We start from the raw sequence: 278,392 nt of genomic DNA, 5'->3' as shown, positions 1-278,392 counted from the left end.
GACTCACCAGGTTCATTTCCTGAGTCAGTTCTGAAAGGATGATCACGCCTATTACGCAGTGTTCCATGGTCCCCTTCGGAGAAAAGAACCAAGTTCAGCACATGCAGACACGAGACTGGTGCTTAACGTGTAAGCCACCACGGCACAGTCATGCAATGCTGAGACGTCACATTCCCTCGATCACATGTTAAAAGGTGGAGAAAATCCCAACTGAGGTCTACAAATAAGAATTTCAACATGTTTTGAAGAATAAATTTAGGTGTGAAGGTTAGGTGGGCAAAGAGCCACCTACCTTGAAGCCGCGTGGCACACACCAAGGCTTCATGACACACTGAGCCCCGAAGTTCAAGGGCTGCTCTTCACTGAATAAACCAAAGAAGTACTTTTCAACTTTAGAAATTTCAGAGCTATGGGGCTGGAGCGATAGCACAGCGGGTAGGGTGTTTGCCTTGCACGCAGCCAACCCAGGTTCGATTCCCAGCATCCCATATGATCCCCTGAGCACCACCAGGAGTAATTCCTGAGTGCATGAGCCAGGAGTAACCCCTGTGCATCGCCAGGTATGACTCAAAAAGCAGAAAAAAAAAAGAAAGAAATTTCAGAGCTATTAAGAGAGCTGAACTCAAGAAATTAGATTCATGAACTATGCTCAGATTCATGAACTAGATCAGAGATCACTCAGGACCTTTTGAAATCATTTAACAGTGCCTGGACATGTACTCAGATGTAACAAAAGCACTTCGAGTGCTCAGTGGAGTGGGGAACAGTTTCATCCCCCATTACACTTAAATTTTAATCTGCTTCCAATTTAATCTCAAAAACTCCCTTCGAAGAAAAATCCAGATTTTTAGAGCACATTTCTAACAAATTACCCTCTTCCCAAATCTTGTGAAAAGCATGGATGTACTAAATGTGCCATTCAGTTACGCTATGTTCAGGTTGGAAAGGCATGGATACACGCGACAATCTTTTCAGGTCTTGATTTTACCGCTGTCGTTCCTGCCTGTCGCCAGTTACTACTGTCGGATCAGCACATGCAATTCAGTTCAAACTGTCTCAAAGTACGCGAAAGAGACATCGAAGAACGTCTGCATTTTAATTCCTCTGGCTCTCGTGACCATCTGGAGTGTGTGAGCTGAGCTCAGGGTTCCCTGTGGCCGAGCATCCTTGCTCGGAGGCCCCCGGGCTCATGCTGTGTCCACGCAGCGGCGCCCAGGGCTTACCCAGGGCTCTGTGCTCAGGTCTCCCTCCTGACGGAGCTCGGGCCATAGGCGTGTCGGGGAGCAAATGCCAGGCTGTCAACGTGCAAAGCGAGGGCCCTGCCCGCTCTATTACAGCTTTAAGCAGCATTCTAGACGAACAAACATTAAAAAAACAAAAAAACCGATATTTTCCTAATAACTCCTCCTTACCTGAAGAAACTTCTTCACATCAGCAATGATCTCTCTGAAGACAAACTGGCCGTCCTGAGCCTCGAACCAGCCCAGCTTAGTGATTTTCGCGATGGTGTGAATGAGAGCTTGGATGACAAAGGGAGCCAGCTTGGGCTGGGAGGCCACATAATTGAGGATGTAGTTCCCTACAAAGAAGACAGTCCGAGATCACCGGGGCTTCCGAGTGCTCCTAGGCGAGTCCCGTAAAGCAGGGGGGCGTGGAGGCGGGCGTGCTCGCTGATCAAGCATCAGCCTCTTTCTCCAGGAAGTATGGATGCACGGAGGCAGGGCCACGCTAGACTTCTGAAAAGCAAACCCGTTCCAGCGCAACTGATACATCACGGGATCACCGGAGTGTAATGCGAGTGTCTCTGCACGGCTTCACGCTGAAAAGCAAGCAAGGCGGATGCAGGACACTGCCGTCACGCCAAGGGACACACACAGTCCCACCGGCAAGCCCCAACCTGACGCAGCCCTCGCCACTGCTCCAGACCCTCCTCTCTGACCATCCCGGGATAACGGACAAGCTGCAGCCCTCTGGGCCCCACTTCGACGGTCAAACCTCAGGTATTTTTCAGGATAAAATGCCTCATCAACTAAGCTATGTACGCAGTTCTTAGCATTTAATCGGTGCAATTAACGCACCTAATGCATTTAATGCTGTCTCCTGTTAGATGCCTGTTTTTGTGTTTTTTTTTAATGTGTCACTGACAAAGGCTCTGAATTTCTTGTTTTGGATTATTCTTTCTCTCCCAAGTGCCTCAGTGTGGTTGCCTAACAATGCACAGCACTGTCAGAAACGCACATCCCAGGGGGCAGATCTGTACCCTGCTTAAGTGGCGGAAGTGTGTACAAAAATACACAACGAAGCATGTAAGGTAAAGGAAACAGGAACAATAGCACACAAAAAAAGCCGGGACTGAGGTTAATGTACCAGAATCACTAAGTGTGGGTTCAAAGCAAACTCAGCCGCCAACTTCCCCACAGACTGAGAAAATGAGGTCAGGTCACAAATACGCCACAAAATCTACCAGGAGGAAAAAAAAAGGAAGAAAGACAAAAATGTAAAGGGAAAGGATTCCACTTCCGGTTTGGCCTCAAAGGACAGGTGGCATTTGGGAAAAAAGTAAGAAAAGGTAAATGCCTCACAACTTAATGAATGAGAAGCATGAAAAATCTGAGCACACACTGAGCAGACGTCCAGCGAGACTCTTGACACTTGGAAAGGAAGTTCCCAAGACCAACGCACTTGGGGCTGGAGCGATATCACAGCGGGTAGGGCATTTGCCTTGCATACGGCTGACCTGGATTCTATTCCCAACATCCCATATGGTTCCCCCAAGCACTGCCAGGAGTAATTCCTGAGTGCAGAGCCAGGAGTAACCCCTGAGCATCAAGGGGTGTGATCCAAAAAGAAAAAACAAAGACCGATGTACTGCAGTCTTCCGTGAACCTAAACGCTGGAGTTGGGCAAATTAAAGCAGGATAAAATATGCTAAGAAAAGTAACAGGTCGGCCGAGTGCCCGAGAACAGATGACTGGTTAAAGAAACTCTGATACAGCTACACAATGGAATACTATGCAGCTGTTAGAAAAGATGAAATTTGCATATAGGTGGACCAACATGGAAAGTATCATGTTGACTGAAATGAGTCAGAAAGAGAGGGACAGACATAGAAAGATTGCACTCATTTGTGGAATATAAAGTAACAGAATGAGAGACTAACACCCAAGAATAGTAGAGATAAGTACCAAGAGGAGTACTCCACAGCTTAGAAGCTGGCCTCACATGCTAGGTGAAGAAGCAACTCTGATAGAGAAGTGATCACCAAGCAAAGGGTGCTTGGCGGGCCCACTAGGGATGGGAGATACGGGCTGAAAATAGACTATAGACCGAACATGATGCCTACTTAATACCTCTGTAGCAAACCACAACACCCCAAAAGGGAGAGCGAGCAAATGGGAATGCCCTGCCACAGAGGCAGGGTGGGGTGAAGGGGACAGGGTGGGGGTGGTGGTAGGGATGCTGGGACCATTGGTGGTGGAAAATGGGCACTGGTGGAGGGATGGGTACTCAATCATTGTATGACTGAAACGAAAGCATGAAAACCTGTAAGTCTGTAAGTCTGTAACTTTGTCTCACGGTGATTCACTAATAAAAAAAAAAAAGTAACGGGTCGGGAATACAGCGTGGGAGCCTCCTTCCCAGGGAAGCCGTCTTCCCTTACGACCCGGCAGTCCCACTCCCAGGAAACCACACCCACGTAAGGACGTGCCTGACAAAGTCACAGCAGTATCACTCAGAGCCGTCAAAAATACCAAACACCCCAACTGTCCCCAAACATCAAATGTCCACCAAGTGGCAACAAATTTCCAAATGTCCTACTGAGGCAAGGAAGTTTTCTTCTCTCATTTAAAAAGGAACAAAATCTGTGTTGCAAGTTATAATGCCCAAAAGTAGAGAGAGAGAGTATGGGGAATATTGTCTGCCATGGAGGCAGGGGGAGGGGAGGAGAGGGGGGTATACCCGGGATACTGGTGGTGGGGAATGTGCACTGGTGGAGGGATGGGTGTTTGATCATTGTGACATTGTAACCCAGACATGAAAGCTTGTAACTATCTCACAGTGATTCAATAAAATAAAAAAAAAAATGGGGACAAAATACGGATGGACACACAGAGAGGATGAGCCGCAGAAATGTTGTGCACAGGGGCTGGAGCGATAGCACAGCGGGGAGGGCATTTGCCTTGCATGCAGCCGACCCGGGTTCGATTCCCAGCATCCCATAGGGTCCCCTGAGCACCGCCAGGAGTAATTCCTGAGTGCATGAGCCAGGAGTAATCCCTGTGTATCGCCGGGTATGACCCAAAAAGAAAAAAAAAAAAAGTCATGCTCAGTTATAGAAGCCAGATGCCAAAAATGACACAGGTCTGGCACTATGCTATCATCCACCCATGAAAGGTGAACAAGGAGGGGCAGACAGCAGCTCAGCAGTGGGCAGGCTGGGAGAAGGCCCCCAACTCTTGGGAGCAATAGAAATGTGGAGAAGTCAGTGCAACTCCATAAAAATGGTAGCACTGTAGCACAGTCATCCCATTGTTCATCAATTTGCTCAAGTGGGCACCAGTAATGTCTCCATTATGAGACTTGTTGTTACTGTTTTTGGCATATCAAATACGCCACGGGTAGCTTGCCAGGCTCTGCCATGCGGGCAGGATACCCTTGGTAGCTTGCCGGGCTCTCCGAGAGGGACAGAAGAATCAAACCCAGGTCAGCTATGTGCAAGGCAAAACACCCTACCCGCTGTGCCATCGTTCCAGTTCTTTTAATAATTCAACATTTTTCATAAGTCTCTGGTATAGTTTCAGAAAAAAATTTAAGGTATTAATGATTTAATTAAAATAAGGCATTATACCCGCAGCCAAAGAATGTGCTTTTATCTTTTCACCAGTATTTAATCACTCAGCACTGGGCAATTTGGAAATGTTTTTAATTTAAAAAATTAAGCAGGGGCTGGAGTGATAGCACAGTGGGTAGGGCGTTTGTTTGCCTTGCACACAGCCGACCCGGGTTCGAATCCCAGCATCCCATATGGTCCCCTGAGCACCGCCAGGGGTGATTCCTGAGTGCATAAGCCAGGAGTGAGCCCTGTGCATCGCCGGGTGTGACCCAAAAAGAAAAAAAATAATAATAAAAATAAAATAAAAAATTAAGCAAAATTCATAAAAATGGTAAAAAAAATGTTTACTGTACACACAGAACAAGTGAATGTTTGGCATGCAAATTACACAACAAGAAGGGAGAATTATAATGGCAGAACTGCTAGCGGGGCGGGAAGAGGCTATCTGAGAACCCAACTTGGGCCATGCTTTCTTCTTCGTCTCGGATGAAAAGCACAGCCTGGACCAACCAAGAGAGAGCCCCAAGGCTGCAGCAGCAAGGCGGCAGGGGAAACTTCTAGCACAGCGCACAGCGGTACTGCTGAAGAGGGAAGGGTGAAGGCCGGTCCAGGACGAGCCCCCGGGAGGAACCGTTATCTGTCTGCTTCCCGGCAGGACGCCGCGCTGGCACACACAGAGAAGTGGACAGTCAGGTGGGAGCAGAAAGGCAGCAGAGCTGATGGCGCGGTGAGGAGCCGTGTGGTAGCAGCCCCCTCTCTGGAGAGGGCCTCTGCGTCTGTCTGGAACACAGCCACACCCCGCCCGGCCACGCGCAGGGGAAACACGGGTGGCCCCGGGGATGTCCTAATGTAAGAGACTGGGATGGAGGCCCCGGGCACCGCCGAGTGGGGCCAAAGCCTGCGGCACACACCCTCCCCCGCTCCCTTAAAGCAAAAACAACCACCACCAACAGAATCAAATAATTCTCCTGTGTTTTGGTTTAACATATTTAAAGGGGAACAGTCTTTGTGTGTGTGTGTGTGTGTGTGTGTGTGTGTGTGTGTGTGTGTGCTTCTTTTTTTTCTTTTTCTTTTCTTTTTTTAATATTAACGAATCACCGTGAGGTGTAGTTGCAGACTTAGAAACTTTCATGATTGCATTCCAGTCAAACAATGTTCAAGTACCCATCCCTCCACCAGTGCCCATTCTCCACCCGCAACGTTCCCAGCATCCCTCCCCCCCCCACCCTTCCCACCCCCTGCCTCTGTGGCAGGCACAGTCCTTCTTACTCTCTCTCTCCTTTTGGGCGTTATGGTTTGTAACACAGGTACTAAGCAGCCGTCCTGTTTGGTCCATAGTCTACTCTCAGCACGCAGCATCTCCCATCCCGAGCGGGCCCTCCAAGCATCATTTACTTTGTGCTCCTTTCTCCATCTGAAAGGGAGCACTTTTTCTCCAAGTGCAATTTGATTTTTTTTTTTCAAAGTATAATAAGCCACTTACTGATATCAATCCTCTGTTCGACGGGCAAAGGGCTGAGTCGGCCGGCAAGCTTTGAGAGGCAGGTGGCCGCGAGCAGCTGCGCGTAGGAGGTCTGGGGAGAAGGAGGAGGCCCGCCGTGAGACCACGCTTGCTAGGACCCACCCACGCACTCGCGAGGCCAGAGCCGAGGGAGGGAGAAGCCGAGGGAGGGAAGGCAAGCGAGAGGGAGGACGTGACCCGGCACGCCCTAATGAAGCACCGTCCCGTCCCTACGCAGCCCTGCGTGTTCTGCCTCCGTGATCGCTCCATGCACCCGGCTCCACCTGGACGCTCCTCCGACCAGGGCGGCTGCTCTTCCGGACCTTCCCTACGCCCTCCCCACGCCGTCAGGCCAGCCTGGCCACCCACAGACAGACTCCGTCCTTCTAGGTCAGCCCCTCTACGCTCCGGCCACTAACTGTGCGCATAGCCCACCTTTTCTCTGCCTCGAGGTCACAGGCCAGCAAACTGACCGCCGCGTGCCTCCAGCCCCAGGAAGGACGGACAGTTTGTACTACTCGAAACGACTAAAAAGAACAAAAAGACAAACCCCAGGATATCAAGTTCCAAAAGCGGCGTCTGTTAACAGAATGGCAGTGAGTGACCCCCCCAGCTCGGGAATGGCAGTGAGTGACCCCCCCAGCACCTGGGCGGCACAGCCACCTCCGGGCCGTGATCTGAGGCTCATGCTGTCATTAGAACATCAGGCCAAGACTAGACAGAAGAGACTGTCCAGCGTGTAACCGGGAAGGGTTCAACTGGGAGGCAAGCAGTGCTTTCAGCTGCATGCAGTCACAGCGGCGCTAAAAAAAAAAAATAATAATAATACAATTCACAGGGCTGGAGCAATAGCACAGCGGGAAGGGCGTTTGCCTTGCTCGAAGCCGACCCGGGTTCGATTCCCAGCAGCCCATATGGTCCCCTGAGCACCGCCAGGAGTGATTCCTGAGTGCAGAGCCAGGAGTAACCCCTGTGCATCGCCGGGTGTGACCCCCAAAAAAGCAAAAAAAAGTAAAATAATTTTTTTAAAAATACAATTCACATTCACAGGAAATCCTCAAAAGAGAGGATGGAAATCAACAGAGTATGTCAAAAGCATCACCCAGAAAATCTCGTCACAGCAGAATTTGTACACACTACACACACACACACCATATACACACACCTATAAGGCTGCACACAGTTTCAAAGTGTCTCATTTCTTAGCCACAACATGAGGGGGGAAAAAAAGATGAAATAAAATCATACAATTTTTATAATAACTATTTTGAAATTTTATTATTGTTTTAATTTCTTTTTAAGAAAGCCTCTTAAACCAAGAGAGTTCTTTAAATCACCACTATTTCCATGCAGTAGTTGAAATAGTATATGCAAGGGAAAAAAATTTCATAGTACTAGCTCTTTGATGAGAAAATTGTTCCAAGAGTTGATAGTGTCAAAGCAACATATAAAAAGTAATTTGGTGGGGTGGGGGGCTGGAGCAATAGCACAGCGGGGAGGGCGTTTGCCTTGCAAGTGGCCGACCCGGGTTCGATTCCCAGCATCCCATATGGTCCCCTGAGCATCGCCAGAAGTAATTCCTGAGTGCAGAGCCAGGAATAACTCCTGTGCATTGCCGGGTGTGACCCAAAAAGCAAAAAAAAAAAAAAAAAAAAAGTAATTTGGTGACTGGAGTCCAGAGTGATGATAACACAGCCAGGTCAGGTGTTCGTCTCAAACGTGGCTGATCCAGCAGCAATCGCAACATCACACAGGGTCCCCCAAGCCCTCCAGTCTTGAATCCCTGAGCACCACTGGGTGTGGTGCACATAAATAATAATAGTAATAATAGTAATAATTTAGAGCAGGCAGATGACTCGGAGAGTGTCTGCCTCGGTTTTGAGGAGCTGAGATGTTATTAAATGCTGCTCAGATAAATAACACTGGTACTGATACTGGTCGCTGATGCTGTGCACTCCCGAAGGCCACAGTGAGTCTGAAATGACCACAGGACTCACCACAATGGAGAGCTGGGTAGAGTCTCACACACGCCGAGATAGTCCCAGAGAAACTGAGAAAGCGAACCCTGTAAGTAGCATCAGCTAAAATGGGTCACAGGTGGTGGTAAAACTGCAGCGGCAGAGGCCGGGCAGAGGGCCCAGGGCAGAGCATGAACTGGCTCCAGGCCCAAGTCTGACCGCTGGTACCACCCAGTCCCCCAGAACCTCAGGGCTGGCGGAGGTGGCACCTCACAGCACCGGGAAACCTCGCGCACACAGCAGTGGCCCCGGAGCCTCTGAGCACCGCTTGGGAAGGGCCCCCTCCGCCCCGCAGGAAAGAAAAAAAAAGAGCATAAAAAGCCTCGGTTGGATGCACTTGCAAAACTTGCGAATGACCGTGAAAGTCTCTAGATGAGGCATCGTCGGTGTGTGACTGTGAACCTTGCCTCTGTCGGGCACTGCGGAGTCAGCACCAACAGGGGACTACATCCTCTCGGTGACCGAGCTTCGGTCCCTGCGAATTTCTACCAGGAATGAAATGTGAGGACCCTGGCTTGCCCCGAGCCACCCCCTCCACACACACACCCCCGTGCACACACAGAGTTTAGTATTGGGGGCCCACAGGTGGTGCTGGATACGGAAACAGGTAAACAGGTCGTCCGTGTGCAAGGCAAGTACCTTACACCCTGTACTATCTCTCAGGCCCGTTAGAGCAACTTTTAAAGCTCAAGGCCAAGACAGAAATCTTCTTCGTACGTGAAGAACCACTCTGAGACACTGCTGAACACTTGAGAGTTCTGGAAATCAGCTTTGCTACAAATTAGATCAAAACAAAACAAAACACCCTAAATGAATTCAACCTCAAGTGACCAAGGGGTGCAAAAGGCAAACGATGCCTCGCACTTACATACCAACCTCAGGAAAGCATTTCAACAATAACTACGTCAGGATGGCAGGTAGCACCGAGCTGCCTCCCACATTTCTGCCACCACCAGAAGTTGAAGCAGGTGGCAAGATCTCTGTTCCAGAGCACTGTTTCTGGTTCAAGGCCATTCATTCCAGCAGCAGCATTTCTCAAACATTCCAGAATGCCAGAGCCAAGCACCTTTCCATATTTCAGAATCCACTTAACTGAGCAGTTGAAGGTCTTCTACCTAACCTCCAACTGGAGTGATGAATCAGCAACGTAATGGCGCTCTAAAAGGCAAATACCAGGAGAAGTTTTAATAGAATTCTATAGCTGCCTTCTAAGTGATGAATATACTTAATTAAAATCAGATGCTCGTGGCCGGTATCAATATTTGGCCGTAGCTACGGGAAAAGACGTTTTCAAAGATGAAATATGTAAAATCTCATTACGGATCAGGATTAACATATGAATGTTTGCGATCAATGTTGATGATGGGAAATACTAAACGTGAACCCCAGTAGAGCAAAATGTCGCTCCCCCAAAGAAAATCATCATCCCTGGGGCTGGAGTGATAGCACAGCGGGTAGGGGGTTTGCCTTGCACGCGGCCGACCCGGGTTCAAATCCCAGCATCCCATATGGTCCCCTGAGCACCGCCAGGGGTGATTCCTGAGTGCATGAGCCAGGAGTGACCCCCGTGCATTGCTGGGTGTGACCCAAAAAGAAAAAGAAAAAAAGAAAAGAAAATCGTTATCCCTTCACTAGCAGACCTGCATTACAGAAAACAATATATATTCAGTGCTTAGAATCTGAATTTCATCAACAAAACCCCATCACGCTTAGCCCTCTCTCTCGTGACGGCCGTTCCAGAGCTGCCCTGATTCTGTCCTGTGGGCCAGAGTGGTTTCAAAGTGTGCCCACCACTGCCCTCGAAGCTCCCCTACGCCAACGTCTCCCTGGCGCTTAGCCATCCCTGCCTTCCCAGCGACACCGGGAGGAGCTTGCGAGAATGGATGGGGCGGGAGGGCCTGAGCCCCGTCTCCCGGCCAAGGGTCTCCCACATGCCCGGGGCAAGGCTGTGCATCTCTGAGGCAGCCAGGATTCCCCAGAGTCCCTCTCTGTGGCCGAGCTGACCTCTCCCTCCTCTCCCTCCTCTCCCCTCCCCGCCACTTCCACGTCCTTCCATTTTTGTCATCACCGTCACCATGTCGAGTGCCTACACACACAGTGTGACTCCAGGGTCACACTCAGCGAGGTGGCGCAATGCCGGGATTAAACTCTCGGCCTCCAAGCTACAACCCTGGACCCCGAGTGGGGTGTGTGTGTGTTGTGTGTGTGTGTGTGTTTAAAGCTCTGAATCAACTTTCTAAACACGCAACATTTTTGAGTCAGGGAGATGGCACAAGGTTACGCATGACTGAGGTTCTGAACTTGATCCCTGGTACCAGACAGAGCCACATGTGACCCCAGCACTGAAAGGCCTGAGCATCCCCACCCCACCGCCCCGCCTTCAGGCCGGTGGCCCACCCAGGCCCACCACTGAGTGTGGCCCTATAAAACCGACACAGAAACTTCTGCCCACCAACAGACACACAGAGGAATCTAGAAATGATTTCATTTGCCCATGTCGGCCTTCGGGGCTTTTTATCTTTGCCAATGAAGTGAACTACAGGGCCGGAGCAATAGCACAGCGGGGAGGGCGTTTGCCTGGCACGCGGCCGACCCAGGTTCGATCCATCCCATCCCATATGGTCCCCTGAGCACCGCCAGGAGTGATTCCTGAGTGCAGAGCCAGGAGTAACCCCTGAGCATCGCTGAGTGTGACCCAAAAAGAAAACAGAAAAAGAAAAAGAAATGATCTACAGTAGGGGGCAGCGGCAGGGTCAGATCAGGCTCTCACCCACGCCCTGGGCGGGTTCATGAGCTGGCAGCAACCGCCGCCCTCCCCCCGAGAGCCCCTGGACCCGACACTTACTGTCCCTTGCTCTAACAGCAGCTGGCACTTGCTGAGACATTCCGGGCTGTCAATGAGTTCCAGGAGCACTTTCTCGGCAGCTACTCTCTGCGTCAGATCAGTCCCCACGTAGAGATGGGTACACAGTGCTTCCAGCTCCGTCAGACTCTGCGGGGGAAGCAACAAGGGATGAGCATGTGGCCGGAGTGGACGCCAACAAGACCGATCCGTGAACCGCTGCGGGACGCGGGGCACACACCACGCCTGTCCCCACCGAGTCAGGTGAGATTGGGCACGTTCGGGGTGGCAGGGCCGGAGACTGTCCTCCGGAGAGTCCGTCGAGGCCTGAGGAGATTCCGATAGCTGCAACAGGCGTCCCCCGGCCTCCCGGCAGTGCAGGAGTCGGTGGGTGGTCCCAGGACGGGAAGCCGGAGTTCACCCAGGAGAAGGCTCTCCTGGCCGTGCTCCCTGAACTTCAGCTAAAACCAGTCAGCAAGGGCAAGAGGCAGAGCAGCCTGGCGGGGCGGGGGGGGGGGGGGGTCAGCACAGGCCTGAAGTCATGACGCTCATGCCCACCTCCAAGGGAGACTGAGAATGAGAAGAGAAGGGATTAGCCGGCGGGCAGGCGAGAAAGAGTCTTTCCCGAGGCCCAGGGGAGCTAAGTTTCCTCAGCGAGGACGGGCGGGCGAGCTCAGCCACTTTACAGCTGGCCCAAGCGTGAGACTTCAATAGCGCTATTGAAAAAAGAAAAGAAGGAAAACACAACTAACCTGGGAATCATAAATAGGTGCTGACCTGGGGCTCCTAGACTGACTGTTTTTACCGCTGTGGGTGGAACGCTGCCACGCTTCTCAGGAACGCTGCTTGACCCCGTGTCCCAGCTACCCAACACGTGGCAGGGTCCTGTTTTAGGGCTCCCTCCCCCCCGACAAATACTCACAATCATTCCATTTCTGAAAATCTGATCTCAAGAGGGTGGACATGTGGACGTCATCTAAAGGACTCACGCAAAGTGAGTGCACAATTTCAGCGGGGGAGAGTTTCTGTGCAGGGCATCGTATTGAAAATTTCATGTAGGCTGAACCTGAATTAGATTTTTTTTTTTTTTGCTTTTTGAGTCACACCTGGCGATGCACAGGGGCTACTCCTGGCTCTGCACTCAGGAATTACTCCTGGCGGTGCTCAGGGGACCATATGGGATGCTGGGAATCGAACCTGGGTTGGCCGCGTGCAAGGCAAACGCCCTACCCGCTGTGCTATCGCTCCAGCCCCGTGAACCTGAATTAGATTATTACTACTTGGAGGCAGGAGAATTGGCACAGACTTCAATGCCAGGTGAGCACCTGAGGGAAGGGCTGTTTCTAACGAAATGGGAGCGTCTGTCCTCTCGGACCTGCGGCTGCCTTTTTGCATGAGACCAAATATCCTCTCGAAATCACCAAGGAACAGTAAAGGCAGTTTAACCCTTTTCACTTCTCTCTCCTTCGTAGCAACTTTATGCCATTTTCTACTTCCTGATCTGGGTCAGAGTTGAACGAGTCAAACTCCCAGGGAGTGACCGCCGACCGGCCAGCCCTGTGCTGACTCGCACTTGACCTTCCAAAGACCCAGGGACCGGACACGCACGTGCTCTCGTTTCTGCAGGCGCTGATGTCAGAGGAAAGGTCCCAGAGCAGCGGATTCCTCCCGGGTCTGCCCACAACTCAGGCTCAGGGCCAGGGCGCCTCTCCCCAGGCCTGCAGCCCCCGGAGACCCGAGCCCCCGTCAAAAGGCACCGGACAGAGCAAGCCCTCAGGTCTGAGAGCGCCTCCCAGTGTTCTGGGCAGCTGGCCCGCCCCCTCGGAGACAGAGCTGCGGGGATTCCTCCCACACGGCCCGTCCGCTCGTCTCGGAAGGTAAAAGGGACAGAAGCCGGGGCGGGAGGCAGTCGGGGGGGCCCAGCACAGGGGCGTCTGGTCTGCCCGGGCAGACAGCAGCGGGGTGAGCGCACTTGCATTTTCTTGGTTCTGGGAAGTTTTACAGGCAAGCACATGTGTATCTCTCTCTCTCTCTCTCTCTCTCTCTCTCTCTCTCTCTCTCTCTCTCTCTCTCTCTCTCTCTCTCTCTCTCTCTCTCTCCTCTCCTCTCCTTTCCTCTCCTCTCCTCTCCTTTCCTCTCCTCTCCTCTCCTTTCCTTTCCTCTCCTCTCTCCCTTTCTCATACACACACGCACGGGCGCACACACAAACACACACACACACACACACACACACACACACCAGCTCATCCATTGCAGGTGAGTCACACATTGCAGGTGAGTCTCACACACACACACACACACACACACACACACACGCATGCGCACACACACACCCCATCCCGGCTCATCCACTGCAGATAAGTTCCAGGTCTTTCTCAGAGTGGAGGCTTCCATCCTAGAGGAAAGGTCCCCTAAAAAACAACAAAGACAGATGAGCCCCAAGGAGTCTGCCTCCACTGAGAATGTTCCCTCGACCTCCTGCCTTCTGGAATTCAGCCAATTTCAGTGCTGATAGGAAGAGAAAAAAAAAAATCCTCATCGTGAAGCTGCTTCGTTTCCCACAAACCCTTCTTCTTCCTCCCTTTCCCGCCATTTCCTCGTCTCCTTGGCGGGCCCAAGCATCTGGGCCCCCAAGCACCTCCGTCCACCGTGAACTGGACAGTGTTCGAGAGCCTTCCACTTCACCCAAACCCTGACTCCTGCAGAGCCTTGACTCCAGCACACCCATTTTACATACCCCCCAAGTGAGGCGGGGGCAGGAGAACACTACGTCGAACCGTATCTGTCTGCCCCGAGCGAATTCCAAGCCCTCACGCTCACCATCCGGCCCTCCAGCCTCACCCCTACTTTCAGCCTCATCTCTGCACCACTTTCTCTTCACCTACAAATTCTTTCTTCTTGGAAACTCAGGAAGATGCTGAAAACGATCCACAAGTGCTAGAAATTCTGCATCTCGCCCACAGATTCCCCGCTCCCTGCTCTGGTGGGTCTGGGGTCCGAGGCACAGTCCGGACCTTGAGTCCTGAGGGTTCCTCCCGCCCCTGTTCCTCTTAGTCCTGCCTCTGGCGCTCGGCTTTGCCCAAACAGAGGCTGGGCCTTCAGAGCATCCGTGTCCTGCCACGCTCAAGCCAGCACACCTGTGATGTGTCCTAGAGGACCACCAACACTCTGTGAAGCCTGGATTCCCCGCCTCCCCGGGGCTCTGCAGTGTTTCCGAGCGGGGACCCCCGTGGCCCCCAGGGCTTTATTTTTCTCCGGGGTTTACTGGGCAGTGAGAGCAAGAGCACTGGAACCTAGGCTGGAGAGAGGGTCCGGGGGCGAGGCGCTTGCCGTCCCCGTGGCCGGCCCGTGCAGCAGGTCCAGTCCCCCACGTACCGCTGTGGGTCGTTCCTGCGTGAGGGCCGGGAGGAACAGCCCTGAGCACGGCTGACTCTCCATCTCGCTTTTGAAACTCCAGGGGGTAAAATCCTCCTGCGGGAGCACTGTGAAGACCGGGGGAGGCGAGAGTCTGGGGCCCCACGGGCAGGGCGGGCACAGCCTGTTCTGCCCGCGTCCATCCTGCTTTCCTACTGGCTCGGCACACCCTGCCTGGGTGACCCCTCTCTGGGCCCTCCCGCCTCCGTCCCCAGCCACTCCCGGACCACACCGGCGCCCTGGCCGGGCAGTAAGGAGCTGGCCCCGAGTCCCGGCTTCGGGAACCAAAGGAGGCCTGAGGGCAAGAGCCGTGGGCCAACCGCGGCCTCTCCAGTGCTCTGCATCTTTCTCCCCATTTCTCATCTTCTCTGCCCAGGCAGCCTCCGCTTACCTGCTCCCAGCTCCGGGTCTTCCCCACCCTGCCCTGCTTCCGCCCAGTAACACAGACCGGCTCCGGTGGGACGGAGAACCCCTGCTCAGGCTTCCACCCACACTGTCGGTGGCTCTCCTGAAAGCCCACCCACCCTGTCCCGCCAGCAGGCAGCACGCAACAGGGAGGGAGCCCCGGGAGAGCCCTTTCCTACACTGGGCGGGAGGTGGGAGACAGTGGGTCCCTGGAAGCCGTGTGCACCCCTCGGCCCAAGGGGTCTGTCTGGGCCTCCCGTGAGTCCTTCACTGGACCGACCCAACTTTTAGACTGTCCACCACCGCTATGACAAGCGTCCCTACCAAGACGGGGAGTTTTGTTTTGTTTTCATTTGTTTTTTTTTTTTTTTTTTTTTTGGTTTTTGGGTCACACCTGGCGATGCACAGGGGTTACTCCTGGCTCTGCACTCGGGAATTACTCCTGGCGGTGCTCAGGGGACCATATGGGATGCTGGGATTTAAACCCGGGTCAGCCGCGTGCAAGGCAAACGCCCTACCCACTATGCTATCACTCCAGCCCCCTTGTTTTCATTTGTAATGACTCTTAAAGAGTTTTTCAACTGACTCCTAAGATTCAGCCCCACCCCCCCGTGCTGGAGAATTCCTCCGGGGATTGAGTTGCCTGCCTTGCACTTGGCAAACCCCAGAACCACCATCCCAGCACTGCACAGGGTCCCCAGCACAGCAGGAGGCATCTCTGAGCTCCGCTCAGTGTGGCCCCCAAGTACAGATTTACACCTGAACTATGTCCCTATGCTACTCTCTGTAAGAGTGTTCCGGAGGCAGGGGACATAAGTCACATGCCCTTAGCTGGAGACGCTTAGAAACAGCCAAGAGAGGCCGGAGCAGCTGGGAAGGCTCCTGGGGAGCCGGATACAGCAGGGGCAGGGGGACCTGAGTCTCCAGAGGTGGGCGGGACAATGGGACACACGTCACCCCGCCAGGAAACCACAATCTCTGCTCTGACAGCCTCCCCTGTCCCCTTCCCTCTGTTCCAGCCTAAGCTTAGGGCCCATGCCTTGCCCTTCCACAATTCTTGGCCTGGGCTCGCACTGCCCGTTTGCCTGGAAACACGTGCCCATGGCGAGCCACCCGGCCAACTCCTCCAGCTCCCTCGAGAGCCTCTGGAGACTGCACACCCTCTGCAAGAAGAGACCACTGCAAAGTTCTGCGGGGGGCTGTGTCTTCCGCGCCCTGCAGCAGAAGGGCTCTATAAAGACCAAGGCAGCTCGCAGCAGTCCCAGCGTGAGAAAGCCTAGGAGTAGGGCTTGCCCGTCTCCAGCATGCAGGCACCCATGCACACACGCGCGCACACACAGACACACACACACACACACACACACACACTCGCGCGCTCACGCATGCACACGACTTAGCTGCCTGCCGCTTTCCTATGTGGCCGTATCCCGCGATTACTCCTGTGCTCTCGGTTTTCACGTGTACTGTGCAATTATCTGCGAATCCCGGGAGGGCTGGCAGAGTCGGATGATGTCATCCTTTATCCCAGAACTTTGCACAGGGCTGGAGACCCTGGAGGGCCGGGCGGTGCGCCGAGGGTGGGTGGGGGGGCTCCAGAAATGTCTGTGGAGTGACCGGCTGGGATGCCCGTGCCCGTGCGGTGCAGGCACCGTGGAAGCAGCCTGCGCCCCATCCTGCGCCCCATCCTGCGCCCCATCCGTGCGCCGGCACCCCGCCCGGCCCTCGTCCGCGCCGTCCCAAGCGCGAGCGCGCGCCCCGGCCCCGGCGCCGCGCCCCGCCGCCCCCCGCCGACCCGACCGGGTGCCCCGCGCCAAGGTAGAGGGAAGGGGCGCCGCCCCCGCCCCCGCCCCCGCCCGGCCTCCCGCGCCCCCGCGCCCCGCCGCGCCCCGACCTGGAAGTGCAGCGCCATCTTCCCGGGCCCCGGGCTGGAGCGGCGGGGCGGGGGCGGCGGCGGCTGCGATCGAGGAAGCCCCGGCCGACCTCGGGGTCCCGGCGCCGCTGGCTGCCGCCTCGCTCCCTCGATCGTTCCCGGCCACTGGCACCCGCGCGGCCCCGGCGTCCCCAGCGCTCGGCGGGGCGGGGCCCGAGCGGAGGGGCGGGGCCCGAGCGGAGGGGCGGGGCCTGGGGCTGAGGGGCGGGGCCTCCTGGGGCTGAGGGGCGGGGCTACAAGGGGGAACGGGAGGGGCGGCCGCAACGGAGCGGGGCCTGGAGAAGGGGCGGGACCCGACCGGAGGGACGGGCTACATGGGCGGGGCTTGGAGCGGAGGGGCGGGCTCCAGAGGCGGGGCCTGGTAGAGAGGGCGGGAACGGGGGGGAGACGAGGGTTCTTATGGGGCGGGGATTGAGTGAGGGGCGTGGCTACAAGGCTCCTGGGCGTGGCCTTCCCTCGGGGGCGGAGCCTCCTACCCCCACTTCTGTCCGGAGGTTCCAACCGCGTGCCTGCTGACCTCAGTGAGCCCTGACTTCTGACCCCAGGGCTTCCTTCCGCCCCAATGTCACGCGGTGTCTTGCACCCCCACAGCAGGGGCCGCCCTCAGGGCCCCAGTGTCTCCACTCTCCCGCCCCTAGGCCCTCCAGGCTTCGTCGCTCCCACCAGTCCCTGTCCGACCTGCAGAACCCAGCTTCCGTTTAGGTCTGCGGTGGTGGGCGGCGGTGGTGGTGTGGGGGACAAGACCCCTCCCCGCCGTGTCCCCGCGCATCCCGGCTGTGTTCGGGGGGCTCGGGACCACGCCTCCTGGCGTTCCGGGGACCAGGGTCAGTCTCCCACAGTTCTGAGTGCCACGGGCAGCCTGAGTGTCCTGGGGACCAGGGTACCCCTCCGGGTGTTTGGGGGCCCCCAGGGCCACACTGGGGGTTTGGGAATGCACACACGCAGGTCCCGTGCTACACCCCTACGCCCCCACACCCCTAGGACCGTTTGCTTGAACTTTATTTGGCTCTAGCTAAACTGACAGCTGTCTGTGTGCCGTTAGGTGCCCACATTCCAGCTTCCGCTCTCAGGTATCTTACTTGACAGCGACCTGCACTTTGCCCCAGATGACCCCACTGGAGTGAGGATGTACCTGAGCAGCATCGGGGGGCCCTGCTTTCAGGGGCTCGTCACGTCCCGTGGAAGGTTCGCTCTCTCCTGCTTGGGCTCATCTGCTCTGGGGAGGAAGATTCCTTGGATAATTGTTCAAGTTCAGACCTGAGAGGCGCAAACTCTCCACCAGTTAGTTTTGTTTTTGTGTTTTGTTTTGTTTTGTTTTCCAGTTTGGGGGCTGCACCCAGCTGAACTCAGGGCTCACTCGCAGCTGTGCGCTCGGGGATCAGCCTTAGCCGGGCTCAGGGAACCGTAGGTCGTGCAAGAGCCGGGCCCTCTATACTGTCTCCAGGCCCGTCTCTCTCTGCCTTTGCCACCAGAAAAACACCTTTGTTTGACATACGCTTGTGGAGGGGCTTCCCAGGAAGTGCTCGCCTCCCCAGGATCCGTGGCTAACGGGGCTGCACAGTTCATTGCGGGGCTTGAGCGTTTCGTTCTGCTCTGGCCTCTGGCCCAGTGGTGCCTGGGACGCCCAGGATGCCCTCTTTCCCCCGCCCCCACACCAAGGCCACAGGTGGCAATACTCAGGGGGCCATGCCGTCCCAGGGTTCAATCCAGGGACCCTCCGCTTGCAAATCATACACCCTTGGCTCCAGCGCTACCTCCCAGGTCTCCCTGCATCTTTATGGTGATCATTTTGTGGGTGTAGAATCGCATTTTTGCCCCACCCCCACCCCCAGCATTTGAAAATATTCCTACCTTGACTTCTGACTAGGATGGTTGCTATTGGGAAGGACTCATCGGTCTGAATGTTGCTTGGCTGAGGGTTATGTGCCTCTTCCCTCTAGTGGATACTATCAAATGCACCACAGAGCCTGGCAAGCTCCCCCGGGCATATTCGATATGCCAAAAACAGTAACAAGTCTCACAATGGAGACGTTACTGGTGCCCGCTCGAGCAAAATCGATGAACAACGGGATGACAGTGAACAGTAGCAGTTAATTTGAGTAACTGAATATGCCTTTGTGTGTGGCTTGGAACTCAGAAGCCACCTGCTGTGGGGTGGGGGACAATGTGACTCCGATATTTTTCAGTGAAAATTCTTACCAATTATTTCTGTCACCCTCTCCTCCCTCCTCCACGGGGAGCTGCAACTGCAGAGACCGCGGACCATTTGTTACTGAGGCCCATCCAATAGAAACCCCATTCTGCTGTCATCTAACCCCTCAATTGAATTTTATTTTGTTTTTATATCAGATGAATAGTGTGTTGATCCGATAACAAGTCTTGAGGGAGGCTCGCGTCCCAGGATTGTGTGACCACCCAGCCTGCACGCTTATGAGCCACAAAGGATCTCTATTGAATTCTCTATTCTGCAGTGCCAGGGATTGAACCCAGGACCTTACACATACAAGGCGTGCGCTCTACCATTGAGCCACAACCCCAGCCAGTGACTCCTTTGTTTTAGTTAGAATATCTCCAGCTCCGGAATATTCAGTTACCTTAGCTCTTCCATTCCTTAAACAGATTCTAGGGCTCTGATAAAATCTTTTACCTAAAATTCCTCTTTCATCTTATTTATTTATTTATTTAGCTTTTTGGGTCGCACCCAGTGATGCTCAGGGGTTTCTCCAGCTTCTGCACTCAGGAATTTCTCCTGGCAGTGCTTGGGGGACCATATGGGATGCCGGGGGATTGAACCTGGGTCAGCTGCATGCAAGGTAAACACCCTACCCGCTGTACTATCACTCCAGACCCCTAAAATTCCTCTCTCCTAAGTATCTAAGTTATATTATTTTAAAACCCTATATGAGGCGCCAGTATCTGAATCACACCTGTCGGTTTTCCTAGATTTTGGCAATAGGTCTTTTTTTTTTTTTAACTTGGAGGCCCCCCACCCAGTGGTGCTCGGGCACTCCCCACTCAGGGCGCGGGGTTGCTCCTGGCAGTGCTCAGGGGAGCGTGCCGTGCCAGAGATGGAACAGAACATGCCTACTAGCTCTCAGCGCGACTTCTCCCTGGTCCTGCATTTCCAAGAGTGCCTGAGAATGTCTCATTGAGTGTCAGAGGGCGTGGAAGGAAAATTGCAGGAGTTCTGGATAGATCACAGCTTCCTTCAAAGGAGAGTCCTGTGTTCTTACTGAATTAAGCAGGCAGAATGCCGGTAGTTCGTCTAACCCTGATGGGGGCTTGGTTTTAGGCGTGCTACCACTTTGTTTCAGTTTCGACATTATTCCTAGGTAGTTGTGACGAGTAGATCTTAAAACAGTAGATCTTGGGGCCAGAGTGTCTGTACAAGAGGTGGGACACTTGCCGTCCCACTTCAGCTTCGGCTGGCGTTTGAATGCCCCGCACTACATGTGGTTCCCCAGAGCACCACCAGAGGTCACTCCTGAGCACAGAGCCTGGGCACCACTGGGTATGGCCCCCCCCACTATCCTTGCCCCGCCCCCAAATAAATCTCAAGAGTTTCAGTTCTGTAGTTAACCGAGACCCTCAGCTTGTGGGGCTGAACTGCAATCCCTGTCTCCCCAGCACCGTGCAGTTTCTAAAAGCAACAGTTTAGGTGCTGTTCTGTTTCTTAGAATTCCCTCCTTCCTGTACAGGTCCGTCTTAAAAACGGACAGGTGGGCCGAGGGGATTTGGGGGTGGGAGGTGGCACCCCCAGGTAGTGCTGGGAGTGGGGGCAGCTGCCACCTGCACAGACAAGGGAACCCACTCGGCTGTGGTGTCCCCGTGTCCCAGCCGCTCAACCTTCCGAGGCCTCCGTCCCCGTCCCTGCTCCTGGCCTGAGACTGCCGCCGTGTCCTGCGCTCTGTGGCCACTCACGGTCAGTTGGGGGACGACCAGGTAGTGAGAGGCGCTGCAGGGATATGGGTCTGACCCTGGGGACATTCCAGTTCTAAGCCAATGACGCCCTGCTTTATCCATTGCTCCGAGTGAGTGCCTTTACGGTAACATCCAGAGGCCAGAACGAGAGGACCAGCGGGAGGGTGCTGGCCTTGCACACTGCCGGCCCGGGTTCTGTCCCCGGCACCACATAGGGTCCCCCAAGCCCACCAGGAGAGATCCCTGAGTGCAGGGTGGGGAGTAACCCCTGAGCACTGCACGGTGTGACCCCAAATTCCCCCCTTCCCCAAAAGTTACCATATATAGTATGTAGTTCATCTGTGTTCATACTGTATCTATAGTTGCACATAACACATACATCACTGTCACTGTATCACTGTCATCCCGTTGCTCATTATTTGCTCGAGCGGGCACCAGTAACATCTCCATTTTGAGACTTGTGACTGTTTTTTGCAAATCGAATATGCCAGGGGTAGCTTGCCAGACTCTGCCGTGCGGGCGGGATACTCTCGGTAGCTTGCTGGGCTCCCTGAGAGGGGCAGAGGAATCGAACCCGGGTCGGACGCGTGCAAGGCGAACGCCCTACCGCTGTGCTATCGCTCCAGCCCAACACATACATATATTCATATCTTGTACGTGCGGTTATATAACTGTCATGTAACCGATGGGTGCTCTAATCCCATGTGAGCGTTTCCATCCTCCCTTCCCCCCTTTGCTCTCATAGCTTATCCACGGCTCCCGCAGCTTAACTCAGCCTTCGAGCCACCTCCACGCTCCTCCTGCCACTCCGAGCGCTTGCGTCCCCAAGTCTCTCATTGCGCGAGTCTAACCCCTGTTTCCACATCCCAAGACCCCGAGTCCCACCTCAGCTTCTGACCCCCCTCTGAGGAGCAGAACCGGCTTCTTACTCTTAGCCCCCCTGCCCACACGAGGTTCCCTCACCTGGTCCCTTACGTTCGCCCAATTCCTAGATCCCAACCACAGTGGGAAGCTGTTGACTTAGCCTTAGAAAGCAGTATTTGTCACCTCAGAATTCAGGCCAGTGATTGTTATCTCAGTATTGGGCTCCCTGCCAGCACCCCCACTCCAGGGTACCTTTGTCATGAAAACAAGGCTGTGAGAATAACCAAAGCTAGTCTGGGGATAATTCTAGACATTCTGGGCCAGAGATGCCAGCGCCAGAAGTTTTCCCTTTAAATTTGATTATCAAAATACGCTTGATTATCACTTCAGAGATCTGTCTCGGGGACTAGAGAGTAGAGAGGGTGGGGCTTCTGCCCTGCCCGCAGCCGATTTGAATCTGGTCCTGGCACCTCACATGGTCCCCTGAGCTGGCTAGGAGTGACCCCCCCCCGAGCACAGAGTCCAGAGTGAGCCTGGTGTGGGCCCCAAGTCCCTGCCAATCTGCTTCAATTAACTTTCCCTCCCGTGATTTTCTCTCAAGAAAATATGCATACAACTCCATATCTCTTTTTTTGCCAATTAATAAAATTTAAGATAGAATTGTGTCACTACAGCTATTAACATTAACACCAAAGATGCTCCAGGATGTCAAATAATTCATTTCTATCGTGAAACTCAATTAAAGGAGGGACATTTGGAGCCTTAGGAGCTGCAGGAGGATCTTCCTTTATGGCCGCTCGCCTGCTGAGGAGGACAGGCGCGTCTGTGACCCTTTCAAGTGATTCAATTAACATTTGTCATTCTGGAACCTCGGGAAATCCTCCTCACGTCTCTGAGTTGTTGTTTCTGAGATCAGGATGGCAGTGAGTATGGCGGGAGGGCTTTATCAGAAGCGACACCACACTCCGGTCGTGAGCCAGTGTTCTAGAAACGCACAGGCACAAACACAGTCCCTGTGCCCATGTCAGCTGGCACTCTGGCGTCTCTCTGCCTCTGCATGCCTCAGTTTCTTTATCTGTAAAATGGAGACAAATTATAACAGTTTCATAGGTTGCTGTGATATCATTTGTGCATAATATATAAATCGGGTGTTTTTTTTTAATTTATTTATTTTTAATTAGAGAATCACCGTGAGGGTACAGTTACAGATCTATACACTTTTGTGCTTATACTTCCCTCATACAAAGTTCGGGAACCCATCCCTTCACCAGTGCCCATTCTCCACCACCCGTAAACCCAGCGTCCCTCCCACCCTCCCCAATCCCATCTCCCCCCCAACCCACCCTGCCACTGTGGCAGGGCATTCCCTTCTGTTCTCTCTCTCTAATTAGCTGTTGTGGTTTGCAATAAAGGTGTTGAGTGGCCGCTGTGCTCAGTCTCTAGCCCTCATTCAGCCCGCAACTCCCTTCCCCCACATGGCCTTCGACTACAATGTAGTTGGTGATCGCTTCTCTGAGTTGCCCTTTCCCTGGAACGTGAGGCCAGCCTCGAAGCCATGGAGTCAATCTCCTGGTACTTATTTCTACAGTTCTTTGGTGTTAGTCTCCCACTCTGTTATTCTATATACCATAGATGAGTGCAATCTTTCTATGTCTGTCTCTCTCTTTCTGACTCATTTCACTCAGCATGAAACTTTTCATGCCCATCCACTTAACTACAAAATTCTTGACCTCCTTTTTTCTAACAGCTGCATAGTATTCCATTGTATAGATGTACCAAAGTTTCCTCAACCAGTCATCCGTTCTGGGGCATTCGGGTTTTTTCTAGATTCTGGCTATTGTAAACAGTGCTGCGATGAACATACATGTGCAGATGTTGTTTCGATTGTACTTTTTTGCCTCTCTGGGATATATTCCCAGCAGTGGTATTGCTGGGTCAAATGGGAATTCAATATCTAATTTTTTGAAAATCGTCCAAATTGTTTTCCAGAAGGGCTGAACCAGTCGGCATTCCCACCAGCAGTGAAGAAGGGTCCCTTTCTCCCCACATCCTCTCCAACAGCGGTTGCTTTTGTTCTTTTGGATGTGTGCTAGTCTCTGTGGTGTGAGGTGGTATCTCATGGTTGTTTTGATCTGCATCTCTGTGATGATTAGTGATGTAGAGCACTTTTTCATGTGCCTTTTGGCCATTCGTTAAATCGGGTGTTTTGTGTGTGTGTGTGTGTGTGTATCTGTGTGTGTGTCTGTGTGTATTAAACACAAGGCCTCACACCTGTAAGGCAAGTACAGTACCACTTGCATTACAAACCCGGCCGTGCATAAGGTCTGGAGTACCAACAAAGTGTCTGACGAGTAAATTCTCCATAAATACTAACTAGAATAATCAAGCGTATGTCATTCTTTGAATAGCATGTTTAAAATGATATTTTAGGGGCTGGAGAGATAGCACAGCAGGTAGGGCGTTTGCCTTGCACGCAGCCGACCCAGGTTCGATTCCCAGCATCCCATATGGTCCCCTGAGCACCGCGAGGGTTAATTCCTGAGTGCAGAGCCAGGAGTGGCCCCTGTGCATTGCCAGGTGTGACCCAAAAAAGCCAAAAAATAAAATAAAAAAATAAAAAAATGAAATGATATTTTAATGGAACGGCATGATGACTTGAACCAGACATATAAAAGAGCCTGGACTCCCCTGTTTTATAACCTTCCTGTTACCTGCTATTTCCTCTTTGTCCCTCCTGCCCCACCCCACAGCTTCTCTGTGCTGGAGAGTGTTAGACAGCTGTGCCGTTTCCTCCATTATCAGTATTTCTACTTCATTCTAGAAGAATTACTTGTGGGGGTTTGGGTAGTACGTGCTCAACCCAATTTCAATCCCCATCTCCCCATGTGGCCCCCTGAGCAGTGCTAGGAGTGATGTCCGGGTGCCAAGCCAGCCCGAAGTCAGCCCTGACCACCACGGGGTGTGGCCCCCAAACTTCCTAAAAAATGGTGATACTTGACATCAAAATATCTCAAATCTTCGCTTTTTCAATATTTAGGATCTGAAAACCATTATCAACCACTTACTTTACATGTAAATAAAATAAAACCATTTACATGTAAACGGCACAGGAAACATTAGGGCACGTGCCCCTTAGCTTATGCTATAAATGCGGTTTAGTAAATGCACGCTGGGAGATTACCGAACACCTTCATGAGTTTGGGGACTCTGTCTAAGAATGGGAAATAGGGGACTACCTCCCCAAATTCAATTGCTTTTTGGGTCACACCTGGCGATGCTCAGGGGTTACTCCTGGCTCTGCACTTAGGAATTACTCCTGGCCGTGCTCAGGGGACCATATGGGATGCTGGGAATTGAACCTGGGTTGGCCATGTGTAAAGCAAATGCCCTCCCTGCTGTGCTATCACTCCAGCCCCCCAAATTCAATTTGACATAAAGTCCTTCTGAAGCACACCAGTCCTAGAAAGTTGATTTCACCTGTATTTCTCTCTTGTCATGGCAACAAGATTAAGCTCTATTCACTTAATTAAATGTTGCATGTGAAAACAGACTGACAAAGAAACTGTTTATTGCTTCCCATTGTTCGTATGAATATGAGCTATTTCACAGTCTTGATGATTGCATAATACTGAAAAGTATGCATACTGTTTCTTTAGCTGGTTTGGGGTTTTGTTTTTGTCTTTGGTATGTTTTGGTCTGGTTCGGTCTTGGCCACACCTGGCCATGCTCATTCCTGGCGAAACGTGTGGTGCCAGGGATCAACTCCAGATTGGGTGTGTGCAAGGCAAGATCCCTAACCCTCTACACTATCTCTCTGGCCCTCTTCAGATGATTTCGACACATTTAGCCCACTCTCCCTAACAAAAATACTGCTATCCATGGGTAATGCCAGTATTTCAACATGTAAAAACTAAATAACATTTCTCATCCTCTTTTTACCTACATCATTTGCACATTCAGTGCCTACTCTAAGCAGGAGGACACTGACCAGATATAGCCTGACGTGCAGTAATGCTATCTGATAAATCAGGCAGTACAAACTTTCTGAAAAACAACTCTCACTCCTTTATATCGGGCTCTGTGAAATGTTCATCATCTTTACCCAATTTCTAGAAAGAGGCACTAAAAAAATAACTTAAGGTGCAAAAAGCAAAAGTTTTGTGTGAGACGGTGGCTTTAAAGCATGATTGATAATGGGAAAACACTGAAGAGGCTAAGTAAATAAGAACTGGCAGAAGAATCCTACATAGTCATGAAGAATTCCATTTATGGAGAGTTTCGTAAAAACATGGGAGAATGCTATGTTATGAGATTAAGTGCCGGCAGGAAATAAATCAGTATATCAATTCAACCTAATGGGGGAGAGGCACAGGGAGGGGCTGAATGGAACAGACTCCACATGCTAGCAGAACGCTTTAGGAGAAAGGAAATGGACAGCTGGTCGTTTTTCTTCACGATACTTTTGTTCTTCACAGCATTTTCTAAAATATACATTCTTTGTTTTTGTAACCAGAAAAGCTTACGACTATAATGAAGAAATAGAGCTCAGCAGATTATTGTTAATGCACCTTAATAAGTGGTGTTTATATATTTGGGGCTCACACCAGGTGGGCACCTAGGGATTACTCCTGGCTTTGTGCTCACTTCTGGTGGGGGATCAGAGGACCCTATAGGGTGCCGGGAATTAAACCCTACTGGGTCATATGCAAGGCGAGTGCCCTGCTCATTGGACTATCTCTTCGGCCCCCCAAAGTGGTATTTATTAAGAAAGTAGTAAAGATTGCTCTGTGGGGAGAGAGGGACAGTTAGGAAAACTGTAATGTGTGTGTGTGTGTGTGTGTGTTTTGTGTGTGTGTGTGTTGTGTGTGTGTGTGTTGGGAGGGGCATTTGAAAAGGGGAGTCAAGAGGCCTAAGCCCGGGGGTGGACAGAGCAGTGAGCCGGGCCCGGCCTGGGTCCTTTCTCGTGCAGCCCAGCAAGGCGAGAGCCTTCTTTGGAGAGACCCGAATCCAATCCTTCGAGGCCGTCTCAAGGAGAGCAGCGCTGCCCACTGTTTTGAGAGTGGGATTAGCCGGGCCGGACTGTGAGCTCAGGTCCTCGCGTGCTGCTGGGCCTCTCGGCCGGCCAGCCGGCGCTCCAGCTGGACGTCCTTCTCGTGCGGCTCCGTGTCTGCCTCTCGCTGAGCTTTGCAGCTGGCGGCGAGGGTACCCGGCTCACCGGGCAATTCTCTCCGCGGCCCTCGCACTGGCCCCAAGACGGGGGCTCCCCTGGAGGGCTTCGGGGAGCCCTGGAAGAACCAGCACCGCGTCCTTCCTGTCCCAGTGACCTGCTTCCCACGGTGTTTCTGCCCTTTGCCTCCTGCGTTGTGAAGACCCCCGGGATCTGGCGTCAGTTTATTGGTGCAGAATCACATAAAAACCGAAAGGAAGCGTCGCTAGAGTGGCTTGTCCCGGCACAGCCATCCTGCCGGGGCACCAGAGCCGACTCCGCCAGCCGTGTGTCCCCAGAAATGTTTTCTTCCAAATCAGTGCGCTCCGGCGGGCGTGCGTGCGTGCGTTTGCTCCCAGGCCCGCTCTGATTGACAGGACGGAGTGCCTCGCCTGTCAGTCTGGGTGGCCCGGCCCACATCCCGCCCTCCTCGATCCCTCTGATTTACTCAGTCCACCTCCTGTTGAGGACAGCGTCACTGTTTCTCATTCATTCCACCATTATGACTAAAATATACAAGAGTAAGGCTAAGTGGACCGCCGATATTGACTACAAATTGGAAAGGCAGAAAAGACCGATTCTGTGCCCTTAGGCATTCTTTCTAAACCTCCCTGGGGCTGGAGCAATAGTTCAGCAGGGAGGATGCTTGCCGGGCACTCGGGGTCCATCCCGGTACCCCTCGTGGCACCCCGCACCCCTCCAGGAGGGATTCCTTAGCTCAGAGCCAGAACTAAGCCCTGAGCACTGCTGGTTTGTGGCCCCCAAACCAAAAAAATTAAAAATTAAAACCTGCCCCGCTAGAAATGTTTTCCCAGACAGACCAACACATAAGCTGACCAGCCCAGTTTTATTTCTTTTTTTGTTATTATTATTTTTATTGAATCAACGTGAGATACAGTTACAAAGCTTTCCTGTTCGAGTTTGGGTCATACAATGAACAACTACCCACCCCTTCACCAGGGCACATTCCCCACCACCCAAATCCCCAGTACCGCCCCCACCCCAGCCCTCCCCCCGCCTGTGCATCAGACAGTTTCCACCAAACTCTCTCTACTTGGCCAGCCCTGTTCTAGCACGAAACGGTCCCTCAGTGCCTACGGTGGCCAGTCTGAAGGCCATCCCAGAGGGCAGGGCGGGGCGGGGCCTGCCGTGTTCCATAAGCCTGTGGAGAAAGTGGAGGAAAAGGACTCCGGGCTCCTCGGCAGAGATGTCAGCCCCGCAGGGGTGAGGAGGGTACCTCGGCACGCTGGGGATAAGCCAGGGAGGAGACGCTCCAAATTGCTTTTAAAGCTTTGAGGCCCAGCTGGTTCACCGAGGGCCCCAGCACCCAAAAAGGCCCAGTGCAGGGTTCTGGAGCTCAGGGCCCCTGCAAGACATTTTCGAGGGCTAAGGCCGGGGCCGGCAAGGCAGAAGCCAGGGCTGGAGCAGGGGAACACTCGGTGGGCTTCCCTGACAAGGCCCCCAGAGCCAGGCGCGGGCCAGAGGAGACCCGTGCAGGAAGGCGTTGGAAAGTTGCTTATATATGAAAGAAACGGGGGCTGGAGCAATAGCACAGCGGGGAGGGCGTTTGCCTTGCATGCGGCCGACCAGGGTTTGATTCCCAGCATCCCATAGGGTCCCCTGAGCACCACCAGGAGTGATTCCTGAGGGAAGAGCCAGGAGTAACCCCTGTGCATCGCCAGGTGTGATCCAAAAAGCAAAAATTAACAATCATAATAAAAATAAAGAAGAAAAAAAAAAGAAACGAAGGTGTTTGGATAACGGAGGCCAGATTTCTCGGTGAGGGAAAAGGGCGTTCCAGTGTGGAATCAGGCAGAAATGCAGAATAAATGCCGTGTGACGGGGCTGGAGGGGGTCCTTGTGGAAACGGATGGTTTTCAGGTTCGGAAATGAATCGAGGGGCGTGAGTTCTCTTAGTGAGAGTCTGGCTCGGTGGCACCGTCAGAGCTGGGAGCGGCCCCGGCGGCCGGGACGTGACTTCCTGGCTGTTTCCCTCCAGTGCTCCTTAGAGGAGCCAGGTTGGGGCACGGAGGGACAGGCTGAATGTGCAGCATCTCAGGGTACCAGAGGACCAGGAAGCCCCCAGCGAATGTGTCCCAAGGGAACACGGCAAAAGGACACTGGAGCCAGCTTGGAGGGCCCGGGCTTGCCAAATCTCGGAAGGCGTCAGGGGCGAAATGGGTCATGCCAGTAGCAGGCTGTAGTCCAGTGAACACAACAGGAACCCTTAGTGTGATATCAATATTGATAGAGGTGAGTGGAGACGAGGGTCGGAGGCGGATGGAGTCTTTGCATAGCCTCACGCTAGGGTTCTACGAAATATTATTGAATTGCAAGGCACAGGGGCAACTTGTCAGTATAGATGTCTCCCGTCCTGACAGCACCCGTGTCTCGATGGAGATCACGTGCCGCTGGACAGAAAGGAACCAGACGTGCGTGTCCTGAGTCTGATCTCGAGGAAGCGTTAGGCAAGTTCCGACGGAGGGTCGTTCTGCGGAGTGGCTGGCCTGTCATCTTCGTCTCGTCTCTGGCTGCTTATTGTCCTTCCTTTTCCTCACCATGGTGTGTCTCGCTCCCTGTGAGTCAGTTGTCGGCTTGACTTGGTATGAGATCGAAGGGGCCCTGCAGACAGCCCGAGACTACAGAGGGAGAGACCCCGGGTTGAGTCTCCGTCGTCCTGCACAAGCCCCTGTCCGCGTGTCCTACCCTCGTTGGGGATGGAGCACGTGTCCCCACCCCCTTCCTTCCTCTGTTGAGGCTCTCGTGCCCAGTATCTGCAGAGAGGGCCAGGAAGCAGGTGACAAAGGTCACATGAGCTCACAAGGCTGGTGGGGGTGCGGGTCCCCTTCCAGGTAAAAGCGTAATTCCCGGAGGGGTCTCTTTCTTCCCACTCACGAAGACAGATGCCACCTGCAAACTCAGATGAGAGCCCGGAGCCCACGCACCAGCCCCGTCTCAGCCTATCCAGCCTCCGGAACCAGAGTAGAGAGAGTCCCGCTGCTCAGGCCTGGCTGCCCGCCCCCCAGCCCGCGTTGCCCTCCGTAGCTATCCATTCAGCAAGGCCTTCGCGTGAATTCCTCCTTCCTTTGTTATGACGTCTCGTAAATGCTCTGGGGGGTAGACCCCAGAGGAGCCATCAAAGCAAATGAGATTTATTACTTGGTGGCTGTTAGATTTGAATTCCTATTTCATCTACTCGGGGTCACACAGAAAGTTCTTCAATGGAAAAGGGATCACCAACGAAAGAATTTAAGAAACGCTACTATAGAGTATTTGAATTCAATATACCCCCAAGTGATCTCTGTTTAACATACAGAGAACCTAAAGTCTGACAGATTTGTTCATAGATGGCTGAGTATTGCCCTAGCTTTTCAAACTTAGAATTCCTCGGGACTTTGTCCACCTTCCAGTTGACCGTTTATGTCCTTTGACCAACCTCTACCCATTTCTCTACCCTCAACCCCTCCCCTGCAAGCACGTTTCACCGTTTGGCTTTTGCACCCCCCACCACCCCGCCCCCAACTCCACATAGAAGTGACCTCATGCGTGCCTGTCCTTTTCTGTCGCGCTTATGCCGTCGGGAGGGTCTGTGCTCAGGGCTGATGCGGATGGACACTTGGCTGTGTCCTCTGACGCTGACCGCCGGGCAGATAGCTCCTCACAGCCCTGAGATCTCTGTCCTCGGGCCTGTGCTCCGTGTAGGGGTGCTGCCACCTAGAGACCTTCTGTCTCTGACCGTTTGAGGAGGACCCTAACTCCTTTCCGTCGTGGCCTCATTGACTCATCCTCACCGACAGCACACGAGCTTCCCCCGTGGCCCCGCCAACACAGGAGAAACCTCTGGACGGCAGCCAGAGGGGCGAGTTGGGATCTTGTTTGGGTTTTAGGTTCGCACTTGCCCGGTGTCGTGTGGAGCTGAGCGCCTTCCCGTGTCCCTGGTCCGCTTCGGGGAAACGTCTGTTCGGTTCTTTTTCTCGCTTGCAGCTGGATTACACGTCGTTCTTCGGCGTTGAAGTCTGTGGATACTTCATGGGTTACGCTCCCCCTAGCAGACACCTGACCTGACGTGGGTGTTTTCTGCCTGCCCTGTACGTCGCTGACGCTTTCCTTGGCTGCACGGAACCTTTGGGGGGCTGAGTGCTTGGTTCCACTGCCGCTCCATCAATCGATGGAGACACAGAGAAACGGGTGGAGAAAGACGTTAACAAAAAGCCAGCAGGCTGGGAACCAACGGACTCACGTCCCAGCAAAGCTTCTGGCTGGGCCGTGACAAGGGGCAGCTTAGAGCTTCTTCCGAGGGAGAGCAAGGAGCCTCTTTGCAGACGGGGTGTGCTGCGGGCTGGGGGAGGCAGGGCGGGTGAAGTGTGTCGTGGACGGGTCCTCCACTGCCCAGACAGACTTGTCCTCTCAAGCTGACAGAGTCCAGCCAGGGGCGCCGCCTCCTTGCTGCTTTCCTGGGTTACACTATTGGGGAAAGGACAAAATAAGGGAAAATGGAACTTTGTTCCCAGGCTATGTTAACAGTAGTTAATCTAATGAGATTGCTCAATGGCCAGTGCCCAGAGGAGTTTGCTGGGTTCTAAATTCCTGATGGTCTTTGGTTGTTGTTTGGGTCACCACCTGCAGTGACGCTGCTGAGAGTTTCTCCCTTTTGGCGCTGTTATCAACGCAGCCGCTGCCCTAACTCTTCATAGTTTTCCCAGCATTCGCGATTAGCGTATGGAAACCAGTGGATTTTTGTGTTATTTATTTTGAATGCTGCAGCTTTGTGGGCCACTTCCTTGTAAGGCCCACAGAGGGTTCCTGTGTATCAGGCCGACCTCAAGAGCGGCAGGTTCACACCTTCCTTCTGGTCTGGACCCGTTCTGCTTCTTTGTCTCGCCTCATTGCTCTGACCGGGACTCCCCCCAGCCCTGCAGTGGGCAAAGGTCGGAGTAGGTCTCCTAGTCTCACTCCTGACCTTAGCGGGAAAGCTCTTCCCACTTTGAGTACCCTGTCAGCTGCAGTCTGGTCCCCCAGGGCTCGGGGGAAGCAGGAGGTCAGGCATGGACAAGGTGTTGGCAAGTACCGGATCTTGGTGGTGTTTTAACACAATCTGATTATCCCCTTCTGTTTTTAAGAATGCTTGGAAATTCGTAATGATCAGAAGCAAAACAAAACAGCAATAACCCTCGAATAACATCATGGCTGACTGTGAAACCCCCGCCTGGCCTTCGAGTTTAGGGTCATTCTGCCAAGTGAGTTCAGGGTCCCTGTGCGCCTTCCCGGGGTCCCGAGGACGCTCCCGCTGCAGTGCTCAGCCCAGGTGCGTGCAGGGCTGTGGCCCTGGTCCTCGCTCGCCCCATTCCCTCCACTCAGAGGCGTCCCGACCCGCTGTTCTGAGAGAGAGAGAGCCCCAGAGAGGCGGTTAAAAATGCATAATAATAACTGCTATTTATTGAGTCCCTATTCCCAGCCAGGCAATGTGCTGGGTGATTGACATAGATTCATTATTCCCCAATCCTGGGAGATTCCTGGAAGGTGAGGCAACATGATCAAAGAGATGAGGTAATTTGTTCAGTCTTTTTTACTCGGAAGCATATTATGCGATTTATTTAACTCTCCCAGCGGTTGTTAAACTTTGGAGTGAATTGGGGTCGTGTGGAACAATTATGGTGAAATAAAGATTTATGGCCGCCGGCCCGTTCCGCCCGGGACTGGTCCTGCAGGTGGCCGCTCCTCGGGGCTGCACGGGAGAATCTGTGATGACCTCGCGGGGACCTCTGGAGAGCAGGCACCGCCCCCCCTCCCATGACCTCGGGACCGCCCGGGTCACGATTCTCTGAGCGGTTCCGTAGCTCTTTTAACCACCGGTGTAGGACGATGTTTCTTTTTCCTCACAGGCATATCACAGAAACATTTTAATATGTCACACTTGCACCCTGAAAGTGTGATCTGGGGGTGCCAGAGAATCAGGTCAAAGGGCAGGAGTGTGTGTTTTATATGCAGGCACCTCAGGTTTGAGCCCTGGAGCCATATAAAAATAAAAGCGTGATCTAGAGGAGAGCATTCATTAGTGCCATCAACCAATATATTGATTTTCGGTGTGTTCTGTGCGAATAGTTGACGTGCCTGCGGGGAAGCCCGCCTACCGTCACCAGCCGACTTTTTGTCTTTGCTTCCCCTCCCGCCCTGCTCCCCCATCAGATGTGATTTAGAGTAAGCTGAAGCTTCAGAATTTCTAGCGAAAAGATGGCAGAAAAGCGAAAAGATGACCCTCTAGTGAGGGTCTTTGGAATTTGAGGTGTGGAAAGAAAAAAATGCCTCCAAAGGGAAGGAGTTACAAGAAAATTAAGGAGAGAAACTTTTGTTGTGGAAAATGGCTCTAGTGTGTGAAGAAATGCCGTTGGAAATATTGCACCCATGTTTACATTTGATTGACATAACTGAGGGTTTGGTGGGGCGAGGTAGGGTGTTTGCCTTGCATGCGGCCAACCCGGGTTCGATTCCCAGCAACCCATATGGTCCCCTGAGCACGGCCAGGGGTGATTCCTGAGTGCGTGAGCCAGGAGTAACCCCTGTGCATCGCTGGGTGTGACCCAAAAAGCAAATCATCATCATCATCATCATCATCATCAGTAGGCTGGAGCCAAGTTGCTACAAAAATATGTGTGGTGTTTAGGCGAGTGAGAAGGGAAGGACGTTGACAGAGAAACCTGTGTCAGCATGCGCCCACATTCAGCACCCTCGCCGACTCGGGCTCAGGGGTCGGCCACGTCATGGGAGGCCCAGCCCTGCCACTGGAAGTCCCCAGGGATTTGGGACTTCTTGTGGGATGCTCCTTCGACACAGCCAGAGAGAAAGCTGCAGGGGGTGAGAGGACATCGCCGGGTGGTGACCGCTTCCATGAGGTGGGTTCGTCGGGGGAGAATGATGGTGTTTTGGGGTCCAGTGCTCCATTTTGTTTATCTATTGATTTGGGGGCACTCAAGAGAGTCTCAGGGGCCGACGGGTTCTGGGCAGGGTGGGCAGTGATACTTGCGGGCGAAGCTGGGAATCAACCCAAGGAGCGTGCCAGGCACGTGCTCTACCCCGGCCCACACCCTCCCGTTCACATGGGTGGGCTGTGTAATTTACAGCCCGAGGAAGTTTGGTTTTCTCAAGGGGCCACGTAGACATGATTAAAGATGTTCTTTATAATGTAAAGGATAAAAACAACATCAGGGTATGGTCTCACTTTTACTATGTGTGTAAGAGAAAAGAAAAATATGAGGGCATGCGTGTAGTGAGTGCGATGCAAGGCTGCCCACGCACAACCCACTGACAGGGCAGGGAGTTTTGTATTTTCCAACGCTTCCTGCACACAACCCACTGGCAAGGGAGGGAGTTTTGTATTATCCAAGGCTGCCCATGCACAACCCACTGACAGGGCAGGGAGTTTTGTATTTTCCAAGGCTTCCTGTACACAACCCACTGGCAAGGCAGGGAGTTTTGTATTTTCCAAGGCTTCCTGCTCACAACCCACTGGCAAGGGAGGGAGTTTTGTATTTTCCAGGTGGCTGAGAAGTTCAGCACCTCAGCCCAGGACAGTCCATCATTAAGTAGCAGAGCCCAGATTCAACTAAAATTTATCTGTGTACCAAGTAAATATTTTCCCCATTTTACCATTTCCCTCGTTATACCATCACTAGCTTTATAGTTTTGTTCAATAACGGAGCTAAATCTAAAACAGACCTTTTATTCCGAAATGAAATATAACAACCGAGAATACAGTAAATTCTATTTTGGTGTTGTTTTTATTTGTAAAACTCACATAAAAATATTCTAAACTTGTATGAGTTGCCTCAGAGGACATTTTTATTCATTTAGAGGATAAAATTCAAGATATATGCATATGCATATATTTAATTAATATTTAATTATGTACACTAAAAATTCTTTCTGAAAAACTAATGCAATATCATTGTTGCATGGCTCGTTTTTATCTTAAGTGATACAACATCTTGGAAATTAACTTTGTTATAGCCCAGGGTGAAAGGAAAACCAAGGCGTCTTTAACCCAGCTATGTAAATTTCTGTGCCCGGTTATTTAACTATTTGTCGTAGTGCACGCAGTGGTTGATCTAAGCTGGCACTGCGTGCTTTCTTAATTGCAGAGAGGGTTCTTTCAGGGTACATAGCCTTTTTTAAATTTTATATTCTATAGCTCCCATTTTTTAATATTAAGTATTTTTTCATTAGTAGTAATCTCAGGAAATAAGAATGGGCCATCAGTCAGTTTAACATTAAAGTAATTTTTCTTTTTTGTCCCGGGAAAGAGGGAAGTGATGCCAGGGGCACGAAATAAAAGACCTAGAAATCACATAAATCCCCTTTTCAAGGGCAAAACTACTCTACGTGGCCCTTGGAAGTATTAGGTTGTGAACATCCAATCAAAAATAAATGGGATAAGAGATAAAACAAAAAGTGGACCATTGTGAAATTGCTGCTTCTCAGCATTAGGGAATACATTTTATATCAAGAAACTCATAAAGAATGGATGATTTAGTTGAGCTTTTCTACCCACCAAGTTTTTTTGTCCTGGCTTCTGCTGAAAGCCCCTGGTATTTGGCAATACTTTTGGTTTTCTCTCTTTGGGAAGTCCCTCTTGATGGCTGACAATAGCAACCTTCCCTCGGACTTAAACGAATCAAACTCGTTTAGTCTTAATCCTACAGTTATTCTGTGACGAAAGGGAACGAGGAGACTCCACATTCGGGCTACAGCCTCTGGTTGGCCGGGGAACCTGGCCCTTGCATCTTGCCGCATATTACAAACTTCATAGACTCACAGTAACCTGTGCTAATATCACACATGATAAATTTACCTGTCTTGCCCGCAAAAGGTCCTACAGACTTTCTCTAGCCCTCCTGTGATCGAAGTTCAAACTCAATCCATCATATTATCTGCCCAAATCACCAAGCAAACCATGCCCAAATGGACGGTTAAACCACATTAGGCTTAGCTCCAGAGTGTGGGAGTCTGCTAGATAAATGCCATCTGCAAAGTATTTCAGGCATACATCGTATCGTTCACATATACACACGTGTGTCTCTGTGCATCTGTCTAAGTGTTAAAATGACCAATGTAGGCATTCTATTATGTCCTGGCAAATTGGTTATTTTGCAATGACCAGAATCCAGGAGCATGACGGGAAGGTATAAAATCAACAGAGTAACGGTTAACTGTGTTTTGGTAAATGTGGTGACTTTTTAAGATTTGTCCCAAGGTTCTGAAAGGCTTTTCCTTGATAAATTCCTTTTCTGAGAGTGGAGTAGAAATTAGAGTGTGGAGAGAGAAAACACGTCCAAAGCGGCTTCTCCTGCGCTCTGGGACTCACAACTGACACTGGGAAATTGTGAAGCAACGAGTTCGAATGGCGAAAACGGTTTCTCAAAGCTAGTTTTGATGGCTTTCCCAGTGGCAGTAGAAAGAATTGCCTTGCTAGTTGGAGATGTTCTGTAAAGGGGACTCTGGAAAACTAAGTCTTATGAATCCTCACTAAAAATAAATCCCTGGGGGCAGGAGCGATAGCACAGCGGGTAGGGCATTTGCCTTGCACGCGGCCAACCCGGGTTCGATTCCCAGCATCCCATAGGGTCCCCTGAGCACCGCCCAGAGTAATTCCTGATTGCAGAACCAGGAGTAACCCCTGTGCATTGCCAGCTGTGTTCCGATGACTCTGGAGAGAAGGACTCTTGCTTCCCATCATGCAGAATTCATCCATAATCAGAGACTAGGGCTGATCAAAAAAATTATTTTGATCTGAGGCAAAAAAAAAAATACTATCTTTGCTAAACTGCGTGATTCCCAGGAACTTTGCATTTCAGCACATGTAACCCTACAACATCTGGCACAGCATCTGGACACATGCTCTCGGGCACTCTTCCGCGGGCACTGTGGGCCGAGCTTCTTGCACCCTGCCAGTCTGCTCCTTGAGTTTGCCCATGTCGACTTGTCAGAAGTGGTGGCGCTGGGGAAGGCACCTCGGACATCTGCAGACATGGGACAGTCCCGCTCAGAAGGGCATGTGTTTATGCTCTGATGAGAGCAGGTGATTCAGACACTCGGAGTCTTGGCACTTGCCCTGCTGTGACCAGCTGCCTCCAGATCTCAGCCTCGATGCATTTAGGAGAGGCCGGGCGCTCTGGAGAGCATGCATTCGGACACGAGAAATTGGAGCGGCTCATTTTGGAAGAAAGAGTGATATTAGTACGGCGTAAAATTCTCTCTGTGGAAGTCGCTGTGGCAACCGCTTTATTTTTCTTCACTTCTCCCAGTGAGCATGGTAGTTTCACATCTACATCACAGCTTCTTTAGCCTCTCAAGGAAAGTGACGCTTCCAAGAACTTTATTCTGTCTTGTTATGGCTCCGAAGTGCAGCAAAGTAATGCAAATGGTTTCCCGATGGTATAAGAGGGTTTCTGGCACTTATCAAGTAATGTAAATTTATAACCTATGTCTGGTTTTCCAAATGATTTGAGTTTCAACTCTCACACAAAACCAAATTTCATCCTACTGATTCTATGCCACGTCCACACTTTTGAAAAAGTCTTGAGTCCAGAATGCATCTAATTCATATTTATCAGACACTTGCCTTTTATTTATTCCGATTCATTTTAAATTCCCTATACAGATCACCGAGTGAAAATGTTGATTTCGCATAACTATAGAAGGCATAAAGAAAATATTCTTAATCTTGTTAGACAAGATATCAACAGAAACATGTGCTGTTCCATGGTGAAGTTGCATGGTTGAATTTTATTTGTTGGTTTGGTGTTTGGGCCATGGCTTGTGCAGAGGCTACAGGCCCCCTCTGCCTGCACGGCCTTCTGACCTCTATGGGAAGTGAAACTGTATTGGTTACTTTTTCTAATTTTTGTTCAATTTTACCAATGATGCATCAGATCAAGCCCTGGACAAGTAATCCCGAGTTGTCCCCGAGTCTGTGTGTTGCGGACGTGTGAGAGGTCAGAAATACAGTCCTCTCAAGCACAGGCGGCTGCCACGGTTACACGTCCGCCCACGGAGCGAGTGTGAGCAACGGGAGCACGTGAGGAGCCCTGTCCTGGGGGCAGGACCGGGGGCCTCAGTGTCCACCCAATTCGGAGCGGCCTTTGTGCTTTGTGTCGCCTCTGTGCTTTTCAGGACTCCTCGGGCCCCCAGTCACTTCCTGGGGCTCTCAGGTGTGTCCTGTGGGGTCCCTCCACATCCGGCAGGGCTGTCTTTCTCTGGTTCTTAAGCCAAGAGGGGGAAAGTCCCTTTTGCCTTTTTTTTCCCCCTTTCCCTCCTCCTTTCCCCTCCCCAAGTCACAAATCTGCCATAGTTGATATGCAAGCCAGTGTTGACATCAGGTTCCAAGTTTAGAGAAGATAAGTGGGAGATTTAAAAAGCTGCAAATTCTCCTCTGGGATGCAGTTTTCCTAAGGACAGCTCTTGAGCTTCAGACACACTGCATTCTTGGCACCGGAATGCCGTTTGGGCCTCCTTTTGGTCCTAGGAACCAAATCCCGAGACAGCCATAACATGAAAATAGAATTGCTTTATACCACCTCGCAGTGAGCCCAGAGGATTAATGAAGAGAACTTATGTCAAAGATAGATTTATTATCAGATGTGATTTAAACAAAGCATTTAGGGAAAGACTTTGCATTCTTTCTCCCCCGCCTCCCTCCCACCTCCCGTTCCATTTGTGAAAGTCTTACGGTCGGACCAAATGTTTAGAACATCTTGGTTGTGAGGGCCAGAGAGACAGAACCGGGCTGCTCGCCCCGTACCTTGCTGGGGGGTAGGTACCTCCCCTCTGCTGGGGCCCACACCACCCAGGGACCGCTGGAGCACCACCAGGGGGCACTCCCGAGCACAGGGCCAGGAATCGCCAAGCCTAGTGCTCCCCTGGTCCCTACACACACACACACACACACACACACACACACACACACGCGCGCGCGCGCGCGCGCGCGCACATGCACACACCCCACACACCACACACACCACACACATACACACACACACCACACACATACACACATCACACACACATACACCACACACCACACACACATACACCACACACCACACACACATACACCACATGCACACATGCACACACCCCACACACCACACACACGCACACATATCTCACATACGCACACCACACACCACACATACATACACATATATACACCACACACATACACCACACACACCATACAACACACACACCACACACTACACACATCACACACACGCACACAATATACATACCACATACACACACGCATACACCACACACCACACACACATATGCACACACATACACATACCCCACACACTCACCACACATATATAGACACATCACACACATACACACCACACTTACATATACATACCACACACATATACCACACACATACACATACACTCCCCACACACACCACACACATGTGCACATTGACACACACACCATACATGCACATGCACAAACACATACCACACACCACACACATACCCCACACACCCCACACACAGTGCTCAGGGCTGTTTCTGACTGTGCTCCGTGATGCACCGGGATTAGGCCAGGCCTCCACACGCAGAGCAAAGCCGGAGCTCAGGCCGCAGAGCACGGGCACGTGTGAAGGAGCCGTGGAGGGCGACTGCAGCTGAGCGAGCGCCCGCAGGGTCTCCTGAGGGGGAGAGCGTCGGGAGGGTGCCTTGCTTTGCTCTACACGCGCGCCCTGCTCGGTGCCGTGGGTATTTTGTTTACTTGTTCCTGTTTGGTTTTGTGGTGCCGCAGGCACAGGCCAGCCTCTCCCCGCCCTGCTGCCCGCGGGCCGAGCCGCCATGGCAGCCGGGGACTGGGCACCCATGGACTGGGCACCCACTGGCTGCAGACGGTCCTGAAACGGGAGGCCGAGGGGCTGCGGTGGGGCGGGAGCAGCTTCCTAGGGACCCTCTTTTCTCTCTTCCCCTCGGCCAGCTCAGGTGGTCAGCAATGACTGTGGAGGGAGGAACCTTCCAGAAAACCAGGCTGCCCCCCCGCAATCACCCTCGGCCCGAGGAACGGGGATTCCACGGGATCCCGGTCAGAGCATGAGAGAGGAGAGGAGAGAACGGGGGCGGGGGGGCATGGGGGCTGATCCAGGAAGGGGCTGGGCCGGGGTCTCCCTGGAAGGGCCCGTGTCGATCTCCCGGGGGGTGTCAGGCTGCCATGCTGGGTCACGGGGTCGTGCCTCGCCAGCACCTGAGAGCGGATGGTGCAGGGCGGAGGGTGGGGAGAGAAGCGGACAGGCCGGCCCCTTCACAGAGGGGGAGGGGCGGGGGAGGGGAGCAGCAGCTTCTCCTCCGTGCCTGAGCCCCCCTGCTGCTGGTGCCGAGAGGCTAAGAAGCGTCCCCCAGAGGGGACAGTCATCAGGGGTCATCTGCAGCCCGATGTGGCCCCCAGCAGTGTGTGGGAGGAGCAGAGCGGCCCCTGGGGGGGATGCCCCTGGGCCAGCCAGAGGCCATCGAGATGGCCTTCAGCTTCGGAAAGGCGGAGGCAGCTGGACCCAGAGGCGGGCTCACGGGGTCTCCGTGTCCTCCGTGCGCGCTCCCCACAGCTGTCTGCCTGCATCCTCGGACCCCCGGGAGGCAGGGCTGAGAGGTGGCGAGCGTCCGTGTTCCCGAAGGCCAGCGTCTGAGCAGCAGGAGGGAAGTGCCCTCGGGCACTCAGGCCCCAGCCTCGTCCTGGGTCTCCTCTGCGTTTTCTGGCCTGGCGCTGAGGAGGGGCTGCTTGGGGACAGGGTCACAGCACGGGGCTCCCCGGCCTCCCTCCCGAAAGGCAATGTTCCTGACAGCCGTGAGCCGTCCCGCCGCCCGCTCTCTGCTGGACCTAAGGCCGGTGCCCTTCTGCCTGCTTTCTGAAGCTTGTCCTCCAGCCCGTGCTGAGGGCGCCCTTCGGGGAAGGCCCTCTTTCCCACCCACTCCCCCCCGGTGCTCTTTTCTTTACGAGGGGTGGGGGTGGGGCTGTCCTGAGCCCTGACCGGATGGTCCTGGGTGCCCAGTACAGGGCTGGCGGGCGCGTCCTGGCGGGGTGCCTTTGCCACTGGCTCTGTGGACTGTGTCGCGTCTCCTGCCTGGATCCCAGGAGGTCCTGGCTGTAGGTGGGTCTCGTTTCCCAGGCCCAGAAGCCCTGCCTCCGGCTCTAAGTGAAGAACGGAATTCTTGGCCAGAGACAGGGTAAATAGAGATGAGAAGTCGGGGGACGGGGGGCGTCTGCGAGGCAGACAGGAGAGAGAGGGTCACTTTCTCCCGAGCCCCCTCAGCAGCCCCGAGGACTCGGAAGGGAACCGGGGTTTGCTCCTTGCAGCACGGTCCGTCCCAGACCTTCCCCGGGGGTTCAGGTTCCTGTGGTCCCCACAGGAAGGAATGTGGGGAGTAGCGAGCAGTGAAGTGAAAGCAGATTTCATCTGGAGGTGCTTTAGGAAGGGGAAGGGGAGAGAGGAGGTGAGGGAGTCACGTGCTCAAGGGAGCCGGGCTTCTCCAAAGCTGCAGAGAGCCTCAGTGCACGTCTCAGGAGGGGAGAGGCGGGCGGCACGTGTGCTCGGGTGTGCCCACATCTGCCCGGCCACGTGGGCACAAGCAGCACACGGACTCGGGCAGCATGTGTGCCCCTTCCTTTGTTTGAGGTGGCCTCTGTAGGATTTCTCCAACCTGCCCCCACCTGGGGCTTTCTAGCTAGGTAAGAGTTCGCTGCTAGGGGGGCTGCCACTGCCACGGGAGGGGGGGTCTGCCTTGGTCTGGAGTTTCTCTGGCAGAGGTGGGAGGTCATTCGGGTGTCATGAATCTTCTTCAGGTCCTTCCCTGCCTTCTCTGTCCCTGCTGAAGTTTGCATCTCTGTGGGGTCCTGCCTCCGAGGGGTGGTCTCTGGCGCCCGGAAGATCAGGCCTAGGCCTCGTTCTTGCAGCTTCAGGGTTACTGGATTTATTACTTCTCAGGAATCCCATTGCCAGGGGCCCTCTCCTGTCTCCTTGCCTGCCTCAATGGTACCTCCGCTCGGGTGCTGGCCTTGCTTGCGGCCAACCTGGATTCGATCCCCAGCACCATATAGCCTTATGAATCCCAGGCTCCTTGAGAAATGATCCCTGAGCACAGAGCCAGGAGTAAGCCCTGAGCACCACCAGGTGTAGCCTGCAAACAAATACCGACCCAGGGGCTGGAGTGATAGCACAGCGGGTAGGGCGTTTGCCTTGCACGCGGCTGACCTGGGTTCGAATCCCAGCATCCCATATGGTCCCTGAGCACCGCCAGGGGTAATTCCTGAGTGCATGAGCCAGGAATAACCCCTGTGCATTGCCGGGTGTGACCCAAAAAGCAAAAAAAAAAAAAAAAAAAAAAACCAAATACCGACCCAAAACAAAAAACAAAAACCATGGAACTCTCTTTCAGCCAGTTTATCAACAGGACTTTAGTCCATTCAAAGTGTGAGCCCTAGTTCTTTCTCTCCGGAATATATAGCGTGCACATACACACACACACACACGCACACACACACAAAATCTCTGGACTTGTAGTGTGAGAGTGATTCAGGAAGGAGTAAGTGACGTCCACATGGGTCAGAGGGAGCACCCTTGTCGTGCACGGCCCATATTTAGAGTTTGACAGTGGACCGGGCAAGCCAGTTTATGGAGACTGGCCCAGAGAGGTGCAGTGGCCTGTTCCCGGTGGTCCCCTCTAGGAAACTGCACCGCCTGGAAGAAAATTCAGTTCTCCGTTTCTTCTTTCCACAAGGAGGGACAGTCCAGACTGACGGCAGCAGTGACAGCCCTGATGGGCACTGAGGGTGGCAGGGAGGAGGCCGGTGGGGAGGCGGGGAGGAGGGGGGTGAGCCCAGCGGTGCCAGGGGCCTCAGCCTTAAACAAAGGACCTTTCTGTTGCTCTTTCCACCCAGGTTCTTTGCTTCGGCCAAAGGAGAAAAATGAGTGGCTCTCGGGGCCTGAAGCCAGGGCCTGGGAGAGGGGCTGGGGCGTCCCAAGGTGGTCCTGGCATGCAGGGGGCTTCCCAGAGCCCCACAAAGTGGATGTTAGTGAATAATCCTCGTTGTAACCCACAACCGAGGTTAAAAAAAATCAGGAGCTTCCCTAAGTGCATCTGGCAAGCGTTTCGTCTTCCCTTAAATAAAATAAATTCCCTTAATAAAGCCAACGGAGGCAGGGTTGTGGTGGGGCGGGCGGGGGTGGGGGGAGAGGGTGTGTGTGATTTATTGCGGGCACAGAGACGCCCTTGATGGCCTGGACTCTCTGTCTGGAACGGCTGGCTGGAAAAACCAACTTGTCCGCGGCTTTCTCTTTTTGTGCCAATCTTACATTTTTTAAAAAATATAACTTTTATGAATATCATCATTAGTGCTATAAAGCACAGGGAAGTATAAGTTAATTCTACAGTAAAGTGATTATTAAATCCATTAGTCATATACAGGGAATCCATAATTAACTTATTCTCCAGCATCAAGTAAATGATTCTACTGTGTGCTTTAAGAAAGCAATTGTTCACTAATATGCAAAATACAGCAGAACTATTAGATCATAAAGCCATGCAATCTTATAATTAAATTATAAATTTTACATATTTTAATAATGTGCTTTATATACTTTAATTGTTTTCTACGCAAGATTAAAAGGAGGTGCCACGGTTTTTCTCAGACATATTATATCTTGACCTGAACCGTGCAATACTTAATAACAATCGATGAGCATCTTCCCCGGATGACAGCAGTCTTTCAGCGGATCAGATATTTCTTTGGGTTATTGCCGAAGACGAAGATGAAGACGTGCATTAGTCTTAAGTGGAATCGCAGCGGTACCCTTGGGCTTTCTTTTGTTTTCCGCCCCCCTGGACTGTGGCGACGGCCAGGGGCGTGCTTGGTGTGTGTTCCGGGCCAGGAGAGCGGGTGCCCCCGGCCTGGCCTATGTGTGCGGGGAACGGGCCGTGCACATTAGCCTCTCGGCGGGGCCCCGTGGCTCCGTGAGCAATCTGCTGCTGTTAGTGTCTTTTGGATTAAATAATGATGCCGTTGTTTTTTTTTTCCTTGTGTGCAGTTAGACCCGGGAAATATTACTGATCAGGGCCACGGGGGTGGGGGGGCTGTCTCTGTCCCCTTTCCCCCGATACCCTCCCTGCTAATCCACTCGCCACAGGGACAGCGGGTGTTGGCTCCTTGCTCCCCACCGGAGCGGGCCAGCCGCGCTCTGTGGCCCCATGACGCCGCCTCCTTTGCAGTTTCCAGAGGGAGCGTCCTTGGAACCTGCCCACGCACGGGCAGTGAGCGGTCAGCCGGTTCATGCTCTCCTGGATGTCGTGACGCTTACGGCCACTCCACCCCGTGTGCAGTCCTGAGTGCAAGCCCAGGGCTGCCACGAGGCTGTGCCGGGGCTTCTTGACTTCAGTCCCGGAAGCAGGGACGGCACTGAGGTTGGCCCCGCGTGCTAGCACCGTTTGCTTCGGCCGGCTGGCTTAAGCAACAGACACGAATTTTTTTATTATTATTATTATAATTCTGGAGGAAGGAAGCCTGCGATCACAGTTGGCGGGGCTGGAGGCAGCGCGTAGTGTGACTGTGAGGTGAGAAGGGGTCACACCGCGTTGGGTCTCAGGCCAGGCGCAAGGCCGACCTCGGAAGGCCAGCAGGGTCGTGCCGTGGGTTTGCACTTTACTCTGTGGACCGAGAGGACCCGCCCGAGTTCACAGCAGGTGCCCGTGAGGGGGTCCTGCCGGCATCAAGGTCACCTGAAGCTCCTAAGGCCAACGAGCCGCTGGGAACCCTTGGGAAGAAGATCAAGGGTGGGACGTTCCGGGCAGTGGCCAGGGGTGGAGGCTGGAGCCGGTGAGGTTGGGCAGCGCCCTGGGCCCTGCCACACTTCCGGGCACCGTGGTGGGAGCTGAGGCTGAACCGAGGTCTGCGGAAGCGGCTTGCCCGAGGTGGGGGGGCCAGAGCTGCAGGAATCACTCTCCCCCGCCAGCTCACCGTGGCCCCCGGCAGTCCCGCGCCTGCACTGGAGGCAGCCGGGAGGCTCCGGCCAGTTCACAGGGAAAGGCCTGGCACGTCGGAGGAGGGATGCCAGTCTTGGCGGCAATTATTCTAACGTGCTTTTAAAATTTTAATTAGTGGAGGCACGATTGGTCCCTCGCTGCTGATCGCGCCTCCTCCTCCTCCCCCTCCCCCTCCCCCTCCTCCTCCTCCTCTTCTTCCTCCTCCTCCCCCTCCTCCTCCCCCTCCTCCCCTCCCCCTCCTCCTCCCCCTCCTCCTCCTCCCCCTCCCCCTCATCCTCCTCCCCCTCCTCCCCCTCCCCCTCCTCCTCCTCCTCCTCCTCCTCCCCCGGCTTCTGAGCTGCCCCGGTTTTCTGCTTTTAACAGAAATGCGCCTGACGCACGGCGCTGGAGTAACGTGGGGGGCCACATGTCGAGTCGAGAACAGTGATGTGGAGGGTGACGCCGGGGCCAGGACAGCGGTGGGCGGTGGGCGGCCCCCCGCTGCCCCCTCCCAGGACCATCGTTCTCTAAGTCTCAGCTGGGTGTGTGCCGAGTCTCTGAGCAAGTCTGATGATGGGGGTGGAGGAATCTTGACTTGAGCTCCGCTCACAGCTTGGGTCACACCACGGTCATGCCCCGGCCTTGGGACAGAGAGACGAGAGGAGACGTCAGCCCGTCTAGTGCCTCCTGGAATTGATGCCCTGAGCAGAGCGGGGGTCACGGGGATGAGAGGGGCTTCCGCTCGGCCCCGCCCAGCCAGTCACAACGGGATGCAGGAAGGTGTGGGGGAAAGTTGGGCTGCCTTCTAAGGGCCCCCCGACCAGGAGAGATTTCCGGAGCCCGGGCCAGTGGGGTGGACTGAGCTCCAGGCAAAAGGAAATGCGGGAAGAATCAAGACCCGCCCCCCACCCCCACCCCCAGGCCTCCTCCCTCGGTCCCTCCACCCCTGGGGCTCTCCAGACCTAACTTGGCTCCCTGGAATTGGCTGACGGAGCAAGAGCCGGTTTCACTTGCGAGTTTTCTGGCCGCACAAGCCGCCCTTGTGGCCCCTCCAATATTGGCAGCTGGGACGGCAGCTCTGTCCTGTTTATATAACAGCAGTTGATGGGTAGTGACTTCATCGTTGGATATTTATGAGAGGTTTCATTTCAAATAATATCGTTTTGGCCCATGGCAATGCTAAGGCGCGTTCCCATTATTACCGAACAGCTAAATCTTTAGGATATTGTGACTCTAACTGCGCCGTCTGCATGGTGGACCCGGAAGAACCGGGAAAGTTAATATTTTCCCAAGCAATGAAAGCTTTATTATGAAAAGTCTCATTAGGAAGTTATCTGTCCCTAAAACACAGGGGCTATCGGGAGGTCAGGCACACAGGAAAAGCAACTCCTCATACTTCCCTGGCACCTTATGACTCCTGTCACATAACAGGGTAATTAAAAAGAGAAAAAGTCGCCTGCTTTTCGTTATGAAGCCGAGTGGCCCTCGCGCCCTCCGGCCAGCTGAGCACGGGGGTGACAGAGAGTCCACTCACTGGCTCCAGTCCTGCTCCCGCCGTCCCCGGCCTCATCCCCCAGACAGCGCCCCCAGAGTCTTTGGATTTTCACTGAACCGCTTGATTGGCTTTGGAGACCACAGGCAGCAGTGCTCAGGGCCTGCTCCTGGCTCTGTGCTCAGGGACCCCTCCGGGACTGGCCATCGGCTGAGCACCAGGGCCCAAACCAGGGTCAGCCCCATGCAAGGTGTGTCCCTCACCTCCTGCTCCTCCCCGAGCCTGAGGGCTTATGTGCTTGGCCCCTGGGCAGCTGGGCGAGCCAGTGGGCCTGGGGGGTGGGAGTGGGGGGGAGCACCAGGGTGGGCAGCAGCGCTCAGCGGGGGGCACGGGGTGCTGGCGAAAGGGGCCGTGCCATAGGGGCACCCTTGGACTGAGGGAGGCAGAGGGAATATTAGACACTGCTCACCGGGGCCGCACCCTGGCCTGGGTCTCTCTGCGGACTCCCTGGCCGCCTGGCCTGAGAATGCAGGCGGGGCCAGCGCTGTGCCCCGTGCCCCGTGCCCGGCTCAGAGCACAGAAGCCCAGCAGGAAGAGGCTCTCAAAGGAGCTGCCCCCGGTTCTGCCATGGGGCCGCCAGTTCCCGCCCGGCCACACAGGGCCCGTGGACGTTGGCGGGTGGGTCAACACTTCCCTGTAACACTGGGCAAGTGCCTGCCTGCAGCCGGCCGAGCCCTCAGCCTTCCCAGAGCCGTCTCCTTCCTCGCCGCCCGGGGCGAAGGTCTCCCTTCCTTCATCCACCCCGAAGAAGGGCTGCCAGGGGTCTTCCTCCCCAGGGGACGCAGACTCAGCCCTCGCCAGAGAGTCGGCTGAGGACCTCACGGAACCTGCTGGAAGAGCGTCGGGCCCGGGGCAGGACTGCCCGGCCTGGCTGTGTCCCATGTCTCCTCTCAAATGCACACTGGTTCTGCCTTTGATCCTTTTCTTGTTGGTTTTGGGGACATATCTGGGGGTCCGCCGGGGCTGCTCCTGGCTCTGTGCTCACAGATACTGGGCATGCAGCAACAGAACCCAGGACTCAGGACAAAGCCTGCTGAGCCCTCCCCCTCCCCCTCCCCCTCCCCCCTCCCTTCTCCCCTCCCCCCTCCCTCCCTTTCTCTCTCTCCCTCTCCCTCTTTCCCTCTTCCTCACTCCTTTCTCTCTTCTCTCTCCCTCTTTGCTCTCCCTCCCTCTCTCCCTCTTTCCTTCTCCCCCTCTCCCTCTTCCCCTCTTTCCCTCTCCCCCTCTTCCTCTTCCCCCTCTCTTCTCTTTCCTTTCTTCTCTCCCTCTCCCTCTCTCTTCTCTCTCTCTCCCATCTTTGATCTTCTTTTGCTCACTTGCCACTTAGAGCTGGTTGGATTCAGGAAGCCACAGATACTTCCAATGTTTCTAGGGGCAAGTAGAGGTACGTGTGTGATCGGGTAGCAAATCCACTTGGGACTCTCTTCTCTCACACATATGTAGAGAACTTTCCCATTTCTAATCTCACTGCCATCACAGAGGAAGGCAATGTATTTTTGACCCATGTGACATACATCCTCTAAGAGAGCCCAGCAAGCTACCGAGAGTATCCTGCCCGCACGGCAGAACCTGGCAAGCTCCCCGTGGCATATTCAATACACCAAAAGCAGTAACAACAAGTCTTACGATGGAGACGTTACTGGTGCCCGCTCAAGCAAGTCAACGAACAACAGGATGACAGTGTGACAGTGCTACAGTGACGTGACTAAACGTGGGCATGTGGAGCTTTATGTCAATTCCTGGGCCCGACCCTTCACTCACCCCAGGCTCTAAGTTAAACTAGATTAGTCCTCTGGGACATGTGTGAGAGGGTTTGCAACTGGATTCTTTATGGAGAAAAAAATCAGAATAAGGGATGTTAAATTTATGCCGGAGTAGACGCGATGAAGTTCTTTTTCCTCTGGTGACTATTTGCCTTTGAATCCCTCCACGAAATCCTAGAATTATTAGAATGTTTTGTTAAGATTTAAGAGACATGCGTTCCCAGCAAAGATCTATCTCATGTTCTCATATTCTCACATTCTTCGAAATGAATGATTTCTTCTGGGACTTCTTTACATCCTGAACATGCACTTTATTATCACATCCCAGGGGCCGTGGCTTTAAATGCCACGGCATCTGCCTGACTTCCGCGAGTGATATTCATGCTCATCTCTTTCCCTGACTCCCCCTTCCCTTTGTCTTATTCCACAGGCACCCTTGGATTTGTGAATGAGGGGCTCTTCGATTCTTCAAGCGGTAGTTTGCTGAATCGGTTCAGTAACTTGTTATTGAAAAGCAAACTCCCCCCGGGACGTGTTTGCCTGCCCGCCCTGCGGAGGAGGCCCTCCTCGGGCCGGGCCCCGCCGTGCTCTGGCAGGTGAGGGGCCACAGAAACCATTTCCCAGAGAGCGTCTGTGGAAGTGTCCCCCTCCAAAGCCAGCCCCACCCCGCTGCGAGGAGGCCGGCAGGGTCTGGGCTCGGGAGCCCGGGGGGTCCGCAAAACGCCGAGCCGGGCTCAGGAAATGAGCCGGCGGGTCAGGCTGAGGGAGGCCCCAGAAATGAGAAAGGAATTGGAGTCTGGAGGTGCCCCCGGAGGTCACGGATTGGGCGACCTCATATTTCTGACGGAGGCCCTTTCCCGTCGTCCCCCTGGGAGCTCGTCATGAGACTCTGCGGTCACTCTGCTGACCTTCTAGAGAGGCAGCTCCACGGCATCTCTCTGCCAGCCACCCCCCTGTGCTCCCCCCGCCCCCCCACAACACACACACACACACACACACACACACACACACACACACACACACACACACCTCTATTTTGCTCACACCGGCCTGCTGGGGCCCCGCGGAGGTGTGCCGTTTATTGGTGTGACTGGTAAGATTAAGTGATCAGTCTGGGAGTTGCAGGGAATAACTAGCCCCCCTCCGCCCCTGCTTCTTCACCCCCATTTATCACCAGGCGCCTTGAGAAGGGTCCCTGAGACCCCGGGAGGCGCCACTTCCTGCCCGAGGTGGAGGTCATCACGGCTCCCGGTGGGCGCCCTGCCCGAACCCACGCCCGGCGACGCTTGAGTGACTGCGTGTCAGCGGCGTGCCAGGGACACCCGGGCCATCCCATGGGCGCCCACACTCAGCAGTGCCCACCGGCGGTGCTCAGGGGGGCGGCAGGGGGGCGGCAGGGGGCCAGGGACCTAACTGGCATTGGCCTCACGGGAGGCCAGCGTCTGCGCTGCTGTTCCTCTCTCCGGCTCCGGCCACTGTGGGCCTCATTTCTGCTCCAGCCTCATGTGCTGCGTTGGGTTTCGAGTCACAGTGACCCCCACAGGCACCTCCTGCTCTTCCCCGCCCCCCCCACCCCCCCAGGGAGCTGCTTCTCCTCTCAGAGTCTGCGGCGAGAGCCAGGGGCCTCCCCGCTCGGCCCTTTGCGGAGCACCCCTGGGCGCCCCCATATTCTCGGTGACCGGCACTCAGGGGTGGGGCCTTTTCACTGGCTCAGCTGGGGTGTGTCCCTGCGGGGCTGCGGGCCCCCTCAGGGAAAGGGGGCAGAGCTTTGCTTCCAGGGCAAGTTTCTAGACGGGGACTAGAAGCTCGTCGGAGCCTTTTGCTGCTCGGCCTGGCATTTTCTTCCCACAGTCAGACTCGGGCAGGGCGTCTGGGTCTGTTCAGTTGTTGCACAGGGGCCGGAGCGTCCTGGTCGGTGTAACACCCTCAGGGAAACCCCGAAAGCCTGACGGCCTTCGCCAGCCGCCTCACGTCCCACGGCGCCACACTTCCTGCTTAGCCTCCCTCTTTCCCAAGGCGTGGCTCCCTCTTCAGACGGTGCCTGGGCTGTGTCTCGCTTCTGTCTCCTTCCCAGTGGGTGCACTGTGTTCCTTCCCAGTGGGTGCACTGTGTTCCTTCCCAGTGGGCTCACTGTGTTCCTTCCCAGTGGGCTCACTGTGTTCCTTCCCAGTGGGCGCACTGTGTTCCCCCACCCCCCTGCCCTCCCCCCGGGGAAGCAGCAGTCGGGGGTGCTGTGTGGGCGCCCGAGCGCGTGTGCCCCCGTGGGTGGGGAGGGCGAGGCTTCCTGCGCTCCTTCCATGGCACCGCTGGCTGAGCCCTGCCTGCAGCCACCCGGACCCCCGGCTGGACTGCTCCCTCCCCCCAGGGCCCTACAAGTATCAGCAGAGAAGGTCACGGCGAGGTCAGACCAAGGCGGCATCCACGAGCAGGAAGCGGGACAGGGACACCCCCCACTCACGAGGAGAAGGGATTCTCAGATGGGGCGGGCAGGTTGGAACCCCACTGGAGAAGGGAGAAGGTCTCCTCCGCCTGGCATCGGCCCCGGGCGAGGGGTGGGGGCCCAGCCACAGGTAAGCAGGACAGGCTGGCACCTTGGGAGGCGTCACAAACAAAATCACAACTCAGACCGACCCACCGGCCACATCCAAGCTCCTTTACTACCACCGCCCCCCTCAGAATCAGCCCGTTAAAAGCCCGGGTGACCACACCCACAGACACCGGCCGGTGGGGTGTGCCACGATGGGAAGGAGAATTCGAACCCAGAGTGCAGGGGGCGAGAGAAGGGACGTGACTTTCCACAGGCGTGGCCGAGTGCTCCGGTCACCAAAACAGGGGTCCAGAGGCTTCCTGATGCCAGACCCAATGGGGCCCTTCTCGGGGCGCGTGGCTGGTGGTCACTCCGCGGCTGGTGGGGCACATCCCGGGGGAGAGGCGTGTGCTGGGGCTCCTGCGTCCAGGTGGGCGTGGGGGTCTCGGCTGGGGCAGGATTGCTCCTTGGCAGCCCTCGCTGCAGCCAGTTCTGCTGCCCGTGTGGGAAGCGTCTCTCCTGGTCAGGAGGGTCTGACCACGGAAGCTCCTCTCAACAGGGGCCGGATCTGCTGCTCGGGGCCAGCACCCAGGGGTGGACACGGGGCTGCCAGCGCTGGTGACAGGGGCCCTTGAGGAGCCGTTGGGTAAAGGGAGGAGAAGATGCTCCCTGCCCCTCCCCCCTGTGGGGACAGGCCCCAGCGTCCACTAAGAGGCCCGTAAGGCCCGTCCAGCGCCAGGGCCCGGTCCCAAGGTCCTTCTCACCTGGAGGGGCCTCTGCGTCTGAGAAAGAGGAGGTTGGGGTTTGGCATCGTTCATCCGCTCGTTTCTCTATTTTATTTTCCAGGGGTGTGGGCTGGCTAGAATTTGGGGACAGTTGAAGGATGTAGCAGAAACTTATCTGGGCATCATTGGCGCAGTGACGGGCAGCGAGTAGAGTCAGGCCCGTCTTCCGTCTGGCAGCCGAACAGGCACCCCACACGGTGCCAGCCCCGGGGCACCCCGGGCTGAATCGCCTCTCAGGGGGATGCTCGTGTGCGGGATTCTTCCGGAAAGAAGCCCTGCCTGACACTGTGTGTGTGTGTGTGTGTGTGTGTGTGTGTGTGAGAGAGAGAGAGAGAGAGAGAGAGAGAGAGAGACTAACCCACCTGGGCATCTCATCGTTTCTCACTGGAGGGGAAGGCAGGCCAGGTGTGTGTGTGTGTGTGTGTGTGTGTGTGTGTGTGTGTGTGACTAACCCACCTGGGCATCTCCTCGTTTCTCACTGGAGGGGAAGGCAGGCCAGGTGTGTGTGTGTGTGTCTCTGTGTGTCTGTGTGTGTGTGTGTGTGTGTGTGTGTGTGTGTGTGTGTGAGACTAACCCACCTGGGCGTCTCCTCGTTTTCCACTGGAGGGGAAGGCAGGCCAGGTGTGTGTGTGTGTGTGTGTGTGTGTGTGTCTCTGTGTGTGTGTGTGTGTGTGTGTGACTAACCCACCTGGGCGTCTCCTTGTTTCTCACTGGAGGGGAAGGCAGGCCAGGTGAGTTGGTCTGTGCTCTCGGGGTTCATGGCATATCTTTGGTAAAGTCGAGAAAAGGAAGGGGCTGACTTTTCTGCAACACTAGGGGCTTCACGGGGGAGGGTCCCTTCTCTGGGGAGCGACGCCCAGCTGCCCATCAGCCCGGGCGTGTGCATGGCTGAGGCCTCCGGGACAGGCCGCCGTTCTGCCGCCACGCGGTCCCCGCTCAGAAATGCATGTAGTAGGCCCAGTAAAAGACGTTGGTGAGCATGAACATCAGCGGGAAGAGCAGCTTGGAGTAGCGGTCGGCGTTGCTGGGGTTCTGAATCGTGAAGTAATCCGCGATTCTGCCCACCTTGTCCCGGAAGACGAACTTGAACTTGTCGCTGGTCTTCATGGTGAGGTCGCGGTAGTCGCTGTTGGTCCCCGAGATCTCGATGCTGGCCAGGCTGATCTTGCGCCTGAGGCTGGAGATGGAGCTGCTGATGATGTTGCTGATGTGGACCTCCTCCTCCTCCTTGGCCGCCCCCTAGGAGACAGACGGGCGGGCGGGCAGTGGCTGAGTGCCGGAGGCCCCCATGGCGCGGGGGTGGGCCGCAAGCTCAGCCTTGGAGCCGTAGGCATTGCCCGGTTAGGGTTCCCGAGTGTGGCCGGGAGGTGCTGCCTGCCCGGGGCCCAACGTGCTGGGACTGGCCACGGCCGCACAGCGTCAGTGCTTTGCCGACGCTCGTGCCCTTAAGGAAGCCGGCGGGAGACGGAGGCACGTGGCTCGTCTTCCTGGCAGGTAGGATGTGTCCACTGTGCCTGGTTCCTGGCCAGCATGAGCGTGTGAGACTGTGTCCATGGAGAAACAGCCTCACATTATGCCTTTCAACACGCTCTAGGAACCCAGGAGGGCTAGCCCCACTTTTGGGGCTGCGGGGAAGAGAGGCACATGCCTGGCGATGCTCAGGGGTTCCTCCTGGCTCTGCACTCAAGGGTAATCCTGGCCGTGCTCGGGGTCCATACGGGACACCAGGAATAGCACTGGGGTGAGCCACAGGCAAGGCAAGTGTCCTCCCTGCTTTAGCCTGGCCCCTCTGCACCCTCCACCTTTTTTTTTTTTTTTTACAGGTGCCACCCCCAGTGTAAACCTCACTCACGCCTCTTGAGCCCTGTTCCTTCCCAGTCCCATCCCCGGGTATCGCCATGACACTTGAGCCCGAGCCCACCTCGCCCTTCTCTGCCCTTCCCCCTTGCCCTGGGCAATCAGCTGATGCTCTGAACTCTTAGGCTCCCCCAAACCAATTCAGTTCCGTGCCCTTGAGAATTCCATGATTCCCATGGAACTCCGGGATTCTTTGGAAGTCCAGTTACGACAGACATTTGCTTACCAAAGTGCAGGATAATGAGCAAAAATAAACCCCCAAATGATAAAGAACAGGGTGCTGGACCCTCCCAGGGCTAGTGGTGAGGAAACGAGAGACCGGAGTCATCGGGGACCCGCCCCGGAAGGGAGTGGGGATAGCCTTCCGGGGCTCTCAGAGTGTTCTGGAAGACAGGACGTCTGCCAAGAGCCTGCTACCACCTCAGGCGCATGTCCGTATCCGTGGACAACGACCATTCTTGGTCTGGGTTTCTTTGGCCACCCCAGGGGTGCTCGGGGCTTACTCCTTCCTGGCTCTCGGCTCGGGACCCCCGCGTGCTGGGGCCCAGGGCTCTGTGTGCGTCAGTCTCGGGCGAGTGAGGGGGCCTGCCTGCCGTCCCTCCAGCCCCGAGGGACAGACTCTCAGCAGACTGCGCCCACTCCCCACGGTCAGCCCCCTGCGTGGCCGGGGGCGGGGGGGGGGGGGATGCGGAACGCCACAGAGAATCAAGCAGTGAAACCCTAATTATCCTGACGCGTGTCAACAACCTGGTCCTGTTCAGTTTGATGCCAGCGTCCTCACGGCAGTCTGTCCTGGTTGGGGGGGGGGGGGCTTACGTGGCGTACAAGTGATGACTATTTCTGCTAGAAAATTCCACCTCTTGAGATCTCCTCAGGGAGCAGCCTGGTGAGCTGTAGCTGCCCCCACTGGAATGGGGGTGGGAGCAGCGGGGGGCGGGGCCGGGGGGGCGTGGCTAAGTGAACCACAGGGTGGGGGTTCTGTTTGGGGTGTGGTTTTTTTGGCTTATTTTGGGGGTGGGGTCACACCCGGCAATACTCAGTGAACCACGGGGTGGGGATTCTGTTTGGGGTGTTTTTTTTTTTTGGCTTTTTTGGGGGGGTGTGGGTCACACCCAGCGATGCTCTGGAGTTAGTCCTGGCTCTATACTCGGAAATTACTCCTGACAGTGCTCGAGGGACCCTACAGGATGCCAGGGATAGATCCCTGGCTGGCTGCATGCAAAGCAAACGCCCTCCCCGCTGGACTGTCCTCTGTCCCCGGGCGGGGCGGGGCGGGGCGGGGCTGCACGGGGCGGGGCTGCGTGGGGAGGGGCGGGGCCAGTCTCCCTTCTCACCCGCTCCTTGGCCGCCAGCTGCTGGAGCGAGCTGTAGTGGGCCACGGCGTACTCCAGCAGGGCCCCGAACACGAAGCTGAAGCAGATCCCCAGGTACACGTCGATGGCCTTGATGAAGCAGTTGGTGTTGGGCAGGGACGAGCGGGACCCGATCATCAGCGTGGTCATGGACAGCACCGTGGTCACGCCTGGGGTCGGGCGGGGCCGGAGGGGGACAGAGGGTCAGAGGGCCTGAGGGCACAGGGTTGGTTCTCCTGGAGCTGGCGGGGCGGGGGGTGGTCTAAGCCCCCAGCATGGCGGCCGCGGTGAGTTGAAGGGGCGGCGTGTGCGGCCACCGCCCACCGCACGGACCAGGCTTTGGGGCTGTGTGGGCCTCCGCAGAGCAGAAACTGGGACACGCACTCGGGCTCGCGCCCCGCTACCAACTAGCCGGGCCAGTGCCCAGAGCCCCAGAGGGTCCCCCCAGCCCCGTCAGGAGTGAGGCCTGAGCACAGAGCCCGGAGTCGGCCCCGAGCACCGCCAGGCTGGTCCCCAAACAGCAAACTCAGTACTCATAGGGGCCGGGAGGAGAGATCAGCTGCGGACTGCAACTTTTTTTTTTTTTCATTTTTGGGTCACACCCGGCGATGTGCAGGGGTTAATCCTGGCTCTGAACTCAGGAATGACTCCTGGAAGTGCTCAGGGGACCATATGGGATGCTGGGGATTGAACCTGAGTTGGCCGTATGTGCAAGACAAATGCCCTCCCCGCTGTGCTATGGCTCCGGCCCCAGAATGTGGACGATTTTGCATGTGTGAGTTCAATCCCTGGCATTTCCCCCTTCAGTGAAAACAACAACAACAACAAAAACCAGTGTTGCAGAGAGGGTGCAGGGGTGAAGGTGCTGCATCCCCAGCTCTCGCTCAGCCCCCATAAAGTCTGTGGCCTGTGGGCCCCTAAGCACAGAGCCAGGAGTGGCCCCGGGCACCGCGGGGTATGGCCAGGACAAGTAAGTCAGTAACTCAAAAATCACTCCCCTAAGTAGGAGTGATTCTCTCTCCCTCTCTCCCCCCCTGCAGCCCCCATCCCCCCCCCCGTCTCAGAGGACCCCCCTCCCCATTGCAGCCACGTACCGATGCAGGTTCTCGCGGGGACAGAGTCCAGGGAGATCCAGAAGGAGATCCAGGACAGCACCACCAGAAACGTGGAGGGGACGTAGGTCTCCAGGATGAAGTACAGGACGTTCCTGCGGAGCTCGAACTGCAGGACCAGGCGCGTGTAGACGCCTGCAGGGGAGAGAGTGTCGGGGACGGGGCGGCCAGTCCCTGGGGAGGCCGCCGGCCCTGGGCCCCCCTCCCCCCGCTTCGGTCCTGGGCATGGGTCAGGTGGAAGCGCCAAGGCTGAACCCCACGTCACCCGCACCCCCCCTCCCGAGGAGGGTCCCTGAGGGAAAAAGCGCAAGCGGCCGGCCCGGGTGCGGCCGTCACCTGTCTCCTGCGGGGACGTGGTGACCAGGGTGAAGTACTGCTGGACCGTGTACTGCGCCAGCCGCAGGTTCTCCAGGCCGCGCACCGAGTCGTTGCCTCGAAGCCAGCTCAGCTCCACGTCGTCCTGGTCGTAGCCCCCTGCGGAGGGCGGCCCTGGGGTCAGCGCCACGCCCGCCCCGGGGTTGGGGGATGGCTGTGGGGGCCCGGGAGCCAGGCCCCGAGAGGTCCTGCATGAAGGCAGCCTCCGGCCAGCCCAGCAGACCCCCAGGGCTGTGTGCTGAGGCCCGGCCCGGGCTCGCCCCGTGTGCTCAGAGCTCGCGTGTATACACACAGGACCCGTACCAACTCCCGTGTGCACCCCGCAGAGCCCGCAGCAGCCTGCAGGGGCGCCGTCTTTTCCCATGCCCGCCCCCGCTCCCCTTCTGCCCTGGCTGGTGCCACGCTGAGGCCAGGCCCTTCCTGGTTGTCCCAGGACACTGCAGAGCCGGGAGTGAAGCCCCGAGCACCATCAGGTGAGGCCCCAGAGGGGCTGGGGGACCGACGGACTCGTCCTGCTCGGGGAAAGACACGGCAGGGAAGGAGGCCGCCGCCCTGGTCTCTCCGTCCCCTTCCCAAGGAATATCAGAGGGCCGGAGGACAGAGCAGGCATCAGGTTCCCCGGGGTCGGGGGTGGCAGCGGCGAGCGACGGTGGACAGGGACAAGGGGCCCTCGGTCACCGCCTGCCCGCTGGGTGCCTGCTGGGCACTGTGGCCCCCCCCCGGCTGGGCAGTCCGCCTCTGGGATGGCTGATTGATGGCCGCATCTCAAAACTGCTGGGCTAGCGTCACTCTCCCCACTTTACTGAGGAGGAAACTGAGGCCCGGGGTTTGGAGCGATAGCACAGCGGGGAGGGCGTCTGCTGTGCACACAGCTGACCCGGATTGGGTTCAATCCCCGGCACCCCATGGGGTCCCCTGAGCACCGCCGGGAGTGATTCCGGAGTGCAGAGCCAGGAGTCACCCCTGAGCATCGCCGGGTGTGGCCCAAAAACGCAAAAACAAACACACAAACCAAAAAACTGAGGCCCGGGGCGGTCAGCAGCTCCCCCGGCCAGTGCTCACACACACGGAGCCCAGCATGCCGCCGGACTCTGGTGCCGCCCGCCCTCCCTGCTTGCCCGCTCAGGGCTGGGCCGGGAGCCCAGGGAGGGCGCCGCCACCCCAGGTTCCCGTGAACACGGTGGCCTTTGGCAGTGCCCGGGATGCGCTGGGGTCCTGGGACATGGGCAGAGCCCCCCCCCCAGGAGAAACCCACGTGTGGGGAGGCGGGTCATAACGGCCCCGACTTAGTCCTCGTGTCTGGGGCCACACTCGGCTGCGCCCGGGGCGTCCTCCTGGCTCTGCACTCGGGGACACCCCCCCCGGGGCAGCTCGAGGTCCCTCCTGAGGTGCCGGGGATTAGACTCAGATCTGCACCCGCCGGCCCCGAGCCCCCACCCGAGCGGCTCTCGGATGGCATCCGTCCCTCTCTAGCCACGGCGGGCGAGAAGAGCGAGCCCTTGGCCTCGGGACCCAGAATAACGGCCAATGAGCAGTCAGCACCCGCGGCTCCTGGGCCCCCAGTGGGTGGGTCTGTGCAGTCGGGGCCCCGCGGTTTCCAGGAGCACCTGGCCCGGGAGGCTGAGCCGAGCACAGCCCGGAGAGCAATTACTCACTCCCCGGGGCGCCACCGGGGAGCTAAGGGCGGTGGCACCCCTGCGTCGCCTCACGGAGGTTCTACCTACACGTGGTTCCTCTGCCCGACACTTGGCGCTTTCCCATCTGGCAACATGGCTCGGAGGGGGCGAGGGGGACCCCTGCCTCTGGCGCCCAGCGTGGGGCTCCCTCCTGCTAGTTCCTGCCCGAGGGGCGGGCCACCCAGGGTCCCCGTCACCGGGCCCCGCTCCCCAGGGGGCAGGCCTGCGGGGAGCGACTCAGACTCAGACAGCCCCGGGACAAGCCTCCTCACGCGGCATCTTGGGAAGGGCCCCTGCGCCCTGGCTGCCAAGGAGTCCCCCGGGCAGGGACGGGAGAGCCAAGGGTTTGAGGGCGCGTGGGACCGGGGAGGAGGGGTGCGAAGGATCGGCGGCCTGGACGGGACATGTGAGCACAGAGCAAGAGCCCAGGCGTGGGTACTCGCTTCCTGGCATTGTCTTGGCAGGGCAGGGGCAGGGCTGAGCCTCGGTGGTGCTCAGGGGTTGCTCCTGGCCCGGTGCTCAGGGAGCGCTCCTAGTAGCGCTCGGTGGTGCTGGGGGCTCTAACAGGCCAGCCGCGTGCCCAGCGAGTGCCCTGACCTCTGGGCCATCCCGGGGGCGCTGCGGGAACCACCCCGCTATGGGACAGCGACCCATGTTCCCAGACACCTGGCCCCTTCGCTCAGCAGGTCACTGCAGTTTGGCTTTCGGAGCTGGGAGCGCGGTGAGGGGTGGTCGCCGGTGGCCGTGTCTCGGCTGGCCCTACCCGCACTCTTCTTTCTGGTCACTGGGCCTTGGCCCGTGTGCTGGGCCGCCCTGTCCACACTAGCGGGCAGCTACTGGGCGCAGGCTTGTCTCTGGGCCGTGTCCGGGCTCGGCGGGGCGGACGGGAGAAGGCCGGCCCCGCGGGCAGCGGGCGGGGCCCTCGGCGGGGTGCCCGAGACCCTCGGGGGGGGGGTACTCACAGCTCTCCAGCTGCAGCTTGCAGGTCTGCGTGTCCATGGGGTACTTGGACAGGTCCATGTTGCAGGCCACGGTCGTCGTGATTCTGGGGAGGGGAGGAAGGGTCCAGGTGAGGGTCAGGCCGAGCGGCACGAAGGGCCGCTGGCCGTCGTGTTCCGTCTGAGAAAGGATGTTCCGGTGCCACTAGCTGCTTCCCTCGGGTGCACATGGTCCCGGCACCACAGCGCCCCCGGCCCTTCTCCCCGCGTTGCTCACTCGCCCCTCTGATGCTCCCACCGGACCGGGCATATCCAGAGCATGTCTCGACTCGGGCCTGCCTTCGGCCTCTCGCCTGTCTGTCTGTCTGCCTGCCTGTCTGTCTGTCTGTCTGTCTCTCTGTCTGCCTGCCTGTCTGTCTGCCTGCCTGCCTGTCTGTCTGTCTTCCTGCCTGTCTGCCTGCCTGCCTGCCTGCCTGTCTGTCTATCTGTCTGTCTGTCTGCCTGCCTGCCTGCCTGCCTGTCTGCCTGTCTGTCTGTCTGTCTGCCTGCCTGCCTGTCTGTCTGTCTGCCTGTCAGTCTGCCTGTCTGTCTGCCTGCCTGTCTGTCTGCCTGTCTGTCTGTCTGCCTGCCTGTCTGCCTGTCTGTCTGCCTATCTGTCTGTCTGCCTGTCTGCCTGTCTGTCTGCCTGCCTGTCTGTCTGTCTGTCTGCCTGCCCGTCTGCCTGTCTGTCTGTCTGTCTGCCTGTCTGTCTGTCTGCCTGTCTGTCTGTCTGCCTGTCTGCCTGTCTGTCTGTCTGCCTGTCTGTCTGTCTGCCTGTCTGTCTGCCTGTCTGTCTGTGTGTCTGCCTGCCTGTCTGTCTGCCTGTCTGTCTGTCTGTCTGCCTGTCTGTCTGCCTGCCTGCCTGCCTGTCTGTCTGTCTGTCTGCCTGCCTGCCTGTCTGCCTGTCTGTCTGTCTGCCTGTCTGTCTGTCTGCCTGCCTGCCTGTCTGTCTGCCTGCCTCTCTTTCTGTCTGTCTGTCTGCCTGCCTGTCTGTCTGCCTGCCTGCCTGCTTGCCTGTCTGTCTGTCTGTCTACCTGCCTCTCTTTCTGCCTGCCTGCCTGTCTGTCTGTCTGTCTGTGTCCTCCGCCCGGCCCTCAGCACGGAGCGGGGCCCTGGGGCTCACCGGAGTGCGTACAGCACGGTGCCGTTGGCGAAGAGGCGGATGAGCCTGTTGCCCACGGTGACGTCGTGCAGGAAGGAGGTCTTGGACTCCACGACGTAGGTGTCAGGCACCCACAGGAACTCCACCAGGCGCGCGTCCAGCGTGAAGCTCTGGTTGCCCTCGAACACCAGCCGCTCGTCCGTCCAGCGCTGCCTGAGGTAGATGGTGGCCGTGTAGTCCTGCGGGAGAGAGGGAGAGCCGGCGGGTGGGGGCAGGGCGTCTCTCTCTCTCTGCCCCTCCGAGGAGCCCCCAGGAGCCAGTCCGGGGCCCTGGGGTCACATGGAGCACGAGGCCCCGTCTCCGGGGGCGTGAGTGGTCTCGCCTCTGACAGCGCCTTGGGGGAGCGGGTGCCGTGGCGTGACTCGGTGACTCGGCTCTCAAGGCCTGCGTCCCCTCTCCCCGCTCCCGGTGTCCACGGGCCTGGACACCCCCTCTGCGCGTCTGCGTTTGCCCGGGGCCCTCTGCAGGGCTGGTTTTCAGGAAGGTGCAGCGCACCCTGCTGGTTTCCCGGGGCAGGTTCTCCCCCCGCCGTTCCCAGCCCTGCAGGGCCCTGGTCTCTGCTCGGGGAGGGGGTGGCCGCAGCCGCGCTTACCATGTTGCTCTCCGAGATGCTGGAGATACTCGCGATGTCCAGGTTCAGGGCCACCCGCACGGCTTCCCCTGGGAGGGGAGAGGAAACCAGGGGGTCCAGGCAAAGGGGCTGGGGGTCTGTGGGGCGCCTAGCACGTGCTCAGCGTCCTACGGACAAGACCGTGCCATGGCCGTCCACGCGGTCGCCCAGAAGCCGGAGGTCTGGGGGCCTGTGGGGTCAGCGCACCAGGGGTCGTCGGAGACCCCCCACGGTGAGCCCCTCTCGCCTCCTAACGCGTTGCCCCCCGGAAGCCCCTCCCTCTTCAGCACTGACCACCTGGCCACAGCCCAGCGGTGTCCAGTCTGGGAACCCTCTGGCCGTGCCCATCAGCCAGGCCAGGCGGGTCTCGGCCCCCGAGGAAGCTGACGCTCTCTGATGTGCAAAGGGGGTGAGGGCCTCGCAGCCCCCCAGGAAGTGCTGAAGGCGGCGGGGGTGGCCAGTGCTCCACGCTGCCTTGGAAGCTGCTGGAATGGCCCCCACAGGCCTCCTCGCACTGTGTGTCCTGAGCCAGTGGCTAAGCCTCTCTGTGTGTGGGTCCGAGCCCCGTGCGCCTCCCAGCAAGAGCCGGGTGGGGGCGCTGTGGGTCTGTGGGGTCTGCGGGAGGACCTGGCCCAGAGGGGGCTGCCAGGCAGCAGAGGGGAGACAGCTGCAGCCCCCGTCTGCTCCTTAGGGGGCACCCCGTCGCTGCAGGCCGGGCCTCAGGGGGCTCATCTTTTACTTGGGGGGGCGGAGGTGGATGGGGGGTTATTCCTGGCAGTGCCGCCATCCCACCCCGGCCTCCCGCCTTCTCCCCTGGCCCTTCTGAGGGACGGGCGTCTGGCGTTCCTCCCCGCATGCGAGCAGATCAAGCCACCAGCAGAGGGCAGCGTCTGCCCAGGAACGAGGCCGGACCGTCCCCGCGCTGGGCCACGCCCCCAGGCTGGCCCCGCTCTGCTGGTTCCTGGAGGGGCAGACAAGCCCCCAGGGACCTGGCTTCACCTCTCTCACCGAGGCTTCCTGTCAGGCCCCGGGGGGCCTGGGCCTCACGCCCCTCGCCCAAGGTGGAGGGTCCCCGTCTCACTGGCTGAGGGGGGTGCTCACCCCCGCCCCCCGCCTCCCGGGAGGCTGCAGTGCTCCAGCCCCCATATCCCGCGTGAGCCCAGGCAGGGCTCTGGCCAAGGCAGCGTCTCTGGGCATGAGTCCCGGGAGGGGGGGCAAAGAGGACCTCTTCGCTCTGAGACGGGATGGGGGGTGGGCCTCTTGCGGGGTGTGTGGCAGGAGGGGCGGGAGTCAGGAGGGGGAATTCCAGGTGGGGAAGGGTCTGGAAGCCCGTGGCCAGGGCGTGGGGCGTTGGCGTAAGGAGGTTCTCTGAGCAGACGTGGGGGGCAGAGAGGGGAGAAGGAGCAGGGTGTGTCTGGGGGGACGGGGGGTGGGGGGCGCTGGTGGTCAGGAGAGCAGGGGGCCCCGGGAATGCCCTGGAGAGGGAGTGGGGGGGCTCGGGTGCTGACCCCCAGGGCTGGAGGCTACTGCTGTCCTGTGTGTGCATCAGGACCCCCCCAGGCTGCGGGTCCCCCCTGCCCCAGACAGCTCAGGAGGTCGGACCCCTGGCCCCTGGCCCCGCAAGCCGCCCTGTCCCACCCACTGAGCTGCGTCCTGGTCCCACACTGGGAGGCGGAGCTTCCTCCGTGAGTTGTAAGTGGGGGCCCTCCCCTCCCCCACCCCCCACACGCCCCGGGCCGGGGTCTCCAGCAGAACGGGGTGACCTACCGCCAAAACTGGGCCTGAGAAACTTGTTGTACCCCGCGGTGAGGTTCTCGAAGCCGGGCAGGAAGAGCTTGTCCCGCCTGCTGCCCTCGCTGCCCAGCTGGCCGCCCCAGGCGCACATCCTGGAAGGGAGACGGGCCGGGTCCGGGGCAAGCCCTGGCCGCACGTGTCCGCGCCCCGCGCCCCGCCCGCCACCACCTTACTGCCCCGTGGCCTTGCACCGGGAGCCACCAGCCGTGGGGAGCCCTTCCAGGGACGCCGCAGCCGCCACGGGCCTGCGGGGGAAGCTGGGCGCAGGGGCGGGGGAGGGGGGAGGCTGAGGGGGAGGGAGGGGGAGGGTTGGGGGGAGGGGTCCCTCCGTGGCGGCCCCGCCCCCAGCTCACCTGGCCGCCAGGAGACTCAGACACAGCAGCAGGCGCTGGAGGGCGGCCGTCATCCTGAGAGCGCAGCCCTGCGGGACAGGGGAATGCTGAGCCAGCCCAGCGCCCCTACCCCCCAGGGCCCCGTGCCCGCCTCTGTGCTCCGGGCGGGCATGGGGGCCGCAGCGTCACCAGCCTCCGCTCCCCGCCGGCCTTCCAGCCCCTCACGGCTTCCTGATTGAATTTCCCACTTTATACCTGACTCCCAAACAGTGCTCAGTACTCCCCGGCGTCTCCTCCCAGGGACCCATAGCCCGCAGGGGAGAGGAGCTCAGGCCAGCCATTCCCAGGACTGGCCATGGCACCCTGGGGGCTTCTGGGGGCCACTGCAGCAGGGTGGGCCCCCGGCTGTGCATCTGGGGGTCCCCCGGGCTGTCCATGCCCCGCACTGCGCCCTCCGCGCCCCCTAGCATCCCCTCCTGCCCTGCACCGGTGAGCCGGGGGCTGCACAGACTGAAGACTGGCTCTGCCGGCTCCCACAACCCCCTCCCAGCCCAGGGTGGCCTTGGGGTGCGGGCGGTCCCCGCGTTGGCAGGAAAGGTCAAGGTCCCAGGCACTGTCCTGTGGTGACCCGGCCTCGGTGGGGACCCTGGGGTAGCCCTGCCTCCACCCCCCCAGGGCCGGGAGGGAATCCAGGCGTATCCACAGGCTGACCCAGGGAGTGGGGTGGCCCCTTCTCGGTGAGCGCGCCCGTCCTGGGGTTTGGCGTTTGGGTGGGAAACGGCTCCCTTAGGAGACACGCACGGTCCTTGCAGAAACGCAAACCAGACATACAACGTTCCACGGCAGCGGGGTTGGGGCCAGCAGCAGGCGCTTGCCTCGCACAGGGGGGTCCTGGGTTTGATCCTCAGCACCCCAGGAGTAAGGCCCGGCCCCGCCAGGCCCAGCCCCAAGCAAGACCAGAGGGAGAAACACTGTGAGCCAGAGGGCGCGTCCCAGGTTCGAGCCTGTCCCAGGGGTGAGTGCAGCCCGTGGCCTCGCCCCACGTGGCACAGCAGCTGCCGGTGAGTGGGGGGCGGTGGGGGGGCTGGGCCCCCGGTTCTGAGCCAGCTCCCGGCAGGTTCGTCCTGGGCAGTGGAGCCGAGAGGGCCACGGGGCTGCGTGGGCATGCGCGGGGGGGCGGGGGGCTCTCTGCCTCCTCCCTCTACACACAGAGCGTGCACGGTGCATTGGGACATGCCCTGGCCATGTGACCCCTTCCCGCAGAAGGGAGCAGGCCGCATCCAGCCGACACGCGTCCTGTCTTCTCCTGGAGGGAGTCCTCAGGGACCCGAGGCCCGAGCCTCTCCCGAGTGTCGCCGGAGGGGGGGTCGCTCTGCCTCGCCGTGGGAAGGACAGGCGGGGTCCCCAGACTCACAGGATCGGAGGGATCCATCCCACGGGCACGGCGAAGCCCCCGCCTAGCTGTCGTGGCGGTGGGGACAGGAGCGTGGGGTGGGCAGCAGGAGGCCGGGGGAGGGCAGGGGGTCCGGGCCAGGGAAGAGGGTGATGGAAGGAGCCCCGAGACCCGCGTGCCCGCCTGCTCTGGCACCTCTGCAGAGGGGCCGTGTCCCCAGCACTGGGTCCCTCCACTGCTGGCTAGGCGCCCCAGGACAGTGGAGAGACCCCCACACCAAGTGGGTGCTCAGAGAATCCAGGGCCCCTCCCGGCACGGGTGCGGGGAGGCAGGTGACCTTACCTGGCAGGTGCCCAGCGGGGGATGAGTTAGGACAGGTTCTTGAGGGCTCCGGGGAGAGCTCTCACACCAGGCCTGCTCTCCTGCGTCCCCAGCCTACCGCCCATCCTCAGACCCCCACCCTCCCTCTCGCTCTGGACTGATGGTCTGGTCTGCGGGGAAGACCAGCAGGGCAGCTAAACAGGCGGTGGGCGGGGCCTCACGGAGCCCCGCCCCTGGGCGGGGCCTGACCCAGCCCCTAGGTGAGCCTCCAGCGGGGGTGCGAGCTGAGCCCCTCCAAACTCCCCGGCCCTTTTCCTCGCAGCCCAACACTGCTGGCACTGAGCCGAGGAAAGCTCACGGGCCAGCGGGCGACCCACCCACCACACGCAAGCCCGGGTGAGGGAGGGGCAGAATCCGCAGTGACCTCAGCAGGGCCGCAGGGACTTGCCTCCCACTCAGATCCCCGCCGGGGCCTTTTGTCCTGGGGGGTGGGGGGAGGTTCCCGCCAGTGCTGCTGGGTCGGGTGCTCCCCGGTACTGCTCCCTGCTCTGGGCACCGGGCGGTGCCAGGACCCAGCTCTGGTCACCCGCGTGCGGGGCGCGCGCCTTCCCACTGTGCGGGCGCTCAGCCCTGCCCCGCGCGTGTTCAGGTGGCCGTGGGGGGCACAGAAGGTTCAGTGTGCGGCCTGGCGCATGGGAGGGGAGGGCTGAGCAGATGCGCCAAGGGGCAGGTGGGGGCTCTGGGAGAACACCGCACCCCTGCCCCCGCTGCTGTAATGCACGCTGTCCCCCTCCCCCACACCACACACACACACACACACACACACACACACACAGGCTTTCTCCCTGCACTCCCACCTGCACACCCGCTCCTGGGTGCGCGTCTCCGCCCACGGCCCCGGGGCCCTTGACAGAGGCCCTTCACAGCCGCCCGGACCCAGCGCCAGTGGCCCCGAAACTCACTCTGGGCTCCAGCCCGTGGGAAGCAGGAGGAATTCCCTGGAGGCTGGAAGGCAGGGAGGGAGGCGGGTGGAGGGGCCGGGGAGAAGGCGGCGGGGGCGCTGGCCTCACCACTGTCCTGGCAGTGGGCAGGGGGCGAGGCAGGGCCAGGGGAGGGGGCGAGTGAAGAGCTGCAGGCAGGGGGTGGGGGGGGTCGGCGGGCGCACATGTCTCCGGAGGTGCCTTTGGCCACCAAGCAGCTCCTTCAGGTGTCCCTGGAGCCAGGCCAGAGCCTCTAACATCCCAGGGCGGGTCGGCAGCCTGGGGGGGCGGGCATAAGCCCTTAGAGGCAGCCTGGCTCCCACCCACCCCCCCGCGCACCCCCCACCCCGGGCCTGAGCAGCCTGCAAGGCTCCGCTTCCCCCTGCATGGGGAGTGGTTTGGGACTTTCCTTGGGTCTTCTGGAACTTTCTCACACGACATAAAGGCTGGAAAGTCACAGCATCCTGTGGACGAGGCGCGGGGGGCTGGGAGATATCGGGGAAGGACTCAGGGTGGCGGGTGGCCACCACCCCTCAGGGCTCTGGACACCCCCCACCCCCCCTGTTTCCTCCTTGGGCCCCGCAGTGCATGCAGGAGCTCAGCCTGTGTGGCCAGCCGTCCTGCCCGCTGTGGGGACGCCCACTCTGCTCGTGGGGTGGGCAGCAGTGGGGCCACCCCCGGCAGGGCTTATTCCCAGCTCCGTGCTCAAGTGACCCTGGGCAGTACTGGGGCCTCGTGTGCCGGGGTCTGGCCTGGCGCGTGCCTCACCCTTGGCCTCCGTCTCTTACCCTGAGCCTGCGAGCCCGGGCCCCTCCCGGCTGTCTGTCTGTCTGTCTGCCGCTCTGCCCCACACCTGTGCCCTCCTCTCAGCCGCCTTCCTCCTCTCTGCCTGGAGCCCGGGCATCTCTGTGCGCCTGGGGGTGGGTGCGTATCTGCTCCTCTGCCCCCCACCCCCCGTCGTTCATCGCTCCGCTGCCTGAGCGTCTAAGGCACTTGTGTATCCACCGGAGACAAGTGACGTCGTAGCCGGGCAGACCTCCCCCCCCATAAGGCTCAGCAACGGGCAGGCTAAGGGGCTTGGCCCCCAGCTCCCACCATCGCCAGCAGCAGCCTCTTCTCAGGAAGGAACTCACGAGGGGGGGGGCAGTTCCTTGTGGGAGGAGCTGCCCCCCAGGCGCCCCCCCCCACCCCCGCAGCCTCTGCAGTCCGAGCATCCCACCCCCAGGCGGGGCTTGGGGCTCTGGGTGCCAGGTGTCAGGGGCGTTTCCGACGGCGGCTGTTCCGCCTGGGGTCTCTGCCCGGCGGGAATGTGTCCCCCAAAGCTTGGCACATGTGGGCCCGACCGGGCCATATGCAAGGCAAACGCCCAACCCATTGTGCTGTCGCTCCAGCCCCGCCCCCGTACTGTCTTAATCCACTTCATCTGCTTGTGCCAGGCTCCACAGGCTCCTGTCCAGGACCCGGCTCTGGCCGCACACGGAACATGCTAGAGTGGCAGTGCTCAAACACAGGAGACCGCAGGCCTTACCAGCAGCTCCTCGGTGGATGGCATGGGGGGGCTTGGGGCGGGGGGCACTCAGGGCGGGGGGCACTCGAGCTGTCCCAGGCCACAAGCTGAGGGCAAGTGCAGGCCGGACCCCCCGGGAGCCCGGGGTGCAGTGTGGAACGGGCACAGGGGAGATCAGGCCTTCCTGCCCTTCCGGAGTGCAGCGGGCCAGGCTAACTGGATTTACGATTTGTTTCCACTAAATTAACCTTAAAGAAATGAACTCGTGGCTTCAAAACAAGTCCTGTCGGAAAGGAAGTGGCCGAGAGAGCATGAATAATGCAAACAGAAGCGGGCAGCCGGGGGAAGAGACGCTGATGGTTCTCAGAGGTCTCCCTTAAACCTGTGACGGTGAGATGGACGGGCCAGGGAGAACAGTCGCTGACCGCCAGGGGAGCAGGCGATGGACGGGCCCCACTTAAACAGAACGCAGTGAGACTCACAGATGAACAATTCAGTAAGTACCCTAGTCAGGGGTCTTTTTAAACACTCCGTTAGGACCGAGCTTTAAAATACCTTGAACTTCAAGCCGGATCTTAAAAATACTGAGCTGCGAACAGAGATGATTGTTAAATGACAAAAATCGAACTACAGGACTGTCCGGTGTGTGTTTGCGTCATTTGCCGGCTCGTGGCTTGGGGTTCATGTCTTGGGCAGCACCCCCTCTGGCAGAGGGGAGCCCTGAGTCCCGGCAGACAGGGACGAGAACGGGGCAGAGGGAACGCTTCCAGGCGCCACTGGCCGGTGGGAGGGGATAGCACAGTCTTGGGCACAAGAAAAGCCCACGTGGCAGATTCTCCACCTTGCTGGCCCCCAAAATTGCTGACCTCCGTGAGGAGGGGGATGGCTCCTTCAGGTGAGGTGCTACATGCTGGTGGGCTTCACACAGCGCCTCCGTTTGGGGCCTGCTGTGCTGGGAACGTTTGGAAGCTAATTGTTAGCAGCCGTTTGGGAAAAGGCTTTTTGCGCGGTTACAGAAGGGGAATATAAACGTAGGCGTCCTTGGGTGGACTCACAGGGCGCCTGGGGTGTTTCGGGGATGCCGAGCGCTGCAGCTGGTGCGGTGCCTTGGGACGGAAGGCGGCTGTGTCCCGGCTTCCGTGTACAGACATGGGCGCATGTGAGGGCTAGGGTGCGGCTGAGCCGTGCTCCCGAGGAAGGTCCTGGCAGTTCTTTCGCCTCTTGTGTGGGCAACGCCAGCACCATCGGGTACATGTCCCCGTCCCAGACCATCACAGGAACCCAGGCGGGCTCAGGTGCCCACTTCACCCCCGCAGAGCCCCTTTCTCACAGAGGGGCCCTTCGTGCCTGCAGGCGTCGAGAGGCACCGGGTGTCTGGCAGGGTGGAAACCCTGGGCAGGACCCAGAACCCAGCATGTGTGTGTGTGTGTGTGTGTGTGTGTGTGCTGAGTATATGTGTATGTGTGTGCTGAGTGTGTGTGTGTGCTGAGTTTGTGTACGTGTGTGCTGAGTGTGTATGTGCTAAGTATATGTGTGTGTGCTGAGTGTGTGTATCTGCTGAGTATGTGTCTGATGGGTGTGTGTGCTGAGTGTGTATATGTGTGTGCTGAGTGTATGTGTATGTGTGTGCTGAGTGTGTATATGTGTGTGCTGAGTGTGTGTGCTGTGTGTACGTGTGTGCTGAGTATGTGTGTGCTGAGTGTATGTGTATTTGTGTTCTGAGTGTGTGTGCTGAGTGTGTGTGCTGAGTGTGTGTATCTGCTGAGTGTCTGATGAATGAGTGTATGTGTGCTGAGTGTATGTGTATGTTTGTACTGAGAGTGTGTGTGTGTACTGAGAGTGTGTGTATGTGCTGAGTGTGTGTGTATGTGTACTGAGAGTTTGTGTGTGTGCTGAGTGTGTGTGTATGTGTGTACTGAGAGTGTGTGTGTGTACTGAGAGTGTGTGTATGTGCTGAGTGTATGTGTATGTGTGTGTGCTGAGTGTGTGTATCTGCTGAGTGTGTGTCTGCGGAATGAGTGTGTGTGTGCTGAGTGTATGTGTATGTGTGTACTGAAGGTGTGTATGTGCTGAGTGTGTGTGTATGTGTGTAATGGTGTGTGTGTGTGTACTGAGTGTGTGTGTACTGAGAGTGTGTGTGTGTGTAGAGTGTGTGTATGTGCTGAGTGTGTGTGTATGTGTGTAATGAAGGTGTGTGTGTGTACTGAGAGTTTGTGTGTGTGCTGAGTGTATGTGTATGTGTGTACTGAGTATGTGTGTATGTGCTGAGTGTGTGTGTGTACTGAGAGTGTGTGCGTGTGTGCTGAGTGTGTCTGCTGTGTGTGTGGGGGGGGCGGGGGGGGCTGTTGGGTACCGCCATCCCTGCGGGGTCCCAGCTGGCCCTGTTGCCTGGGAAGCCGCTGGCCTCCCGTGGCCGAGTGTGTGGCTGCTTCCGGTCGGGGCAGGCGCTCGCTGACTGTGGTCACCGCGGAGCTCGGCTCGCCCCGGTCTGTGCCCGTGGCCAGCCCACCTGGCGCTGGGCACTGTTCCCCATTTCCCTGCCTTCCCCCCTCACTGGCCCGCGCGCGCGTGCGCCCCCCGAGGCCAGCTGGCCTTGGAGCTGGTGCCCCGAGTGCGAGGCCCGGGGCTGCCCAGGTGAGTCCCCCGAGTGTGGTGGCCCCTGGGGGGTCCCCAACACTGGGGGCCTGAGCAGTGCAGTTGCCCCTTGGGCCAGAACTTTGGCCTCTCGGGCCGCAAGGGTGCCAGGGAGCATTCCCTGCCCCCTCAGCCCTGCTCGGGAGCCCCCGGAGAAGCAGCCGGCCGGGGGGCCGGGAGCCCACGCCAGTGCCGGGCTCCGCCTGCTGCGCCCCTGACAGCCGGGCCCGGCCAAGTCCCAGAGCACCCGGGTGGGGAGGCCGCAGGGGGCCCCAGGCTCTCCCGCCGGCTGAGCTGTGCTTGTGACGGAGAGGCACAGCCCTGGGGGGCCAGGGCAGCGAGGACCCCCGGCGTGAGCGTTCCCTCGGAGCCCTGGTCCTGAGAGTGCGCATGCGCCTCTCGCCAGCCGCACCCACCCCACCTCCCTGCTCCCCTGCTCCGCCCAGGGCCACTGACAGGCCGGCTGCCGGCTGTGGAGGGGGTTGGCCAAGGGCGTGCCCTGCCCATGCCCGCGAAATGCACGTTCTCAGGCCCCGCTCGCCCGCAAGCTGCATGGCAAGGAGGCCCGGGAATCTGAATTCTACCAGCTTCCCTCGGGGAGGGGGGTGGGGGGCGGGGCGCTCCTTGCAGTGCTCAGGGCGCTGTGCTCGAGGGACCCCGTGGTGCTTGGGGTGGAACCGGGGTCAGCTACGTGTGAGGCGGGTGCCTAATTAACCCCTGTGCTGTCTCTTCTGGGCTCCCTCCCCATTTATTTTTACCTTTTTTTTTTCTTGCTTTTTGGGTCACATCCAGCGATGCTCAGGGGTTCCTCCTGGCTCTGCACTCAGGAATTACTCCTGGCCACGCTCAGGGGACCCTATGGGATGCTGGGACTCAAACCCGGGTTGGCCCCGAGCAAGGCAAACACCCTCCCCGCTGTGCTATCGCTCCAGCCCCTATTTTTACCTTTTGTATTAATCTTGGTGAGTTTGGGGACCATGCCTGGTGGTGCTCAGGGCTTACTCCTGGCTCTGAGGTTGGGGTCACCTAAGGACCGGGTGGCCAGGTTGGGGGAACCCTGTGTGGCGCTGGAGCCCGGGTCCTGCCCTCTCTCATCCCCCCGCCCCGTCATGGACGCCCTTTCTTGCCCGCAGGGTGCCCCAGGCCACACTGTGAGGAGAGCTTGTCCCGTGCAAGGGAGGATACACACTGGCCTCAGTGACCAGGAGGACCCCAGGGGACAGGAGGCAGCTGGTGCGGGGAGGGTGCCCCCACCCACAACATCGCTGGCACCCCCAATGAGGCAGGGGGCTGCCCCGACGGGGAGTGAGCCCCAGGCAAGGGGCGCCTGGAGTGGGCAGGGGGCTGGTCACACATGCCTCCTCGCTGGTCCATTCCCCTCAGGCCCCTGACCGCAGGATTCCTCGGCACGCCCCGCGTCAGAGCCCACCCCTTGGCCCCGGGGAGCCTCTGACGGGACCCAGGGCTCGCTGTGGGCCTGTGTCAGAGCTGTCCTGTGGCTCTGATGGGGTCCAGGGCCAGCGCTGCCGGGAAAGGGTCTTTCAGCAGGCGCCCCCGAGGCCGAGATCCCAATCTGCTAACTGCAGCACCCGCCAGCTCCCCTGGCGAGAAACAGGCCTGCGAAGGTCCAATCCAATCGGTGGGGGGGAGGGGGGTTCCATCTCTCCGCTGAGAGGGGCTCAGGGCAGAAGCAGAACCAGGTGCAGCCGCGGGCCTGCTCTGCCTCACCTGTCCCTCCCCCCCAGGCCAGCCGCCCAGCTGTCTCCACTCCCCAGCCGCCAGGTGCCAGAGCTTCTCTGTTGCTTAGAGAATCAGGACTCCCCCCTGCTGCCTTTGGGGTCCCCTCTGAGCCCCCCCCACTCAGGTGCTGGGTGGAGCAGCCCCAGGCTCGGCACACGAGTCCCCCCTCCCCCGCCCAGGATGGAAACGCAGGTGGCCCGCAACCTCAGCACGAGGCCTCGCGTCAGCTTTTAGTTATTTACGTTTTAGTTCCCCACTCCCCGCAGCCTGCCCTGTGTTTATTTATTTATTTTTAACTGAATCACGGGAGGCACAGTTGCTAACTTGTTCACAATTGGGTTTTCAGGCATACAATGTAGCAACCCCCAGCCTTGAGTGCGCACTTCCCGCCACCAAGGAGTGTCCCGTTTCCCTCCTGTCCGCGCCCCTTATTCTTCCCCCTCCCCCCCTTTTCTTTTTCCTTTTAGGCCATGTGTTTTGCAAGGGTCCCCTCCTCTCAGTACCTAGTTCTCGTCCAGAGTGGTCACTTCCGCCTCCCATCGCCACCGGGAGTCTCTGTCCGAGCCGCCCTTCCGCACAAGCCTCCGATCATGCACCCTTTTCAAGTGCTCGGACCCTCGCTTCTACTGTCTTTGGGTGTTACTCTCACCCTATTTATTTTCCTTTTTAATATCCTGCGGTGCTTATCCCTCCGACTAGCTCACTCTCCGTGTCCATCCATGCAGAATCAAATCCCGTGACTTTGTTTCCCCCCCGAGGACTGCGTAGTGTAGCACTGGGTAGAAGTACCGTAGTTTCTTCACGCACCCGCCTGTCCTCGGGCCCCCGGGCTGTTGCTCGCGCTCAGTGTAACGTCAGCAGTGCCACAACGCGTGCAGACGCCCTCTCTTTCTTGTCACACCGTCTTTGAGGACACGATCACCCCTATGAGTCTCTGGGACTAAGCACTCCTCCGCTTCCTCTTACCTTCCCTCCCGAGTCGGGTCACTGTGCCAGCCTTGGCAGTGCTCAGGGCTGACTCCCGGATCCGCACTCCGGAACCCCTCCCGGCTGGGCTCAGGGGGCCCTGCGCAGTGCTGGGGATGTGCAGGGCAAGTAAGTGCCCTCCCGTTCGCTTTCTCCGGACGGTGGCGAGACACTGCCACGTTAGCAGCTCCCCAGGCCCTGCCCGAGCACCTGGTGGGCCTCGGGAGGAGGGGAAGGGGCGTCTCGCTGAGGATGAAAACGCGGAGCCCGGGGGCGGAGTGATATTCCAGTGGGGAGGGCGTTTGCCTTGCACGCGGCCAACCTGGGTTCAATCCCCAGCATCCCATAGGGTCCCCCGAGCACCGCCAGGAGTCACCCCTGAGCATCGCAGGGTGTGATATTCCCCCTCCCCCTGCCCCCCAAAAAGGAAAGAAATGGCAGAGCCTTTGCCCAGAGGTGAGCCTGCAGGAGGAGGTCTCGCGGTTTGCTCTCCACCGTCCTCCCCGGATCCCCCCCGCCTGGACACTGGCACCAGCAGGCCCAACGGCCTTCCCTCCCCCTCCCGCTGAGCGTCTGGGCACAGCTGCACGGGCCAGTGGGGAGCGGGCAGGAGCCTGGGGAAGGGGCCTCCGAGCTGGGCCTCATAACCCCCCAGGCCCTGGCCCTGGCCGCCTGGTGAGCGGCTGCGCCTCCCGGGACCTGGCCTGGTGGCCCACGCGGGGCCGCCCTGGCCGCTGTCTGCGCCCCCTCAGGTACAGCTCTTCTCCCCAGGACGAGCGCAAATGTGGGCCCCAGGAACGGCCGGAGTGGAGCTGGACTCCGCTCCAGTGAAGCTCCCGCCTGAGCTGGGCCGGGGCCGGGCCTGCCCCAGGCCAGGCAGCCTCCGGGGCTCCCCGGACGGGCTCGGGACCAGCGCCCTGGCAGGAGGTAGCCCCATGGGGGCGGGGGGGCAGGGGGGAACTGGTCTGGTGCCCTGTGGCCATGGGGTCTGGCCCAGGGCTCCCGGGCGGGCGGTTCTGGAGGAGTGTGGGGTGTTGGGTCCCAGCACGGTTCTGGAGGAGTGTGGGGTGTTGGGCCCCAGCACAGACGTTGCAGGCCGCCCGCAGCGTTGCTGCACCCGATGATGGCGAGAGCAGGGGTGAGGGGCACGCCCCCCGCATGCGGTTGATGCAAGGTGGGCTCGGGCGGGGCGGGGCCGGAGCCGGTGTGGAGACCACCGGGCACACCTGCCGGCTATTCCGCACACCAGCTGCAGTGCGGCCCGCTGATGACGCGCCAGCCCCCGGCCCATAGCCAGAGCTGCGGAAACAGCCCGGGGATGGGGGCGCCTGCCTGGGGCACAGCCCCCCACCCCCCGCAGGCACTGCCAGGGTGTAGCCCCCAGGACTAACTTCATGGAAACCAAGGCAGCCCTTACAGTTGTAGGGTTGCAGGATAACCTCCACCCCCATGTCTGAGTGAGAGGAGGCACCCGGGGGGTCGTGCAGGGGGGAGGGGGGTCGAGCCATACGGTCAGGCTCAGTGGCAGCTCTGGTGAGCTCAGCCTCACAGCCCGAGAGCGGGATCTTCCAGGCAGCAAAGCTGGAATATTCCAGAAGCATTCAGAACTTTCTCGTTCACTGTTCAGCCCTCCATCGCCCCTGCCCCTGGGCCCCTTCCTCAGAGCACAGGAGTCCGTGGGTCAGAGCCACGCCCCCTATCTGGGGTTTCTGAACTGAGACGCCCCGGCACAATCCCGAGCCCTTCTCACCTCACTGGTGACTCACTTTCCTTTCGGGGACGGGGGTGAGCTGCCAGCTGTGCTCCAAGGGCCGGGCCCCTCCTGGCCACCACAGGAGCCGGAGACCCCCGCACTGCTCTGCCGGGCTTGTGTCCCGCCCTCTGGCCTGTCTCTCGGCCCCTGCCGTGGTTCCTGGCGGGCCCGCAGAGTGACGGTGTGTCTCTGGGCGCGCCAATGTCCCGCAGCTGCTCTGGGGGTCCAGTGGCCCATACTGAGGCTTCATCGGGTCTGCGGGTCACTGAGAGGAGGTGAGGGAGAGTCTCAGAGCAGGGCTGGTCGGAGGGGGCAGAGGCAGTGTCCAGGGTCCTGTCAGCAAGGCCAGGGCGGCCCTGCTGAGGCCAGCGGGTGACTCGTCTTTACCACACTGGGCGTGGTGACAGGAGCCAGCGAAGCCACAGGGAGCGGGGCTGGATGGAGTGAGCCCACCAGGGACACGCGTCACCATCGAACAGGCACTCGTGCATTCTCCTCAGGTCACGCTGAGGCCCGGCGCCTGGTCTCTGAGACACACGAGCCGCCCTCTGCCCACACACCACACGCGTGTTCATTCTCCTCAGGACACGCTGAGGCCCGGCGCCTGGTCTCTGAGACACACAAGCCACCCTCTGTCCACACATCCCCACTCGCGTTCATTCTCCTCAGGACACAGTGATGCTTGGCGCCTGGTCTCTGAGAGACACATGCCATCCTGTCCACACATCCACACGTGTTCATTCTCCTCAGAAAATGCTGATTCTCAGTGTCTGGTCTCTGGGAGACGCACGCCACCCTCTGTCCACACATCCCCACGCACGTTCATTCTCCTCAGGACACACTGATGCTCGGCGCCTGGTCTCTGAGAGACACATGCCATCCTGTCCACACATCAACACACTCATTCATTCTCCTCAGAACACACTGATGCTCAATGCCTGGTCTCTGGGAGACACACATGCCACTTCCGTCCACACATCCAGACACATGTTCATTCTCCTCAGGGCACACTGACGTTCAGTCTCTAGTCTCTGAGAGACACACACCACCTTCTGTCACGTGTCCATACATGCCATTCTCTTTCGTGCCTACCCCCACCATCCTCGGTCCATGCATCCGCACGCTTATTCATCTCCTCGGGACACACCAGTGTTCATGTCTGCTCTCTGGGAGACACGCGCTGCCCGCCTGCCCGTAGCTCGGCGGCTGGGGGGGCAGATGCTGACTCAGCAGAGCCCCGCTGGGTGCCCTCCTCGGGGGTGCGTGGCCCCTGACCCGCCGTGGCTGGGTGGGAGGGGCCCCTCTCTCAGGGCGGGTCGACCCAGTGGAGGGGCCCCTCTGTCAGGGGAGACCGAGGAGGAGGGTTTGTGGGGGGCGGGGTCCCAGGGCATGTGGGCCCAGGCACAGGCCCGTCCCGGCGCTGACCTCTGTTTCCTCTGGAGCGCAGCGTGCGGGACAGCCCGGACGGAGCGCCTGCAGGAAGGCCGGGCCCAGGCAGACCCCGTCAGCCCGGCAGGACTCGCTCTCGGGTGCAGCCCCGTGCACACTCGCGTCGGGGGTGGGCCCTGGGAGAGGCTTTGCGTTGTCCCCCGCCCCACGTGGTGCTGCGGTGACCACGTCCCGGATGGGGCCACACGTACGTGTGTGTGCGCAGCTGTCCCCTCCGTGTGACACACGAGTCCTTTCTGTTTCCTCGCTGTTTGCCTCCGTCACTACGGGTGGGACCCGACTCCGTGACCTCAGCCTTGGGTTCAGTGCTTGGCTGAGCAGCCGGCCCCGCCACCAAGTTCCGGAATGTGGTCCTTGCCGGAAGCAGGAGCCCAGGGGCTGTTGGGTGGGCACAGCCCGCTCCTTGCAGGCCAGCCCTGGGCCCTGCGGGGCCCCACCGCAGCCGAGCAGAGGGGCCTCAGGGGTCAGGGGAGGGCTCTGGGCTGGTGGCATAGGGCAGGCACCGTGTGTGTTTGTGTGTGTGTGTGTGTGTGTGTGTGTGTTTGTGTGCAGAGCAGGCATCCTGGGTGTGTGTGTGTGTGCAAGGCAGATCAGATATCCTGTATATATCCTGTGTGTATGTGTGTGTGTGTAGAGGGCAGACATCCTGTGTGTGTGTGTGTGTGTGTGTGTGTGTGTGCAGAGCAGGCATTCTGGGGGAGTGTGTGTGTGTGCGCAAGGCAGATTAGATATCCTATATATATCCTGTGTGTATGTGTGTGTGTGTAGAGGGTAGGCATCCTGGGTGTGTGTGTGAGTGTGCAGGGCAAGTATCCTGTAAATATCCACTGTGTGTGTGTGTGCGTGCGTGTAGGGCAGGCATCCTGTCTGTGTGTGTGTGTGCAAGGCAGATTAGATATCCTGTATATATCCTGTGTGTATGTGTGTGTGTGTAGAGGGCAGGCATCCTGGGTGTGTGTGTGTGTGTGTGCGTGCGTGCGTGCGTGCGTGTAGAGCAGGCATCCTGTCTGTGTGTGTGTGTGTGCAAGGCAGATTAGATATCCTGTATATATCCTGTGTGTATGTGTGTGTGTGTGTGTGTGTGTGTAGAGGGCAGGCATCCTGGGGGTGTGTGTGTGTGTGTGTGTGTGTGTGTGTGTAGAGGGCAGGCATCCTGGGTGTGTGTGTGCGCGAGTGTGTGCAGGTGTCCCGTGTGTGTGTGTGTGTGTATGTGTGTGTTTGCATCTGGGGCGCTGAGCCCGGAGAAGGGCAGGAGGAGAGGTCCCCCTACCCGGTGCCGGCGGGCGGGGGTGCTCGTGGGGCCTGCCCGGCTTCTGGTTCTTCAGGCCCGACTGCTCCCTGTGCTGAGCTGGGAGCAGCCCCCGCCACCCTGGGTGTGGCTCAAGGCCACACAGAAGAAACCGACACACCAGGGAAAGAATGCAGAGCCAGCCCGAGGGGGCGGGGGCTGAGAACAACAGGAAGTTGGCAGGGGGCGTGTCCCGTTCCCTGGGTGGGGAGCACTGCAGGGCCGAGCTGGGAGGGAGGCACTGGGCCGTTGCCTGGTTGCCTGGCCGTGGAGCCGTGGAGCCTTTTGTTCCTCTGCCGGGAACCCTGAGGTGGGGGGCCGGGCGCCAGGACGGGGTGTGTGTGTGTGCGGTGGGGGGGGGGCCTTCACACTGCCCCTTCAGACTCCTTTGCCCAGAAGGGGAGTCTGGGGCGAGGCTACTCTCCATCCGCCCCCTGAATGAACGAACGGGGGTGGGGCTCCTCCGAGCACCTGCCTGCTGGGGGGTTAGCAGGAGCCTGGCCCCGGGGACCTGCTCATGGGTGCTCAGTAGCCTCCGTGCCCGGCTGGGCCTGTGGGCGCAAAGGGGCCACAGCTGGGGGCCGCCCCTCCTGCAGACGCTGAGGGTCTGGGGAGGAGCCTGGGGGTGTCGCAGAAGCCTGAGCAGGAGGGGACGCTCCCATTTCTCAGCCCACCCTCTCCGGACAGGCCCCAGGCTTGTCCTTGGGGTGGGGTGGGGGGCTCGCTCTCCCGGCCCTGCTCACTTTCCTTTCATCACGGGGGTCCCCGCCCTTCCCTTGGGGTGGGCACCCGAAGCTGTGCTCCCCGGAGACCGTGCTCTGTTTGGGTGGGAGGGGGCGGGCAGGGGGTCCCGGTCAGCCCAGGGGCCCAGAGCAGCGCCCAACATGTGCGGGTGACGCCAGGCACCAGGCCTGCAGGGGCAGCTCTGGGCCACCCTTGGGCCACCCCGGGCCCCTCCGGCTCTGCACACTTCTCTTCGACCTTTGGCAATCCGGGCTGAGACACCGGGACACCGCCATGTCTCCCCCTTTGCAGGGGTGGGGCGCTGCGGGGTCAGGCAGTGCCAGTGAGCTGGGGCCGCATCTGCTTACCCATGCGCACACTCACACACCAGACTCCTATGTGCACACACTCACACCCAGGCACGCCCATGCACACAACCACACACTCCAACATGAACTCGAGCACACACATACACACACACATGCACGCACACATGCACAGCTCCCATGCACATACACCCTCTTACGCGTGCAGTACACACATCCATACATCCATACAAGTTTGCAATTCACACGTGCACATACACACCCATCCATGCACACATACACTCATGTGATACACTCACACACTCTCATATGGGCACACACACACACACACACACACACACACACACACACACACACTCTCGCACAGGTCCACTGGGGACTGAGCATGGCGGGGGAGCCGGACGCAGCTCCTCCTGTGTCTGAAAGCCCCCTCCCTCTCGGGCCTGGGGTCCGGGCGCATTCCCTGTGCGGGCGGGGCGGGGCGGGGCGGCTCTGCCCCCGGGCCTGCTGCGTGTCAGCCTCCTCCGGGTGCCGGCCCACGCCAGTCCCCTCACCCCGGCAGTCTGGGAGGCTGGTGTCAGCCCGCGGTGCCGGTGAGTCAGGGTTCAAAGCTGGGTCTGCCCGGAAGGCACGTTCCTCCCGCGCTCTGTGGGCTGCCGGCTTCTCGCGGGGGGGGGTGGGGGGAGCTGAGACTGAAGGCCTCTGTCGTCGCCGCGTGTCTGCTGGGACCTGGTCCCCGGGCTGCAGCCCTGCTGTGCACGGCGCCCATCAAACAGCCGCGCTTGATCCGGACGGCGCCTGCCCTCGTGCCCGACCCGGCCACTCGCACCCCCAGGCCTGGCAGCGTTGGGGCCACCAGCAAAGACAGCTGCGTGGCTGGCCCTGGGGCCCTGGGCGCTGGGCCCTGGGCGCTGGCTTCCTGTCTTTGTTTTTTTTTTTTTTTTTTTTTTTGCTTTTTGGGTCACACCCAGCGATGCACAGGGGTCACTCCTGGTTCATGCACTCAGGAATCACTCCTGGCGGTGCTCGGGGGACCATATGGGATGCTGGGATTCGAACCCGGGTTGGCCGAGTGCAAGCAAACGCCCTACCCGCTGTGCTATTGCTCCAGCCCCTGGCTTCCTGTCTTTGAAGAGCCGCCCCTTCTCCCATAGAAAGAAGCCTTTCCCTCTGCACGACGAGCCGTCTAGAACCTTCCGGGGCTTTCTGGGGCACGGCGTCTCCAGGATCAGCGCAGGCTACCGTCGTGGTTCCCTGGGCGGGGGCGGGTGGAGAGTGGGCGGGAGGGGGGCATTCAGGGGCCGTGGGTTCGACTGGGGAGTGGATAGCGCGGAGGGCCGGGGCACGTGTGCGCGTGTGACGCCCAAGCCGGATCCCAACACAGGGGGGCCCGGGACCCCCGGCCTGAACTCAGAACTCTCGGGTCAGCGTCTCTGGGGGCAGCAGGAGGCACGCGGCCCTGTGTGGGTGCAGAGGGGAGGTGGCCGGGGGGCTCCAGGGGAAGGGCCCCCCCTCTCTGCGCTGCTGCTTTTCTCGACACTTGAGCTGGGGCAGATAATCCTGGCTGTCCCGGGCTGCGCATCCCGGGTTCGAATGCTGCCGCATCTCCTGCTTTGGAGAGGTGGGGGTGCTGCCTGGCCAGCCCCCCGCCTTCCCCCCTCTTCGAACCCTCCACCACCTGTGCATGCGGGAGGGGCCGTGAACTAGTGCCTGCGTATGCTCATGCCTGTGCGCGCGCTCATACACACACACACACACACACACACACACACACACACACACACACACACACACACACACACAGCACGGCTCCCCGGGCTCCCTCAGAAGGGGGATGTCGGAGAGGGGCGCGGCGTGGCTCTGTCCAGGGGCTCTGTCCAGGGGCTCTGTCCAGGCGGGCGGCAGGCCATGGGGGTCCTGGAGCAACCGTCCGAGCAGAGCGGGGCCGTCGCTGCTTCTCCCAGGGGTGGGGGCCACCCTCCTCTGAGCCCCAGGACACCCCAGGAGGAAACCGAGGCCCAGAGAAGCGGGTTGCTTGTGGGCGGGCTCTCGGCTCCTGAGCTGGCGGGTACCGGAGCCCCCCCCCCGCCCGCTCCGAGCTGCCGGCTTCGGGGGTAACGCTGGGGTGCAGCCCCTGACCGGGCAGCTCGCCCCCCTGGCAGTGGTTCCCATGGCTGCAGGGGCGGGCGGCCGGGCTGAGGGGCAGGGAACAGGTGCTGGCAGGAGGGGCTGTGTGAGCCCCCGGCCCCGCCCGCCTCCCCTCTGCCCTCTGGGCCTATTGACTGGTGAGGGGGTGGAGGCGGCGGGCTGGGATCTCGGGGCTGCCAGGTGGGTCTCAGCCCTTCTCGTCCCACCCCACACGGCCCCACTGGGGTGGTCTCTGGAGTGTCCCCAAGGCCGCCTGGCCGGGCCACAGCCATGACGGGGAGTGCCCAGCCCTGTGTGGCGGCTGACAGTTCCGGGGGCGCCCCCAGCCCTGCCTGGCCCCGAGCTGCATTGGAGACAGACCCCCGCGCCCTGCACACTGGTCCCCGGCTCCCCTCTGACCCGGCACCCACGCGAGGGGCAGGCTCAGAGAGGCACTTCACTCCCCCAAGGTCACACAGCAGGCTTCCAGGTGGGGGAGCTGCAGCCCAGAGGTTTCAGGCACCCCCTGTGTCCTGCATGGCCTGGACTCCAGTGGGGGCGCAGGCCCCCGGCCCACTGGGAGATGGAGAAGCCATGGGTGGGTCTGGCTCCCCCACCCCTCAGCACGCTGTGTCTGGGGCCCCAGGCCCGGGTCAGAGTTCAGCAGCGGTGGCCCCTCTGTTCTGGCCGCAGTGACAGCCTCCCGTGGGGCCTGGGGGGCCCGGGGGAGCCGCATGCAGGAGGGGTGCGTGGCCCAAGCCCCCCCAGCTGCCCCAAGGGCTCTCCCCCCACCTCCTCCAGCCCCCAGCCCCAGCCTGACCTTTGCCCCCCGCCCCCACCCAGGGGAGGTCAGGCCCTCGGGGAGATTCCAGAGCCCGCCTGGCTCCCTGGACAGGACTGTGGGGTCTGTCCTGTGTCAGGCGCACGGCAGCTGGCACCAGTCCCCCTCCCCTGGGCTCTGGGCGACGGGCAGGAAGCTAGCCCGGGGCAGACCCCACACTCCACACGGCCCCTCGCAGAACCCAGCCCTGTCCTCCTCCCCCACACTGGACGCATTCTCCCCCCGACCCCCCAGACCCCGGCCCTGTCCGCCCTGTGTCCACTCTGGACACGTCCCTCCCCCCCGACCCCGGCCCTGTCCTCCTGCACCCATACTGGACACCTCCCCCCACTGCTGACCCTGGCCCTGTACTCCTATACTCACATCAAACACGTCCCCCCCAGACCCCGGCCCTGTCCCCCTGCAGACTCCGCCATGCCTGGCCCTGCAACCCACCGGGGACCGCCCCCTCGGTGCCCTGGGCCGGTCAGTCTGAGAATAGAAACAGCGGACAGGGTGGGCAGGGCAGGGCCCGCAGCAGCTGGTGCGTGGGGCGAGGGCCCTGTCCACTGCCAGCCTCGCCCTCGTGTGCGATCTCCCTGGTCCCGCCCATCCCTCAGCTGTGGAATGACCCTCATGGGCCTGCTGGGCGGGCGGGGGGAGGGCAGTGTGCAGGGTCAGTCTTTGGACTCTGAAGTGTTCCGAGGCCTGGCCGCAGAGCTGGCAGCAGGTGCTGGGTCCTTGGGCGTGCCGGGGTGGGGGGGCCGAGCTCCCGTGGACAGTGGGCGCTGCCCTCTCCCTGGATCCCCTCTGCGCCTGCTGATTCGGCGGGGCGCCTACGCCATCTAGTGGCGGTAGGATGCACGGCACCCACCTGGGCAGAGCGCCCCCCTCCTCGCCCCCACCCCCAGCCCCCAGCGGCCTCCGTGTGCAGGACCCACGCTGTCCTCCTGTCCCCCCGAGCTGCCCCGGGCCCTGCCCTGCCACGAGTGTCTGGGCCGACTCTGGGGATTTGGGTGACGGTCAGAGGAAACCTCTCACTGCACCAGACCTCGGTCGATGGCTTGCCCAGCATGTTGCCTCACCTAAAAGCACAGGCTCCCGGTTCTGGAAGGTTCCACCAGCCCCCCCCCCAAGCCCCGTGGGGTTCTAAGAGGGGCTCTGTTAGCACTCTGCTTTTCTCCCGTGAAGCTTGGGGGGAAACTGAGACCCGGGGTCCGGCTTCAGCTTGTCAGGAGCCGCGGGGGGGTGGGGCGGTCTAGCCGCCTTGGGCAGGGCTGACTGGGGACCGCAGGAGCGGACACTCTGGCCCTCTTCCGCCCGGGGGCGCGGGAAGCAGAGGGCGCATAAGAAACGGTTCCGTTTATTGAGTGGAACGTGGTAGAAAAGTCCATGAGGTGCAGGTGTGGCAGGCTGCGGGGCCGGGGGCATGCAGGTGGGCTCGCTCGGGAGAGGAGGCGGCGCGAGCATGGCCCTGCCAGCCTTCCCCTTCGGCCGAGACCCCCTCCGTCGGGGTCAGCGAGGGGGGGCGGGGGGCTGGCTCCCCCACTGTGGCGATGGCGGAGTCCAGGGACCCTGGCACCGAGGCCCCGGGCCAGGCCCCAGGCGGGCAGCCCTGGCTCAGGCCCACCGAGTCGGCCGGGCGGGTGGGCAGCGGATGGAGCGTGATGGCGCGGGCGGGCGGGCGGCGGCGGGCGAGGGGCATGCTTCCAGGTCCCGCCGGGCTCCAGTCGGCCTGGCCTCCAGAGGAGGCGGAGGGGGGCCCCACGGGGGTCCAGGGGGCTCCGAGAGCTGTGGGCTGGGGCCGTCGTCACATGACGTTCTGGAACAGCTGTAGGGACCTCATGATGTTGTCGTCCTGTGGGGCAGAGGGGAGGGAGAGGAGGGTCAGTGGCCTCCCGGTCCCCGCGCAGGAAGGAGGGGGGTGGGGGGAAGGGCAGCCTGGACAGGGAGTCAGAGGCTGGGCGACAGCGGGGCCGGGAGGGTCCAGCGGCTGACCCTTGGCCCTGGGCTATGGAAGAACCTGCCGGGAGGGGGCGAGGGGGGCGCCACGAGGGGCAGCTGGCAAGCCTAAGAGCAGTGGCCAGGCCCTGGACACCCCCGAGACACAGAGGTCAGCCAGCTGGGTCGAGTGCGGATTCTGGCTTCCTAGTGGACGCCTGCCGTCCTGTGAACTGCCCTTTACCTTCATTTCTGCTGTGTTCGATACGGTCAAGGAATCTTTTCATTTCCTTTCTGACTTCCTCTTTTTTCTTTTTTTTTTTTAATTTTTATTGTACCAATTAATAGATCCTGCTTAAAAATTCAGGCTTGCTTAGATGTATAAAGGTACACAGGTGAGCACCCAGGTATATGTACAGACGCACACACGCATTCGATTATATTATTATCCTCTCCCCCTCCCACTTGATTCACTGTCACTGTCATCCTGTTGCTCATCGATTTGTTCGAGCGGGCACCAGTAACGTCTCGCATTGTGAGACTTATTTGTTACTGTTTTTGGCATATCGAATACGCCACGGGTAGTTTGCCAGGCTCTGCCGTGCGGGCGCGATATTCTCGGTAGCTTGCCGGGCTCTCCGAGAGGGACGGAGGAATCCAACACGAGTCGGCCGAGTGAAAGGTGAACACCCTACCACTGTGTTATCACTCCAGTCCCCCCCACTTGATTAGTAAAATAATACATATTCTATGAAACATTGCCTCAGAAGAGACATCACAGAGAATGTAGACAAAATAACAGAAGCCAAAAACCACATACTTGCACTCAAAAAGAGAGAGAGTGGGGGGAGAGGGAGGGAGAGGGAGCGCATGTGTAGAAAATTATAGCTTTGACTCCATGTCAGGGAAGAGTGTTTGACAGCTATAGGATATGAGATGATTCAAGGGACTAAGTTGTCTGGTTTGCGGGAAAAATATCTGCCTTCCTCTTTGGCCCACCGGTTGTTCAGTGGTGAGTTGTTTCTGCATCTCCGCCAGGCCCCTGCCCTTCCCTCCCCCCTCTTTCTGTTTGTGACTAACTTCAGTTTTCAGCGGATCTTGGCAGAGAGAACAGTGGATATCGCTTCTGGACTCTTGATTTGACGGAGGCCAGGGGTCTGTCTCAGAGAGTCCCAGGTGCACTGGAGGGGAACGTGTACTCGATTTTCCCACTCAGTCCACCTCGTCTATTTCTTCCTTTAAAACTGTGTTGATGTTTATTCTGGCTGGTAGGTATAGCGCTCGAGTCTCTTGATCCTTTAGAAATGCCCACCCCTGTCCCTTATACATTTTTTTTAACTTTGACAGATGTGTTATCTGATTTACAAACGGCCATGCCGGCCTTTTGAAGGGAGTTATTTCCTTGAAATCCTGTTTTCCATCATTGGACTCTGAGCCTGTGTTCACTCTGACTGCCCAAATGTGTCTCTTGCAGGCAGCACAAGGTCCTGTCGTTTTTGCTTTTAGCAGCTTTGGATGTGCAAGTCTTTTATTTCCTTAAGTTTTTCTCAAGGTGTTTAATTCTCTTAGATGCAGTTGTAAATGGGTATACTTTTTGGGTTTTTTTATTTCTTTTTTTCTTTTTATATTGTAAGCGTTCTGCTGTTTATTCAGCCATTGATTAAGCTGACTGAATTGGGCATGACTCCACCTTACTTTTTTTTAATTCAGAATGTTAATTTTACTATTTTATTATTTTTCCCCTCATTTTTTTGATTCACCATGAAATAAATTACAAAGCTTTCATGTTCGAGATTCGGTCATACATTCATCAAACACCCATCCCTTCACCAGTGCACATTTTCCACCACCCAAATCCCCAGTATTCCCTCCCCAACCCCCCTCCCAACCCTTCCCCTGCCTATGTGGCAGACAATTTCCCCCATACTCTCTCTCTACTTAGGTTATATTTGGTATTTCTACACCAGTCTCATCACCACTCAAACCTGCCAAAAAGGCAATGCTAGATGGTTTGTTTTGTATTGCTTGTTATGAATAGAATATAATGTCCAGTAAATTCTGTGTCATTCTCTTCCGGGAGCTTTAGTTTGCAGTCTCTGGGTCTTGGCCTTTGATGAGATCACATGGTACCAGGGGCAGTTTGTGGGTGTGACTACCAAGCTACTGGAAAACTGGGGAGCTGGGGGGAGGAGGCCCAGTCCTGATTCAAGCAGGCTTAGAGATCTCAGTCATGGGTTCCCGCCTACCTCTGTGCCACTGGCCCTACCTGCGTCTTTTGATCTCTTTCAAGACTTACGGGTCTCTGAAATAAGGCCAATAAATGAGCTTATATAGCTGAGCCAGAGGTGATTTGTGGGTGTATCTCCCACATACCTAACCTTTGGCTGTTTAATTTCTTGGTAAACTTGGCCCCAAGTTGTTGGTCTGGCCAAAGGCACAACAGCAACTTGGGTGTATCTGGAAGTCTGAAGGCACCGTCAGGCTGCTGATGCACTCGCCCCGAAGGTACAGGTTGACCTGCTGGTGGCACCGTGCCCCCTTTCCCCCCCTTTATTTCCTACCTCATTGCTTGCATATAGAAATGCAGCAAATTTGTGGTTATATAACCTACCACCTTTTCTACATCAGTTGTTTCTAGTTGATTCCTAGTGGATTATCGGGGGTCATCCTAGCACATGCCAACAGTGATAGTCCTATTTCTTTTTCACTTTGGATCCCTGATTTTTGTGCCTAGTTCCAGAACTCCCAATGCTTTTGTGGCTGTTATTGTTTCTGGGGACATACCTGACTGTATTCAGGGCTTACTCCTGGCTCTGCACTCAGGAATCACTCCTGGCAGTACCCTGGGAACCACATGGGATGCTGGGAATCGAACCCCAGTTGGCCGCGTACAAGGCAAGTGCCCTCCCTGCTGCACTGTCACTGCAGCCCCTGGTCGTCCGTGCTCTACTGAGCAGCAGCAGTGAGTGGGGGTACCCTTGTCTTCGAGGGAGCCTTTCTAGTTTCCACTGCTTAGCACGATGTCAGCTGTGGATCTGTCACCTCCGTCTTTATTGAGGTGTAAGTAGTCAGGTGTCGAATCCATCAAGCTTTCTCTGTTTATTGATGGGATGTTTCTTCCCTTTTGTTGATGTGACACACTGCATCGATTCATTTGCTCACACAGAGTAAATAACGTATGTATGTGTGTGTCCTCTCTTTGATGAATGGAGACGTTACTGGCGCCCGCTCGAGTAAATCCATGAACAACGGGATGACAGTGCTACAGTGATGCGTATGTGCATTCTGGAGGGTCTCCCAGCATTGCCCGGAGGCCTGAGGGACCCTTTTGGGTGCCGTTTGGGGACGGGCGGTGCTGAGGACTGTCGCAGGGCGAGCCAGGTGCCAGGTGAGTTGCCTCATGCTCTGGTCTCTGGCTTGCAAACAGGGGAATGAACCCCCTTGGCCTCGGTCTCTTGGCCCTGACCCTTGGCGGATGCGTCGCTCTGTCCAGGCGTGCTTCTACCGTCCCGTCCAGGCCCTGAGCTGTGTCCAGCGGGGGCAGGGCGATCTGTTCCCACCACTGACGTCCACTGCTAGACTGTGTTTTGGGGGGGCCACACCAGGCAGTGCTCAGGGCTTACTCCCAGTTCTGTGCTCAGGGATCACGCCTGGCGGGGCCCCAGGGGCCACGTGGGGTGTTGGGGAGGAGACCCTTGTAGGCTGCCGGGCGCCTTCCCCCACTGCCCAGTCTGTCCAGCCCCAGCCGTCCACGTCCTGGCCACACGACCATGCTGGCCGCGGGGCGCATGCTGGAGGCTCCTTCCCCTCCTCCTGGCACCGGGACTAACCCGGCCTCCCACAGATGAGGGCCCCAGCTGCCGCCCGGGGCCCTGTCCCTTCGGAAGGACGGGGGTGGAGTTGGGAGGACAATCTCCAAAGGGGGTCGGGGGACCCCATCAGGGTCGGGGCTTTTGTCTGCAGGGGGGGAGGGGGTATTTATTGTGGCTGGTTCCGACCCGCTTTGCTCAGGTTCTCCTTTCCTCCCTCCGAGGCTGCCTTCCCTGCGGGCCCTGAGCACGGCCCAGCCCTCGGGGGTGTCAGCCCTGCCGCGACCCCCCTTCCCTTCCGCTTCCTTAGTGACCCCCCCCCCCCGCCGACGTGCCCTGTTCCCGAGGGTCTCTGTTCCCGCCTGGCTCGTTTCTGTTCTCACTGTGATTTCCGGCCTCCCACTGACCCGAGAGCCCCTCGGTCACTCTCTCCCACCCCCTGGGGGTCACATGCCACGTCTGGGTGGTTCTTGTCCCCTGGTGCCAGCCTGTGACGGTGCCCACGGGCCTTGGTCCCCCCAGGCACATGGCTGTAGGGCAGTTAGCCGCCCCGAAGCTCCCCGTCGCCCCATTCTCTGCCCTTCCTGGCCTCGGCGAGGACGAGGGGAGAGGGGATATGGAGGGGGGTGGCTCTTTGGAGTCCAGGGTGCGGCAGGGGCTCCCGGCCCTCCGTGCTGCCCCCAGGCTTTCATCAGTCATTCATGCCGGGTGCTCTGAGCCCCTTGGGGCAGGCCTGCAGCAGCCACATGGGGGGTGCACCACACCCCGTGGCCCCCAGCCCTTCAGGAGGGGCCCCTGGGCACTGCCAGTGTGGCCCCACCCCCAGGAAGGAACCCCTGTTTCACCGGGCCCTTCTGGAGCTGCTCTGCGGCTCTGCTGCCGTGGGGAATTCCAGGGACACCCCCCACCCCCAGTGACTGAGGGTCACCCCGGCCTCCCTGTCTCTCTCCCTCGGCCCCCGAAATAGAGGCTCCGAGTTGCCCGGAGGCCTCCCCGTACCTCCTGGCAGGACTCGAGAAATTCATCCAGCGTCACGATGCCGTCTTTGTTTTTGTCCATTTTCTGGAAGGGAAACCAGGAAACACTTTGAACAGTCTGGTGACTCGCGTCTGCAAGTCCCTGTCCTCTGACCAGCTTCCCGTGAGGGTCCCCAGCACTGCTCGGGGGTGTGGGGACCAGCTCCGGCGAGCCCTGGGGGGCCAGGCCCGCTCCCTGCCGTGTCAGAGGGGGGGTGGGCAGCCGGTCGGTCAGGCGTGTGCCGGCCCTGAGCCGCGCCCGGGCCGCTCTGCCGCCCACGGACACCTGCGGCCTCGTCCTGGCAGAACCTGGGTCAGAACCAGACGCTGGGCCCCGGGTCCCAGCCCCGTCCTGCTGGCCCCTGACCACTGGCAGGGTGGTGCCCACGGTGAGGCGCTGGAAACCCCCAGGGGACACACCCATCTTGGGCACACTGTGGACACCCCAGTCTCCCGCCCGTGGGGGGGACGCCCCCTCTCTGCCCCGTGCAGCTGCGAGCTGTCCCTCCGCCTCGCGGGCGCCGTGTGCCTCGCGGGGCCAGCCCGGGGCGCCCCTGCTTTCCCGCCTGCCTCCGAGGGGCCGGCCCGGAGGGAGCCCCCCGGTGCCTGGGCCAGGCTGGGGCTGTGCCCAGATGTCTGCCCCCGACCGTGAGTCAGAGCGAACCCACTTCCCAGCCACGTGCCTCGGGACACCTCTGCGCCACCCCTGGGTCTGTCCCCAGCGTCCCCCGCCGTCCGCCTGCTGGCTGTCTCACCCGGACCCTTGTCTGCCGGACAAGCCGCCCGCCCCCCACTGGGCTGTACCTGGAAGAAGACGTCCACGTGCTGCCGGGGCGTGTCCTCCCTGAGCACGGGGTACGTGTACTTGCCCATCATGTCGTAGATGGCCTTGACGATGTCCATCATCTCCTGCGCGGGACAGCACGCCTGAGTGGCCGGGACCCCCTGGCCACTGCGCCGGGGCCTTTCTGCTTGCCCCCCCCCGCGTGACCCCTAACCCCACCCAGCCCTTAGTTCCCTCTGGGGCCCGTGCTCAGGGGCTGCCTGTGTGGGGTCCCCTGCCCACGCCTCCCGCTGTCCCTCCCTCTGCACACACCCCAGGGCCCCTTTCCGCCCGGCCGCCTAGGGGCCAGTGAATAGCTTTAGGCGGGTCCAGACTCCATGGCCCTGCCTGGCCCTGCGCCCCCGGTACGCGATGGCCTGTTCGGGGTCTTTCCCTGGGGTCCTTCCCCTTGGAGGCCAGCACGGAGTGGCCAGGACTCTACTTCCTCAGGCTGGACCTTCCCTACCCTCTCCCCTCCCTCCTCTCCCCTCCCCTCTCTTTCTTCTCTCCCTCCTCTCCCCTCCCCTCTACCCTGTCCTCTCTCCTCCCCTCCTGTCCTCTCTCCCCTGCCCTCTGTGTCCCTCCCTTCTATCTTCTCCCCTCTCTCTCCTCTCTTCTCTCTTCTCCCCCCTTTCTCCTTTCCTCTCCCCTCTCCCCTGCCCACTCTCCTCCTCTCCCCAGCCCTTCCCTGTCCTCTCTGTTCCTTTCCTAAGAGCAAGGATTTAAAAACCATTTGGGGGCAGGGGTGCAGCAGCAGGCGAGAAGATGGGCTTCACTGTCTGAGGCTCCACCCAGGCTCCATCTCTTGACCCCCTTCCCATGGCACTGTCCCCAGAAGACCAGCAGGGGGGTGTAGTGAAGGGTGGAGCAGCTTTGCGTGCAGGGGATGTGGCCCCTCCCAGTGTTCCAATGCCGGCTGCTCTCAGGGGTCCACTGTGTGTGACCGCCAGCGTCCCACCCCTCTGGGGTGAGTTTGGGTTCTGGGGGGTGCCGTGTCGGGGGCGCTCACAGCCCTGAGCTGATGTCCTGCTGCCCTGCGAGTGTGAGCGGGGCCCCCGGGGCCTTCCTGCTCTGTCCTGGCCCCTGCTCGGGGCTCCCGTCTGTGCCGTGAGTCTGCCCCAGGCTCTGCCCAGGCCTTCTGGGCCCACGGGCCGGGCCGGGCCGTGTGTGAGGGTCCGCTGGCACTGGGGTACTGGGGTGGGGGCAGGATGCCAGCGTGCATCAGCCTGTGCCGGCCGGCCCCAGGGCCTGATGGGAAACAGCTGCACCAGGGCAGGAGTCAAGAGCACGTGTGCTGGGAGTGAGCGTGAGGAAACTCAAACAGACTGCCCGGCTACACCCGCACGCCCTCCCTATACCCGCACACAACCTCCCCTACACCCGCACACAACCTCCCCTACACCCGCACACCACCTCTCCTACACCCGCACAGCTCTCCCTACACCCGCACACAACCTCCCCTACACCCACACAGCCCTCCCTACACCCGCACACAACCTCCCCTACACCCGCACACAACCTCCTCTACACCCACACAGCCCTCCCTACACCCGCACACAACCTCCTCTACACCCGCACAGCCCTCCCTACACCCGCACAGCCCTCCATACACCCTCACACAACCTCCTCCACACCCGCACAGCCCTCCCTACATCCACACAGCCCTCCCTACATCCGCAGAGCCATTCCCTACACCTGCACACAACCTCCCCACACCCTCCCCTACACCCGTACACAACCTCCCCTGTACTCACACAAACCTCCCCTACACCCTCCCCTACACCCACACACAACTTCCCCTACACCCTCCCCTATACCCGCACAACCCTCCCCTACACCCGCACAGCCCTCTCTACACCCGCAATGCCCTCCCCTCCCCCACACAGCCGTCCCCTACATGTGCAGAGCTCCACTCCCACTACACCCGCTCGGGCTGTCACACAGATCTGGCTACACCCACACATGCCTGACTGTGACTGCACCGTCTCACCTTGGCCCTCCAGCTACACGTGCACAGACCCTCACGCAGGCCTTCCGGCTACACCTGCACACACCCTTTGTTAATTCTCACACACACCCTCTGTTCAGCCTTGCACAACCCTTTGATCACCCTTACACACCCTCTGTTCACCTCCAAACACATGCTCTGTTCATCCCTGCACACCCCTCTATTCACCCCGCTCACACCCTATGTTCACCCCATTCATACCCTTTGTTCACCCCGTTCATACCCTTTGTTCACCCCTGCTTACACCCTCTGTTCACCCCTGCTTACACCCTCTGTTCACCCCGCTCACACCCTCTGTTCACCCCGTTCATACCCTTTGTTCACCCCTGCTTACACCCTCTGTTCACCCCTGCTTACACCCTCTGTTCACCCCCCCACACCCTCTGTTCACTCCCGCTCACACCCTCTGTTCACTCCCGCTGACACCCTCTGTTCACCCCTGCTTACACCCTCTGTTCACCCCCGCACACAGTCTCCCCTACAGCAGCACATGGCCTCACCTACACGAATACACCCTCCACTACATGTGCACAGCCGCCCTTCCGCTACACCCGCTTGAGTCCTCACACTGATGTCGGGCTACACCCGCACAGGACTGACTAGAACTACACAGTCTCACACGCGCCCTCCAGCTACACTTGCACAGACCCTCGCACAGGCCTTCGGCTACACCTGCACACACCCCCTGTTAATTCTCACACACCCTCTGTTTACCCTCACAAACCCCCTGTTCACACACACCCTCTGTTCACTCCTATACACACCCTCTGCTCACCCTCACACCCTTTGCTCATCCTCACATACCCTCTATCCACCACACACCCTCTGCTCACCCCCCGCACACACCCCTGCTGACACTGGCGCCGCCCCCCCCCCGGGGCTGCCCGCCCTGCCCCTGCCCTGCCCGCCCACCTCCTTGTTGATGTAGCCGTCCTTGTTGATGTCGTACAGGTTGAATGTCCACCGGAGCTTCTCGTGCACGGAGCCACGCAGGAGAGTGGACAGGGCCGTCACGAAGTCCTGGCAGGGACAGACGGAGTCGGGGCCGGGCTCCGCCTCCTCTCCCGCCCCCCCCCCCTGCTGGCGCCCCTGGGTCAGGTCACTGCCCCCGGCCCCCGCTGTCCGACCCTGAGGAAACAAGGCCCCTCTCCCACCATCCCGTGAGGCTGTCGGGGGACACTGGGAAGTGACTCCTGCCGAGCACTGAGCATGGAGCCTGCCGGCCACGGGGTGACCGGGTGCCCGTGAGCTCTGCATCTGCCCTCCGCGCTTGGGGTGGGCTGGCTGCTTCAGGTGGGGGGCTGGTGGGGGGGTTTCCGCTCATCCTGTCCCGGCCCTGCCCGGCCCCGCCGAGACTGCGTACCTCAAACTTGACGGAGCCCGTCTGGGTGGTGTCGAAGGCATGGAAGAGATAGTGGGCGTACGTGCTGGCGTCTGCGGGCAAAGAGGGAGGCGCGTCCCCGGGTGCCCTCACCCACGAGCCGGAGTGGGGCCGACCACAGAGGGAGGCTGGAGCAGCACGGCCCGGCTGGCCCCCGACGGCTCTGCCCAAGGGAGTCACGTTCCGAGTCCTGGCTGGGTCTCGGTGTGACCACGGGTGCCCAACAGCACCTCTGCCCTCTGCCCTGGACACGGGGGGGGGCAGCGCCCGGTGCCAGGCCCGGTGCCCCCCACCCAGAGCAGCGCGGGCGCCCGGCTCACCTCCGTGAGGGAAGAACTGGGCGTAGATCTGCTTGAAGGTGTCCTCGTTCACCGCCCCGCTGGGGCACTCCTGCGGGAAGGGGCGGTCAGCGGGGACACCCACCTTGGGGTGGGGTCCCTGAGGGCTCCTCCCGAGAATGCATCTGGGGTGGGGGGTCCCCGCTCCGCCCGCCCGTCATCCCTCCCGGTGGGGAACCTCCAACCCTCCGCCTCCAGGGATGGATGCTTCCTTTCAGGGCAGTGAGGAGGGGGGAGAGGAGGGAGCAGCCTGGAGAGGGGGGGTGGGGGGTCTCGGGGGTCTCAGGGGGGCGGGACTCACGTTCTTGAAGCCGCGGTAGAGCACCTGCAGCTCCCTCTTGGTGAAGTTGGTCTGCGCCTCCAGCTGCTCCAGCCCCTCGGGCCGGTGGCAGACCACGGCCATCTCCAGCTCGTCCTCTGTCTTATCTGCGGGCGGAGACGGGGCCCCTCGACAGCGGCTCTCGGGGCTCGGGGTCCCCCAGTCCCCCCCGGGACGGCCCTGGATTTCCCGAGCGGAGGGACGAATGAATGCCCCATCCCCCTCCACCAACGGGCTTGATGCTCGGGGCGGAGGCCGCTCGGCCCGGCTGGACCCTGAGCCGGGTGCACTGTCGGGGACACGCCACGCCACGCCGCTCGCGGGGCCCAGACCACGCGGGGCACAGGGCCCACGGGGCACGGGACAGGGACCCCACTCGACACTGTCATCTTACACGGGTCAGCCCGGCCCTCCCACAAGGCCCCACCCTGATCCACTAAGTGGGGTGCGGGCGGTTCCGAGAGCCTCTTCCGGGAGCCCCGCAGAGTCTTTGGTGGGACTTGAACCAGGGACACACAACGGGCAGCAGACCCTGGCCGACCTAGAGACTGCGTGACCGGAAATGGGACCCCGGGGAGAGGCATCCAGGCGGGCTGCCTGGCAGTGGTGGCCCGTGTGACTGTGTGTGGGGGCAGAGGCAGGGCTCTGTGTTGTGGAGGGGGGGCGGGGTCCTGGCTGGTGTGGCCCCGGGTCAGGGCCCGCTCTATCCCCAGGGCCCCCCACTGCGGTCACTCTGCCTTCGGAGACTGGGGTCTCTGGTCCCCAGGAACCATTAGGGTCACTTGGTGGGTGCGGGGGTCTCTGTCAGGGAGGGACCCCGGAGAGAGGGGAGCACTTGGCCACTAGTCCCAGGGATCACTGCCTTGGTGCAGGACGGAGGTGCCCCCACCCAGCCCCACGGCCAGTTCCCAGCCAGCCCGTCCCTGACTCCGGGAACTGGGGGTCCCAAACACTCCTTTTGGAAGGGGCGTGACCTCGCGTGCCCCTGCTGGCCGTTTCCGTCTTGGCGAGACCCCCTCAGCTCTCCTGGGGGGCAGGGGAGGCAGCGGGATGCCTGACCTGGGCCCTCTCACCCGTGTGCGCCTCCGGGACCCGCCCGCCCTCCCTCCTTCCCTCCCTCCTTCCCTCCCTCCCTCCCTCTCTCCCTCCCTCCCTCCTTCCCTTCTTCCCTCCCTCTCTCCCTCCCTCCCTCCCTCCCTCCCTCCCTTCACGCTCCATCTCAGGAACCGTCTCCCTCACTCCCTGGCCGGGAGCCGCCCTCACTACCAGGAGCTGAGACCCTCAGCAGGGGGACCCGTGGAGCCGCCCCGGGTCGGGCTCTTTCGTCCCCTCTAACCACCAGGCTGTATGGCCGCGGGAGAGGGTCCCGGCAGGGCGGGGGTGGCTCCGAGCAGCCTTCTGGAGGGAGAAACGCAGTGGCGTCTTGATGCCGAGTCTGTCCTAGCTGGAACCCCGTCTCAGTCAGCCTGAGGCAGCTGTATGGAACGTTCCGGAACCACCACGGGTGGGTGGGGGAGCCCTGTCCTGCTCCTGGCTCCTCTGTGAGCCCCCCGAGGTGTGCGTCCCTCCGTCCGTCTGCCCCCGGGGGGTGTCCTCCCCCAGCCTTCCCTCCCTTCCACCTCTCACGGGCCGGAAGTCAGGGGGCAGCGACCAGGGGATGCCCGCAGCGCGCACTGCGCCCCTCCAGTGCCCGCCCCGTGCCCGCGGCTTGCCTGGGTCCTAGGAAAGGGGAGCGGGCCCGGCTCCCCAAGGAGGAACCTCGTGCCTGCACCCCGCCTTCCCTCCACCCGTGTGGGGAGCAGCCCCCCGAGGCCAGACGCTGCTTGTGGTTGTTTCTGTTATCAACGATACTGTCAAGCCTCTCGTGAGGCTGAGTTCAGAGGCCAAAGGTCAGCAGTGGCAGGACACTGCAGGGGTGGGGGGGTGGGTGCCAGAGGGCTGAATTTGATGCTTCTCGTATTCGCGGACTTTGGGTCTGGGGGCAGCCGTGGTCAGCGCAGTCCTGACCTGTCCACACTCCACATGGCCACTCGTGCTGACTGAGTCGGGGACGGGAGGACTGAGCACCGCCCGGGGGCGCGCGGCACTGGCTGTCGGCTCCAGAGCCCCTCACGGGCCACATGCCACCCGCCCGTCGGGGCGTCCGGCACCGGAAATGCCCCACGCAGCCCTGTCTGAGGCCGGGCGGGCCAGAGGCTGTGCGAGCTGCCGTGGGCAGGCCGGAGTCTGGGTGGCCCCGAGGCGTCTCCTGTTAGAAGTTAGAACCACCACGGCCGACAGCCCGGGACTGACAGCTGGCTCCCGGCCCGCCTCTGCAGCCCCTCAGTGCGGGCGGGTCTTCCCGGCTCCAAACCGTGCCTGCGGTTCTTCAAACCTGGCCGCCGACACTCAGGGGGAAGCCGGTGCAGGTCGTTCTCTCGTTCTCGCCAGGCAGCTCTGTGTGTGTGTGTGTGTGTGTGTGTGTGTGTGTGTATGTGTGTGTAAGCAGAGGGGAAGGGGTGGTGTGTGTGTGTGTGCATGCACATGTGTATGTAAGCACAGAGGGGAAGGAGTGTGTGTCTGTGTCTGTGTATATGCTCATATGTGTGTGTGGGGGGGGTGTGTGTAAGCAGAGGGGAAGGGGTGTGTGTGTGTGTGTGTGTGTGAGAGAGAGAGAGCACAGAGGGAAAGGGGTGTGTGCGCACATGTGTTTGCATGTGTGCATGTGCATGTGTGTGTGTGTGTGTGTGTTGGCGGTGTCCTCCTGGCCCCCAGCGTCCGTCCACTCCTCCACCACCTGCCTTACACCGTGCAGCCTCAGACTGAGCACTGGGCGGCGAGTCATAGGGAAGCGCCATAAAACGCCAAGGGACAGAGCAGGAGGGAGGGAGCCCGGCCCGGGGAGGCAGCGGGCCCTGCACACCCCGCGTGTCTCGCTGCCCGGGAGGCCAGTGTCCCTGGGAGCGTTTACCTCTCTGATACTGGTAATACCACCAGGCGATGTCTAGGAGAGAGTAAGAAGACATTTAACCAGATCCGTCCGGCGGCGGCAAGCAGGAGCGCGCTCTCATTCTCCGTGGGGCCGCGTGCTGGGTGGGGTGGGGGTGACCGGGCCCCTGTCCAGCGTCCAGCGCAGCCCAGCCGGCGGGTTCCCCCAGGGGAGAACAGCCGGAGCCGAGGGGTGGGGGCAGCCGGCAGTGCCCGCGGCTCCCAGCAGGGGGCGCCCGAGCAGGCCCGCAGCCATGCAGCCATGCAGCCGAGAGATGGGATGGCATGGACAGGGTGCACGGTGCCATGGCCCGGGATGAGGCGCCCCGCCCCCCAAACGGCCAGAGAGGAAGTGCCCGCCCCGGCCCGTCCGTGCTGGCCTGGCCCCTGCCCGCCCACTCCTCTCCCCCAGGAATGAGACCGGTCTCAGGCGGGGACGGGCAGCATGGCAGGACAGGGGAGAAGGTGCAGGGCGCGGTGGAGCCCGGGGGTCTGGGGCTGTGCCAGGGTCTGCCCGAGGCCCACGGCAGGAAGGCGTGGACACAGCCCGCGTGGGGGCAGGAGATGGGCCCGCAGTAGGTGCTCGGGGCCTGAGTCGGGGGGCGGGGGTGACTCCCTTTGCCTGAGACTGCTTAGGCGGTGACGGTGCCCATGGCTCAGGGGGGCGTCCAGAGTGCCCAGGATGGGAGTGGAGGGTCAGGACCCCCTCTCGGCGCGACGAAGCAGGCCACACTGCCCACTCCCCAGCCTTCCTCCACCAGAGCGGCCGGCACCAGGGGTCACTCCTGCCAGAGCTCAGGGAACCAGAGGGTCTGGGGTGGACCCAGGGCTGATCGCGTGCCTTCTCCCCGTACAGCTCCCTCTCTCTCTCCCTCCCTCTCCCTTTCTCTCCCTTTCTCTCTCTCTCCCTCTCTCCTTCTCTCTCTCCCCCCTCTCTCTCTCCACCTCTTTCTCCTTCTCTCCTTTACTTCCCTCTCTCCCTCTTCCCTCTTTCTCTCCCTCTCTCCCACTATCTCCCTCTCTCTCTTTCCCTCTCTCTCCCTCTCTCACCCTCCACCTCAAATGTCTTTTTTTTTGGAGTGTGTTTTCATAATTTGTCTTCTTTTAAAAAATTTTATTGAATCACCATGAGATAGTTACAAGCCTTCATGTTTGGGTTACAATCTCACAATGATCAAACACCCATCCCTCCCCCAGTGCACATTCCCCACCACCAGTATCCCCAGTATACTCCCCCTTTCCCACCCTCCCCCTGCCTCCATGGCAGACAATATTCCCCATACTCTCTCTCTACTTTAGGCATTATGCCTTGCAACACAGACACTGAGAGGTCATCTTGTTTGGTCCATTATCTACTTTCGGTACGCATCTCCCATCCCGACTGGTTCCTCCAGCCATCATTTTCTTAGTGATCCCTTCTCTATTCCATCTGCCTTCTCCCCTCCGCTCATGCAGCAGGCTTCCAGCTATGGGGCAATCCCCCTGGCCCCTGTATCTACCGTCCTTGGGTGTCCGTCTCATGTCATGTTATTTTATATCCCACAGATGAGTGCCGTCCTTCTGTGTCTGTCCCTCTCTCTCTGACTCACTTCACATAGCCATTTTCTCTCTCCCCTTTCTGATCCGTCCGGGGTGAAGATCCTTGTCGGCGGCGAGGGCAGACTTGTGTGTCCCCCTAACTTCTCTGTGGGGCCCCCGTTCTTATAAGCCGGGCTGGGCGCTGAGTCCAGCGTGGACTCCGGTGAGCCTGACCCGATACAGGCTCTCCCGATGCTCCGGACATTCCCCCTCCCCCCACCCACCCCCCGCCGCCGTCTCCAGGCAGTAAAACTCCGCTCGTGTTCTGCTTCAAGGGCTGGACCTCCTCCTCCTGAAGCCCCTAGCCCCCTTTAAGTGTTTGGGTTTGCCCCCCTCTCAGTCCGGGGGGACCCCCAGCCTGTCTCTGGGCAGCTCGGCTTCTGTCGGGGGGGGGGGAGCCGGGGAGGGGGTCTCTGGCCGGCCTCTCCAGACAAAGGTGTGCTGGAGCGTGGCTTTGTAGCGGGTGTCTGGGGGGGATGTCCAGAGCAAGGCTGGGGGGGCTGTGCAAGTTCTCGCAGGGAGAGGGGAGGTGGTCAGGGGAACACCCGCACGCACAAAGCCCGTCATCTCGCCCTGTGTGCCATGGGCCTGAGCAGCACGCCAACGCCCTCGGGGCCATATGGCCGGCCCAGCTGGGCCCAGCTCAGGTGAGCCCCAGGCCCCTGAGCACTGCTGGGAGGGCACCCCCTGGAACTGTCAGGGGCCAGGGAGATGGCTCAGTGGTCAGAGAAGTGCATCGGCAGGGGTGTAGTTCTGTCCTGCATCATCAGGGCCAGCCTGAGTGCTGCTGGGAGGGCCCTGGTACTCCCCAGCCCAGACAGCCCTCAGCACATGTCGCCGAGCCCGAGCCGGTGACCCAGGACCCCTGCGCGCTGCTGGGAGCCCCCCTACAGCCACCGTCAGATGAGTAATACAAGTGGCTGGCAGGTGATGGCCTGAGCCGATTCTGGGGCCGTGACAGTAGCGGAGGGTGCCGGGGACACCAGGCCTCTCGGTCCATCCCAGCGGGGAGGAAGGGGAAGCCCCCAATGCACGTTTCAGGGCCAGGAGAAGGCCGCGTCCCTGGGGGGCCCTGGAGCCCCCACTGTCCATGGCCCGTTCATGGCCGCACCTCATTCCCGCCCGGCTGGGGGCTTGGCTGGGAGCGGCAGGGCATGGGCTGTGTTGACGGAGGCAGAAACTCCCGGTTTGGGGGCCAGCGCTTACTCCTGGCTCTGTGCTCAGGGCTTGCTCATGGCTCTGTGCTCAGGCCACTCCTGGCAGTGCTCAGGGTTTCTACTCCTGGCTCTGTGCTCAGGGATCACTCCTGGCTCTGTGCTCAGTGATCACTCCTGGCTCTGTGCTCAGGGATCACTCCTGGCAGTGCTCAGGGATCACTCCTGGCTCTATGCTCAGGGATCACTCCTGGCAGTGCTCAGTGATCACTCCTGGAAGTGCTCAGGGATCTCTCCTGGCTCTGTGCTCAGGGATCACTCCTGGCAGTGCTCAGGGATCACTCCTGGCTCTGTGCTCAGTGATCACTCCTGGCAGTGCTCAGGGATCACTCCTGGCTCTGTGCTCAGGGATCACTCCTGGCAGTGCTCAGGGATCACTCCTGGCTCTGTGCTCAGTGATCACTCCTGGCGGTGATCAGGGTTTTCTCCTGGCTCCGTGCTTAGGGATCACTCCTGGTGGTACTGGGGGGCTCAGTGGGATGCTGGTAGGATGCTGGGGATTGAACCCGGGGCGGCCACACACACAGCAAAGCCCTCCCGCTGGCCCCGGCCCTCCCTGGCTGCTTTTGCCCCCGAGAGCCCAGTCACCTGTTTGTCTTTCTTTGATCTCACTCATTTCACCCCTGCATGAAGCCGTGTGATGCTCCATTGTGTGTGGAGCTCACGCTCTCTCTCCCCCTCACTCCCCAGGCTGGCCCGGGAGCCTCAAACCCGGGTGTCTGTGCCGCCGTGGCCGCTCAGCTCTCTGCAGGGTGCCCGCCAGTGGGTGCAGAGTTGCTGGACCCCGGGCAGTCCTACTTTAATTTTTTTTTATGGATAGTATTTTTTTGCTTTTTGGGTCACACCCGTGATGCACAAGAGTTACTCCTGGCTCTGCACTCAGGAATTACTCCTGGCGGTGCTCAGGGGACCATATGGGATGCTGGGAATCGAACCCGGGTTGGCTGCGTGCAAGGCAAACGCCCTCCCCGCTGTGCTATCGCTCCAGCCCCTTTATGGACAGTTTTGCTCTTTTCTTCCTTCCGACACCTGGTGGCACTCAGGGCTCACCCCTGCAGGCTCTGTGTCAGGGCTCACCCCTGCAGGCTCTGTGCTCAGGGCTCACCCCTGCAGGCTCTGTGCTCAGGGCTCACCCCTGCAGGCTCTGTGTCAGGGCTCACCCCTGGCAGCGCAGGGGGCAGAGAATGACCCTATGCGGTGCCCAGGATTGAACTGGGGCCGGCCACGAGTCAAGCACGTGCCTGGCTGTACCCGCCCTGCGTGCTACGGTCCAGCCTCTGGACGCTCTCTGTCCATAAATCACTGTCCCTTTTCCTCCGTGCCCGGACGCCCCGCAGTGAACAACTCCTGATCTCTCCCGGGGTCTGGGCCCCTCTGCCCAGTGTCAGGCGCAGTCCCAGTGCAGTTCTGACGCGCGTTTCCCAGGGAGGCCCCACTGCACAGCAGAGAGGACACGGTGGGCCCCTCCCACAGACAGGGAGAGCCGGAGAGGGGGGACCGAGGGGTCCCGGGCCTCTCCGCTCTGCCCCTCTCTGCCTCCGTGCCCGCCGCGTGGCAAAGCAGAGCCCCTGTCGTCCCCGCTGGCTCTCACCTGGACAGGCCTGTGCCCTGCCGCCCGCAGCCCGAGGGGTCTCCTGGCTCCCCCCCGCTCGGGTCCCAGCGTTTTTTTTATTTTGCCCCCAGCACCCAGGCCCCAGGGCGCCCCCTCCAAGCCCCGGCTGCTGGAAAAGCAATTTCCCGCCGTGGCGCGTGGCTGGCTCTGAATATTTCATCAGGGGCCCTCCCGCGTGGAGCGCGCCGGGCCCGTTATTAAGGCCCCACTCCCGGCACTGTCACTTGCCCGTGGGATTGTTCATTCATTTCCAGCCGCGGTTTAATATCGCAACAGCTAATGGGGAGATGCTGATAATTTGTAAAACGGGTCAGTTCTGAGTCTGCTGGAGGCGCTCGGGGCCCAGGCCTGACGTGGGGGCGGCTGTGGGCTCCCGGGGCGGGGGGGGGCAGGGGGTGGGGGCTGGCCTGGACCCCCTGCTCATTAGAAGGCACGAGCCCGGGGCGCTCCCGAGAGCTGGGAGCCGAGAGAGGTGTTAGTTACCCCGTCTGGGGCGGGGCCGGGATGCTCAGGGGCTCGGGGTTGGGGTGGGGGCTGCTGAGCAGGCAGGGGGCCCAGCTCTGTGCCCCCCACGCCCTGGTCCTCCAAGCGCTCAGCTGTGCCCGCCCCCCACCCCAGTACGGCTGCATGTGGACCCAGAGCTAGAGAAGAAAGATGGAGCCTGGGTTTGCTTGTGTCGGGTGTTGGTAAGAGTGCAGGGGACCCCCGGTCCACCACCCCCCGACCGCAGAGGGTTCCCTGAACCCAGCCCAGGTGACCCCTGAGAGAGCACTGAGTTGGGAGTAAGTGCTGAGCACTTCCAGGTGTCGCCCAAAGCCCACCCTCACCTCCTCCCCAGAGAAGGGTGCACGTGGGAGCGACAGGCGGGAGGCTGCACCCGCCCTGGACCCCCCCGGGGGCTGGGGGTCAGCCCACGTGGGCGCAGGCTCTGCGGGGGCCGGCGGCCAGAGGCTGTCTTGGAGCCCCTTTCCTCCCCACCCCGGGGCCCTCAGGAGGGGCGCGCTCTCCAGAGCCCGCCCCCACGCCAGCGCCTGCCCTGTGCGCAGGAGTAAAGCCAAGACGGGCTCCCTGTGGTCAGTTGTGGCCCACCTGGTCCCCTTGCTCAGCTGGGGTCACATCACACACACACACACACACACACACACACACACACACACAGAGGAAGTGGGCGCCCAGTGGCCCCAGGGATCTGCAGACACAGCCCTGGACAGGTGTGAGATGGGGCGGGGGGCGGGGGCTGGATTTACTTTTGTTTTGGCGCCCCCTGATGGGGAACAGTTGGGGGGACAGTTGGGGAGCCGTGGGCAGCCCCCCCCCCCCGCCCCTCTCCTGGAAACAGGACCCCGTCCTTGAAAGCGCCGCCTCAGAGCGCAGCCTGGCCCCCTTGGGACCCCCCAGACCCGCGTCTGGCCCCACCGTCTCCTCACAGGCGAGAGAGACGAGCCCTTGGTGGCTCCGTGGGAGGCTTGTCTCCGACTTATTAAAAATGCATGAATTTTTTTTTTACCTTAAGACAGGATGGCCGTATTATTCAAAATTGTAAGCCAGGATGTATTATCTATTATTAATTTATTTTTAATAGACATCTTTCTTATAGATTAGCATTCTAATTACTTCGGAAAAAGTGGGTTGCGGCAAGGCACGGCTTCCAATTAAAATTGTCCTGAAGATAAATTGAGGTCCCGCCTGCCGGCGTCCCGGCTGCCCCCCCTTGCGAGTCTGCACTGTCGCCCCAGGGGGCCTGCTCGGGACTCTCCTGGGTGTCGGGGGTCTCCCCGTCTCCCCAGGAAGGAGTGGGGGTGCTTCCAACAGAGCCTCCTGCTGGGCACTAAGCAGGCACCCACCTCTGGCTGCCCTTCCCAGGGCCCCTAACTCTTGACCTCCCGGTGTCGCCCCCGCCCCCACCCTGGGAAAGATGAAGTGTGTGCCGTGGAACTCCCACACGATGCACCCAGGCTGTGCGGCATCCATGCGACGTGGCACCTCAGCTGTGTATCTCTCACGTGACGTGGTGCCCAGCCTGCACTAGACCTAGGCTGGGTGGCACCCACGTGACGTGGCACCTGGTCTGTGTGGTACCCACGTGTTGTGGCACCCGGTCTGTGTGGTGCCTATGCTGTGTGGTACCCATGTGATGTGGCTCCTGAGCTGTGTGGCACCCACGTGACGTGGCACCCACTCAGAGTGGCACCCACATGGCATTGTGGCATCCATGCTGTGTGGCAGGGCCGTTGGGGGTCTCTCAAACATGCCATCACGGAAACCCACCATCACGGAAACCCACCATCACGGAAACCCGCCGGCCTCACTGGCTTGATGGTGGTTCTGGTCCTTTCGGACCCGAGTGGTCACTGGCTGTGTCCGCCCTGGGGACCCCGAGCCGGACCCGCTCCCCGTGTGACACGCCCTCTGGGAAAGGCACTTCTGTCCCAGGGTCCGCGGGACAGAGGGGCACCAGGACATCGGAGTGGTGGCCCCGCCTCCTCCCTCTGACTCTGGGGTGTGCGTGTGAGGGACAGTGTGTCAGGGGGCGCAGGACAGGACACGGCCGCCCTCCGTGCCCCGGCCCGGACTCGGCAGCTTCAGGAAAGCCGCGGGCTCAGGGGCGGCTCAGGAGCGACCCACCGAATGGGGAGACCAGCCCCATCGCCGGCTGATCTCTCAGGGCAGACTGCACCCACAAGCAGGCGGCAGAGGGTTCTCAGCCCGGCTGGGCCCCCCACCACACACGGAACATGAGAAGCCTCGGGGGGCTCCCCGGGACTCCATGGGACAAGGAGAAAGTGACCAGAAACTCGCAAGGTTGGCCGTGGCCGGACAGGGCTGGACCTGTATCACTAGGGGGAGAGCTGGCCCCGTGTCACTAGGGACAGGGCTGGCCCCGTGTCACTAGGGGGAGAGCTGGCCCCGTGTCACTAGGGACAGGGCTGGACCCGTGTCACTAGGGAGAGAGCTGGCCCCGTGTCACTAGGGACAGGACTGGCCCCGTGTCACTAGGGACAGGGCTGGCCCCGTGCCCTCAGGGACAGGGTGGGCACCAGCCACCCCCTTCTGAGCCCTTAGTCCCGCGTCTCGAGTCTCGGTGTTACCTGGCCGAGGCCCTTGGAAGAGGAATTCCGTCTGGACCAGCGCTGCTCAGCCGGGGCCCCGAGGGGGCTAAGTCGGAAGGGGCCCCGGTGGGTCAGGAGGGCGAGCCCCACCCCCTGGGCCATCTCCCCCGCCCGGAGTAATTTTGAGCAGTTTCCTCTCTTCCCTGCACCGGCAGGGACCCAGCCCAGGGCCTCACAAGTGCACGACCGTGGCCTCCTCCCGAGAGACGCGTCAGGCGCCACAAGCGACCCCCTTCCAGGAGCCCAAGTTTATGCGGCAAAGACAATACGGACACGCCGGGCCTTGAAGCACCACAGAGAGGGAGAAAACTACTGTTTCTTTCAAAAGGTCCTTGAACTTGGGAAACGAAACCCTAAACTTTCTAGTTAAAGAAAAACATGCTGAGGGGCGGGAGCGACGGAACAGCGGGGAGGGCATTTGTCTTGCACGCGGCCGACCCGGGTTCGGTTCCCCCCAGCATCCCATATGGTTCCCCTGAGCACCGCCAGGAGTGATTCCTGACTGCAGAGCCAGGAGTAAGCCCTGTGCATCGCTGGGTGTGACCCAAAAAGAAAAAAAAGTATTTAAAAAAGAAAGAAAAGCACGCTTAACCTGAAATAGAAATCAAGTCGTAGGCAGCCAGGGCAAGGTCTCAGGTAAAAGCGTTTGGGTTTGGGTTTGGGCTTTGGGCACCCCCAGCGGGCTCCCAGGGCTCACTCCTGGCGGGGTTCAGGGGACCGTCTGGTCCCTTGGAGGTGCCAGGGCTTGGACCTGGGCCAGCCGCAGTGCCCTACCCACGTACTATTAGAGTTCAGGGCCTGAGGGAGCGTTCTGAGGTCTGGGGGTGTGGGACTGTGGTGAGCTTCTGACGGATGTCCCCTCCCCGCGATCCCCCAGCCCCATAAGCTACCCCTCGGACGGTCAAGCTCCCCGCCTTCCACCCGGCACTGCGTGGGCTGGACTCATGCTGTGAGCAGAGAGACCCGCTAGCCCCGCACCAGGGACCCTTCAGCACCGAGGACAGCGGGCGGCGGGCGGAAGTCCCTGCTTTCCCATCTCTGGGTGCCCACCCTGTTCCCGAGCGCCCCCAGGCCCCCTCCCTGCCACCGGAGACCAGCAACAGCTCCCTGCACGGACTGACGGACGCATTCTTACCCCCGGAGACGTCGATGAGCCCGAGGTAGTGCAGGAGCTTGAGAGAGGAGCACACGGCCAGGACGATGCCCAGGGTCTGAAGCCCCTCCCACTCGCCCTCGGCCCACATCCTGCCCGCTGGACGCTGCCCGCAGCCTTCGCTTCCAGCCCTCTCTGCCTCCCTCCGCCCGCCCGCCCGCCCGCCCGCCCGCCCTCCGCCCCCCTCCCCTCCGTCCGCGTGGACTCATCATGATCCTGGCTTCCTTCCTCTGCTCCCCAGCCCTGCCTCGGGCCACACCCACCCCTGCCCACACAGGGGACCTCTCCTTGGGGGCAGATCAGAACTCGGTCTGGCAGGGAGGGCCCCCCCCCCGCTGGCTGGCCCCAGTGGCCCCGAGACTGGACCACCACTGGGAGGCTTAGTGGGAGCAGAACAGGACAGGCTGGAGGGAGGGTGCGGGGTCAGCCTTGGCTGTGCTTGCAGCCCCGGTCCAAACTGTACCCGGTCCCGGTCCCGAGCAACCCAATGTCCCCCCCACCTGCCCCCTGCCCCGCCCCGCCATGGTGCTGTGTCTGCAGAGGGAGACTCGACTCTGGGGACTTGGGTTTCCTGGTTGGGGGGCGCCGAGGAGGCCCTGGCCGGCACTTTGCCCCACACATAGACAGTGACCCGGGACGGTGACCCTGTGTGTGTGTGTGTGTGTGTGTGTGTGTGTGTGTGTGTGTGTGGCGGGGGCGCCTCTCAGGATCCCACGAGCGGCTGTCAGGCAGGTGCTGGTCTGCGAGCATCCCCCTCCTCAGCAGCCCTGCCCCTCTGGGGCCCCAAGAGGGCACAGGGCTGGCGCCGCCCGCTGGCATCTGCAGATTAACCCCGGGAAGTGGGTGTGGGTCCAGTGCTCACTCTCCCAGCTGCCTTTGCTCCCTCCTGCCCCCACCATGCCCACAGGGCTGTGCCCAGCGCAGCCTCGTCCCTGTCCCTGCCCCTGCCCCTGTCCCTGCCCCTGTCCAGGAAACCGGAAACTGGCTGACCAGCCGGAGGGTGAGCACTCCCCACCTACACCCTCCACGCACTCCCCACCATGCTCCCGCACACACAGCACACACATGCACACACATGCACACACACAGTTCCTGCACACCCAGCACACGCTCCACACTGTTACCCACACAAGCACACACACACACAGTCCACACTGTTCCCGTACACACACACACACTCCACACTGTTTCTGCACATACACACAAACACTCCACACTGTTCCTGCACATACACAGCACACACACTCCACACTGTTCCTGCACACACACACTCCACACTGTTCCTGCACACACACACATACACTCCACACTGTTCCTGTACACAAACACTCCACACTGTTTCTGCACATACACACACACACTCCACACTGTTCCTGCACACACACACACTCCACACTGTTCCTGCACACACACACTCCACACTGTTCCTGCACACACACACACTCCACACTGTTCCTGCACACACAGCAAACACATTCCACACTGTTCCTGTACACACACACACACACACTCCATACTGTTTCTGCACATACACACACACACTCCACACTGTTTCTGCACATACACACAAACACTCCACGCTGTTCCTGCACATACACAGCACACACACTCCACACTATTCCTGCACACACACACTCCACACTGTTCCTGCACACACACATACACTCCACACTGTTTCTGTACACACATACACTCCACACTGTTCCTGCACATACACAGCACACACACTCCACACTGCTCCTGCACACACACAGCACACACACTCCACACTGCTCCTGCACACACACACTCCACACTGTTCCTGCACACACACATACACTCCACACTGTTCCTGCACACACAGCACACACACTCCATACTGTTCCCGAATGCACAGCACAAATACACGCACACACACTCCACAATGTTCTCACACACACACTCAACACTATTCCTGTCTACACAGCACACACACATACTCACACTCAGCACTGTCCTCACATGTACAGCACACACTCATACTCAGCACTGCCTACACACTCATACTTCACTCTGTTCTCACACACACACTCACACTCAACACTATTCCCGCACACACAGCACACACACTCACACTCAACACAGTTCCCACACACAGCACACACACACACTCTATACTGTCCCCACGCACACACACACTCCACACTGTTCTGCACACACACAGCACACAAAACACTGTTCACACACACCGTTCCCGCACATACACACTGTTCCCACAACTCGATACTGTCCCTGCACACACAGCACACACACACTCACACTCCACACTTTTCCCCCACGCAACACACACACACTCAACACTTCCTGCACACACAGAACATACAACACTGTTCACACACAACACTGTTCACACAGTTCCCACACACATGCTCACACTGTTCCCGCAGACATGCTCACACTATTCCTGCACACAAAGCACACACAACACAGTGTCCCCCCCCACACACAGTTTTTAACACCACACACGCTCACACTGTTCCCCCCACACACACTGTTCCCACACACACACACTGTTTCCACACACTCACACTATTCCCACACACACACTGTTCCCACACACACTCAACACTGTTCCCACACACACATTGTTCCTGCACACACACACACACTCCACACTATTCCCACACACTCACAACTGTTCTCACATCTAGCACGCGTACACACGCTACACTGTCCCCCACAGCACACACACACTCTCAACATTGTCCCTGTACACACAGTATATTCCAACACCTTCACTGTCCGGCACTCACTCCACTCTCCACACACGCCCCACTGCCCAGCACACACACACACCCCACCCGCACTGTCCAGCGTGCACTCCCCCCTGCCCCCACCCCCACAGGGGGGCACCCACAGCATTCCCGCAGGAGTCGGGCATCCCTTAGACGCAGGGCAGCTTGTCTGCGTCTTCAGGACAGTTGTCTGCCCCCTGCTGCTTTCTGGGAGGCCTCTGCATAAGCCACAGCAGACCCTGTGGCTGCTGTGCTCTGTGTGGCTGCTGTGCTCTGCCCAGGTCCCAGGGAGGGAGGGAGGGAGGGAGGGAGGGAGAGAGGAAGGGAGGGAGGGAGAGGGCAGGGGTGGGCAACAGGAAGCCTGGCTCCTTCGCCCCTTCTGATGGCCCTTGCCCAGGCCTGTAGCCCTCGAGTTTCCTCAGGGGCCTCCGGCAGGCAGTCCCTGCCTGGCAGCCACGGGCAGATCAGGGAAACTGAGGTCTCACAGCCTGGGAGACAGGGAGAGCCCACTTGGGCTCCCGCCGCCTTTCACCCGCCTGCCCCCCACCCCCGGCCCTGCAGTTTAACTCCCCCCCAGGAGGTGTCTGCGCCCCCGAATGCCACCGCACGCTGTGGGGTCCTGGGACAGGGCACAGCTCCCTGCGGCGCCCAGCCTGCCTGCTGGGCCGGCCAGAGAAGGCTGGTGTCCACCCTGCAGACACGGTGCCGCCAACAGCCCCCCAGTGTCCCCAGCAGGACAAGTGGCCCCGTGACTCCAGGCATAGCCTGGGGGCCTGATGCACCTGCACCCCTGGAACAGACCCGCCCGCGTCCCCGTCCCAGCTTCCCGCTGCGGGAAGGACAGCAGAAGCCCCAGGAAGTCCTGGACGGGGCAGGTGCGGCCGGGAGGCCCGCAGGGGGACCGGACATCCTGGGTGCTGAGCCTCGGGTCCCCGAGTCTTCCCGACACGGAAGGACACCCAGATGTGTCTCCACACGGGGAGGAGGTGGGGTGAGCCGGGCCCTGCAGCTCCCCAACCCCGGCTCTCCCGACAGTGCTCCCCACGGCTCCCTCCACCACCTGCGGGGCAGCTGCTGGCCTTGAGGGTCCTCCTGAGACCGCCCAGCCCCGAGGCTCTAGCTGGGGAGACAGATCCAGCCGGCACCTCCTCTTCCGGAAGGTTCTGCCGTTGGCATAGAAATGATGCCGGTAATTGCACTCAGGGTTTCCTCTGGAAGGTGAGGAAGAAATGAAGCGAGTCCTCAGGGCCCCATCCCGGCACCCCGGGCCCCTGCAGAAAGCGATGATGGCGGGGCCGGCAGCTTCGGAGGGAAAGTCGTGACTCCCCTCGCCGGCGGGCGGGGGCTGCTGCCGGCTTCTCCGCCCCTTTGCGGGGTGGGAGGGGGCACTGGCTGGGCTGGTCTAATGAGTTTCCCAATGACCGTCCACTGGGGAGAGTGTGGCCCCCGCCCCTGCCCTTTCCCCGCCTCAGGCCAGCACAGACCCGCCCGGGGTCCCTGCCCGGCGGACGGAGAACAGGGAGGACAAGGGGACGTGGCCCTGAGGGTCGCAGACCCTCGTCGGCTTCAGCCAAGCTGGCCGTCTCCTTCCTGTCTGGTTTGGGGCCACACCCGGGGCTGCTCAGGGCTGACTCCTGGCGGGGTGCCGGGCTCGACTCCGGTGTCCCGCTCACTGTGCCCGTCCAGGAGGGATTGCTGACCCCGTCCACTCATCGGGCCTTCCTTGGGGGGTCCCGGGGAGCAGGGTGCAGGCCACGCGAGTGGCTGGTCACACTCCATCACTCACTCTCCAGGATGATGGTGGGTTCCTAGTGCGTGAGGCTGGCTGAAGGCAGGCCTGGCCGGGGGTCCCGCAGGAGTGGGCTGGGATGGGAGCCCTGACAGGCCCGAGGGGTGGCTGGGAGTGTGGCACAGTGGCCTCTCCGGCCGAGCACGGCTGCTACCTGGACCGTAGGAGACCATGGACGGCCCGTCCTGGGGTCCCGCCAGCCCGCAGCCACCGCCTCCACGAAGGGCTGGTGTGTCAGAGGCGGGGAGCCCTGGGGCCGGCAGGGTCCCCCCCATCCCCTTCCTCCCAGGAGACCACTGTCTCCAGAGCTGGCCTCGAGGCACTGGCCAGGGTGCCCGTTTGTACATAAGCTGCCAGCAGCCGGGGGCTGAGTTCCGCTGGTGAGTTACTAACACAGCATCGCGCCCCGCTGAGACTGGTTACATTGTTTCGTCTTGCATGTATGTCTTTATAATTCCCCACCCTGACCCAACGGGTGCAACAAACTAACAAAGGCCAGCCCTACTGAGCCCCCACTAAAGGGTGTGGCCCTGGATGTGTGTGTGTGTGTGGGGGGGGACAGCCCTCAGGGTCCCCAGAAGCAGCTCTGAGGGGCCCCACATGGAGATCCCCCACACCCAGAGGGTCCCCTGAGCTCCGCCAGACCGGGCATGGCCCCAAACCCAATAAACCAAAACCAAAGTAAATTAGGGGCCCCCACAGGCACCCCTGTGACCAACCTCGCCCCCGCCCTAACTCTCTCCTTGGGAGGGCCGGGTCTCGGGGCGTCACCCCGTCCCTCTGCCTGTTCTAGGCCAGCAGGCAGATTGTTTTGTCCTACGTTTATCTGCTGTCCCTCCCTCTATCCGTCTGTCTGCCCCGTTTCATCCATTCATCTGTCTGCATCCATCCATCCACCTCCCGTCTCCCCACCTACCTGCCTGTCCCTCCCTCCCTCCCTCCGCCCGCCCTGCAGAGGCAGTGAGGAGTGAGGGTCCGTCTGTCTGGCCGTGCCTCCATCCTCCCACCCGCCCGGCAGACAGGAGGGTCTGTCTGTCTGTCTGTCCAGGTTAGTGTCTCTGCTCTGGGTGCCAGAATGTTCTTCCAGCTCTGCGGTTGCTGAACTGGATCCCCGGGCTAGCCCTGCCTTCTCGACTGCCTTAACTGGCCCGTTATTTCAAACTTTTGCGTGTAAGGGAAGAAGTCAGAGGAATACCGTACTCATCACGTGCACGTGAACCAGCCGCGTGACCACAGCCGGGGGGTGTAGCTGCAGTTGTTTCCTGGGAACCTTTCATTGAAGCGAGGGCATGAAGGGGCGAAGGGAGCTGCTGTTTCTCCCCGCCTGAGCGTGTGCCACCATTGGTGTTAGTTACGAACGCGGCTAAGATGGCATTTAACATGGCGTCGAGCCTTCCGGAGCCTTCCGGAGCCTTCCAGAGCCTTCCGACCAGACCAGACTGGGAGCCCTCTGAGGCCTGGGAGGACAGAGACTTCCGCCCAGCCCTGGGTGTCCTCCGCCCATCCCTGCTGACCGGGAGCTGCCCACCCGCCCGTCTGCCCGTCCACCCAGACACCCTCTGCAGAAGCTGACTTGATTTGTAAACTGAAGTGTAGTGAGAGGGAAGAACATTGTGTTTAAGTACCACTGAGTACCGCTTTAAGGCAGAACATTCTATTTATTTATTTATTTATGTTTGCTTTTTGGGTCACACCTGGCGATACACAGGGGTTACTCTGCACTCAGGAGTCACCCCTGGCGGTGCTCAGGGGACCATATGGGATGCTGGGAATGAACCTGGGTCAGCCGCGTGCAAGGCAAACGCCCTACCCGCTGTGCTATCACTCCAGCCCCATAAGGCAGAACATTCTAGAAAGGATTGCTAGGCGGCCTGTACATGCATGCGGCTGTCCTGATGGTCCCGGAGGGCAGGGGTGGGGGCCGCCTGTGCGGGGTTCTGCTGGACACTGGCCAGCCCAGACCCCCGCTCTGGCTGTGTGAGGCTCAGCCTGGACGCTGACCCCCTCTGGCTTCTGTTTCCCTCTGCTTTCAGTCCTGCCCTCAGGGCTGCCAGACCGGCCTGCCCTGGGGGCTTGGTGACCCCCCACCTGGTGGGCTGGGCCCCTAGGGTGCGCTCCAGCCTAACACAGGCCCCAGGGAACGACCCCACAGCCGACCAGGCCCTGTGCCTGGAGGCCTGGCCAGTGGGCAGTGGGAGTCCTATGGTGGGGGACGGGCCTGGGGGCGGGTGAGGTCCAGGCCTGGTCACTCCCATCTGGAGCCCCTCCTTGTGCCCCTGCCCCCTACCCCAGAGGGGTTCTGGGGATGCTGGAGGCCCGGCCCAGCTCCTGGGCAGCTCACTGGCGCCCCCGTGTGGTGTCTGCAGGTGCTGCACCCCCCTGGGTGAGTCAGGAAGGTGAGGGGCTCCCAGTGCAGTCCCCCCCCCCGCCCCCCCGCCCTGCACTCTCTGCTGGGGTCTGTCTCACGGAGCCCTGATGTCACGTGGCCTGGCCCGACTGCAAAGGTAAGTCACGGTGAGAGCCTTGCATTGGTGCAGCCTGCTGTCTGCCAGGGCTGGACGAGGACACGGACACCCCCTCCCCCACACCCAGGAAGAGGCCACTGCTGGGACTGCGCAGTTGAGGCCGGATGGGCCTCTGAGCTCCACACCGGGGTGTCTGTGCCCCGTCCCCACCCCCACCCCGTGAAGGCCGGCTGAGGGCCCGGCCGGGCAGAGCTGCCTCCGTTTCCCCTCTGCTCGGCCAGAGCTGGGACCACGGGGTGTGCACAGAGCAGACAGCTGCTCCGAGCTGCGGGGGGAGAAGGGAACCCCCCACCCCGCAGGTCACCCATGGGTTGGGGCCCCCCTGAAGTCCAGTACTCAGTGTCGGTGAGAGCAGAGCAAGTTTATTCAGCAGCTGGTGGGCAGCGTCCAGCTGACATCACAGGTTTGCTAAGGGGCGGGGTCCGGGCCAGGCTGGGGGGTCCGGGGTGGACCGCTCGCTGCTCCTTCAACACTGGGCAGAGTTTACAGGGGGTGGTCGCGCGGCCACACACGGGCAGCGAGGAGAGCTGGACAGCTGATGCCTGGGGTGGCTCCCACACAGCGCCCTCCGCCAGGGGCCCCCGGAGCACCCTGCCTGCTGAGAGAAGCACCAGGTAGGTGACAGCCACCCCCTCCTGGAAGGGGGCAGAGGGGCTAGGGCGGGAGGAGAGGGAGGAGTCAAGGAAGACAGCAAGAGAGGGAGGAAAGAGCTGGAGGGAGAGAAAAGAAAGAGATGAGGGAGGAGAGAGGAAAGAGATAAAAAAAGACAGGAGACAGAAGGGGGAGAGAGGGGAGATAGATAGAAGAAAGAGGGAGTAAAGAGGAAAGTGAGAGAGAGGAGGGAGGGAAAAAAGGGTGACAGAGGCGAGAGGGAGATAAGTGAGGAGAGAGAATAAAGATGAAAGAGGGAGGGAGAGAAGAGAAAGGGAAAGATGGAGAGGAGATCGGGAGAAAGAGAGGGAGAGGAGATAAGAGAGCGGGATAGAGGAGAGGAAGAGAAGAGAATGACAGATGAGAGGGTGGGGAGAGGGGAAAGGCTGGAGGGAGGGAGAGAGGAGGGAAAGAGCCAAGAGAGAACAAAGGAAGGGAGAAGAGAGTGAGGGAGAGGACAGAATAGAGAGGGATAAAGGAGAGGGAGAGAAGAGACAGAAATGAGGGAGAAAGAGAGAAGACACAAAGAGGAGAGTGAGGAGATGAGGAGTAACGAAGAGGGAGAGAAGGAGCTAGAGGGAAAGAGGAGAGAGAGCAAGGAGATGGAGGGAGAGATAAAACAAAGAAGGAGAAGGGAAAGAGAGGGAGAAGTGTAGGAGAGAAGACAGGAAAGAGAGAACAGAGTGACAGAGAGGAGGGTGACGGTGAAAAGAGGACAAAGAGGGAGAAGAGGGATAGAGATGAAGAAAGGAGAGACGGAGGGGACATATGATAGGGAGAGGAGAGAGAAGAGAAAGAGGAGATGAGAGAGGAATAGGAGTGAGAGAAAACAGAAGAGGAAAGGGAGAGAGAGACAGGGAGAGAAGAAAAAAGGAGGAGTGGAGAGAATAGAGAGAGGAAGAGAGAAGACATGGAGAGAGGAGGGCAAGGCAATGAGCAGAGAAGAGAGGAAAGAAAGAGGGAGAGAAGGAGTGATAGGAAGGGAGAGAAGAGGGTGACAGATGAGAAAGATAGAGAGGAGAGACAGAGGAGGGAGAGAGAAGAGTGGCAGATGAGAGGAGACACAGAGCTTAGAAAAGAGGGAAGGAGAGATGGGGAGGACACAGTAGAGGGAGAGAGGGAAGAAGAAGAGGAGCAGCAGAGAGAAGATGGAGGGGAGTAAGAGAAGAGAGACAGAAGGGAGGTGAGGGAGAGAGAAAAGAGGACAGAAGAGAGAGATCAGCGGAAGAAAGGGGAGAGAGGGGGAAGGTAGAGAAGAAAGAGCTAAAGAAGTAGTGAGAGAGAGGAGTGAGAGGGAAGTAAGAGAACAAAGAGAGCTAAAGGAGTGATAGATGAGAGGGGGAGAGAGAAGAAAGGAGAGAGTGATAAAGATGAGAGGAGGAGAGGATAGAAAAAAGAGCGAGAGAAGTAGCTAGAGGGAGAGAGAGAAGAGTGACAGATGAGAGAGAGAAGAGGGGGATGAGGAGTGAGACAGGAAAGCGAGAGAATGAAGAGAAAGAGGACAGAGAAGACAGGATGGGAAGACAGAGGGAAAGAGAGGATGAGAGCAAGAGAAGAGCACAAAGAGAGAAGACAGATGAGACAGAAGAAAGAGGGAGAGAGTGAGTGAGGAGAGTGGGAAAGAGGACAGAGAGAAGAGTCTAGAATAGATGAGAGGTGGGGGAGATAGGAGAGTGAGAGAAGAAAGTAAGGGTGGAGAGAGAGATAGGAGAAAGAGGAGAGGCAGAGAGAATAGAAAAAATGGAGAGAGAGGAGGAGGAAGGAGAGGGATAGTGGAGAGAGGGACAGGAGAGACATAGAGAAGGGAGAGGATGAGGAAAGAGTTAGAGAAGGGAGAGGAGAGAGGGATGGAAGAGAGAGGAGAAGATGGCAAGAATAAGAAAGAAAGGGGGAGCTGGAGAGAAAGGAGAGTGACAGAGATGAGAGAGGAGAAAGTAGACAGAGAATGGAAGGAAAGGAGAGCAAGAGAGGTGAGAGAAAAGAAGGGAAGGAGATAGGGAGAGAGAGGACAGGAAGAGAAGAAAGAGAGTGACAGATGGGAGAGAGGAGAGTGGAAAGAGAGGGAGAGAGATGGAGGAAGAGAAGAGAGTGACAGAGAGGAGGAGCAAGAGAGAAGAGGGAGTGAGGAGATGAGAGAGAGAGGAGACAGTAGAGAAAAGAGGGAAAGACGGAGGGGAGATAGGGACAGAAGAAAGAGAGGGAAGTGAGACAGAAGAGGGGGAGAGAAGAGAGTGACAGATATGAGAGAGTGAAGAGCTAGAGGAGTGAGAGGGAGAGAGAAAGGTGAGAGGAGAGACAGGGGCAACAACAAAGACAGGGAGAGGGAGAGGCAAAGAGAAAAAAGGGGAGAGATAAGAGAGTGAGGGGAAAAGAGAGATGAGAGTGATATGAGGAGAGAGAGAGAAGAGGATGACAGATGAGAGAATAAAGACAAGAGAAGGATAGAGAGGAGAGACAAAAGAGGGAGAAAAAGTAAAGGAGATGAGAGGGAGAGTAGAAGGAGGGATAGAGAAGAGAGGAGAAAAGGAGTGAGAGATAAGAGAGGACACAGAGGCATTGGAGAGGAAAGAGATCTTAGGAGAGAAGGAGAGAGATAGAGAGGACAGACAAGGAGTGAGGGGGAGAGAGAAGACAGAGGGAGAGCGAGAAGAGATGGAGGGGGAGAGGTAGAAAAGAAAGAGCGGGAGAGAGGAGTGAGGAGAGGGATAGAAGGGGGAGAGTAAGAGAGTGACAGAGGTGGGAGAGAAGAGAGAAGAAACAGGGAGAAAAAAGAGGGAGAGATCAAGGGGAGGGATAGAGAAGAGAGAGCCGGAGAGGAGAGAAAGGACAGAAGAGGAAAGCAAGAGAGTGAAGAGAAAGGGGAGAGAGATGGGGACAGAAGATTGACAGAGGAAAGAGGGTAGACAGAAGAGAGAAGACAAAGGGGGAAAGAGGAGAGAACAAGGAGAAGGTAGACTACAGAGAGAGGGAGAGAAAGGAAAGAGGAGAGTGTGGAGAGAGAAAAGAGGAAGAAAAGGAGAGATAGAAGATAGAGGGAGAGGAGAAGGCAGGAAGGGGGAGCTGGAGAGGAACAGAAGAGCAGAGAAGTCAAGGAAGGATAGAGAGAGGGAGGGAGAGAGACAGAAGAGAGTGACAGATGAGAGGGAGAAAAGGGAGAAATGGTAGAGGAGAGATGAAAGAGTTCAAGGAGAGGGAGATAGAGGGGGGAAGGGAGAGAGGGTCTCAGCGCAGGGCAGGACAAGGAGCAGACAGGGAAAGGAAAGAGGGAGGGAAGGAACCGAGTGGAGGGCTGAGCAGGGAGTGGGAGCCCCCATGGGCAGGGGAGAGGGAACAGGAGAGGGAGGGAGGGAAGGGGAATGGCTGGGAAGGGAAGGAGTGCAGAGGGAAGGGAGCAAATACAAACGGGGAGAGGGTGAGGCCAGAGCTGGGTGACTGGGGAGCGGGGGGGGGGGGGGGGGGGAGGGGGGAATGGGCAGAGGAGTAGGGACAGGGCAGGGGACAGCGGAGAGAAGAGGGGAGGAGGAGCCGCCTTCCGTCCCTTCCAGGGCAAGTCCAGTGGTGCAAGGACAGGACAGGGAGAGGCGAGACTGAGGGAGGGAGCCAGGGGGTCCGCAGGGAAACAGGGCGGCTGGGCCGGAAGTGGAGAGAGGGAGGGAAGGGGACAGCCCAGTGACCTCAAGGGACGGACTGCGGGAAGGAAGACTGAAGGGGAGGGATGCCGGGAGCAGAGTAGCCCCAGACAAGGCAGGGAGAGGATGGAGAGGGGGGAGATACAGGTGCTCTCTGCAGAGGGGGAGTGAAGAGACGTGGAGGAGAGATGGGGAGGAGAGGAGCAGTGGGGAGAGCGAGAGACAGGGGAGAGAGAGAGGACAGGAGGGTCAGAGGCGGGGGGGCTGGGGACGGGCCACTGGGGTCGGCGCCTTGGACCAGCCTACACTGAACCGCCACAATCAAGCTCTGATGGATTCAATAAACTCTGATTCAACAAACTCTTCCTGTTGTTGAGTCTAGTGGGCTGGGAAGGGATGGGACAGGATGGGAAGGGATGGGACAGGACGGAGAGTGCAGAGACAGATGCCAGGGGGAGTGAGCGGGAGGAGGGTGGAGGAGGGCAGGACCGGAACAGAGTGGACAGACTCGGAGGACAGGAAGGAGGCGAAGAGAAGACCAGCACGGAGGGAGGGAGGAGAGGCAGTGATCCCATGAGGAGAACAGCATGGAGAAGGGGAGAAGGCACAGGGAGGAGCAGGGGGAAAGGGAAGGAGGATGCGGAGAGAAAGGAGAGAGGGCAGACAAGGTGAGACAAGAGGGGGAGGGAGGGAGGGAGGGCGCCCAGAGGGGCAGTGAAGGAAGAGGAAGGAGAGAGACTGGGTTAGACAGGGCAGGAGAGAAGGTGGAGGGGTGAGGAGGAGCAGAGTGGAGGGCGGGCGGGCTGAACAGAGACTGGCAGGGACAAGGAACAGAACCGACCAGGAGTGGAGAGAGAGCGGGGAGACAGGCAGACTGAAGGCGGGACAGCGAACAGAGTGGGGAGAGAGGGAGGTGGAGAGTCAGGCACTGGAGAGGGACCAGCAGAAAGGGAGGGGGCGAACCAGGAGTGCCCAGAGGTGCCAGCAGAGGGGAGGAGAGGGCAGGGGAGGGGCAGCGGCAGAGGGCAGGTGGCAGAGAGGGGAGAGGCCTCACCCACCCCTTCTGTGGGCACCAAACCTGTCAGGCCCCAGTTCTGAACAGGAAGAGGCAGAAAAGGAGCAAAGGGGAGGAAGAGAGAGGGAGACAGTGGGGAGGGGGAGAGGGAGGAGGGGAGGGAGAAGCGGGAGCACAGCACCAGGTGCAGAGGGAGAAGGAGAGCGCGGGCAGGGGAGAGGGAGGGAAACAGTGGGGAGGGGCAGGAGAGGGGGTGAAAATGGACAGTGGGCAGCAAGGAGGGGAGAGGTGTGCAGGTGAGGAGGGGAGGGAGCAGGGGAGCAGGAGCCAGGGGAGGGAGCTGGCAGCGGCCAGGAGAGGACCCGGGTCACAAGGTGCCCTGAGCCGGGGCAGAGAGCGCATGGACCTGGGCACTCACCTGCCAGCCCAGACCTGGGAGGATGCACAGGGAGGAGGGGTGGGGGGAGCAGAGGGAGGGAAGGAGGTGAGGACAGAGCAAGGGGCAGCAGGACACCAAGACAGAGACCGGATGGGGCAGAGAAGCAGAGGGGCGGGAGGGGGGGGCAGGGCAGGGAGGGGCGGGAGAGAGGGGCAGGGCAGGGAGGGGGCCCAGCGGGGAGGACTCACCTGCGGCTCGGGGCAGTGTCCTCTGTGCGAGATGCCGGCCGACACTTTATTACCCCCACACCAGCACCCCTGGGCGACTCCGGGGGGTGTCACAGACCCACAGGGCCCCACACGGGGGCGGGGGGCACTCTCAGACCCGCCCGGGCGCCTGGGGACCCCCCCTGCCCGCCCCATCGCTCACCCTGACGCCGCAGACGCCTCTTTATTTGCCAGCTAACTTCCCGGCGTTTTAATATCCCGTGAATTACGGCGCCGTCTCTCCCCGTTCCAGTTGATTATTTTTCACATTTACAAACATGAACGCAATTACGCCGGGACGCGCCCCACGCGCGTTGGGCCCTGGAAATTATGTCCCGGCAGGACGGGGCGTGAAGGCAGGCTCCCGGGGAGAGGTGCTGAATAATTGATCCCCCGCTCCCCAGAGCCCGCTTTATAAATCTGCCCCCCCCCCCGCCCGCCTTCCCGCCCAGCTGGGGCAGAGACAAATACTTAAAAATAAAGAATAAGTAATGTCCCAAGGGCCCCAGGGCCCCGCCTTGGGGGCTGCTCCAGGAGCACAGTCGGAAAGTTCTAGAACTCTCCTCCCTCCCTTCCCACAGGCCAGGGGGTTGTTTTTTTTTTGTTTGTTTGGGCTTCTTTTTTTTTGGGGGGGGGGTCACACCCAGCGATGCACAGGGGTTACTCCTGGCTCTGCACTCAGGAATTACTCCTGGCGGTGCTCAGGGGACCATATGGGATGCTGGGAATCGAACCTGGGTCGGCCACGTGCAAGGCAAACGCCCTCCCCGCTGTGCTATTGCTCCAGACCCCCCCACAGGCCAGGGGGGTTGCTGAGACTCACGCCCAGGCAGGGCACTGAAGGACCCAACCTCGATGGACAGCTCGTGTGGGCCCCCCCACTGGGCCCGTGTCCACTCCCGGCCCCTCTCACTCACCGAGACATTCAGGACCCAGGGTCGCATTCCTGCTTGGCAGATGCCCCAGGCCCTGAGCAGAAGGACTGCGTGAAGGCGGGTGCTCAGAGGGTCCCCGCGGAAGAGACGGGCCGAGAGCAGGCCACAGGACTCTGCCACAGAGCAGTCCCAGGCTCACCACCTCCAGGCTACCCTCCAGGACTGCTCCAGCTTGGCTCAGACCTGCCCCTGAGCCACTGGAACTCCTCCTTCCCGGCTCGCTTGAGCGTGTCTCTCCACGTGTGGGGGTCTGCGCGACTCAGAGGGACGCGGCTGTCCGTGGGGGACAGCTGCGCCCTCCCCCGCAAGCCCCGCCCACTGGAGTCCAGTGGGCGCCCTGTGGTTCCTGGGGCACAGTAGGGGCTGAGTGAGCCCGAGTCCCAGGGACAGTCCAGGCGGGTGCACTCACGACCCCTGGGTAGAGTCTGCGGCCCGGCCCCCCGCCCCGGCCCCTTCCTGCATCACTCACTCAGCACAGGGAGGGGCCAGCCGCCGACTGCCCAGAACGGCCCGGGCACCGGACAGTGCTGGGACAGAGAGAGGGGGGAGAGCTTTAAAGAGAGTCCGAGAAAAAGGCACGCCAGAAACACTGGCCAGCAGGGGCCCGAGAGCCCGAGGAGATGCAGTGGGTGCCAGCAGGACCCCCAGAGCCCGAGGAGACGCAGTGGGCGCCAGCAGGACCCCCAGAGCCCGAGGAGATGCAGTGGGCGCCAGCAGGACCCCCAGAGCCCGAGGAGACGCAGTGGGCGCCAGCAGAAAAGAACGAGGAAATGAATGACTCTGGGGAGGGTGTCTGTCTCACACCCCGATTCCATCCCTGGCACCTCACAGGGTTCCCGGGCACTGCCAGGAGTGATTTCTTTTTTTCTTCTTTTTCTGTTTTTTTTTTTTTCTTTTTGGGTCACACCCAGCAATGCTCAGGGCTCACTCCTGGCTCTGCACTCAGGAATCACTCCTGGCGGTGTCGGGGGACCCTATGGGATGCTGGGAATCGAACCCCGGGCCGGCTGTGTGCAAGGCAAAGGCCCTCCCTGCATGCTCTGGCTCCAGCCCAGGAGTGGTTTCCGAGAGCAGGGTCTGGGGCAGGCCCCGAGCGGTGCCCAGGCTGTTCCCACCCCCCCACCCCAGATAAAGCCGGCCACACAGAAGCCTGCCAGGTGGAGGAGAGAGAGACTGGGGGCACCAAGAGGCTGAAACAGGCTCCGGCCTGGCGGGGGCCCAGGGAGGTCGGCAGGGGAGGGGGGGGAGGGTGGCAGAGGAGAACGGAGCTGAGCCAGGGGAGACAGACAGACGGACCGGGACACTCGGGGCCAGAAGGACTCGGTGCCCAGGGCCAGAGTCGAGTTGGCAGCCCCGCTGGCCACCGGCTGGCCCCGGGAGGGCAGCGGCCCTGCGTGCAGGCAGGACACAGGGGCAGGACTTCTTACTTTCTCTCTGACAAACCAGAGAGTGGAGCCCACAGGTCCTCGCTCTCCGAACCCCCGCGGGAGGGAAAACAAACCGAAATGGTCTGGCGCGTGGCGAGATCCTGCCAGGGTCTGAGCACTGTGCCAGGAGTCAGCCCTGAGCACCACCGGGTGCAACCCCCCAAGAACAGGAAAGAGGACTGTTCCTATCAGTCACCCCCAGAGGCCAATGGCGACGGGGGGACACATGTGTCGAGGCTTCGAGTCAGTCCCCAGAGACAGGGAGGAGAGGCTGAGGGCTGCCGGCGTCCCCACACGGCGCAGGGCCCACGGCAGGCCCCCGGGGACAACCGGGTCAGGGCCAGGAGGACTCACGCTGAGTGCTGGCCGGCACCCCACGCTGGACAGAAAACAGGAACTTCTGGAGGCGGAGTCTCACACTGGCCACTGTCTCACGGCCACTGTCACTGTCTCACAGCCACTGTCACACGGCCACTGTCATACGGTCAGTGTCTTATGGTCACTCTCACGGTCAGTGTCTCACGGTCACTCTCTCACGGTCACCATCTCACGGCCACCGTCTCACACTGTCTCATGGTCACTGTCCACGCCGGCCACGTCAGGGCTGGCTCCCTTCGCTGCTGCTCACCACACTCTCTGGGCTCCGGCTCTGGCTTGCTCCCTGCACAGCCCTGGAGAGCCCTGAGCCCCCGGGGTGCGGCCCCCAGCAAGAACAGAGCCGGGGGGGTGGGTGGGAGAGCCGGTGTGGCAGACCCGCCCCGGGCTCCCCAAACCCAGCACGCGTGCCCGCATCAGCGCGTGAGGCCCCCGGGACGAATCCTGAGCATCGCCAGGGCCCGGGGCCAGGAGCCAGCTGGAAGCGAAGCAGGAACAGACCCCCGAGGGCGGAACAGCGGCCCGGCGGGGGCCCCGGGCCCCGGGGGGAGCCAGAGCTCTGGGAAACCAGCGAGAACGGCAAGAGGCACATGGACAGATGGACAGACGCCCCGAGGAGCAGCCCGTCAGGCGGGGCATGGGCCCGGCCAAGCAGAGAGGCGGAGGGAGGGAGGGAGTCACGGGGCCGAAGGGACCGGAACTGGAAACACACCGCCAGGCCCTGGAGACACACTGTTGTGCGACCAAACCCAACACAACCTGCTTAGACCTCGGGGCCAGGGTCCGTGTTGAGACTCCGCTGCGTCGGGTGAGACTCGGACCCCAGCTCGAGCGAGCGACGAAAGGGCCTTGGCACTGGCGGCCTCGAGTCTGGTCTGGTCTGGTCAGTGTGTGAGCGAAACCCTTCCCGGGACGTAACAATGTAACAACGCAAAACTGAGGCGGAGGGGAGGGGGGCCGAGGAGACGCCCGCCCCACCCGGCCACCCAGCCGCACGTAGGGGGGCTTGAGAAGGACAGACGAACGACCCCCACGTCAAGGGAAGGCAGGCGGCGAGAGGAGCGAGCATGGAGAGAAGCAAGAAAACACCCGAGGGGGGCTGGAGCGATAGCACAGCAGGGAGGGCGTTTGCCTTGCACAGGGCCGACCCGAGTTCGATTCCCAGCATCCCATTTGGTCCCCTGAGCACCGCCAAGGGTGATTCCTAAGTGCATGAGCCAGGAGTGACCCCTGTGCATTGCCGGGTGTGACCCAAAAAGCAAAAAAAAAAAGAAAAGAAAAGAAAACACCCAAGAGGAGAGACCAAATGGACAAGCAGCTAACTCAGCGCTGAGATCACGGAGCAGACCGGGGTGGGACGTCCCGGCACAAGCTGCAGGAGCGAAGGCGGAGGGGGTGATGGGACAGACGGAGTGACCCCCCCCCCATCACCCTGCCAGAGCAGCGGCTGGAGGAGACTCCGACAGCCTCCCTAGAGTGAATCGGGAGGAAATAAAAGTCTGAAGGTTTTTGGGTTTTTTTTGCTTTGTTATATTTGGGGGGGGGGGGAGTGTTCACACCTAGCGGTGCTCAGGGGTTACTCCCGGCGCTGCACTCAGGAGTCACTCCTGGTGGGGCTCAGGGGACCCTAGGGGATGCCGGGGATGGAACCCCGGGCCGGGTCGGCCACTTTCAAGGCAAATGCCCTCCCCGCTGTGCTATCGCTCCGGCCCCAAGAAACAGAAAGTCTGAGCAGGACAATCACAGTAAACAAAACCGTAATGAGAACAGCCCCCGCCACAGCCACCACCGGAGATGAAAGCCCCGGCTGCAGATGTGCTAATAGTCCCGCCAGCCACGGGAGAGAACTTAGCGCAGCACTCTTCATAAAACCAAAGAAATAGGAATTCTCCCGGTCTCCAGGAAGACATGATGAAGGTACCAAAAGCAGACCGAGACACGACAGCATCAAAATCCCTCAGCCTGGGAGACCGGAGAGGGGCTAGTTAAGGTGCCTGCCTTGCAGGGACAGTCCTGGTCCAGTCCCGGCACCTGAGCACTGATTAAGGAGTAAACCCTGAGCGCTGATTAAGGAGTCAGCCTGGCGCACGGCTGTGGCCCAAACCCCACCAAGAACACTTAGAGACTAGTGTCCTACACGCCCCCAACAAAACCTCCGTGAGGCGGTTTCAGCAGTACCTGGAGGGGCCTGCACCTCAGGACCCCCCGGGGTTTACCCAGAGCCGCAAGGGCGGCTCTAAGGAGATCGTCCCTCTCTCTGCCACACCGGCACAGGAGACGGGCAGAGAAGGCTCCGGACCAGGCTCAACCGCTCATCGTTAAAACACAATGGGGAGGAGCAGCTTGCCCCAGTGAGACCAAGGCCAGGCTAACAGCAGGCTCCTGGGGGAGTCATTCTAGGGGCCAGAGCCCAGAGGCAGGAACTGGGGAGGGAGGGAGGGAGGGAGGGAGAGAGGGGGATGAAAGGGAGGGAGAGAGGGAGGGAGAGGGGGATGGGGAGAAAGGCAGGGAGGGAGGGGGGATGGGGAGAAAGGGAGGGAGGGAGGAGATGGAGAGAGGGAGGGAGGATAAGGGAGTGAGGAAAGGAGGGAGGGAATAGAGAAGGAGAGAGGGAGAGAAGGAGGGAGGGAGGGAGGAGATAGGGAGAAAGGAAAAGGGAGAGAGGGAGAGAGGGTGGAGACAGAGGGAGGGTGAGGGAAGGAGGAAGGGATGGAGAAAGGGAGAGGGTAGAGGGAGGGAGAGGGGATGGGAAGAAAGGGAGGGAGGAGATGGAGAGAGGGAGGGAGGAAAAGGGAGTGAGGAAGGGAGGGAGGGAATAGAGAAGGAGAGAGGGAGAGAAGGAGGGAGGGAGGGAGGGAGGGAGGAGATAGGAAGAAAGGAAAAGGGAGAGGGGGAGCGAGGGAGGAGACAGAGGGAGGGTGAGGGAGGGAGGGAGGGATGGAGAGAGAGAGGGCAGAGGGAGGGAGAGGGAGGGGAGGAGGGAGGGAGGGAGGAGATAGGGAGAAAAGAAAAGGGAGAGAGGGAGGAGACAGGGAGGGTGAGGGAGGGAGGGATGGAGAGAGGGAGAGGGCGGAGGGAGAGAGGGAGGGCGGGAGGAGATAGGGAGAAAAGAAAAGGGAGAGAGGGAGGAGACAGGGAGGGTGAGGGAGGGAGGGATGGAGAGAGGGAGAGGGCGGAGGGAGAGAGGGAGGGCGGGAGGGATGGAGAGAGGGACAGGGTAGAGGAAGGGAGAGAGGGAGGGCGGGAGGGCAAGGGAGGGAGGGAAGGAGAGAGGGTAGAGGGAGGGAGAGGGAGGGAGAGAAAGGGAGGGCGGCAGGGAGAGGGAGGGAGGGAGGGAGGGATGGAGAGAGGGAGAGAGCAGAGGGAGGGAGAGGTAGAGAGAGAGGGAGGGCGGGAGGGTGAGGGAGGGAGGGATGGAGAGAGGAGGAGGGTAGAGGGAGGGAGAGAGGGAGGGCGGGAGGGCAAGGGAGGGAGGGAAGGAGAGAGAGTAGAGGGAGGGACAGGGAGGGAGAGAAAGGGAGGGCGGCAGGGAGAGGGAGGGAGGGAGGGATGGAGAGAGGGAGAGAGCAAAGGGAGGGAGAGGGAGAGAGAGAGGGAGGGCGAGAGGGTGAGGGAGGGAGGGATGGAGAGAGGAGGAGGGAGAGAAAGGGAGGACGGGAGGGCGAGGGAGGGAGGGATGGAGAGAGGAGGAGGGTAGAGGGAGGGAGAGGGAGGGAGAGAAAGGGAGGACGGGAGGGCGAGGGAGGGAGGGATGGAGAGAGGAGGAGGGTAGAGGGAGGGAGAGGGAGGGAGAGAAAGGGAGGACGGGAGGGCGAGGGAGGGAGGGATGGAGAGAGGGGGAGGGTCTAGGGAGGGAGAGGGAGGGAGGGCGGGCGGGAGCGGGGAGGAAGTGCTTTCCCGCCATCAGTGTCTGTAGGTGACTAGCACAGAAAGCCACCATCGACACCGCGGGGGAATCCCAGTAAGCTGACGCAGCAGAGTCAGGGTACAGGCCACGGCCCCAGCGCTGCTCTCCGCACAGGGCGGCAGGCTCCAGAGCAGCGTCACACTCGCGGGGCCCCGCGGCCCGGGCCGGCCACGGTGAGAGCCGCACCGAGAAGGGGCTCCCACGGAAGACCCCGCAGACGCAGGGCGCGGAGAGCGGCCTCTGCTAACCGTCCTGGGCAGGAGGGCGTGCGGGAGGGAGGGCGCTCACCCTGCACGTGGCCACTTCAGCGCTGACCCCTGAGCACAGAGCCAGGAGTCAGCCCTGAGCAGCGCGAAAGCCAAAATGAAACTACGATCAAATGGAGTAAGCGCCAGCGGGGCGAGGACACAGTGAGGCCCCTGCGGGCTGCCTGCGGCCTTCCAGGACACAGATAGTCCTGAAACCCCAACGGAACCAAACCCGAAACCCTGCCGAGGGTCATGGCCGCCACCTCCAGGCAGGCAGCTGCAGTCCGGACAGCGGGACTGGAGCGAGAGACACACAGGCCCAGTGGACAGATGCGAGAAGCCAGAAACAACCCCAGACACATGGAGTGGAAGGGGGAGAAAGAGCCTTGGGTCCCCCGGGCTGGAGGCCAGGGGAGCACTGTGGAGAGGGGTGCTCGGTGAGCACTGCCACGGGCTTCCTGCTGGCTTCCCGGGTGCTCACGAGACCGCACTCATGCCCAAAGCCACTGCAGACAGCCGGGCGGGAAGGGGCGGCCCCACCGCTGACCACGGGCCCGGCCACCCCGTTGGAGACACGAGGGCCGGGGGAGGCGCCTCTGCACACGTCCCACCAGGCGCAGGCCAGCCTGGGGGTAACCTGAGCTGGGGGTAACCCCACCTGAGACCCCCCCGGCCTGGGCACCTGCCCATCACCCGGGGCTCTGCGGGAGTGGAAGCAGCCCAGGTTGTGGGGACACTCGGTGCCCACCAGGGGGCGCCGGCGTTTCTGTGGCCCCTGGCCCGCCACGGGCCTCGAGGGGACGTGGCCCAGCCCGGGGCAGCCCCTGGCCGCACGCCTGCTGCTCTGGTCTCGGACCCCTCCCTCGCGCCCGAGTGGCCCCGTCCTCACGGCGAGCCGTGGCCGGGCCCTGGGCTGGGCTGGGCTGGGTCCCCGGGGGCCCTCCTGGAGGGGCGGGGGCGGGGGAGACCCCACCCGGGGCCCCGGGAGCATGGACGACGGCCACCGCAGTGCAGGGCCCGGGGGCCCGGAAGGAGTGATGGCGGAGATGGGTGACATGGCTGTGGATGGCCCCGCCCCGGAGATGGTCCCCCAGGGCCTCTGCCCCGCAAGCCGCATGCAGCGGGCCCGAGGGTGGACCCTCCCCCACACCTGGGGCAGAGCAGCCCCCCGGCCGTCGCCCCCGCTAGCGTGTCTTACTGTGGCCGCTCTGCCTCCCAGACGCAGCGCCACGGAGACACGTCACAGCCCGGGGGCCACCGCGCGGACTTACCTGCAAGAGAGAACAGGGTGGGGGGTGACAGGCGCCTGCTCGAGGGCCGGCTGGGACAGAGACGGGCCCCGCTCGGCCCACGGGGGGCCTCAGACTCTGACCAGGGCTGGGGGCGCCTCTGCAAGCCAAAGGGAACACTCGGGGGGCATCCCCAGAGAGACTGTGCCCCCCTCCGGCCTCGCCCACCCTGTGCCCCACCTCAGGCTTCTGCAGCTGGGGGGGGTGGGGGGTGTGGAAGGGGAGGCGGACTGAGAGCTGCACATTCCGAGGCTCCTCCCAAGGACAGAGGGAGCACCAACACCGTGTGGGAAGGGAGGAGGGAGGGGAGCATCCTGCAGGAAGGGAGCATGGGGGAGCACCTCATGGGAAGGGAGGAGGGAGGAGCACTCCAAGGGGAGGGAGGAGAGCACTCCTGCGGGAGGAGGGAGGAGCACTTTAAGGGGAGAACTTCAAGGGGGAGGAGGGAGGGGAGCACTCCAAGGGGAGGAGGGAGGAGCACTCCAAGGGGAGGAGGGAGGAGCACTCCAAGGGGAGGGAGGAGAGCACTCCTGCGGGAGGAGGGAGGAGCACTTTAAGGGGAGAACTTCAAGGGGGAGGAGGGAGGGGAGCACTCCAAGGGGAGGAGGGAGGAGCACTCCAAGGGGAGGAAGGGGAGCACTCCTAGGGGGAGGAGGGAGGAGCACTTTAAGGGGAGAAGAGAGGGGAGAACTTCAAGGGGGAGGAGGGAGGGGAGCACTCCAAGTGGAGGAGGGAGGAGCACTCCAAGGGGAGAAGGGAGGAGCACTCCAAGGGGAGGAAGGGGAGCACTCCTAGGGGGAGGAGGGAGGAGCACTTTAAGGGGAGAAGAGAGGGGAGAACTTCAAGGGGGAGGAGGGAGGGGAGCACTCCTAGGGGGAGGAGGGAGGGAGCACTCCAAGGGGGAGGAGGGAGGAGCACCCCAAGAGGAGGAGGGTGGGGAGCACTCAAAGAAGGCGAGGGAGGGGAGCAAGCCTCACACAAGGAGCAGAACTTGGTTCACCCCGTCACACCCGTTTCTGGTGAGCTCCGGGCCTGGAAGCTCGTGCCTGTGGCTCTAACCCTCTCCCTGCCCTTCTCCCCTCTGCCCTCCCCGCACCCCGGGGCTCACGTGGGGGCCCCCACGCTGCCCAGGGCTGACTTCCTCACGCCACTGGCCGCAGCACCCAGCCCCATCTCACGGCTCCCGGACCGGCCCCGGCCCATCCCCAGGGTGACTCATCACCCGGCGCTGTGGGAGCCCAGGGGCTGTGGCGGGTGCAGGGCGGCTGGCCCAGAGGGGCACCAGAGAGAACCTCGGGCCCCCCAGTCGCCCCTCCCGAAGGTCCCCCCACCGATAAAGCCATGCTGGGTCCTCGGCAGCCTGACCCCGCCTGCAGACGCCCTCCCCACCCGACCGTGGGGTCACGGTGGGTTACACCTGCTCAGGGCTCAGGGCGCAGAACCGGCCCAGCCGCGCCTCCCTTCCCCGGGCTGCTGCTGCCCTCTGCTGCCCACTGCGGGAATTGCACCACAGGAGGCTGCTTGGGTCCCCGAAGCACCTAGGGGAAGGAGTGTGTGTGTGTGTGTGTGTGTGTGTGTGTGTGTGTGTGTGTGTGTGTGTGTGTGTAAGGGGTGTGTGTGTGTGTGTAAGTAAGCACGGAGGAGAAAGGGTGTGTGTGCACGTGTTTCCGTGTGCACTGCTCACTCCAGTGAGGTGCTTCCCATCTGGCACGGGGCCAAGCTGCCGGCCTGGGGTCTGACCCCACATGAAAGCCAGCACGTGCCCAGCCCTCCAGGGCTGCCTGATTTCTCCCAGGGCAGCAGATCCCCCAGAGCTGATGGACGCAGCCCGTGGGCGCCTGGCTGTGGCCCGGGGGTGAGTGCCTGGACCCACCTGCCTCTTTCCCAGACACATGCCCTGCTGGCTGGGGCGGGGGCACCCACACTACCCCATGCTGAGCTGAGTGTGCGCGTGCGTGTGCATGGGGGGGCCTGGACCCGACCCTGCAGGGTGCTCGGACACCGGCTCCCCATGGAGAGGGGGGTCCCGGCCAGGCCCCACTGGGCAGGGCACACAGATGGACATCAGAAGATAGCCGGGCAGCCGGAGGGGAGAGGTCATGGGCAGTGAGGACTGGGAGAATGGGGAGGCTGAGGCGGGGGTGGGGGAGTGGGAGGTGGGGGAACTTGGGGGTTCCGTGAGGATTTTCAGCTATACCTGCAGGGGAGGGGGGGCGAACTCCGGGTCCTGCGAGGCCCACCCAGTCCATCCAGCATTAAGTCACAAAGCAGGTGGCAAGCACCTTCTCCGCTCCCCCCCTTTCCCCCTCAGCTCCCCTGCACACTGGTCTCACCCGCCACGCCTTGCCCTGTGGCTGCCGGGCTCTCCCCGCCCAGCCCCTGCAGCAAATCCTCACAAGCTCCCAGGAGCCAAGGCGGCGGGTGGGGGAGGGGATCTGGGGGACCCTCCCCCTCCCAGAGCACAGCGCCAACGCACCCAGGGCCCCGCCCGCTGCTCCCCAGGCCTCGCACCCCCAGGCTGCAGCTCCGCTGGCCGCCCTACGCCCTCCCCAGCACGCAGCCGCCTCCAGTCCTGGTGGTCTCCCCGCAGGGGCTGGTCCCACTGGCTCTGCAAATGCACGAGTCAGCACATTTCCCTCCGGCCCGCGCCTCCCCCCGCGGACGCCAGAGGGCGCCCCACGTCACATCGGGCTCAGCTCAGGGGTCCGCGCTGTCGCTGTCGGGCGCTCAGGACCCCATGAGGCAGAGGGTGCCCCGGACAGGTCTCCAGAAGAGGCAGAGCCGGGGCAAGCACCCAGAGCCAGGACCCCTCCCACAGGAAGATGCTGGGGACCAGAGAGATCAGGCTCCGTCCCTGCGGGCGCAGCTGCCCAAGGCAGAGATTAGCGGGAAGTCCCTGCGGGCACAGCTGCCCGGGGCAGTGCAGAGACAGGGTGGGCAGCCCCTGCGGGCACAGCTGCCCAGGCAGATGGCGGGTCCCCCTGCTAGCACCTCTGGAAGTGCTGGTGAGACTGCACTTCACCCTGTGCCCAGCAGAGGGCGGGCTCGCTCCACCTCCTGGGCTCAGCCAGGCCAAGGAAGGGTGCACGGGAGGGCGGTGGGGTGCCCCCTCCTCAGCCTTGCAAGCAAACTCCACTGGGGGGGCTCCAGTGCAGAGAGGACGCAGACCTGCACCTGGGGAGCTGTTCCCAGCCCCCTCACCTGGCCCGGCCTTGCCCGCCCCTCTCGGCGTCGTCACCAGGACGCCTGGGGACTACAGTCCCCCCAGACCACCCGAGCCCCTCTGGGAGGGGGGAAGGACACGTCTCTGGGGGTGCCCCTCGGGGGACGGGGCTCGGGGCAGCATGATCTGGCCAGGACACGGCTGCCAGGAGCTCCCCTCCGAGGCTTGCCCGCACCCCTTGTCCTGGCACAGGGTCCCGGGTGCAGGGCTGGGCCTTGCCCCCACTCGGGCATGCAGACCACCGGGCAGAGACCCCCTCCGGGGCCAGCTCCCTCGGGCCTGAAGGGGTAGGGCTCACCCCAGCGCTGGCCAGCAGAGGGCGCTGCCGCCCCCCTCAGAACCTTGCTGGCTGCCTGCACTGGTGCCCCCCACCCCCCAACCCCCGCTCTGAGACCCCCCTCCCCCCCACCCCCGGCCTCCCTCAAGGACAGGGCAGGGGCAAGAGGCTGCTCACATCTCCCCGCCTCGGGGAAGCCTGGGAAGCAGGAATCTGCTCTTGACTCTTTAGCCCTGGAAAACCCAAGTGTGCAATCAAGGGTCCCCTGGGACGGAGGGAGAAACGCCCACCCCAGCCTCAAACAACCCCACCTGCAGCCCACACCCCTGCTCTATGATCCCAGTCACGGGCTATCTGCACCCCGCCCTGGTCTGGAGTCCAGTCAGCCCCCACGGTCACGGTCACACAGGTGGGGGAGGGGCCCCTACGCAAGGGGCTGCTGGCGGCCTCTCCTGCTGGCCCTCTGCACAGCCCTGACCAGCCCCCGGGCCTCCACCCCCCTGGTCTCCTCCACCCCCCTGCTGGACGCCGTGCCCGCCCACAGCTCTCACCCTGACGGAAGCCAGGGACCTCAGCCGTGGCCAAGACGGGGTAAGGCCACGCTGGAGCAACAGCGGGTCAGGCGTTTGACCCGGGTTCGAATCCCAGAATCCCATAGGGTCCCCCGAGCACCGCCAGGAGTAATTCCTGAATTCCTGAATGCATGAGCCAGGAGTAACCCCTGAGCATTGCCGGGTGTGACCCAAAAAGCAAAATAAAACAAACCCGGGTGGGGCAGGGGTCAGCAGTATGGCGGGTGCTGGGCTGGGCTTTGCCAACCCCAAACCCACTCTGCAGTGCACAGAGCCCACCCACAGCTCCGTGGACAGGGATGGAGGAGGGGAGCTGTGCCCACCACCATTGTGGGGGTCTCCAGGCCGGCCGAGGGTTCTGGGACCAGAAGCACACCCCCCACGCCCCCGGGACCACCGGGGAAACTGGCTTCACGCAGACCCCGCCCTTTCTTGATAAGCCCTCGCCCCAGAACTCACTGTCGACACCTTGGGGGACAGTGAGGGGGAAACTGAGGCAGAGCTGGCCTATGAGCCACATCTTTCGGGGGCTCCACCTGGTGCCTCCCAGCTCGGGGGTCCCTCTCCAGGGCACAGGGGCCGGGCTGCTCGCCTGGGGGGGGGTTCCCACAGGAGGCCCTGTGCAGGGCTCTGGGGGGCTTTAACGTGCGCATTCCCGGGAGAGCCAATCACACCAGCCGGCGTGGGGGTCTGAACTGGGGTGCACACGGCCGTGAGGCCCACGGGGCGGGTGGGCTCGGGGCTGGGAAGGGGCGCGGCCTCTCTGCCCTCTCCAGCGGTCGCTGGACTCGGCTTTTAGAAGAGAGCAAAGGGTCAGCGGCGGGGGAGCTGCAGGTGTCGCCTGACCCCGACGCCCTGGGGTGCTGACACCCCCGCACCACCCCCGGGCCAGAAGGCCGCGAGCTCCTGCCCAGCTGCTCCTGGAGTGTAAGCGCTCGCTGCTGCAGTGCTCACACTGGTGCCAGACTCGTGCTGAGAACCTGAGGCTGGCCTGGAGCAGGAGGGCGGGAGGGGGGCAGGCTCCAGGCCTCGCGCACCCCTGCTCTGCACCCCCCCAAGGAGGGCAGGCCCCACCCCGGGCCCCTGTGGCAGCGAGAGAGACGCCCCATTCTGCCCTGCCATGCGGGATGTGGGTATTTTGTAATGAGACAAATTGGGACAAGCTATAAGGACGCTTATGTAAATGGCAGGAGCAGGAAGGTGCCCCTCCCCCGCCCCCACCAGCGCCCCACGGGCTCCCTGCCCTGCTCCCCCTCCCCACCCCGGCCCCTCCCCCTTCTCTCTCTTCCTGCCCCTCCCTCAGGCCTCCTCCCAGGCGGGCTGCCCTGTCCGCAAATTCCAAACCCGGCCCCCTGGGCCACGCCCCTCTGAGACACACTTGCTCCCGGCTCAGCTCAGCGCAGAGACCCCCCCTCACTTCCTGTACAGAGTGCTCAGACCCCTGCCCCCGCCTGCAGAGGGGCCAGTGCGGGGGTCTGGGGCGGCCCCACCTCTTTGGGACACACAAGGAACTCCAGGCTGGGACCTACCATGGGTGGGCGGCTGCCCACGGCGGGGTCAGGTGGGACCCCCCATGGACGGGTCAGCAGCTGCCCACTTCGGGTCAGGCTGGGACCCCCCATGGATGGGTCAGCGCCTGCCGACTGTGGGGTCAGGCTGGGACCCCCCCCCATGGACGGGTCAGCGGCTTCCCACTGTGGGTCAGGTGGGACCCCCCCATGGACGGGTCAGCGGCTTCCCACTGCGGGTCAGGTGGGACCCCCCCATGGACGGGTCAGTGGCTGCCCACTGCGAGGCCAGGCTGGTACCCCCATGGACGGGTCAGCGGCTGTCCACTGCGGGTCAGGTGGGACCCCCCCACGACGGGCAGTTGCTCGCTGCGTGCGCATACACGGAGACCACACGTGAGCACTCCAGGAGGAGCCGGAGTGGCCGGCGCTGACCCCCACCCCCACTGAAGGGCCTACAGCGGGGGCGGCCTCTGCCCACGCCGGCAGCCGTGACCCGAGTGAACGCTGAGGGGCCGAGAGCCCCCCTTCCTGTCCCCCGTTAGAAGCTTCTCTGGGCGGGCGCCAGCCTCCCTCGGGGGCTGGCCCAAGCCTGCGGGGACCCTGCAGAGACCCGGCGAGGGGCCCGCGGCTGCAGGCTCCTCAGGAACAGCCATCTGTCAGCGTGCTAATGGGCATGCCAGCTCCGCCACGCGGGGACTTGTGGGAGTAATGGCGCATCGGACTCGGCCCATTACGGCCTCTTCACAGGCACAACTGCCTCCGTGAGGCTGGGGCTCCCCTGTCCCAAGGAGAGGGGCTCTGACCCTGTGTCAGGAGCGCAGACCACCCACCCCCCCCCCAGGGGCACGGCCAGCAAGTACAGGGGAAGAGCCACTATCAGAACACCGTCTGGCTTCAAGGTAGATGGAGGGCTTCCTGGAGGAGGTGTCCAGAGGCAAAGCGCATTTATCCCTTCAGGCCTTGCTTCTCTCCCTGAAAAATCTGGCAGATGGACCCGAGACCTGGTGGTCAGGTGGTGTAGCCTGCAGCCTGCTCGGTCAGCTGCTACGCACACACCTTCTCCAGCACCTCGAGAGGCCAGTTCAGAGTGACCACACAAGCTGCATGTCCCTCATTCCAGAGGGACGGTGTCTGCGTGTCCACGGCCCGTGAGGGCCCAGAGTGCCTGAGTGTCCATGGCGCGCGAGTGTCCACCGTGCCTGAGTGTCCGCAGCTTGGACGCCCCCAACAGCTTGGATCTGCACATAAGCCATGGGAGAGGGAGTCCCAACTGTCCACCACCTGGACGTATCAATCAAGTGTCCATCACCCAGTGGTCAGCAGACCTGGCGTGGCCGAGTCCCCTCTTGGCCGTCCCCCATTCTGCCTGACTGGCCCCTGCAGGGGCCCCGTCTCACAGGCGTGGCTGCCTCCTCAGGACCCTCTGGACGTGCCCCGTGTCCCTGACCCTTGCACGGACCTGACCCCATCTCAGACCCCCCCTTGTCTGGCCTGCGCAGAGCAGAGCTCTGTCGGATAACCTTGGGTTGTCCTTGGTCCTCCCGCGGGGAGCTTAGGTTTACTGAGTTACTCCCACAACAGTGCCCCTGAGGCACACCCAATTCCATCAAGCTCTAACAACCCTATGTTGCTTTTCCCTTTCCTTTATGGCCCTTGCATGGCTTAGCCATGTCCTTTTTGTATAGACACAGGAAGACAGTTCATGCTATGCTTTGTAACACCAGAGTCAAATGACTCCTGGGCATCCATATTTACTTGGCTTAAGCCTCAGTTGCCCTTAGTTCCTAGCACGCTAAGAGCAGGGGCCCGATGAAGGGACTGGATGGACCCAGGGCAAGCTGAGAGCTCCCCTGGCATCAAAAGGGAACAAGCTACGTGCCACAAGTATAGTAAGTTAAGGGCACGGTCATGGGACAAACTGTCATGACCCAGAAAGAAGTAAGTGAATAAGGACCCTGCTGGGGTTGGGAAAGACTGACCTGGCCTGAGGACTGTGGTCTGGGATAATAGCAAGATGTCCCCAGGGCTGGAGTGACAGCACAGCAGGTAGGGCGGTTTGCCTTGCATGCGGCCAACCTGGGTTCGATTCCTCCGTCCCTCTCGGAGAGCCCGGCAAGCTACCGAGAGCAGTCAATATGCCAAAAACAGTAACAACACATCTGACAATGGAGATGTTACTGGTGCCCGCTCGAGCAAATCGATGAGCAACGGGACGACAGTGCGACAGTTCTACAGTGCAACAGCCCGTCCCCAGGAAGCGCCAACCTTTACGCTTGATATTTATCTCTTAGTGTGTTCCTACAAAATGACTAGAAAGAACCAGTCTAAGAGGCAAATTCACTGTGATTGTTTAAACGATGACTAGCTGAGGAGAGGAGGAAGGATACGCTCTGGCTGGAATCCCGCCCTTGAGCGGGGCTCCGAGTAATCCGCAGTGCTGAGCCCTCAGAGAGACTCTGTCCTTGAGCTAATCTCCTGGCGGAGTGGCTCTACCTCTGTTTGTGTCCCCCCCCCTCTGTGCACCCCACCCTTCCCGCCTTCCTACAACTCAGCTGTAGGGGGGAAGGGGAGGACGGCGAGACTTGGAGACTCTGGGCCGAGGAGGACCAGAGGTAGGGGATTCCAAGACGATGACCGACAAGGCAGAAAACGTGGCGAGGGACAGGGCCTGGAGGTCTGCGAGGAGACTGGGATGACGGAGCCAGGATGATGGGGACCAGGACCACGATCGGCCTGGGGCCCGGGCCCAGTTTCTCCGTCCCGGAGCCCAGTCCTTCGTCCATCTGTCCTTTGCCGTGGGTCAGCCGGGGAGGTGGCTCTCGGCCACCGAGCACTGGAGCCCGCGCACCCACGCTTTTTCCGTGGAGACTCGCAGAGCCCGACCGGCAGCCTGTGCCCCCGAGGCTGGACACCAGCGACGAGCCTGACCCCAGGCCTCTGGGCACCCAGGGAGGCACTAGTGGCCACTGTGCCCCCACTAGGCCCTGTGCAGTGGCCCCTCAGCTCGCAGCCCCCAGATGGGTCGAGAGCCCCACCCCACGCGCTGTGCTTGGGCTCATAAGCCGGGCTCTGGGCAGCAAACCAGAATTTGGGGCTCGTCAGAGGGGCCCACACCGGAGGGGCTGGGTGGGGTGGGGGTACCCCGTCCACGGCCCTGTGTGGGTCCCAGGGGGTCTGCCTGCCTGGCAGGAGCGACTCATGTTGCGGTGCCCGGACCCACAACTTTCTTGAAGACTCTCCCGGAGGGTTCAGGAACTCGGGGTCTGCAGTCTGCAGCCCTGCGCCCCCCCGCCCCCCACATCCTGACCCAGCCAGGGCCGATCACGTAGTCCCCGTGGCTGGCAGGGCTGGGGCCACAGCACAGCGGGGAGGATGCGCCTCCCACACAGCCTACCAGGGTTCGAGCCCCAGTGCCCCCGATGGCCCCCACCAGGACTGAACCCTGAAGGCCGCTGGGTGTAGCCACAAAGCCAAAACTGGCCCTGCCTGGCCTGGGGCACGCAGAGGCCTGGAGGGGCCGGTGACGCTGTCAGTGGTGCTGAAGGCTGCTGTCCGCCCACGCAGAGTCCTGGGGCGTCGGCGCTGTCCGTGGTGCTGAAGGCTGCTGCCCTCTCCCTGGGCTCCAGGACGCGGCCAGCGGGAGCCCTGCCAGTGCCTGGCCCCCAGCAGTGGACACAGGTGGGCGTGGGGCGCTTCTCTCACCCAACCCATCACTGTCCTTCCCAGGCTGGATCTGGGGGCCGAGCCGGGGGGGCTCGGACCCCCATGCCCTCTAGTCCTCCCCTCCTGACACCTGGCTCTGAGGCTCAGCGGGGCGAAAGGGGGTGTCTGGATCAGTCTTCCCTGAGGGCGAGGGGCAGAGCGGGGCCAGGGCGTGGGCCGGGGGTGGGGTGTGTGAGCACTGCGGGAAGAGCACTTCTTCGCCTTGCATGGTCCCACTGCCCGTCTCGGCGGTCAGACCAGGACACGCAGAGGGGACGCAGTCCTGAGTCCTCCCCGGAGAGGACGGGAGCCGGCGCACAGTGGCCTTTGCTCAGCTCCCCCTTGGGGTCACGGCCCTGGAACAGGCGTGGACGCGCCTCCCGCACCGCCGCGGCCCAGGCCACCCGCCCATGCGCGGCCCCTGCAGGGCAGTCCCCGGGAGCACCGTCAGGAGGCGGCGGAAGCGCCATCCTTCTCCCCGCGTTTATTGCTTCCGCCCCGGCTGCCCCCAGCGGTCACTGCATTTCCTCCCGCCTGCCAGGCTGGATCCGGCCGAGAGCTCAGTGAGGCCCCGAGGAGCCCGGCTGGCAGCCACGTCGTCCCCGAGCGCTGGGGGCTGAGCAGAGGAAGCTGCAGCGGGGCCCCCTCCCCACCCCCGCCCCTCCCGGGCTGGGCTGTGCCGTGTGCGCGCTGGCTCCGGGGAGAGCTGGCAGCTGAGCGCGGTTCTGATCCATTGCTCCCGTAATTACCTCCAAATGTTATTTTCGCAAAGCCATATTCTCTCCTCCGCGCACCGCGGCCGCCAGCCAGCCCGCCACGCGCCGGGGCCACTGTGAGGGCACCACGCCCGGCCCCCGCCGGGCAGAGGCCAGGCTCGGGGGCGTCCCCGGGCACGTCCCTCCGGAGGGGGCCTGGCCGCCGGGTCTGTGGTTACTGGCCGTGATTTGTGCCCTGCTGCAGGGGGTCAAAGAGCCCCCGGAGTCCCCGGGGACAAGCCCCTCCCCGGGAGGGCGGCTGGGGGGGCCCCCAACTCTGCCCCTTTGTCCTGTCTCTGTTCCACGGGCCGGAAGGCACCTGCTTCCTCCTTCCTTGTAATCCCCATCTCTCATTCACAGTCTTGGGGGTCACTGTGCTCCCTTCACCCCCAACACTCCGTCAGGAGAAACTGATGCAGGGACGTCCCCACTGCACTGACGGCGGTAACGGGGGCCAGTGAACCCCGACCCCACAGAGGGCACACGCGCACATCCTCTATGCAGGCTGATCTGCTCCCCGAGCCCAGACTGCCCACTCTGTCGAGAGGAGGGGGAGCTGGGCACGGGCCAGAGAGGCCACGGGGGACACCTGGACAGCACCCCAAGGGGCTCAGCCAGCCGCAGACTCTGGGTCAGGAGCCGCCGGAGGGCCCCTTGGGAGGGTCCCCACCAACTGGAACGCACGGCCGGCCGGGGGCCTGTGGGGGGCTCCACACTCAAGCCATCCTCCACAGAGCTGCCCACCCCGGCTTCTGCTGTGGCCCAGGGCTGCACCCCCTTTCTGCTGCCCCAGAGCCTGCGGGGGCACCCCCAACCTGCTGTGGGACTCGGCAGGTAACCCAGCTAGATGGGTGTACGCCCCAGCCAGGGCTGCGTGTGGCACCCGAGGGTGGAGAGGCACACAGAGGGCGGGAGGGGCTGTGGCGGGCTGGACATATGTACTCACACATACATGCACAGCTGAACACACAGATGCACACACATATGTGTGTCATGTCTGGCCCAGCTTCCCCAGCTCGTGGGGCGGGGGGCTCAGGGGAGGAAGCTGTGGGCAGGCAGGGCTGTGCCCTGTTCCAGCTGGGTGGGCACATCCCTCCACAGTTTTGGGGGAGGGGGGGCGCCCTGAGCTGCCTCCTCACCCACCGCCACTAGGGGGCAGGTCTGCACCCACACAGCTCTGCTGGACCCAGTTCCACAATGGAGGAGGCGGGGGCCCAGGGTGGGATGGAAGGGGAGATGCCCTGGACCCCCAACGGCTCCGCCCCAGAGCTGGAAACCTACCAAAGAGGAGGCCGGGCCATATCCGGTCAGGAAAGCCCCCGGGGGTGCCCTGGGCCCCACAGCGAGGAGCCAGCCAAGCCGCCCACCTAGGACGGGGGCCCAGGGCTGTTTTAGCGAAGGGGCTCTGGAGAAAGACACGCAGGCAGGCTGGGGACACCCGCAGGCCTGGTGCCGGTCACCTCTCCCACCCCGAAGCACAGTGGCAAAGGGAGGCCCCGTCTCCCCCGGGAGCTGCGCCCCGGAGCGCGGGCGCCCTGGGCGAGGGGCCCGGCCGGGCTGGGGAGGCGGAACGCAGCGATCTGTCTTTGTTGCCTAAACACCCCCAGCCCTGCCGTGCGTACGTGTGACTGCCGAGTGGGAGGAACCGGAGTGGGAGGCTACCCCTAGGTGGAAGGGGCTGATGGAATTATTTATCAAAGTGACATTTTAATTACAGTGAAGCATGAGTTTGTTGTCAGCAAGAGGGGAGGAAGGTGGAGCGGGCCGTGCCCTCGCCGCGGGCCCAGGGCGCAGGGCTGGCAGGGGGCGGCCCCTGTGCCCAGGCTGTGGGGGAGGGGCGGGCCCGCGGGCAGGCAGGCCCTTGCCCCGGGGACTCAGAGGGGCGGCCCCACCCACGGGCATGACTGTGGGGCCGTCCTGTGTCCCTGAGAGGGGTGGGTCTTCACCAGCACCTCCCACGTGATGGCGGCAGATTTCATCCAGCCCCCCCACCCCCGCCCCTGCCCCCATGGGCAAGACCATCTCGGGCAGGTTTCTTGGAAAGGTTCTAAGACAATTTCCCCCCGCCCATTTTTTTTTGGCTTTTTGGGTCACACCTAGTGATGCACAGGGGTTCCTCCTGGCTCTGCACTCAGGAATCACTCCTGGCAGTGCTCGGGGGACCCTGTGGGATGCTGGGGATGGAAGCCGGACTGGCGGTGTGCCAGGCAAACGCCCTCCCCACTGTCCCGTGGCTCTGGCCCCCATCAAAGACGATTTCTGGATCGAGCAAAAGGCTGCAGCGAAGATGCTGTGAAACTGGTGAATGAGCCCATTTCCCTCCGGGCCAGCCCCGGCTGCTCACCTGAACTCACCCACAGGCCCCGTCACCCAACACTATCTGGCTGTGTGTACACGTGTGTGCACCTTGGTGCACGTGTTTCATGTGTGTGCACCTGTGACTGTATATGCATGTGTGCACATGTGTACCTGTGTGTACATGCATGTGTGCATCTGTGTGTATGCACATGTGTGTAAACTGTCTGCAAACACGTGTGTCTGTATGTACTCCATGTGTACATTCATGTGTGTATCTGTGCACATGCACATGTGTAAACCTGTGCTCTGTGCATGTATGTGTGTATGTGTGTATCCCGTGTGCGCAAATATACATGTGCATCTGTGTGCATGTACATGCATGAACCTCTGTAACTGTGTATGACCGTATCATGTGCACCTGTGTGCACACATGTGCACGTGTGCATCGGTGCATGTCCGAACAGTGCTGGGGGGCAGTGAGGTATCATCGGATGTAATGGAATGTGGGGACCCCCTTCTGCCGTTTGACCAGCTCAGTGACAGCCTCCAACCAAGCCCGTCCACTCTTGGGGCCCCGGGCCAGTTTCCGCTCAGAGGAGGACGTGTGTCCCCCCACGCCCCCACAGCAGGCCCTGGGGTCCGACCTGGGCCCGGAAGCAGGACGCCTGTGTCTGGGCTGAGCTCACGCTCACGGGGGCACCTTTCCGGGGCTCCGTCCCCTCGCCCCACTCCCGGGCTGCTGGGGGGCACGGGGGTCTCCCTGGGTGGGGGCTGCGCCCTTCTGGGGACTGACGGGCCGTGTCGGGGGAGCGGCGCGGAGGGAGGACGCGGCACCTGCGTTCGTCTATTCCCACTGATTGGGGCTGAAAATAAAACTGAAACTCAGCGAGAAAGGAAAGAGCCAGTGAGTCACTGGGAAGGGAGCCCCCCCCCCCAGGGCCAAACTGCACCTCGCCTCGCGCCCGGGCCGGGAGGAAGCAGCCGTCTGCCCTGCCCGCCCTCGCCCACACGCTCCAGGGCCCCCTCGCCCCCTCACCCGGGCACCGCCTCCCCCAAGCCCCCTGCGGGCTCAGGAAGCAGCCAGGCCGCATCTCCTGCCAGCAGGTGGAGGCGGGAGGTGCCCAGGCGGCTCCCAGCCCGGTGTAGACCAGAGCAGCGAATCCCGCACTCGGCACGGCACTTCCAAGTCTCGGAATTCCCTGAGCAGTCCCTCGGGCAGCCCGGCAGGCGGGCGCCCCCTACTCCGCCCCAGCAGAGCCCCCCACACCCTCTGAGGCAGCAAAGGCCTCGCAAAGGCCCACGCAGGACAACGGCATCTGCTGTCTGGGGGGGCCCTAGAGCCGAGGGTTCGGGGGGGGGCCCTGCCCTGGCGCTGCCTCGGGGAGCAGGGCTGGGGTCCGGATGGACTCTCTGGGCGCTGAGGGGCGCTGAGACGGACACTGTGCAAAGGAGGCTGGCGGCGTGCGCGGCCCCCGGCATGGCAGGCGTCCAGACCAGCGTGGGAAGGCGTGACCGTGGGCAGGGCCGGAGCAGAGTGGACACAGCCCAGCAGCACCTGGAAGTGCGAGCAAGCGGAGGACAGGCCGGCCCCGGGTTTGTGAATCCCTCGGGCCGTCCGGGGTGAGGCCCAGGAGGTGACAGACCCCCAAGGCAGTGCTCCAGGCATTTATTTCCCTCTCCCCTGGGATCCAAGCACAGCTGCCCTGTCCTGAGCCACTGTGGGCGGCTGCATCCGCTCCCAGGCCTCCCTACACCTCGCCCCTCCCCACGAGCGCTGGCTGACCACGGGCTGCCTGGACAGTCCCGCACCCCCAGGGAGAAGCTGACATCAGCCACCTGAGTGGGCCCCCCCTTTCCCAAGAAACCCCCATTTTTTCCTGGTGGCATCTTGCATTTGTGTTGAAATGTGTTTGTCACATTTGGGGGTTTGTCGCAAAGGGGGTTCTCACTGCCCGAGCCAGCCCCTGTGACACAGGCAGCGTGACACATATTTGGACACCTGCGAGACCCCAGAAAGCTCCGAGTCTGCAGGGAGCCTGCCAAGGGCCTAGGGGTCTCCCTGCTGGCCCTCCAGCCCCCTCTGCCTGACCATTCCTAGCGTTCAGGGCCATCACTGTGCCCATGAGGTCCCTCCAGGCTCCTCTCCCCCGGCTCTGTCTCTGGTGCCCCTCAGGCCCGTGGGAAGGAGAGGACGCCCATGCCAGACCCAGACAAAGCTGCCCTCAAGAGGAATCCAGGGGCCGGAGCGACGGTCCAGCGGGCAGGGAGTTTGCCTTGCACATGGCCGACCCACTTTCCATCCCCGACATCCCATCAGGTGCCCCGAGCACTGCCAGGAGTGACCCCTGAGCAGAGCCAGGAGTAAGCCTTGAGCACTGCCCGGTGTGGCACCGCCCCCCCCCCCCGTCCCAAAATAAAATAACGTCAACCAAAGAAAAAGGAATCAGTCACGTCCAGAGCCTTCTGCAGAGACGCTCGCGTTCCGTTAGGGACGCATGAACGGCACTTGGGTCAAGTCTCCCGGGGGGAGTGAAGGAATCAGAAGGATGCAGTGCCAGAAGGCTGGAGTGAGGAACACCCGGGTTCGAGGGTGCTGTCCTCCCCCCGCCCTGGTGCCCACCCCCTGCTGGCCCGAGGCGTCGGGTCTCTGCACACAGGCTTCTCTGTGCGGAAAGACCCGCCCCATCCAGACGCACCGGGCGGGCCCCCAGCCACGACTCAACACGCCCCGAGCCCAAGGCCTCTCTGACTGTCCGACCCGTCTCTCCCCAGGCGTGGGCCCCTCGGCAGGTCCAGGACGGGGAGCGTGGGGAGACAAGAGGCTCGGGGCACCCGCCACTCACGCGCCCCGGCCCCGTCGACGGATTCCTCGTCAGCGCCCGCTCCTGACCCGGGGTATCCAGGCAACGGCAGTCTGGGTCTAATAACAGATGTTCCCCGCATAGCAATCAGCGCCTAATGCCAGGGTAGGCTAAAGCGGCATTTCATCAACCAATAAATGTGCTGTTGGCTTTCTTTTGCCATGTTGTTCTTCAGCCCCTTCAAACCCGAGAGGACAGATTGAGGCGCGCGGCGTCTGCTGGGAGCAATATGCCGGGCTCCACGCGCCACGGGAGGCGGCTCTGTGCTTACACTCCCGGCGCAGCCGGCCGTGGAGGTGCCAGGCCCGCCGCGGGCACCGCCGAAAAGGCCTTCAGAGGCGGCTTGGGGAGGCGGGGGCGGGGGAACACCGTTCTGGGAAAGACACACTGAAGGGAGCGGGGAGGAGGGGGCTTGGAATTCCGAGACACCAGCCACGTGGCAGGAGGTCCCTCTCCCCCTCTGGAGGGGGACACCGCTGGGGTCCCTTCCACCGCCTACAGCGTGGAGAGCAAACGTGGGAACCCTCCACCTGAGCCCGGAACCCAGGGGAAGGGGGTCCCGAGACTTGTCTTGTTCCTGCGGGGACTGATCTCCCGTGGGGTGTGGCAGCAAGGCGGGCATGGCTAGGACAGAGGGTGGGCGCCTGCACCATCTCCCACACAGCCCGGCAGCCCTCCCTCCCCTGAGGGGCCTTGTGGGGGCCAGGGCATGGGCGCTGGGCAGGGCCTCTGCGCTCTGTGCCAGCCGCTTCCCTGCAGCCACGGGGTGGGGCACGTCGCAGCAGAGCGAGTGCCCGGCTCACGGGGATGCCTGTTCCCGCTCCACACCCGTAGCTACGGCTCTCTCCTGCACCGAGGGCTCGGGCACAGCTTCCGGAACCAGGACACCAGGCCCCCTGCCCACAGCCGCCCACGTCCACATGCTGGGTGGGATTCTCTGAGCACACCCCACCCGCAGCAGAGACGCGTCAGCCACCATGCCAGGGTGAGCCGCCACGGTGCCCCGCGCCCTCGGGACCACGGGCGCCAGGCTGGGGAGCGAGGCTCCCTGCCCTCTGTGGTGTGGGCAGAGGCCAGAATGCAGGGGGCTCTTCACCGCTGCCAAGAATCTGGAAAAAACCCCGAGTGCCTGAGAACAGACACGTGGGGGGAAGAAGCTACGGAACTTGGAAGTTAGGGAATACTACACAGCCATCAGGGGGAAAGTGAGGCGTGGAGTTTGCCGATACGTGGCCAGACACAGAGCGTGCCATGCAGAGTTGAATGAGTCAGGGGGAGTGGGCACAGGAGGAAGGTATAAGGCACAAAGTGGGTCACACGGATAAATAAGCAGAGTAGGAGAATGCAAAAGCAGAAACGGGGGCCGGGAAGACTGGTCCCTGCCAGGAAACTGGCACCTGGGGAGAGAGTGGTGAGGTTGGAGAAGGGACCACAGGGACAGAGGTGGGGGCAGTGGTCGCCCGGAACAAGGGACGGGTGCAAGAGGAGGGAGGGCGGCGTGCACGGCACATGGGCAGTAGTGTACCATGACACAGTGCCGAGAAGGAGGAAAGTGTCTCCATCGGGGCAGCTGGACAGGGGGACACTGGGAGGGACACTGATGGGGGAGTGGACGCTGGTGGACTGACGGGTGTCCCAGCACTGTAGGACTAAAGCTCACTCTGTAACTTTGTATCTCTTGGTGATTTAATAAGTTTTTTTCCCAGGGAGTTCTGATGGCCAAGAGGCCTAGATGTGGATAGCCCCGGAAGCAGTGAGACACGAATGCAGAGAGCCAGAGAGATGAAGAGTCCCAGGTATAGAGAGCTTCAGGTGCAGAGTGTCCTGGATACGGAGGGCTTCAGATGCAGAGAGCCACGGATATGAAGGGCCACATACACAGAGAGCCACGGACGCAGCGGGAGCCATAGATACAGAGATCCATGGATACAGAAAACCACGGATATGAAGGGCCACAGATACAGAGAGCCATGGATACAGGGAACCATGGATATGAAGGGCCACAGATACAGAGCCACAGATACAGAGAACCATGGATATGAAGGGCCACATATACAGAGAGATACAGAGAGCCACGGATACGAAGAGCCATGGATGCAGCGAGAGCCATAGAGACAGAGAACCATGGATGAAGAGAGCCATGAAGAGAGCCACGGATGAAGAGAGCCACGGATATAGAGAGCCATGGCCCCAGGGAGCCATAGACAAAGAGAGCCATGGCTATGGAGGGCCATGGATATCAAGGGCCACAGAACTGAAGAGCCACGAATATGAAGGGCCCCGGATGCAGAGAGCCGTAGACACTGACAGCCCCCGATACAGACAGCCACGCGTGCGGGGAGCCATGAATATGGAGAACCACGGATGCAGAGAGCCACAGACGCCGGTCTCCCAACTCACGGCCTGGGCCCGAGCGCAGGCAGGCAGGTGGCTGGGAGAACTCCCCAGAGACGGCCGGGGCGGACAGGAACAGACGAACAGCAAAGCCCCTGCTGCAAGGAGAGGCGATGGGGGCAAAGTGGGCCGGAGCAGCGGGCCCAGGAAGGGGCTGTGGGGGAATGTGAGGGCATGGGAGCCCAGGTGCTCACTGCAGGGGCTGCTCCACCCTAGGATGAGGTGGGCTGCCCCCCTGCCCCCATCTCCTCTGGGCTGGGGTGGGTCTCTCCCCACCGAGGCTGCTGGCTGGAGAGGGCCGAGAGCACAGAGCCAGAGAGTTGTGGTTGGGGGTGGGGTGAGGCCCACAGCCCCCGAGCCCTCGAGGGGGGCACCTGACTTTGCCTTCTGCTCACCATGTTACTTGACAGACGCGAACCCAAAGCTAGGTATGAACCTGGGGGCTCGTGCTTCCTTGCGAGCTGTAGAACGGAAACAGATTTCCAAACCAAACACAGACGCGTCCTCGGGGTCAATGCGCCAGAATTACCCACGCTATGTTAACGGGGAGCACTGCGAAGGGTGTGCGACATGGGGGGAGGGGGGCTGCCATTGCTTCCTCTCGTTGGCTCAGGCCGGTGAAAGCCAAGCCACCGCAAGACCCAGCCGGCCGCCCCCCACCCCCAGCGGGACGCTTTGGGCCCCGTGTCCACGGAGAGGGGGGCCCTCCACTGCCTCCTATCTCAGGATCACGGAACCCGGGATTTCCAAACAGTCCCGAGTACCACGCGGCTTCCCGCAGCCTCTGCCAGTGATTGCGAAGTGGAAAATTCTTCCTGGCTCCCGCGCCCGAGTGCCAGCAGGGCAGCGCTGGCTGCGGCCCACGGCCCGAGTCTGCAGCCTCCGGTTGTCGCCCAGGAGCTGAGGGTTACAAGCGGCACAGCCCCACAATCCCACACCTGTGCGTCCAGCTCGGTGACACGGGGCCCGAGGCACGCCCTGCAGCGCCACTCACGGCCGTCAGGACCCAGGGACACACCGCGTGTCACAACAGACAGACAGATTCGGCCCTGCGAGGTCATGGGGTGTCGAGGAACAGTTTTGCCCCCACGTGCCCGGACAGCTTGCGCACCGGGTCTGGGCAGACGGGCGCATGGGGAAACCCCCTCCAGGGGCAGCTGACGGCTGTTCACTTCATTGCCAAACACGCACGTATTTTATAGAGGGTCTCGGCTCTACAGGAAGGTCCAATCCCAAGAAGTTCAGCATTACTGGGGCTGGAGCGATAGCACAGCGGGGAGGGCGTTTGCCTTGCACACGGCCGACCCGGGTTCGACTCCCAGCATCCCATATAGTCCCCTGAGCACTGCCAGGAGTAATTCCTGAGTGCAGAGCCAGGAGTGACCCCTGTGCATTGCCGGGTGTGACCCAAAAAGAAAAAAAAAACAAAAAACAAAAAGAAGTTCAGCATTACTGGCCGGCGACTCTCCTCCCAGCCCCAGCCAGGGCCAGGTGCTCCCGAAGGATGACCCGCTCAGTGCACGTGACGTTTCCTGCATCCTGGGCACCTGTGACTAGGAGGCTGAGCGGGGCTCACGGCCGGACACCCGGTGCTGGCTGATGCCCTGTTCTTGCCAGCGTCGCCCAGACCCTCCCTCCTGCGAGGCTTTGCTCCCGGGCCGCTCTGCAAGGCCGGGTCTCACCTGCCCCAGTGCCCGTCACGGTGCTCCACGACGGTGTACCGCCACAGCCGCCACACGAGGGGAGACGAGGCAGGGAAGGCGCACGGAGGCAGAGAGCAGCTGGGGGGTGTCAGCGAGGGCCAGGGCCGGAGAGGCGGCAGGGAGGGACCAAGCTGGGTCCCACCCCCAGCACCCCCCACGGTCCCCTGAGCCCACCAGGGGGGGTTCCTGAGCATAAAGGCAGGAGTCAGCCCTGAGCGCCGAGGGGTGTGGCCCCCCCCCAAGCAAACACAAACATAGGGACAGACACAACAGTCTCTTAGGTGGGATGTCACGGAACAGGCGACAGGCGCAGAGAGGAGCCCAAAGACGGAGCTCGGCCCGGGGGCTGGCTGGGGGCTCTGGAGGAGGGAAGTGAGCATGGTGGTCGGGAGGGTGGTGCTGGGACCACGATCGATACATGCTGCTGCCATGAACAGGAGGGAGGCTCGGGGTCCGATCTCCAGCGCCGGCTGGGAATGACCCAGCTCTGCCCGGTCCCTGACCTGGGCCAGCAAGAATGACCTCCAAAGGCCTCCACTGGCACCGGCCACGGCTTCCCCCCAAATTAATTACAGCAGAGGCTCTGCAAATTGAACGGAGTGTGGCATTATTCCTGTTCAGATTGTTTTAAACCTGACAGTGTCCTGGAGAACTCCCAGGCCGGTGGGAAGTGTGAGCAGGGGTGGGGGGTGAGAGGCTGCCCTGCCCTCGCTGTCCCAGAGCACCTGTGTGGGGCAGGGGGCGGGGCTGCCACGGCGGCCGCCTGGGCCCGCCACTGTCCAGAGGCCGCCCCTGCCAGCACACGGCGCGGGGCGGGGGCCGGGGATGCTGCAGCCCAGCCCCAGGGGTCCCCAGGGAGTGGGGATGCATGTCCCCTTGGTCCTGGCACCACCGGGCTACGCACTCAGCATGACCCGGCCCGGAGCGGTCAGTCTCCCCAGCACAGCACGGGTCAGCGGCTCCCTGAACCACCGTCCCCATCTCGGCCAGCCACAGCCATGACCGGGGCTGCACCCCGAAACCCGTGGGGACACGGAGGCATGTGTCTGGGGGGGCACGGTGGGCCCGGGGGCGGGGGGTGGGGAGCTCACTGGTGGCCCGGACCAGCCTCCCAGAAATGAGTTAGGTCTGTTCTGGCCAGTCGGGCTGTCCCAGTCGTGCCCGAGCCCGAAGGCACTGGAGGGTGGGGTCCCACAGCCCAGAGGGGACAGAAGCCGAGTGACCGCCCTGCCCGCACCACATGCTCGCCTGGGTGGGTTAAAAATCCTCCCCCCTCGGGGCCAGGGCTCGTGGAGGTCCCGAAGGCGCAGGGGGCCCGAGTTGGTGTCTGGTGCAGGCCGGAGGCAACAGGGCAGCCGGGGGCGGGTGGGCGCAGAGCCCCAGCTGGGGTCCGAGGGCCAGAGGCTTCCCGGTCCCCGGCAGGGCAGTGGACGCACAGCTCTCGGCAGACCCCAGAGTCTTGGGGGGCGTGAGGAACCCCGCAGGGCACACAGGCAGCCGGGGAGTTGGGACAGGGGCATGAGGGACCCCACTCCTGACACCCAAACTCGGGCACCGGGCAGCTATGACGGCCGGGGGCGGGTGTCGGGGGCTGGGGGTCCCGGGCAGCTGCAGCTGGGCCCTCTGGGGCCGCGGGGGAGGCCGGGACCAGGCCTGGCTGCCAGGGTGCCCCGAGGGAGGAGCTCTCCCCAGCCCTGCCATCTGTCCCCGTGCCCGGCTGCCCCGAGCCTGGCGCGGGGCCTCGCTGATAATTACCACTTGTGAATCGATTCCTCCGAGCCCTTTTGAGAAGGCTGAGGAAGGCGGTGATTAAAATGATTAAAAAGCTGTCTCCTCTTTCACAGCTTTTAATATTTGATAAGATTTGGGAGAGAGGGACGCGAGCAAGGCTGCGAGCTGTCGGCTGACATCCCAGAGAGAGACGGAAGGAGCCAGCGAGGGGAGGAAGGAGAAGAGGCAGGAAGGGGGGAGGAGGAGAGAGAGGAGGAGGGGGAGAATGGAGGGGTGGAACTGAGGTGAGGAGGGGAGGGAAGGGAAGAGAGAGGTAAAGAAGGAGGGGAGGGGCGGGTGGGGAGGAGGGAGGGAAGGAGGGGGATGGAGAGGGAGGAGAGACAGGGGGCAGGAAGGGGGAGGGGAGCCTGGTGGGGGAGGGGGAAGGGAGAGGGAGGGGAGGCGGCTGAGACTCCTCCCCTCCCCCTCACAGGATGACTGTCTCTGTCTCGGGCTCAGCCTAGCACAAATCTTTCCCCGCTGAAAGCATCAAGGCAGAGGCGCAGCAGGACAGAGCCGGGAAATTAGGACAGGCTGCGCGTCCCCGCACACTCCACCCGTTGTACGGCACCCGCCCGTGGCCGCCAGCATCGGGCCCGCCCCGCGCCCACCCTTGCGCCTTGCCGTGGCCCAGAGCTGGAAGCTCACCATGGAGCCCTCCTCCCCGCCCTCAGCTGCAGGGGCTGGGGGCCCCCACGGAACAGGTGAAGAACCGAGAGCCAGCAGCGCCCGGCTCTGACGGAGGGAGGTGGGGGAGAGGACTGCCGGGGGCCAGGGCGTCTCGGGAACAAGTCCACAGGGGCGAGGGGCAAAGGCCCCAGTGGGCGGGGCGGGGGGGTGCAGGCCCTTGGAGGACGGATGTGGGGACACTGGAGCCCCCACAGGTAATCATTAAGACGCTTGTAAGCCAAGGTGACCTTGATAGAAAGCAGATGAAACCCAGAAGTTCTCCCGAGAGGCTGACGGGGGAAGGAGTTACGGCCCTAATTCCCCCTATCTATCATACGTGTGTTTTTTTTTTAAAAAAAGTTTCTCATTTAAAACACACGTCTCCGTAGGCCGGAGAGACGTGGTGCTGGGTGCTGGCTTTGCCTGTGGAGGAGCCCTGGAGCCCCCCCTCTGGAGCCCAGCCCCAAGCACCGCCAGGCGTGGTCCCACACCCCCACGTAAGAAAAGGACCAGGTGCGCGCGTGCGCACACACACACACACACACACACACACACACACGCATGCATGCATGCGCGTGCCTTAGCGAGTGTCCGCGCCTCTCCTTTCTCACCACGGATGGGCGGGCAGGAGAAGAGGAGAAAGTCGGGGGGGCTTCCAAGGAGCAGAGCCCCCCGGCTCCCCCTCTCTCCCCCGCACCCCAGAACCTTCATGCATGTGCCTGGAGAGAGAATTCTCCTACAGCCACGGATGGAGCGTTGCTCACAGCAGTCCCCGGGGCCCCTGCAGACTCCCGGGGGAGGGGGACGCTGCCTGCCCGCCCGCCCGCCCGCCCTGAGACACAGGCGCGTGCACCCCTGGGACACGCTGTCCCCACCAGGCGCTAATAAAGACGCCAGCGTGGGCCTAAGTGGCAGGCAGAGACAGCGGTGCCGGGCGGGAGCCAGGGGAGGGACGTGCCAGGAACACCAATGCCCTCGGCGGTCTCTGCCGGGGCGGGGGAGGGGGAGGGCGAGGGCACGCCCCGTGCCGGGCCCCCGGCCGGCACCGCGGGGCAACAGCGTGAAGTGAAACACCAGAAGGGCAGCCGAGAACCCGAACTCCAAGTCAGGCGAGCAGGGTGTGACCCGGACTCTGCCACATGCCCGGGCTCGGTCTCTGGGAGGTCCCCCAAGGCCTAGTTTCTGTCCCCGCCAAATAAAAATGTAACGGTAACAAGCGGAGCTGGTTTTAAAAAGAAAGAAAAATTATGGAATGAATGAGACCGGGCGGATTTTTCACAGTGCGGAGACACCAGCAATATACAGCGCCTGCCAGAGCATTAATAAGAAAAGAGCTTCAATAAGAAAAATTACATATTAGGGCCAGGGAGCGATCTGGGAGGCTGTTGCCCAGTGCTCTGCCTGCAGGAGCCCTGGGCGTGGCCCCCAGCCCTGTGCGGCCCCCCGACCACTTCTGAGCATGACCCCCAAGCACTGAGTTGAGAGTAGTCTCCGAGCAACCCTTGGGGTGACCCCAAACAAAACTCAAACCGGCGATGAGCCCACAGAAGCTTCTGGACGGGGTCGGGTGAGAGCCAGGCACCTCCTCAGGGCACCCAGAGCAGCCCCACTCCTAGCCCCGGGCACCCACGTATTTGGAGGTGACCAAGCGAGATGCCCCTGGTTACACAGACTCATCAGGGAGCAGGAGAGTCCAGGGAGGACGAGCCTCCTGTGGCCCAGCAACTCAGACTAGAGGCAGTGCTGACTCAGGACCACGGACAGCGCCCCCTCCCCGCTCTCCCCCCACAGCCCCCTGCAACACATGCACCTTTGACCAGTGGGCAACAACTCAGGACCACGGACAGCAGCAACGCCCCAACCTTGTGTGCTGGCTCAGCACCAAGGACAGCGCCCCTTGCTAGATGTACCCTTGACCACTGGGCGCTGGTTCAGGACCATGGACAGTAGCACCCCTGACCACCCTCTCCCCATTTCTTGCCCACCTCCCGCCACACATACACTTTGACCACCTGGAAAAACAAAGGCTACAGGCTATTAGGAAAGAGGCTGTTTAAATAAGTGTTCTTTTTTTTGCTTTTCGGGTCACACACGGCAATGATCAGAGGTTACTCCTGGCTCTGCACTCAGGAATTACTCCTGGTGGTGCTCGGGAGACCATATGGGATGCCGAGGATCAAACCCGGGTCGGTCGCATACAAGGCACATGCCCTACCTGCTGTGCTATTGCTCCAGCCCAAATAAATATTCTTGTCCCCACTTCACCCTCCAACATCTTTGGAGCCACTAAAGCCCGGTGGAGACAAGGAGAATAATCAGATAATAATGATATTTTTAAGTACAGAGCCATCATTTTTGAACAGCCCCAGACATGTGGTTTCAATACCTTATTAGCATCGGCTAGTGTGCTAATGATGTACCATGCATCTTACAGAACGGCGCAGTTAGGGAAATTAAGAATGATAAATAAATATTCACAGAAGTATGTGGATGGTGAGTGTGTAGTGCATGGATGGTAAGTGTGTAGTGTGTGAACAGTGAGTGTGTAGTGTGTAAATGGTGAGTGTGTAGTGCATGAATGGTGTATAGTGCGTGAACGGTGAGTGTATAGTGTGTGAACGGTGAATGTGTAGTCTGTGAGTGGTGAGTAGTGTGTGAATGGTGGGTGTGTAGTGTGTGAACAGTGAGTGTGTCGTGGGTGAACAGTGAGTATATAGTGTGTGAATGGTGAGTGTGTAGTGCATGAACGGTGTATAGTGTGTGTATGGTGATGTGTAGTGTGTGAATGGTGTGGAGGTGTGTAGTGTGTGAATGGTGAGTGTGTAGTGTGTGAATGGTGAGTGTGTAGTGTGTGAATGGTGAGTGTGTAGTGTATGAGTGGTGATGTGTAGTGTGTGAATGGTGAGTGTGTAGCATGTGAATGGTGTGTAGTGTGTGAATGGTGTGTAGCGTGTGAATGGTGAGTGTGTAGTGTGTGAATGGTGTGTAGTGTGTGAGTGGAGATGTGTAGTGTGTGAATGGTGTGTAGTGTGTGAATGGTGTGTAGTGTGTGAATGGTGAGTGTGTACTGTGTGAGTGGTGATGTATAGTGTGTGAGAGGTGAGTGTAGTGTGTGGATGGTGAGTGTAGTGGCGAACAGTGGGTGTACAGTGTGTGACCGGCGAGTGTGTGCAGTGTGGGAGCCCTCACGTGCCCTCCCCGCGCCCCTCCCGGCAGGCAGCACTAGGCTTTCCTGCCTTCCTTGTGGCCAGCGGCGTCAGGCTCGTTGTCTCCGTGTCTCCAGCCCAAGCGGGGTGTGGGGGGCGGGGAGAGCGGGGCCCAGAGCTCCCGGGGAGCACTGTGGGGTGGGCCCCAGACCGCAGCGTGAAGCAGCCCCAGCGGGCGTGAAAGGGGTGCCCGCACCACACTGGGGCACGTCCTGACACAGGATTCACTGCGGCCGCTCACCCCGCGTGTGACCAGCTGCTGCTCGACTGCCGGCACCTGCCAGGCCCTCTGGAGCACTGTGGGAGTGAGCCCGGAGCCCGGAGCACCACCAAACAAACATGAGCAGAGGGCTCGGTCCCGGTGGGCCTGCATCAGCAGCCACAGGACGGCAGACAAGTGGGCACAGAGGGGAAGCCCCCGGCCCTCGCTGGACACCCCTGCAGGGCGGGAGAGCGGAACAGAGCAACCACGAGCTGTAAGTGCAGGGGGTCAGGGGTGGGGGCGCCGGCTGGCTGGGTGCACCGAGCCGCCTCCAGCTGCACCTGTCAAGACCAAGCTGGAAAGGGGAGGGCTGGCCCTGGGGGGGGCGAGATGCCCGCAGCCCCCGCGGCCCCGGGGAGAGCTTGCCGCTGGCCCATGTGCCCCCTTCCCCACGAGCTCGTGCTTTGGGGTTCACAGACGGGGGAGTGGGGAGGGGAGCAAGGAGCCTGGCACCGGGGCTGCGGCCCGGTTCTGGTTCTGGTTCTGAACCCCCCTGCCGCCCCTCCCCTGCAGAGCCGGATCTCTCCTGACGGGCTCGCCAGGCTGCCCCGGGGCCTCTGTCCACCCTCCACGCTCTGCTCCCGGCCCACACGCGGGGCGTCCCCTTCCCTCCCCGGGCCTGGCTTCCCCCAGTGTCTGGTGGACCCGCCCTCCCGTCTCTGCCCTCCTTTGCTCCGCCTCCCCCTGTCCCGGCCCCCTGGGTCCCGGTCAGCCCCGCGGCTGCCCGGCAGAGCAGTGGGCAGGCAGGGTGGGGACTTTTTAATTGACATTTAAATGTCACTGCGCCGCATCAAACACGCCGGGCGCCTCCTGGCAGCGCGGAGAGGAGCGTGCACACGCCGCCACGTGAAGGCCACGCACACGCCCTCTGTGGGTGCGGCCACTCCCGCCCCGGCAGGCTGGGGTGCAGGGGGAGGAGCAGCAGGACTTGGGGACGCAAGGAGCCACAGCGCTTACAGAGGGCTCGGGCAGCACCAGCCGGAGGGGCCCCTGGACACCCACTCCCTGTCCTGTCCCAGCTGAAGCCCGGCCCGAGGCTTCCTTGCCTTCTGGAAAGGCCACGCTGTGGGGGCGGGGGAGACTCTGCCTGCTGTGCTCAGGGCCACGTCCCGGGAGCCAGGCAAAGTCCAGGACCTGCTGACCAGCAGCTTCCGGCACCGAGTCCAGCCCCAGGTCATCTTGTGGCTCCATGACTGCACAGCTGAAACACACACGCACACTCACCCACACACTGACACTCACCCACACACTCAGACACTCACCCACACTCACCCACACACTCAGACACTCACCCACACACTCAGACACTCACCCACACACTCAGACACTCACCCACACTCGCCCACACACTCACACACTCCCCACACACTCAGACACTCACTCACACTCATTCACACACTCAGACACTCCCCCACACTCACCCACACACTCAGACACTTACCCACACTCATCCACATTCACACACTCACCTACACTCACTCACACAAACGCATACTCACACACCCATACTCACACACCCATGCACACACACACATGCTCACACACACATGCTCACACACACATGCTCACACACACATGCTCACACACACGCATACTCACCCACATACTCATATACTCACCCACATTCACCCACTCACACTCACCCACACGCACATACTCACACAAATGTATACTCACCCACACTCACCCGCATTCACACACTCATGCCAGTCCCCGCCCCCCACGCACACACACACACACACACACACAGCAGGCTTACATAACGCACGACTCAGTGGCTGAGCTGAGCCAGGCTACAGGCCCCAAATGCAGTGACAGGAGGGGCCCGGCGCGTGTGCAGGGGTGGAGGAGAAGGGGCGGGGGTGGGGGAGCTCCAGAGCGAGCGGCTACGGGGAAGCTGCAGAGACTCGGGCCGAGAAGGCGGCAGCTCTGGGTCTGGCGGCTCTGCCCCCTCTGGAGGGCTTTAGTCGGACCCCAGCACATCTGACTGTTTCCCCACCGTCAGCAGAGGGTTCCAGGGCCCTGGCTTGCACGAGTCAGGTCTAGACTATTAGGGATTCGGGGGAAAGGTCCGGGGACCTTCTGTGAGGGGTCCTCTCCAGGGGTGGCTGAGAGGCGAGTGACCCTGGAGGACAGAACACCCCTCACAGAAAGGCTGGGTGTTACGGCGCACTCCAAAGCCCGACGTCACTCAGCCCTGGGGAAGCTAGCCCAATCGAGATGGAGATTACGGGCTGGGCTTTGGAGGATGCATAGGAGTTCACTCCTAGTGCAAGGGGACGAGCGGGGCCATCTCAAGCCACAGACAGACAGAGAAGGGGCCAAGATCCACAGTCTGAGGGGCCAGGTCAGGGTTGAGACGCTTTCTCTGCTAAGCTGCAGGAGAAATGCACCATGAAAGGGGAAAAAAAAAACAACAAAAGAAGCCACGTTCCTGCTTTTCTGGGAACCACATCCACGCAGAGAAGGGGGCGGGTGGTGGCACTAAGCCAGAATGACACAAACAAAGTGCAGGGCACCAGCAGCGGACGGTTTAAAGTGACGCACTTGTCACTGCCCCTGTCACCGTGTCAGGGAGCTGAGTGACAGGAGACAGGAGGTGACTCTGGGGACTGATGTCGGGCGCGGGGGTCCCGGGGCAGAGCACGGAAGCGGGTTCTCTGGAGCAGGCAATGGGGCCCAGGAGGGGCCGGGGGGGGGGGGGGGCCCTGCCCTAGAGAGTGTCTCCGACCAAGGCCTCTGGGGTGGGGGCTGTTACTCACCAGTGGGGGAAGAGAGTTCCCTGGGGGCCGGGTTTGAGGCCTCACACCCGGGCCCGACAGATCCGGCCCACCTGCAGCCCGGCAGAGGCTGCTCCAGGCCCCGGCTGGATTTCGAAGCACTTCGCTGATTTGATTTGTGTGTCAGGTCGATGCCCCCGGCCTCTGTTTGTGCGTTTGCAGCTTGTTAAGACGTAACAATAAACTAGGGGGCACCACGGGGGACCTGCAGGGCAGCGGCGGGGAGAGCGGTCGTGCCCTGGGCCCCTGCGGGCTGCCCTCAGCCCCCCGCCCCCGGCAGCAGAGCCACTGAGCGGGCAGCCCCAGGCCCTGGGCGGGACCAGGTTCCCGGGTGGACAGTCGGGGTCCCCACCTCGTCTCCGCTGTATGCGCCCCAGCTCTGCCCTCCTGGGGGACAGTCCCCCAAAGACGCCCCGTGAGGGTCACTGCCTGGCTGGCGCCAAGGCCAGTGCCCAGGCGTGCCTCTCTGGTGGAGCTGAGACACACAGGCAGCCGCGGGCAGAGGGGGCAGACTCGGGAGGGGGCCCTGGGCCCTGCCACTGGGCTCGGCCCACGGGGGGCAAGGGGCAGTGTTCCCGGGGCTGTCTGGGCTCTGTCCGCGGGCAGCCCTGGCCCGGCCCTCCCGCTCTCGCCCCACCACACACCCGACCCAGTTTGGCACCGGGCCTCCCCGCTCGGGTCCTGGAACTGGGCCACAGCACCCGACGAGGCTTCGCCTGAATTCTGGGGCGGCCCCCGGGGAGACGGCACCGACCCCAGGCCGGGCCCCCCTTCTCCCTGGCTCCCGGCCCCATGTGCAGTGAGGGGCCCAGAGGCACGGTGCCACCCAGCCACGTTGGCACACCAGAAGCTCCGCCAGGAGCAGAGGCCCGGGACTCGCCGCCCACCCCAGCTGAGAGGGGGACACCGCGGGGACCCCAGCAGCACCCCCTTATCTCGGTGGCTGGGGCCAGGACAGAGTCTCACGGCCTGGGGCCCCGGTTCTGGCCGCATCTGCACCTCCCCATCCAGGGGCACACTCGATCCTGCAGACGGCCAGGCCGCCGCACCCGTGCCCCGTCCTCCTGCTCAGTAGCCGGAGACAGACCCCCGCCCCCAGGGACAGCGCTGCCCAAGACTCATTTTATATTTTAACTTTTTTTTTTTATTTAAGATTGGGTCACACCCGGCGATGCACAGGGCTGACTCCTGGCTCTGCACTCAGGAATGACTCCTGGCGGTGCTCAACGGACCCTATGGGATGCTGGGGATCGAACCCGGGTCAGCCACGTGCACGGCAAACGCCCTCCCCACTGTGCTATTGCTCCAGACCCTGTGTTTAAACTTTTATATGTGTTTTAGACACTTTTTTCCCTTCTCGCAGGCCTGAGGGCAGGGGGTAGGGTGGGGAGGGGGCTGCTCTGGACAGCGCCCGCTCCCCCTGGCCCAGGCCACCCACCCCGCGGCAGCCTCTGCAGGACTCCCTGCAAAGCCCTCCGTGGCCAGCACTGACCCTCATTATCTCTCTGCCTCGAGTCCCCGACGGCTGCCGGCCTCCACTGGCAGCCCGCTCGGCGGCCACCGCAAGCCCCAGGAGAGCAGGCGTGTGGCGCTGTCCCCCCTCCCCAGCTCCAGACCCCCCACACACCCCGCCGGGTGCCGGGACACGCCGCAGACGCACGGTGAGTACCTGCGGGCCGCAGGGTTGTGCGGGGCTTCTGCGCTCCAGACAGGTCAGGGCCGTCTCCTGGCCCTTGGCGCGGGGACCGGTAATGCCCCGAAAGCCTCCTGTGACAAATGTTCCGTCAGAGTCCGTTCCCGAAGGCGGGGGGGGGGGGGGGGAGGAACGCAGTGTCCTTTTTCACGGCGCAGAGGGCTGGCTCCCCCCGCAGCCCACCCCAGCTCCCCCCCCAGGCATGCGTGCACATGTCTGCATGCGTGCACACACACCCGCCCACCTGCACATGTGCACATGCATGCAGATGAGCACACACACACACACACACACCCTTCTGTGTGAGAATGAGTGATGCTATGATGCTATGCAGGTGATGGACAAAGGAGGGAATTCAGCCGCCGACAGCTCTCGAATTCAAGCTTGTCCCGTGCTCCAACCAAGGACTGTCAGGACGGGCGCCACCTGGGGGCCTGCAGCTGGGGGGCCTGGCTCTGCCCGAGAGCCACTCCAGGGGGCCCAGCGGGCCTCTCACGACAGATCTGGTGGTCCGCACAGCGGGGGCCCGGTGCCGTGACTCAACCACGTAGGCGCCCACACGCCCCGGGGCTGTCACAGGGAGTGAAGGCAGAAAGCGGGGTGGGGGGTGGGGGGGCGGCCCAGGCACGCCGCGTCCCTCCCAGGGCGGCCCGAGGCTGAGGGGGCCCTGGAGGGGGCGAGTGAGTGAGAAGACAGGAAAAAGGCACACACTGGGCCGGAGCAATAGCACGGCGGGGAGGGTGTCTGCCTTGCACGCGGCCGACCCGGGTTCCATCCCCTGCATCCCCTACGGTCCCCCAAGCACCACCAGGAGCAATTCCTGTGCATCGCCGGGTGTGACCCAAACAGGAAAAACAAAGGCACACACTGTGTGTGGCAGGGAGGTGCCGTAACAGGTGCCCGGGCGCCCGAGTGGGGGCGTGAGATGGACGGGGATGTGGGGCACAGGGGGGCCGGCCAGTGCTGCCCACTGTGGCCAGTCACCCGATGACCTGCAGGGAGGCCCGGCTCCTGGCGAGGGCACTGCACCTCCCGGCCCCCCCCCCCAAGTCAGCCGCATCCCTCGGGGGGGTGGAGACGCGGCCTCTGCATGAGCCAGGTGCTGGGCTGGGGTCCCGGCGGCGAGTCACCCACCCGTTAGGCTGTGCTTCGAGGAAAGGGAGCTTCCGAGAGAAATGAGAGGCCGCTGCTGTGACCGAGTGGACGGACACCACAGGGAGGGGAGAGGAGGCGCGGGCCCTTACTTGGCATCAGCCCCGCCTCCTCGATCCTCCCCTTCACCACTGTCATCCTCCCGGTCATCCTCATCGCCCCGCCGGCATCCTTTCCACCCCCGTCACGGCCTGTCTGCCTGCTGGGTCACCACTGTCCCCGCCAGCCCCCTGCCGCCTCCCCTGGACCGCCAACGCTGTCACGACAGGGACATCATTGCCACATTACCCTTCGGCTTGTGTCTGGGCCCCATCCACCCCGTGGTGCCCAGGGCCTACCCTGGCCTGGCTCTGCACCCGGGAATCACTCCTGGTGGGGCTCGGGGGACCCGAGGGGTTGCCAGGGATCGAATTTGGGTCTGCGCCTGCAAGGCACGTGCCCTCCCCGCGGTGCAGGGTTGATTTTGGGAAGGGTCCTCAGGTCCATCCAGAGATGCTCCAGAACCTTCTCCTTGCTTCACCGTTCTTCCCAAGCGTTCCTTTCCCAGGTGAGTTCATGCCGCCGAGTGTGCGCTTTTGCCTGATTTACTGCTCCCAGGGGCCACCCACGCCCCTGAGGACAGTGGCCTCTGGGCGGCCGGCACGGCCCCAGATGCAGCCGGCTGCTCGGATGATGGGCTCGTCCACGCTGTGGTCTGACCCGGTCAGGGATCAGTGCAGGCCACGCCCCCTCTCCTGCCCCCAGAGCCCCGCCCCCACCTGCCCACGCCCTGCAACGCCCCACAGTAGCAGACAACTGCGGGAGTTCAACCGTTTGTCCAATAAGCGGTATTTACCTTCCTAACCCACTTCCCAGTGCTCGCTGATGACATACGAATTTCCGTAACGGAAGCAAATTCTATTGGAAAAGTGAATTACCACTGTCCTAAATGCCTTTTACTTCTATGGTTGAATGTGATTTGGAGAAAAAAAAAGAGAGAGAGAGAGAATCAAACAGACTTTTTTTTTTTTTCTTTTTAAATCCACTCCTCTGCGCGGTCCCTATTCTAATGCTTGCTGGGCCGGCCCAAGGCAAGGCCCTGGTGCATCACATTTCTTAATCTTATTAAATGCATTTGGGGCTGGACCGATAGCACAGCGGGGAGGGCGTTTGCCTTGCACGCGGCCGACCCAGGTTCGAATCCCAGCATCCCATTGGGTCCCCTGAGCACCGCCAGGAGTAATTCCTGAGTGCATGAGCCAGGAGTGACCCCCATACATCGCTGGGTGTGACCCAAAAAGCAAAAAAAAAAAAAAGCTTATTAAATGCAAAGACTTTATGCAAGGCCCGAGGTTCCAGGGAACCCGCTGTCAGAAAGGCCGCAGTTCCTCTAAGCAGCCGCGGAGGCAGGTGCAGTGACCCAGCCGTGTTTCCCTTAGCTCTGCTCCTCAAACACTCAGGAGGCAGATCATCAATTAATCGATTCAATCGATTAGCATGCATGCTGTCTGCTCCTTAAATCAGACCAGTATTTTTTTTTCCCCCAAGAACCTCACCAGGGCCCACGGTCAGGAGGAAAGTCTCTTTTCAAGTAAGGGGGGCAGTCAAGGGTGCTCTCACGGTCCCCTGAGCACCGCCAGGAGTGACCCTTGGGCGCCAGAGCCCAGGGCAGCCCCTGAACACCAGCCGGTCTGGCTCCAACACCCCGGAGAGCGAGCACAGGAATTGAGCCTTCGAGGCGGCGGGTAAAGTCTAGAGCGGAAGCCCCCAGCTGATGTGTCTGCCCCCCCAGTCCCCAGCTGATGTGTCTGTCCCCCCAGTCCCCAGCTGATGTGTCTGCCCCCCCAGCCCCAGGGAAACCCTCAGCGCCCCTAGAAGCCCCAGGAGCTGGTGTGGCACTCGGCAAAGACCCACTTGGGTGGGGCCGAGCAGGACGCAGGGGTGAGGGGTGGCCAGAGGTCAGCAGAGATGGGGCGGGATGGAAGGCGGGAGGAGGTGGACGCAGGAAGTCCCAGGCAGGAACGTGTCGCCCCAAGGACACGGAATCCGACAGGAGCCAAAGGCTGGCGGGAGAGGGAAGAACACCTCGTGCTGACAGGAGTATTGATCCCCCTCGCGGGACGGCCAGCTGTCGGACGTGCCGATGGCTCCGGCCACTGCGCCAAGGGCCCGGAGGGACAGAGTGGGGCGGGACAGGTGCCCCGCAGGGCTAAGGGAGTCAACTGACCGCGCAGTACCAGCTTCCAAGGGCAACCAGGGCGCCTGGAGACCCAACCCACCCCCAGGATTTGAGATCGGAAAAGATGGGATACAAATCACTGTGGAGTGGAGAGAGAGCAAAGAATAAATCCAAGGACGCTGGGAAGCAGAGGCAGGAGGGGGAGCTGGCCCCGGCCACGTCGGGGGTCTGTGCCACTGACAGGGCGGGGGAAAGTGACCCGGCAGAACTCAAGTCGGAACCACGGCAGGAGGTCACCTGAGCTAAGCAGCCTCGGCCAGATGTGCTCCGTGATTGTGTCAGGGCGTCGGGGTGGACAGGAGAGGGGTCGAGTGGCCAGCACAGGCCAAGCACACACCAGGCTCTGCGCCCCGTGCCCGGCATTGTAGGGGCGGTCCCAGCCCCCCTCCCCCCCCGGCTCTTGCCAGGAGGGGCCAAGAAGCGCCAACGGGGACGGCACTCCAGGGGCTCACTTAGAAGCAGCAAGCGAGGCCGCGCGACTCTGAGGTTGTTCAGAAATGCTTGCGTGGAGGTGGCATGGCGGCTGGACATGTAGTTCACACTCACTCGGTTATCCCCACGTCTCACCCACACGGTTGCTTGCTAATCGTCACCCCTCGCGAGTGCCTCAAGAGTGCGCGCGCGCGCTCGTGTGTGTGTGTGTGTGTGTGTGTGTGTGTGTGTGTGTGTGTGTGTGTGTGTGTGTGTGTGTGTGTGTAGGGGTGGTGGGGGAGGGTGGATAGAGACGCGCAAATGTCACAAGCCATGAGGAATCCCTTCCCTGAGCGGAAGGGGCACTGAATACTGCCCTCACTCACTCACTCACGCCGGGGATGAGAGTCGGGAGGCTGTGCACAAACCAGTCAGACACCAAAGGCGGGGGGGGGGGGAGGGGGGACTCCACCAAGGCACCAGATGCTCCACGGGAGTAATTTGATCACTCGAGGATTGGGAGATGCCCTTTGGAAGTCTGATAAACCTCTGAGATATTTGCACAAAAGAACCCTCCTTAGCCCTGGGCGGGAAGGGCAAACACTAGATGAAGTTTCAATTGTGTCAGGCACGATTCTGTCTGGAATCCCGCAAGCCCCTCCAAACAGCACGTGGTCACTTGTATTTCCGCCCTTGCTGCTGGACCTTGTCCCCCCTCGCCCCTCACCCCCTACGTTAGGGGCCACACCTGGTTCAAGGTTTACTCCTGTGGGCAGGGCTAACTCTGGGCTGTGCTCGGGGGACCCCACGCATTGCTGGGGACCAAACCGGGCTGACCTTCCTTGTTGCAGGCCCTGGTCCAGCTCCCCAACTCCTATTTCTGATTAAAGAAGAAAACAAACCCCATTTAGCACCGGGTATGATGAGCTAACTGCCTTCCTGGAAGATGAAAGACTACTTCCTGCTTTTGGGTCCCCAAGGTGACAGCTTCTAGGATGCCGGTGTTTTCCCTCGCGAGGAAGGAGGAAGCTTTCGCCCCTGGCCTCAGGAAGATGCTCTGGACTTCTCGGGGTACCCCGGGAGGAGCAAGCCTGCCACCGCCCCACACCAAGGAGCCCCCCTCTGCCCTCGCCTCCGGCCCCACTGCCCTCCTGACCACACGCCGCCGGGCAGTGGCAACAAGCCAGCCGGACACACGCACCGAGCAGCTCTCCGCAAGCTTCCCCGCTGGGGACTCGCACAGGTGGACCCGGCCAGTGCGAGCCTGAGCAGGTGGGGAGTGTCCGAGGGCCAAACTGGGCGCATCTGACTGCCCAGCCTGGCCAGTGCTGGGTGCATGGGGCCGACTCAGGGCACCGGCCACTCGCTCTGGGCCTCCTGCAGGCAGCAGGCCCGGGCAGCAGCCAGGCGGCAGAGCAGGGACACCATGGCCCCGGGGCAGGGGGGCCGCACGCCAGGCCTGGAGGGAGAGAGGCGCCCTGCCAGCCCCAGGGGGAAGGCGCCTGAGACAAACGGGGCGTCTCCCCGGGTCCTTCTCCTGCCCGCCGCTGTGCTCACAAGGCAACACTGGTGAGAAGGGGCTGGGGAGGTGGCACAGCAGGGAGGGCATTCGCCTTGCACACGGCGGCCGACCCAGGTTTGACCCCGGGTCCCCTGATGGTCCCCCGAGCGCCCCCAGGAGTGCAGAACTGAGAGAAACCTCTGAGCATCACCTCCAGAAACAAACAAACAAACACCAACAAACCAACCTTTGGGAGATGGGGGGTCCCGACAGGCCTATACAGGGAAGGGACCCAGGCACAGATGGGGAAACTGAGGCTAAGAGGGTGGCAGCTGAAGCCCAGAGTCACAGGCGTGACGGCTCTTGACCAACGTCTCCGCAGGGAAGCTTGGGATCATCCTAATCTGGTGTGTGATGAACAGGGAGGTTTTGGCTCCAAAGGAGCATTCACCATCATAACGATGCCGGAACAGCAGCGGCCACTGCGGGGAACTCCCAGAGCCCGAATAAAGGTGGCCCGGCGGGGCAAGCCGAGGATTTAGGGGCGCTGCAGGGGAGAGACCAGAAGCCTGGGAAGCTTGGGTTGTGTGTGCGTCTGTGCATGCGTGTGTGTGCACATGTGTGTGCACGTGTGTGTGTGCACGTGCATGTTTGTGCATGCATGTTTGTGCATGCATGTGTGTGCGTGTGTGTGTGTGAGAGAGAGAGAGAGAGAGAGAGCTCCCCGTGCAGGCCGACTGGCTGCCTCAGGGCTCCGTGCATGGGGGTGTCGGGGCGGTGGATCAGAGGCTCCGTCTCTGCCCTCAGTCTTGGTGGGAGGCCGTCCCCTCCCCCCCGCCCAGAGCTGTGGCAGCCCCCACCTTTCATCCGCCTCAGAGAAGAGCACTGGAGGAGCCCGGTGGGGGACGAGAGAGACCGTCCCTGGGTGCCGCCACCCAGCACACACGCCCCGACGCCTGCATGCACCCCCCTGCCCTGGGGAGCACCGACACTGAAGGACGAGCACGGGGACAGCAGTGCAGGGGAGTGGGGGCCGGCCGAGACGCCCCGGTGTCAGGGCGGGAGGCTGTGCAGGACGCCGGCCAAGGCCACGCCAGGGGCTTCCGAGAGCACTGAGAACGCAGCCCTCGGTCCCGACGAGCTTGGGCATGAATTCATTTCTGCACGTCCGCAGGTTCAGGGGTCCTGCCACCCCGGCTGGCATTTCCGTGGCGCCCCCCCATCCTGCCCCCCCACCTTCAGCATCCCCCCGGCGCCGTATGGGGTCTCCAGCCCCATGACCAGGAGTCTGCAGGGAAGCGGGTGTGAATCCTGTCTGTCGCTTCCTTTCTCGGGAGCCGGCTCCCGAGCTGCCTGTCAGGTGTCACACGCGGTGCTGACGGGGGCGCCAGGCTCAGAGGCTCACGGGGAGGCGCGGGGCCAGCTGCCAAGCCCCGGGGAGCCAGCCCAGGCGAGGTTGGGGTGAGCCTGGCACGGCGGGCCACGTCCCAGGCTGGCCTGTGCTCTGAGCTGGGCTGGCTGCCCCTCCCAGGGAGACCCCCCAACTCCCTCCTCCCCGGGCCCCAGCAAGGGGCCGCTCTGCTCACTCGGGGGGAGGTGATGTCAGGGGTGCAAGAAGGGGGGACATGCACCCCCACGCAGAGCCACCCGCAAATGGGAGCCCCCAGACGAGCCCTTCGGGACGGCCAGGGTGGACGGGGACCAGACCCAGTCAGTCTTGGGGCTGCCTGAACCCGGAAAGTCTTTTCCGCTCACTGGACAGGGGCAGGGGGAGTGTTGGGAGGTGGGGATTCCAAGCAACGGGGGTGGGGGTGGTTTCAGGGCGGGGGAGACGTCTGCGGAGGCTAATGCGGGCCTCAGATGCAATCCCTGTGACTCACCGCACCCCCCTTTGTAATGCAGCCCCCGCACACTTGGGGCCCCCGTGGGTGCAACCCCCTGATGGAAATCACCCCCTTGCCACCGAACACGGAGTCCCCTTTGCGCGTCTGTGAGCCCGTGATGTCCGGGGTCCCTGCCCGTGACCAGAGGGAGTGGAGCAGGTATTCCCCCCGACACCTCCCCGGGCAAGCTGGGCCTGGCACCCAGCCACAGCACTGGCCGCAGCTCGCCTTCCCGAGGAGGCCGGCCCGCTCGCTGGCGTCCCCCCAGGCTGACCTTCCCCCCCAGCCCCCCAAGGCTGACCACGCGTGAGGGGGTTGCATGGCCAGCGGTGCCCAGAGAGGCAGGAGGGGCTGAGCGACCCCTCCAGGTCCCCGAGTCCCTGGGCTCAGTCCCGGAGGGAGGGGGCGTGCGGGCTGCTGCGGGCAGCTGAGCAGGAGTGACCGGCAGGGAGAGCTGCAGGCAGGCCCCAGGCAAGCTCCCGGCACGAACCCAGCCCCCACGAGGGGCCCGCATGAGGCATGAGAGGCCCACCCAGGGCTGGCTCCCGCAGACGTGCGACTCTGGCTGTCCGCTCTGAGCCCTGAAGCCAGCCCTCACTGCAGACCCCTCGTCAGGGCCACCCTCTGCAGGCCCAGCGTCCAGCTGTCCCCGCCGGCCGGAGAGAGGTGGCCGGGATTCGGGAAGGCGGGGCAGGGAGGGAGGGGCGCGGAGTCTCCCCGCTCGGAGGGGGGAGCCTGAGTGCCACCCGCCCTTCCTGCCAGGCGCCCTGATGGCCGGACCCTGCTCCCGGTCCTGCCCGGGCCCACTGCCGCCTGGCCAGGCGCCCCACCCCCCAGGACCCCGCACTCGGAGGCCCGTCCGTGGGGAGCCCCGAGCCAAGGCCTGATTCCTGACACCAGGCCCACGCTATTTCTCCCAGGGCACCCCTCTGCCCCCACACGCACAGATGCACAGATGCACACAGACACACACACACACACAGAAGCAGACGTGCCCTTGCTCCCAACCCTCCCGTCATAAGGCCCGAGTCGGCAGCAGGTGTGCCCACCCAGCCCTGTGAGCCTCCTGCCCACTCTGCCAGCTCGGAGCACCCCAGCGGGCAGCGCTGAGCGAGGCCCTGCCCACACCAGGTGGGGAGACGCCTGGACACTCCCGGGTTAGCCAGGCCAAAACAATCTAGAAGCTGTGCCCGGCCAAGGAGGAGGCAGGTGGCAGGGCTGGGCCGGGCCCACGCTGGGCCCACCGCACAGCCCAGGCACCCGCTGGCGCCTCCTGGCCTCTTCCTTGGCAGCCGGCTCCCGGGTTCCCTCCAGAGCTGGGCGGGGCCAGGGGCTGCACATGGGGAGGCTACGTGGGGCTCCCTGAACTCACCCCCAGGGGTAACATCAGGGCAGCACAGATTTCCCCTTGGACCAGGCGGGCCGGGGGAGTCTGGCAGCACCCCGCCACGGGCAAAGGCTTCTAGAACACTCCGCCCCTCCTCTGCCAGGGGGTGCGAGTCAGAGGCACAGGGCGGGAAAGGGCACGGCTCCCAACTAACTCCAGGAGACTCGGAGGAAGGAGCTCCCGGGGTGCAAGCCCCCTCACACACACGTTCACAGACACACAACACACACGCCATAGACACTCACAGACACACAACACGCACACGCCATATAAAATACACACCACACACACAGATACAACATGCACACGCCGTGTGCACACCCACAGACACACAATGCACACACGCCATATACACACTCACATAGACACACGACATGCACATACCACACGGAACATACACACACCACAGACAACACAGACTCAGACACAACATACACCATACACACAGATACAACATGCACACACTACATGCAACATACACCACGCACTCCCACTAACATCCACATATCACACATATACAATGTCACACAACATCCACATACACTCCATACACTTACACCCTACACACTCCCACACAACATACACATCATACACACTGCAACATAGTACCTACACAAACCACACACGCTCCCACACAACATACACACATGTATTCATGTATTCACTTATACACATACCACACCACATATACACACATGCACAGGTACATACCACACCACACACGTACGTGTACTGCACACATGCATGCATACACTGTCACTCGGCACACATGCATAGAACCACACTGCAATACAACATGCACCCCTACAATGCATATATGTTCCACACGCACACACACATGCACTCATCCATTCATGCACTCGCGCACATATACATGCATTCATATAAATACACACGTGCACGCACACATACGCATGGACTCATGTGCATGCACAAAGACTCACAGGCTACACACCTGCACTCACACACACCTGCACTCACACACTCACACACTCCGACACACACACCTGTGCTCTGGCATGCACACACGCGCTCGGCGGGCCCTGCAGACGCAGGCTTGGCTGGCGACCAGGCTCCCGCGAGGGCTGTGGACACGTGGTGCGCCGTGTCCTCAGGGCACCCCGATGGAGCAGGCGTTACCGGCTCCCCCTCTGGAAGGGCCGGCCACACTCCAGGTCGCCCACTCTGCACGCTGGGCACTGTCCACCCACGGACACCAGGGGGGACCCCAGCACGGGGCTGCGGGGACCAACACGGGGACGCAGGACGCCACCGGCTGAGGCTGGGCTCCCGGGCCTGCCTGGACGCCCACCGCGGGGGCCTGCCCACCTGGGTCTAGGGGTCTCGTGAGCTGGTGGAGGGCGGGGCTGCCTAGGCCTCCCCAGGCCCCGGCCGGCGGCTGTCCAGCCGTCTCCCCTGCACACACGGCTCCGTGCGGCTCCCGCCGGCCTCTGGCGCTCAGCCCAGGGCTCCGGCAGGCTCCGTGTCGTGCCATTATCCCTGCCATCATCGTGCCTGGCACAGCCTCCAGGCTCCCCGGGAGGCTGCCCAGAGCCTCACAGCCCGGCCCGGCCCAGCCCGGCCCGGCAGCCAGCTCGGGACCACGCTCCAGTGGCCTGGCTCCTTCCCCAGCCCGCCGAGAGCCACGGCACAGTCCTGGGTGCCAGGGGGCAGAGACGCCGGGTACAGCTGCCAGAGTGCGCGCACACGTGTGTGTGTGTATGTGTGTGTGTGTGTGTGTGTGTGTGTTCTCGCGCACACGCACGCCCAGCTGGCCTCCGGAAAGCCCACAGCTCCCACCCTCCTCTCCCAGGCCCCCGGCCGGGACCCCGAGGCAGGGGAAGCCATCGGGGCCCGGGTCCTCCTGTAACCTTTGACTCCCCCTGGGGCAGCAGCGAGCAGGATCATCAGAGCTCCAGGACCCCTTGGCCCCAGACCCTGCCCAGACGGGGGCCCGGGGATGCCTTGGAGCAGAAACGGAGCCGCGGATGATCACCTCTGCCCCCCCCTCCCTCCCCTCCCACCGCCTCCCTCCCCGCAGCCCTGAGCCAGGCCCAGCGGGCTGTGTGCAGGGCTCCCGCCCCGGGCTGGCAGATGGGCCAGGAAGGTGCCCGGGGGAGGCGACCCAGACACGCTCCAGGTGACGGGCACCTGGCGAGTTCCTGGCAGCCGTGGGCAGAGCTTCCCAGCCGAGCTGGCACGGCCGTGAGGCCCATCTGTCAGGGAAGACGCTCGGATCGGGAGGGCGCAGAGTCGGGGAGCTGTCGGGTGCCGGGGTGCTCGGGAGCGTCTGGGGACGTGCAGTGCATGCCCACCCTCAGGGGCCGGCTGGGGGGACGCGCAGGGATGGTTCTCGGGGCAGGCGTGGGTGTGTACTGCCGGCCTCACCCTTCTCGTGCCCGGGACGGTCCAGCGGCTCCTGGACTCACAGTTTGTCCAGGCAGGTCCTCCGGCTCTCTGCCATTGGAGAACAGCCGGGGGGGCCAGCGCTGGCCTCGGCCTTCCCATCCCCCCCCTGCACGCCCTCTGACCCTGCACAAGGCTGCCACTGGCCCCGCTGCAGCCCGCCCACCTGCTGCCCCTTACAGCCACGTGGGCGATGCCCAGACTCGGCCCCTGGTGAGAGCGTTGGTGCTGGGTCATGTTGGGGGGAAGCGGGGCTGGGGTGGGGGGCAGGGGGGCCCGGCAACCCGGGAGAGCAGGGCCTGCCCACCGAGGCCAGGGGCTCACCAAGTCCCGAGGCCCCAGGCCCAGGGCTGTGGGGGCTGTTGGCGCTCCCCCTGCTGGTCCCACTCTCCGCCCTCTCCCCACCACCCCCGGGCAGGGCAGCCCGCCTGCCCGCACACAGGGTGCAGAGAGGGCACGGAAATCCACACGAGGCCACGGGGAGTCGCAGCCCCAAGGGAGTCTGAGTGCACTTGGGCACACACACACACACACACACTCATACATACACACACTCATACATACACACACACATTCATACATACACACACACTTATAAATACACACACACTCATACATACATACACTCATAAATACACACACACTCATACACACACACTCATACATACACACACACTCATAAATACACACACACACTCATAAATACATACACACACACGTGTGTGCGCTCACACACTGCAGCTCCCCAGAGACGGGCAGAGCGAGCCTGGGGGGTGCAGCGGGTGACGCCATCCTGAGGTCTGCAGGGAGGGGGGGCCTTGACGTGCGTCCCCAGACACCACAACTGGGTGCCGGAGAGCCGGGCTAGAAGGATTCTGGGTCACACGCCCGTTTGGAAGGAAAAAATCACGGGCGAGGGGCTGGAGCGACGGCACAGCAGGGAGGGTGCTTGCCTGTCACGCGGCTGACCTGGGTTCGATTCCCAGCATCCCATATGGTCCCCCGAGCACGGCCAGGAGTCATTCCTGAGTGCAGAGCCAGGAGTAACCCCTGTGCATCGGTGGGTGTGACCCAGAAAGAGAGGGAAAAAAAGCGTCACAGGCAAGGGACTGAGGGCACACACTTGCTGTGAGTGGCCCCCCCGGGCTGGCTGGGCACGGTCACCCCACGGGCCACGCCATGGGGGCCCCACAGGACAGACGCCCTGCCGGGAGGGCCCCTGCGCCTCGGGGCGGCCGGGCGGGGCTGGGGGTTTCACACACTCGAGTGAGGCTCTGGTTCCAGACCCCAAGCTTGGGCAGGGGGGCGGGGGCAGGAACCTCCTCTCCCTCCCGGCCAGGCTCCGAGGGAAATCAGGGAAAACCCGCTCAGGTCTCTGGTGGAGTGTCCCACCTCCCTCCCTGCACTCTGTGTTGCTTCCTGGCTGCCCGCGGTTCTGGAAGAGACCCGGGAAGGTCGAAAGAGAAGGGAGGAGGGTCCCGAGCCCTGCGTCTGTCTGTCTGTCTGTCACGCCCCGCCCCCCCCCCCCCCCCCCGGGAGAGAAGCATTCGGGGGAGGCTGCTCTGCCTGGCTGCGTCCAGTGTCGCCAGCTCAGACGCCCGCCACACCCCTCCGCACCTCCCCGCACACACGACTTTGCGGCTGACCCTTCCAGGGGCCTGCGGCCAGCAGCGGGGAGGACGGGCCAGCTGGACACTGCGCCGGCCTCACTGCGCACAGAGCCCCGCAGCCGTCTCATCGGTGCTCCCTTCCCGGGGCCGGATTTCTAAACAACGACACCCAGGCACGGACGCGGGGCGGGTGGGACCCGGACGGCAACTCTGCAGCGCGGGGTCGGGGGGTCTCGGTCATCCCTGCTGGTCCCCGGGAGGGAAGGGCTGTGTGTCTCCATGGGCGAGAGCGGGTCACGCTGGCACCCGCCCGCCCCGCCGAGACGGGCCACTGTTCTCTGCTCCGTGCAAGAGCGAGCACGGCCCGGCGAGCTCCGGGTGCCTCAGACAGACACAGGCAGACGGACAGACCGGGCACGCACCAGGCAGGGCACCGCGCCACGGCAGGAAGTCAGTGCCAGCCAGGCAGCTGGGGACACGCGGAGAAAGCAGAACACAAGAGCTGAGCACTGACCCGCCATGGACGGCGACGAGTCAGAGCAGGAGGACGGCTGCCACCAATGCCCCGGGGTCACCAGCATCCTCCCCGTGCCCGGGCCACCAGGCCGTAGTGCCCCCCACGCCCCCTCCAGTGTTGTCCTGCCCATCGGCATCACCGTCTCCTCCGGCTCCGGTGCCAACCCAACCGGGATCCCCAGCCCAGCCCAGCACTGACCCACCAGCACAGCCACCGTCAGCCGGACCCCGGGAAGGTCCCTCTGTGCCTCCAGCCATGGTGTCCCCGTCACGTCTGCCCGCAGAGCCCTCCCTGCCATGACACGTGTCCCTCCGCCCTCACGCTGATGCCCACGAACGAACCGCACCCACTCATGCGGACGCGCAGAGAGCAAAGACGCAGTCACCCTCTGAGCGGGAGGGGCCGAGGGCTGTCCCCACCTCCGTGTTCGTGTGAGGCCACGAGCTCAGCCGTCCGGGTGCTGAGGGCTTGCCGTTGGGGGTGCCCATTTCCCCCACCCCGAGGGCACCCTGCGTCCCCCCGCGTTGCTGTCAGTTCTGTGGCCGCCCCGTGCCTTGATGGTCCCGGAGAGTTAAGGCCTGTTACCGCCAGCCGCAATCCCAGGCGGCCGGTGGCCGAACCGCCCGGGACAGGGCGGGAAGGTGGGTGGGCAAGGCAGGAGGAGGCGGGAGGGGCAGGCCTGGCTCCACCCTGCTGCCCTCCTGGGCTCCCTCCACCTCCCCGCAGTGCCCAGGCCTCTGCTCGCACTCGCCTCTCGTCCCCGTCTGCTCGCGCCCAGCCCAGGCCCGGGGGTCTCCTGTGGCGCACCTGCCCGCTCCCCCCTGCTCTCCCACCCGCATTCGGCCCCCCGCTGAAGGCCGCACCCTCCCGCCGTGCCCAGAGCTCCAGGCTTCAACTCTCACGCCGGAGCCAGCTGCCAGGGCTGTGCCACGGGCCAACCGTCACCCGGGAGTCCCTGCAAAGCCGGGGGTGGGGGGGCGTCTCTGCCAACACCCCCCCAGGTGGGAACAGCCGACACGGAGACCCAGAATCCCCCACGGCACAGACAAGACATGGGTGCTGGGAGCCAGGTCTCACGTGGCCGGGTAACACGGTAATACACGGCCCGACACGCTAGGGGAACACGTCAAGGACAGTCCGGCCACTGCTGCTGTTTCGTCACCAAAGACGAGCAGGGTTCGGAGGCCTGAGCGAGGGGCGGGAATGGCGGGACTCGACCCACCGCTCGGGGCTCCTGCAGTATAGACACGAGCCCGGAGTCTTCAGGGGAGCCGGACCCGGATGCTCACGGCCCCTCTCGTGACAGTCTTGGCGTGTGCACGTCACAGACACCGAGGGGGCTCACAGACAGTCCCCCCACCCCAGCCCGTCTCAGGGTCCGGCTCCCGGCACTGCCAGCCCGGCCCGCGCGGCTTGTGTCCACGTCCGCGAGAGCCACGGACAGACACCCCAGCACTCGCTGTCTCCCGGGCTGTGAGGATACGGCCACGGGCCAGCCCTGGGGGGCTTGGGACGCTGCGAGGAGGAGGAGGAGGAGGACGAGGGGGAGGGGGAGGAGGAGGAGAAGGAGGAGGAGGAGAAGGAGGAAGAAGAGGAAGAGGAGGAGGAGGAGGAGGAGGAGGAGGAAGAAGAGGAAGAGGAGGAGGAGGAGGAGGAGGAGGAAGGAGGAGGAGGAGAAAAGGAGGAGGAGGAAGAGGAGGAGGAAGAGGAGGAGGGAGGGAGGAGGAAGAGGAGGAGGAAGAGGAGGAGGAGGAGGAAGAAAGGAGAAGGAGAAAGAATAATTTGGAGTTGAAAGAGAAAAGAGAAGGGAGAAGGAAGAGGGTCAAGGGAGGAGGAGGAGGGGGAGGAGAGGGAGAAGGAGGAGGAGGAGGAGGAGGAGGAAGAGGACGAGGAAGAGGACGAGGAGGTGGAGGAGGAGGAAGGAGGAGAGGGAGAAAGAGAAGAATTAGGAGTTGAAGGAGAAAAGAGAAGGGAGAAGGAAGAGGGTCAAGGGAGGAGGGGGAGGAGGAGGAGGAGGAGAAGGGGGGGCTGGCCCCAGCCCCGGGCCGTCTCCCACACTCCCCCACGGACAGGCCCTGTCCCCTGACACATCCTGTCCGTTTGAGGCAGAGTCTGCCCCAGGCTGCTAACTGCCCTCCTGCCCCGTCATTTCCTCGCCGGCTTCTGCCGGGCCAGACGAAGTGGAGAAGTGGAGGCAGGTTTGGGGGACGGGGGCAGGCGGGGGTGGGCGTGGGCGGGGGGGAGGGCCAACAGCGCTTCGCTCAAGGCTTGGAGGTCAGGGGGGCTAATGTGCACCCGCCCCCACTGGGCCGTGTGCGGCTGGTGCTGACCGTGGGCTCCAGGGAGTGGCCGGGCGGGGTGGTTAGCGCAAGCCGGTGTCCTGGTCCCCTCCCTCCCCACCCCCAGGGGCTGCCTTCTTCCTCCCCACCAGCGGTGTCCCCCACGGAGGCCCCCGGCAGTTGCTGGGGGTCCCAGGAGGCTGGTGGCCCTGGCCCCCAGACGGATGGACCAGAGGCCGCGGCCTGAGCGGCCGGAGAGGCCGGCAGAGGGGCCGCCCCGAGGACCCCCAGAAGTAGCAACACCCGCAGCCCCCACCCCCCCCCACCAAGACGATGTGGCCCGAGTGTGTGCGCCTGGGGCTCACCCCTGCCCGGCCCGAAGGCCCCGCTGCAGAGCCGACGGCTGGTCCCCAGCTTCCCATCCCCCAGGCCTCGTGCGCTGGACACCTGGACCAGAGACCGACTCACGGCCCAGGGTGGGCGTGTCCAGCTCAGCCGGGAATGACCCTGACTCGGAGTCGGCCTCTCCTGGTGCTCCTGGGCGGGAGGGATGCCAAAAAGGCAGTGGGCACTTGGACGGATGCCCCGCCCCTCTGCAGGGCTTGGTGGGGTGGACCTGCCCACTGCCCACCCACACCAGCGGGACCACGTGAAGAGACGATGCTCAGATGCGCCTGCCCTGAGGAATGTGCAGACCCACTGCCACAGGACAGGAAGGTGGATAAGGGGAAGTGCTCTGCCTGCTGGGGGGAGGGGCCACACAGGACGGGTCTTGAAGGATGCGTAGGAGTTCGCCGGGGCAAGCAGCAAAGGACCAGAGGAAGGGAGGGCAGGCGGGGGCACAAGTCGAGAGGTCCTGGCCTCAGTCTGGCCCCAGGGGAGCCACACTGGGGGCCTGTGGGGTAAGTCCACAGACGGCCTCACCCGGATGGGAGAGCAGCAACCCTGCAGCCCGCCGTCAGTGCCGCACCCCTGTCGGGAAGGAACCTAAGCGAGACGCCTGGGCTTCTTCCCACGTCCCCCGAGGGAGCCCCGACCTTCTCTGGGCCCCTCTGCGAGCTGTCGCTCAGGGCTGAGTGCGGGCGCAGCCCTGCTCTAGGGGAACCTCCGCCCCCTCCCGCTCCCGCTCCCAGGGTTCCTCCTCGCTCACGCCCGCCGCCCCGACCGCCACATGCGCACCCACGGCAACGGCGAGACACCACTGGGCACAGCCCCTCTGGGTGAGCAAGAAGGGGGCGCGGGGGGGCGTCCTGTCCTGTCCCACCGAGTCCTCCCCCACCCCCTCCCCACTCAGCGGTGCTCCCCGGGGCTGGCGGGGGAGGGGGGCCCGGGAGAGGGCGGGGCATGAAGCCCGCCCCCGCCCCTCGGGAAACACGCGGGGCGCACTGCACGGCCCGACGCAGAATTCCCCCGCGCAGAGCGGACGGGCAGCAAACTTTCCTTTCCTGCCGGCTCTGCGATTCTGGAGGTAACAGAGGGCGGCCAAGCGCCCCGTGATGGATGGCGCCTGCCAGGAGGAGGGAGCACCCGCCCCTCACCCGCCGCCGTGTGCCGGAGGGTGCTGGGGAACGCGGGGAGGGGCGCGGCGCAGGGTGGCGCCCCCCCCCCACCGCCATGGTGCGAACACCTTGGCTTTGCTAAGTCAGAGCATGTGCCCCGGGCGAGACGGAGACGGAGCCACGGGGAGGGGCCGGAGCCGCCTCTCTGAGCCTTCCAGAAGGTGCCAACAGCCTGGCGTGTGGGCGGAATGACAGCCAGCGGGCAAGGAGCAGGGGCAGGGGGCTCGGCCCGAGAGGGAGCACTGTGTGGAGGGCACTCCCCTAACAGGTAACCCATCCCGAGGTGCAGTGGCCCCAGTGAGACGGCGCCCCCCCTCTGGCAGGGCAGGGAAGTGGCTGGCCTTCCCTAGGTGGGTGGGTGGATAGGCCACACAGCCCCCCTCCCGGACGCAGGCCTGCCCCTCCCCTCACGGCCTTGTGGGTCCCCCAGAGAGGAGACCGAGTCCACGCGGTGGTGACTGACCTCGGGCGGGACAAACCCAGGGCCCTGCCTCATGCATCGCCGCAGAGCTGGGGCTGCCATGGCGCCGGCCCTTGCAGCAGGCGTCTGCGCCCCACCCCCTGCAAGGACCAGCCATGCCCATCCCGCCTCCCCGCCCAAACAGCGACGTCACGCCCGTCCTGCCCGGCTGGAGAGCTCCCTCTGTCCTGCCGCGGGGGCGCGTGGGGACGGGCCCCCCCTCGACAGCAGGGGCACTGGGGTGAGCTGCGCTGGGCCGGGCAGCACTGAGGCAGGGAGGACAGCCCCGTGAATGCGCCCTCGGCCCCCTGCCGGGCCGGTCCTCGGCGACTGTGCGGCCCGGGAGGTGACCGGACAGCCACGGGAGGGGCAGCTGGAGTCCCCCAGATCCCCTCTCTCTTCTGAGGCCCCACGCCACGCCACTCCCCGTCCATCCAGCCTGCCGCTGAATGGACAGAACCCGGGTGGCGCGGCCCCTGGCCTGCCCTGCTCAGGCCCTGTCGGCCTGCGGCTCCTGCCTGCACTCGAGTCTCTTGGCCCGGGCAGACGGGGCCCTGCCGGGCAGTGCCTGGCCAGCCGCCCGGGCCCTGGGGCACTGGGCCATGCTCGCGTGGCACCGGGAAGCCCACCTGGGCTGCCCCACCTCCCGGGGCCCCACCCGTGGGCCCTGCATGTGCTCCCTCCGGGGCGGCTCACGGCGGGCAGGGCCTGGACCGCGGGCAAACGCCTGCAGCCCCGGCAGGCACTGGCAGCAGCTGGACACGCCGTGCCAGGGGACCACGGCCATGTGGCCGGAGAGGAAACCACGGGCTCCGTCTGAAGAGCCGGGCGGGAGGGGGACAGGCAGCCCCCTGCCCGCACGGCATCGCCCCCTCAGGGACGCCCAGACCTCCGAGGGAGTGGACTCTCCCTCCGGCTGGCACGGGGGCCGGGGGGCACTTTCTCAATCACAAAGACCCGGGTAGGGCGGGCACGCATGTCGATGGCATGTTTCGCAGTGGGGGTTCTCCCAAGTCCCTCTGGCCGTGGCCTCTTCCAGCCTGCGGGGGTGTGGGGCGGGGAGTGACCGTGTGCATGCACGGCTCTGGCCGTGACGGGTCACACAGGGTGTCCCAGGCACCGGGTAGGGGGGGCTGAAAGGAGGGCTGAGCTGTCTGGGGACCCCTCAGGAGGAGGGGAGGACCCGGTCACGGGGCGGGGGGGACGCACCACCAAGGCACACACATGCACGCACGCACTCGGCCTGCCGGGGCTATTTTGGGATGCCACTAACTACTACTGTTCCTGCTTCACTCACGGGGGGTGGGGGGAGGCTTAGTCACACAGCGAGGAGGCAGGGCCTGGGTCTGACCTGCCGGGGGCACGGCATCCGCCCGGGGCTGGGCCTCTGCCCCCCAGGACCGCCGGCCCCTCGGCTGCACCTCTGCTTCCCGGATTCTGCAGCGAGAGCCCGGCAGGCCCCTAGTGGCCCCTGGCCCGTGGCCCCCCAACGCCAGGAGTCTGGAATGTGTAGGTGCACGCAGCCCTGTGTCTGCCAGGCAGGAGACAGGCCCCTGGGTGCCTCCCCCACTCCGCCTTCTTAGCGCCCCCCGAGGAGATACACAGGGTCCGGGTGCCCCGTGGGCGGGCTTCGGCGGGGCCAGGGGAAGGGCGAGGAAATGGAGGGGCTGGGGTCTGACAGCTGCAGCACCCCTCCTCTCTCTCTCTCTCTCTCTCTCTCTCTCTCTCTCTCTCTCTCACACACACACACACACACACACACACACGTACGTACACACACACGCACCTGCCTTCCTTCTCTCCCCACCCCTCACTCTGCAGCGCGGCCCCCTGGGGCCCTCGCAGAGAGATGCAGGGGTGCAGAGGTGAGGGACTCCCCTCCGCGTTCCCTGCGGGGCGCCAGGAGGGGGCAGAGGTTCAGGCACCACCGTCCTGGCCACAGAGCCCGGGTCACACCCAGCCACGGGCACCGGCCGGCCGCCTCGTGGGTACCCCGCCTCCCGGGGCGTTTTCCTTCTCGGGTCATTTCCCGAGACTCGTGAGAGCCCAGCAGGCAGGTGGGGCCTTGGGACCCCAACAAGAACGACAAAGAAGTACACTTCTTTCCCCAGGCCTGGCCGGGCCCCCTGACCTCAGGGGGGGCCTGGCGTCAGCCAGGTTAGGGGGGGTGGGGGTGGGGGAGGAGGAGGTCTGCGGGACTGGGGGGATGAACTCTGACCCCCAGAGACCACGCCCCCGGGCCTGGCTGTGGGCAGACTCCGGGAGGCGGTGAGGCCAGGCCTTGGCCCCCCACCCCCTGCTGCCACCCCACCGGGCAGGAGCCATGCTGGGGCTCCCGCTGTGCAGATATCGCCCCCCACCGTCAGCGGCACCTGTGGGGCCCCACCTGGGACGTGGCCAGAGCGTCCCTGGGCGGCTGGGCCTGAGTGACAGCCGGGCAAACCCGCTCCCCCTGCAGCTCCCCTGTCCCTAACTGCATTACTACAACCAGCAACTTCTCAGATGGCAGTGGGGAGAGGGGCATGGAGGGGGCGGGGGGGGGGGGGCTGCAGCCGGGAGCAGCTCAGCCCCCACGGCCAAGGCGGAGGGTCTGGGAGGGGGGGTGGGGGAGGAGCCGAAGGAGGCAGCTCTGAATGGGGACGGGAGGGGGGGGGACTCAAGCCCAGCACCCCTCCCCTCCCACCCTGACCCGGCCCCGAGGGCACCCTGGGGAGACCCCCAGCCCCTGCTCCTGAGACCACAGACACGGCCCCCCCCCGTTGCGCCCGCAGTGGTGATTCCTGTTGGCTTGCAGAGGGGCACTAAGGGGCACCACCTTCCCCCGGGGCTCGGGGCTGCGCTGACAGCTGCATCAACGCCAGCCTCGGGATGGGAGACCCCCGCCCGCTGCCCCCCCACCAGCCCCTCACCCCCACCACCTGTGAATTGGCTCCTGGAGCCCAGCCCAGGGGGTGGGTCCTGGCGTGGGAGACCCAGGAGGGTCCTGCACCCCCAGGGGCCAGCAGACCGCAGGCTCCCGCTCTGGGTATCCCCCGGCTCCCTCCGCCGACCCCCGGTCCCGGGTCTCCTGCGCAGGGGAGTGGGGAGCGGGCAGCAGGGGCTCGGGACTGCGGGCAGGGGAGCGTGCAGGTGGCGGGGGAACAAAAGGCAGAGGTGGCTTACCTTTGGAGGGGCGCCTTTGTTTGGTCTGCAGAGACGAGAAGGTGCCCATGACCGCCCCCATGGCCACTTGCGAGGGGGCAGCGTCCCGGCCCGCGGGGCTGGGCTTCAGCGAGGGGCGGGGGCGCCGGGGGCCCGGGGTCCGCGCCTGCAGCCCGGCGCCTGCACCTCGCGGGGCCTCCCCCGCGCCGCAGCCCCCCGGCCCGCCGCCCGCCGCCCTCCGCCCTGCGCCCGGCTGCCGCCGAGCATGAATGAACGAGCCGAGGGAGCCGCGCTCGCCGGCTCCGCCGCGGGAGGCGGGAGGGGCGCAGGGGGGCGGGGGCGGGGGCCCAGCCGCAGGGGGCGGGGCCGGGACCCTTCGCCGCCTCCCCTGACCCCGGAATGCGGGCTGTTTGCAGAGTGTGCGTGCGTGGGGGGGAGGAGCCCCACCCAGGCACCGCGTGAAAAAAGAAAATGAACCAAAGAACCTCAACTTCCGGCCAGGACCAACTTCAGGAGAAGCCCCCCGCGCCCCGGGCCCCCCACTTTCTCCTCTGCTGCTCGGCCCCGCCCCTCCGGCTCTGCAGGGGGTCTAACAGCAGCATGAAGGTGGGGGGGTCTCTCTGCAGACCCCCCGGGGCTCCCCACTCATGCACAGAGCGCGGGCTCCGGCAGGGTTTGTGTCTGCAATGGCCCCTTCCGAACACGGACACAGAACCCAGGGCCCACGGGCGGCCCACACCCCAGTAAGGAGCACAGTTACACGCCAACGCCCGTCGGGAGAGTAGCCCGCACACGCCAACGCCTGTCCCGTGAGTAACCCACACATGCCAACACCCGTCCCGTGAGTAACCCACACACGCCAACATGTCACTTGAGTAACCCGCACATACCAATGCCTGCCATGTAACCCCTACACGCTAATGTCTGTCACATAACTCACACACGCCAATGCCTGTCACATGAGCAACCCGCACACGCCAACATGTCACTTGAGTAACCTGCACACACCAACACCTGGCATGTGACCCCTACATGCCAATGCCTGTCATGTGAGTAACCGGCACATGCCAAGGCCTGTCGTGTTTCTGCCTGGCCCCGTGCTCTGTGACCGGGTGAGGGTGCCCCATGGCCACCAGATGGCAGAGGGTGGGGGCTCAGCAAAGGGACAGAGTTTGCTGACGGTGACCCAGCCCTGCCTGGCACCAGGAGACTGGGGCGGCATGAGACGCAGGAGCCGGGGTGGGGGGGCATGAGACACAGACGCCGGGCGCGGTGCAGCCCCCAGCCCATGGGGAACAGCCTTGGCCGTGAGGAAGGCGCCCCATGACCCCCGACAGAGGGTGGCGCGTGGGGGCAGCCACCCCATCTGTCAGCACACGGGCCACCCGGGGCCTCCGGCTCCTCCCGCCAGAGTTCTGGGAGGCGAGGGCTGGGCGCCCCTTACGGGGAAGCAAGAAGGGGACTCGGGACACAGGAGGGCGCAGCCCCAACCCAGACCCCAGTGAGACAGCCCCGAGCCCCCACGCACGGACACACAGACACACGGGCACACACAGACACAGACGCACAGACACAGACGCACAAACACAGACACAGACATACAGACACACAGGCAGACACAGACACACAGACGCACAGACACAAGGGCACACACAGACATGCAGACACAGACATGCAGACACAGACATGCAGACACAGACACATAGACACACACAGACACACAGAGTCATACAGACACACACAGACATGCAGACACAGACACAGACACACAAAGGCACACACCCTCAGACACAGAGTCATAAAGGCACACACAGACACACGCAAGCATCAGACACACACACAGAGACACACGGGCACACACAGACACACAGGAGAGGCCATGTGGCCACAGTGTGGAGATACGCATGTCCACCTCCCCGGGGGCCGCCCACCAGACACCCCTACCTTGACACCGTGGGGCCTGCGGCCTCCCAGCCTGAGACCACAGACCCAGAGTGAGTCTGGAGGCGGGGCCAGCTCAGCCGCCACCCCAGGCCCTCAGAAGGTTCTAGAAGATCAGCTCCTCTGGCCCTGCCCCCGACATGAGCACCAGCACAGGAATCCTGGAGCCCGCCCAACCCCGGGCCCTCCTGGCGGCTGGGGGAGAGGCTAGGGTGCGGGTGGGGTGAGGGGTCGGGGTGGGGGCGGGTGAGGTGAGGGGGCAGGGCTCCTACCCTGTTTGCGGGTCTGGCCGGAGGACACATCCGAGGGTCCCCTTGTCACAGGCTGCAGCCCAGCCTGGCGCTGGAGGGGTCCCAGGAGGCAGCGCGGGGGCCGGAGAGGCGGGACAGCGGGGCGACCTGGGTTCCATGCCCGGCACCACGTAGGAGCGCAGCCAGGAGGGGCCCCGGCACAGAGCCAGGAGGAGCCCGAGCACGTCGGGGGGTGGCCCCAGAATAAGGAGAAGCCAGCAGGGCGCACCCCTCCCTGGCTGACCCCTCGGGCCCAGCGGGCGGGAGCCAGGGCTGGCAAGGCTGCCACCTGCAGGCCAGCCTGGGTCCAGGACAGCGGGGGGGGGGGGCGGGGCAGCAGTGGGGAGTCGGGGGCCCTGGACGGGGCCCCCCTAACGCTGAGGCTGCTGGAACAGCTCGTCTGAGCACAAATCGGGGAGTAAGTGGGGCCCATCCCCCCAACGCCCTCCACTCCCCAGAGCTCAAACAGTGTCGAGTCCAGGGGCCCCTCTCCCGCCAAATCAGTAACAACCCCCCCCACACTCACGGGGTGGGGGGTGACAACACCCCCAACTCAGACACAGACACAGGGGCCCAGAGCGAGGGAGGTCCTGCCCACGGCCAGGAGGCGGCAGGCCAGGCTGTGGAGTCCGAGGGGCCGGCCTGTCCCGCCCTGCAGGGGGCTGAGGGGGGCCCCAGTGTCGGCCCACACCCCCCCCCCCCGCCGCCGCAGCCCGGCACCTGTGACCCCCACTGCAGAGCCAGGCGGGACGAGGCCGTGTCCCAGCCTTGTCCACTCGCCCTGGGCCAGCAGGGAAAGGGGTGCTGTTCCCCGGGAACGGGGCGGGCGACACCCAGACTCAAACACCCGGACGCTGTCACTGAGGCAGGGGTGGGGGAGGGAGGGGGCAGGGGCCCAGGGCAGCCCTGCGAGCCAGAAGCCAGTCCCAGCACAGGCGGTGCCCGGTGTCCGCCAGACTCGAGACCCTCGGGCGCATTTACGCACAGACCTCACACCGCCCCCCTCCGTCTGCCTGTTCTCCCGGGCCTGAGACCCTGCAGGTCAGGACCCCCCGCCCCCCTGCACTGCGGAGGGGGCCAGCCTCTCCCGGGCCTGAGACCCTGCAGGTCAGGACCCCCCATCCCCTGCACTGCGGAGGGGGCCGGCCGCCGCTGGGTGAGGGGGAAGCTGGGAGCGGAGAGTCCCTGGGCTCTCGGGTCACTGCCCCACCCCCTCCACCTGGTCATTTTTCTGCGTTGCCCCATTTTCTGGCTGGGAGGGTCCTCGGCCCACGGCAAGTTCTGCTGTTCCCCTTGCGGCCGCCGGCAAGTCTGTGCCTCGGTTTCTTCCCTTGGGACTGAGGTGCAGGGGCACGGCTGCAGGGGCTGGGGGGCTGCGTCGGCCCACGCTCAGGGGGGCTGGGCAGAGCTGGAGCTGGGTGTGCCGAAGGCCTCGGCCCCAAGACGCCGCTACTCCCAGCCTCCCCCACGGCACCGGAAAAATGGGGCGAGGGAATGGGAGAGGGGCCTGGCTCACTCGAGGGGGGCAGGGGGAACGGCGTCCTTCTGCCCAGTGTCCCCCGAGCCTCAGACTCAGCAGCCCTGCGGGGCTCTCCCTGCGGCAAAGACCCCCTTGCCACCCCGGGGACCCCATGGTGCTTCCCCCACACACACCGGGGATCCCGCCCCCACCTCATCCGGGACAAGCTGAGTGTGGACGGCGTGGGGTTCGGACCCCAGGGCTCTGAGACGGCCCCCAGCCGCCTCACCCCACTCCCCGCAGCTCCCCGTGTTCTCACTGCAAACCCGGCCGAGGCCCGACTCTGCCCTGCACGTGGGCGAGGCCAGCACTCGAGTCCCCGTAGGCGGATGAGGGTCCGGGGGCCTCTGGTGTGGGGGGGCTGACTCCAGCAGCTCTGCGGGGTGGGAAGGAAGATTTCCCCCCCCCCCCGTCCTGGAGCTAGGCCAGGCGCAGTGCAGGGTGGGTCGGGGCGGGGGCGGGGGGGGCCAGAGGTGGGAGTGGGTCCCAGGGGGGAGCGGGCCCTGCCACTTCCCGCCCCCTCGAGTCCCCCTCCTCTGCACCTGGCTGCCAGGAGGCCTCCAACGGAGAAGTGAAAAATGAGCCACTAAATGTATTATGACTTGTGAGGCTGTCTTAATAATTAAGTTTTATTAAAACGAACACCGAGAAATTTCCTGACACGGCGTGCCTGGCGGAGCTCGTCAGAGGTGATGAATGAGGGGTCGGGGCAGGCGGGCTGGGCGGGGAGCAGCAGGCAGGGGGAGGCCGGAGGGGGACCCCGGCCTTGCGGCTCTGCCCCTGTGCCATCGATGGGCGGGTGGGGTCGGCCCGGGCGAAGCCCCCACAGCACAGACGCTGCCCGCCGGGCACGGGGACCCCAAACCGCACACGGGGAGGGAATCTGGCTGTTCCCGCAGGGCGGCCTGCCCCCCACGCGCCCCCCAGCCCCGCCCTGAGCCCTGGCCCCCAGCAGGTCCTTCTGGGAAGGACCCTGGGGTGTGCCTGTGTCTGCTGTCTGTCTGAGTGTCTGTCTCTGCGTGTCTGCGTGGCTATGTGCCTGTCTCTGCGTGTCTGTCTCTGCGTGTCTGCCTCTGTGTGTCTGTCTGCATGTGTTTGTCTCTCTCTGCATGTCTGCCTCTGTGTGTCTGTGTGTCTGTCTCTGCGTGTCTGTGTGTCTCTGCATGTCTGCGTCTGTGTCTCTGCGTGTCTGCGTGTCTGTCTGCGCTGTGGAGGGCTGTTCTTAACCGTCCCCCACTTGCCACCTCTCTGTCCCCAGCGAGCGGTGCTGGACGTGCCGGCTGAGAAGGGTCCCGGGTGCCCACCAGGCCTCCCTCACGGAGCCACGCTCAGCGAGAGGCCCTGCAGGGCACTGAGACCCACAGGCCAAGCAGACACAACCCCCAACGTTCAGTCCTGGGACCGGTTCCCCACCCCCGACAGGCCGTTTTAAATCAGGAGGCCAAGGCATGCTGAGACACACACACATGCATGCACACACATACACACATGTTCACACATGCACACACATGTGCACACACGCACGTGCACAAACATAAATGCACCCACACAGTACATGTATGCATACACTAGGCACACATGCTCACACACTGCACACATGTTCACACAGGCACATGCATGTGCACATACACTCACACATGCACATGCACACATGTGCACATACAAGCATGCACACATGTACACACATGCACGCATGAACACAGCAACACATACATGCACACAGGCATACACACGAACACAGAAACACACAGAGACACACACATACATGCACACATGCACTCACACACACATGGATTCCGAGGCCAGTGGAGGGTAAACTGAGCCTGTGGGGGACGGGAAACAGTGTGAGGTGTGAGGTGTCTTCCTGGAGGCTCAGCCTGTGTATCCGTGTGTCTGTCCGTGTGTGTGAGTTGTGACTTCCTGGGGGCTCGGTGGCAGGGCGGCGGGAGGGAAGGGCCAGTTCAGGCTTCAGACACCAAGTGGGAGCAGCTCTGGCGGGTCCCCCTGCCCACCCCGCTCCTCTGGAGGCAGGGGGAGCCCAGTCATGCCGGGATGGCACCCACGGGGCCCTTGGGGGGGCGGGAAGGGGCGGGCAGGCTGCAAGACCAGAAAGGACTGGGCCTGTCCACGCTCGCTCACGGGCAGCTGGGCCCCTCACCGCCTTGCAGTGTAGCAGGGAGACACAGACACAGACACAGACACAGACACAGACACACAGACACACACACACACACACACACACACACACGGCACGGCAGAGGGCAGGGCGGGCTGGCGTGGAGCTATGCTCCCACGGTCGCCGAAGGCCCACCTTAAACCCCGCCCACACAGTGTTTCCTCCCGGGACGGAGCAACGTGATGCCCACCGGGCCCCGAGCCAGGCTGCTTCACTCGGGGAGCCCCAGAGGGGGCGGGTGAGAGCCCTCCCCGCCCCGAGGGACCCAGCCCTGGCGGCCGAAAATCTCCAGAACCCAACCACCGCCACGCTCAGGGCCACTCCCCACGTGCTCGGGCCGAGCCTCACGCATGAATGAATGAATGAATGAATGAATGTATTTTCAAATACATATTTTCAGACGTATGTATATAAACATAGTTTCATATATATATATATATATATATATATATATGCGAAAGCTCACATCACTCAACCTTTAACAACATGTGAGCGATTTCCTAAAGAATGTCTTCGTGGCTCCTGCCAAAATAGAACAATCTTCACACTGTTTCCCCTATAGATACTTTTTGGGAGCATTTTCAGCAGTTTTTCATAACAGACAATACAAAAGATATTATTTCAGTTGTGTTTTGGGACAGGGCTTGGGGCTTGAGATGGAAACATCCCAGATTTGGGGGTGGGACGGTGTCATGAAGGTGGGATTGGTGTTTGAGTATTACATGTAGTCAAATATTGTGAACTACTTTATAAAATAAAAAAATTAAATTAAAATTAAATAAAAACCCAAAGCCACAGCCCCCAGGGAGTTAGGGTGTGTGGGAGGGCCATGGGCCGAGGCCAGGCGCATCCCATATGTCCCACCAAGCCTGAGTCACCTGCACTCTGAGGAGCTCAGGCCCTTCCTCTCTGACGCCTTTTAAGCAGAAAGAAGACAGGACAGAAGACAGCACAGGCTCTTAGAGTAAACGCGGGGCTGGAGGGTGCGTGTGCGGGCAGGTGAAGGGCACTTCCTGGGGCTGAGGGGTCCGTCAGCAGAGGGGGAGGCCCCGGGCACTGCACCTTCCCTCCAGGCCCGGCACAGTTTTCTTTAAACAGAAACTTTTTTTAAAAAAAGAAAAGTAATTAAAAATAAAAATAAAAAGACTAATCTGACGTCTCCCAGCAAAGCTCTCGGCACCACAAGTTTCACCCAAAGGGTTCTTTGGCTTCTAAAATTAACATTCCATTGATTAAAGTTACAAATTCACGCAGATCCAAGTTCTTCCATAAGGCTTTAAAGTTTGGTGCAGATACATTATTACTTATTTATAAGTCTAGCAATTGTAACAATCGGGTCTTAAGGGGACCTTTGAGGAATGTTTCTCCTCATTTACAAATGTGTTTAATTAAATGACTCCAAACATTGTAAAACTGCACATACCGGTGTAATAGATCTGAATCTCTTTTTTTAAGTACTTCTAGGGTCTAACAAACCTTCTCGGGTCTTTAACTACCTTTTATCTCACGCACTCAGCTTACAAATACAGCCACGCTGACACTCCTTTACGGCATCCGATGCTTAAGACCCTAAACCGAAGCCTACATGGTCAGCTGCTCTGTTCCAAGAGTTTACGGTCACCTGGAGAATTTAATCCGAGAGACACCTTCAAAGGCCACGCTTTCACAAGCATTACAGCCACGTAAGCTTCAAAACACCGCAAGGCTCAAACGTTCTCGGGGCCTCGGTGTACTTCTCCCCTGCACTGCGTTTCCCTGTGACTCTGATTCTTCCCTGCCGGCAGCTCCACACACACCCCTGGCTGGGCTGGACAGACAGGACTACATCTCCCAGCCCCCTCTGCAGCGAGGCTGGGCCAGGGAGAGGGGCCGGGAGCCAGGAAGGAGGCCCCCGGGAGCCACGCGCACCCCTGCACCCCTCTTCCCTGACAAACACAGGCTCCGTCACCTTCTGCCGCCTCTTGCCAGTTCCCATGTCAACAAGGCTGAGAAAACTTAAGACTTCCAGCCAGCTCCTCTAGGAAGCCAGACCGGCACTGAAACATGTTGACCAGTCACTGGGGAGCATCCGTCCCCAACAGCCCGCTCAGGACCATCTCTCTGGAAGCGATGGACGCTCTCCTCCCTTCAGGCGCTACCCTCTGGATTCCTTATGAGACATTTTAAAAATGAACCCGAGAGAGAGATTTAAAGGGATTCAGGCCGCTGGCTCTGCGTGCAACTGACCTCTCTTTGATCCTCAGCAGTGACTACGGTACCCTGAGCACAGAGCCGGGAGTCAGCCCTGAGCCATGCCAGGGGTCAGCCCTGAGCACAGAGCCGGGAGTCAGCCCTGAGCACAGATCCGGGAGTCAGCCCTGAGCACAGAGCCAGGAGTCAACCCTGAGCATAGAGCCAGGAGTCAACCCTGAGCACCGCCAGCAAGAAGACCCAAAGCCCCTGACCCAGTCAGGCCTCCTGCAGGCAGGCCCCCGCCCGGGGCTCTCTGCCTGCCCCCCACGCCCGTTTCTTCCCCGTCGCCACGCTCTCCCTCCCCCGCCAGTGCTGCCCTCAGATCCAAGTTCTCAGAGTCCCCCCCCCACCGAGCCTCAGGGGCCGGGGTCACGCTGGCCCCTCCCATGGGGACTCAGCCCCCCTTGTGCGGCCTCAGGCACCCGCCCAGCGCCCACCTCTCTGCCTGCACCCACCGCTGCACCCACACAGCTCCCGTGGCCTGGGGACGGGCCCAGAGGGCAGGGAGGGTGGGGGACAGTGGATCACGGCCTGCACTGGCCAGGGGCCCCTCCGGGTCCTGCCACCTGCAGGATGGAGGGCCCAGACCTCAGGCAGGGCAATCGGTAAGTGGCGGCCACGGGCGGGGTCTCCCGCCTTGGTACCCAGAGGGGTCCCTGGGGGCAGGCGGGGGTGGGGTGGGGCAGGGCACACTCCCCTGCCCCCCTCTCACCCAGCCCCGCCCAGGAGACCTCCCAATCCCTGCCCGCACTTTTCCAAGAGCCAACTGAAGACGCTGAAGCAGGGCAGAGTGGGGAGGGCACGTGCCTTGCTCGCAGCTGACCCGGGTTCAATCCTCGGCACCCGCCGGGAGAGATCCCTGAGCACAGGGCCAGGAGCCAGCCCAGAGGACGGCCGGGGGTGGCCCCAGCACCGGAGGCAACTGAAGTGGGAGGGAGACTCCCTTGGAGCCTGCCCCTCTCCCAGCCAGCCCAGCAGCCAGGGGCCTGGGCCCTCTTGGCCTGCTGGGGGCAAAGGCGCCTCCGGCCCGCCACTGTGGAGGGTGAAGGGGAACGCGACCAGGAGACCAAAACGGCAGAGAACCCGGGACCCCCGGCCGGGTGACGGAGGCCGCCGGGTGCTCGGCTGGGCCGGGCCCCAAACATGCTTCGTCCCTGACGAGCCGGCCCTGCCGAGGCTCCTTGTTTGCTTTACTGCCGCTTCCGATTTGTCCCTTTCATTTCCTAAAACACAAGCACTGCTGGGCGGACCCCAGGCGCCCAGCACCGCCGCCCCCCTGCCGGCGCCCGCTGCAGCCTCATTGCAAGTCATGGTTCCCCGCAAATTCGATTAGATTCGCAATTTCATCAGGAAATTACGCAGATAAATAAGCGATCGAGTCGCAGCTCGCTTACTGGTCCGCTGTGTGTGTGTGTGTGTGTGTGTGTGTGTGTGTGTGTGTGCGTGTGGGGGGGGAGGCGGGTCTGCGGCCACGTCCAGTGGATGGACGGCACCAGGGTCAGAGGTGAGAGACCTTGGACAGCAGCCCAGGTGCAGAGGTCAGCCAGGTGAGGTGTCCTTGGCCGCAGGGATCAGGCCGGGCCTCAGGGCGCTCTCTGGGGCGGCCACCAAGACCCGGGCCCCGAGTGGGGAGAGAGCAGAGGCCCCTGCCCTCCGGAGCCTCCCGCCGGGCTGCTCTCTGGCCGTCAGGCCTGGCCTGGACCTCGGAGTCCAGCACTCCACCCTCTGCGGCCACCACCACATAGGGCTGGCCAGGGGCCCCGGGGGGCTCTGATGTGTGCCAAGACCCCTTGTGGATGCTTCCAGGGGGATGGAAGCAGGACAGGGGAGTGACAACGTCCACTCGGGACTGGCCACCGCCCACTGCCCCAGCCCTGAGCACTTCTCCGGGGGGAGATCAACCACCCACGGACCTGAGCCTCTCAAAGATGACCAGCCAGCAGGTGTCCAGGACCCCTCGCCCAGCAGGACCCCGAGCCCTTCCCGGAGCCAAGGAGTCACTGGGGGGGGGGTGCTGGGCCCGAGCTCCCGTCCCGTCCGCCCCAGGTCCCCACGGGGAACAAACACAGAGGAGCGGGTGGCTCCGGGGCCTGCTGGCAGCTCCGCTCGGGGTGCCAGGAGTGACCACGTGATCCGTGCCGTCGGGGTGCCAGGAGTGACCATGTGACCCGTGCCGTCGGGGTGCCAGGAGTGACCATGTGACCCGTGCTGTCGGGGTGCCAGGAGTGACCACGTGACCTGTGCCGTCGGGGTGCCAGGAGTGACCACGTGACCCGTGCCGTGTCCCTGCTCGGCTCCTCCAGGCTGAGCGGGGCTCACCGGGGTCCGGGCCCGGGGGCTGAAGCGAGCTGGTCCAGCTCCCGGCGGGCTGTGTGACTCGGCCCCCGGCCCTGGCCTGGCTGCTGGTCTCTGGCTGTGACGTGGCTGAGAGGGACCCGTCCCGATGCCGAGGGGTGGTGATGGCCCTGCAGAGGGAGACGGGCACCCCCTTCCGGCCTCAGCGGTGGGTTGGGGGTGGACACAGGCCACAGCGGGGTGAGGGCTGGGAGCTTCGGGGGAGGACAGGAAGGGAAGGAGGGGACGGGAGGGGGAGAGCTGACCAGGAGGATGGGGAGGGCTGATGGGGGAGGGGGGATGGGGAGGGCTGACCGGGTAGAGGAGAGTTGGCCGGGGCGGGCCCCTCCCTCCAGGCAGAAAGTGGACCTTCCCCTGCCCATGCCCTCAGGCTCCCCTGGCTCCCCCTAACTACGGGGCAGCAGAGCGAAGGGGTCAGCCGCCGGCTGCCCCAACACTTCCCGCAGGAACTGTGGTCAGCCGGTGGGGACCCCGGCTGCACGCCGTCCCCCCGGCACACTGCCCAGCAGCCGGGCAGCTGTGGAGGGCAGGGCGGGGCAGCCGAGGGAGCGAAGGGCTTCCGGTCAGTGCGGGACCCGCTCCTGTGTGAGGCTCCTCCAGGGGACACGGCCAGAAGCGGAGGGTCCGGCGGGGGTCGGGGACTCACACGCTATTCTCATGTCCTGGACACTCACTCGCCCTGCCACGTCCCCCATGGACAGTCCAGCCCATGGCCCTCTGCTGCCGGGCTGAAGCCAAGTGCAGGAGAAGGAGGGGAAGGGAGGGGAGGAGATGGAGAGAAGGGAAAAGGGGGGAGGGGGGAGGAGAGAGGGGAGGGCAGGGGAGAGAGGAGAGAGGGAAAGTGGGGTAGGGGAGGAGGTAGGGAGATAGGGGAGGGGATAGGAGAGGCTACAGGACAAGGGGGGAGGGGGAGGGAAGGGGGGGGGTAGGACAGTTAGGGAGGGGGGCAGAGGGGAGGGGAGGGGGTGGGGAGAGGGGCCCTAGTTAGTCTGGCCTTACAGAGCTGCAGGCTCATGGGCCCAAGGCTCACCAGGCCGGTTTGCTGTGCCGCCCACAGCAGGGGAGAGCCCGGGCTCCGGGGCACTGGAAGGGGACACAGGGGCGGGGACAGGGGGGCTTGTGCCCCCACAATCTCTCCAGCCCGCAGGGATCCCGAGTTGAAGTGTTGAGTGAGACCCGGGAGCCGGCGGCCTGTGCTGCCCTCTGCTGGTCACAGGTGGTACTGGCCGCAGCTGCAGGGCTTGGTGCCCGGTGGGGCCCTGGGTGCCCTCCTGACAAACCCGGCAGTGGGGCGCCCCCTCCCCTCCTATTGGGGGGGCTGTGTCTGGGCCGGCTCAGGGGCCTCCGCCTCCACCCCTGAGTGTCCCTAGCGTGCGCACACACAGAGTTCCTCCCCAAAGTGGGCGAGAATGATCCTCGTGCCCCTGGCCCGAGGGTGCTGGAGGGTGCAGGGGGGGGGGTGGGGGGGCGGAACCGGGGCTTCCCGGTGGCTGGTTCCCGAAGGCAGATTTTTAGGGGCGCGTGGGGGAGGCAGGGAAGCCTGGAGGGGGCGTGTCGCCCCAGCTGGCCGGCTTCCAGGGCCAACAGCGAAGGCATGAGATGGCCCCTGGCCCCTCCCCCTGCCCCTCACATGTTCCCCGCAGATCTGCACCCGAGGAAGCAGAAACCCCCCATCACTGTCCCGCCCCACCTGTGGGCTTCCCCGGCGTATCCTCCACTGGCTCTTCACAGGGGGCTGTGCACACGCAAGGCGTGCAGCGGCGGGTATGGAGCACGGAGGTGCTGCCTTTCAGGGCTGTCTGAAGAAATAACGACGTAATCTTCCATAGGAAGATGTGGCGGGGAGGGGGCAAGTCTGCAGGGTTTTGAAGGATGTGTAGGAGTGTGCCAGCCGGCAGTGGCAGAAGGGAATGGAGGTCCAAGAGATTTATTTGAACGAGAGCAGAGGGAGGGAGGGGACTCATAGCAGCAGGGGGGTGGCTATTAGGGTAACAGAGAAGGACTCAAAGTAAGGCTGGAATGGGACCCACCGCCCGTACCCGGCTCGGGGGCAAGGGCTTATCCTGCAGACGCTGGAGCCTCGACAACGGGGTTCACGAGGACAAAGCCACGTCCAGTGCAGCCCTTTGGAAGCTGCAGGAAGGCATGGGCGTCAGGGCCAGGAAGAGAGGCTGGCAGAGACTCACCCCGAGCCTGCTCAGTGGCCCTCACACTGCCGACGGCCACGGTGGCCACCCCCCTGCTCGGGAGCACTGGGGGCTCAGGCCGGAGTCCACAGAACCAGGAGGAAGATGCCCCCAGCCTGACGTGTGTGTGTGCGGGGGGCGGGGGGCAGCTGCTGGCCAGGGGTGCAGTGGAGGGGGTGTTGGCAGGAGGCCAGCAGGGCGGGGGCGACCTCAATGAGAAGCTGCATCATGGGGGTCATGTGCCTGGAGACGGACGACGGACAAACGGAGAGATGGACAGACAGACGCTAGGTGGATGGATGAGTCAATGGGTGCATTGGGTGCATGGTGGGCAGGTGGGTGGATGCAAGGATGAGTGGGTGGGTGGGTGGGTGGATGGGTCAATAGTTGGATGGGTGGGTGAATGGATGAGTGGCTGGGAAGGTGGATGGGTGAGTCAGTGAATGGGTGGGTGGGTGAATAAGTGGGTGGGTGGGTGAATGGATTAGTGAGTGGGTGAGTGGGTGGGTGTATGGATGGGTCAATAGTTGGGTGGGTGGGTGGATGGATGAGTGGCTGGGAAGGTGGATGGGAGAGTCAGTGAATGGGTGGGTGGGTGGGTGGGTACATAGGTGGGTGAGTGAATGGGTGAATGGGGCGGTGAGTCGGCTGGAGTAGGTGGACGGATGAGTGGGTGGGTGGGCGGGCGGGTAAACACGCTTGTGCTGGGTCCCCGTCAGAGCCAGCAGCACTCCTGCCCGTTAGCCGGGTGAGACGAGGCGTGCCCGGGAGGAGCTCTGGGCGGAGGGCAGGGGTGCGGAGAAGTGCCTGCACGTGCCCCAGGGGCTGTGTGGATGCAGGGGTGTGGCCGGGGCTGGTTCCCGGGTGCCGCAGCTCCGCCCTGCCCAGGCCACCCCCCTCACTGTCCCAGGGGGCAGGGCCCCCCCGGCAGAGAGCAGCCACCTGGTCTCAGCGCCCACCTCAGGCCACCACGGGGCGGCCCCAGAGCTGCAGGTCGGTCCGCATCCGCCCTGCAGAACAGGCCCCGGGTCTGGGCCTACCTGGACCAGAGCACGGCGCCGGCACCAGCTCCCACTCCTCGCCAACCTCGCCCGGACCAGAGACACGGGCCCTGTCCCCCCCCCCCCCCCCGTCCTGAGACGCGGCAACCCCCAGCAGCCTCTGGCTCCCGCCGCCACTGCCCAGAGGTGAGGCCCCTGCTCAGCCCACTCTCCACCGACTGCAGCCGGGGAAACGAGCACTGCGGGCTGGTGAGTCCTGCGTCTGCAGAGTGACCGGCAGCTGGGCCCCGGACACTCCGTCCAGCCCGGGTGGGCGGGCGAGGCCCAGACTCCACCGTGCTGACATCCGCCGAGCAGCAGCCGGGGCCCAGAGCCATGACTGGGTGCAGGGTGGAGGCACTGGGGGAAGGTGCAGGGGCTGGGATGAGGGGGTGGTGGTGGCTGCTGCTGTATGTGCAAAGGCCCTGCGGCAGCACGTGCTCAGGTGAGCCTGTGTCCCCCACAGAAGGGCCAGCACAAAGAAAGAAACCCCACCAGTGCTGGAGGTTGGGGACGGCACAGCTGGGGGGCGGGGAGGACCCCGGAGGCGGTTGCGTTGGGGACGGCAAGGCGAGGCCTGGCTCCCTTTCCAAGATGACCCAGGGCACTGCTGCAAGGGACTGAGTCCCAGCCCCGTGGCACCTGCATGTATGAGCCCAAACGAGGACCCCCGGGCTGCAGCTCTCCAGCCCGGCCAGGTGTGCGGGTACCAAGTATGTGACCCCCCTAGCCCCCGCCCTGCAGCCGTGAGAACAGTGGCTACTACAGGCCATAAAGGACAGAAATGAAAGATGAAGAGAGGACAGGGCAGGCTGAGTGGAGAGCAGAGGGCAGGCACCCGGGCTGGGACGGCTGCAAGTTCGAGTCCAGCCCCGTGTCATGGCTACACCCCCCCGTACCTGTCTGCCTTCCCGTCTCGGCACAGGAAGGGGGCAGTGAGGTGGGCGGGAGGGCACCCGGCACAGGCCTCGGCTCCGCAGCCGCTTCTCAGCACACCGAGGTCCGGGCAGGGTGGGGGGGGGGGTTGCCGGAGGTGGGCAAGGCCCCCGCCCACCTCCCACCGCCCGGGGCCGGAACCTGGCCGGAGAGTGTGAATGATTCATGGCCCGGGGACGGTTACATAAGCGGCTGCGAAGGCATCAGGCAAACAATATGAAACATTGAAGCGGTTTGACACTACGGGGAATTTGATTTAATCGGCCGTTACTCTGTTCTCATTAGGAGGCAGCCCGGCAGCGCGCAGACGGCCCTACCTTCCAGCTACCCGGCGCAAATATTTTCACTTTGCCACCATTAAACATTGACGCGGCACCCAGAACCCCATCTGGCCTGCAGATGGGTGGGGGGGCGGGGGGCCTGGAAACCAAACCAGCCCGCCCAGATCTGTGGAGACGAAGCCAGGAGAACCCCCCCAACACCCACTCCCCCCCCCCACACACGTACACACACACATGCATGCACACACACAGAGGAGCCCAGAACAAGAGGGAATGGGGGTCCCCACAGCCCCCCACTTCCGGCCCACTTGGGGGCGGTCTTGGCTTTCGTTCCCTGAGCACTGCAATGTACAGACCACGACGGGCGCTCAGAGGGGAGGTGAGCTATGCAGATGTGGCCCACCCGAAGCCGGGACGGGGTCCCCCGGGGAGATGGGGGGGCACAGGATGGCAGGGAGGCAGATTCTGCTTTTCCCTGCAGCTGGGTGGCACACGGCTATCTGGGCTGATTCTGCACCACTGCCTGCCCGCCAGTGCGCCAGACCAGTGGGGAAGCAAACCACACGCCCGCCCGCCGGCTCCATGCTCCAGGGGGCTGGGACTCTCCTCTGGGTCTCCTGGTCTCTGCAAGGCGGGCTGGGGCCTCTGCAGAAACAGGAACACCGCAAGTTGCTCCAGGCGTGCACCCTGCAAACGCCCCTCAGGCCAGGGGCCCCCCGACACGAAGGCCTCGCCGGGTTCCCGAGGCTGGGAAATGTTCCCGGTTCTCCTGGAAGCGGCCCGGTCGTGCAAGGGGCCGGGGGTGCAGCGCGCAGCAGAGCCTTTGCCTTGCACGGGTGGCGCCTGGCTCCCTTCCCCAGCGCAGCCTCATAAACCAAACAGAATCCACTCTTGCTTGGAATCTATCGCCCTCTCGAGACGCCAGGACTCGGTACACTCATTTTGCAACCTGCCATTCCGGATTTTCTCCGAGATGCCAATTGTAGGTTCTAAAATAGACACCCTGAGGGCTGGAGGGAGAGTGCAGGGTCCCCTGGAACCAGCAGGAGCGACCCCCCAAACGCAGAACAGCCCCCAAGCACTGCCCAAGGCGACCCCCCAGCCAAAATGACGAGGGACGAAGTCGACAGCTGGGGCCAGACCCCTGTGCCAGGAAGGACATGGGGGGGGACAGGTTGACCTGCCCACCTCCCCGTCAGCCCAGGGACCGACGACCCCGTCCCGCGGCTCCCCGACTGGGGCCCAGACCTGGAAAACTCCCCCAGAGAGGAGCCGTGGGGTGAGGGGGGCCCGCCTGCCCCAGACGCATCAACTGCCCGGCGGTCCAGGCTCCCTGTGAGCCGAGAGGGAGACCGAGGCCAGGACACTCAGCCTGGCGGGGAGTGGGGGCGGGGCTGAGACAGGCGGACCTTCCTGGCTCAGGGCTGCAGGTGCTGGGCTGAGTGTCCACTCTGCCCGGCTCCAGGGCGCATGCTCTCTCACTCGCCGAGCCAGGCGCACGCGCCCCACTCAGAGACCTGGGCCCCTCCGGGGCGGAAGTGACCTCCTGGTCTGCACAGAATCCCGCACCCCCCCACGCCCCCAACCCCAAGGGTGCATGGAGGTGAAAAAAATTATTTGCATCTTCCTTTTAAAAAATTATTTGTTATGGGCTGGAGTGATAGCACAGTGGGGAGGGCGTTTGCTGTGCACATGGCCGACCTGGGTTCGATTCCCAGCATCCTATAGGGTCCCCTGAGCACCGCCAGGAGTAATTCCTGAGTGCAAAGCCAGGACTGACCCTGTGCATTGCCGGGTGGGACCCAAAAAAAGCAAAAAAAAAAAAAAAATCTAAAAAAATATATATATTTGTTGAAAGTTTTTGTTTTTTTTTTTAAATCACTGTGAGCTCGACCCTTACAAAGCTGTTCGTGATCAGGTTTCAGTCCTGCAGTGTCCCAACACCCGTCCCTCCGCCGGTGCACATTTCCCAGCACCACAGTCCCTTTTCCCTCCCCCAGTCTGTATCCTGGCAGGCTCTTTCTGCTCCCTCCCTCTCTGTCTCTCTCTGTCTCTCAGTCATTATGGTCTGCAATACGGATGCTGAAAGGCATATCCCTTTACCTACCTTGAACACTCAGTTCTCGTCCAAGGTGATCGTTTGCAGCTATTATTGTCACACTGGTCCCTTCTGTGTCCATCCCACACACTTGCGGTTGATTCCAACCACTGACCAGGCCCTCTTCTCCCTGCCATGGATATTAGTCTTTTCTTTCTTTCTTTTTTTTTTTTTTTGCTTTTTGGGTCACACCCAGTGATGCACGGGGTTACTCCTGTCTCTGCACTCAGGAATTACTCCTGGCAGTGCTCAGGGGACCATATGGGATGCTGGGAATCGAACCCAGGTCGGCCGCGTGCAAGGCAAATGCCCTACCCGCTGTGCTAATGCGCCAGACCCCATATTAGTCTTTTAAAGATCTTTTTAAAAGTCTCTTTAGACTTTTTTTTAAAAAATAAACACTCCATCCCAGTCAGCCAACCCCACCTGACTGCTCACGCATGCGTGCGCTCACGCATGCGTGCGCGCGCGCGCGCACACAGACACACATGCCATACACACACATAGACATGCACCAATGCAAAACCCAGAGCCACTGGGGCTGCCTCTTCATGGGCCCAGAGTGAGCAGGGCAGGGCCACGGAGCGGAGAAGGGGGACAGGACCACTCCCCCACCCCCTGCAAATCCCCTTTTCCCGGGAGCCGGGCTGCAGGCAGGCTCTGCCCACTAGAGGGCAGTGTGCGACCCTGGCAGAGTCGCAGGGCCTGACCCTTCCTCAGACCTGAGAGTGGGGGACACCCCGATTTCCAGGACCACAGACGGAGGGAGGGGAGCTGAAAGTATGATGTCTCAGGAACGCTGGCTCCCAGGGGCCACGTCCAGTGGCACACAGGGGGATACAATGGCTTTAACGAGCCGGAGCGGAGGGGGCCGGTCTCCGTGGCCAGGAGCCCCGGGCCGATGTCTGGCTGCATGCGGGTCCCCTGGACACAGCTGGGGCAGCCCCCCGCGTGCCCTGTGCCTGTTTCCCGTTTAGCCCGTGCCCTTGCTCTCTCTGCTGGCCGGACAAGGGGAGGCGGGCACGGTGTAGGCCCTGGCAAAGGGTTCTCCCGGGCTGGGGAGGGTCACCGGAGGGTCAGTCCTCCCAGTGCCCCCTCCCTGGGCCTGGCGTGGGCCCCTCCACCTCACTCCGAAGGGTCCCGACCCTGCCGTGGTACACGATGGAGCCCACAGCCCCGTCTCTGGGCATTCCAGAGTCTTCCTGCCTCCCCGGGTGCCAGGGGACTGGGTGTGTATGGGGCGGGCACGGGCCATCCCTTCTCTCCCCGCCCCATTCTGTCACCCACCTGCCCCCAGCCGCCCCCCTGCCCTGGCGCCTGCACCCTCTCTGTGTAGACCTCCAGCGCCCCCTGCTGGAGACCGGCTGCCTCTGCAGGTCACCCCTCCCCTCCCCTCCCCCTTTGCCAGCCGCACAGGAGACGCAAAGCCCGGGGTCCCTTCAGTCAGGGACCCATGGGCGGGGGGCGCTGAGGTCAGGGGACCCCGGGCTGCAGTCGCCAGCCCAGCCTGGCCCCGCCTCACCTGGACACGGGGCCCTGGGCAGACTGGGAGGGGCCCCGGGAAGGAGTCCGTCAGCTTAGGGGGCTACGGGGAGGGGTGCGAGCACTGGACCCGCAGAGCAGCCCCCGGGGGAGCTGCGGGCGGGCACGGGCGAAGGATGACGGGAAAGGGGAGCACGGCGGCTGTCGGGCCAGGCGGGCGTCCTGGCAGGGGTGAGGGGTGGGGGGCTCTCGCTCGCCTGCAGGCACGGCCCGGCCGGCTGGGCCCCAGGGGCAAGAGATGGACTCCAGGGCCCTGTCTCCTGTGCCTGCACCCTGGGCCCGCCAGCCCCCTGCAGACAGGGAGACTGAGGCTTGGGGGGGGCAGGGCTGTGGGCCCTGAGAGGGACGGGCGGGGGGGCCCTCCAGCTGCGCCCGCGCCGGGCACCCTAATTGGGGCGGCTATCTTTGGAAGGGCTTCATTACGGCAGGAAATGACCCCGAGAGCCCAAGCGGCCGTGAGTAATTTCCCAGTGTCCGCCCCGCTGACCGGGCCAGCGCCCTCACGCGCTCACTGTCCCCTCCCGGCCCTCTGCGTCCTGAACTGGGGCGGGTGTGGAGGCCCTTCAAGTGGGGGCTCCGGGAAGGTGTGGCCGAGAAGGGGCGTCCCGGTGGCGGGGAGGAGGAGGGACAAGCATTGGCCCATAGGGACAGGAAGGCGGGGTGCAGGGCTCAGAGGCCCGAGGGGCGGGGCCGGGAGTAAGGGGCGGTGCTCTGCCACTGGGGGGCGGGGCCGGGAACAGGGGGCGGTGCTCCGCCACCGGGGGCGCTGCACCCCGCCTCTCTCCCAGCACTGGCTCCCAGGGTCTCCCCAAGGGGCAGGGCGGGCGGGTGGGTGCTGTTTGTGGATCCAAGGAAGGGCTTCCGGCACTCTCCCTCCTGCGGCAGGCCCCCGCGCCCCGCCCCGCCCGGGCTGCACTTGCTCCCAGTCAGATGAGCCTCCTGCAAAGTGGCCAGTCCACCCACAGGACCCGGCCGGAGGCCTCGGGCACCACCCCCACTGCCCTCCCCCAGAGACTGCCCGGGGTCCCCGACCTGCCTCCTCCACTGACCGCCCTTTGCTCCCTACCCTGCCCGTGGGGGTCTCTGCCTCCTGCCGGCGTGACCTCTGGCCCTTCCGTGCCCCCCTCCCAGGGTCGGGGGCCACAGCCGCTTCCCCGCCCTGCCGCCCTCTCTGGGCCTGGCCATAGCACCTGCTGAGGCAAACGACGTGCCTCGGGCCCGCTGTGCAGACACTGGGTGGGGGGAGTCCCGGTTCCTAGCCGCTCTGCCAGGCTTTCCCTCTGGATGTCGCTGACACCCCCTCCCCCAGGACGCCCTCCCGGACTGCCCATCACAGCTGGCCGTGGTGGTGGGACTCTGGTGCCCGCATCCTCCCTCCTTCCTCAGCATCCTGTCGGTCCCATCCGCCCAGAAGCCTGCCTGCCTGTGGAGGGGGAGGGGTGTGTGTGTGTGTGTGTGTGTGTGTGTGTGTGTGTGTGTGTGTGTGTGTGTGTGTGTGTGTGTGTGTGTGTGTGTGTGTGTGTGTGTGTGTGTGTGTGTGTGTGTGTGTGTGTGTGTGTGTGTGTGTGTGTCCGCGTGCGTGCGTGCGTGCGTGCGTGTGTGTGTATGTGTGGGGGGGTCATGTATTTTGCCTCGAGGGAAACATGAGAACATCCAGAGAGTCTTCCAGGCTTCCACGGAGCCCACACACACATGGAAGGGCCCCCCAGCCCCCCTCACCGGCACTCACCACAGGGGTCCCCACCCTGAGAGCACCTTCCCTGGGAGCCTCCAGCCCCGCCCCCCACTTAGGGACCCCCGCCGCTCCCTCCTGCCTTCCACACACCAGGCCCAGCTGCTAAGTGCTAAGTGGCTCAGCACTCAGCTGGGTGGGGTGGGGTGGGGTGGGGTGGGGTGGGGTGGGGTGGCGGGCGGGCGGGAGGGGGCTTGGCCACTCTCCACTTCCAGGACGCTCGGGTGCCCGACCCTGGGAACGAGCACTGTGAGACTGTGAGAGGGGTCCTGCCCACTGTGTGTACGGGGGAGGGGCCAGGCCACAGGCCCTCAGGGGGTTGCCCAGTGTTCAAGGGTACATGGGCGGGGAGCGGGGAGGCGGCTAGGGCACACAGTGACGCGGGTCCACGTGGGGATGCCATGTGGGTCTGTGCGCCGTCTCTGCCTCGGGGCAGCCCCCCACTCCTGTGCACTGAGCCCTCGGCCCAGGGTCCACATTCCCCGGGCACTCACTGATCCCCCGGCCCAGGCCCCACACCCTGTGCACTGACCCCCCGGCCCGGGCCCCATGCTCCCCAGGTACTGACCCCCCGGCCCGGGCCCCCCGCTCCCCGGGCACCGAGGAGCAGGCATCCCTGTCCGTCCAAGGAGGGCATCGGGGCCCACGGATGGGCCATGCAAGGCCAGAGCGGGTGCTGGGCACCCACGGGCCTCCCCAGAACTGGCCTCTGACACTGCCCTGAGAGGAGGTCCAGGGACAGCCGCTGGCCAGGAGCCCTCAGCCCACTGCCCTCCTGGGGGTGCCTCTGGCCGCCCCGCCTGACCCCCAATATTGCTGCTGGCAGGCCACGGAGGGCACAGGGAGGTGGTGGCCAGTGACCAGCGGCCAGGGCCTGGACACGTCTGTCCACACTGCAGCTGCCGAACGCAAGTGGCCACAGCCTGTGACCGGGAAAGGGCCCCCGGGGCCTGGCTATCCTCCCCGAGACCCCTGCGGGCCCCTCTCACGGGCTCAGGGCGGCACAGGACGGACCCCCACACACGGGGCCCGGAGGCACGAGGGCGAGGGGCTGCCCGCTGTCCCTGATCTCGGGGGGTGACGCCAACAGTCTGCTGGGAGCCCCCCGAACTCTCCCCCCAAAGCAGCTGGGGGGCCTGTCCTGTGTCCCCCCCGCCCCAAGGGTGGCCTGGCCGGGGACGAGGAGCGTCTCGGACCCCACAGGCCCCAGAGGGTCACACGGCCCAAACGCCCCTGCGAGCGGGCTTGGCCGCGGGGCCTGGCCAGCTGCCCGGGGCGGACAAACAGCCCGGGCTGGCCGGCAACTCCTCCCCTGGCCCCCAGTCAGCTCGGGAGCCGCGGCCCAGCCCCGCGGGCGGGCGGTGGGGAGAGGGAGAGGGAGAGGGAGAGGCGCCCGTGGGGTGTCTGCCGGGCGGGCGGCTGCCAGCCTTCCTGGGTGACTGGCCACACGCTACAGGTGAGGGGGGAGCCGCCCGCCCCCCCGCGGCCCGGCTGGCCGGGCACACAGACGTGCCCATGTTTGGGCATGAGGCCGCCCGATGCCGGGCTCGCTCCACTTCCTGCGGCCGCCTCTTTGGGTGGGTTTGGGCCGGGCAGGGAGTGTCCAGCGGCCGGAGCACGGGCTGCGGGGAGACTGTGAGTACCGTGCCCGGGGGGCTCTGGCGGGGGGCGTGCGGGGCAGGGAGGCTGGGCAGGGGGGGGTGGACAGGGCAGGGGGCTGCCGGGGTGGGCAGGGCCGGGACTGGGGCTCGGCCTCCCCCGGCCCACGGGGGCTCAGGGCTCCGGCCAGCTGAGCCCCGGGCAAGTCCTGGGCTGGCCCCTGGGGGGTTGGGCGAAGGCAGCCCGGCCCCAGCGCCGGACACGTCCCCTGAGCACCTTCGGGGGCTCCCGGGTGAGGCCTCAGCTAAGGGGCGTGGGCGGGCGGACACCACCGCCTGGGGGACCGCCCAGATTTGAAGCCGGATCCCCTCCTTCCTCCACCTGCGCCCGCCTCCTGCCCCGCCCCTCCCGCCGCACCCCATCCGAGAGAGAGTGGACAGTCCGGCGTTCCCTCCCGCTGGCCTCCACGCCTCCACCGCCCAGGCTGGCGTTCACCAAGGGCCGAGCCTGGGGGACACCCGCCCCCGCCCCCGCTCCCCTCCCCCCTCCCGCCCCTCACGGCCCTTCGCCCCCCTGACCCCCCAGACATGACCTCGGGCCCCCGGGGCCATGGGGAAGAAGCTGGTGACGGCGCAGAAGCGCGGCGAGACGCGGGCACTCTGCCTGGGCGTGGCCATGGTGGTCAGCGCGGCCATCACCTACTACGTGCTGGGCACCACCCTGCTGCCCCTCCACCTCCACAGGTACCGTCCCAGCCCCGGGTCCCAGGCTGGGGGGCCCGGCGGGAGGTGCGGGAGGCCCGTCCCCGCAGTGCCCAGGCGCAGGGGCACTCGGGGTCCAGGTCAGGGTGCGAGTGGACGGACACCGATGCCCCCACCACAGCTGCTTCCGTCCAGGCCTTGCCGGAGTCTCAGCCGAACTGTTCCGTCTCCCCGGCCTGCCCGGCTGTGTCTCCGGCCCTCACTTCCGGGCTCTCCCCGGTCACTGCAGCTGAGGACACGGACCACCATGGCCCGTGGTGCCTGGGGGGTCTCGGTGTTTGCTTTGCACGTGGCCAACCCCCATTCAATCCCCAGCACCTCTCAGGGTCCCCTGAGCACCGCCAGGAGTCAGCCCTGAGCACAGACACCGGAGTCAGGCCTGAGCACAGACACCAGAGTCAGCCCTGAGCACAGAACCAGGGGTCAGCCCTGAGCACAGATACTGGAGTCAGCCCTGAGCACAGATACCGGAGTCAGCCCTGAGCACAGAGCCAGGGGTCAGCCCTGAGCACAGAACCAGGAGTCAGCCCTGAGCATCGCTGGGTGTGGCTCCAAATTCCCCAAAATAAATAAAGCCAAATCATGCCGGGCCTGAGCCACCGCACCCCAGGAGTTCTGGTTCACCCAAGAATCCTGGGGTCTCTAACCCGCCCCCCACGTGATTCGGGGGGGCCATGGCGGAGGACGGGCCAGCTCTGACGTTCTGGGGCTGGGGTCACGCCCTTTGGTGGTGGCCCTTGAGGGAAAGACGAGGCCCGGCCCGGGGTCTGTTGGGGTCAGACTGGAGCCCCGGTGACCCGGGCCTGAGGTGTCTGTGCCCCCCAGCGTGTGGACCCAGAAGTCCACGTGTCACCTGATCGAGACCCACGTCCACGACGAGGAGGAGCTGGAGGGCAGGACGGTGCCCCGGTACCCGTGCCTGTGGGTGAACGTGTCGGTGGCAGGCGAGTGGGCTGTGCTCTACCACACGGAGGACACGCGGGGCCAGAACCGTCAGGTAGGGGGCTGCAGCGGGCGCCGGGCTGGAGCAGGGACAGGTGGGCACGGGCGGCCCCGAGCCTGAGCTGGTGGTCCGCCCCTTTCTGCAGCCGGGCCCCGCCCGAGGCACACGCACAGACACACACGCAAACACACGACCAGGGGAGGGACCGCGTGGCCCCGCCCAGAGGCCCCGGGTCGGGCAGGGCGGGCAGGTGTCCCACGGGCCCCGAGCGTCCCTCTGGGCGGCTGCAGGTGGACTCTGCTGTCGGGAGTGGCCAGCTGCCGTGTGGCTGGACACATGCCCACGGGACCCGCCCGGCTCCCGCCCGCCCCAGCCCCAGCCGGGGCCCGGCTCAGCAAGCCCTTCCCACTCCCGGGCCGCTAGGGGCCGGCCTCTAGGGGCCCCAGGGCCACGGCCTCCACTGTGGGGTAGGGAGTCCTTCTAGAATAGCACGGGGTGTGTACGAGTGTGCTGTGTATGTCTGTGTGTCTGCGCGTGTCTGCACCTGTGTGCATGCGTGTGTGTGCATATGTGTGTATCTGTGCCTGTGTCTGTGCGTGTGCCTGTGCGTGTGCTTCTGGGTGTGTCTGTGGGTGTCTGTGCCTGTATGTCTGTGTGTCTGTGTGTGTGTCTCTATGTGTGTCTCTGTGTCTATGTGTGTCTCTGTGTCTGTGTGTTTGTATTTCTATGTGTGTTTGTGTGTGTCTATGCCTGTGTGTGTCTGTTAGTGTGTCTCTGTGTCTGTGTGTGTTTGTGTGTCTATGTGTGTTTGTGTGTGTCTATGCCTGTGTGTGTCTGTTAGTGTATATCTTTTAGTGCGTCTGTGTATATCTGTGTGTATCTGTGCCTGTGCGTGTCTGTGTGTATCAGTATGTATCTGTATCTGTGCCTGTGTGTGTCTCTGTGCCTGTGTGCGTCTGTGTGTTTGTGTATCTATGCCTGTGTCTGAGTGTCTGTGTGTGTCTATGTGTGTTTGTGTGTCTGTGTGTGTTTGTGTGTCTGTGTGTCTATGCCTGTTAGTGTGTCTGTTAGTGTGTATCTGTGTGTGTCTGTGTCTCTCTGTCTCTAGCTCTGTCTCTCTCTGTCTGTGTCTGTGTCTCTTTGTGTCTGTGTCTTTATGTGTATGTCTGTGGGTATCTGTGCCTGTGTGTGTGTGTCTGTGTATCTGTGTGCGTGTTTGTGTATGTATCTGTGTGTGTGTCTGTGTGTGTGTCTGTGGGTATCTGTGCCTGTGTCTGTGTGTGTGTCTGTGTGTATCTGTGTGTGTCTATGTGTGTCTATTTGTGTGTGTCTGTTTGTATCTGTGCCTGTGTCTGTTAGTGTGTGTCTGTGTGTGTCTGTTAGTGTGTGTCTGTGTGCCTGTGTCTGTGTCTGTCTATCTGTCTGTGTCTGTGTGTCTGTGTGTATCTGTGCCTGTGTCTATTAGTGTGTGCCTGTGTGTGTGTGTGTGTGTCCCGGGGAGACTAGCTACCCGCAGGTAAGTGACGGGGTTCTCCGGCTCAGCAGGGTGGGCAGGGTGGGGCCTGGGTGCGGTGGGCAGTGCTCTCTGCCCGACACCCTCCTGCCCCCCGCCGTAGTGCTCCTACATCCCGGAGGGCCGGGACAGCTACCGGGCGGCGCGGGAGAAGGTGGAGGAGGCGCAGCGCCGGTTCCGGGAGCACCGGGCCTTCCCCTGCTTCGTGGAGCCGGGCGGCACTGCCCGCGAGGTGCTGTTCCGGCGGCGCTACGGGCCGCGGGCCCTGCTGGAGGCACTGCTCTGGCCCAGCTGCCTGCTCACGGGCGGCCTGCTAGTCATCGCCATGGTCAAGCTCAACCAGTACCTCTCGGCCCTGGCCGCCCAGAAGTAGCCCCGCCCGGCCACGCTCTCCCTGCGTCCAGCCCGGGGGCCTCTCTGGGGAGCGGCCCCTGCCCCCCGCCCTCCTGCCCTGCCCAAGCCCCACGCGTGGAGTCTCTGGGCTCCCCCCGGCACTAGCCTGCCCCGTGCTGGCCAAGTGACCCACCAGACCCCTGGAAACCAGCCCCGGGAGTGACCTCGAGACCCCCGGAGGAGCCCCGGGGACAGTGGGGTGCACGTCCCCCTCTGCCCTCAGTCCGGGCCTCTCAGAACTGCGCTCTTCGCCAGGAAAGCAGCCGTGGACACTCTGGACGGAAGCAGGTAGTGGTGACCCTCCGTGCCCAGGCACGAGGCCGTGGGGGCCAGGAGGGGTCCCACCATCACAGAAGGTGCCTGTGGGGGGGAGGGGCACCGCAGGGACCGCAAGCGGCCAGCGGGTCTGAAGGAGGAGCTTCTCAGAGTGGGGCCCCGCACCCACGGGCGAGGCAAGGGGCCCTCTCGGGCCTGGTCACCAGGGGCATCAGGACTGGACACGGCCCCCGGGGTGTCGGGCTCACACTGGCTGACCCAGAGGGACTCCATGGAAAGCAAGCCTCCGGTGGCCACCCAGGGGAGCCCAGGGCGCCTGCCGGGACAGCGGCTTCCCAGCGCGCCAGGAGTGGACGAGCCACACGAGACAGTCACGCACGGACCCCAGGGCCCAGGCGGGCTGGGCCGGGAGGTCACCTGGCCTGGCGTCTCCAAGCACGCTGCTGCTGAGGACAGATTTCTGGAGGCTCTGGGGCAGGGGCTGGGGGCAGAGGCTGGGCTACAGACACACGGACACTCTCAGACACAGACACCGCAGCAGGCGGAGCCCCGGAGGCTGACCGGCGGGGACAGCCCTCACTGTAGTGTCCACTGCAGCAGGGCCCCCAGGGGGGACAGAGCCACAGAGTCTGGGGGGCTGACTTCCCACCCGTGTTGACAGGAAGGGTCAGAGTCAGACGCACGGACAGATGGACACATGGACGGGCACATACACACGCACATGCACGCACGCACACACACACACACACACACACACACACACACACACACACACACACAGCTTCTCCCAGGAGTTCCGAACAGGGACACGTCACTGCTTGCTTCACGGGGTTCTTTTCTTCCTTCCTCTCCCCCCTCACTCTCATTTCTAGAAATGATCTTTTTTTTTGAAAAAAAAAAAGAAACTAGGTGGTCGGACGCTGCCACCCGGGTATAATAACCCTCGGCACCCCCTGTAGTCCAACCCCTCCCACCCACACACGCCCCTGCCCGAGCCCACCAGGAGCACAGAGCTGGGGTGGACACCGAGCAACAGCATGGCCCACCGGAATAGTCGGACACGCCAGCCCGTCTGCAACGCAGAGGAGTCTCAGAAACACACGTGTGCTGAAGTGGGCCCGCGGTCACGCCGGCAGCTCCACGCCTGGGAAACTGTGCCCCAAGGGGGGGAACACGCAGAGCAGTAAAGGCACCTGCGCGCCCACACTCGTCGCTGCCCCCCCCCCCCCCCCCGCACGGAGCCAGAGCCTGGAAACAGCCCAGGTGTCCGGACCCAGCAGACCCGACCCGGCAGCTCTGAACTTGGACACTAGGGGAAAAAAAAAACCCAAACTCAGGCATTTTGCTGCTCTGAGGATGGGCCCGGAGAGGCCGCTGCGGAGTGAGGGGAGTCGGACAGGGCAACGGACAGGAGCCCAGGAGGGCGAAGAACGAAGGCCCCGAAGCAGGAGGAAGGAAGAGCAGGAGAGACAGTCCTCAGTGGGAAGCCGGAATTGCCGGGACAGGGGGGAGGGGGGTGTGCCCTGCGCCCTGCACCAGGCCCTCTCTGGCCGCTGCAAACCACGGCGCCTGAAAGCAATCAAGGAAAAGAAAGCAGCCCTCGAGGCGGGCGGGGCCACGGGAAAGCTGGGGACACGGGTGGCGGGGAGTGGGCGCTGGTGACTGGGTGGGTGTTGCAACTTTGTATACGCCTGAAGCTCAGTCATGAATAACTTTGTAACTCATGGTGATTCCATCAAAAAGACCCTAAAATCGGCATGAATGGGGACAAGGTGTTGCCCCCTGCTGGGCCACACTGAGTTTTCGGGGTGCTGGGGGGGCCGATCTCTGGCCGGAGTGCTCTCCTCCATGTGCCCACTGTGGCCTCTGCAGTGTCCCCCCAGGCCCCCTCCTGCCCGTCACGCCCTCCCGACTCCCTCTGTAACCCCCAGCCCAGCCCATGGAGGCAGGAGCTCCAGTGTGGGCACTTTGGGGGAGGGGGCCCTGGCCAGCTCATAGGTGGTGGGTGGGGAAGGGCTGGAGTCTGGGCCAGTTTGGGGGGGACGGGGGTCCTCGGTTGGGACCCCAGCAAACCAGAGCCTTGGGGGCATGTGTCCTCCCCCCAGCCCACCCCCGTGAGGAAGAGGGGGGCTCCCTCCTCACCGGGTGACCAGCATCCCACAGCTGGATTCAGCAGTCGGTTGGTTTGAGAAACGCCTCCCAGAGGGGCTCAGAGTGGGGGAAGGGCGCCCCCCAGCCCCCCTCAAAGCCTCAGTCCACACCCTGCCCTGAGGAGCCGAGGTGGGGGAGGGCCCAGCTGGCCGCCTCCGCCCGTGGCCTGTAGCGGCTGAACTAGGACAGGTGAGCGGCGGGGGCGGGGCCGGCTGGCCGCCCCGGAATCCAGCGGCTTCTGGGAGAAGCGCTGGCGAGGTCGCCGTTCGCCAAGGAGGGGCCGAGAGGGCTGAGGTTCCCCGCATGGCCCCGGGGAGGCGGGTGCAGACAGCAGGCGCCCAGCAGGGGGACGGGGGGGGGGGCTCCTGGGGGCGGCCTTCTCAGCGTCCCCATGCCTTCCGGCACGTGGGGCTCTCTGAGCACTGTGAGCCACAGGCGCGGGCCGGGCACCACGGCTGGCTGGGAGGCACCTTCGCCCGGGTGTCAGGCTGGAGACCCCCAGGTCGTGAGCACGCCCGCCCGCAGAGGGAGCCTGGTGGTGTGGGGGGGGTGTCGCTGCAGGACGGGGGTGGGGGGGCTGGGGGGGCAGTCCCTGGCCGGAGCCCAGCTCTCTGCGTCCCTCCCTGACGGCTGCCTCTGAGCCTGGGTGCCCCCTGCCGCTCTCTGGGGACCAGCCCGGCCACCCCTCGCAGCTGGGCAGAGGAGGGCAAGCGTGTGACCCATCTCCCAGGGCCTGCGCCCCCACCCCCTGGGGAACCCACCCAGTCTTGGGCTGGACCACCCCACTTTCTGGCGGTCACAGCTGGACCACCCTGTCGTGGCCCCCAAGTCCCGCAGAGCTCAGGTCCCCGGCCCCCGAGAGCCTTAGGAGGGAGGTGATGGTGGGGGGCCAGGGGCGCCCCCAGCCACGGACGGCTCGGACAGAGCTTGTGACGGAGAATGACCGGGGAGGGGGTGCGTGGGAAGGCCTGTGAGCCCGGGCAGGGGCGGGGGCTAAGGGGGTCTTGAGCGGGGGGGGGGGGCGTTGGGGCTCCGACTCACGGTTGTCTGGCCCCAGGGCCAAGCTCGCGCTCCCCTTCTGGCTCACCAGCCCCCTCCCCTGCCATGGGGCCTGGGGGGTGGGAGTGGGGGGCAACACCCTCAGCCCTCTGTGGGTGGGGGGGAGCCACCCTGAGGGGTCAGGCCAGGGCCCTGGGGCGGCTCCAGCTGGCCTGTCCAGCCCGCAGCTCCGGCCCCTCCCCTCCCCCCCCCCGCAGCCCATTTCCAGCTACTTTTAATTTGGAGCAGCCGAGCCTCTCCCCCACGGACACGGTTAATAGGCTGCGGAGCAACAGGCCGGGTAGACAGCCTGCTCGCCACGGGGAGGGGGGGGGCGGACGAGGCTGCTCCACGGCCAGTGACCCACCCGGGACACCTGGGCTCACGAGGGAGCAGAGGGTGGGGCAGGCTGTGACCCTGGACACCCCCCCAACCGGCACTCGGGCACCCAGCCCAGCCCAGGAGGGTCTGTCTGCCCTCCGTGCCCCCAGCCCAGCCAAGCCCTGACCCCGAGGGCGGGACGGTGCGGAGACGCCCCCAGGAGTTTTTCAGGAGCCGGGCCTCCAGGACTCAAGGTCACGGCTGCTGACCCCCTCCTCCCCGGCCTGGACTAGCCTAGTCCACAGGGTCCCGCTCAGGGCCTGGCCGCCCATGCCCGGCTCTGGGCCCACTCCTCGTGGGGGCTCCGGGGGCCGTCCCCGACCCGCCTCCCACTCCGTCCTGAGCCCAGGCCAGCCAGGCACGAGGCTGGCTTCCGTCCCCTGAGTGACTTTCTGAGTGACCGGGGAGGTTGAGGCTGCGGCTGTTGGCCAGGGGAGGGCCAGACCCTGCAGGGTGACCCGGTCACCTGATCCCAGATCTGGTCCTGGCAAGGGCAGTGTCCCCACGGGCCCCAGCGTGGCCACGAGGAGTGAGGGCCAGAGGGCGGGTGGGGGCCCTGCAAGTGACCGGGTCAAGGGCAGCGAGGGACAGGGCAGGGCTGCAGGCCGCCCCCAGATGCCGGAGCTGGAGGGACGGCGAGTGTGCCGGGTCGGAGCTGGGGTCCTGCCTCTGCCACAGGACACAGGGACAGGATAGGGACACCGGACAAGCTGCGGGGGTGGGGGTCACCAGACTCAGGGCCTCACCTGCAGACAGGCGGATGGGACGGGGCCAGCCACGTGGGTGGCCGCATGCAGAGGCTGCCCTGGATGGGCGCCCGCCGGCCGCTCTGGCCTGGCCATCTGCGCCTGGGGTGACAGATGGGGCCCACGGGGCAGGAGGAAACAGCTGAGACCTCCTATGTGTGTATGTGTATGTGTGTGTGTGTGTGTGTGTGTGTTTGTGTGTGTGTGGGGGGGACCTCTCCCCAGGGCCCTGCACAGGGGGGTGGGCTCACCTTGGGAGAAGGCAGAAGGGGACCCCGGGGTGGGGAAGGGTGTCCCCCAGGACCAGCAGCAGGCGGCCGGGCTCTGGCAGGGGGACCAGGTCTGAGCAGCCTGTCTCAGCACTTGCCAGAGGAAAGCGGGTTCTGGGGCGGGTACAGAATGTTCTAGAAAGGCTGCTCCGAGTCTGGCACCCCAAGAAAAAGCAGCGGGAGGAGGGTCTGCCGGGGTTCTACCCCACCACGCGCACTCAGGAGGCTCTCGCGGCTTCTCCTGGGGACCCCCTCCCCCACCCCGCAGGAGGGGCCGGGGGCACCCACCGCACCTGGCACCCAGCCCCCAGGCACAGCTGTCTGCCACCAACCTCACTTCCTGCCGGAGTGTTTTGCAAACTTTTCTTTTTAAGTGAGGAAAGCTGTGAGATTTCAGAGAACCCAGCTGCAGGGATGGTGTTGGAACATTGTTTCGGCTGAAGCACAGTCCCGAGCAATTCTGGTTGCGTCTCTCAGGTGATTCAATACAATAAACAAGACAGATGAATTTCAGAGAAACCAGCTGCAGACGCGGAGCAGAGCCGCGAGAATGGGGCGTGGGGCAGGGGGTAGGGGGAAGGGAACGCTCCGCACAGCGTCGTCCTCTCCGGGACCCTGGAGTCGCCACCCGCCCCCAGAAAGCTCAGCCTGGAAGGCTCTTCCACCCCCACAGGGTCCCAGCCTTGCCTGAGCCCGGTCTGCGCCCACCGCGTGGCCCCTGCTTCCTGCCTGACCTCACGGCTCCACCACACACAGGCAGGCAGAGACAATAGTCCCCACACGCTCCACGAGACTCGAGTTTCCACGCTCTACTCCAAGGGATAAGACCCCGGCATGTTTGCCCCGGAGGCTGGGGGGTTCCTGGGGAGAAACTGTTGGTGTCACCCCTTCCCTCCGGCTCCCACCCCTCACGCCAGTTCAGGGCGCTGCGGCCAGTCTGTCCTTCAGCTCTGGGTCAAGGAGGGGTCACCCTGGGGCACGAGGCCTCTGCACGGTGCACGCACACACGTGCACATACACAGGTGTACAAATACACACAGGAGTACAAATATACACACATACACAGGAGTACAAATACACACACATGCACACATACACATGTGTACAAACACAGAGGTGTACAAACACACATACACAAGTGTACAAATATGCACACATACACAGGTGTACAAATACACATAGAGACACAGGAGTACAAATACACACACTCACACATACACAGGTGTACAAATACGCACACACACAGGTATACAAATACGCACATGTGCACACATACATAGGAGTACAAATACATGCACACATACATAGGAGTAAAAATACACATGCACAACATACACAGGTGTACCAATCCACACATGCACACTATACACAGGTGTACCAAAGCACACACATACACACACAAATGCACACAAATGCATAATACAGAAAGCTCACACAGTACACACATGTACATAATACACATGCACACATACACACAAGGGCATACACATACATACAGAAATGCATACGAAGCACTCACGTACAGAGGACACATGCATAAATGCACACGTGTACACATACACCATGCACATGCATGCATACGGCACCCCCCAAAGACTCATACGTGCACACATGAACGTGTGTCCTGGGTGTAGGGGCGAGTGCAGGCCCCTCAGAGGATCAGGTGGCCTCCCGGCTCGAGTCTCTGTGCTCCCACACCCCCTCCCTGTCGCACTGCCCTCCCCAGCCCAGGGCCGTCCCCGACCCTCTGAGGGCAGCATGGCTCAGGCCACTGGCCAGGCTGTCCCTTCCTCGTCCTCCGGCACCAGAGGACACCCGGGTGCCCGCCGAGGAGAGAGGCCGGAGGGTGCCCACGGCAGGCGGCTGAGCCCGGCGCCCAGGTTCCTAAGCTGCTGATGTCGGCGTGACCAGCTGCATCGGCCCAGGATGCAGAATCGCGCCTGGGCTCTTCCCGGCACAGCCGCCGGGCTCCAGAGGACCCCGCCCCCCCCTCTGCTGCGCAGCACAGTCCCTTCCCCGAGGGGACCCTCACAGGACCCCCCAACTCGCCCGGGACAGGCGGGCCCAGGGGCTGTGTGCGGACGCAGTGCCTGATCCCAGGGGTGAGCGGGAGGCACGGCGGCTCTCCCAGGCGGGACCCACTGTCCAGTGACCCCGAAAAAGGGCAGCAGGGCTGGCGGGATGTGGCCTTGCCCCCCCCCATTCCACTGTACCACCAAGGCGCGTCCCCACGGACCCTCTCCTCCCTCCCGCCCGGGGCCATGAATATTTCAGTGAGTATTTTGCTGCTTTTCCTGCTGGAGTCTCCAGCACGCCGCGGCACTCTTGGCAAGCCTGCCCGCGCTTCCTCACCCTCCTGGCGCAGAGGCGCGGGTGGGGGGTCACGGGCAGACAGTGCCCCCCCGCTCGGAGAGCAAAGCCAGGCCCCCGCAGCCTGGAGGTCTGTTCCCTCCCGTCTCTCTGGGCTGTCTGGGGAACGAAGCACACCGCCACCGTGGCCCGCGGAGAAGTGGACAGGGGCCTGGGATGGCCCGAGAGGCAGCGGCCGGGGCCCGGGAAGCAGCCTGGGCACAGGAGCCCCAGGAAGTGGGAGCTGGACCCCCAGGAGGGGCCGTGAGCCCGATCCTCCAGTCCACGCCGGGTTCCTGCCCCCTCTCGCTGTCTGCCTCCCCCGCAGGGGCCAGCCACGCCACACGCACGCACGGGGAACTTCTCGGAACTCGGGTCACTCCACCCCAGTCCACCGCTCTGTCCCTCGGCCGCACGCTACCAAGTGCGTTTCCAAAGTTCCAGGCGATTAATTACCGGCGCCCAGGTGCCCTGGCGCCGTGCCCACCTGCTCGGGGCTGAGACCTGGGCTGTCGGCCACCCCGAACGCCCAACGCGAGCCCCTGTGCCCGCTGCCCACCTGGAGGCGGGCGGAGGCGGCTCCTACCTTTGCGGAGTGTCCCCGTGAGCAGCCCGAGCAGAGTCTGGCCGAATTTCAGCAAGCCCAGCCGGCAGCGCCGGCTGCAGCCGCTCATGGTCTCCGCGGGGCGGCCGGCGGCAGCACTGGGACCCGCAGCCCGCCGCCCCTGCGCTGGGGCTGCGCCCCCCCTGCCCCCAGAGCTCCAGCAGGGCACAGCTGCCCGTGCGGCTTCAGCTCTGGCACCCGGCAAGCGGGCACCCTGGCCCCGCCCCTCCTACTGCCCCCTCGGGGCCACCACGCGGCGACCCGGTGGCACTGCCCGGGCCAGGGGAGGGGAGAGGAGCCCCAGAGCAGAGCTGGGAGGCGGAGCGAGCACCCCACGGGCCGGCTTTCCTTTGCGCGCAGCCGGCAATTATTACCGGAGTGAGAAGGGAAGGGAGGAGGCGAGCACGGCGCTCCCCGCCCCTGCGCCCCGCAGCCCGCAGCCCCGCGCTCTGCCTCGGACCCGGAGAATCCCGCGGAGAAATGCCCGCAGGGGAAAGTTTGCAGGCGGCCGCCAGGGGCCTGTCCTGCGTCACGGAGGGTCCCCGGGGCCCAGCCAGCCGTGGTCCCGCGAGACACTCGCCTCCCACCCTGGGGGCAGGGGGCACAGGAGAGGACGTCTGAGAGGCTCCTGACCGTCTCGGGCCCCAGGGCACCTTCCCGGGAAGCGTGTGTGAGTTTAGGGCCCCGTGGCGCCAGCCCCAGGGAGGCCGAGAGCAGACGGCTCTCGGGTGAGTCCCGGAGCGCAGGGGACTGTGAGTGGACAGGGCCAGCCGCACATGCTGCTCCGTCCTGAATGACACTCGGACTGACCCCGCCAGGCCAGCTCTCAGTGACCACGGAAAGCACAGACGCGGCCATGGGAGGCCAGGACCCCAGACCCCGACAACTGCCAGCTCCCAGGAGGAGAGACGGTTCCCAGGGGACAGGGAAGTCAGGGAGACCAGAACTGTGACCCCGGGCCACACAGAGGTGGGGTCCTCGGGTCCCCACTCCGCTCCTCCAGGGAGTGACCTGGCTACTCAGACACATGGGTCACTCAGCCCCTCGGGGACGTTACTGTCCCCCCCCCCGCCCCCGCCCGCCTCAGCACGAGCTCGCTTTGTCCTGCTGGCTGTGACATCCTTCTCAGGGGATATAGGAATCCGGGTGGGGGCGGGCTGCACCCCTGCTGCCCTGGTGATCGATCACGACCCCCCCGTGATTGACTGATCAGTCCCTTCTAGACTCCCGGGCAGTGATGCCCACAGCTCCTCACGGACCCTGGCCACGGCCGGCCCCACAGCCCACACCCCTGGCCCTCCGGACACCGGCCCTGCCTCGGCCCCTGCTTCTCGGGGAGGGGGTGCTGGGGAGCAGCGGAAGGGTCTGCGGCGGGGCTGGGGGATGCTGGCAGGAGGGGCGCCTGCCTCCTGCCCCGCCTCCCCGAGTCCCTGAGTCCTGGGCCGGGGAACTGCAGAGAGGGAGCGGCATGCCCCGCAGGGGGGCGGCCTGGCGTGGCAGGGCCCTGGGCCTATGGGAGGGGTCGCAGGCGCCGGCAGGCATGGCTGTCAGGGATGCCTCCGACGCGCTGAGCCTGGCTTTCCCGACGGTGTCGAGCACTGACAAGCAGGTGGCAGGGGAGAGGTGAGCCGAGGCGCACGGGGCGTGGTAGTGCCGTGAGGGAGCTGCTGTGGGTGTGAGGCGGGGGGAGGGAGGGAGGGAGGGAGGGGTGTGTGTGTGTGTGTGTGTGTGTGTGTGTGTGTGTGTGTGTGTGTGTGTGTGTGTGTGTGTGTGTGTGTGTGTGTGTGTGTGTGTGTGTGTGTGTGTGTGTGTGTGTGTGTGTGTGTGTGTTGCTGTGATGCTGTGAGCATCAGGCATGGTGTGTGCTCGACCCCTGACCCCGGGCGCCCGAGGGTCTTTACAAGGCCAAGGCTGACGGGACCCTCACGGGCACGGCCGGCCTGCCCGAGCACGGGCTCTGCGCCAGGAAGCAACTCCCGTCCCTAAGGGACTCACACCCGGCGCGTTGGCCCCTTGGGGGAGGAGGGCTCCGTGACCTGCTGGGGCAAGACCACTGGCCTCTCGGGGCCTGGACTCTGCCCCCCCGGACTGGGGACCAAGTAATGCCACTGGCGGGGAGGGGTGCGGGGTGGGGGGGGCACATCTGGTCTCCAGGGCGGAAGAAGCATGAGCTGTTTTCCCAAAAATGTCAGCTCCTCGTGCCCGGAGCACAGGCCTGGAAGGACGGCAGGTCGGGGGGCGCCGGGCGGCCAGGCCCAGCTGCACCGGCAGAGAGGACCCACAGCTGTGAGGGGCGCGTCACCGACATCTGTGGAGCGGACACGGGGCCCGCGGGGAACAGCTCTCGCGGGCAGAACCAGGCCCTCTGGGCCAGAAGCCGCCAGCGGGGCGGGCAGGGATGCGGGGGGGAAGGGGGGCTCCTTCGCTGCTGGCGGGGAGGCAGCTGGCTCCGCGTGGACGGGAAACAGGATGGCGATCTCTCAAGAGAGTAAAAATAGAACCGCCATATGCTCCCGCACGCCACCCCGAGGCCCCCGTCCCAAGAGCACAGAGGCACCAGGTCAGGAAGGCGCGAGTGGGGCCGGGGAGACGGTGAGACGGGCAGAAGGGCAGGGTTGGCACGCAGACGCCCGGGTCAGTCCCGGGGCCACCCGGTCCCTGGGCGCCACGGGGTGTGGACGTTCCCCCCGCCCCGCCTCCCCCCGACACCTGCACCCCTACCCTTATTTCCAGCCGCTGTGATGTGGGAATGACCCGAGCGCCCAGTGCGAGGCGGGGGGATGGGTGCACCCTGGGCACGGCTGCAGCCCGAAGGAAGGAGGAAATGGTGCCCGCTGTGCCAGCCATGGGCGGGACCCGCGGGGTCATGCTGAGTGGTCAGAGGGAGGAAGGGGCCGCTGACAGCTCGCTCCCCGTGGGAGACAGAATCAAAGCAGGGCACAGACCAGAGCCAGAGAGAGGCCCTGAGCTTCTGAGCACGGAAGTGCAGCCACCAGAGTGGGGGGCGGGCGGGAGGGAGGGAGAGAGAAAGTGAGGGACAGCGGGAGGGCGGGAGGAAGGGGTCCCGTGGGTTATGGAGGAGGAGGGCTACTGGCACTCTGAGCTCAGCTGGCACGGCGGCACTGCGTACACGACAGACACATGTCAACACTGATAAAGCTACGTTACCCTAACAGATCAAGGCATACCCAGAACCGGGCGGGAGAGATCACACAGCAGGGAAGCCCTTGCCTTGCGTGTGGCCGGCCCGGGCTCAATCCCCGGCACCCCAAAGGGTCTCCTAAGCAGTGCCACGGGTGGTCCCTGAGCCCAGAGTCAGGAGAAAGTCCTGAGCACTGCCTGGGGGGGGGGGGGGAGCAAACGAGCCGAAATTCAACCCGGGGACCAGGGAGAGAGCTGAGAGTTGGGGGCACATGTCTGCCGCGCCCCGGGCCCGAGTTCCATCCTGGCAGTCCCTGGTGCCCTAACAAACACCACCCCGGCTGGCAGGACTGGCCCCCCGGCGTCACCGGGCTTGAGCACCGACCCCACTGGCTCCGGAACGGCTCCCAGCTGGGCCCTGTGAGCACGGCTTGGGGGGTCGTCTTGGGGGCTCGTACCTGGAGGCTGCAGAGGATGTGGAGGTGAGAGCCACTGACCTGCCACTGACCGGGTCATGCAGCGGGGCTCCGGAAGACCCCGGAAGGAAGGCCCGCCGAGAAGGGCTCAGGTGTGCGTCCCGGGGGGAGGAAGGTCTGGCTGGGGAGGGAACGCAGAGGCCAGGGAGAGGAGGAAGCGGCGAGCCTGCCCCTGAATAAATGATTCCAGCTGCTGCCTGGAAGGAGGATAAACGCGGCTTCCCAGCAGGCCCGAGTCCTGGCACTTAGAGGCGGGATTACACAGGTGTGCGAGGAAAAGGCCATTTCCTAAGAACCAAACCCGCTTTCCCGGGCGTCTCCAGAGAGGCCAGTCTGAAACAGCTAAGAGGGTGCCGGAGCACGGGGCAGGTGGGCGCCCGGCCTCCGGGGCCCCTCCCAGGACACTGAGCCCCTCCCCCCTCGCCCCCCCCAGCTCCAGCCCCAGCCCTGCGACGGGAGCAGAGGGCAGCGCAGGGGGTGTGGACCCCGCACCCTACCAGCCGGCTGGCAGCTAATGCTGCTACAGAGGCAGGGGTGGGGGCGGGGAAGGGGTGTGTGTGGAGGGGGTGGGGGGCTTCCAGGGAAAAGCCAGGAAGAGACCAGGGTGGTCTCCAGTGGGAGCAAGATGGGGAGAGTCACTTCCTCTGGACGCCAAGGCCTGCTTTCGTGCCCAGCTCCTGGCTGCAGTGGGGAGTGCCCGGACAGCGCTGGTAGGTGGCTGGGGGTGCCCGAGGTGCCGAGACCCCCCCACCCAGAGAGTCGAGCAATGAGGAGCGCCTTCTGCGTCATCGCCCCGCCCTACCTTCTCCTGGGCCGGCCCGGGACCCTGCCCAGCGCTTACTGGCCCCCATGAGTGGCCAGTAAGGGCAGTGGGGGGCAGCGGGCACCCGACCTTCCCCTTGGGAAGGCCCTGTCCTTCCTGTGCGGAGGCCCCAGCAAGCAGGAAGGACCTGGGGAGGCGGAGCAGAGATGGGGGCCAGGAAGCCCGAGGCCGGGCGGCCGGGAAGCAAAGTCCCTTCTCCCTGCCTAAGCGGGCCTGGGGTCTGAGTGTTTGCTTGGGTTTTGGTTCTGGGTGCTGTGTTTGTCTGTTTTCAGTGGTAATAAGAGAGGCGTGGAGCTCGGGTGGAGCAGACTTGGGGCACCCGGGCAGAGGGGACGGGCAGGGTGAATTCAGCGGGAACATGTAGAAGGCGGCCTGGGAGAGGCAAAGCCCCCAGAGCTTCCCAGCCCCCACCTCTCCGGCCGGAGAGGGGAAGGAACCCCCCACTCGGGAGCTGAACCTTAACGTCTCAGAAGTCCCCAAGGCTGTCTCGGCTTCCTCCTGGGTCTCAAATAACGAAAGCACCCTCAGCGCGAGGGCAGAGGGCGACCCCACCTGTCTGTCACAGGCCCGTGCGTGGCCGAAAGTCCTTTCCCCGAGGCCGAGCCCATGCTCTCACGGCTCTGAGGCACTGTTGGGGCGCCGGGGGACCCCCAAGTCCCAGAGGGGGATTCTGGAGGCAAACTGGGTGTGGGAAAAGGGCTCCCCTTGGAGTGGGGTGCCTGGGGGGGCTGGGGAGGAGGTGGCCTGAGTGCCCGGCCCGCACACACCCGGGGGAAGCTCCCGGTCAGCCGCCAGGGACCCCAACCTTGCCCACTGCCCAAACGCCCGCACGCAGTAGGTACCGGAGGCTGGGGGAACGGCCTCTTTCAACGGGGGCCGAGGTCGCCCAAGAAACCTTCCCCTGGGGAGGGGGAGGTGCTCTGGAGCGCGGTCACAGCCGTGTGCGGAACCCCCAAGCCCTCGGACAACCTCCTGGCCAGCCCTCGCCAAGGGCCGTGCGCCCCCGCCGGCCGCAACCGCAGCGGGACCCCCAGAGCGCAGATCAGAGCCGGGCACACGGAGCGCTGTAAATGATTCCCCGGGGGACCCGTGGGCCTGGCCTCCGGGCGGCGGCGGGCGGCGGGCGGCGGGCGGGGCGCCCTCCTTAAGGCCGAGATGCGTGCAGGTGTGCGGGCATGGGGGCTGCGCGCGCAGCGGGGCGTGGTGCGAGCACGTGGGCGCGGGCGCGGGCGCACCTGGGCGCGCTCACCAGGCCTTTCCGCGGGTAGGGAGGGCGCTGCTGCGCACAGCGCCCACAGAGGGACCCCCGGTGCCTGCGCGCTGGGGGGTGGGGGTGCTCGGGAGACCTGCGCCCTCGCCCCTGGGCGCTCCCCGGGCTCCGGAGCCAGACGCCGCAGCGGGCGTGGCCCCACAGCCTTGCTCTCGTCCAGATACAGCCTTTGAGGGGGTTGTTTTTGTTTTAGGGTCACACCTGGCGGTGCTCAGGGCCCACTCCTGGCTCTGCGTCCGGGGATCACCCCCCTGGGGGCTCTGGGGATCCAGCGGTCTGCAGGGGACCGAACCCGGGTTGGCAGATGCCCACGATGGCGGTACCCACTGCTGTAGTGTGGCTACAGATCCAGCTTCTGCTTAGGGTGCTTAGGGCCCGGTGCTCAGCCCAGGCGTGTGGTGACCTGCTGGTCGGGAGCAGAGTGAGTCTTGGGGCTGTCTCTTCTGCACCCGGCACCACCGCCAAGTGCACACACCTTTGAAGGTGAGGGGCTAGGGCCCAAGCGCAGTGACAGACGCTCCGGGCACAGCCTTACCCTGCTGCTGGGGTAACAGGATGGCCTTGGGGAGCGGCCGCCTGCCCCAGCCCGTCCCAGGCTGCGCCTTCACACAGCCCTGCCTGGGGCCTGCCATGTGCCGAGCCCTCGCTGGCCAGGGCTGTGTCTGTGCCAGGCTTCAGCCTCAGGGCCTGGAGCTCTCCTGGGCACCCTCGCAGACCACGGCCGTGTTCTTCCTCCTTTGGGGGAGAGAATAAGCTCCACATAGTCCCACACCCTAGGCCCACACCCAGCTGCAAGGGAGAGGGGGGTCGGCCCTGTTCTGGCTTCTCAATCGAGAGAGAAATGCCAAGGTGGTGCCAGTGTCTGAGCAGAGCCCACTCCCCCACCCCCCCACCCCCAGTTCCCCAGTCTCCACCTGCCTCCCCCTAACTTGCAAGGCCCCCTCAAAGGAAGTGCTGAGTCGGCTGGGAGGCAGCGGCCCTGCCCTGCCCTGCCCGTGGAGGCATGGGACACTGAACGGGACATTGAACCCGCTGTGCGAGTGAGCCCGGGCACCAGCTCCTCCGGGTGGCTCCCTCCCCTCCCTTCCCTTTCATTGGAAAAAAGAAAATTGCCAAGTAATTGCTCCTTGCCGACCCCTGCTGGTCCTGGGCCGGTTCCTTCTTGCTGCGTTTATAATTAGGGATCAGTCATTTAAATAGAAAATCCATGAGCCGCACCAGCCTCATTTTTCAGGTGCTGTTTGGTGCCCCCCCACCCCCCGCTGAGTGGCTCTGGTTTGTGGGGAGCGGGTGGGCTGGCAGGGCCCTGAGGCCGGACAGGGACAGGCCAGGGGCCGGGCTGTGCTCTCGGGCGGGGGGCCCTGGGCAGTGGCTCACTCAGCGCCGCCCCCCGACCCCCGAGCTGCAGATGAGGAATCTCGAGAGCTTGGAGCATCCGGCCACATCCGGATCAGGTCACACCACTGGCAAGTGACAGGCGGGGCGCGGACCCCAACTGCCAGTCTCTGCCTGAATTCCGAATCAGACCCCTGTGCCAGCAGTGTGGGTCTGAGTCCCAGGCCCAGGGGGCTGCAGATTGGGGGTCTCTCCTCCCCACGCCCCACACTGGGATGAAGGTGCTGTGAAGCTTCCCAGGGTCCCCGAGGCTCGGGCGAGGTTCCCGGGGTGGAGAGGCAGAGAAAGATTATTGTCCCCACAGCTGTGACCCCGCCCCCCGCACCGCTCTGGCTCAGAGCCAGCCTCACCTGCCCCTGGCCGGAGTGGCAGGGTCTGGCGTCTCCTGCCTGGGGCCGCACTGGGCTGCGGGCAGTGGCCCCGTCCAAGCCCCAGCCGGAAGCCACAAGGGCTGACGCCCGCAGCCTGGGCCACCATCTGCAGGAACGAGGCAGCTGTGTGGTGCTCACCCCGCTGAGAGGGGGGAACGCTAGGATCGTGGGGGCACCACGGGGCCCCTGCCCGGTGCTCAGGCCCTGCCCTGGGGGTGCAGACCACTCGAGGGCTGACGGCCAAACTCGGCTCGGGGATGGAGGCTGGGAGACGGGTTCAGACTCATCTCACGGGACAGACTCCGAGTACCAACTAAGGGAGGCTGAGGGTCCCAGGCCCACCACGTCCCCCAAACACCACCTCAGGCTTAGGGGTGGCAGGGGCTGGGCACAGGGGGCACCCAGACATCTGGGCCACTATACACCCCAGCGGCCTTGGCCCCAGAGTCAGCAGACAGACGTCCTGCAGGCCTGGAACAAAGGTCGGGGGACACCCCCCTCCCCCAGCCTGCTCTGAAGCAGCTCTCCCCGTCACACTGTATGTGTGCATATGTGTGTGTGTTTGCACACATGTGTGTGTGTGGGGGGGAAGTCTTTCATTTAGTGGGAGAAAAGGAGACCCCCCCCAAAGCCTGCACCATGCTGTAAGGAACAACCCAAACCCCTGTCTGTGTGATTTCGAAAGCGATTTAGATCCACGCACAGTCCTTCCCTTCTCCGTTGCTCTCTCCCTCCCTCCTCTGCTCTGTCTTCCTTCTCCCCCTGTGCCTCTGTCTGCAGCTTGCCTGGGGTGCACTGTGCGAGTGAACCCCGGAAATCAGGAGGAACCTCAGGCTTCCTTTCTGCACCGCCCTCCCGAGCCCACTGCCTCTCTGAGCCCGGCGCCAGCCCAGCACCTCGCGAGAGAGAAGGGGCTTCTCTTCCGGGCTCTCTAGCATCCCATGACCACCCCCACCCCCAAAGTCCCTGCACCGTCCTGAGTGTAAATAAACACCGGCCCCCCTGCGGGGCAGGGCAGGGGCGTGAGCTGGGTGTTTCTGTCAAACGAAACTTCGGGAGGCAGCAAGACTTCATCTTCCCGGCCCAGAGCGGAGCTGAAGGAGGGTGGAGGCTGAAGGAGGGCCAAGAAGCACAGAAGTTGGGGGAGGGGAAGGCAGGGTGAAGGTGTGGGGGAGAGGGCACATGCTCCCACCCACTGCAGGCAGGGCAAGAGCTCATCTCCGGGTTTCCAGGGTGCTGGCAGGCACCCCCAGGCCCAGGAAGCCCTAGGGAACAGTGGTGATGGAGGGCAGGGGAGGGGGGGTGCGAGCAGGGCACCTCCGAGCGCCTGGAGCCTGGGGAGCGGAAACCGCACTTTGCAGCCTCCTTCTGCTGATGGTGCAGCATTCCTGCGGTAAGTGCCAACGCAGGCTTCTCGGGAGCCAGCGCCCTCCCTCTGCGTGCTCTCCTCCTTTGTTCAGGGGACACAGCACGCCCCCCGCTGCTCACAGAGGGTCCCACGTCTCTCCCCAGGCCTCATTCCTGAGCCTCCCGGCACTGGCCCAGCGCTGATGCTGGGGGCGGGGGCATTAGGATCTTCCCTTGATCTCGCCCAGCCTGCGCCCGGCTTCCTCCAGCTCTCTGCCCCACCCCCGTTGAGAAAAGCCCCTTTTCACGGGAGCATTTCCCCCCTCTGACCTGGCTGGGGCGGTGGGAGCCAGTGGCGCTCCACTGCGCCCTCTGCTGGCTGAACAGTGCCGGTCCGCGCTCGGCAAGCACCCAGGCCCTTGGGTATCCCGGGAGGGTCAGACACCCCTGGGACTCTGGGTGCAGGGCCGGTGGGCGCCCCGCGCTGGACGCTGGGCTCTGAGGGAAGCCGATGCCGCCCTTTTTCTTTTTCTTAGAAAGGGCCAGGGCAAGAGGCGCCCAGGGCACCGTGCTCGCCCCGTGAGCGTATCTTTTTCTAAGAAGTGCCCGTTTGTCATCTGTCCTTTCAACAGGCCCGTTTCCTCACTCCCCTTCCTGTTTTCAGCTGGGCACTGACTGCAGCGCCTGTGGCCAGCAGAGGCGGCCCAAATGGTGGAGGCAGCACCTCCCTCCCGGGCAGCCCTGCACGGAGTCCAGGCCTGATGGCCCTGGGCACGGGAACCGGGCTCCTCCCAGCCATGGTCACGGGGGCGCCCTCGGGAAGCGCCGAGTGGCCCCTGGTGAACCAGACCCAGCTCGGCTGGTTGAGAAACCGACTTCCTGGAGGCCGAGGGTATGTGGTGGTGTGTGGGGGGTGAGACTCGGTCCCCCACGGCAGAGTGGCAGCTGCCTCCAGAACCCCCTCCTGAGCGTCCTCCCCTCTTCCTGGTGGGGCCCAGCAGGTTTCAAGGGAGACAAGAAGAAGGACGAAGAGGAAGCAGAAATAACGGGAGGCCAAGTGCCCTCCGCGGGGGCATCTCAGAGGGCAGCCCCTCAAGCCCCCGCTGCCCTGGGGGGTCCCTGCCTTCTTCCCCAGGGCTCCTAAACCCGGGTGTCCACAGTGTCCCCTGCAGACACGGCCCCAGAGGGCACTGGGGGTGGCCAAGCAGGACCCCCGAGGGAAGCAGAAGTGAAGCCGTGCAGTTTGCAGTTATTTCTCACGGTTGCAAAAGGGACGAGAGGAACCGAGACTCAGTTCCCCTCGTGTTCGGGCATAGGAAGAACTGGAGCCCGGACGGTGCCAGGGCTGGCATTCTGGCCTCCAGCAGCGTGGGCCCGGGCAAGCTGACGTCTCTGTGCTCCGATGGAACGTCGGCACGTGCCTGTGTGGCTGTTAGCGCTGCTGCCCGACCCGGGCCCCGTGTGCGCCCCTGAGATGGCGTATGCGCTCGGACATCGGCCCTTCCCGGTCCCGCCAGGCGGTGTATAAACACCGAGACTGCCCGGCAGGCGGTTTGCAGCAGTTCGTGCCTGAGTTCCTGGTGCTGTGTGGGCCGGAGTGGTCTGGGGCGAGAGGTCCTGGGTTGCCGGGAAAGAGAGTTCTGGGGTGTGTCAAGAGGCTCCAGGACAGAGTGCTTTCTTCATGGGGGGTGCCTGGAGGCGGGTCCTGGCTGGAAGCTCAGGCCGCTGCAAGGGCAGGAGCCTCGAGCTGGGTCTCTGGCGGGAGCAGCTGGGCAGAGCTGGGCGCGGCGGGACAGACGTGCGGCAGTGGCGTGTGGAGTGAGCCCAGGACCTGGGGCCATGGGCGGAGCAGCAGGATGGGGGTGGTGGTGAAGACTCGGGCAGGAAACTGCGCCGGGGTCTTGGGAAACAACAGGACTCGGGGCACCAGCCTTGCACGTGTCTGACCCAGGCTGGCCCCCCCAAGTACGTGTAGCCCCGCAGGCCTCGAGCCATATGCTGCCCCCTCAGACCCTCACGTCTAACCCGCCCGGGGCCCCGGGGCTGAGTAGCATCAGGAGCGGCCCCCAAGGCCGCTGAGCACCCTTGGGAGATCCCTCTGGGGGAAAGTTAGGGAATGACATTCCTGACAAACGAACTGTCCTGGGGCTGGAGTCATAGCACAGTGGGGGAGGGCACTGGCTTTGCACAAGGCCAACCAGGGTTCGATCCCCGGCGCCCCACCAGGAGTGATTCCTGAGCGCAGAGCCAGGGGTAACCCCTGAGCACCGCTGGATGTGACCCCAAAACCAACCAACCAAAAGAAAAAACAAAAACAAAAAAAACCCCAAACCAGCCACAAGTGAATGTCCTGGAAAGATGAAGGAGGGGAGGATGGAGGAGGAGGAGGGACCAACCCAGAGCACCGAGTCTGGGAGGAAGGGGTGTGGTGGGGGGAGCGGGAGCGGGGGCCGAGCCTGATAGCCCTGGAAGGCTGTTCTCTCCAGGCGAACAGAAGGCCACCCACAGATGGATATGAAGATCTAGTATCTCCAATTGTGGGGGCTTCTGGGAGAAACTGCGATTAAGATTAAGGAACTTGAAAATCTCGAGGGGGAAGACTGGGGCTGTGAGAACCGAAGTCGGTGGCGAAGCTATTAATATCCTTAGGAGTGATGACACAGCAGCAGCAGGACACCAAGGACACAGCTCACCAGCGAGGCGGACCTCCCCCGGATGCGATGGACACCCGGGTCCTGCAGGGCTGGGCCTGGCCAGCTCGGGGCCAGCAGGTCTGACTCGGCCGCCGCGCAGAACCCAACAGAACTCTCCGAGCTCATGGGCTCGGTCACGAGGCATCCCAGACACCGTGCCGCGTCGGGGGCCACTTACGCTGCAACCGTTAGGCCCGCGCTCCCGCCACCAGTGCTCTCACTAAACTGGCTGAAGCACACCTAGAGGGGCGGATTCACCGATGTGGGTCTCGGGCGGGAGTCGGATGCTGTTGGCTGACAACTACAGGGAGCAGGAGGGCGCTGAGAGCAGGCGGGGGCCGGCGTGGGCTGTCCCCGGGCTGACCGCCCGCGTGGGGCGCGCTGGGTCCAGCCTGAAAGCAGAGGAGCTGGAGACCCCGCCCCCCTCTCGCTGTGGGGACAGAGGGGCTGACGGGAGGGCGCCCTGCCCTCGCCAGATCCCCTTCACTTCTGCCCGGAACCGTTCTCTGTTCCCGGGTCTGTCCGGGACGCCCCAGTGCACGTGCGGGTGCTGTCCCCGTGGGTCCCCGGGGCTGTGACCGTGTCAGCGACTCTCCTCGGGCCTGCTGACCTGGGCAGTTTGAGAGGCAATGAGCAGGTATTTGGGAGAATCTTCTCAACTGTCTTGTTATTTTTTTTCTGATGCTATCCTTTGAAAAATAATCCCTTTCCTGCTTTCCTGAGGCAGCTGTGTCCACTGCGCCCCCGAGGTGGGCAAGGGCTCTGCATACGGACCCCAGCTCGCCTGACACACAGCCACCTTCCTCTCCTGGGGCGCCGGCCCCGGGATCTCCGGGCCCCGTTAAGCAGAACACAGTCTCGCTCACGCCACGCAAAACTGCGCCTTGGCCCCCCGGGACTTCCTTCTCAGAGCCCGCGTGAGTGCGGGCGTCCTCTGGCAAACATCTCCCGGCGCCCGCACCCGGGAAACACCGGTCTTCGCTTCTGTGAGCTGGACCTTCGCAGACCCCCGTGCAGGAAGGACCCTCTGTCTGATCTATTCCGCCGACCAGGGCCCCTGAGTCCTTGCCTTCCCACACGACCGGGTTTCCTTTGTACGGACTCGCTCAGCGCTTAGTTAAGGGACAAGGACGGTGTGGTCCGTGCGTACACTGGCTGTTAGGGACGGACGGGGACGGACGGGGACATGAAGGCGAGTGAAATCTCGGGGCTGGTCCCGGTGGACAGGGCCCCCGAGGCTCCGTCCCCAGACCCAGCAGGAGGTGGCGCGCCCCCGCCCCACGCCAGCTGGCCCCTCGCACCCACACCAGGGCTATGAGGCACCGATCAGGGGCAACAGGCTTTCACTAACAGGAAGCAAACAGGGAACAGGAGGAGGTGCCAGCCCAGAGGGTCCCCCGTGGAGGGGACACGCCGGGCGACATGGCCCACATCACGTGACGGTGGATGTTCAGATTCACGGGCTTCCCTGGACGTCCCTTTCACACTCGTCAGGGCAAGCCACCACTCGACTCTCCCACTGGCTGACCAGGCGCGGCCCGAGAAACGTCTGTCTCAGACTAGGTCCTGCTGGTCCTTGCAGACAGAGTAGGTGCCCGGGCAGCAGACGCCCCAAGATCACCAGATTCTGCAGGGCGAAGGCACTCGCCTCCCCTCATCCCTTCTCAAAAGGAAAAAAAAGCTCATTCACCTCAAACACAGGGGTGGCCTAGGCACACGGGGACTCGGGGACAGACTGCCCAGAGCGTCTTCCCGCTGCCCAGAGCCTCCCGCCCATGGGGAACTGCTTTTATTTATGGACTATTGCATTTGAACCCACAATTCATTCTGGGAGGGGGTGGGCCACCCGTCTCCTCTGGGATGCCCAGGATTGAACCTGGGTCGGCTGGGTGTGAGGCAAACACCCTCCCTGCTGTGCTCTCGTCCAACCCCAAACTTGTCTTTTGAACTCAAGACAGCTGTGAGCCAGTCCCACAGCAGCTGTGCGAGCACTGGGAGCCGCCCACTCAGCCCAGTGCCCATCCTCGGGGTACTGGCCTCGGCCACACTGGCCGTGGCCTGCTTTGGAAGTCCACGGCGAGCGGGCTTCAGCGAGGAAAGCAAATCCAAGATAGAACCTTCCTGGAACCGCGCTCCAACTCCAGCCGTAGCAAGTGCCCCCCGAGGGGGCTCAGGGTTCCGAGTGCAGAGCCGAGGACATTAAACCAACAGTGGCAGGTGCGGGTCAGTGCTGGGGACGGGACAGGCGTCAGCAGACGGCCTCGGCAGCAGGTCCTGAGCACCTGCACCCAGAGTGCTCCCCATGTCTCAGCACCGTAAGCCCAGACTCCTGGGGCGGAGTCCCGGGCCCCGTCCGCGACGGTGTCGTGCACACACTCCCCCCCGGAGACCGGCTGGCTGGTGCGGAGAGGTGGGCAGCCGAGTGGACACCCAGCACCCTCCCTGACACCCGGGGCACTCCAAAACTTTGTCCAAGTGCCTGATGAGGTGCTCGGAACCCCAGTGATTCTCAAGCAGCAGGAAATCAGTAGCCAACCCCAGGCCAGCACCCACCTGGAGACCAGCACCCTCCCGGGGACCAGCACCCCTGGAGACGTCTCCAGCTCAGGGAGTCTCTGGCCTGTGGCCAAGCGGGGGCCGCCCCCATTCCCTCCTGTGCAGGGCTAAGGCTGCCCTGGACGAACTTTCTGGAAACAGGCCCGTGAAGCCAGAGTACGACTCCCGGGGAATATGAAGGAACGCTGAATGTGAACACACGGGCCGGGTGCGTATTCCAGGAGGTGGACTCCGATGCGTATCTGGGCCCGGACGGCAGAGCAGCACGATGGAGCCAGGCACGGGGTGGCTCTGGGGCATCTGGTGCCGGTGAGGGCGGGTCATCTCGGTGGCAATGGCGGGACATCCCGGTGGCAATGGCAAGATGTTCCCATGTAGCACAGCCACACACCCTGAAACCCTGCAGGGGCGTATGCAGGAGGGTGTGTGGCTCCCGTGGCTGCAAACAGGGAGTGTTCCGAGTCCCTGCAGGAGCGAGCCCCCACATGCTCCCCTCGGCTGTCCCTCCGGGGTCACTGCACACAGGGGCGCTGACCCACAGCCAAGTCCTGTCTCGGAGGAGAAGCCGGGGGGCTGCAGCCGCCACACCTGGAGGAGGGCCGGAGCCTGGCCAGCCAGAGAGGGGAGTGGACGGCGCCCGGCTGCCCAGACTCACCGTGCAGCCCGGGGCAGGGGCAGCTTGCCCTTTCACCCTTGACTGGGGAGGACGGGCGCTCGAGGGGACCCTGCCCCAGATGGAGACCCCCGGGAGGTTTCCAGGAGAGGGAGGTGGTGGGAGGCTTAAGAAACCCTCCCAGAAGGGTTTGCGTTTTGAGTGCGCTAAGCCGCTGGGGGCAGCGGGGAGGGGTCCGAGCAGTCGGGCAGGGTGGGGGGGAGAGCCAAAGACGGATCACCACAGGGGCAGGGCGGGGCTCCCCAGGAGAGGGGGCGGGGCGGGGGCAGCTGGGAGCAGCTCGCCAGGGGGCGCTGCTGGGGCTCCTTGCCAGGACAGGGGTCAGGACAGAGGAGCTGCCCCCAGGTGGCCGTCCCCCCCGCCCCCCGCCGCACCCCCTCCCCGTGAAGCTCCCCAAGGTCAGTCCGTCACCCCACTACTGCCTCCGCCCGTGGCCCCTGTCCACCCGGCTGTCCTTCTTGCTGCATGTGCGCCCCCGATGTTGTGGGGGAGAAGGCTCCAGAACCTGATGGAGAGAGGTCGGGCCCACTCCACGGCCACAGCACCGGCTGTCACCTCCGAGCCCCACATCCGGGCCTGACACAAGCCCTCAGGGGCCGCCAGGCCCTGGCTACGCTCCCTGTGTCAATCTGTCTATCTGACTGTCTCTCTCTCTCTCCCTCTCTCTCTCTCTCTCTCCCCCTCTCTCTCCACCCCCCCACTAGTGCCCAGCCTGCAGAAACCGGGACAGTCCGGCAGAAGCAGCATTTGGGGGCGGCGCGGAGGGGCACGCGGGAAGACAGCCGGGGGCCAGAGAGCGAGGAAGGGACGTGGGGAGCTGCCCTCCAGGCTGGCGTCTGAGTCAGCCGGGTGTGGGGCGCAGGGAGGCCATCTGGGCACAGCGGGCTGCGGCAGGGGAGCAGCTGCTGGGAACAGGAAGCAGCCGCAGCTGGCCTGGGTCTGTGGCCGCCCCTCCCCCGCAGCCCCCAGCCCCCCTCAGCCCCGCAGCTCTGGGCCCGCGGCCTGGCGTCCCTCCCCAGTCCGGCTCCTGGTGTCAGGCACGTGCCACCCCGTCAGAGAACCACAGTCACCCTGAGGGACTGGCACCCCGGCCTCCCCGCCCCACCCCGTGTGTTTCTGAGAGTCAGACGCGGGCTAAGGCAGGACGCTGGCCTGAACCGCCGGAATCGACCCCTCGGGCCCCAGGTTCCCGGGAGACGCATTAATATCGACGACACTCACACGTCAATAACCCCAATAACCCGGCGCTCAGGACATCAGACCTGGAGCCTGCGGTGTCCCCAAGGCCACCTCCGGGCTGTACGTGTCTGCGGGCAGACGGCAGCCACCTGGTCACGGGGGCTGTCGGGGGGAGGGGGACCGGCACCTGGATTTTATTTCACTTTCACAACTTTCGAGTGAGAAAAGCAAAGTCAAAACTCTGCTTCTGGCCACCCCGGCGGTGCTCAGGGGACAGGGACGCGGGGATCCGAGCAGGCTCGGGTGGGCCTGGCCCTGTCTCTCGGCCTCCACTCTCCCGGGCCCCAGGAGACCCTCCTGTCCCCTGCCCCGGCCTCCACGCTGCCCGCGTCCCACTGCGTGGTCCCAGCGACGACCGGCTCTTGGGGGACCGAGGGAGGAGGCCGGGGGCTGGGGCTGCAGCCTGGACCCCTGGGCGAGCCCAGTGTTGCCTCCTCCGTCACCGGGGCGAGGCGGTGGCTCCCCACGTGGGTGCGGGACTTGGGCGCTCACCCGTACCCACCGACCCACGCCAGCCTCGGGGCCAGCACTGCCCTTCTGGGAAAAGCCTGGTGCCGCCGTGGGCGCCAGAACTACTGCGGACAGCAGAGGCCGTGGGCAAGGGGGCGCTGAGTGTCCCATCGCTGGGGTCCCGCGGCTGTGGGCAAGGAGGGCAGGCAGTACCAGCAGGACCCCCTACTGTGGGCCAGGGTGGCACCCGGAGGGCATGGCCCCCCGACCACCACTCATGGGGACCCCGCCCTGCCGCAGCCGTCCCAACTGCCCCAGAGGAGAGAACGGGCACACGGAGACGCGGAGACGGGAGGGCAGCTGCCCCGCCTCACACAGGGGGACGCAAGCTCGCGCCCGGGTCTCCCGGGAGGGCTGTGGGGATCCCCCGGCGGCCACGTGCCCCAGCTCCCACGCCCACAGACCCTCGGACAGCAGGGCCGGCTGCGGGTCCCGGCCACACCACTGTGGTCCCTGGTCACCACGGGAGCGAAGGGGCAGGAAGAGGAAGGGAGCGGGGCCAGGATCGGGCCCTGGCACAGGTGGGAGTAACAGTCACCGAGGGGGCTGCCGGCTCAGGCCTTCCACCCGCCAGCCCCACCGGCCGCCCCCTCCGCGCCCGTCACCCCGAGTGCTCTCTGCGCCAGCACCCCCCACCCCGCCGCACGGCCAAGCCTGGTTTTCCTTCTTTCCTTTTAATGAGGAAAACAGCGTCTGCCAGGCACGGATCATTAGACCTCAAGGACAAAACAAACTGTCGCCCACGGCCCGGGACGCTGGCACGGGCCCCGGCAGCAAACGCTGGCCGTCCCTGGAAAGCCGTCCCCCGGAGCCCGCGCGCCCGGCAGGTCTGGCCTTCCCGGGCCTTCGCAGTCCGGGCCGAGCTCCCTTGGGGCACGCCACACCACGCCACGCCACGCGGAACCACAGGGCGGCCCCTCTGGGTGTGGGCGGGCTCCCCGGGAGGGCCGGGGTTCCAGCCTCTCCTCTCCCCGGGCCTTCTAAGGTCCCTACGCCCAGAGTGTGCCCCCGGGAAGCTGGCGGGCGTCCCAGTGGCCGGGGGCGCTGCCCACGCCGGGCACCGGCTCAACAGTCTCCACCCAGAGCCGCAGGAAGAGCGGCAGGGCGGGGAGGAACGCTTGAGGGCCAGCCGCTGCAGGAGAGGAAGGAAGACCCGCTTCTCCCCAGTGCTCTCACGAGCTGGGGAGGAGGGGCCCAGGTGGGGACTCCCGGGACCCCTGCTGGAGCAGCCTGGGCAGCGACAGCCGGGCTCGCGGCAACGCTACTTTGGCTTTTCCGCTGCCCGGCCCGCTCCCACGCCCTCCGCCGCTGGCCCCCGGCAGGGAGAAGTGCCCACAGCCCACCCCCACCGCGGGCACTTGGGGAGCTGCCCGGCATGGCCCAGAGAGCGGGGGGTGGGGGGGCCGGGATGATGGGCGGCAGGAAGTCCAAATAAGGAGAGAGAGAGAGAGAGAGACAGAGACAGAGAGAGAGGGAGAGGGAGACACAGAGACAGAGGAGGAGAGACAGAGACAGAGACACAGAGACAGAGTCAGAGAAGGAAACCCGCAGCCCTGGGCCCGCTGTGCTGTCCCCGCTATCTCGCCTCTGACTCGGTGGGGGCTGGCACGTTTCTCTGAGGTGCCAGGGGTTCTAGACAGGGTTCTGGGGGGCTTGGGGGACTCCCCGTCAGAGCCTGCGCCCACCCTCCCCCCCAGGGTCCGGCAGCCTGGCCTGGGCCACCCTGCTGGGGGACAGTCGGGCTCCCTCCGGCCCCTGGGACGGGTCCTGTGTCACCCACAGGGCTGGCGCTGTCACCCCCACCTCTCAGGGCAGACGGGGGACCAAGGGGGCTCTGGCTGCCCAAGGTCAGTCCACAGAGACCCTGAAGGCAGTCCCGGTGGCCTCTGCGCCCTGGCGGTGTGCTGAGCCACGGCGAGGCCGGGATGCCCAGTGGCTCCCCACAACCATGATGCCCCCAGACACACCCTCCAGGCGCCCCCGCCCTGGCCAGGTGGGGGGGCAGGGTGCAGCCCCCACATGTGCTCTCGGTCCCTGGGATCTAGGCAGGACTGACCACAAGCTGACCACAGCTGGCACGGGGCGCGGAGCCAGCCTGGCTTCTTCTGGGGCTGAGGCCCCCTCGAGGGAGCCCCAGGTGTCAAGGCCTAGGAAGGCCCCTGCTGGCCTGTCCAGGCTGCAGCCCCCCGTCCCCACCCCCTGCTCCGCCTGGCCTTTGGCATCCCCTCGCCGTCCCTGTGGCCGGGCCGTCATGACCGCCCACTTCCCAGGTGGGCAAGCTGAGGCAGGGTCCCGCGAGCAGCCCGCACTGGCACCGCGCTCCCCTCGGGGCCCTCGTCTGTGAAGGCCGTGCGTGGACGGGCTCTCCCCCCCTCCCTCTCCCAGGGTGCTCCCACCACAGAGGGGCCTGCGGGGGCCAGGGCACGTGGGAGCCCTGCAGCCTGCCTGGCCCCACGGAAGACGTGGCTGTGACCAGAACGTGGGGTGCCATGCTGGTGCCTCCGCGTGCCAGGCGGGCGTGGGGTGACCCCCGCCCCAACGGGTCCGTGGGGGCCGCGGAGAGGGCCCTGCGTGTCTCGGCCCCGGGCAACCCCCGCGCCAGACGGTCACCTGCAGACACAGGGAGCGGGGCCGGGGGCCGTGCTGGACGCCACGGGCCCCTTCTCACCGTGCCACGGGCCAACAGCACGCCTGCCGGGGCCCCTGTGGCGCGGACGCGAGCCGGGGCTTCCGTGTTTACGCGCCCGGCGAGAGGAAGTGGCAGAGGAAACTCGCTGAGTCGCCTTCTCAGAAGAGACCATATTTGTTCGTGGAGGAAGCTGCCGTCCTGGGGCCCGCGGGGGCGGCGCCGGCGTCCACTCCCGCAAGGCCGCTCGGGGCGGGCAGAGCGGGGCTCGGGTGTCCATGGGCACAGCCCCCAGGCCCCGCCCGTGCTGAGCGCCGTCCCGGGGGCAGCATGGCCATGAAGAAGGTGCCCTTCCGCTCCGAGGTCCTGGCCTGGGATCCTGACAGCCTGGCGGACTATTTCAAGAAGGTGGGCCTGGCTAGGGGGCGGGCGGGGGCTGACCGAGCAGGACAGGGGGGCCCACGGGGGAGCAGACGCAGAAGTCCTGGGGCAGGGGGCACAGGTCCTGAGGGCACGTGGGGCTGTGGGGGCACCGCACGGCTCCTGGGGGTGGCCAGGCTAGCCAGGGCCTCGGGGGACGGCGGCTCCCGGCATTCGGGGTCCCCGAGCCCCCCCAGCGGCAGCGGGGTGGCCTGAGACGGTTTCCAGGACAGACAGACGGGGCCCCTGACGGGGAAGAGGCTGGGCCAGGACCCGTGCGGACGGGGGCCCAGGGCAGGGCCTCGGGCACTGCGACCCTCCTCAGGTGACGCTCAGGACGGGTCAGTGACCGCGTCCTTCTGTCCTTCCCGGGCCGTGGGGCCACGGGGCGTCTGCACCCTGCTGGGGGGCTCGCTCTGCACCTCAAAGCTTTCCGGGCGGCGGGTTCAGGATGATCCCCCACCCCCACCCCTGAAAGGTCACAGCGAACCCAGGGCCCCGAGCTGCAGGTGCGGGGGTGGTGCCACCGCCACCGCCTTCCCGGAGGGGAGACGGGCCTGGAGCCCCAGTGCCGGGGGCTGCGGGCTCAGCGCCCGAGAGAAAAGCGCCGAGGAGGGGCAGGAGAACGGGGGCGGCTGGCCGGTCTCCAGAGAGTGTGTGTGTGTGTGTGTGTGTGTGTGTGGAGGACATGGCGGTCGAGCAGCGACTCTCTGGGCCCTCCCCGTCGCAGGGGACATGGCCAGGGACAAGCCGTCAGGATTCCTCCCGCCATGAGCAGCCACGGAGAGTCCAGATCCACGACAGGCCCACGGCTCCAGACAGGACAGAACACAGGGCGGGGGCGGGGACAATGCGGGAGCCTGGCGACGCGGAGGGACCCCCAAGTCCTGCTCAGGCCTGCTCAGGCCCCTGAGAGAAGGAGCTGAGACGGAGCTCGCCCCGTGGCCGGCTGTCAGAGGGCTGTGCAAAAGTCCCCCCGTCACTTCACCTCTCTGGGCCTCGGTTCTCCCATTTCCAGAGACCCGGATTCTGACAGGAGCTGAGCTCGGGAGCCCCCCGGTGGGCTCCTCTCTGCGCCCTGTGCCCGGGGCTGTGTCCTGCCGCCTCTCTCCACGGCCCAAGGACCGAGGTCAGGGCTCATGTCTCTGCCCCCCTCTTCATGCCCGGAGGGGTGCTGCCTGAGTCACAGCCCCCGCCCCCTCCCCGCTCAGCCACGGGCTTGGACCCCAGCTGGACCCCAGCCCCGTGTGTGACCCGGGCCAGCCCCGCCTCCCTTGCTCCATCCACGCACCCAAGCGCTGCCCGAGGCCAGGGCTCCCACGCTGGACGCTCCTGATCCATGTGGGGGCGACGGAGCTCAGGAAACACTCGGCCCGCAAACGTGAGGCCCTGGGTGAGATTCTACCAGGATCGAAAGTGAAAAAAAGTCAGATGTTTAGTCCTTGAATGCAAATATCACTGGGCTAGAGCCAGGACCTGCAGGCGCTGCGCTCTGGACAACCAGGGCCAAGATGGTGGCAGCCCTGTCGCGTAGGAGAAGAGGGCCAGAGACTCGCCCAGCCCCCGGGACAGGGAAACACTAATACTGAATACTAAGTGCAACTGGCGTATTGCCTCTGAACTGCTCTTTCCTGAGCTTCCTAATATACATTCTAATATCCGTGGCCCTTTCAAGCCAAGAGGGGCCAACAACGGTGCTCACCTTTGAGCTCTGCCGGCCGTAAGGAACGACCACGCTCTTCATCCTGGCCCAGGGAAGGTGGCCCCAGCAAGACAGGACACGTGAGCCCAGAGCTCACGGGGACTCAGTCGCCCGCAATGTCAGGCTCAGGCGTAGCGCGAGCATGACACTGACGCTGTGGACGAGGCCGGCAGGCCCGACCGGATCCCAGTGCTGGACTCCAGAAGCAACCGGCACCCAGGGCCGGGGCGGGCTCCGGCGGGGTCCTGGGATGACTTCGTGGCGGGGGTAGGGAGATGCAAGCAAAAGCGTCCACGGTGCTCTCCTGATCTCGACAGTGTAGACACTTAGATTTCACTTGAACTTGTTCATTTTTCACTGTCAGTTACAGTCATTAAGAAGGAGGCCGCCCTCACACAGATAAGTGAATTCCGAGACCACCTGTGACCTCTGACACTTAGTGCCCAGGTGCCAGGAGGGCCCCCTGCTCCCCCCCCTTAATGCCCAAGGGCTCCTGAGTCCCCTTGGAGTCTCAGAACGGCGCCAGCCACAGAGCGGTGCCCGTCACTGCCAGCAATCTCTATTGTGAGGACTGCGGCAGCGATTTGGAAAACAAACAGGATTCTCAGGAGGGAGGGAGTAATTAAGAGAAAATAATGTTGAGAACAAGCCTGTGATTATTGGAGGCGTCTGTGAGCATTTGAAGGTCACGTGCAGAGGCAAGGCAAGGGAAGAGCATTCAGTAACGAGCACAGTCTCACATCCTGAACCCCCTGAGGCAGCGGCATGGGCCAACACTCCCCCCTGGCCTGGTGTCTGGGTGCAGAGGTGACAGAGGCGGCCCTGTGTCCCTGTGTCTGGGCACTGAGGTGGCAGAGGCGGCCCCTTGGCCTGATGTCTGGGTGCTGAGATGACAAAGGTGGCCCCATGTCTGGGTGTTGAGGTGGCAGAGGCGGCCCCTTGGCTTGATGTCTGGGTGCTGAGATGACAAAGGTGGCCCCATGTCTGGGTGCTGAGGCTGCAGACACCTCCCTCTGGCCCCTGGTGGCCTCCCTGGTGGCACCTGGCCGGCTCTTTGGAGCTGACTCACACTCCTGAGTGCCTGGCGCCAACCCCTTACACCGAGGCACGTCCTCCCTTTCAGAGCGTCCCTGGGGGCCAGTGAAAGCAGGGCTGAGGGAGCCTGGGGCCCTCTGCTCGACAGGGCTGAGGGGACATCTGTCTAGCCACAAGTACCACAAATTGCTAAGCTTCCGGGGCAGGCCGAGGAGTGGAACCAATGTCACGAGCCACGGACTATATCTTCCTCCCCTTCGCAGCTCAACTACAAGGACTGCGAGAAGACCGTGAAGAAGTTCCACATCGACGGGGCTCGGTTTCTGGTAAGTGCTGGCTGGGCAGACACGTGCACTTTCCCCTCTGGCAGCAGAGTGGGTAGGGGGACTGTTTGGGGGGGCCCCGGCAGTGGCTGTCTTCAGGATCCCCAGGAGACACCAGGACGTCTCACGGGTTTGGGAAGCTGTCACCCCTCCCATGTCACTCTCGGGACCCTCCCAGCTCACTCACCAGGACCAAGGTCCCGCCCAAGGTCTGAGCAGAATCATCATGGCGAGATGAGCCACTGGAATGCGTGTCTGCACACCGCCCCCACTGAACGTCTCTTCAAATCCACACCCCGAGAAGCCCGGGGGCAGGGCAAGACCACAGGAGACAGGGCAGAGCTTCTGGCCATCTCTGCTTGGGTCCATCCCCCACCCCCAGCACCCCAGCAATGTCCCTCTTTGCTCTACCTGATTACATGGCTGGTTTTGTGCCAATGATGATCATGCATATGAGATCACTTTCTTTGCACTGTTCACTGCAAACAGATCTAAGGTTCAGGGGCTGGAGCAATAGCACAGCAGGGAGGGCGTTTGCCTTGCCTGTGGCCGACCCGAGTTCGATTCCCAGCATCCCATATGGTCCCCTGAGCATCACCAGGAGTAATTCCTGAGTGCATGAGCCAGGAGTAACCCCTGTGCATCACCAGTGTGACCCAAAAAGCAAAAAATAATATTAAATAAAAAAATAAAATTAAAAAAACCCATCTAAGGTTCAGACTCTTAGGTAGCTGTATCGAGTACCAGGAACTGGGCCACACGAGGGGGTGGGGGCAGGCAAGGGAAGGGGACCTACGGTGGAGGCAGGGGGGTTGTGGGGAAGGAGTTATCCAAACACCCCGTATCTTTTCTGTCCCTTTTCATAAACCCATATCAAGGAATTCCCTTTGACAAGTAAGGTCCAGCAACACCAGCTCCTCGCGCTTTTGTGCAAATGCTCTTGTGCTGTCCATGTGTGTACGCGTGCGTGTGTACACGTGTGTGTATGTGCATGTGTGCGCACGCATGTGGCACACTTCTACTCGCCACAGTTCCCGCCACTCCCTGTGGGCTCATCCCTGACTCTGCTCGCTGGGATGGTAATCCACAGCATCTCTTTCAGAACCTGACAGAGAACGACATCCAGAAGTTCCCCAAGCTGCGGGTGCCGTGAGTACCCCGTGGGAAGCGAGGGCGGGGGAGGAAAACTCCGAGGCGTGTTGGGAGAAGGCAGTCACGGCGGCCCTGCCGGCACCCTGGCTGCTCTGGCCGAAGACAGTCCCGGAGTTCAGACAACCCTGGACCCGCTCGTCTCCTCCCTTCGGGACGTGTGGTTTGGCCCCCGAGGGAGGCACTGGGGTCAGAGGGCAGAGGCCCCACAGGATCCGCCCAGCTGAGGGAAGGCTGAGTTCTCTGGCCGTCAGTCAAACGGGAGAGCAGGACAGCACGGGGGGCAGCAGTGGCCGGCGCACTGGCCCTCAATACTGGCCGCACAGGACAGCTGCCGGGGTACCGGGCCGAGCACAATCCTGGGGCCGGGCCGTGAACTGTCACTGCGGGGGTGACCCCGGGTGCTGAAAGGGGAGGAGGAAGCACCCCGGCCGGGTCCCCTCCCCTGCACAGGTCAGACTGTGCACAGGCCCCGGCTTCCAAAGGTGCTGGGTGAGTGCAGTGCATAGGACGACGCGGCTCTCGCCTCTGCATCATCTTCAGTCTTACCTTCACTTTCAAGGAAGCTCGAGGGGACAAACATTTCTCCAGGGCCCAGCGGGGTGGTGAAACGCTCGCTGCGACGACAGCACCGCCTCCCGGGCAGCGAGCACGGGAAGCGGAGGTGGCCAGGGTGCAGAGCCGCGGGCTCCCGTGGATGGCGGTCAGCACGGCCCGTTCACAATCATCCAAAATGGCTCAGGACATGGGTCTTGTGCAATATATGTAATCTATATGATCAATTTTTTTTTTTTTTGCTTTTTGGGTCACACCCAGCAATGCTCAGGGGTCACTCCTGGCTCTGCACTCAGGAATTACTCCTGGCGGTGCTCGGGGGACCATATGGGATGCCGGGGATCGAGCCCGGGTCGGCCGCGTGCAAGGCAAACGCCCTCCCCGCTGTGCTATCGCTCCGGCCCTATATGATCAATTCTTAAGCGTTGGCTCACACAGTCTAAATACCATGAACGCCAAAGCCATGTCTGACCAGCCAGACCACAGGGCACACGGGCTGGGGGGCCCAGTCTGGGCCCAGAGCGGGGGACACGGAGGAGCTGCCCAGGGGTCAGTGTGTGCACACAGCACACGTGCAGCTGCGGGCAGCGCCCAGACTCGGTCACGCAGAGCAGGCGGAAGCGCCCGGCCTTGGCAGTGGGGTCGTTGGCTCGAGTCCCGTCGGGTCCCGCTGCGTGAGTCCTCTGAGAACGATTATTCCCTGGCGTGCCACTGACGCCAACCAGGGCCACACCCAGGGGTGCTGGGGGGCCATCTGAGGGCTACACCTGGCAGTGCTCAGGGGCCACAGGGTGCTGGGGATTGAACCTGGGTCCCTCACAGGCAGATCATGCACCTCTAGACCCGTATGTCACTTCCCCACTCCTGCCCGGCTGATGTCAAGAGCAGGAAAACTAATGGAGCACTTCTGTGTAACAACAGCAAACCCCCACACACCTCAGGGAGACTTTCAGGACTGCAAAAACATCCACCACCCAACAAAGTGAACTTTTCAAAGCCCAGGATCTAATCAGGGATCCTGAGACCGACCAATGTCAGGAAAACAGCAACTAGACCGGGAAACACCAATGCACGCAGGCTGATGCGTCACAGACGCAGACGTCAGATCACTAGACAGGCACACCTAACAGTAACCTGCACAGTCAAGAACGGTAGACTGAGGCACAGGAACCACACAAGTGCCCAATTATAGCTTTTCAAGTACCTCACATGGTAACTGTGTTGTTCCAAATGAACTAGACTGGACACTGTAGAAGGAAAGTTTGCTAAACATGAAGCCATGCACGGAAACTATCCAAAAAGAAATAGGGAAAAAACCCCAATGCTAAGTAGAATAGTCTCAAGCAGTCTGAATCTGGTTCTGATGACCAGAGCACGAGTATGGGGGAGAGGAGACTCAAACAGTCGTTGAAGAAATCACTGTCACTGTCATCCCGTTGCTCATCGATCTGTCAGCTGACCTGCACTCAACCGCCACTGACGGAAATTCGTTCCGGCAGATCTGGGGACAGGACAGCAGGAGTGACCCTGGGTCACCTGGAAATGCTGGAGGTCTGCTCCGCCTGGGAGGGCACAGGCAGTGAGTGCTGGCTCCAGGGTCAGTCACACACACTAGCCGTGAGGCTGGGGACAAGCTCCCCCATTTTCCTGAGCCTCAGTTTCCTCACCTGAAAAATGGGAGCATAAAGGCACCGAGGTCCTGGGGCAATGGGTGAGTGGAGACCAGGATGCCGCACCTAACCCTCTGACAGCTGCTCTCTCTAGCGGGCACTCCGGAAGGGAAGCTGGCCGGGGGAGGAGGGTGAGGTGTTAATCAGCTCTGTGGCCTGCGGGAGCCTTGCTTGTGGGTGGGGGGAGGGGGCGCACAGGGAGGCGGTGAGGGCTGGGGAAAGGAGTCAGGTTCATGTACCCCAGGCAGAACAAGATCGCGCTCCTCTGCGTATTTCTCCTCCTGCCCTGAGCACCCGCATTAAGCAGGCTCTGTCAGGAGGCAGATTCTGGCGAGGACAGCGTTTTCTGTCTGCAAACAGTTACTCTGTTCGCATGCAGTTTCTCCAGAAACCCCAAATCCTGCAGTGCCAGTGGGGTTTTACTTATCTACAAAATTGGACCGCTACGAGATACACAGTTACAAAACTGTTCACGATTGGGTTTCAGTCCTACAGTGTTCCGACACCCGTCCCTCCCGGAACCAGTGTATACCTCCCACCACCACTGTCCCCAGTTTCCCTCTGCCCCACCACCCACCCGCCTCTATGGCAGACACTTTCCTCCTCTCTCTCTCCCTCTCCCCTCCCCTCTCTCTCTTCCCCCTTCTGGGCATTATGGTTTGCAGTACAGACCCTGAAAGGTTGTCATGCATATAGCCCTTTACCTGCTTTCAACACTCGGGTCTTGTCCAGAGCGATCATTTCCAACTAACACTGCCACAGTGGTCCCTTCTCTATCCCAACTGCCCTCCGCCCCCCACATACTCGTGGCAAGCTTCCAACTGTGGATCAGTCTTCCTGGCCCCCCGTTTTTCTGTCCTTGGATATTAGTCTCATACTGTGTATTTTTGTATCCCCCAAATAAGCACAGACATTCTAAGTCTGTCCCTCTCCTTCTGACTTATTTCACTCATGGACTGACAACATCTGTGTCCATCCATTTATAAGCAATTTTCAAGACTTTTCCTTGTGGCTGGGTAATATTCCATTGTGCAGATGTATCACAGTTCCTTTATCCAGTTGTCTGTTCTCAGGCACTTGGGTTATTTCCAAATTCTGGCTATTGTGAATAGTGCTGCAATGAACATAGTACAGATGGTATTTCTGTGTGTTTTTGGGCCCCCAGGGTACATCCCCAGAAGTGGTATCACTGGGTATTATGGGAGCTCAATTTCTAGTATTTTGAGGAAGATCCATATTGTTTTCCAAAAAGGCTGGACCAGTTGGCATTCCCATGAACAATGGATGAGAGCCCCTTTCTCCCTACATCCGTGCCAACACTGGTTGTTCTTGTTCTTTTGGATGTGTGCCAATCTTTGTGGCATGAGATATTTCATTGTTGTTTTGATTTGCATCTTCATAATGATTAGTGATGCAGGGTATTTTTTCATGTGCCTTTTGGCTATCTGCATTTCTTCTTTGAACCAGTTTCTGTTCATTTCCTCTGCCCATATTTTGATGGGGTTGGATGTCTTTTTCTTGTAAATGTCTATCAGTGCCTTATGTATTGTTGATATTAATCCCTTATCAGATGGGTTAGTATCAGTTTCTCCAGAAACTGGGTCCTGGGCGAATAGTGTTTCCCATTTCCTGGGGTGTCTTTGTATCTTGGTCACTGTTTCTTTTGAGGTGCAGAAGCTTCTTGGCTTAATGTAGTCCCATTTGTTTACCTTCGCTTTCACTTGCTTGGTCAGTGGTGTTAAATCTTTAGCATCAGCGGTATGGAGTGTTGTTCTATGTTTTCCTCCATGTACTTATGGATTCAGGTCTGATATTGAGGTATTTAATTCATTGTAATATGACTTTTGTGCTTGGCATTAGAGTTCTGAGTTCATTTTTTGACATGGAGCTGTCCAGTTTTCCCAACACCGCTTGTTGAAGAGGCTTTCCTTGTTCCACTTCATATTTCTTGCTCCTTTATCGAAGATTAAGTGATCATATATTTGAGGGTCTGTGTCAGGATATCCAACTCTGTTCCATTGGTCTGCAGGTCTGTTTTTATTCCAATACCATGCTGTATTCATTACTACCATTTAACATAGTTTGAAGTTGGGGAAGGTGATGCCTCCCATCTTCTTTTCCCTAGAATTACTTCAGCTATTTGTGGGGGATTATTGTTCCAAATGAATTTCAGGAGTGTTTAATCAATCTCTTTGCTACACATCAGGGGACTGCGCGGAGTGTGTCGAGTGCTCTGGGGCCAGTGGGCTGTGAACAGATGCAGACAGTCTCCCCTGAGGGAGCTAAGCTTGAACCCAGGAGGGTCGAGACCAAGCTGAACTGCAGGACACATGCTCACGCCTGCCGAGACCCAGCTGGGGTGTTGATTTGTTTGTTCTTTTCACATGTCATGGCTTCTTTTTATATCCACGGATAACTTGAAAAGAAACGGAAGGGAAGGAGTGATGAGACGTGAGCCGGGCAGCAGAGAGGGAGGGGTGACGGGACAGTCCTGGCTATAGGGGTTAGGCTGGGGAACCAGCTCCCTCCCTCCTTCCCTGCCCCCCCAAGCAAAGCACTTCCTGTGCCCCCAACTTATCACCCCCCCACCACACACACCCCTCAGCCCCCACTTGGAGCCTCCCAGCTGAGACCTCCAGGCTCGGCTATGCCACAGCCATGTGCTCTGGGGCACTGGCAAATCCAGAACCATCTACTGGACACGGCGAACAGTGCACAGGAGATCCTTGTCCCTGTCAGCGACACGGCTGAAGGGATCACAAGGGGCCACACGCCACCCACCCCCGCACGTGAGGCTCCCTGGCGTGTGGCGAGAGGCCCTTCTCAGGGGCAGGCCCACACCCCATCTTCTCTCCCTGGAGGACAGACGTTGCAGGGCTGGTTCTGAGGCCCGGAGGCAGACGGGAAGTGGAGGGAGAACACGCAGGACTGGGGGGCACTAGAAGGCACAGAGGCCGGGAGGTGGGCAGAGTTGGGGGTGTTGGGCTGGTGAGATGGTGGGTGGCAGCTCTGCCCACCACATCCTGGCCCGGGAGCTCGGGGTCCTCTGCAGGCTTCCGGGGACAGGGCCCAGGAAGGGGGCGGTTCCCCAAGGCCCCCCTGGGCTGTGCTTCCCGCGGAAGCCTCAAGCCACAGTGAGAACCAGCCGGCGGCTGTGCCCGGCGCCTCCGCCCCCGCCGGGCCTGGCAGCGGCAGAGGTGCTTTCCAGAGCAGCCGGAGCCGGCCAGGCTGCAGGCCCCCTTCCTGTCGGAGGCACCTGCCCTCCTTCCCGGGTGCAGCCGCCCCGCCCCGCCAGCCGCTCCCTGGAGGAGTGAGTCACTTCCGGCCACTCACTGTCACTTGGTTGTCCAGGGGTGGGACTGTGGGTTTCGGGGTTTAGCGCGAACCTTGCAGAGTCTGCACACGAGGCAGCAGCCGCCTCCCTGTCCCCCGTCCCTGGCCTGTGGGATGGAGGGGCCCGGGCTTGTGCCGCCCTTCGCTCGCTCTCGGCTGCTCCTGCGTCGGGCTTGCGGTCTGGCGCTTCCTTCCCGGCAGCCCGGCTGCTGCAGGGCTGATAAGGAGACTCCCCGCGGGCTGGGACAGCTCCTGGGATCCAGGGACACTCAGGGGCACTGCTCAGCACCCCCGGGTGCAAAGGCCTCTCTGCCCAAGGTCGGCCAATTCTCTCTGCCCAAGGTCGGCTGCCTGCAGTACCCCCACCCCGGGCGCTCCCGAATGCCCCAGCTCCTACCTAGAATCTCACTTCCCGAAACGGCCTGTCTGTGGTCGGCCCACCTGGGCGGCTCCTCGACAGCAGGTCCTCTGCCCGCTCCTGGCCAGGCACAGCTGTCGAGGGAGGAGGGGACAGCTGCGGCAGGAAACGAGCAGGTCTGACCTAACGAGAGCACTCGAGGGATGCGTGCGGCAAACGGGCTTTGCTTGGGCAGGGGCAGGGAGGGAGGACGCAGACGGCCGTTCCCAGTGCCGGGCACAGGCTGCCCAGGCCTAGACGGGGGCGGCGGGGCGGGAGCACGTGCCTCCAGTCCGCACACTCGCTGGGAGGAAGGGACGGCTGGTTCGACGGGAGAGTAAGAGAACAGGGCCAGCGACGAGCTCTACTGGGGTGACTGGCAGCATTTCACTGCCATCTCCTGAGCTCAAGGGACAGGACGATTAGACTGTGAGAAGAGGTTTGCAATAATCAGCCAGTCGGGAATTAGCTGCAACAGAAGTGGCAGATACTGTTCAACCCTTGGCACTCACAGAGAAATAGATGTGATGCCTTTTTTTCCCGCTTAAATGTCAGCCTCAGCCGGCCTGGCTCAGCAGGGCCCAATCCCGGGGCCCGAGCACCCAGAGGAAGCAGAACAGGTGCCTTGCTGAGGACCCCAACTCCAGGGGCCTTCCTCACCGGCCACTCTCCTGCCAGCCCACGTCCTGCTGCCTGGGCCCTTCCCAGGTCGGGAGTGCTGAGTGCCCTGGGCTGGGCACCGTCTCCCTGGAGGGCCACGGCCAGGGCAGGCCCTGACTGCAGACTGGGCCTTTCCCAGGGAAGCTGCACTGGCCAGGTTCCTGGGATGAGAGCACATCCAGGAGGTTAATGGAAGAAGGCTCGGGTCCGAAGCAGCAGGATTCTGGAGAGAGGGTACCTGGGTGCAGACTGGGCTTCACGCAGGCGCCGAGCCAGGCGAAGTGTCCTGGCCAGGACTGAGGTCTGCGGAGAGGGTGACAAGTGCCAGGAGGAAGTCATGAGCAGAGGCCCCGAGAGACGCCGGGGGTTACAGATTGAGGAACCACGAGGCTCGGTGGGTGACAGGAGTAATCAGCTCATCTGTCGTCTTTATCTCGAAGGATTCTCATCAGGCTAAGCCAAGACATCAACAAGAACGAGGAGAGGAGGAGCATCTTCCCTCGCAAGTGAGTGAGTGGGCTGGGGCCCTGGCTGGAGGCTTGGAGCTGGCCGGGCCCTTCTCAGTCCCGGGGGAGAGGGGTTCTCTCCCTGCTTGGGTTCCAGGTGTGGGGGGCAGGGGAAATTCCCATGCACAGTCAGACGGTCACGAGCTCCCAGCTGCATTACCAATGTGGCTCGGGTGGTTTCCAGAATTTTCAGGCAGCCTGGAACAGGTTGCTTAGCAACAAGGACCCAGTCCAGGGTGGTGGTGGGCTCTTCTCAGGCCGGGGCCCAGGAAGGAGGCCCCGTAAGTCAGCAAGGCCCCTAATGCGACTCTCTGCCCCTGCAGACCTCAAGTGCAGCGGTTTCCGGAAGAAACAGGTGAGGGCTGGCGGCTCAGGGCATTTTGGAGGGCGGCTGGGCTTATCCACTCCGCTGTCTGTGAGCCCGGGTCAGAGGCAGCGGGCAGTGGGCCTTACACACCTGCCATTCCTGCCCCCACGGGGTTCTGCCTCCAGATGAGGGGGCGGGCGGGGGTGGGGTGACAGAGACCGAGGAATCAGCACCACACAGGCAGCATGCAAGGCCCCGACTTTCTCGAAGCCCCTGATGCCGGCCGAGCCCACAACGAGCGGGAGTGCCCCGGGAGCCCCCCCACCGCTCTCTGGTGCTGTGGGGGGCGTCCAGCATAGGGCTGGCCCCGCTCTGTGGCATCAGAGGCCCCGCACACTAGCCAGCACTGGGCGCTTCGGTCACACGCGTAGGGGTCCTCTGAGGAGACGGGCCCCAGGAATGGGGAAGGCAGCTGGGGGCCGGGGAGGGCGCCAGGCGGGGCCTGCTGTGGCCCCTGGCCCTTCTGACCACTCTGCTGCTTCCTTCACAGAGAGCCACGAGGAGGACGACGGGGGCTGGTCATCCTTTGTGAGTATGGAGCGCGCTGTCCGGGGTCAGCCGCAGGCGGCAAGGGCTCAGGCCTGCCCGGGCCGGAGAGTCAGTCCAGGCTGCAGCCCCAGCTGCCCCCTCCGGGCCTTTGCAACCCCCCATGCCGAGGCAGCACGGACACAGCAGACCTGCCCACACATGGGGCTGTGTGCTCACATTCTGCACACACACACACACACACACACACACACACACACAAACACACACACACACACACGGCTGTGTGCCCACAGTCTGCACCCAAATAAGAGGGGTCCAGAGTGGGCCTGGGGGCTGGAGTCCCGAGGCCCCTCCCCGCTACGGCTCTGCACCGGCTAGAGGGCAGCTGTCCGGCAGTGCCCGTTCCTCAGCCCCACTCACTGTCGGCCGCAGGCACCGTCGGGCGCACACGTGCGTCTCCTCTCTTGGCACCATTCCAGGCTTGGGTGTGTGACTACGAGGAGACTTTCCCAAGTGTCATGAGGTCTGGGACCTGCTGAGACTTCTTCCATCCCCCCGGGGGCTGGGATTCCCCAAGGGCAAGGGGGGGACAGAGGGAGGTTCCACGGAGGGCACAGAGACAAGAGACGAAGCCCCTTCAGAATCACCTCGGACCCGACACAGACCTCGGGGAGACCTGTCCCAGGAGGGCCACACGGGCAGGCTGGGAGCCGTGCGTGCATGGGGGAGGCCGTGCGGGACCCCTCGGCTGGCGGAAGCAGGGTGGCCCTGGTCCTGCTAGGGGAGTGCTGGATGAGAGGCCACTAGCCAAGGCTGTCCACTACACGGAAACAGGAGACAACAGATCAACTTTCCCCAGACCGGGGGAGACCAGAGCCCCCCGACGCTTACATTCCGCAGAGAAGCCGCCTCCCCCAGGCCTGCCTGTGACCCTGCGGGGCAGGAGCCTGTGTACCCGGACGCCCAGGGCAGCAGGCAGCGCCGGGGGGTAGAGTCCGGCCATTACTGACAGCTGGCCAAGGCCGGGCCGGCAGGACACAGCAGGAGCAGAACCGTGTCTGCCTTGGGCGGGGCCCACGGGGGAAGCAAGGGTTCCAGACGAGAGGAGGAAAGTCACCCTGAGAAGGCTCCTGGGCACAGTGGGGCGGGGTCAGGCGGGGTGAAGACAGGGGCCTCACTCCAGGGCGGGTCAGCAGGGGCTGGTGCTGGAGAGGGGACAGTTTCCACGTCCCGCCCACCAGAGACCGCGTGCCCTGCTCAGGGGATCCGCAACTCCCACTGTCCTCACCACGCGCCATAAGCTGCCAGGAGAGCTGCCTGCACCCCTGGGGTACAGGTGGCGGCCGCCCCATCAAGGCACCACCTGCCACACACTGCCTGGGCTTTGTTGGGGTCACACCCGGCGATGCACAGGGGTTACTCCTGGCGGTGCTCGGGGATCATATGGGATGCTGGGGGTCGAATCTGGGGTGGCTGCAGGCAAGGCAAATGCCTCCCCGCCGTCCTGTCTCTCCGGCCCCAGAACTGTGACCAGAGAAAGTCTTCCCAAGAGGGGGCCTCCAGCGCGGTGCTGCTGTGGCAAGGCTCAGGTGCTGTCTACACTGCGTTCACTGTCTGAGACCCTCAGACAGGGCCGCCGGCCTGCCCAGCCTGCCCGCGGCCCCGGACAGAGGAGGAGTCTGTGCAGGGCGGGGTGGACGGTTACCTAGCAGCCGCAAGAGCGTTCTTGCTCGGTGATGCCTGGACCGGAACTGGCTCTGCTGCCCGGCCCTGGGGCTGGCAGCTCCGATGGCGCCACCCTCATGTGGGCGTCACCGGGAGGCCTGGCCGGGCCTCTACCCACCACATGACCCCGACCTGTGTTGGCAGGAAGATGACTATGAAAGCCCCACTGAGGACCAGGGCGGGGAGGACGACGGTGACTACGAGAGCCCGACCGAGGAGGAGGCGCCCCCGGTGGAGGATGATGCTGACTACGAGCCCCCGCCGTCCAACGACGAGGAAGCGCTCCAGAACTCCATCCTGCCCGCCAAGCCCTTCCCCGACTCCATGTACATAGGTAAGGCCCGGCCACGTGCTGGGGGGGGGCTGCTGCCCACGGAGCAGGGATCAGCGTAAGCCTTGCCCGGCTCTCCCCGGCATCTGTGAAGCGGGACGACAGGCTTACTGGAGGGTCCCTCACATGTGCAGAGAGAGCAGCGGTGCAGGCTGAGGGAGGGCCCCTCACGTGTGCAGAGAGAGCAGCGGTGCAGGCTGAGGGAGGGCCCCTCACGTGTGCAGAGAGAGCAGCGGTGCAGGCTGAGGGAGGGCCCCTCACGTGTGCAGAGAGAGCAGCGGTGCAGGCTGAGGGAGGGCCCCTCACGTGTGCAGAGAGAGCAGCGGTGCAGGCTGAGGGAGGGCCCCTCACGTGTGCAGAGAGAGCAGCGGTGCAGGCTGAGGGAGGGCCCCTCATGTGTGCAGACCCAGCGGCGCAGGGTGGGACTGGTCTTACAGCTGAGTCAGGCACTCCAAGGTGCCTGTGCCCTGGAGGGGGAAACAGGCACAGGGAAGAGAGATAGCAAGGGGCCAGCCCCTGGCATATGCCAGCTATGGAGATATGAATGCACAAGACAGTGTCACCCTGAAACTCGGGCTAGTGGGTGAGACAGCGTCTAACAATGAATCTCAGGGGACCTGACTTCGACAAGGAAACCAGAGCCAAACTGAGGCTGGGCCAGGGAGAGCCACAGCCCTCTGAAACTCAGGAGCCGGCACCTGGCCCAGTGTGGGGGCAGGCCAGTGTTCTGTAGGGCAGTGGTGGCTGTGCAAAGGCCCTTCTGAGACTCAGAGAGGGAGGAGGCCCCCACAGCAGGAGGCAGGCCAGGCCCGGGCAAAGGAGGAGAGAGGAGAACAGTGGACAGGCCCAGCCCAGGCGACCCATGTCTGCACATGTTCACACGTGTATGCACATGTGTGCATCTACACCCTCTGCCTGCACACGCAGGGGACAAGTGGCTTAGTTCTCTGCAGCTCTAAGGGCTGGTCCGAAGGAGACATCGCCCCTACCCCGCCCCCCCCCCCCCACATACACAGAGGGCGGAAGTGCGCAGTCCCGGCTGAGAGTGACGGGAGCTGCCCCAGGTGGAGGAGCAGGGGCAGGGAGGGCAGAGGGGATGGGCGGTGCCGGCCTCCTTTCACGCCGATGCCCTTGATTTCCACAGACCGCCCCCACACCGGGAAAGGCGCCCAGCAGCCCCCCGTGCCCCCACAGAGGACCATGGCGGCCCTGCCTCCCCCGCCTGGCGCCCGGAACCATGGGGTAGGCCTCGGCGCTCCTCCACTGCTCGGGCCCCACGCACGGAGACTGGACACCCGCCCCTTCTCTAACGAGCAGGGAAGGGTCCTGGGGTGGGGAGGGGGAGCTCCTCTTTTGGGCTTGTCTTAGTGATTTTTCTCTCATGTCACAATCGTCACCAATTTCTGCTCCTAACGGGAAGCAGCAGAAAGTGCAGAACACCTCAGCTTGGGCACAGCCCGGGCCCCTCGCACACTTGCCCCGCCTCGGACTCTGCAGCAACCAGCAACTGCCCGCCGCTGCCCGCCTCGAGGCAGGCCTCTACCTCCACATCCACATTTGGGGGCAGCATTTCCTCACTCACCCCACATATATCACTTAGCTACCGTGTGATCAGAAGCACAAGCGTCCACAGTGCTGGGGTAGAGCGTGAACGTGACACACTAGGGTCCCGGGTCAAAAGGGGGAAATTCTGATCATGAAAGGGAAGAGAGGGTTAGACCACAGCTGGGAGGGGGCAGGGAGGGACACTGCAGGCTGGGAGGGGGCAGGAGGGACACTGCAGGTTGGGAGGGGGCAGGGAGGGACACTGCAGGCTGAGAGGGGGGAGGGAGGGACACTGAAGGTTGGGAGGGGGGAGGGAGGGACACTGCAGGCTGGGAGGGAGGCAGGAGGGACACTGCAGGCTGGGAGGGAGGAGGGAGGGGGCAGGGAGGGACACTGCAGGCTGGGAGGGGGCAGGAGGGAGGACACTGAAGGCTGGGAGGGAGGAGGGAGGGGCAGGGAGGGACACTGCAGGCTGGGAGGGGGGAGGGAGGGGGCAGGGAGGGACACTGCAGGCTGGGAGGGAGGAGGGAGGGGGCAGGGAGGGACACTGCAGGCTGGGAGGGAGGAGGGAGGGGGCAGGGAGGGGGTAGGAGGGTGGACACTGCAGGCTGGGAGGGGGCAGGGAGGGACACTGCAGGCTGGGAGGGGGGAGGGAGGGGGCAGGGAGGGACACTGCAGGCTGGGAGGGGGGAGGGAGGGGGCAGGGAGGGACACTGCAGGCTGGGAGGGGGGAGGGAGGACACTGCAGGCTGGGAGGGAGGAGGGAGGGGGCAGGGAGGGCCACTGCAGGCTGGGAGGGGGCAGGGAGGGACACTGCAGGCTGGAAGGGAGGAGGGAGGGGCAGGGAGGGCCACTGCAGGCTGGGCGGGGGGAGCGGGAGCTGAGGGCACAGGCTCCTTGCAGGTAAGGGTGCGACATGAGGTGCCAGTGTGTGGGTGGGGGAGAGAAGTGAGCGGGTGCAGGGGCACTGGGGAGACGGAGCCCAGGACTGTCTGGCCGTGAGAAACGCTTCCTGGTTTTGGTTCTCTCCGAAGCAGCCCCTCCCGCCGGCCCAGCCCAGCCCGCAGGATCCGGGCAGGAGCAGAAACCACAGAACTCCCAAGCGTGAGTCCGGGTGGCCCGCAGCACCCCAAGTCGTGCCTGGCCCATGTCCCCTCCTTCCCTGACTCCGTTCTGTCCCCGCAGTGCCGGCTCCTTCCATCGACAGAAGCACGAAGCCCGCGCTGGACTGGTCCCTGGCTCCGGCCGACCGAGAGCCCTTCCTGCCTGGTGAGTCCCCCTGGGCCTTGCTGCTGACCCCCGACCCCTCAGGGCGCAGGCATCACTCCCCCGAGCCTGCGAAACGGGTGCCGGCAGGTGTGCCCGCCGTGTCTGAACCCTGAGTGCCCCGTGAGTCTCCCGGTGGGGGGCTCGGCCAGCCTCCCTCTAGGGCCCTCGGGCCCAGCGGGCAGTCAGGGCTCAGGCTCACCTGCTGCTTCTCACCTGCAGGGATGAAGCCAGCGTTTCCCAACAAGGTAAGCCCCTCCCCCCCGCCCCCCACCATCCCTGCGTCCGCGTGCCATGATGGCGCGGGGCACTCACACATCTCGCCCGCTTGTCTTGCAGCCCCCTACCCAGGAAGGCAGGTAAGTGGGGTGCAGGCAGGGGGCGCCCTACCTGGAAGCCAGCGAGGGTTCACACGCACCTGTCTGCCGACCTGCAGGTCACACGGGGAGTTTTTACCCAAGATACAGAAGCCTCCTCTGCCAGCAGCCCCGGAAAGGCACGACAGCAGTCGCCCTCCCCTGGCCACCAGGCCACCTGTGCCCAGGTAACCGCCCTCCTCGTCTGCGCGTGCGCCTCTGCAGGACGGCCCAGTGCTGGAGTCCCGGGAACGTTCAGGCGCAGAGGGAAGGACAGAGGGAGGAAGGACCCCGGGTCCTTTGCGCGGAGCACTGAGGGGGGAGCACTTCCCTCGGAGTGGGGCAGAGCGGGGTGTGCCTGCAGAGTGGGGCTGGGCTGTCCTGCCAGCACAGCAGAGGCGCTGTCCCCACCGCGGGGGACTCTGTGCCCGCTCCATGTGCCCACACTGCCAGCGACAGACGCGTCTGCAGACGGGCTCTCACTGGACTCTCGAGTCTTCTGGGGCCGTTACCAAGAGCCACCGCCAGCCCCGGCCGCTCACTGCGCTCAGAGCAGCGCTTCTCTCTGCCCCTCTCTGGGCGAGGCGGGACCCCGGGCCAAAAGAACTCAGTAATCAAATTAATATTTAAAAACAGCATGAATCCATAGAAACCCAAATAAAAACAAAGATAAAAACTTGAAACAGGACGAGCTGATGGCTCTGAAAATCTGACAGATGGGAGGTGGCCAACCAGCTGTGTCCCCCCGTCCCCCCAAGGAGAACATGGTGGCGGTCCAGTGCTTGTGGCCTCAGCAGCTGGCCCCGAATCTGTCTGACCAGCTCGCTCACTTGGAAATCGGCAGCACGCCCCACCGTGCGAGATGGTGCCAGTTCAGAGATGGCTGTTTTTAGACTAAATTTGAGAAGAAAAATATCACCTAACATGTTTTTTCTTGCTGGGAGAAGCAGCTCCTGCAGAGTTGGCCTGTTTAGCCCCGTATGGGCTGTGGCGGTCACTGCTGCTGCAGCCGGGCACCGGGTCACGGCTCGCCAGCTCCGCGCCCGGGCAGCACAGGGCCAGGGCCCAGCCTCCCTCCGCGCCCTCCCCGCTTCTGCTGAGCTTTCTGCCTGCCCACCCCGCCACAGCTCTGTGGCTTTGACTCTCGTCAGAGTAAGGGAAACCATCGCCACACTCGGCAGCTCTTCATCCTCTGTTCTGTGCTTGGATCCATTTCAGGCACGCGTGGGGACCCGGCAGAAGAGAGAACGTAAGTACAAAATGCCCTTCGGCAGTGGCAGGGCCAGGGAAGGCCAGTCTGGGCTCTGCCCAAGCCCACTGTAGGGAGGAAGGGTCTGCAGGGCCCAGGAGCCCGCTGTGGGGAGGGGTCTGCACAGCTCAGGAGCCCGCTGTGGGGAGGGGTCTGCAGGGCCCAGGAGCCCGCTGTGGGGAGGGGTCTGCAGGGCCCAGGAACCCACTGTGGGGAGGGGTCTGCACAGCTCAGGAGCCCGCTGTGGGGAGGGGTCTGCACGGCTCAGGAGCCTGCTGTGGAGAGGGGTCTGCACCCCTGCTCCTGCCCTCGGGTGCCTGTGGGGCCTCCCTCTCTCCCTCCTGCCCACTCTGCTGACGGTTCAGCTGTCAGGGTCCGGGTCTCCCCGGGCCCATCACAAGGCAAAGAAGTAGAGGGAAGGATAAGTGAGAAAGCCAAGAGTTGGCACTGACATAAAACTCACCGAGGCAGCCCCTTCCCTTGGGTCTCCCTCAGCAGGAAGGCGGAGAGCTGCTGGTGGGACTCCACCCGGGGTGCTGCCAAGGAACTGGAGGGCAGGTGGCTTTCTGGGGCCACCCACTTTGCTGCTGCCGCGCGGGAGGGAGAGGATGGTCAGCCCTGGCCTGTGCGAGCATCAGCTGCGCCTCTCCCGGGAGGACAGTGAAGCAGAGCAGGGAAAGACACGGTGGCAAACGGCTAGTGAGAGCCAGGAGCACCCGAGTCCCTCTCCACCAGAACCCTCTGCAGGCAGCCAGAGGCCAGCCCCAAGCGCCTGTTGTTTGTTACTGGGTCTGTTCAGATGAAGTTATGTCACCCAAAGGCTGCCCCATCGCCACCATACTGACCGACTTTGGTCTGTCGCTTCTAGTCTGCAGAGCAGACCACCTGCTCTCTTGCCTACTGTGCAAGACCAGCTTGGTAAATATGCGAGTGACGCAGACAGACGCCGAAGCCACTGTGAGCACCACAAAGGAGCATCCGCAAGGGGGTGGCCGGGAGACACGAGCCCACAGCGGCTAAGTTCCGAGTCCAACTGCACGCGTCCCTCCCTCTCGAGGAGTGAGGAATCCGGCCTGAGCGGGAGGGTATTAAGACCCTGGAGGCACGGCTCAGGAGGTGGCAGGGAATCCCACCGCAGACTCAGGGGCTCACAGCAGGGTCTGTCATTTTGAGGGCGTCCCTGGGCCCGTCCAGGCCCCCAGGAGCCTGTCCTCTACTGTTACAAGGAAAGTCTCGGGCCGTCACGTCCTCAGATGGTCATTTAAGTTAGGAAATCACAAGCCTGTTCCCACGACTGTCCAAAGTATTTCCGGGGATGTATTTAATACGGAGAGGCAGGACTGCTAAGGAGACATCGCATAACTGAGAAATACTGTTTTTAAGGGAACCATGCTTGGATTATGGCTAATTTTCCCTTTTGCTTCACTTTAACAGGATGAAGACGATGGTATGTTCAGAAAATACTTCTTAGTTTTACTATCCCTTTTTGCTCAATCATCCAAATAGAATTTGGATATAGAAACCCCATGAAGTCAATAAAAATGCAAGGGGTGAAGGGAGGGAACCTGGGGACACTGTTTTTGAGAAATGTGCAGTGGAGGAGGGACGGGTGTTGGGACACTGTGGGACTAAAATCTAATCATGAACAGCTTTGTAAGGCTCTATCTCACAGTGATTCAATTTAAAAAATTATTATTTATTTATTTTTTTTGCTTTTTGGGTCACACCGGAGATGCACAGGGGTTGCTCCAGGCCCTACACTCAGGAATTACTCCTGGCGGTGCTTGGGGAACCATATGGGATTCTGGGAATCGAACCCAGGTTGGCCATGTGCAAGGCAAACGCCCTACCCGTTGTGCTCCAGCCCTCAAATTAATTTTTTAAAAAATCAATTAAATGATTAAATTATATTACGTACATGCAAGTTAGTATATTATATAACTACAATCAAATGAAATGACTTCAGTTTATCAAATAAGTTCATGTATAACAATGCAAATTACTTAAGCAAGTTTGATTAGTAAAATTATGATTTCTATGTGAGTACAGGCTCATTAACTGCAGATAAGTGACAGATCATATTTGACTTTCCCAAGATTAAAATGTGAATTTTTATTTAAGAACTATAATTCCTGAAATTCATAAGGTTTCAGATGGACAGTTTTCTGCCAAGCCAGTACTTCAAGAATGAAAAATTAAATAATGTATTTATTTTTAAATACGGCAGTGAAGAAAACACACTCTCTCGTGGAGTGAACTGCCTAGAGAAACCTAGGGCGGGATTCCCTCTTACCCTTCCTAATCAACTCTCATCTCTCGTATTTTCTTACCTGCCCTGAAATCTGCTCTACTGGCACGGGGGCAGTTCTGGAAAGCCCCTTCTGTCACCTGGATGCTTATATAGTCACTCCCTGTATTTTCTCTGCCCTGTCTCACACAGCTCTCCAGAGACCTCTGCCCCAGCCGGCCGCGGCCCCCAAGACGGCCAGCCCTTTTCCTTCGAGGTATACTAAGGCCGCCTCCAACCTCTCCCTCCCCGCAGTGCACACGCCTGCAGCGCTCTCAGAAAGGTCTGTGCTGAGTCCTGACGTTACCGACACCAGTCTAGGCCCACGGACAGCAGGCTGGGGCCACGTGGGGAGGCAGGAAGAGCCCGTGAGAGCAGGCTCAGAGCACGCGGGGCCTTCAGGAAGCAGCCAGGGCTGAGCATAACCGCCCGACACGGCAAACTCGCTGCCACCCCAGCGGAAGGGCCCTTCAGGGCAGGGTGGAAAGGGCTATGCTCGGGACTGACCGGGGAACCCAGGGGAACCCAGGCCAGCGCGGCCACGCCTGGCTTTGCTTCATTTCCCTGCACTTTGCAGGTATCTCCTTTTCCTCCAAGACCTTTCCCCTACAAAGACTCCTTCTCTGAAGTCCAAGATGCCGGCTATCTAAGCTTTGGGCCACAGGCATCTTTAAATTAAGTCTCTGACAACATGTTCGAGACCTAAAGCACACCTACTGGCCACAGGCCAGCGGGAACCTCTCTCTGCTGGACTCCCCCAAATGAGGGGCCGGGACTCGCTGCAGGATTCTCCTCTGCACAGGCTCTGGCCCCCGAGGTCTGCTTTCTCGGGCTCCTGGGGCCCTCATGAGCCCCGACGGGACAAACACTTGTTCCTTCTCCCTCGGGGTGCCCACAGATGCCTCCCGTGCCCCACACTCTCCCAGCCCCGGGGCTCACCATCTTCAATGTTCACAGGGAGCCCCTCCCGCAGACCCGGAGCCCAGCCTGACACCTATAGGAGCCTCTCCCTCTCTCCCCCTCCTCTCCTCGTTCTCTCCCTCTCCCTCTCTGTGTTCCCTCTTCATTTCCCTGGGTGCCTCTTGGGCCGAGTTTATGCTTCTGCTCTGACTCTCACAGCTGAGGCTTGTTCTCTGCCCAGCCTCTTTCCCTCTGGCTGCCTCACCCCACGCTGTCCCCCAGCCCCGTCCCTCGCTGTCCCCAAATCCCAGTCCTGAGACTGCCAAGCGGAGCTGATGTTGACAGAAACTGCTGCTGGGCACTGAGCAGTGTCCCCCCACCCCCAGTCCCACAGATGCTAGGTCTCCCTCTCTCTCTCCCTCTCCCTTTTCTTCCCTCCCCCTCTCCCTCTCCCTCTCCCTCTCTCCAGCATCCTCTGACTGTGTCATCAACTATTCTCATGTTTCTGGCCCATGGATGGGACTGCTACTCAGAATTGTTCTGTGCGTCCTTATGCGAGGCTTTGCCACCTGACTGACAGTGGCTCTCCACGTGGGCACGGCGCCACTCCACAGGGGTAACAGGCTGAGCTCCCAGCCTCGGCCCCGGGGCCCTGGCACTCCCTCTCCCCAACAAGCCCCTGAGGTTATGTCCTCTCCCCGCAGGGTTTCTGCGGGCTCCAGGCTGAAGGCCTCCTCGGCGGGCAGCATGTTTCCCGCCCGAGCCTTGAGAAGCCAGCCAGCTACTCAAGCCACTCCGCCCTGCCCCTCCCGCGTTTTGTGTTATGTTAAACTAACCAGATTTAAGACATGTGAAGTGTGTCCCACCAGGCGTTCCCTGCAGTCGCGAGGCTGTGTGAGAGTGACAACTGTCTCCCTGCCTCACAGGCTCCACCGACTCCCCACTACCAGCCAGAGACAGGGCTAACCCAACAGGACGCACAGTGGCTGGGACTGTCCTGCTGAGTTCCTACTGTCTTCCCAGCTACACTCTACACTACCATACAGCGCGCAGGCAAAGCGTAGACAGAGGGATCATTGCCGGGGGGTTCCACGTGTCCAGTGGGGGTCCTGAAACGTGCCCCCGAGACAGAGGGGGCCATGACTGTGCTCAGTATGTTTCCCCGAAGCAGCCTCCCGCCTGGGCCCTGAACCACCAACCAACTCAACTCTGCTTCTCTCCTCAGTCACTTCCAGCACAGCAACTCCCTGCCACCGTATTTCTCTCAAGGTGCGTATTCCGGGCGAGGCACATGCCTTCATGGCTGGATTACTAACCTGGCAACCCAAAGCCTTTGGGCAAAGATTTGGTTGCTTCCTGAAAAGCATCGAGTTCCTCATTTAGCACTCCCTTGGGGTTAGCCGTGTGCCAAGGGCTGCTGGAGTGACTGGACGATTCATCAGCCACCACGGAACTCTCCCTTAGGAAGCTGGCCTTGACCTCACCTCCCCCGTTATACCAATTTCCTAACGTTAGGTAGCACCCAAGCCAACAAACACTATAAAATTCCTATTGGACCGAAAAGGTGACACCTGCCATGTGTCCTGGCACTGAGGGGCTGCGTAAGAACAGCGCGACTCGGGGCCAGCATTGCGAGGGGCAGACACCCACTCGTGGCACAGGAGGTACCCGCGCTCCAGCGGGTCTGAGGAACGCCCATGCGAGCAGCGGGCAAGCTTGCTGCCATGCCTGTCCCTGCCCCGGCTCACTCCAGAAATGCTCACTTTTATTTATGTATTTTTTAATTTCGGGGCCACGACGGGCTGTGCCCAGGGTTTACTTCTGGCTCTGTGCTCAGGAGTCACTGCTAGTGGAGCCAGGTCAGCCACGAGCACTGCGAACACTGATATACTATCTGGCCCCAGAAATTTATTTTTTGAAGGGTGCAACCAGAGAACCGCAGGTTCAAGTCAATCCCGGCATTTAAAGCACGGTTTGTTTAGATCAGAGATTCCCCAACTAATCTGGCCGTTCCCTTTCCAGAAAAAAGGAAACTCCCTCAGTGTCCCCTGGCAGCCTCCCCCTGGCCGTGAGCAGGAGTGGGCGAATATCACTGCCACTGAACGGCGAAGCTTCAGTAGCGAATACTGACAGCTGCTCACGTTCCTTTCAGTGATGACACTGGAGACACTGTGGCTTCTTTCACAAATGGATCTAGTGGCCCGATACAACAGCGCGTTGGAGAATTCACTCCACGTTGCAGGGCTGCTCTCAAAACAACACCTCAGAATGTTTTCCAAGCAGTCCTTGTCATTTTAAACATGTAAAAAAATAAGCCTGAAAGCTGTTTCTTGAGGTTTAACTGCTGGGAATGTTTGCAAGGGCATCTGGGAGCTAGGAGGAAACGAACACTGACTTACACACTGCCGTCCCCTACCCCCCAGGCCCGGGCGGCAGGCCCCCTCCGCGAGTGGAAAGCAGGCCCGTTCCCAGCAAGCCCCGGCCACCAGCTCCTGGGGAAGAGGTGAGAAAGCCTGTTTGCATTTGCTATTTTCCCAGGAAATAAATCACCAGAAATTCCCACTGAAAACTATTTTCTATCATTTTATCATCTATCAGCCTTAATTTCTGTTTCTCGTGAAAAAACGTTAAGGATGGATTCAGATGAAAATTGTTTCTTCTTGTTGCTTTTAAAGGCTATTTCATTTTTTTTCCTTTAACAAGAAAAATAATCCCATTTTCATGTTTCCTAGTGTATGTGCACTGCTCATTACTTTTTTCATTATTTAAATGAAATTGCAGCCCATTTATTTTTTATGATTCGAGGAGCCATTACTGGAGGATCCAAAGCTACCTGTGCAGTCCCTGTTAAGACCAAATGGGCTGTGCCCAAATGCTTTCTGTTTAGCCCGACCAAAATAGTCTATGTTCTAATTGAGAAAACAGTTCAAAATTCATGGACTTGAGATGCTTTTTTTAATGGGAAATCATTATTTGGAGGCTTTTCTTTTCACATATATGTAACTGCAAAATCTATTGTTTTTTAAACCCACACTTTCAGAATTCATTGAACCAAGAGTGGTACGTTTCTTATATCACCCGACCGGAAGCAGAAGCTGCTCTTAGAAAGATAAACCAGGTACTGTGCTAAAGTTTATTTTTGTGTAGCTATAAATATTAATGGAAGGGCAAAAGGGAGCTGACTTTTCTTGGAACCAATTATGGATGAGGAATCTTGGAAGTGACACGCGTGCTCTTACTCCAAAGAGGCTGTTTAGTGACCAACTCACACCAGCACTCAGAGCAAAGGTTTCCAGGCCCGGGCAAAGTCTAAACTAAAACTGTTAGAATCCTGTATTTTCTTGACAGAAAGTGTTGTCTTGTCATAGGAATTAGACAATGGTAAACGGAGACTCTTCCGCAAATTTCCATCTTCCTCTTAATACCAGTTGCATCTACGTCAATATGAAGGAACCCATATCCAGAAAAATCCAGAAACTGTCTTTGCACTTTCCCCAGAGAATCCCAGCTGTGCTCTGGGGCACAGGTCTCAGCAGCCAGATTCCCTATGGCGCAGAGCTGAGCCCCAGCCTTGAACCCATACAGCAGGGGAGAAAGAGAAGCTCCTGTCTTCCTCCACTCCTGGAGCCAATACCCAGAGTTTCCGACCTCAGCAGCACTTAAGCCCACAGGGGAGCTGTACAGAGCTCTGATTTCCGAGTCTCATCTCCAGAGGCTGTAAAGGTTTTCTGGAAGCCTCGTAAACTGCACTGTGGATGATTCTAAAGTTACTCGAAAATGGGAATGATTGGTCCTAGGTATGTTTGTTTCCCAGAGATATTCTAGAATTTACTCAATGATAATAAAAAGATCAAATGGCTGGGGATGGAGAGATAGTAGAGCGGGGAAGGCAGCTGCTTGCATGTGGCTAACCCGGGTTCGATCCCCAGAACCCAAATGGTGCCCCGGACCCCTACAGAAGTATCCCTGCATGTAGAGCCAGGAGTAAGCCCTGATGACCACTAGTGTGGTCCCAAAACAAAACCAAAATAAATATATAAAATAAAGAGATCAAACAACACTGTATATGGTCCCCAGAGTCCTGCCACAAGTAACCCCCTGAGCACAGAGCCAGGAGTTAACCCTAAGCATAAACTGGGGACGGTCCCCCAAAACGACGATTCAATAAAAAACGTCAAAGGAGAGCCATTTCAGACAGAAGGTTTTGTCGAACCATCTAGATTCAGAGCAGAGGCAGTAGGTTTACATACATCCTTTCCAATTAATTACATTTCAGTATTAGACATTTGCAGTCATACTATACAGCAATAACTTACAGAATAAATTTTTAAATTATGAAACAGATCATAGTATTTTAGTAAATATAGTGATAAAAAAAGAATCCACATTTAATCTTACTCAATATGTGCATGGTGTCGAAACACTCCAGAGATCATAAGGTCTAAGATGGGTGGATTTCTTAAGCATTTAGAGGGTTTCTGACTTGGGGTGAAGGAAAGAGCTGGGAATTTTATCTCAGGAAGTGAAAGATACACCCTGCCCTAATAAAGTCCTTATTTGTCTGGTCCTTTATCCACTCAGCTGCTTATTACTTTATCCCTGAAAAAGCAATTCCTTTTTGTTCACTGAGACTTCAAAGAGGGTGACTTGGACTTTTTCCTAATAAAATCTCTGCTGCCTGGTTCTTGACAACTAAGAATCCATGGCACGTGGGACCCGAGGCTGTGTAGGTAACTGAGTATCCACGACTGACACCTGATTAGGCTCCCAGAGGCTCAGAGCCTCGCCTGCTGCTAGTAGAGGAAACATGAGCATTGACTTTTACTCTCCCTTAATAACAAGAATTTGTCCTTGCAGGATGGCACTTTTCTGGTGAGAGATAGCTCTAACAAAACAATAAGCAACCCCTATGTCCTCATGGTACTGTACAAAGGTAAAGTTTACAACATCAAGATTCGTTACCAGGAGGAAAATCAAGTTTACCTGCTGGGAACTGGTCTCCGAGGGAAAGAGGTAAGGACTTTCTAGTTGCAAAATTCCCCAGAAATTCTCTCTTTAACTCTCTGCTTACCCATCTCCATGGGCCCCACTGTTGTTCTTCAGGATTCTCATGTGTGGCAGCGTGAAGGTTTGCTTGCGTGACTCATAGAAAGAAAAGTCAATACAACAGGGCCAGGCTCTGCCACAGGAGTCTTTTGTGTAGCTATATTCTAAATAATCTAAAACCACAGAAATAACTTTCAAGATCAGAAAAACAGTTAACATTTAAACACATTTAAAAACTACAGTCAGATGGTGTCAAAGGTAAATCCTGTCTATCGTTTATGACAATTTAAACAAGACTTCAGTGTAGTGAAGACTTTTAAATCAACACCTAAAAATGGTAAAAAAAAATAGGACTGTTATGATTAAACACTTAAATGATTTTGAGGGGACTGAGGGGACACACCCAGGTGTGCTCAGGGCTTACTCCTGGCTCTTTACTCAGGGGTCACTCCTGATGGTCTTGGGGGACCATCTGGGGATGGAACCTGAGTCAGCTGTGCACAAGGCCAACACTCTAGCAGCTGTGCGACTGCTCTGGCCCTCTGGGCGAAGGAGCAGGAACGCTGGCTGTCAGGACAGCGCGGGGACACAGCACTGAGGCGTGAGCTTCTGCCACAGAAGGGAGAAGAACCCGCCTCCTCATCTCTTCCCACGCAGCTGCAGAGTAGGGTACACAAACCGCCCCCCAAACACAGGGAGCGAGCCCCAAGGCGAGGTTAACATAACTGGGATATTTACAGAGAATTGCCTATGTGTACCGTAAATTGTGTGTAAGTTTGCAGCAGTTTGTTCAATAGTCCTAAGGAAATATTTTTCAATTTCGACAGCAGAAATCATCAAAGTGCTTGTCTAATTTTCCATATTTCCCCCAAATCCTCAGAACTTGGAAGAGATCTTTTATATAAACTTCAAAATAGTGGAATTCATGCTATTCACTTTTGTCCCACTTGGAATCTTTCAGGACTTTTTGTCTGTGTCGGCTATTATCGACTACTTCAGGAAAATGCCACTTCTGCTCATTGATGGGCAAAACCGAGACTCCAGAAACCAGTGCACGCTGACGTACTCTGCAGGCCATCCCTAGCGAGCCAGCTTGAGAAGGCCCCTTCCCGCCTGTGTTGTCAATATGGGAACATCAACCCTGGTGAACGAACAAACACTCCGAACTGCACTGAATCCTTCGACAGAAACAACAGTTTATGGTTTCAAAAAATGGTTTGAAATGAAGACTATCAAGTATCCCATAACTTATTCTTTTTCAATATGAAGTTCATGAGTAATTGATATTCATGCCTAAGTTGAGTAGGCATGAATGTCATTACTATAACATACTATAATAAGTGGGTTTTTTTTTACTGTCCATTTTTGAACAACCACTTCTCATAGTAGCTTATGTGGTTAAGTAACTTGGGTTACTTATATGAATAAGAGATGCTGAAACAGAAACCATTTATGGTATTATATAAAATGATTTTTGTTAGAGTAAAACCTTGCCAAAGACAGTTTTATATCTGTAAGAAAATTACTAAATTTTCTCAGCAACAATAACAAAATTAAGAGGCTTCCAAAATATTTTAGCCTTTCTCATTTGGTGCTTTTTGCTGAGGATATGTTTTGTACAATTTTTTATGAAAAGATAAATCAGTTTTAGAATAACTTCCTGGGATTAAAATTCATTTGTCTTCAGATTTTGGAGTTATATTATTTTACTGATGTCGCTCAGCCCATACTATTGTTAATATCTTAAAGCAAATATAACCCCATAAAGTCACTGTCACTGTCATCCCGTTGCTCATCGATTTGTTCGAGCTGGCACCAGTAACGTCTCTCATTGAGAGACTTATTGTTACTGCTTTTGGCATATCCAATATGCACGGGTAACTTGCCAGGCTCTGCCGTGCGGGCTCAATACTCTCGGTAGCTTGCTGGGCTCTCCGAGAGGGGCGGAGGAATCGAACACGGGTCGGCCTCGTGAAAGGCAAATGCCCAACCACTGTGCGATCGCTCCAGCCCAACCCCATAAAGTACCAAGAGAAAACATTTTAGTGATGAGACTTCGCGTCAAACCTGGATCTCCACACCAGAAAGCCCCAGGCAAGCCCACGCCCACCTTCCTCCCAAGGTGCTGTCATGCCCTGCAGATGTGACCAACGTCCTCCTGGAGCTATGGGAAAGCAGAAATCTGACCCGACGCTCCCACCAAGGCTCCCTCTTCCCCCTTCTTGCTTTATGCTCCTGGGACTCTGGCCCAAGCCCTGCTCATCTTTCCCGCAGGCCTTCGTAACCCTTCAGCAATCCACTCACTCAACATCACAGAAAGGAGTAGGAGTTGAGCAAAACAAATCCCTGGCACTTGGCTGTTCATCAAGCTTTTGCCTTTGTAGGACTTGGTTATAACTTCAAATAGCTTATTAACAAAAAATTAAGTTTTTTACTGCACTGTAGCACTGTCACCCCGTTGTTCATCAATTTGCTCGAGTGGTCACCAGTAATGTCTCCAAATTTCTTTTTACTAAATATACAAATTTTCTGACTGGCAAAGAAGTATGTGTAGACTTCTAACCAACGGTGATTAAAAAAACATTTCCCCCCCACAAAAACGTCATCCTTCGATCCCAGATTATTCCCTATTAAGGGTTCAGAACTTAGGACTTCTTCTTGGGCTTTCTGGGTCACACCTTGCAATGCTCGGGGTTATTGCTCACAGTGCTTGGGGAACCCTATGGGATGCTGGAGATCAAACCCGGGTAGGCGCGTACAAGGCAAATGCCCTACACACTGTTACTATCGTTCTGGCCCCAGAGCTTAGGGATTTAAAGTTGGGAGAATAAAATCACCCTGCATTCATCTGTATATTTTTTTCAGCAGAACTTTCAATAAGCATTTACTGAGAAGCAATTAATTATTGAGAAGCCGAGGTGTTTGTATTGGAGAGAGCACTGTTGGTAACGGCATCAGCTGACCTTATGTCATCTATGAGTTTTTGTTCAAAACTATCTAAAATGAAATTCATAGCAGATTTCAAGCTATCACCCGGCAGGGAGTTATGTGCAAAGAGCAAAGCCAAAGCTTCACAAATGTTCTTTGGAGGAAAGAAAGATTTAGAATAAAGGTATCCTGGAGAGGAAAGCTACTCCACTACTATGACAGACACAGTGTGGGGATCCGATACATCAGGCCTTTTCTCTGGGGCCCCCAGGTCACCAGTGACACTGACTCAGGATATGCTCAGGGATAAACAGGTTGCCAAGGCCAATGGTCATTACTCCTCTCGGCAGCAGCAGACCAGGGCTGACGTCTCGGAGGTGCTGCAGCTGCCTGCCGGCGTGCCTATAGCCCGCCTTCTCCGGTTAACACGGAGAAACGGAACAAGGATGCCCCACGCCATGCACTGGCAGCGCCCCTGAAGTCTGCTCCCACCAGTCTTCCCGTCACACACCCAACAAGCACTCCCGTGAGCTTGAGTTGTCTCCAGTACTTACAACTAGAAACTCGTATTTGCTAGACTAAAATCCCTAACGTATACTGAGAAAAATATAGACAGAACACAGTCCAGAATCTGAACCTCAAACTTGTCTTCAATGATACAATTCTACTGGAAAAGATAACATAAAAAATAACATAATAACAAAATGACAAAAATAACAAAAAATAATATAAAATAACAGAGTAGGAGACTAGCACCCAAGAATAGTAGAAATAAGTACCAGGAGGTTGGCTCCATGGCTTGGAAGCTGGCCTCACATTCTGGGAAAAAAGGCTGCTCAGAGAGAGTAGAGAACACCAAGTAAAATGTGGTTGGAGACCATCGCGAGAACGGTGATGCGTGCTGAAAGTAGACTAAGAGACTGACCACAATGGCCACTCAACACCTCTATTGCAAACCACAACACCCAATTGGAGAGAGAGAGCAAAAGGGAATACCCTGCCACAGAGGCAGGTAGGGTGGGGGGGATACTGAGTTTATTGGTGGTGGATAATGGGCACTGGTGGAGGGATGGGTTCTCGAACATTGTATGAGGGAAACATGAGCACGAAAATGTGTAAATCTGTAACTGTACCCTCACGGTGATTCACTAATTAAAAAATAAATTAATTAAAAATGGTACTATATCAAAATAAAGACTTTATATGGCAAAAGAGACTGGGCTTAAAATAAAAGACACTGTGCTGCGTGGGAAAGGATATCGGAACACAATATATCAGAAAAAAACACTAATATCCAGTATCTATAAAGCACTCATAGAGCTCAGCAACCAATAACCCCACCCAGAAATGGACAGGAGAGACGAACAGGAATTGACGACAACAGAACATGTGGGCAGCCAGTAAGTATATTGGAAAAGTGCTCGTCACTCAGGGATCCTAACCAAAAGGACAATGAGTTCACTGACAGCAGTGAGAATGTCATATTACCAAGAACATGGGAAACGAGTGTTGCCAGGGATGTGGTATTTTAAAAGGCACTCTTGCAGCTCTTATTCATTTCTATTTTTTTTTTTGCGGGGGGCGGGGTGTCATACCTGGAGATGCAGAGGTTACTCCTGGCTCTGCACTCAGGAATTACTCCTGGTGGTGCTCAGGGGACCATATGGGGTGCTGGGAATCGAACCTGGGTCGGCTGCGTGCAAGGCAAACACCCTACCCACTGTGATATCGCCCCAGCCCCTTATTCACTGCTTCATGGAAATGTTGTCAATTCAACTTTTTTGAAAAGTGTGAGGATTTCTCAAAAATAAAAGAAAATAAAAACTAAGAAGCGAGCTCCATTATGACCCTACACACTTCTTGGCATTCTACTGCCAAAATGCAAAACCATTCACGTGAAAGATATATGCTTGCCTATATTCACCGCAGTGCTCACACAATATTCAGGATATGGGGATGACTCAGCTGCTCAACAGCAGGGAAAACGGACCAAGTTGTGGTATGTCACATACACAACAGAATACAATGAGCCATGGATGAATTCATGTGGCTCAGTGCAACCTGATGGAACTAAAGGGCATGCTGAAGACAGTTAAAGGGACAGAACTCTGTTCCTGACTAATGCAGGTTTGAGAGGACCGAGAACCAAAGGTATTAAATGTCGGCAAATCCTTGACTCTGGGCTACAGTAGGAAGAGTGTGAAGGAAGGAGAAATGGAGGGGAGAGGAAGGATGCAGACTCACAGGCCTTGGACATTCTAGGAATTCAGAGGTGAGGTTATGATGCATATCAAAACCACAGGAGCCAACACTACCGTTAGCATCTGACCAGAGCATTTTTTTTAAAAGTTCGATAAGGAGGCAGGATTGGGAGAGAGGGGGAGCCCTGGGTCACAGATAGAAGGCTGCTGGCCTGGCAGGTGGCTTTGGAGAGGAATCACTGAATGTATAAATCTGTTGTTAAAAGCTTTGTAAAAATCACGCAACTACAAAAATGCCAATAAGAAACCATAAGCATTAAAAAATTAGATGCTCTTGATTAGAAGACTGAAATCAGCCGCGTCTTCCAAAGCAAACCTGACGGAACATCGTCACTCGGCCAAGGGTCGAGCAGGGCGCCCAGACTCCCGCTCTGTGGGAGAGCACAGGGGTGAGTGATGCTCCCACAGGGCAGCGTGCGTGGGACACATTCTGACCGTTTTATCTGGCATGGTACTCTAAATGAATTTGCACGTAGTGTCTCTTGAGAGTGGATGAACAAAACTGTGAGTCTGTACTATCCATTTATATACACAACTCTCCTCCGGCCTAAGTGGACGCGAGCACACAGTGACCAGCAGCCCACAGATGGCGTGGTCCACGGGGGCGGGGGGCTGGGCAGCGCTGCCTCCACCCTGGTTCTAACTGCACTCCCAGGAGCTGAAGGGGGAACCTGCGAGCACAGGAGTGAAAGGTGGCAGGCTGAAGGCTGCAGAGAAGGACAAGCGGTACGCTCCAGCCTTTCCCAGGGCAGCCTGTGTCACTGAAAGCAACTGGCCCTTCTCTGCAACACTGACACCGCCCTCCAGAGCAGGGCCCACAGGGATGGTTCACGGCTCGGAACCGGGCCCGGGGACTGTCAGGGTTCGAGCTGCATACCCATGCCGCCACGTGTGCTGCTAAGAGAGACCCTGGCTGCTCCGCTGTGAATCCCCAGAGCCCCAAGGGCTGTGAGTCTGCACCTAGCCTGTGGAAGCTCCACATCAAAGGTAGGTGACCCCTTGCGAGCATGCAACCGAAACCTATGCAAGCCCCCCAGACAGGAACTGAGCACAGCAGGGACCCCAGCAAGCACTACCACCAAGACGTGTGTGACCAGGACTGAGTGCAAACCCGGGTGAGCACTGTGAAGGCAACACCATTAGAGGAGCGCCAAGGCCCAGTGTGCAAGCACCACAACCTACGTGGGACACCATCGCCCTTCTCAGCAAGCCCCTCGAGGAAAATGTCTGCGAGCACCGTAGCCAGGCTATGATGATGGTGAGACCCATCATCGGCCCACAGTGACAGCAGTCACTGGGGAGGGGAAGAATCAGGACTACACAGAAGGACTACGACCTAAGATATCTTTATTATACTAAACACATTAGTAAACTAAATTCTCCCAGATAATGTGTTAATTCAACAAATAGTTATAACTTTAAAACAAATTTAGTTAGAACTTCTGGAAGCAAGGCACACATCTGATATTTTAGGCTCTTCAAAGAGGGGCTTGTTTCCTTCTGTTTCCTTTAAGTCATCTGTGTCCCCCGGACATTTAAAATACAGAATGAGGTCACAAAGGAGTAGCTGGGAGAGCTCTGTGTGAGACAAAATACAAGACACACATGTCACAGGCAACTATGACTAAGTAGCAACTTCCCAACTCCTCACTTAGTTTTCTTTCAAATTATCAATTTAATTGAATATCAAAACAGTCATATTCACGTACCACAAACATAAGCATGATACAAAAATTTACTAAGAATGCTATTTAGCCTTCAGTCTGTCATTTATCTTCCTACACTCTGGTATATTCAGATTTGGCTTATACTTTTTAAACTATTTTTATCTGTTACACGTGATACATAGTATAGAAAATCAAATAGGTCCATAAGAAAAAAAGAAAGAAATCTCCAACCTACTAGAGGCAAACACTTTTAAAAATATTCTTTCTGTGTGTTTCTTTTAAGTATTTTTGTTTGGGGAAGCAGGGTTAGTATTTACCTCCAAGTTTCTAAATGACATACATATTTTATCTTTTTGAGCTTACATACCTTTTGTTTCTAAATAAGATTAATGTATAGTTCTTTTCACTACCCAACCTCCAATATACTTGACTTTAATTTTTACTAGCTTAAGATTTAACATCTTTAGGGGCTGGAGCGATAGCACAGTGGGTAGGGCGTTTGCCTTGCACGCGGCCGACCCGGGTTCGATTCCCAGCATCCCATATGGTCCCCTGAGCACCGCCAGGAGTAATTCCTGAGTGCAGAGCCAGGAGTAACCCCTGTGCATCGCCAGGTGTGACCCAAAAAGAAAAAAAAAAGATTTAACATCTTTATATACAATTACCCTCACAGCATATGACATTCCCTTTATGTAAGTGTCAATTCTTTGTCATGCCGAATTGTGATGACTCTGCCCCAAACCTCCCCCGGTTGGGTAAATGGTACTCAGGGGGCCATGTGGTACCAAGGATAGAGCCTAGGGCCTCGTACACGTAAGGCATGTGTTTTCTTCACTTGAGTCACATCCTCAGCCGCAGTACATTTTCACTACTGACACTGTCACCTTCCACAGTTAAGTAAACGGTTTGCCTCCTGCTCTAACTCTTCAAGTGCCCTGTATCCTGTCCGACAAATCCCACGAGGCTCCAGATACATCATATTATTTTAGAGAACAATCCCCAAACTAGAACAGTTAGATGATCAAGTACTCAAGTACGGAGTGGTCAGAAAAACTTCTCTAATTGTTTCAAATGAGAGCAAGTATCTGAAATAAATTACTCATTTCATTAACATTAACATTTCAAAGAACCTGTCACATCAAGGCAAGTTGTTAACTATTCGGAATTTACATGAAGAAATTTACAATTGTGGGGGGGTGAGGGAAGTAAACATCCAACAAAGAATGGTCAGCGATGCGGAAAGGCAGCAAGCACTCGGTGAAAGGTGCCTGCCAGTCAGTTAAACTGTTTGGCTGGTGAGCTCGGGCTTGTGGCAGCTGACAAGTTAACCGCCACGCAGTTAAGTCAATAGTTCAGGAATGCTCGAGCAGAACACGTTGAGGGAACAAAGCAGGAGGGAAGACTAGAGGGAAGTAAACGTGTCTCATCTCAAAAGAGATCTTTCCGTTCATTCCAGAGCCTGGACCTGGGGTAAGCCAATCCAGGGTTTTCAGCAGACTTACCACATTTTAGAAAGATAATCCTTGCTGGACTGTTGAGATTTATTTTCAGAGATGAATTCAGACACCCAGATTTCTCCAAACCAAATTCCTCAGAACCTGCTGAGTACTGTGAATCTGACTGAGCCATCTATAGCTTAGGCACTTCCCAATTTTTTTTTTTTTTAATAGTGAATTGTCTCTCAACGTCCCAGAATCAGCCCTAGGGAATTGTGTCTAAAGTTCCCAGGTACTCGCTGTCTGAGTGCCACGGGCCAACAGTCAGCATGGCTGACTCTACTGCTAGTGCTCTCTCCAGCTGCAGCAGTAACCCCGATGGGGCCAGAAGGCTCTTGGCTCTCTGATTCCCCTCTGCAGTGGCCGCACGTGACAATCAAGGGATGCCAGTTTGGCCAATGAAAGGCAAGGGGGACTGTTCTGGAAGGATCTGCCCAAAGGCTTGCTTAAAGAGACACAGATGCTCTGCACGGCAGGCCTGCTGGCCATGACTCCCAACAGCAGAGAGATGGGAAGGCCCCGGTACCTGACCAATCTGCACTGCTTTTAAAGCTGCCCTTCCGCAGACCTTGTTATTTCCCTTACACGAACAGTAAGTCACATTAGCAGTATTTTTATTACTTTTAGTTGGAGGCATCATAACTAAGATGGGGTTAACCTCCAAATGTCCAAGAATTAAGGGCCAGAGCAATAGAATGGTGGGCAGGGCTCTTGCCTTGCACACGGCTAACTCAGTTTGATCTCTGCAACCCTATAGGGTCCCCTAAATACACTAGGAGTGAACCCTGAGTGCATCCCAGGAGTAAGCCCTGAGCATGCCAACGTGTCCCCCAAAAAATATCCCCAAGAAAAATATCCAACGTTAAAGAACTGGGTGTACTTTCCAAGGTTAGGAATCAAACCAGCAACCAGGTGAAAGAAACAGGAGAGCAAGTCACAAGTCGCCCCAAGGACAAACTGAACTGGAACAGACTGACTGGGGAGCTCAGTGGGCACAGGGAGACCCCAACACAGGAGTGCCGTGTTAGAGACAGAGTACCTCTAGAAATATTCTCAGAGTGTATAAGCCTAGCTAATGATTGAACACGAACACATCTCTGATATGACTGACTAAACATCATGGCCCGCAAGATCTAAAATCTCTAAAGACCTATTTCAAATGAAAAACCAGTAACTCAATGGATGAAAGTTACTTTTGATGTGAAAGGAACTTAAGAAAATCAGTACAGATTAATTACTAAAGACTGAGTTTGGCAGAATGAGATGTCACTACGTTTGTCAAAGGAAGAAAGCACATAAATGACGGTCAGACAACAGCATCAGCTTGTTAAGAATCAGGGAAGGGTATTCAAGTCAGCTCACTGAATTAGGCCAAGGCATAATTCATCTTTACAGATTTACAGAATATTGTATCACTGTATCACTGTCATCCCGTTGCTCATCGATTTGCTTGAGCGGGCACCAGTAACATCTCCATTGTCAGACTTGTAACTGTTTTTGGCATTTCGAACACGCCACAGGAAGCTTGTCAGGCTCCGCCGTGGGCGGGATACTCTCAGTAGCTTGCCAGGCTCTCCAAGAGGGACGGAGGAATTGAACCCAGGTCGGCTATGTGCAAGGCAAATGCCTGACCTGCTGTGCTATCACTCCAGTCATTGTAGCATTTAAAAACAGATACATACTAATAGGTGGGCAAAAGTTAGTTACATTCTAGCAGAAGCAGAAATTGACTCTGTGCTGGGTTGATTTAAAAATGCCATGCAAATTACTTTAGTGATCCCACACACTTACCTTGTGTTTTCTTCAACTCCAATGAAATCATGTGAATGTTTTTAATCACTGCTTCCAGATTTAGCTTCTGGTCAGTAACATTATTCTTAGACATCTGATTTTAAAAAAACAAAAAATAAATGTATAAATAAATATACAAATATTGGGAATTTATAAGTATTTTTAAAATACTTAAGATTTTCAGTATTTTTAAAAGGAAATATTAGGAACAACTAATTGTGAAATAAGTCTTTATAAATGGTTAGAATTTCAACATAGGAAGGCATCAACTTTATCACATTAACATTTTTCCAGCTAAAAACATCTCTAACTGAAATTCTTAAAGTTTCTTCTTTTTTTGTGTGTTTTTGGGTCACACCCAGCGATGCACAGGGGTCACTCCTGGCTCATGCACTCAGGAATTACTCCTGGCAGTGCTCGGGGGACCATTCGGGTGCTGGGAATCGAACCCGGGTCGGCCGCATGCAAGGCAAATGCCCTACCCGCTGTGCTATTGTCCAAGTGCCACGGCCGCTGCTGGCCAACCCCTGCATTGCATGTGATCTCCTGAACACCTGTCAGGAGTCACCCCGAGCACAGAGCCAGGACTAAGCCCTGAGCTGCACCAGGTGTGGCCCCAAACCAACCCAATATTTAATTCTGTTGCAACCAAACTTTTACTAACCTATATCAAATAAAAACTTACAGAGGTACTCACTAGAACCTTAGCCACCACAACATTTCAAAATGGTAAGGAAATAAACCACATCAGCACATACAACTCCTGAAGTGTGAAAGGTGGGCATCTGCGGCCCAGACAGCCTGTCCAAAACATTTCTAACAAGCTAATCTTGAAGCCAAATTGTACCTCTCTGCCTTCTCCTGAACTGGGAGACTTCAATCACCCACTTTCGCGACACTGTAAGAGGAAATAAAACAACTGTTTTCCACACATCGAATAAAATAGTTGCATCCACCTTCAAGCCCCAATGGCTAAAATGGAAAGGGAGGGCAGCCTGGGTGAGGGCGAGCCAAACCTCTAGGTCTGAGCCTCGGGGCTGCAGCCAACTGGCAGGACGTGCTGAGGTGGAACCGCTCAGGGGACCGCCGGGGCGATACCCCAGACCCAGCGATGCTGAAGTTCAGACAAGGGGCCTCCCACCTGGCGCAGCCCCTTGAGCCATGCCCGGGCCCTGGGACAAAGGCCTTCTCAACCTGAGCAAGGCGGCGGCGGGACAGGCCCGGGACTGATTTCCATCCCACCCACCAGGCCGAGCATCACCGGGAGTGCCTCCCCACCAATAAAACACAAGCGGACAAACCGCCCCGCCCGCGGGCTCCAGCAGGGCCTCGTGCAGCGCCACACCCTCCGGCCCACGGGCCCACGGAGCACCAAGTCAGACCAACCCAGCCCGCCACCCCCTGAAAACAAAACAAAACAAGCCCAGAGGTGTGTGCGGTGAGGGTCAGCAGCCAGGGCTTCCACTGCACCCAGGGCTGGCGAGAGGCCCCGAGGGGAGGCCCGGCCAGACGCTGGCAGAAAGAGGGGTGAAGCCAACCAAACGTGCCCTCCAGGCAGATGAGGGGGTGCACAGGCTTGCAGGGCACGGGGCACCGGGGCCTCAAGGCAAAGAAATCCCCCTGGAGGAACGGTGGCCAAGGCGAGGGGCCGCAACGCCTGCTCCTCCGCTCGACTGCCGTCCCCTCTCCTGGCGGGGTGCTGGAGGATGGGTGGTCTCGGGCAGGGCCCAGGGCACCCTGAATCTCAAGGCAGTGTCTGAAGGCACCGCGAGGCTTCCCTACCCTGGGCCTCGGGCTGTCCCTGCTGCTGCGTGGCACTGTCTCCCTCATTCCCAGCGGGAAAAGGCTCCTTGTCGCCAACTGCCCCCCACCAGCCACCAACTGCCACCAACTGTCCCCCAACTATGTCAACTGCCTCAACTGTCCCCCAACTGCTGCCAGCTGCCCCCACCAGCCACCAACTGCCACGGTTCAAACAGCCACCAACTGCCACTACCTGTCCCTCACCAGTTGCCAACTGCCCCCCAAATGCCACCAACTGCCCCCAACTCCAATGATTGACCCCCAACTGCTGCTGACCCCCAACTGCTCCCCAACTGCCTCCTACTGGCCCCCAACTGCTGCTGACTGACCCCAACTGCCCCCGACTGACCCCAACTGCCGCTGACTGACCCCCAACTGCCACTAACTGACCCCCAACTGCCGCTGACTGACCCCCAACTGCCGCTGACTGACCCCCAACTGCCACTAACTGACCCCCAACTGCCGCTGACTGACCCCCAACTGCCGCCGACTGACCCCAACTGCCACTAACTGACCCCCAACTGCCACCGACTGACCCCAACTGCCTCCGACTGACCCCCAACTGCCACTGACTGACCCCCAACTGCCACCGACTGACCCCAACTGCCTCCGACTGACCCCCAACTGCCACTGACTGACCCCCAACTGCCACTGACTGACCCCCAACCTGCCGCCGACTGACCCCCAACTGCCACTGACTGACCCCCAACTGCCACCGACTGACCCCAACTGCCTCCGACTGACCCCAACTGCCTCCGACTGACCCCCAACTGCCACCGACTGACCCCAACTGCCACTAACTGACCCCCAACTGCCACCGACTGACCCCAACTGCCTCCGACTGACCCCCAACTGCCACTGACTGACCCCCAACTGCCACTGACTGACCCCCAACCTGCCGCCGACTGACCCCAACTGCCACTGACTGACCCCCAAACTGCCGCCGCCGACTGGCCCCAACTGCCGCTGACTGACCCCAACTGCTGCCGACTGACCCCCAACTGCCGCCGACTGACCCCAACTGCCACTGACTGACCCCCAAACTGCCGCCGCTGACTGACCCCAACTGCCGCCTACTGACCCCAAATGCCTCCTACAGTTCCCCAACTGCCACGGACTGACCCCCAACTGCCGCCGACTGACCCCCAACTGCCGCAACCCGGCCCGGCCTGGCCCGCGGGGAGACTGCACGCACCGCTCCACTGTCGCCGCAGCACCAACTGCACTGCCGGGCAGAGCACGTGCCAGCCCGGCCCCTGATTGGGCAGCACTGCGCCCGGTGCATGCTGGGAGCGGGGCTGCCGGGCCACGCCCCCCGCCCAGAAGGTCCTGGCCACCGTCCTAGCTTCCCGCCTTCCGGGCCGGCCCGAGCGCCTTGCGGGCGTTTGCGGGGCGTGGAAGGGGGCGGCAGGGAGGCCCCGCCCCGGCCGGGTACTAGCCGGGCTCCGTCCTCGGGCGTGCGTGATCACCCCGGAGATGCCGCTAGGCCGAGAGCCCGCTGCATCCCCAGGCCCCTGCCTGGGTAGAGCCCGTGCAGACGGGAGCTCAGGCAGGTGATGCGCACTGCACGTGCCAGGCCGGGGGCATCGCTGGGCGCCTGTGCGAGGACGCTTTTCCTGGGATTCGAGCCATCTGGGCTAGAGTAGAGGACCCGCTGCCATCAGAACCTCTGGGACCGGCTCCCGGGCGTCTGTCTCTGCAGCTGGGGCCTCCGTGTGGACGGGCACGGACCTCCAGCACCAGGTTTCACACACGTTGTGGCCGTTGCTAAGCGACCCCTCAAGGCTGGAGCGATAGCACAGCGGGTAGGGCGTTTGCCTTGCACGCGGCCGACCCGGGTTCTAATCCCAGCGTCCCATATGGTCCCCTGAGCACCGCCAGGGGTGATTCCTGAGTGAAGAGCCAGGAGTAACCCCTGTGCATCGCCGGGTGTGACCCAAAAACAAAAAAAAATAAAATAAAATAAGCGACCTCTCAAACCTGCTCTCAGCCCCTGGGTGGCCAGCTAGTTCCTCAACTTCGCATTGGGTGGCTGACATGCATACCAACTATATATATATATATATATATTTTATTACCTTAATATTACAATTTACGATCTTAAAAAATTTAGATCTATTTCAAATCTTTGTATTAACATTGTAAATAAAGTGAAACTCACAGGAATAGGAAAACTAAAGACAAGGAAAATCAGACCTTTGGATTATTCAGATCAGGCTTTCCCCATGTGGACAGTCCCCCATCCCAACCAGTGACCAGTGATGGGGGTGGGGGGGCAATGGGGGGGTGCTGCTTTCTGTTTGTTTGATTGAAGAAGGTAGATTTTTCTGGGGGATACTGAGTAACTTGTTTTCTGGCCAGTGGAGGGATGCTGGGTCAAATTAGTTAGGGAGCTCTGGTTAATTGTTCTAACACACTGAGCTCATTCCAAGTTCTAAGAGCCCACTAGGCATGTCCCACTTGCAGAGAAGGGTCTTCCTCACTTTATCCATGCTAAAGACCCTAAAATAACACTGTTCCATCCAGAGAGCTGCTGCTTTACAAGAGGACTCAAACTGCTGTGATTTGGGAAAAAGATTATTGTCAAATTATTACACTTTTTTTTTAAAAAAAAAGAAACATAAACTTGATACTTCCTTTGGATAAGCATTACAAAGGGGGAAAGGAAGAAGCTCAGAGAAACAGATTGTAATTATGTATTTTCCTCCAAAAAATATCTTAGGGAAATGATATCTATTCCTTGTGTTTCTCCTCTGTAAGAAATCTAGATTCTGTCCTTTTTTTAATCAAAGAAAATAAAACCTTAAAAGTACAATCTATGGGAAACTTGGGATTATAAAAACAAGGCTGTCTCTATAAAAAGAAAACCTGTCTTCCTTAATAAGTTTGCAAATACAGCACTTTACAGGTTGCAGTTGATTCTAAAATTATTCAAATGAAGGAGGTTAAAAAGCTGGAAAATTTCTCTCATAAAGAGAAAAACCGTTATAGAACAACAGGGTGATTAAGCATTTTGTGGAGGCAAGTATGGGTGCCTCAGTTTTAGTACAAATTCTTTACATAAAGTCTTTATTTCCAGGAGAACACATTGAGTAAATTATATCACTTCTTCAACTTGCTCTCAGCACTCCCCTTCCTATCCTTTCCCGGCTCATTATCCATTAAGAGTGTGGGTGTCTGTTCCCAGGGATTGATTGGCTTCCTGCCGGAGCAGCAACCCCATTCCTGCACGGCAGTCGGTACAGATCCTTTGTAAACAAGGTTTGGGGAGGATCACGAGCACATGCTTGCACCGAGGAGCATTACTGGCTCCCAGAGATCAAGGAATTTCTGTGAATTGGAACCATCAGTGCGTTCCCCAAAGCCAGGCACGGGAAGGAACCAGCAGCCTCCTGACGGAGCCTCTGGGGTTCCCTGGAAGTTAAGAGTCCCTGCCCAGGGCTCTTTTCAAGAGGCTGCCCAGCCACTAGACAGCTACATTTTCTTGGGAAGAAGCAGTTATGACTTATAGAAAGATATTATTTTTTAAAACTTACTTTGAATTAATTGCATTTAAGGAAAAGTTCAAAGAAATTTTTAAAAATTAGCACACACAACACTTTTCTGGCCGCATTAACTAAAATGTTTTTTTCTCTGACTTTAAAATTACCTAGGAGGGAAGTCCTGCTCTTTACTGTAAGGTAGATGAAGCTTGAGCTTGCTATGCTAAACAGGAGGGAGAGAGAGAGAGAGAGAGAGAGAGAGAGAGAGAGAGAGAGAGAGAGAGAGAGAGAGAGAGAGAGAGAGAGAGAGAGAGGGAGGGAGGGAGGGAGGGAGGGAGGGAGGGAGGAGAGGAGAGAGAGCACCTGATCTCACACATGAGATGCAGAAACATTGAACTCTTAGAAGCAAAATGGACATGGCAGGCAAGAACTAAGGGTAAGGGACTAGCTAACTTGGAAGATGCTTGTGAAGTGATGAAGAGTTTCAGTTATAAGAGGAATAAGTTCTGGGGATTTAACTTAAGGCACGGTAAGCACAGACAATACCATACTGATTACTGAGAACTGCCATGAAAGTAGAACTTTAGTGTTCTCACCAGAACAATGATAACAAAATTATAATCACATGAAGTGAAGGATGTATTAATTAACCTGTGACAAACCAGTCACAACAGGGAGTTGTATCAAACTATCACATTGCACACTAAAATGTATAAATCTTACATGTCATTTAATATATCAGTAAAGCAGGAGAGGATTGTGGTTCAACACTTCCCTCTGATATAAGTTGCTGTTCAGATAAAATTGCCAGATAAAATAAAGGCCATTTCCAACGAAACATGAATCTCAGGTAACAGCAGGTATCTTTCCCCTCTATAACTCTGTCCTGAATATTGCATGGTACATACATCAAGATCCATTCCACTTCCTAGGATTCGAATTTAGCCAGGAATCTTGTGCTTTGATGAGATAAACCTGGCAACGCTGCGCCCACAACTGTTCAGCCATGAGAAAGGAAAGCAAACGGTCTTGAGGACACGTCGAATGAGTAGGCGTAGAAGCCAAGAGAACACTGAGGTTTTCCAACTTAACCGTTCAGAAGAATGGAATCAATCCGTGCACTTACTTCGCCTGCACTTGGCTCCCTCCTTCCTGCGATACTCCTGGAACCAGGGAGAGAGAAAGCAGATGGACAGAAGCCGCTGTTACCCAACTCGGTGCTGTTGGTGACATCTGCTTGCTCTGTTTGTCTGAAAACTCGATGCACTTGGCTTTTTAGAAAAGAGCCATCATCTAGTAAGGCATATTTATGATGTTGGTTGCGTTTGTTTCCAGAGATCCACCAATCAGGAGAAAGCTTTCTGGCCTAAAATAAAATATGTTTCTATCACATCAGCCTTCCGCCCCCCCCCCCACCAGGGCTTGGCCTGCTTATTAAAGACATATATCCTGATCAGCTCTGCCTGCTTCCCAGCAGGCCCTCCCTCCCCCACTCCCTCCCCCCGCCCCACGCTTCTGTGCCTCTCCTCAGCCAGCCAGCCCATGAAAAGGGAACATATTTATTTTTTTAAAAAATACATGTGTTAAATAAATCGAAACAGCAGGTATGTTTTCACCTTTCTTAATGTAAAAAAAAAAAGCATAAGATCTTGTAGAAAAGTCAATAATATTCACTGAGATGTTAACATCATCATCGCTGGGAGTGAAATTCACGGGGATTTCCATCTTTGTGTTTCCTTTTGGAGCTTGGCTGGGACGTCAGTCCCAACCTGCTTCTCTGTACTTCAGATTCTCCAGGGTATCTCTCAGCGTGGAACAACATCCATCACCTGAAAGCAGATGTTTGACACAGCCCAGCAGAAAAGCGCGGACTTGGAGAACCCCCTACCCCCCCAGGGCTCTGCTTCCTTCCCATCTACCTCTCGAAGGAGCAGGAATCCCTGGTCTCCGTCTCTGCCATCTGCTCCTTGTGGCCTAGCAGAATTCCTGGACACAGCAGTAAGCGCCCAGTTCATCTCTGTCCATGGGCGGAATGACCGCACTGGCCTGCCGTGGCGGTCTCCCCAAGGCGGGAAAATGACCGCCTGCGGGCTGTTGCAGGGCGGCCGGCCGAGCTCTGATTGCATCTCTGCAGCCAGGCCGCTGGGCCATGGTCATCCAAACGCTGGCCAGGGTACCGCCAGCTGTGGACCTGCCGGCGGCGAACTCCCAAGGGCAGGCTGAGCTCTGCTCTCGGCAGGGCCCGAGCGGCACGAAGGGGACCAGAGCAAGACCCCGGGGCCGCTGCAGCCGCTTTCCTGACTGTCTTTTGAAATTAAAAAAAAAAAAATCAAATGACTTAGGATCTGTCCAAAATGAAGGATGTTTTAATATTTTGTATGTAAAAACACGGGTATTTTGCTCCTTTTTTATTAAACATATTTTATTATTTTTCAGAATCTTGTCAGCATAATCACTTTATGGGCAGATGAAATATTCAGCCCTGCCGTGCCGAGTCCTTCCATGGCAATTACCTTGTGGCACTTGTGCTGTAATTAGGTTTGTGCTGAGGATTTTTTCCCCGGGTCTGTGTAATAAATGAAATATGACCAGAATTTAAATTTGTCAATTACAAGCAAGCAGAGTGCGTAAACACACAACAGAGTCATGAATTCTAAGCCTCCGGCAGTTGCTGGGGGCAGACGCTCGGAAAATTAAAATGGAAATAAAACTACTGACTGGCAAACAGAAAGTGGCCCCCAAAGGAAGCAAATCTCCCCTAACACCCCGGCAGGATTCTGCCCGGCGGTGCCAGATCTTGATTACAAATTTTTCAGTGTGAAATGGGCAAATCAGGGAGCTGCCGGCTGGCGACCAGTCTCCCCGAACCCACACAGGCTCTGCACGCAGGCCCAGGGACTCGTCTCCTGAACAAAAGGAGTGGGCAGCGTGGTGGCCGCGGCCTCACAGGAGGAGCGGGCAGGCCAGGGGACAGTACCTGCATCTCCCGGACCTTCCCCCACCTGGCTTCAATCATCGCTCCTGCGGGGCCCTCTACTGTCCGCCTCTGGAAGTGTAGAGGTTTCTGCAAGGATGAAGATTGCATGCACACACACACACACACACACACACACACACACACACACACACACACACACACACCATCACCACCGCCACCAACCCTCTACTGTTTCTGCAAGGATGAAGACTTCGTGCGCGCGCGCACACACACACACACACACACACACACACACACACACATACACCATCACCATCACCATCACCATCACCATCACCACCACCACCAGCGCAAAGAGAAAGCAAAAGTTTGGGCACTTGCAAGTAGCAGAAGCCCTGAGGCGAGGAAGAAGGCGTTCGGAGTCAGGTCAGTTGGCCGGGCAGTCGGGCATCTGTGCCCAGCCCTTCCTGTATGCTCCCACGGTCAGACTCCAGATTTCCAGCCCAGCCGGAGACTCAAACCAAGGCTGGTGAGCCAGTTGGAATGCAAAGGGTGTGTGCGTTATTTATTTCTAGTTTCAATCAGATTTGATCGCCTTACCACTGGCTGACGATTCGGTCAAGTTCCAGGAGTCCGGCTCACCCTCTGTGTGCACCGAGCACCGAGCACTAACGCCGTCAGCCTGTCCAGTGAGCCCCTTCCCCCAACACCCATCAGCTTGCCCCCAGGAACCGCCCCACGGTCACAAGTCTAAAATCCATTTTCACTGGGGGTGGGTGGGGGGAGTTTGTTCTAAGCGACATTTTCACGGCAGTCTGTGGCTTTTTGCCAGAATGCTCAAAAAGGACATGCAAAAATGGAACTAGAGCTTTCTAGTGGTCTGGAGCGGTTTGGAGCACAGAGGCCTGGAGCGGTGCAGCCCGAACTGAAGCCCTACTAGCTGCAGGGTCTCGCATCCCTGGCCCTGACCCCGTGCCTGGCGGGCATGAGCACAGCTGGCCGTCTGTGTACTGGGCTCATAGCCCCCAAAGAGCATCGCCTTGCTTTGGTCGAGAAGGACCACAGTGTCACGACTAGCTGGGGACCCCCCCCCCTCCACCTGGCCTCAGAGCTCCTGTCACAGACCCTTCTTCCTGTGCTCCATCCTGGAATGAACGGTGAGGGGGCTGGGTGCCCTGAGAGCCCCCAGGCAGGGGCAGATACCCCCGAGGGCAGCTCTCGGCGCAACTCTCAGCTGCTCAGATGTCGATTACTGCCAGTGATTTACAAGCCTCTTTCTGGGCCCAGTGTAAGAATGGGACCAGTAAATGGAACCTAGTCCCCGTTTAATTAATGGCTCTGACAAAATTAAAAATGAAGGCAGGTGGGAGAGCCAACGTGAACGCCGCTTCAGGGTCTGAATTTTGGCATGCAAGAGGCTACGGCAGAAATGGAGGCATCCAGAAGGCAGCAGGGGCCAGCCAGGGCTATCAGGAGGAGCAGAGGACCCCAGGGTCACTGGGTTAAGGGAGTCGGCTCATCGGGGGTCCTGCGGGCAGGGGTCCCAATGCTGCCTGCATGACCTTATCTCCACTAGCCATGCAAACGGCCCAAGGCCACACAGCTGGGTAGATGCAAACCTAATCCAACCGTGTATTTTTATAGGGGGGGGGAACACCCTAATTTTCTCTCTATCTTTCTAAGTTCCTGGCTAAGTCCCACCGCCAGTAAAGACGGATTAACGAGAGGAAAACCGTCAGCAGCTTATTACCGCGTATACCCCAGGAGTCAGAGCAGCTACGCAGAAGCCAGCGACACCAGGAGACAGCCCGGGCCTCCAGCTTGCACCAGCTGCGGTGGAACAGAGGAGAGAGATGCGGGGTATGTGCTGATCTCGGAGGGAGCCCCGCAGATCCCCGCAGACACCCGTCCCCGCCGTGGGGGGCCGTCTCTCCAGTGCCATTCTCCCGGGGACGCCCACCCCTCGTGCTCCGGGCAGAGGTTCCCTGCCCACCACCTGACACCCACTTTTCACAGACACGCGGGCTGTGGTTCTCAGGCGCATGGGGGCCTGATTGTCGCGGATGAGAGCAAGGGGCAGGGGTCGAGGGTGGTGGGGACCCCCCTCCAGCTCAAGGACCCCTCAGCCAGACGGCAACGTGCCTCGGCCCACGGGCCAGCTTTGGGGTTGCTGGTCCACAGCAAGGACGCACCGGGGGAGCCTCAAGATGCGAAGGCCCTTCCTTCCCCAGGGCCCACAGACACGCTCCCCCGTGGGGACCCAGAACGTTCGCACATTTCCAGATTCTGTCTGACTCTAGCCGACTGTTTGCAACCAAATCTTCCCTTAGTTCTAAAACCAAAGCAGCCATGGAAGACTCAGAAAAGCACCCCCGGAGGGAGAATACCATCGCTGGGGTCCGTCCACGTTAAGAACAAACCTGTGCAAAGACTTCTAGTCTTTTCTATCCCCCACCCTCCCCCCCGCCCCCGCCCCAATTATGCTTCTGAAAAAGGATGATTCTTTCTGGCCGGAGCCATAGCACAGCAGGGAGGGTGTTTTCCTGGCACATTGCTGATCCGGGTTCAATCCCTGGTACCAAATATGGACTCCCGAGCACCACCAGGAGTCACCCCTGAGCATTGCCGGGTGTGACGCTTTTCCTTATGTCAGCCTTTGCTTGGAGGAGAAAGAACCCAAGTCATCCCCATTACAAACCCGGTTCCAGAGAAGCCCCAGGCTGCTGACTCCGTTGCTCTAACAATGCTGGACCCAGAGCACAGTGCCAGGCCCCCCCCCCCGGCCCCCCAGCCTGTGCCCCTCAGGGGCCTGTCTGCCACAACTCCCCCTTCCGAGCCCCAGGTTTTGTCTTTTTGCTTCAGACCAATCCCCTCCCGGGGACTGAAGAAGCGGCTCCCGCCTTCAGCTGCGTGGGGGGCTGCAGGCTGGACGCCCACCATCGCTTGGTGGGGGGGGGGTGCCGGTTTCCCCAGGGCGGGAGGGCTTCCGGCGAGCACTGCGGAACAGTCTGACAACACCATTATTTAACCGCCCCAGTGGGGCTTTTTTGAACTTGGAGGAGCTGTGGTGCTCTCCCGAGAACACTCCGGAAGGCGCCTTGCCAGGCCTGCACAGCTGCGGAACACGGTCATAGCTGCAGGAACGGGGGCGGGAGGCTGGGAGGACGTGCCGAGCACCGGATGTGCCAAGGCACTGGGTCCTGCCAGCAGTTCTGTGGGGAGCACCCGCCGCTCCCCGCTCCTGGCCTGTTCCACGGACGCGGGAGCCGAGGCTGACGGGGAGAGCGACTGCCCGAGGCGCCGGACAGGAAGCAGCAGCGCCCACCCCACCCCCGCCCTGGACAGCCAGGGGAGGCCGCAGGGACACCCCCTACCCCAGACACACACCCTGGGGACTCACAGATGCTGCTGAAGTGCCAGGGCTGGTGCAGGGAGCCCCCCGCGGCAGAGACAGGGCCGGAGACGTGGTGTGCCTGCTGCCGGGCGCTGCCAAGGAGGCCCGAGCGCCCAGCGGCCCGCGCGTGGGCACCAACCCTAACGCCCTCTCCTCACACGGGGGTGGGAGTGGGGTGCGGAGGGAGCCCTGGGTGTCGGAAGAGGCAAGCCCCACGCTGAGCTGCCTCCAGGCCGGGCGCGCTGGCCCTGCCCTGTGCTGGCACCGAAGGCCCCTCCTCTCGGGCACGCGCGCTGGAGCCTCCGAGCCTCTGTCCAGCCTCGCCAGGCCCTGCCGCTCCCCGGGGACAGCCCGGAGAGCAGGTGTGCGGCCGCAGGGACGCCCAGCGGACAGCCGGGCACGGTTGCGGGACTGGGTGGGTGGGTGCGGGATGTAGTGGGAGGAGGGGGAGCTGTGGGAGCGGTTTCCCCCCACAAGCCTCCCTGTCTGTGCCCCCCAGCTTCCCCCTGCCCACCCCGCCTCTCACCGCGAGGGCAGCCGGGCAGCCTGCAGCAGCTTCTCTGGGCCCGGGTGCCGGCTGCGCTGCTGTGGTCTCAGTTGCCCTGTTGGAACCCAGGGGTGGGAACGGGGCGGTCCTCTTGTTGTGCTCGAGAGTCTCCCGTCATTCCCGGTGAAGAGGGTCTCCCTTCATCCCCGGGATATGCTCGGGGTCTCCCAAGCGCCCGTGGCTGGATCAGACGGGACTGCAAAGAGCGCCTCCTGCTGACGTTCCTTGGTAACTGCATGCTCGAGTCTCATTTCAGCTCCCCCTGCTGAGGTCTCCATCCAGGCAAAGGGGCTTTTTTCCTTTTTTTTTTTTTTTTTCACTTTCTCCTGCTTTTGGGGGCAGGGAGCAGGAGCATAGAGGTCACCCACTAAACACACAAAACAGGCCCGTCTGCGGCCGAGGCAGCTGCTGTGTGCGTTCCGGCCGGCGCAGGCTGCATCTCACCATGTGGTTCTGCGGCTCCACTGAGGAAGCCCACCGGGGCCCAGGTCTGTCTGTCTGTCTGCCGCCTGGTCCCCAGCCCCCACCCAACCATCTGCTGTAGCCGTTCTCTCCTGAGTCGCTGTAGAATGTGACTCGCCCAAACACAGAGGCTCATGGTGGCACTGAAATAGTGCTCCCCAGACAGTGCTCCTTGACGGGACGGTTTGCAGATTCCCCTGGATCCACAAAGAGACAAGGGCAGCGATGGCCGGTTATAGCAGTGACATGGCAGTAGGCACACCCGCTGGCCGCTCCGAGACCCGGCTTTTCTCATCCCTAAAATGGGTCAGTCAACACGTACACC

At 61.2% G+C, this 278,392-nt stretch overlaps 6 protein-coding genes and 1 non-coding gene across 10 annotated transcripts in view; 2 read left to right on the top strand and 5 right to left on the bottom strand.

Annotated features, from left to right (window-relative positions):
• The window catches only part of RANBP17 (RAN binding protein 17), a 233,952-nt gene extending 217,835 nt beyond the window's left edge, over nt 1-16,117 (bottom strand). Inside the window, exons 1-6 of the mRNA XM_055124757.1 lie at nt 16,114-16,117; nt 14,571-14,677; nt 11,199-11,345; nt 6,318-6,408; nt 1,413-1,579; nt 8-73 (exon numbers count right to left, since the gene is read on the bottom strand). Coding sequence (XP_054980732.1) covers nt 8-73; nt 1,413-1,579; nt 6,318-6,408; nt 11,199-11,345; nt 14,571-14,677; nt 16,114-16,117 — 582 coding nt within the window. The remainder of the gene's footprint in view (nt 1-7; nt 74-1,412; nt 1,580-6,317; nt 6,409-11,198; nt 11,346-14,570; nt 14,678-16,113) is intronic.
• A 3,170-nt stretch (nt 16,118-19,287) lies between these two features.
• On the bottom strand, nt 19,288-19,390 carry LOC129402625 (small nucleolar RNA U13). Its single transcript, XR_008628738.1, has one exon. It is a non-coding gene; the product is annotated as a small nucleolar RNA U13 (small nucleolar RNA).
• A 32,835-nt stretch (nt 19,391-52,225) lies between these two features.
• On the bottom strand, nt 52,226-64,642 carry GABRP (gamma-aminobutyric acid type A receptor subunit pi). The gene is made up of 10 exons (XM_055128391.1): nt 64,568-64,642; nt 62,854-62,921; nt 62,474-62,592; nt 60,689-60,756; nt 60,058-60,275; nt 58,920-59,002; nt 56,243-56,380; nt 55,889-56,041; nt 54,777-54,964; nt 52,226-52,824 (listed from the first exon to the last, which is right to left on the bottom strand). The coding sequence occupies exons 2-10, from the start codon at nt 62,904-62,906 to the stop codon at nt 52,522-52,524; spliced, it is 1,323 nt and encodes a 440-aa protein (XP_054984366.1). The 5' UTR covers nt 62,907-62,921; nt 64,568-64,642; the 3' UTR covers nt 52,226-52,521.
• Nucleotides 64,643-82,206: 17,564 nt separating this feature from the next.
• Nucleotides 82,207-209,068, bottom strand: KCNIP1 (potassium voltage-gated channel interacting protein 1). Of its 4 annotated transcripts, none has more exons than XM_055127631.1 (9): nt 208,850-209,068; nt 95,445-95,477; nt 92,477-92,601; nt 92,158-92,227; nt 91,820-91,890; nt 91,369-91,476; nt 88,430-88,534; nt 87,609-87,671; nt 82,207-82,717 (listed from the first exon to the last, which is right to left on the bottom strand). In XM_055127631.1, exons 1-9 carry the CDS (start codon nt 208,935-208,937, stop codon nt 82,670-82,672), a joined length of 711 nt encoding a protein of 236 aa, XP_054983606.1. In that variant the 5' UTR covers nt 208,938-209,068; the 3' UTR covers nt 82,207-82,669. The 4 variants fall into 4 exon arrangements, with proteins under 4 accessions (XP_054983606.1, XP_004611529.1, XP_004611530.1 ...); XM_004611472.2 differs by lacking the exon at nt 208,850-209,068 and adding an exon at nt 175,538-175,896; XM_004611473.2 differs by lacking the exon at nt 95,445-95,477 and having other exon boundaries at nt 208,850-209,067.
• On the top strand, nt 197,427-202,978 carry KCNMB1 (potassium calcium-activated channel subfamily M regulatory beta subunit 1). Its single transcript, XM_004611477.2, has 4 exons — nt 197,427-197,479; nt 198,029-198,186; nt 199,030-199,201; nt 200,764-202,978. The coding sequence occupies exons 2-4, from the start codon at nt 198,053-198,055 to the stop codon at nt 201,031-201,033; spliced, it is 576 nt and encodes a 191-aa protein (XP_004611534.2). The 5' UTR covers nt 197,427-197,479; nt 198,029-198,052; the 3' UTR covers nt 201,034-202,978.
• Nucleotides 209,069-228,240: 19,172 nt separating the features above from the next.
• LCP2 (lymphocyte cytosolic protein 2) lies at nt 228,241-257,824 on the top strand. The gene is made up of 21 exons (XM_004611559.2): nt 228,241-228,395; nt 231,408-231,470; nt 232,570-232,616; nt 239,672-239,737; nt 240,061-240,092; nt 240,595-240,632; nt 242,463-242,652; nt 243,794-243,891; nt 245,232-245,298; nt 245,380-245,463; nt 245,683-245,708; nt 245,800-245,819; nt 245,897-246,004; nt 247,035-247,065; nt 248,500-248,512; nt 249,506-249,635; nt 251,478-251,521; nt 252,676-252,755; nt 253,293-253,370; nt 255,110-255,265; nt 256,260-257,824. The coding sequence occupies exons 1-21, from the start codon at nt 228,318-228,320 to the stop codon at nt 256,380-256,382; spliced, it is 1,572 nt and encodes a 523-aa protein (XP_004611616.1). The 5' UTR covers nt 228,241-228,317; the 3' UTR covers nt 256,383-257,824.
• Nucleotides 257,825-261,916: 4,092 nt separating this feature from the next.
• On the bottom strand, nt 261,917-277,141 carry C2H5orf58 (chromosome 2 C5orf58 homolog). The gene is made up of 3 exons (XM_004611558.2): nt 277,065-277,141; nt 265,442-265,535; nt 261,917-262,065 (listed from the first exon to the last, which is right to left on the bottom strand). Exons 2-3 carry the CDS (start codon nt 265,533-265,535, stop codon nt 261,917-261,919), a joined length of 243 nt encoding a protein of 80 aa, XP_004611615.1. The 5' UTR covers nt 277,065-277,141.
• Between the last annotated feature and the right edge of the window lie 1,251 nt (nt 277,142-278,392).

This window comes from Sorex araneus, chromosome 2 (assembly GCF_027595985.1).
Source record: "Sorex araneus isolate mSorAra2 chromosome 2, mSorAra2.pri, whole genome shotgun sequence".
NCBI lineage: Eukaryota > Metazoa > Chordata > Mammalia > Eulipotyphla > Soricidae > Sorex > Sorex araneus.
The sequence above is the reverse complement of the archived record's forward strand: the minus strand, read 5'-3'. Positions and strand labels throughout refer to the sequence as shown.

Coding starts and splice junctions, on each gene's coding strand:
- KCNMB1 (XM_004611477.2), top strand. CDS start 198,053: ATGGGGAAGAAGCTGGTGACGGCGCAGAAGCGCGGCGAGACGCGGGCA. Junction 198,187..199,029: donor CTGCCCCTCCACCTCCACAG/GTACCGTCCCAG, acceptor TGTGCCCCCCAG/CGTGTGGACCCAGAAGTCCA. Junction 199,202..200,763: donor CGCGGGGCCAGAACCGTCAG/GTAGGGGGCTGC, acceptor CCCCCGCCGTAG/TGCTCCTACATCCCGGAGGG.
- LCP2 (XM_004611559.2), top strand. CDS start 228,318: ATGGCCATGAAGAAGGTGCCCTTCCGCTCCGAGGTCCTGGCCTGGGAT. Junction 228,396..231,407: donor TGGCGGACTATTTCAAGAAG/GTGGGCCTGGCT, acceptor TCCCCTTCGCAG/CTCAACTACAAGGACTGCGA. Junction 245,464..245,682: donor CCGAGAGCCCTTCCTGCCTG/GTGAGTCCCCCT, acceptor TCTCACCTGCAG/GGATGAAGCCAGCGTTTCCC.
- KCNIP1 (XM_055127631.1), bottom strand. CDS start 208,937: ATGAGCGGCTGCAGCCGGCGCTGCCGGCTGGGCTTGCTGAAATTCGGC. Junction 95,478..208,849: donor CACGGGGACACTCCGCAAAG/GTAGGAGCCGCC, acceptor ACTCTCTCCTAG/ACATCGCCTGGTGGTATTAC. Junction 88,535..91,368: donor ACGGCTACATCAACAAGGAG/GTGGGCGGGCAG, acceptor TGTCCCGCGCAG/GAGATGATGGACATCGTCAA.
- C2H5orf58 (XM_004611558.2), bottom strand. CDS start 265,535: ATGTCTAAGAATAATGTTACTGACCAGAAGCTAAATCTGGAAGCAGTG. Junction 262,066..265,441: donor GGAGTTGAAGAAAACACAAG/GTAAGTGTGTGG, acceptor TGTCTCACACAG/AGCTCTCCCAGCTACTCCTT.
- GABRP (XM_055128391.1), bottom strand. CDS start 62,906: ATGACGGCCGCCCTCCAGCGCCTGCTGCTGTGTCTGAGTCTCCTGGCG. Junction 62,593..62,853: donor CTGAGTCTCCTGGCGGCCAG/GTGAGCTGGGGG, acceptor TCTCCCTTCCAG/GATGTGCGCCTGGGGCGGCC. Junction 54,965..55,888: donor CCCCGCGAGAACCTGCATCG/GTACGTGGCTGC, acceptor GCCCGACCCCAG/GCGTGACCACGGTGCTGTCC.